This window comes from Candoia aspera, chromosome 2 (genome assembly GCF_035149785.1).
Source record: "Candoia aspera isolate rCanAsp1 chromosome 2, rCanAsp1.hap2, whole genome shotgun sequence".
Classification (NCBI taxonomy): Eukaryota; Metazoa; Chordata; class Lepidosauria; order Squamata; family Boidae; genus Candoia; species Candoia aspera.
This window is the reverse complement of record NC_086154.1, coordinates 248077730-248366087: the sequence shown is the minus strand read 5'-3', so window position 1 is coordinate 248366087 and position 288358 is coordinate 248077730. Positions and strand designations below refer to the sequence as shown.

General features: G+C 40.5%; 2 protein-coding genes across 3 annotated transcripts in view; one reads left to right on the top strand and one right to left on the bottom strand.

Annotated features, from left to right (window-relative positions):
* Window positions 1-77733, bottom strand: part of PRLR (prolactin receptor) — a 108842-nt gene extending 31109 nt beyond the window's left edge. Inside the window, exons 1-4 of one of the 2 annotated variants that reach the window (XM_063295754.1) lie at window positions 77461-77733; window positions 41567-41651; window positions 5642-5791; window positions 2522-2632 (exon numbers count right to left, since the gene is read on the bottom strand). In XM_063295754.1, coding sequence (XP_063151824.1) covers window positions 2522-2591 — 70 coding nt within the window. In that variant the 5' untranslated portion in view covers window positions 2592-2632; window positions 5642-5791; window positions 41567-41651; window positions 77461-77733. Of the gene's footprint in view, window positions 1-2521; window positions 2633-5641; window positions 5808-41566; window positions 41652-77460 lie in introns of those variants that run through there. The other variant, XM_063295755.1, reaches the window with a different exon arrangement.
* Window positions 77734-155055: 77322 nt separating this feature from the next.
* Window positions 155056-286763, top strand: SPEF2 (sperm flagellar 2). The gene is made up of 37 exons (XM_063293167.1): window positions 155056-155135; window positions 163276-163378; window positions 166611-166863; window positions 170439-170609; window positions 175158-175298; window positions 181833-181909; window positions 187761-187962; window positions 188605-188793; window positions 190282-190469; window positions 193263-193449; window positions 202123-202342; window positions 205505-205638; window positions 207364-207454; window positions 208703-208779; window positions 211890-211993; window positions 213319-213575; window positions 214804-214906; window positions 216064-216221; window positions 218117-218260; window positions 220899-220985; window positions 222711-222847; window positions 224355-224482; window positions 224587-224725; window positions 227012-227149; window positions 229595-229755; window positions 232230-232407; window positions 233969-234203; window positions 235771-235890; window positions 236549-236687; window positions 237637-237866; window positions 252523-252629; window positions 254090-254272; window positions 264553-264645; window positions 269643-269822; window positions 271925-272179; window positions 277964-278086; window positions 286482-286763. The coding sequence occupies exons 1-37, from the start codon at window positions 155078-155080 to the stop codon at window positions 286548-286550; spliced, it is 5559 nt and encodes a 1852-aa protein (XP_063149237.1). The 5' UTR covers window positions 155056-155077; the 3' UTR covers window positions 286551-286763.
* The last annotated feature ends 1595 nt before the right edge of the window (window positions 286764-288358 follow it).

Here is a 288358-nt window from a genome sequence, read left to right as displayed (position 1 = left end):
TGTCACCAGAACAAAGCCAGTCTGTGAATGCTTTTGTGGTTTTCATCTTAGAACTTAGAAATTAGAATTTCAAGATAAACTTAGCCGATTTACTATGGCCTTAACCCAGATAAGCCCTGAAGTTTGTGAAGCTAAAACAAAGACACATAACTTGTGAACTTCAAATGAAACAGCTACCAGAGCAAAGGCACGCCGATCACCAAATATTTTAAGAACAAACTCAACCAGGCTATCCTGAATACTTCGGCAGTTTATAAATATGGCAGACATGACACAGACCAAACTTTCAGTGTTATATATTTATTTCACGCTCTAGAGATGAAAGAGTACAACGCTGTACAACTTTCCTGCAACAAATTAGAATATTCAGTGTAAAAAGCACAGCTGCTGTTTTCTCGGTGGGTTATCAGGTATAACAGATGAACCAGCAGGCATTAGAAGAACAGTTGCTAAGTTCTTGTTTCAGTTACCAAGCCTTTTTTTCAGCTGCCCAGCTTCTCTGGTTACACAACACCAGATGAAGAGTATTCAGTTGTCTCACTTCAGCACTTTGCCAGATTTCTGTTTTCTAAAGTTTAAGCTTCCCCTAACCAGATGCTTTTCAGGTGTGCTGGACTATAAATCCCATCATCCCTCAACAGCATGGCTTCCCAATTGAGTGGGGGAAGACTAGTGTGAGACTTCACGTGAGAAGACTTTATTTTTCAATATATGCTTAAATTTGGCTAACAGTCCTTTCTTTTACTCATTACGTTGTTTAATTTATCAGCTCTTTGTTAACGATCATGCCACTGCTTGAACTGCACATGTGTATGCATGTGTAAAGTTGGCTAAAGATATGAAAGAAATCTACATTTAAACATTCATTTAAAAATTTTTAAAGGTAGGTCTGTTTTATTGTCATAGCTAACTACTGCTAAATCATCTCCAGATAATAGTCCAGTGAGATTACTAGTAACAGATTAAATTTCTCACTTCTTCCATGGTGCTCGATGTTTAAATGAGATCTGTACCCAAACTTGCCCTTCTTGGGGGCTATAATTCTCATTTCAGTTCCATGATTTGGGAGAAAAAATGGTCAAGATGACTTCTATGGGCCCTGTTTCCCATCTTTTTTATTGTTGCTTATTTGTGTTTTCTCTGGTCCCAATCCATGTAGCTACCCAAAGGAAGAGGGTGAGTGGAGTGTTTATTGCTGCTCCTTCTGTTGTTAGTGCTACCCCTTTCAGAGTTAACAAGCAAACAAGTAATAATACTTGCAAAAAGGAAAACAGCAGAAGACACTGGTTAAGACATGGACATTAGCAGGCAACTAACTAAGGCCAAGACTGGTATGACAGTAGGAGAGATTATAACCCAGTTTAACTTTGTAGTATGGATCCTTTTAAATATTAGGGACATGTATTCTACCAATAGGAGAGCCAGTCTGGTGTAGTGGTTAAGGCACCTAGCTAGAAACTAGGAGACCATGAGTTCCAGTCCCATCTTAGGCACAAAACCTTGGGCCAGTCACTCTCTCTTAGCCCTAGGAAGCAGGCAATGCAAACCACTTCTGTAAAACCTTTCCAAGAAGACTGCAGGGACTTGTCTGAGGAGTCTCTGAGAATCAGACAAGACTGAACAGATTTTTTTAAAAAATCTACCAATAAGGACATATTTTCCACTAGGTCTTCAACTTAATACTTTTGTTTTTGTCATTTTTGTTTATTTGTGCCTGCCTTCAGTGGAACAGAAGATTGCAGGGCAGCCTTCTCCAACAAGGGTCCTCGAGATACTTTGGACTTTAACTCCCATCAAGCCCAGCCAGAATGACTGAAAGTCAGAAATGATGCATGCCACATCCCATACCTCTGGAGGGGCCAACATTGGGGAAATAGGATCTACACAAGTTTTGTTAATTAATGAAACTTAAATTAAACATTTCTATGCTTAAAAACTATGCAACCACATTAAAACAACATTGAAAGCACAGCATAAACATTTTGAAATATAATAGTAACAAATAAAAATACAATAGATAAGCAATGAAAACATAACCGCAGGCAGGGGAGTTTAAAAGGTTCTATGAAACACTTGCATTTAAAATTTTAAATTATTGTATTAACATATTAATCATACCAGGAGAATTAAAATGTTTTGGCATTAGAAAAATAATAAATAACCCAGGAATGCCTTACTGGGGTAGGATATTCCAGAGGTAAGGGGCTGGCACCAAGAAGGCTGATCTCAAGTAGTACTTATTGCACTTCTGCATAAGAGAACATCTAGACCATGGTCTTTAAGATGATTTAGAGTATGGGTAGGAGTTGATGACTCAGTTATAGTTCCTATGGAACTGATCAAGTTTTCTTCAATGGGATGGCAGATAACCTCCCCTTTAAGGTGGGAGATTCCAACTGAATGTTAGAAATAAAAGTAGCTAACAGTAGAGCCAATTATCATGATGATGTCATAAGAGATCTACATTAAATAATTTCAAAATTGTAATAATCATAATGGGCAAGAAACACTGAGCACTCACCATCAACAAGCCGTATGTTGAGATAAGGTAGCAGAATAAATGCTTCCAATACTGACTGCCACAGCTTCATGCCTATGTCTTCTTTCACCTCCAGGAAGAAATTAGAATTCACTGGGAAACAGGACAAGACATAATTGTTTGTTCTATGGTACATATTCCATGTCACATATTTTCAAAGTATTCTTTTCAGTTAGTTTAAAGGATTGATAAGAGTTTGAAAAGGATTGATTAAGCATTTGACAAAGTTTTTCATGAGATTCCAGTAGAAACAATGGCACGATGTGGGCTGCACTGTCTACCATTAACTGGATACATTGCTGGTTGAACAATCATACCCAAAGAGTGTTTGTCACTAGTTCCATATCCCACTGGAGGGAACTGCCAAGCACAGTACTACAGGCCATGTGCTGCTCAACTTATTTATAGATGACTTGGATGTGGGGTTAGAAGATATGATTATCCAATCTGTATATTGTGGTGAGACAATCAACATTTTAGAGGGCAGTATCAAGATACAGAAGGACCTTGACAAGTTGGAGCAAGATGAATTTCAGCAGAGACAAATGCAAAGTCCTTCATGTGGGTAGACAAGAAACATTAAAGATATGAGTTTAGGATGGTGGGAGATGCTAAAAGCACATCTGCAAACAATTCTAATTAGGAGAAAAAATTACAGCAGAAGTAGCTGATGTGATGGAAAAACCTTAGTGGAGATCTGAAGACAACAACAAAAAATACACATTTTGCAGTGCTAGATCATGGACATTGTGGTAATGTGAAAGAATTCAGACATATGTAGTCCTAACCTACATAGCAACAGAGAGTGAGCAAGTGGTCTTCATCTTCTGAAGACAGGGGCCTTCAGAAATTTGCACTGCCTCTTAATCTTCTCCAGGCTAACATATGCTTCTTTTTCAAGAGGTTCTCACCTTTCTTCAAACAGCAAATAGGCTGGAGTTTCCCAAAGCAGCTGTAAAACTGGGTTGACTTCAATTCCTGCATTAAACTACTGTATTACAGCAAGGGACACATGTACTGTATCTCCACTCATGGATCTTGCAGGGTAGGCTGTTTGGTGGTGATGTAGGTGAATGCATGTAACTGCTTCACTTCAGCATTTTTTTATAGTGAGAAGAAATAAAATGTTCTTGCAAGGAAGTATATTTTTCCATTTTAATCATTTTAATTGGAAGGAGGCTAATCTGACAACAGAAATGAAGTGGAGTAGAGTGGTGTGAGAGACCCAGTTTGGTGTAGTGGTTACAACATCAGGCTACAAACCAGGAGACTCGCCTTGGGCAGAAGACAGCTGTGTGACCTTGGGCCAGTCACTTTCTCTCAGCCCTAGGAAGCAGGCAATGGCAAACCACTTCTGAAAAACCTTGCCAAGAAAACTGCAGGGACTCGTCCAGGCAGTCTCTGAGAATCGGACACGATTGAATGGATTTTTAAAAAAAAGAGTGGTGTGATGATTGTACTTATATCCATATTAGGTATCAAACACTGATCTTCACTATGCAATTATTATTTTTTAAAATAGCACTTTCCCAAATTGTTTTTCTTCTATCTGACCACTTAGAGACTTCTGTTTTGAGTTGCTAATTACCTCTTTGCTTTCCAATTTGCTTACATGTTCCTGAACATTCCAACACTGTTTCTGTCTCATCTTGCAGTATTTTAAATAATAGTTTTATCCTTTTAATGTGCCTCAATTCCTTTTAAGTCACTTTCCTGATTCAAAAGAAACCCCTTTAAAAAGGAAGAATTTATTTTTAAGTTCTCCATTCTCACACTTCCAGCTGATTCTCTTTTATTCCTTCCCAAAGAGCTATTGTCAGTCCTTTCCTGTCACTGACCTGGTTTAGACATCACACTAAGCCCCGATATGCTTAAATATGGTTTGTTGAATAAGTCAACATTAGCTAGGCTCACACATTGAGCTAAACCATTAAACAATTTTTTCATACTACACACTTAACCAAAATCTGACAAATCACAGTGTGATGTATAAATCTAGCCATTCTCTTGTTCCTTCAGATTAAGTCAGAGTGTCTCATGACACATAAAAAAGGGCCAGGGTTTCAATCACATGGTTGTGGCTGCCATCTTGACTTTTCTGATCCTCCTTACAGATGCCCCTGTGAAGTGCAAGCTGTTCCTCATCTTACTCAGCTATCAGAATATCCCTGGTTCTTCAGGTCTCCCTTACACTCTACTTGCATGTTTTAAACTAAGGCAAATAGACAAGTCCATTCAGATAGATAGACTGAATGACTGATTACATTCCATCAAGTCATTGTTGACTCTTACAGATCACATAGATAGATTTTCTCCATGATGATCTGTCCCTAACTTGGTCCTTCAGCTCTTCCAATGGCCCCATCACCACTGTAACTGAGTCCGTCCATCTTGCTGCTGGTCATCCTCTTCTTCTCTTTCCTTCCACCTTTCCCAGGATTAGAGCCTTTTCCAGAGAGCTGAGTCTTTGTATAATGTGTCCAAAGTAGGATAATTTGAGCCTGGTCATTTGTGCCTCAAATGAGAACTCTGGGTTGATTTGTTTGATGATCCATTTCTTTGTTTTCCTGGCTGTCCACGCTTCTCTCAGAAGTCTTCTCCAACACCAACTGTCAAGAGCATCAATACTCTTCCTGTCCTGCTTCTTTAAAGTCCAACTTTGGCTTCCATAAAGTGTCACAGGGAATACCACAGCTTGTACAGTTCTGATCTTTGTAAGTATAGACACATCCTGGCATTTGAATATCTTTTCCAAGGCCTTCATGGCTGCTCTACCAAGTGCTAGTCTGCAGAGTATTTCTTGACTACTTGTTCCTTTACTGTTGATGGTTGATCCTAAAAGGCAGAAGCTATCCACCACTTAGATATCTTCATTATCAATGAATGTCTGTTCAGGTAAAAATGACCACAATTCTTAATAATTTTAATTTTGTTTTATGGAACAATGCACCTGGTCAGCAATCTAGTGTTGGGAGAAAATGAAAATGAAACTGGGCCCACCAGAGACCAACAAAGCATGCTTGGATTGCTTCTTGTTTTCTTAATAAACAATACATTTGAGAAAATATATCCCAACCATTACATCCCAACTATTATGCTCACCCTAATAAATCTGATGCAACTTCTCCAGTCTTTGTTCATTGGCAGGAAGCAGTGACAGCTGGTAGGAAATTGGGCAGATTTATCAGAGAAAGGAAACACGATAGAGAAACATTTGCATGGAGGCATCTGAAGAATCATGGCTTCTTATTTCTGAAAACAAAACTAGTAAAAATCAGCCTAGATGTTTTGTAACCTGAGGCAGAAGAGCAAATAGTTCCCACACTCTTCAGTAACAGCACACTACTTGAGTCCAACCAAATAATTTTGGTCCCAGAACCAAAACACTTTGCAATCACTTCTCTCTCTCTCTCTCTCTCTCTCTCTCTCTCTCTCTGGAGCATTCATAATAAAAAGGTTAATAAATTAAATAATTGATGATTTTCTGTCCTTTCACCTTGCCTAGTAACAAGGCTGTTCAAGTCTGGTCTATAGTTCAGGGATTCCTATCCATGATTTCTATCCATGTACTATCAAGGAGCTTGCTTAGATTTTTTTCAGACCAGCCAGGTCAGCTATGTGCTACAAGAACTTTCAGAATCATCTTCAGGATGAACATTTAGATAAGCATTATGTAAAAAAAAAAAATGAGGGGGAAGAGGAGGATAGGTATCCTGTGGGCCATCATCTAATTTCAAAAATGTAAAAAATGTAACTTCAGCATTGAAAAATACACTTTTGGTATGTAGGGCAGAGGTAGATCACATGTCAACCTTCAGATGCTCCCAGTTCTAGTCAACCTGGGAGTGAAAGAAAATGGAAGTTGCAGTCCAACATTTGCAAGGGTAAGCGGCGTCCACTTGTTCTGGAGATTTCTCTTTCCGGGAGTATGCTTGGGCCCTGCTAGGAAGTAGAAAACTACCCAAACTATGACAAAATGAGATGTAATGAGAGCCAATATCATATAGTGCAGTGTTCTGGGAGTTGAAGTCCACACAGCTTAAAGTTGCCAAGGTTGAGGAACACTGATATTGTGGTTAAAGTGCCGGGAAGTGGGGAGACCCAGACTGTAATCCAACTTCAGGCACAGATGTTCTCCTGTGACTTTGAGCTGGTTACTCTTCCTCAACCCAACCTTGCATACAAGTTGTGACTGAGAGGAAAAATAGGAGGAGGGAGCACTATGTATGCAGCTGTGAGCTGCTGAATAAAAGCTCCAATGTAAACCTAATAAATCAATCAAAACAAGTAAACTCAGAGAGCTAGAATAATGATTCAGCCTAAATGATGATTGAAAATCTTTCTAGGAATAAGCCTAGGAGATTTTCTTCTGAGAATTCACATGTTGGATCTGGCTGCAAATCTATGGTTTCCTTAAGGAATTGTGCACCCATCAAAACTTAAATATTTACTTGTTTTCAGGTGAACTGCATTCATAAGCATTGTGCCTTAACCAAATAAAGAATGCTGCGGCAGACTCAAATATCAGACAGCCAATTGTTTTGCCACTTGTTCTTCTTTCAATTTCTATAGTTTGTTTTCCTCCTCATTTAGGAGAAATTGGATTTCTCCTAAATGAGAGTCAGATAAAATAGATATGATGTTGGAAATGATTCAGCAGGGCAGGCTCTTTTCTTTCTGAAAACCAGGAATTGTGCTTAGGGGTAAACCTTGCCTTCTGCTGCACAAGCTATTAGAATAAAGAAAGTTACCATCAGGGTGTACCTTGCCTTATAAAAGAATTCTCCAGTTTTATTTGAAATAACATCCCCAAAGAGTTTTTCATTTTGTTTTCCAGCAAAACTGCTTTCAAACTCATTTTTTTGCTGCTTGGTGTTCCAGCATCTTCAAGTGGAATAAACATTTTATTCCACAATTGAAAAAATTATGGTATGGTACTAATTGGGCTACCATATCTGATCTGTAGGAATCCAGATGATCACTTGATGGCAGCAAAAGGTTTTCTCTTTGCTGCAATCTAAGGGTTGTCTAGATTTTGGGAATACCTAAGAATTGCCAAATTTCACCTTGATAGATGCTGTGCTACTGCAATATCAATCCTGGGGCAAGCTCAGTCAGGAATATTTCCTGCATAAGGTTCTACAGAAATGAATGAATGTTGTGCAACTTCACAAATTATTCAATCTTGTTTAATACCCATCACAGTCAAAACTGTCAAAAAGACTTACACAGCACTTGCAGGGAAGAAATGGCGAACTGAAGATGGCTCCGCTGAGAGCGGAGCCAACAACTGTGGCAGAATGAAGAACTGGTGAACAGACCAGCTCTTTGAGATTCCTCTCTGGACAAGGAGGGGACTTTGGATCACCCACAAGTGCTCCAGATAGTTCCTCCTTGTGGGGAGACCACAAAGCAGTGGTCTCTGGAGGGTTTAGAGCTCTGGGAGATGAGGGAATGCCAAGTTTGCCCAAACCCCGGTCGGTGCCTTTATGGACAGTGGGTTTGCATACTTCCCTTTCTAATCACTTTTGGAAATTGCTTGCTCATTGCATTTTAGCTATTAGGAACCTTTGGAATGACAAGTTTTACAGCACTGGGTGACTTTCTTTCAGTCCTTAACAAAAGAAGTTTTAAATATAAGTTTAAGGACTTAAATTTTTTCTTCTGGAATAAACAGCAAAAGGGTGATTAAAAATTTGATTTTAGAAAGATACAAATGGACTAAGGGTCCAGATGGATTTGAAATTAGATTTTGAAATTAATTATAAGAATCCTTTCCATGGGAAAATGCTAGGATAGGACTTTGAAGGTTGGACACTAGAGGGAACCAGAAGGAACTAAAGATTACAAGTAAAGGAGAAGAACACTTAAATTTGATTTAGTAATACAGAATGGAGCAAAATACTTTACTATTGGATGTACTGAAGGATATTTGTGAACAATGAACTCAGAAATTAATTTTAAGAGTGTCTGCCATTAAGGACATACTGTCTTTTAAAGACATTATGGTAGAGGAACAAGTTTTACTGGACAAGACTGGAACTGATCTGAAAGTGGATTTAAAAATGACAGGATACAAGAATGATATGGAAAGAGACGCTACACTGGACCTACAAATGAAACTGGCTGATGTCTTAATCATTAAAAGGAATATACAAATAACAAACAGAAAGAATGACTTGGATAACTTTTCTATATTGGATTTACAAAAGAAACTTGTTAAAGTTTTGAAGAATTTTGTGAGAAGGGCCAAAGAAAAAATGAAAAGAAATCAAGCTTTAGGACATTATTTGAAGGGATTAAAGATCAAGATTGTTAAAAGTAAAAGGAAGGAATTTAAAGTTCATCTATTTGATCAAGATTAAAATAGATACGTTGTTATCTCTGGTATGCCTTAATGGACTTTTGCTGATCAAGACTGAACGATGAAGTTTTAAGGATTTGTTTATAGAGATGAGATATGGGAAGAATGATCATTTGTTGTATTTTAAGAGAAGGTGATAAGTTACTAAAATTGTTTATACTTTGTGATGAAGGGGGAAGTAATTTCTTTAAATATTTCTTTTCTTTACTATATTCTTATTTTTTCTTTCTTTTTATTTTTCTTTCTATTTTTTCACTTTCTGTTTTTTCTTTTTTTCTTTTATTTTTCTTAGTTTGTATTAGTTTGTATCTTTTTAATTGTAATGTTTAATCAAATTACTATAAAAAACACACAGAAAATATTTGCAAGAAGGAGAGATGGACAAATCCAGACTACAGATTTAATGTTACAGGGTATAGGATACAAAATGAATTATTCTATCTTTCAAAGTAGGCCTTTACTTTTAATTTTTAATCTCCCCCTCTTTTGGGGGAGATGGGCGGTGGCTAAATTTGAATAATAAATTAATTAATTAATTTTCATGGAATAACAGATGTCTATGGTCTGGCTCACATAATATTTCTTTAGTAATTAGTTAGCATACTGTGTAATTTGTAAACCATGTTTAATGGCTCAGTGTAAAATCTAAACTCAGTTAATTGTGGTTTATGCAATCCCTCCCCCATTCCTTCAATGCCCCCCACAAAAGCCTGTTTCTTTTTCCTGGGGAGCTATGGGGACCCCAATAGGCTGCTGATCGGGCATTTTGAAAAAAATATTCTGGATTAGGACAATGGTTGAACTCAGGCAAAGGGTTCATCCTTAGCATCTCATCCAATGACAATTCCCATGATTCTTTGTGAGGAAATTATGAGCTATACAAAATAAAGCTTTAAAGGGTGCATATGACGTGGATCTCTCATTATTCTATTCATGGTAGAGAAGGGTTCTGAAAAGAGTAGAAAACCCTATACATAATTACCTCAAACTACAATTGCAGTACTTACTAGGAAGTAAGTTCTACTGAATCCAGTAGAATTTATCTCTGTGTAAACAAGGGTAAAGCTACACTGTAAGTCTCATTGGAGCTTATTTCCAAGCATATGTGCCTAAAGCTTTGCTCTAAGGCAGCCTTTCTCAACCTTTTGACCCTGGAGGAACCCTTGAAATATTTTTCAGGCCTCAGAGAACCCCTGCGGGGTCAAATATAGGCCAGAAGTTACCAAATTATTGTATTCGTTTCCTGGGTAGGCCTGTATATATGCATTAACAGTGTTCTTAAACTGAAAATAATGAAACCTACTCTTTAATGTGAAGTTGCCTGAATTCGAAATAATTTTTTAAATAAATCAGGATCTCCCAGGGAACCCCTAGTGACCTCTTGCAGAACCCTGGGGTTCCATGGATCCCTGGCTGAAAAACCCTGCTCTAAGCGTTTGGAGTACAGGAGAAAGGCTTGGGAAGAAGATGAATGAGTATAAACAAGCAGGGAACATTATCAAAATTTCTTAGAAATGTCAATAAATTCACGATTTTGTGTTTGTGGCAAAGATGACCTAAGGTACACATAAGGTTTAAAATACTTCTTGTTTGAATGCTGTTATATAATCTAAATGTAAAACATACACTTGCCAGGATGCTAATTTAAAGCAGAAATGCTTCTTTGTAGTTCTCTAATACAAATGAATAAAAATCAATACAGTGAGTAAGAGGCTTATAAAGTGGTTTAAATTTAATTTGCAAAAATTGTTCTTAAGGCTGAAATATAAAACTGCAGATTTTCATGATGCACTTGTTACTGGATTGTATAATTTTCCAATGGTTAATTAGGGATCCTAGATCTAGTAAAGTGCTACATGTAGTTTGTACACAGGCATAGAAAACACAGCAATGGCCAAAGGATTAGGAGGAAAAAAAACACGGTTTATATTCCAGGATTAAAAAAAGGGGCAGTGCTAAAAAGTGTCCAAATTACCAAAACATCCCACATCTCACATGCTACCAAGATTTTACAATCTAGATTTCAACAATAATGGAATGAGAATTGCCAGACCTACTGGATTCAGAAGACATTTTCCAGTGGAAAATGGAAAAGGCAAAGGTGTTCCAGGATAACATCTCTTTATGCTTTGCTAATTATACAAAAGCTTTTGACTATGGTAACTACAACAAAATTTTATAGGGAGGCCCTTAAAAACACGAGTGTACCCAGGCTACCTCATCTGCCAATTAGAAACTGTATTATGATCAGGAAGTAACTGTTAGAAAGAAACATGAAGTAACTAAATATTTAAAAAATAGGAAAGGAATGCACCAAAGTTACATTCTGTCACCTCCTGCTGAAGGTGAAAGAAAACAGTGGTCATCTGCTGAATAGTAAAAAAAAAAATCCCTAAGATGGTATGAACAAGCAATGCTAACCAAATATAACAGATGGAGAAGAAGCTGAAGTTATAATAGACATTATCTTCTTTGACAAAAATTCACATGGAAAGCAGCTGTAGTTATGAAGTAAAGAGTTATCTGCTACTAAGAAGAAAGTCTGTGGCAGATCTAGGCAAAGTATTAATGAAGAGGCATCACCTGTCAACTAAAGTAGGTATTGTTGAGACTGCCATTTTCCCATGTGTGGCATGTGGCTATGAAAGGTGGATCATCAGAAAGGCTGAACAAAAGAAAATTGATGCCTCTGAATTGCTGGAGAAAATTATTGAAAATACCTTGGACTACAGGAATAGCAATTCAACCAACACTAGATAAAGTAAAACCATAATGCTCACTAGAAGCACTAAGTTTGAATATTTTGGAAATACCATGTGAAAGCAAAAGTCATCGGAGAAGATTCTAATGCTTAGAAAAATCTAAGGCAATTGGAAAAGAGGCCAACAGAAGACAAGGTGGCTGGATACCATCACTGAAGACAGAAACATGAACCTTCAAGAGCTCAAGAAGCATTGCTGATAGCAAACTGATGTCCACTGAGTCACAAAGTGTCAGAAAGGACTGAAGAACAACTGGATCTGGCCACAAAATTCATATGACCACTAGATGGCAGCATAGACACACAAAAAATTGAACCCTTTGCTGTCATCTAGTGGTCATCTGGATTTTTGCAGACTGGATCTGAGAGCCAGAATCCAACCTTTTTGCCCTGATGGCACATTTGGAATTTTGAGATGATGTAGTATGTGACAGCAAAAATGAATAGCTAGTCACTGAACACTTGTTTATCAGAATATAAGCTGGTCAAATTACTTCCAATCTGTAATAGAATTCTCTCAATCTGGGAACTAGAATGGTGGTTTGTGAGGCCAGAACATCTGTACAATCTTTCCTTATCAGACACATGGGTAGCAATACCTCCTCCTTGCCAAGAGGCAGTTAGAAAGTACTTCCTAATACATGGTGCTAAAATACACATATCCAGTTTTCAGGATTCAGTATCCTAATCCCTTTTCCTTTCAATAAATTCAAATAACAAGACTTGTAAGCATCTAGCTTTCTTGATTGTGAGTGGCTGTTAAGGTCTGACAAAAATCTTGTGATACCTCCACATACACACACAGGCAATATTGTCTATCACAGCAGCAAATACCCACAGTCATTGCATTGCTGCACTACAGATGAGTTGAATCTTCAATAAGCAATTGGGGAACTGTGCTCCTAGTATCTTTCACCCTTAGTTACTCTAGTTTGTTCTCTGGGGATTGGACAGGCAGTCCTCACTTAACAGCCATTTGTTTAGTGACAGGTCAAACTTACAATGGTGTTGAAAAAAAGACTTAATCACCAGTTCTCACACTTATGACTGTCATAGCACCTCCGTGGTCACGTGATCATGATTTGCTTGGCAACTAGTTTTTTATTTATTTATTTATTTATTTCTCACATTTCTGTACCGCCCATCTCACAAGTGACTCTGGGCAGTTTACAGTTCTATTTATGACCATCTCAGTGTCCCATGGCCACGTGATTGCCTTTTCTGACTTTCTAGGCGGGCTTCTGGCAAGCAAAATCAATGGGGAACCATATGATTCACTTAACGATCAAGTGGTTTGCTTAACACCCACAGGGACTTGCTTAACAACCGCCACAAAAAAAGTTGTAAAATTGGGTTGGATTTGTTTAATGACTGTTTTGCTTAGCAACCAAAATTCCTGTCCCAGTTGTGGTCATTAAGTGAGGACTACCTGTAGTCCTAACATTTCTTCAGTGCAAACAGATTGGAGAAGATTGCAGGGTTAATACTACATCACCTCCTAGCAGAAACTCTTGAACTAAATTGATTGTGGATACTGCTGGTATAGGTTGATTGGCTATAAACTTAAAGTCTGAACCAACCTTCTGTCATATTTGATTGCTGCATCATGTGAAGAATCCCTCCAAATGTATCACTGAAAATATTATTTAAATATTTGACAACCATTGCACAGAAGTGGGCAAAAGATCTTCTACTGCACAAGAGGAAGGACTAGATCTAACAGACTTACATAACAGGAAGCATACTTTCGTTGTACATAAGACAAACATCTTGATATGAAGATGTTTAGCTTCTTTAGCTAAACTGAATAATTATTTTAAAATTGTTTTAAACTTGCTTTTAAATGTTTTTAGCCATGAAACACAAATCTAATTTGAGGTTTGTTCTTAAGGCTATAAAAAGCAGGAGAGAAATGCTTACAGACCAGCAAATAAGTAGCTACTAGGACAAAGGATTCACCTTCCCTGAGATCTTTAAGCAATGGGCAGACAGCCATCCATTTCTGTTAGTTGCTCCTCCTCCTTTGGATTTCATGCTATGAGCAAAGTATTGTACCCGAAGGTCTACAAAACTCCTTCCAATTCTATGGCTGAATTCACATAACCCCAAACCCGGTTTTGTTGTTGTTTATTCGTTTAGTCGCTTCCGACTCTTCATGACTTCATGGACCAGCCCATGCCAGAGCTTCCTGTCGGTCGTCAACACCCCCAGCTCCCCCAGGGATGAGTCCGTCACCTCGAGAATATCATCCATCCACCTTGCCCTTGGTCGACCCCTCTTCCTTTTGCCCTCCACTCTCCCTAGCATCAGCATCTTCTCCAGGGTGTCCTGTCTTCTCATGATGTGGCCAAAGTATTTCAGTTTGGCCTTTAATATCGTTCCCTCAAGTGAGCAGTCTGGCTTAATTTCCTGGAGGATGGACTGGTTTGATCTTCTTGCAGTCCAAGGCACTCTCAGAATTTTCCTCCAACACCACAGTTCAAAAGCATCTCTCTTCCTTCGCTCAGCCTTCCTTATGGTCCAGCTCTCGCAGCCATATGTTACTACGGGGAACACCATTGCTTTAACTATGCGGGCCTTTGTTGTCAGTGTGATGTCTCTGCTCTTAACTATTTTATTGAGATTTGTCATTGCTCTTCTCCCAAGGATTAAGCGTCTTCTGATTTCCTGACTGCAGTCAGCATCTGCAGTAATCTTCGCACCTAGAAATACAAAGTCTTTCGCTGCTTCTACATTTTCTCCCTCTATTTGCCAGTTATCAGTCAAGCTGGTTGCCATAATCTTGGTTTTTTTGAGGTTTAGCTGCAAGCCAGCTTTTGCACTTTCTTCTTTCACCTTCATCATAAGGCTCCTCAGTTCCTCTTCAGTTTCAGCCATCAAAGCGGTATCATCTGCATATCTGATATTGTTAATGTTTCTTCCAGAGATTTTAACTCCACCCTTGGATTCCTCAAGCCCAGCTTGTCGCATGATGTGTTCTGCGTACAAGTTGAATAGGTAGGGTGAGAGCATACAGCCCTGACGTACTCCTTTCCCAATCTTAAACCAGTCCGTTGTTCCGTGGTCTGTTCTTACTGTTGCTACTTGGTCGTTATACAGATTCCTCAGGAGGCATACAAGATGACTTGTTATCCCCATACCACTAAGAACTTGCCACAATTTGTTATGGTCCACACAGTCAACGGCTTTAGAATAGTCAATAAAACAGAAATAGATGTTTTTCTGAAACTCCCTGGCTTTTTCCATTATCCAGCGGATATTGGCAATTTGGTCCCTAGTTCCTCTGCCTTTTCTAAACCCAGCTTGTACATCTGGCAATTCTCGCTCCATGAGTTGCTGAAGTCTACCTTGCAGGTTCTTGAGCATTACCTTACTGGCATGTGAAATGAGTGCCACTGATTTCGGTGTTGTCCATCTGGGGAAGTCCATGTATAAAGCTGTCTCTTAGGTTGCTGGAAGAGAGTGTTTGTTATGCACATTGAGTTGTCTTGGCAAAATTCTATCAGCCTATGTCCTGCTTCGTTTTGTTCACCCAGGCCATGCTTACCTGTAATTCCAGGTGTCATTTGACTGCCCACCTTAGCATTCCAGTCTCCTGTGATGAAAATAGCATCTCTTTTAGGCGTGTTGTCCGGTAGGTGCTGCAGATCCTCATAGAACTGCTCTACTTCAGCTTCTTCAGCATCTGTGGTTGGGGCGTATATTTGGATCAGTGTGATGTTAGATGGCTTGCCCTGAATTTGAATTGAGATCATTCTATCATTTTTTGGATTGTATCCAAGCACTGCTTTAGCCACTTTACTATTAATTATGAAGGCTACTCCATTTCTTCTGTGGTCCTCTTGTCCACAGTAGTAGATCTGGTGGTCATCTGATGTGAAGTGGCCCATTCCAGTCCATTTCAGTTCACTGACGCCCAAAATGTCTATCTTTAATCTTGACATCTCACCAATAACCACATCCAATTTGCCCTGGCTCATAGATCTTACATTCCAGGTTCCAATGGCATGTTGATCCTTAGAACATCGGATTCGCCGTTCACCACCAGCACCATCAGCTGCTAGCTGTCCTTTCGGCTTTGAGCTAGCTGCGTCATCACGTCTGGGGCTAGTTGAACTCATCCTCTGTTCCTCCCCAGTAGCATTTTGACTATCTTCCGACCTGGGGGTCTCATCTTCCAATGGTATACCGACATATCTCTGGTTGTAGTGATCCATTTAGTTTTCACGGCAAGAATACTGGGGTGGGTTGCCATTACCTTCCCCAGGGATCGCATTTAGTCTGACCTCTCTGTCATGACCTTCCCGTCTTGGGTGGCCCTTCACGGTTTAGCTCATGGCATCATTGAGGTGCTCAAGCTCCAGCACCACGACAAGGTAACAATCCTTTGCTGAAGCCAAACCTGGTTACTAAAACATAATTGCTTGATTCACATATGCAATGCTTAGGCAAATGACCTATATTGTGTTGTATTTACTACTGTAAATTTTTAATATAAATAAATAAATGAATGAATAAGGTGATGTCCTGCTCATGTAGAATGCTAAGGGAATGGGCTTGGTACCTGCAATGTGCTGAATTACAAACTAAGCAACCCCACTCCAGCTTTTGTACTGTACTATGTGAGTCCAATCTGAGAATTGTAGGTCATCTCAGAATATGTTTCCAGAGCTTTGTGCTACAGAAGTCAGTGGGGCCATATTTTTGTCTATTGTGGTGTTTAATATGTACAAGTTTGCTTTCTGTAAGAATTCTATCCTGCAGCTTTATTAAGAAAGAAATATTATGTAATTATGCAAGGCTGTCTTTTCCAGCTTGGTGCCTTCCGGATGTGTTGAGCTTCAGTACCCAAAATTCTCAACAAACATGATTAAAAGTTGGGAAAGGTTGATGAAGGGGGGTTCTTCACATTACACTCATGTATCTAAAATACACCTAAAAGTGACTGATCTTAATTTTGTAAATTTTAGAAGTTTGAAATTGATTATGTGCCATCAAGTTATTTTCAACTCCTAGATAGATCTTCTCCATGACTATCCCTAACCTGTTCTTTCAGGTCTCCCAATGGCTAGAAGCTTGAAAAGCTGTCTATATTTTATAGTATAACATTTAGTAAACCCCACTACCTTACATTGATATGGTACAAGGAATAATCTGAGATTATTGAAGAAGGAAGTGTAAAAGATTGCAGTGCCTCTCAAATAATAATAATAATAACAACAACAACAACAATAATAATAATATACAAACAATGGCATGACAAAATAGCAACAATGGTGCATTGGAATATCTGCAAGAAATACCATTTGTCTGCAAGCAAGAACTGGTGGGACCACAAAGCAGACAAAGTAATAGAAAATGAAAAAGCTAAAGTGCTCTGGGATTTTAGAGTTCAAATAGACAAGCACCTGCCACATAACACCCCAGATTTAACAATTGTTGATAAGAAAGATGAAAAAGTTTGGATAGTGGACATTGCAATACCTGGAGACGGCAGAATAGAAGAGAAAGAACTACAGAAAATCACAAAATACCTGCAAATAGAATGACTGTGGCAAAAGAAAACAAAGATAGTACCAGTAGTAATAGGCACCTTTGGGTGCAATCCCAAAAATCTGGAGCACCACTTGAACACCACCGGCATTGACAATATCACCATCAGTCAATTGCAAAAGGCAGCTTTACTTGGAACAGCTTACATCCTACGATGATACCTTTAACACCATCAAACAACAACATCTGCCTATCCCAGGTCCTTGGGAAGGACTCAATAGGTGGATAAAAATGCCAAAACCAGTCTAAACATCTGGCTGACTGTGTGACCATCAATAATTTAATATAGTCATAAATAATAATTTAAATACCAATACTGCTCAAGAATAGTAAAATCACTGTTTACCTTTTAATCACCAATAAGGGAGCTCAGGTAGTGAGAGCCTCATCTCTCTTACACACCTGCATTAGGGGAAGGAGGCCCCTCAAAGACAGGTGATGGCAGCAAAAACTATAAAGCCACTAAGCCAAAGCAGGAGGCCAGACCAGTGTACAAAGATCCAGAAGCTAGCTATTTATTAATTTTAAAACTCACTCAGGCTCTTTAGAATATGTTCTATTTCTCTTCAGGGCCATCTTTTGTTTTTGTTTTTATTTTTAGTTTAGTTTTTTTTAAATTTTATTTTACTGTTATAAAGTTTTGCTCTTAAACTAACCCTGGATGTTTTCAGTTTGTTTTCTGCTGGGAAGTGAATTGATTGCAGCGAGGCACATATGTGTTAAATAAAAAGCAAACAAATCAATATATTTGTTGCATAGTATGAAGCCTGTGGCTGTATGACTTTGGAGCATCAAATCCTTGGCAGCTGCTAAACAACTAAACAGCAAGTTTCTCATCAAATCTTCTTTAATGAGATTTACTGAAATGGAAAAGGGGCTGGGTTCTTGGTGACTGGATACAGTCACTTTAGTACCTAATTTTTCTCTAGGTTCATTAGGGTAGACATTTCTTGATTTTTTGCCAACCACCTGTTGATGTGCTAGAGAGACAGCTACTCATTTTCCTGGTGAGGGAAGAAAGTGCAGATATTCTGCAAATGGTCACCCTCCTCTCCAGGCTCTGAGAAAGCAATTACATAAAGTTTTGTAAAGCTTTTCAGAAATTTGTTCACCTGAAAAATGGATATATAATGGTTTTAAATAAATAACTGAATAAACCAGCCTCTGAAGCACTAGGTTTTCTTGCCCTTCCCCTGGCTGGCTGGGGAATTCTGGAGCTGAAGTCCACACATCTTCAAGTTGTCAAGGTTGAGAAACGTTGCTTTAGAATTTCTTCTTTATCCTAAGACATCTCTCCCAGATCATAAAGCAAGCAAGCAGTGCCTGGTTTGCCTTTCTCTGTTCCCATTTATGGCAGTTTATGGCAAGAGCTAATTCACTATCTCTTTGCTTATCCCTATCATAGAATAAGCTATTCAGAAAACAAAGCTATTAGTTTTGTGTCCTCACAGTATTCTGAAAAAGACAGTTGTTCACTGGACTCTTTTCTCCTTGGCCCTACGCCCCTTCGCAAAATGGTCCATTGCTTTTAGCTTCTCTCCTATGAATGAATGGGCAATCGCTACAAGTCTGAAAGGGAAAATGTCCCTTTGGAACATGGTGAGAACAGCTATCACGATGGATCCTTCAGTTGCACTCTTACAATTCTTCCTCCTGCTCCTTTAACAAACATTCTGGGGAGGCTGTATCAGGTCAGGGGTGGGGACTGAAATTATTATTGCTAAGTTTATGCTGCCTTGAACACCCTGCCATAAAGTTGAGAGGAATGATAAGAAATTGAGCCTTTTGCCCAAACATTACAAACAGAGCATGGTTAGTTGATAGTACTTCCATGTGTGTGCCTCCCCTGAACATGTAATCAGTGCCTTTGTGTATAGTGAAGACGTCTTCTTCACTGTGTTCATGTGAAGGGAAGTAAAAGTCTCAGGCAATTTAGCCTGATTTGTCCTGTGCAGAAAGGTTATTTGATACAAACATCAGAAGAAAACAGCATACTAGTTTCTAAACTAGTCATCCTTATGCATCGTACGTCTTTTAAACTTTCAGCATCCTTACAATATTCATACATTCACAGCAACCATGTCAGAACATCACTATTTTTCCCCCATGAACTATATTGTATAGATGGAGAACTGATACTGAAAAACATTACGTATCACCATTGGCAAGTCAACAGTGACACAGAGGTGGGGTATGGATGCAAATTTCTTACATCTCTAATGAAGAAGATGATGATGAAAGATCTCCAATCTTCCAATTTTCTACAAAGCTAACCAATAAAAAAGATTTCCCCCCCCAAAATAACAGATTCGCAGGGGAAGAAAAGAGTTTCCATAGCAATTCCACTATGCACTTACTGCAAAACAGTTGTTTACCTCTAATGGTTTTTAGTAGTTTTATTAACGTGTATTTTTAATTCTATTATCACATTTGAGTCATTCTTTGTTATTTTATGACAAGCATGGGACATAATGATGATACCTCATGAGTAATGTCTCTGAATGTGTTTTGCAATCAAAGACAGGAGGTACATAAAGTAACACTGGTGACACAAATTTAACCACAACAACTAACACAACCAAACCATATGTTCAAGCATGTGCTGTTTGCATCTTTGGTTCTATTTGGAGTATACTTACAACATAATTAACTGTGCAACTTTGACTTAGAGTGAACAGTTCCCTAGAGGCCAGTGCCTGCTGTCAGATATTTGAAAAGCTATTATACACAATGGCCTTTTGACATGTCCAGCCTCATAAACATTGAATTATAAAGGTTTCAGAAGAGGTTGGAAAGAATAAAAAGAGGAAAAATGGTGAAACATCAGGTCTTATAGGCAACACAGACATAGTTAGAATAGCCAGGAACAAAGTTAAAGGAAGCAAGCTTTTTTTTTAAACTCAGTCTCTTCTTTAAACATGTATCTCTATGAAAACCTCTCTCTTTTCTACTTAAAAAATGGAAACAAAAACAACACACCTAGGGTCCTTCAACAAGCATTTTCCCTATCAGCCAAGGAAGATATCTAAGATACATGTGGTGGTTTCCATTTATTTTTAACTTCATTTATTGTGATCAACGGCAAAGGGATTGTAGGAGTTTTATCCCAAAAATCTGCAAGGCACAAGACTGCCTACTCTAAGAACACTCAAAGGGAGAATGGATAATGGTATACTGGAAGAATCATAGAATTTCAGTTTGCTTTTATACAAGGTTTGATGGTTTACAATAATTTTCAGAATACAGTAACAACAAATTGCATTGCATTGCGTTGTTTTTCTTGTAGTACTAAGTGGTCTTGACTCACTCCATTTACTGCCTAGAACTTATTATGGGACTTTGGATCTTTGTGCTTAACTCTCAACCACAAATATACCGAATGAACTTTCAGTGAGAGAATGTTTATTGAAGCTTTACAAACTTTGCCATAGCAACCATTGAGGCCAGAGGTGAAGGAATGTAGGAAAAAACTGTTAGTGGAAAGGATTATTTCTTGAGTTATGGGTTCAAGTAATTTTCAATAATTCAAGCAAAGGTCATAATAAATGACCCAGTTTGCACTGGAGCCCTATAACTTAGCACTCAATCACTAAATCTTTGGATTGACATACTGTTCTCCCAAAGTAGTACGTTGTCTGAGATGTCCATATGATGCTCAATTACATAGAGTTTCCTAAGTGTTTTTTGTTTTACTATTTTACAAAATAAGGTGTGGAGAAAAACTCAGGAGAAGAGAGGTTTTTCAATCCTTTTTTCTACACCAAATAAATGGTACCTCCATGTCTCCTCTTGGCTGAAAAACAGCTTTGAAAAATATCTCCCTTCTTTTCATCTAGAGGCAGTAGATTGCTTAGATCAGCTTTGTCCAGCTTGATCCTTTTCTGAGTTATTGAGATGACAACCCCCAGAGATCTAAGACAGTATGGTCAACAGCTATGCTGTTCTGAAACTCTGGCCATGATAGCCTAACATGCCTGGTGTTGGGGAAGGGACTAAAGCTACTGAATCATTTAAACATGCTGGCTGGGGAATTCTGGAAGTTCACACATCTTAAAGTCACTGAGATTGAGAAACACTGATTTAAACCAAAGGTGTCCTATGTTCTTTTAAATCCCATGGAATGGGGGTCCAGTTTAGACTCCAATCCAGTCACATGTTAGAGCATGTGGCCATCTTGCTAAATGAGGACACTGAAGCCTGGCAGGAGGTAGCCAGGCAACTAATTTGCAGGTGTGGGTTTCAATTTTTATGAAAGAGTGACTTTCACACAGAATGAAAGGTCAACAATTTGTTCAAGCCTTGATTTAAAGAGTCTGTTTTCAGTGACAGTTTTCCTATGCTGCACTCTACCTCCCTTATTATTTACTGAAATAACAATTGTTTTTAACATCTGCCTGGACTTTTTGTTTGAGACTGGGAAAAAATGCTTCTGTAAAATAAACACAATAATGGCCTTGGAATGTAAAATCTAGTTTCTTGTTATGTAAATGAGCCTTTCAGCTCCCCTGCTTTCCCTTCCTTTGTGGGACTGCAAGCAGGTTTCTTTACTTCTGTTTTAATAAATCATGATTTAGGTCTGTGGCTGATCTTAAAAAAAAATGATACAAATTCATAGTTGGCTTCTGTGGGTAAACCCGATCTAAGATTCATCACAGGTTTTCCAGTCTGAGATATGACAACAACTGGTGGTCAATCAAAAACAGATGTGAAGACTTCCAAACTCCTTTTGAGTATGCTGGAGCAGGAGTGGGGGGAAGCACACAAGCTAGAGGTTGGTTGAGGTTCATTCCTGTATCAATAATTCAAAGTTTATTAGAAGTGGGGGAGAGAGAAAGAGACATCATTTGCCCAATAAACTATGAACTTATCCCATTTTATAGCTGGAGCAACTCTGGGTCACATTTTCTTTACTGGGATAGAAGGAAATAATTTGAAGAACACAAATACTGTAGTTGAAGTCTGATGAGAAATATAAGCAACCACAGCTAAACCCTTTCTATTATTGTTTCTGCTCAATGTTCTCCAGAGGAATTTTTTCAGATAAAGAAGGATCTTCTTGGTAGAAACTCTAATATGCAAAAACTGGAACCTTCAAAGGTTCTCTGTGAAGAATGTGCTCCTGTTGTAGATTTTGCATATAAAATTGCTCAGCATCTGATATGCTGTAATCTTCACAGAATCTAATATGTACTACATGAAGATAAAGTCCAGTGTAGTTACGTTCCTTTAATTTTTTTAAATTATTGGGTTTTTTTTAAATAGTGTAAGTACTGTACTGCAGAACATCTCAGTCCCAGATATGATTCTCTGGGACTGTCCTTTCTACTCCAGCAAGTTTTCAAACTAGCTACAAAATTTAAAAATCAAAAGCTGAATACAAAAAGTTAAAAAAAACGTATAATTAATATTCTAATACTAATATTAAAATAACAATTCAAAGCCTGGCAGAAAAGAAGCACCATTATAGATTTTTTAAACGCAGAAAGTGGAGGCCAAACACAATGCCCAACCTGGGAGCACCATAGGAGAATGCTCTTGCCCATTATAAAAATGGTCCTCTGACAGTGGGGACATCTTCAGAAAGGTCTCTCCTGATGATCCTAACATTCAGGGAGGTTTATAGTGGCAGAGGCAGACCTTAAATTGCTTAGGCTCTTAATACTTTAAATTGTGCCCAATCTAGAATCACAGAATATAAAAGCTAGAAGGGAGCTTGAAGGCCCTCTATTTCAACTCCCTATCCAGAGTGCAGGTAGTCCTCACTTAACAATCATTCATTTAGTGATGGTTCAGACTTAAGATGGTACTGGAAAAACCAATTTATGACCGGTCCTCACACTTACGACCATCACAATGTCCCCGTGGTCACATGATCATGATTTGGGCGCTTGGCAATTAGTTCACATTTATGACCGCTGCAGCATCCCATGGTCACATGATCACCATTTTTGACCTTTCTGGCCGGCTTGTGGCAAGCAAAATCAGTGGGGAACTGTGTGACTCACTTAATAACCATGTGGTCTACTTAACAGCCATGTGTGATTTGCTTAACGACCACCACAAAAACGTTTGTCAACATCGGGTCAGATTCACTTAATAACTGCTTTATTTAGCAACCAAAATTCTGGTCCCAATTGTGGTTGTTAAATGAGGACTACCTATAGGAATCTACTGCACATCATTGGCAACTGGTCTAGTTCTTTCAGTGTCCACATTATATGATCCTTATGTAAATTGTTTTTAACAGTTCAGCTGCCACATTTTGCAACTTCTGAATATTTTTCAAGGACAGCCTCATGCAGAATGTGCTGCAATGGTCAAGATGGAATGTAGCCAGGGAATGGGTAACAATTCCTAAATCTGACAGACTCAGAAAGGATTGGTGCTGGTGCACCAAAGGAAATCATGCAAAAGTGCTCCTCACAACCTCTATCACCTGTGACCTGATTGACAAGAGTTCTTCTGGATGGCATATCTGTTTTCTCAGGGGGAATGCAGCCCTATCCAAACCTGAGCTGAAGCTCAGTCCTCAAGTCTAGTTTCCTTTTACGCTTAGCACTTCCATCTTCTCTAAATTTAATTTCTGCTTGCTCTTCCTCATCCAACCCACTAATGGTCTTAGGCACTGTTTGAGGACAGCCATTGCTTTCCTGAAATTGGATGTGAAGGTGCAGTAGAGCTGGGTGTCATCATCAGAGTAATTATATCCCAGTCCAAAAATTTCATGTAGATGTTGAACAGTATGGGAACAAAATGGAATCCTGTGGGGCACCACAGGTCAGCCGTTACAGTGTCAAATAGTATCATGTCCTCCACACATCAGAAAGGGCTAGAACTACTACAAAACTGTGCCCTACAATCCAATTCTGCCAGGTAGTCCATAAGGACAGCATATTCAAAAGCTGCCAGGAGGCCAAGAGCTGGCAGGAATGCTTTCTCCCAATTCAGCTTCCAGCAGGGTCATCCACTGAGGCAATCAAAGCAGTTTTACTACTGTGCCCCAGCCAAAACTTAACTAATACGTGTCCAGATAATTAGTATCATTTGGTGTATCTGAAAGCTGCCACATTTTCCATTACCCCAGACACTGAACAACTTAGCCTGTAATTGTAGATATCTCCCAGATCAATTAAAAGGTTTCTTCAGGAGAGGTCTCAGTCTACCTCCTTTAGTTACGTGGAAATGCATCTGATCTGCAAGAAAGCTTTGACTGCCACCCTGTACCACTATTGCATGTCTCGTACCCATACTTTGGGTTCTGTCACGAAGATGAGTGGTCGTGATGTTAATTACAATGACGTAAGAAGTCCTCACACTCAAATGCAAAGAATGATGCTACACTCACACACTAGGTGGCAAAATATTTTTATCAAGTTATACAATTGTGCAAAACTTTTAATTAGATATATGGTTTCACTGTTTTATAGTTTTCCTTTTTCCTGACAACGAATTTTTAGATTAAACTCTTTTATTTTATTGTAAAGGCTGATCAAAGACAATAATAACAAATATATATTTTTTAATGTAAAGAATCCACCTCATGTCCCATGTTTCAAATGTTGGGAAGCATAATATCGGGTGTTGGAAGGTCTCATAACAAGGATCATTCAGGGTAGTATATGTAGCTGGTGTTCTAGTTATACAAAACTTTTTAGGGTCTTATATGATATAACTAGTCCCTGGATATGTTCTTTGAGCCAATTTTCTTACTGTTATTTCTTTAGCAGTGTAGCAAACGATCTAGGTGCAGATTCTGTGTGGCACTGCATATATTTACTGTATATGAAGGCAATGTTACTGTGAGATCGATACAGCTCACAATAACACAACTACAGGTAAACATTGTACTTGGCCCAGCTCTTGATTAAATCATCTGTATTCTTGCTTAGGTCAGGATACATGAAATCTGATTCTGGATCCAATGCCACTTTCTGAAGCAACAGAAATATTTGATTCTGCATAGAAAGTTTAGGAATTTCCTGATCAAATGTATTGTCATTTTCTAGCGCATGCTTTATTGAATCTAGAGTGCCAATTTAAATGCCTCTTACCTCACATCCAGATCACGTGCACCCAGCCAACAGTGGAACTTTTCATTCCTCCTGAAATTTGTCCTGCTGTTTGCTGGAACATGAAGAACAAAAAATGGTTTTTGTCCCCAGTCCTGCATAAATACTTAAGCCTGATGCCACCTCCATTTCAACTACAGCTTCTTCAGCTTTTGACAATGTCAAAGTTCATGACATTTCAACTGAGGCTAGAGAAAGAAAGAGTTTAACCTCCTCTTTCCAAACACTTTCCTCTCAATAAAAATAACTTCCTTATGACTGTTGTTACATTCTAAAACTTGCTTTACTACACAGTTAAAACACTTACTTTGCATTCAAATGTCAGGTTTGGTCCCTTGTTTCCAAGAAGAACTGTAGAAATTAAGGCTGTGCTAATGGCTGCCTTATAAATTCTGGGAAGGTATCTTCCCCTGAAAAAGTGGTTTCCGTTCTACTTTATTCTCAGGGTGCTGCAGAGTTACTTTAAATTTTACATGCTGTTTTTGAGCTGATGATATTGTTGGAGATGCTAGAGGGTGCTAAGATTGATGTTGCTGTTTTCTATTAGGCATTGCTCTACTTGGGCCCTATGGGACCCACAGTTCTCAGTCTGAGAAAGCCTTGTGAGAGGGGTTCCTTCACAATGTCTGCTTTTGTCACCACACACCCCTTGGCACCTTACAGGTGAAGAAGTTCCAACAAGATCCTGTGAGAACTTCACTAGATTTTTCTATACCTTTGTAAAGAAATCTCCAAAGCAAATTTTCTTGCGTCAAACTAAATGAGAATGGTAGTAAAAAAAAGCAGAAGAAATTTTTGGAATGGCAATGGGATTTTTTTTCCTGATTTTCCTAGGAAACAGTGTCTTTAAAAAGGCTGTAATTCATGAGAAAATGTACATTTTGGTCACACAAGTCTGAGTATGCACACAGGCATATTATATGTCTTCCTTCTCTTTTATACTTTCAACACGTACACATTATTAACATATCTCTCCATTTTCAATAATAAACTAATAAATCAAAACAATACACCGGCAAAATAGAATAAAATGAAAAGAGAAAGAGAAAGCACAACACACCACAGCTAAACAAGATCAAAGGGTATGGGAAGGCAACTGCATTTGCCTCATGCCAAAATGACCTCAAGATTAAATGCAATTGCCACTCATAAACAAACTATGGAATTCGCTACCACCAGATGTGGTGCTGGCTACCAGCTTAGTTGGCTTGAAAAAAGGATTGGACCAATTCATGGAAGTCCTGGGGATCAATGGCTATTAGCCTTGCTGGCAGTGGGACTGCCTCTGAAGGCCATCTGCTGGGAGACTAGTGGGCTTCCTTGGCCTATTGGTTGGCCACTGTGAGAACAGACTGCTGGACTAGATGGGCTAGAGGTCCAACCAGGCAAGGCATTGCTTAGGTTCTTATGTTTTTACCTCCTTTGACAGAAGCCACCATACCTCCAAAGAGGGGTATCTAAGGGAGACAATACTGTACATTTTTGAGTGTAGTGCTCACAGAGAATGCCTACCGATCAGGGAATGAATGAGCCAATGAGTGCTTCACTACAATAATTTCAAACTGGCCAATACCCGTGTGCCTTTTCCCACCAGCTCAAGCCCCACTGGGTCCATTCAGAAACAAACTATCCCCTTTTATTCTTTAGAAAAAGAAAAGAAATCACTGGTGTTCTTGCTCTTTCTTGCTCTTATATATTCTGTGTTTCAGTGCATGTATTTGTAAGCATTTATCCACTGATTGCCAAAAACACAGGCAGTTTGAGGAGAAGCTGTTGACTGAAAGGTTGAAGCACAAGACGGTAATGCGTTGCCATTTCTGAAGTGGCATAGGCTGGGCCGAAATGCCACATTTCTTTTCAAGGATAAAATGGCCCTGACACAGGATATGTTTCAATCACAAACCATCAGTAATCATGTTGTGTGATCAGCAGGGCAGGTATTTTTGCTCCAGTGCCAGGACAATATTGAGCTACAAAATCACCTTATACTTGCAAATCTTTGTTAAGCACTGACTGCTAGAAATCTCATGGAAATAAACTACTGTAAAATGTATAAATCTACCTCAATATATTTGGCATTTAAGCAAAGGTGCTAAATACACACACACACACTCACACACACAGACACAAGATTTTCAGAAATCGTTCTCCATCAGCATACACAGAAAAGAATGCCAAGAAAAGATATGAGTTGCTATTGTAAATGAAAAATAGACTGTATAGTCTTATAGCTAATGTATAGCATACTGTGGAGATATGCAGCCTTCTTGCTAAATGTAAAGGGTTCAGGTAAACTTAAGAATTCAATCAAGACATGAATTTATTAAGGGAATTCTATATATCTTGCTTTGAGATCCAGGTTGGAAGGGAAGTGCAATAAACAAACACAACAAAATTTCTATCTCATCTGCACCCAATATATTTCTACTGTTGTTTATCTAGAATGCTGTGGTTTCCACTTCGTATTTATTTTTAAACAATACATAAAATATTTGAGGTATACATTTGTGACAACCCAGGAATCCCAGTCATGTCATGGATCTGTACGCCTGTGTATATACTGGAGTGGGGGTTGGGAGGACTGAAATTAACCCGTACAAATTCTCTTTTCTAGCTCTGTACTTTATGGATAAAGGGAAAAGTCTTAAAACTTCTAGGATGACATGTTAAGGGCACAGAGAATTTTAGGGGAAGCAGCTGAGCAATGAAGGCACTGTCTGGAACCTACAAGTCCTATAATTACTAAGATAGATTAGGCAGCTTTAGCAGCTGTTGGACTGAGTTCTGTTAACTCTGTTCAGAGCCTGTTTAGTTTTTATAGGCGTAATCAGAGCAACTTAAAAAAGTAAGATAATAACAACATAGATGCAAAAACAAAGTATGACCTAGCTAAAATGGTATACCCCCAAACCCATATAAAATTATCTTAAGTAAAATAAGATAATCAGGCTCACATCACTCAAAACAATTGTTTGCATTCCATCACAGCTAGTATACAAAGTCGGGCTAAGCTACCCAAGGTCTCCACCTTCTGATCAGCTAGTAGGAGGTTGAGTTAGTCATCCTCGGTCCTGCCTACTGTAGGTATCATGTAAGAGATGGGGAAATATAGAAAGCTCCAACGTCAGTGCAGCAATCCACGAGCCACAGTTTTGATCTCCTCCTCATCACAGGGCCAAGCAGGGACAATATCCCACCTAAGCTGCTAAAATCAAACACAGACTAGTGGGCACCAGTTATGGCAGTCTTATTTAGGGCCATAAACTGTACATTGGAAATATCCACAAGCTGGAATACCTCTATTATTATCCCCATATTTAAAAAAGGAGGCAGGTCAGACCCATCAAGCTAGCATTGATTAATTTATTAAGTATTATCAGTAAGCTTTATGCTAGATATATATTTTGGAAACTACTGGACTGGATGAAACAGGAAAGCATTCTTGCTGAGGAACTGGCTGGGTTTAGAATGGGGAGATCAACCTAGGACCAGTGCTTGGTCTTACAACATCTTATTGAAAAATATCTATCAGTCTCCAGAGAAGCCCTGAACATGGCATTTATTTACCTTAAAATAACCTTTGTCACAGTTTCTGGAGAGCAATTGTGAAATAAATTGGAGGCTTCATCTATTGATAGGTACCTGCTGGCACTCATCAAAACGTTGCATGATAATTAACCGATTCAGATAAGGCTGGACCATTCCAGCTGGCTTTCTGCCGTGGTGCCTACCTATAAGGTGTCAAACAAGGATCTATTTTAGCTCTTTTGCTGTTTAATTTCTATATTAATCATAAGGTGGAAGTACTCACAACACCAGAACATCACACCCCGAGTCTGGCCGGCAGATCTACGCCATTACTTTTATATGCAGATGCTGCAGCCACTATCTCAATTTCACCTATTGGACTGAGGAAAGCATTAAGAGCAATTAATGACCTAGTTACCAATTATCAAGGCCCCCACATGACAGTATTTTCAGATACTTTTCAGATATAGATATAGATGGCAAATTAATGGAACACCACGAGCAGGTCCAGACCTTCAAATACCTTGAAATTGTTTTCCAAGCGCCAGAGTCCTGAAGGGCCCAATTTCAGTCTTAAAAGGGAAGGTGAAAGGGAGTATAGCCATCATCTTAAGGTTCTTCCATACAAAAGGAGATATTACATACCAGGTGTGTACTAACATACTAGCACTCACAGACTTATCTTACAGCTGCCAAAGATGTGCCTAAAAGGACATAAACCTACTAGAAGCTGTTCAATTAGGTTTCTTAAGGGATTTATTTCTGGTGCCACAATATGTCCCACACTCAGTCCTTTGGGCCAAGCCTGTATTGGCATCAATTAATACTCGAATGTGGATAGCATGTGTTAGCTATTGGCTTAAATTAATTTTCAATCCAAGCAATTTGGCTGTTTTGCCCCTTCTTCTTCCTCATCCTTGCCAAGTGATAACTAAACATGTTCCTCTCCTACAGCCTGCAATTCATTAAAAACGGTCACAACTGCTTCATTCTTCACAAAATCCTCCCTGGAGCCATTATACCTCTCCACGAATTACCCATCTTGAATGTACATTAATCAACATGTCCTTTGTGTTGAGCATCCATTTATTTTTTAAGACAGCCACCAGAGACAACTTGCTTGTTTACAAGAAATCACAGGCAAAATTATACCTGGATCAATTTCAATTTGAAGATAGCCCTCTCAGGCTGAAATTCTGAATAGGTCTGTATGAGGAAGCTTTCCTGTAAAAAGAACAATGGATGTCTCCAAATCTTTTAAATCTGTGAGCACACATACCATCCTGATAGGGACATGGGTGCAAACTTGCCACATCATATAGGTTTAGGGGGAAAAAACCTTAGGTGTAAATTTGGAACATTTTAATATGCAATGAATAAAAAACAAAGGCTGCCAACCTGCCATTTTTTATACACTCACTGCCTTCATTCCTGAGCAACCAATATCCTTGCATTGCTCTGAAGCAGTATTTCCCAACCATGGCCATGTCCAGGTGTGTGGACTTCAAATCCCAGAATGCCACCACCAGCACAGCCACTGATGAGAATTCTGGGAGTTGGAGTCTACACACCTGGAAGTGGCCAAAGTTGGGAAACACTGCTCTGAAGGGTTTTTTCCTCCTACTGAAGGTTGCTTCAAACAAATAACTCCTCCCCCTCCTCCTCCTCCTCAGCTCAGCTTGGAAAGACTGAGGAAAAGGAAGGTGAGGCTTGAATATGAGCAAATACTGTCCCTGTGAATTCATTGATTTGCAAATAATTAATTGCTGTTCTCTTCCCTCAGAGTATTTTACATGTGAATTAAAGTGATTTTAAGCACTGTTCTCTGTAAAGTATGACAACCATAGCCATGCTATACATGAATAAAAATCCATGTGGGAAGAGGCTGTTTAGAATATCTTATTACTACTGATAAATATCTAAGTTCAGTCAACATACTGGATGATGATGATGATCCTGAATCAATCCAATGCAGGATGAAGGCCTCTCCATTGAAGATTATGGACTGTAATCTACTACATTTGTCCAGTGTGGCTCTTTAGATAGATGTTTTTCGACTTTCCAGTCTAGGTTGAAAGAGAGGTACTGGCCCAAACTCACCCAGCTGGCTTCCATGCCTAAGGGAGGGCTAGAACCTGCATCTTCCACTCCTAGTTCAGCACCTTAAACACTATATTACACTGGCTCTCTCATATTAATCTGTATACGTGGTCGCTTATGTTAATCATTAGTTTTATACTGGTATATTGGTATAGGTTTCTTCTTTACTCATTAGTACCCGAAATAAATATGTTGCATTCTTTCACATACATAAAGAGAATGAGAGATATGCCCTTAATCATTTTCTCCTTCCCTTGCCTGTGGTGGAAGGAAGGAAGGAAGGGAGGGAGGGAGGGAGGGAGGGTAGGTGTTTAAGTACGTACAAAACAAACATTTAGTTCGCTCCTCAGTCACAGGCAGTTTAATTGGATTGGAGCCATGTAGGAGAAGTGAGTTAATTAGGACTATGAATGCCCTTAAGGCCAGTCACATGGAGGGGAAGCGGGGAGGGGGGGAGCTATTATGCAACTTCAGAATTATGAAAAAATACAAAAGCAATCTATCAAATACGGTGGGCACTATGGGGATAGAATTAAGAATCTTCTGTCCTACACAGACTTACCCTTTCTGATTTTCAGAGTCAAAATGTGTGTTAATGCTTCTTTATTGGTAGCATCAAAAGCAGACTGGGACCTTGTGCAGCTGCTCTAGATTTTTTTAAAAACTCAGAGCTTTGGAATAGACCTGTTAGACATCTAGATCTTCTTGGCCCTATATGTTTCTGTTCATTATTTGATTCTGATTCCCTGGATCAGCTCCTGGCTTCCAGCAATTTATTTATTTATTTGTTTAAATTTATTCCATTTATATTCATATCGAGCATATGACTCTGGGAAGCTAACCAAGAATAAAAAAATTCTCTGAGAGCTGCTTGCAATTCACATCTGAGACTATCTTTCAGTTGCTCTCTCCGGCTGTCTTAAAAAGTCAAAGCAATGTTGTGAAATCTCATTGTTAAAAAAAGGACAAGAGACGATAGGAAAGTATTCATATAGTGCCATGAAGAAATGTATTTTGTGTTTGGTGATTATTCCTCCTGAGAGTTACAGTGCATAAATCAAAGACAAGATAGCCAAGGTGCATAAATCAAAGACAAGATAGCCAAGGACAAACTCATATTTTGATGAATGTCTTGGGTTTAACTCAGAAGTCAAGACCTCTAACAGAAAGGGCTGCCAAAGTACAAGCTAAAGAAATTGGTGGAGGGAAAAAAGCAATAAATAAATAAATTTACAGATAATTTATTCAAATAATATGGGAAACAATACATGTGTATATATGTGCATGGGTGTGAGTTCGTACTGCAAACAATTTCAGGCCAATAAATCCATGGCTCCAGTAATATCTGGAACTCCCGAGCAGGATGCATGCCATGAAAATATCTCCTCTTGCATAGCCTACGTTGTCAATTCAACTTGAATCATTAGATAGCATTTGGAGAAGAAAGGTAAAAGAAAAGTGCTAATGCTGCACTCCTATGCAGGCTTTTCTGTAATGATTTCCACTGAAACATGTAAAACATCATTCTGATTAGGTATGCCTAGGCTGGGACAGTTAATTTTTTATATCAGGAATAGGTAACACATTGCATGTTGCCCATTGACACCCTCTTTTCTATCTGCCAGCTTTCTTGGCCCACCTAACCTAAATTCTTTTTTAAAATATCCTTTTAACTGAACAAATTAAATGAAAAGCTGGCATACTGCAATGCAAACCATCATCCTCGAGCTTGGCATCCTTCAGAAGTTTGGACTTCAGCTTCAGAATTCCCTGGCTAGAATGGCCATAGCTAAGGCTTCTGAAGTCCACGCATCTGGAGGAGGCTCTTCAAGTGCATTATTTCTCAGTGGAGGCTGTTCAAACATTCTGCTGTCAATAATGCTAATACCACTACAATACTTATACTGCCTTTTCAGTAAGATATTATTGCCTATCATATCATAATTAGCTCTTTATTGTAAAATAATGATTATTGTAACTGTAATGGATTCTTTTAAAGTTATATCCATTTTCACTTATGGTATTTACAAACTGCTATTTGCAGTTGTCTTGGAGAACTCAAGTTGAAAGAGGACAAATGCACAAATTATACAGAAATTATGCATGTGGGTATCCATAAATCTTCTTTTGATCCTTCTGTTGGTCTATGATTAACTAATTTGTTTCCTTGCTCAAGTCCTAAAGCCCAGAAGAAGTCTTAATAATCTGGGAACAGATATTCTCCTTAGTTCTCATTCTAATGTTCTACCAAGAAGTAGGAGGAGAAGGGTATCCAGTTCAGTACATGGGAGGGTCCACTGTACTCAGTGACCTTAATTTACATAACTGGAAGGCAATATATTAACAGACCATCACTGGGCAAAGATTTGAAAATTAAACATGAAAATTCTCTCTAGTGATCATGACAGCTGGAATGGAGCCTAAAGATTATCTAATTCAACCTTACTAATGAGGTCCCCTGTACACCACAGTTTTACAGAAGTTAATTCTTGAACAGAAAAGAATATTTAATTTGTTCAAACTTGAACTTTCCAATGGACTACAAGAAGGATTCAAGTTGTTCCTGCCAGAAAATATTTCCAGAAAGAACAACATATATTGGAATGGGTTTATGCAGATAATTGTTTCAAATTTACAGTGGAGTTTGCCTTTCATTCATTCCCATTTTGGTAAGCAATTTATTTTTGCAACCAACTTCACATGTTAGTTGGTGAGCATATCTTGTGACTTATCAAATTAAGCAAATTTCCTAGATATAGTTACCATAAAGGGTTTAAGAAAAATCTCAGAAACCCACTTATTAGAAGAGAACAAACTAAAACATACTCATTTTTCTACAATACAATTTAAAGCCTGACTTCAAAGCTGGTGTTTTAATTAAGGTAATGCCACTCTTTAATCAAGGGCTAATTTACTGTAGTGGTTAAGGCACCAGGCTAGAAACCAGGAGACTGTGAGTACTAGCTGGCTTTCATGCCTAAGGCGGGACTAGAACTCACAATCTCCTGGTTTCTAGCCTGGTGCCCTAACAGTCAGGAAACCATGCTGAGACAAGGAATAGGTCTCTAGTGTTTTATTACTGCTACATTAGACAGAAAATCCTAACAAACTGAAGAACCGTGGGAAAACCCAGACAGATAAACCCCAAAAGTCAAGGCGGGTCTGATCTGTGTCTCTTTGAATGGCTGCTTAACTCTTCAGTACTACGCATGTGTTTTCCCCCTTGGATAGGGGCCCCCTCCTGCTCACCATCAGTGCTCATGACATCACCCTCCCCTCCAGATTCACATTCCATTTCAGCCCCCTCCCTTCCAGAGGTATCATGAGAGTCCATCTCCCCCTCCAAGCTCCCATGGGAACTGGGCAACGATGGAAATTCTTCAAAGGAAAACTCCTCCAAGGACGAATCAGTGCTGCTCTCCAGGTTTGATAACGCTTCTGGCCCAGGTGGCTGCTGCTGGAAAATAGCTAGATAATTAGAAGATTCTTCCCCACTCCCCCTTGGGAAATGCAAGCCAGAGGTGGAGGGCTGCGGCTCCCCCTCCTCCTCTCTCTCTGGCCTCAGAGCCTCTGGCGGGGGTGGAGGTTGCCAACTTATGAACCCCTCTGCTAGGGATTCCTCTGCTTGCTCAGTCAAGTGAAGAATCTCTGGTAAAGTGCGAGGCTTGGGTTTGTGAGGGAAAAGCTGATGGAATCGTTGAACCAGCGCTGGTGCATGTACATCTCTGGCATTTTCCCATGTGCACTCTTCCTCAGGGTACCCTTTCCAGTGTATGAAATATTGGATGCCCCTTCCCCTCCTCCTAGAGTCCAGAATTCCCTCAACTTCGTATTCCTCCTCCCCCTCCACAATTACTGGAGGTGGGGGGGGGCAGTTGCAATCATAAGGCACTTGGGGGAGGGTCCTTGGCTAGCAAGGCTCTGTGAAAGACTGGATGGATTTTCATGGATGCTGGCAGCTTTAAGCGATAAGCCACTGGATTTATCTGCTGTACCACAGTGAAAGGGCCCACAAACTTAGAGTCCAACTTCTTGGAGGGCCTGGTAGAGGTCAAAAACTTGGTAGAGAGCTATACTTTGTCTCCGACCACAATCACTGGCCCCTTTTGTCTGTGAGCATCTGCAGCTCTTTTGTAAGCACTCTTTGCCCTGTTCAGCTGCTCCTTTAACAACTCCTGTGCGGCTTGTTGGTCTTTAAGAAAATCAGCCGCAGCTGGAACAGTTCCCTGCTGGGAAGAGGTGGGCAACACCCGAGGGTTAACCCTGTAGAGTGCTTAGAAAGGAGACATATTGGTAGAGGATTGCACAGAGTTGTTATAAGTAAATTCTGCCATGGGGAGCAGGGCTGGCCAATTGTCTTGCTGATAAGTGGTGTAACACCTGAGATACTGCTGTAACCATTGGTTAATTTTCTCAGCTTGCCCGTTACTAGCCAGATGATGCGATGATGATAGGTGGATCTGGACCCCTAATGACTGGAAAAGGGCCCTCCAGAACCTGGAAGTGAACTGAGGGCCTCTGTCACTCACCAAGTGATTTACCACGCCTCTATACCTAAAAACATGGTCCATGAACAACTGCACTGTGGCTTGCGCAGATGGGAGGCCCTTGCAAGGAATAAAATGCACCATTTTTGTGAAAAGGTCCACCACCACTAGTATGGAAGTCAGCCCCTGGACCGGGGGTAAATCAGTGATGAAATCCATGGAAATTGTATCCCAGGGCCTACTGGGGGTGGGTAGGGGTTGCAAGAGTCCTGTGGGCTTCCCTGGGAGAGGCTTGGCTCATCTACAGGTATGACAAGAAGCCACATAGCCCCTTATGTCTGCAGTCATCTTAGGCCACCAGTAGTCTCTCAGAGCTCTATGGAGAGTTTTGAAAACACCTCCGTGGCCTGCCGTTTGATGGTCATGGCAAAGTCTCAGTACTTCTTCCCTCGATGAGGGGGGAATGTATAATCGCCCACTATGCCAGAGGATTCCTGCTTCCACATTAAATGGGGAGGCAGTGTCTTGTGGGTTCCTCTGGAGGTCATCCATCCTGGCCCTGGCATACGGGTCCTGTTGCTGCTGAGCTCTGACTCTTGTAAATAGGTCCTCTGCTTGTCTGCCTGCTGCTAAAATCTCTGTCTGGTTCCCCCTCATAGACTGCTGAAAGTTGTGAGGTTGTAATATAGTAGCCTGGACCTCCTGGTGAGTAGCGGGGGTTGCCTGAATGGATTGAGACAAGGCATCTGCCAAACAGTTCTGCGCCCCGGGAACATAAGAAATAACAAAATTGAAATGGGAGAAAAACTGGCTCCATCTGATTTGGTGTGGGGTGAGGGATCTGGTGTTTTGTAGAAGCTGTAAATTCTTGTGATCGGTGCAAACTTTCACAGGAAAGGTTGCACCTTTTAGCCAGTGCCTCCACTCTTGGAATGCTGCTTTAATTGCCAGCAACTCCTTGTTAAAAACATCATAGTTTCTCTCTGCTGGTGAGAGCGTGCGGGAGAAAAATGCACAAGGAAGCAGTGTCTTCCTTTCTTGGTCATTATATTGCAATAAAACAGCAGCGATAGCAAAATCTGAAGCATCTGAATGCATTATGAATTGCTTCGTGGGATCAGGGTGCTTTAAAAGCGGCTGGGATGCAAAGAGTTGCTTAAATTCTTGGAAGGCTGCTTGCTCTCTCTCCCCCCAAATGAATGTTGATCCTTTCTTCAAAAGCTGTGTGAGGGGTTTAGCCCTGTCACTAAATTTATTTATGAATCTCCTGTAAAAATTGGAGAATCCTAGAAATTTTTGTACATCTTTCACATTTTGGGGGGGGGGGTTTGCCAAGAGAGAATTGCCTGGACCTTTGAAGGATCCATGGATATGCCTTCTGTTGATATTCTATAGCCCAGGAAATGTGATTCAGTTAAATTGAAGGCACACTTCTCTAGCTTGGCGAACAGCTTGTTCTCTCTCAGTCTTTGTAAGACATTATGTACATGGGTTACATGAGTTGTAGCATCCTCAGAGAATATTAATATGTCATCTAGATAAATGACCAGATACTTATCTAGTAAATCAGAGAAAAATTGATTCATAAATCGGGAAAATATGGCTCCTGCATTAGTCAAGCCAAAGGGCAAAACAAGGTACTCAAATTTACCAAACCTGGTGTTGAAGGCAGTCAGATATTCATGCCCCTCTTTCATCCGGATCAGATTGTACGCATTCCTGAGGTCCAACCTAGTAAAAATGCATGTTTTCTGTAAGCGATCCAGTAGATCAGATATTAGGGGGAGTGGGTAATTTTCCTTGACCGTGACTTTATTGAGGGAGCTGAAATCATGCACCACTCTCATGGGTGCCTCCTGGGTTGCTGGTGCCAACAGGTCAGGCTTCTTTGGTACGAAGAAGGTAGGAGCAGATGCTGGGGAAGTGGATGGTCGGATGAAACCCTTTTGGAGATTAGAATCCAAGTAAACTTTTAAGGTGGGTAGTTCCTTGGGGGACATGGGATATTGTTTCCTTGCTGGAATCTTGGCTCCTGGTATCAACTCAATGGTGCAATCACAGTCCCTATGGAGGGGTAGTGCTGTGGCCTCTTGTTTGCTGAAAACGTCTGCGAAATCTGCATACTTGGCTGGCAACTGGACCCCCCCTGCTTCCCTGACTGCTTTGGTTGCTGGAGAGAGAACAGCGGCTTGAATCTTGTGGTGCTGGCATTCCTTAGCTGGGAAGGAGACTGCTCCTGTAGTCCAATGGGTTGTGGATCTTCAGCCAAGGTGTGCCCAGGACTATAGGCACATTAAGTGATGCAGTAACATAAAGTGGGATCCACTCAGTGTGGTCTCCCGTTGTTAGTTGCAAAGGTTCTGTGAAACTTCAAATCGGCCCTGCCTTGAGGGGCTGGCCGTCAACGGTCTCAGCTTCTATGGGACATGGCAATTCCATGGTTGGGATGTTGAGGTCTTGTACAGTCTGTACATCAATAAAATTGGTGGAAGCTCCGGAATCCACGAGGGCCTCTAGCTTGACCTGGTGCTCTGGGTTTACATGCATTATGACTGGTAAGTAGTAAAAAGATTGCCTGGAATCCTTGGAATGAGCCCTTCTTAATTGATTGATGGTCTCCCTGCTGAGCTCTGTGGAGGGAGACCGACGGAGTTTCCCTGGTTGGAAGTAGAGGCGGAGGTGGCTCTTGTTTCAGCTGCTTGCCCTGGGGCTCTTACTGAAGTTGCTTGGCTTCTCGCTGGGCAAGCTCTCGCCATGTGCCCCTGGACTCCGCAGTAGAAACAGAGGGCTCTCTCTCTCCTTCTCTGTCTCTCAGCCTCGGAAGTAAGCCTCCTGCTCGCCCTGATTTGCATCAGCTCCTCTGGTCCTGAGTAAGGAAGTGCTGTGGAGAGAGCTGGAAAGCCTGGAAGCGTCCTGAGGCCCCTGCCTCTCCCTGGCTGCATCTGTCTGAGCTCTTCTAGCCTGGCATCTATGATCACAGACAACTGATATAAGGCTTCTAGGGTAGCTGGTGTTCCCTGGCACACTAATTCATTCTTAATTTCTTCATCCAGCCCCTGTTTCAATTGGTCTTTCAAGGCACTCTCATTCCAGTCCAGATCTCCTGCTAACAGCTTGAAATCAGCAATGTAGATTCCCACTCTCTTGTTGCCTTGCTTGAGCTTCCGAATTTCCTGGCTGGCAGTGATCTCTTTGATCGGGTCGTCAAAGTGTGCTCGGAACCCTGCCAGAAAATTCTGGTAGTCGTTGAGAATTGGGTCATTGTTCTCCACCATGGGAATGGCCCATTTGTCTGCTGGGCCCTTTAGCAGACTTAAAATGAAGGTGACTCTGGTTCGGTCTGTGGGAAGCTCTGCCGGTCTGCTGTCGAAAAACATTGTGCACTGTGTGAGAAAGGTTCTCAACTGTCCTGCTTCTCCTCCAAACTTCTCTGGTAGACTGCCCTGGGATCTCAAGACTACTGGCAGAGCTGCTGCTGCTGCTGCTGCTGGCACCGGTTGTGGGTTAACCGGAGCTGGTTGTTGTAATTGCTGTAGCATGACAGCTTGTAATGTGTTGATCTGGAGATCTACTTGTTGTTGATGTTGTTGCAATGCTGCTGCCAGTTGTTGGATGGCTTGCCAAATTTCCTGGTTTTCCAAAGACGTTATCCCAAATGTCTCTCCTTTATTTATTTTTTTTGTTCCTCTCTCTTTCAATGGGAGTAGGAGTTTGTTAGGACTGATGTCCTAACAGTCAGGAACCACACTGAGATGAGGAATAGGTCTCTAGTGTTTATTACTGCTACATAAGACAGAAAATCCTAACAAACTGAAGAAGCGTGGGAAAAACCCAGACAGATAAACCCCAAAAGTTAAGGCGGGTCTGATCTGTGTCTCTTTGAATGGCTGCTTAATTCCTCAGTACTATGCATGCATTTTCCCCCCTGGATAGGGCCCCCCTCCTGCTCACCATCAGTGCTCATGACACCTGGTGCCTTAACCACTACACTAAATTAGCCCTTAATTAAAGAGTGGCATTACCTTAATTAAAACACCAGCTTTGAAGTCAGGCTATAAATTGTATTGTAGTAGCTCCACAACTGGGTCTGCTCATCATGAATTGGAGTGGCTTTATCAACTCAGCTTGCTGACACAGCAAGGTGGAAACTGGTGAATAAATGCCTAGCTGTGCTACATCCGCAGGGCCAGACTATGTATATTTCAATCATCTCTGCCTATGAACCAACAAACAGTGCTTCTGATGAACATGCCGAGTATTTCTATTCAGTACTGGATGCAGAGATCACAGCAATGCCCCAAAAGGACTATCTCATAGTTGGTTGTGACTTCAATGCCCCAAGTGGACACAGTGACTGCAAAGGCATAATGGGCAGATATTGCCTATGTTAAAAGTGTAGATAGAGACACAGTACTTCTATTAAATCTGGTAACTGTTCATGGTCTGGTATTGGCAAACACTCTTTTTAGTCACAAACCTCAGCATCTGCAAACCTGGGTCAGCCCAGATGGTAAAACAAAAAATTAAATAGACCCTATCCTGATTAGGCAGAAATTTTGAAATTCTGTTACAGACAAAGTTTTGGGGGAATAAGTATTATCACTCACCATGCTTTAGCATATGCTAGAGTAAAAATAAATCCAGTTAAATATGGATCAAATGGAATTAAATGATTAGATATAAACAACCGGAAGTACTCAGATATTGCTGACAAAGAAATCCCTTTCACAAGGAATGTGAAACAAGCTGAATATAAGTGGGCACCAATATGAGCAAGTAGAGACCAACTTGTCTAAAGTGAAAAGTATTATTCATAGTATAGCAGTCAAGGTGATTGGGTACACCACCATACAAAAAACTAGATAAGTGCTAAAGAAAATCAAAAGAAAACTGCTATAACACCTATCTAGGGCCAGAAATGTGGCTGGTTTAGTTTAAAGTCAAATGAGACAAGATAAGGAATCATATGCCAGCTAAAAAGTGGCAGAATTAAAACAAGGAGAAATGGTTGACCCAAAAATCTATGTCAGTTCATGAAAGAAACAGCAAGAAAACACACAACACCTATTAATGGTATTATCACAGATGAAAATGACGATGCTAAGAAACAAAAAGACAAGTTAGAACAGTGGAAGAAACATTTCAAGGAACTTCTATACAGTCCAGGTCCAGCAACTCTGGATGCTAGTACTATTAACTACAATTCACAAGTAGAAAAATTAATATACTCTGTAGATAGAGACTCAACAAGACTGAATGAAATCTAAAAAGCCATTAGATGCTTAAAGGCCCCAGGCTCAGATGAGCTAAGGCCAGAAATATGTAGGACTGCTATGGTATCTTTGGTTCCAAGACCTGAAGTTTTATTCAGGAAAATGTGGGAAACTGAAACTTCGTCAAGAGGACGGGAAGTGACAATTATCAACTGATCACCCAAGAAGGGGGAAAAAACCCTTCTTGTAGCAGTTATGGAGCTATTTCTCTGCTGAATATGGGATATGAAAATTATGGAAAGAATACTTCTCAGTCAACTGCTATCTGAAAGGGGTAAAAGAATTAGAGAAAAGCAAGCTGGATTTAAAACTGGGCATAGCTGCACTGATCAAATCTTTGCAACCTGTTATCTACTGGAATTGTGTTTTGAGTTCCTTCAAGCAAACATATCATTTATTGATTTCAAAGCAGCATTTGATGGTGTGGACCATGACAGCATTTGGTCAATGCTTCTTGCAGATTGGGTACCATATAAAATATGCCAAATCATCCAAGCCCTTTGTCAGACTAAAAGCTGTCAAAGTAGAGCATATGGAGACCAGAGTCAAGACTTCTCCACTTCAGCTGGAGTTTGTCAGGGTGGCATCCTCTCACCACTTTTAATCAATATATGCATGGTTTGTATTTTGAGAAAATCATGGGAGCATGGAAAGGTTGGTGGCACTTTGGTTTAGTAATTATGGATTTAATCTTTATTGATGATGTGACCATCCTAGTCAGCAGTCAAGAAGACCTACAAGAAATGATTAGTCACATTGCAATTAAAGCTGACAAAATTGGCTTCTGGATAATTCCCCCTAAAACCAAGTATCATCTTGCTCCACCTGACTCACCCAGTGATGCAATAAAAATAGGAAACTAAACAATTGAACAAGTGATTATTTTACGTACCTCAGAATTGAAGTAACAAAAACTGGTAGAGTACACAAGAAGTGACATCTAGCTTGAAGTGAGCATCCAATGTCCTTTTCACCTTCTGGAAACACAAAGATATGACATAGCACTACAGTCCGAATATACCATGCAACAGTATGACCAGCTTTTCAGGCTGTAAGACCAGGCAAATGAGATTGAAGACTATATAAAAAAAAACTAGATTTTTTTATCATCTCTGTCTACATCACATCTTTCTTATATATTTCTAATAATCTGAAAATGAAGACATCTGCAGAAAATGTAAAGTAGAGGCCATCTCAGACTTAATAAAAATTAGGTGATGGAAGTAGATTGGCCAAGTGTTGAGAATGCCTGACAACTGACTATCCAAGCTGCTATTCATCAACTTCAATGAACCCAGATACAAACAATCCTGTGGTGGGGTTTATATCGCAATGAAAATACTCATTCGAAAGGAAGCAGAAGACATTGTATTGAAGCCCCTAAACTTTAGTAGGAAAGAATAGAGCAGAAACTGGCATCTTCACCTAGCTATAATTATTTATAATCACATATGTAAATAATTAATGTGACTCCCACACCATGAGATGTCCATACCCAAGTGTTGGGTATAGTACCAATAAGCAAAGTAAGCTTACATGGGTAATATCTGATTTACAGAACATTTTTTGCTGCAATCAATCAAAGTAAGTTGATTGTATTGATCCTTCTTCAGATGGATAAGGATTTTCATCAGGGTAACAATATTCATATTGATTCCTTGATATCTTAATAAATATAGCAATTTGCAAGCATATTCAAAATATTTATCAGAAAGCTGTTCCACAATCATAGCTAGTGCTCCAGAATATTATGAATCCCCAAAGAGAGCAAAATGGGGACAGTCTAAGCCGGTGTTTCTCAACCGCAGCAATTTTAAGATGTGTGGACTTCAACTCCCAGAATTCCCCAGCCAGAATGCTGGCTGGGGAATACTGGGAGTTGAAGTCCACACCTCTTAAAGTTCTGAGGTTGAGAAACATTGGTCTAAGCTATAGATCAAGTAACCTAGTACCAGAAGTCTGTGTGAAGGAATGAAGTAACTCAAATAACTTGCCTTGATTTTGTTTGGTATAAAATGCAGCAGAGAGAAACTCTGACAGGCTTTCAAGATTCTGTTATTCTCCTCTACAGCAGTGAAGAGGATTCCTGGAATCTCTGCTGTTGCTATTTCTTGACTGACTACCTCAAAGGCTGACATTCTGTATCCTCAGGCAGCAGCTGCATGCTACAGATTGACGGCCATCTTGAAGGTGCAAGTTTTATTACCCAGAATAGCTGCAATGTAATGTTGCTCTGGGGCATTATGGGAAATTAAAACTGGGCCTTCAAGATAAACGATCAGGATTACAATGGTGCTGACTGCTGTTATTCATAAACCCCCCTCCAAATAGCAGATTATTTCAAGTCTGAATGTTTGATTATTAGAAATTTAGAGATGATGATGAACTAAAGCCACTAGACGTATTCATTTTCTCACTTTCACTATGCCAGCCTCCCCTAACCTTTGTATTTCAGGTATGTTGGACCATCTCCAATAATTCCCACCTTTCATAGGCATCCTAACTAAGAACATATGGCATTTGAAGTTGCACGCATCGTCTGAGGGTCATCAGTTAGTGGCTGGTTGTAGTAAAATGCTTGGTCAAAGTCAATTCGGGTATATTATATATACCCAAATATATAATATAATATAATGTAGTGTGTGTGTGTATATAATAACCACCCAGAGTCCTTCCTTTTGAGGGGAGATGGGTGGTGATAAAATTTGATAGATAAATAAATACATAAATAAATAAGCAGATGTAGCAATGGAGAGTTTTCTCTGGCTGCATACGTTTTGCACATATTCAGCACTTCACCTAAAATAACCTCTTCCTTGGAGAAAAACAAATGCTACTTTTGTGAGTATATGCTATTTTGGGTACCTGGTAGACAATTCAGATTTACGATACCCTGGCATCCAAGAATTTTGCCTCCATCTTTCAATTAGTATAGTTTTGCAATTCTTTTTAAAAATAAATGTCCTTAGTTTAAATACAATATTGCCCCCGTGAAAAAGCTATGTCTTTTCAGAGGAATGCAGAGAAAAGAATGGAGAAGAAAAACTCTTGGAAAGTAAAGAATGAAAAGGGAAAACTTTTATCTTCTGTATTAGTACATCCATTCTTCCATTCCAGTTATGAAAGGGCAACATGCACAGTCTGAGCATTTGGAATACAGCACTGAGTGTGGTATATAACAAAACCAAACAGAGCTTAACTTTATTAGCTGAATGTAAACATATTCTAAATGCGCCATCAAACGCCACAAGGGGAGAAAAAAAAATCACACGGTAAGTTGTATTTAACTAACAAAGAGAAATTCTAGCATGGAAATTAAAAATACCGTACGACATCACTTCTCGTCTTGCTTCACATTGCGTATGCATGGCAGTCTTTCTTGAAAAAAGATAATCCTTCCAGGAAGAAAGAATAACTTTTTAACTCCAAGAAATGCAGAATATAGTTACCACTGTCCATGGGTAACTGCAATTGCCCTGGGCTCTTCTTTTAAGACCACAGAAACAAACATTGGTGTGAAAGGACTAGAATTTCTGGTCAGCAAAGCACACAACTATAATTAGTTGAACAATACGTGGAACAAGATAGTGGAGGTTTCATATATTATTTTACTGTCTGATCTAGATTTCTGAGCACCTGTCTGTCTCTCACTTCTGATTATATATGTTATATATAATTTATATATATATATAAGTTATAAAACCTAGCAAAATGAAAATTGTTGAGTTGAGTTACCAAGTTACTTCTGGCCTAATATTTTGTTTTCAACAGTAGCCAGTCAGTGCCTCCAGCAAATTTAATTTGTTGGCAGAAAAAGCATCCTTCAGATACTTGTGCCTGCCATTTTTATTCCCAGCTTGCATTTCTTGGAATTATAAATAATAAGTGTGATTATCTGCAGCATAGCTAACTTCATTATAAAATTAAAAGAAAAGAATAGAGGAGTCCATCAGCCAACTGGGCCGCAAACCTGCGCTCTGTAGTCTGGCTTTATCAGTAGCACTGAACTTTTGTCTCACTATTTACAAGTATATAACAATATACATTCCCAAATACATGTACATTAAAACTGCAACGGTCTATATAAGTAGCCATTGTCAAATTCTGCAAGTCATTATTTTCTACTAGCCCTCTATCTATCTTCCGTTGTTATAATAGCTACCTCATTAAATTCACACAGAGAAAGCACTAGATATGCATAGAGTTAATTTGCTCTGTTCGGCACCTCTATTTTCAGCTCCTAGAATTGCAGTTCAATATCATTTCAAAATACCAATGGCTATATGATATTTTTTGTATTCTTTTTCTCAAATGACTTGATTTACTACAACGAAGTTATCACCTAGCTCTTCTTGACTGATATAACCTCACAACGCAGCCATTCTGTTCACTCCGTAATCCCTAACTGGATTAAACACCATCATTAATCCAGGAAGAATCTTTTTTATTTTCAATTGACTTTAGTAAAGGTAAAGGTTTCCCTTGACGTAAAGTCCAGTCGAATCCGACTCTAGGGGGCGGTGCTCATCTCCGTTTCTAAACCTTGGAGCCGGCGTTGTCATAGACACTTCCGGGTCATGTGGCCAGCATGATGACTCGGAACGCCGTTACCTTCCCGCCGAAGCGGTACCTATTGATCTACTCACATTTGCATGTTTTCGAACTGCTAGGTGAGCAGGAGCTGGGACGAGCAACGGGAGCTCACCCCGCCGCGCGGTTTCGAACCGCCAACCTTCCGATCGACAGCTCAGCGGTTTAACCCGCAGCGCCACCGCATCCCTTCAATTGACTTTACTCATTGATAATGACAAAAAACAGAAATAAAAACATATAGATACAGAAGGCAAAACTACCTGAACATTAAAAGAGTAGGAGGGAGGCCAAACATTAAAAAAGACTAGGGAGGCCCTACTCTTAGTTACTCATGCCCTAGTCACCTCCCGAATGGACTATTGTAATGTTCTCTACATGGGGCTGCCCCTGAAGAGTATCTGGAAGCTTCAACTGGCATAAATGCAGCAGCGTGGCCAGTGATGTGTGCTCCAAGAACTGCACATGTCACTCCTCTGCTCCGCGAGGTACATTGGCTGCCAGTTTGTTGATGGGTCCAATTCATGGTGCTGGCGATGACTTAAAGCCCTACATGACATGGGTCCAGGTTATTTGAGGAACCTCTACACAATTATATCTACCCATCCCATCAGGTATGGCAGAAGGGGCATGTTATGGGTCCCATTGGCCAAGAAGCTTCATTTGGCAGGATCCAGAAAGAAAGCCTTTTCTGCCATGGCACCTGCCCTCTGGAACATCATTCCCCCCAAGGTGAGATTGGCCTTAACCCTGCTGGCCTTCTGGAAGGCCCTCAAAACTTAGATGTGCCATCAGGCTTGGGGATCCCAAGGAAGTGTAGAGCCCATTAAATGGTTATATTGTATATAATTAGAGTGCACTCTCCTCTGTCTTTTTATCATTGTATTTTTAAATGTAGCTTTTAATTTTTAAATTGTTTTTAATGGTAGAAGACTATGATTTTACTTGTGTTTTAACTGTGTATACCGCCCAGAGTCACATGCAAGTGGCCATATAAATTCAATATACAAACAAATAAATAAATAAAAACAGCCATACTTTCAACATCTTTCTTATAAATTCTAGGATTTAACATACTTGGAATCCATTCCATGCAATTTGGGTATCTGCCATCCCCCCCCAACGTGTGAAAGATCTGCTATCTCCTACTGCCTTCCAAGAAGGAAAATGGGTACTGTAGTTTCAACTCAATTAAACTTTTTAATGGGCTTTAAAAAATCCATTCATTTCTTAACAAGACATTTGGCATGTTTTTAGGGCATGAAGAATAATATATGTTTGAACGAAGGAAAAAGTCACATGCATACAGAAAAGCATTTAAATATGGGTCAGTGCTGCAAGATGGGGTAGGCAAACTTTTTGAGCAGGTGGGAACATTGGGTATTTTGAGAGCAAGTCATGGGCATTCTTATGTAAGAGGTGGAATGATTTGTGTGTCAGTTACAAAACATAGATTTATGAGGTTGCTCCCTAACCTGCTAATCTTCTATCTTGCATGGCACTCGCTCCTATTCATTTTGCCTTTCTGAGTGGAGGGCCGAAATCCCAAGCTGAGCACTAGGCTGCATTCATCCATGACTGACCTTTCCTAGGAATCAACTGGAGCCCATCAAAGGCAAACAGGTAAGCTACTCCTCATATAAACATTGCTGTACCAGGAGTAAGGATAGAAACCAGACAAAAACTGCAGGGGTCCCTTTGTATATACATTAGTATGGAAATCCAGTCATGTTATTTAAGTACATATAAGTTAAGAGCTGACAACAAACACTGACAACAAAGGTGTGCATAGTTAAAGCAATAATGTTCCCCGTAGTAACATATGGCTGCGAGAGCTGGACCATAAGGAAGGCTGAGCGAAGGAAGATAGATGCTTTTGAACTCTGGTGTTAGAGGAAAATTCTGAGAGTGCCTTGGACTGCAAGAAGATCAAACCAGTCCATCCTCCAGGAAATAAAGCCAGACTGCTCACTTGAGGAAATGATATTAAAAGCAAAACTGAAATACTGTGGCCACATAATGAGAAGACAGGACACCCTGGAGAAGATGCTGATGCTAGGGAGAGTGGAAGGCAAAAGGAAGAGGGGCCAACCAAGGGCAAGATGGATAGATGATATTCTAGAGGTGACGGACTCGACCTTGGGGGAACTGCAGGTGGTGACAACCAATAGGAAGCTCTGGCATGGGCTGGTTCATGAAGTCACAAAGAGTCAGAAGTGACTGAATGAATAAACAACAAAAACAAGTTAACAGCAGAAACATTAACTTAAACCTGGGGAAACATAACCCAACCCAAGTCCGGCATTGAGATGGAAGCAGCAGCCCCATCAAAATGAGGAACATTTCAGAAATCAAAACTGTCAATACTTTTCAGATCGTAAATGCAAGGACTAGTTGCAAAGTTACTTTTTAATCACCATCCTAACTGTGAACAGCCACTAAAGAGTCAGTTGCTCAACAAGGGCTTTGTTGTCTATTCATTCAGTCGCTTCCATTTCACCTTTGTATTAAAATACTGCGCAGTGTTCTGTTCGCTGTATCACAAAACTGACCCTGTAGCATTGGAAAAGGTACATGCAGGTCCTGTTCAAGACTTAGAGACCTGTTAGCAGGCCATTCATCTGAGCTTGTCCAACTTTCCTCTCACTGCATTCTATATCAATGTACTTTTTTCTCATTTTTGTCCATTGAAACCTACAACCTAATAAAACAGACTGTGTAGGGAAACCCAAAATACTAAAATAATGATTGGACTTACTATCATTCACTATCTCGAGTGAGAATAACAATCCATGTGAGCATTGCAAATACTAAACCATATCAGGACATGCATTGAGAAACACCACATAGGAAGGGCTAGAAACTGCTGTTGAGAAACCAATAATAAGATGTTCTGTTATGAAATCTTACACAAATTTATTTATCAAATTTGTCACCACCCATCTCCTCCGACCGGAGGGACTCTGGCGGGTTTACAATATAGAATAAATATACAATTAAAATTCTAATAAATATATGATAAAATTCTAATAAAATCCCATTAAAACTAAAACAATTTCTTAACTACCCCAGCTCATAAAATCCAGATGGCTATGATCTCTTCAATCATTATGTAGGAGGGGCACTTTAAGGCACTAGCCTACCCCGAGTATGTTGATTCTCCTCCCTGCCCCAAGCCTGGTGGCAGAGCCAGGTCTTCAACTTCCTCCAGAAGGCTAGGAGCGATGGGGCTAATCTCACCTCCAGGGGCAAGATGTTCCAAAGGGCGGGCACTACTGCCAAGAAGGCCTGCCTCCTGGACCCCGCCAGATGGAATTCTCTTATTGACGGGGTCTGCAGCATGCCCGCTCTGCATGAGCGGGTGGGACGGGCTGATGATACGGGGAAGAGGCGGTCCCTCAGGTAACCCGGTCCCATGCCATGTAGGGCTTTAAAGGTGATAACCAACACTTTGAATTGGACCCGGAAGCAAACTGGTATCCAATGCAGCTCACGTAGCAAAGGTGTTATGTGCGCCCTTCTAGGGGCGCCAAAAATAGCCCATGCAGCCGCATTCTGGACCAGCTGAAGCTTCCGGATACTCTTCAAGGGTAGCCCCATGTAGAGCACATTGCAGTAGTCTATATGGGAGATAACAAGGGCATGAGTGACCATCCGAAGGGCTTCCTGATCCAGGAAAGGGCACAACTGATGCACAACACAAAGCTGTGCAAAGGCCCTTCCAGCCATGGCTGCCACCTGCTCTTTGAGCAGGAGCCGTGAGTCCATGAGGACCCCCAGATTACGCACTGGGTCTGTCTGGGGCAGTGCAACCCCATCCAGAACTAAAGATGACAAAGTCCCGGATATGGAGGAACCCTTAACCCACAGCCACTCCGTCTTACCAGGGTTCAGCCGAAGCCTGTTGTTCCCCATCCAGACCCCTACAGCCCCCAGGCACCGAGAGAGGGCAGTCACAGCATCGCTTACCTCACCCAGGATGGAGATGTACAATTGAGTATTATCAGCATACTGATGATACCTCATCCCATAGTGACGGATGATCTCACCCAGTGGTGATCTCACCCTATTTAACATGGAGATGTTAAATAGGAGAGGAGAGAGGACCGAACCCTGGGGCACCCCACAAAGGAGAGGTCAAGGGTCAGATCTCTCCCCCCCATCACCACCGACTGGGACCGGCCCTGGAGGAAGGAGGTGAACCTTCAGTAATTAACTGAAATACCATAATAGGGTGTTGTAGTAGTACATTTGAGGTAGTGAGAAGATACTATGAGATGCCACCAACTCTGCAAAGAATATTGGGAAATCCTAATGTTGAAAAACTAGATGAATCCAGGAAGTTTAAAAAACTATAATCATAAGATGAATTTCTTAAATAATAGTTATCTGAAAGTGAGAGAATTTTAAAGAGAATTTAGGTGCAAAGATAATAAGAGAGAAGTCCCAGATATATTAACTTGGAAGGATAATTGTACTTAACATTCATTGATCTCAAAAATATCTACTTTGATAAAAACGTTTGAAAGACAGAAATGTTGTAATTTGGGAAGTAATCTCTCATCACCTGTTTATGACTACCTGTCATAAATGCATTACTAAATAAATAGCAAAGCGGAAAGACTAAGCATCCAGAGTCCAAAGAGGCATTTCCTTCTGCAAAGCAACAGTTCATGCCCTCTGGCCCTCTTGCCTTTCTGTCTCAGATTAGTAAGTAGGTGTCATTAGTAAGCCTTGGGATACTGGTGGTTTGGTCATTAATATATATTCCATGTCTTGGGCATTTTTTAAAATCCTACCTAGCCATCCTCAGCTGTTCTGGGACTACAACATTTGAGCCAGCATGTGAAAGATGCCAGCTTGGGGATGATTTCATCCTCCGACCTATTTGAATCTATAATAAATTTTGCATTTTGGAGAAGAAAGGTACTTCGCCCCCCAGAGATTAATTAAACAATAAACTATGGTATTTAAATAGTCAAAGACACCAGGAGGCACAGGCTCAAGGATGTTTAATGGTCTATTTCAAAAATCAACAGGTGTGTGGTAACTGTTGGGTTGAAATAGCTTTCCCTGAGCTCTGACACACCACCATCTGTTTGAGTTTTGAATAATCCCCCTAGTACTTAATGCCACCATGCATTTCTCTTGCTTTTTCCTCATCAGAGGCAATTCCCAAATGTGTTTAGGGCTTCCCAGAAACTGGGTTGTTAAACATGAACTGGGAGATGGAGGAAGGCAACACATGGTCTCCCAAAAAATACCCACAAGCGTTGCTAAACTCATGGCAAAGAAAAATAAAACCACTTTCGCCTGAGGTAGGCAGGGATCTTGATTAGGCCAACACTGTTTTCAGCCTTCATTTTGCAATGGCTAGTGCAGTGTTTCTCAACCTTGACAACTTGGAAGAGGTATGGACTTCAACTCCCAGAATTCCCTAGCCAGCTTTGCTGGCTGAGAAATTCTGGGAGTTGAAGTCCACGCCTCTTCAAGTTGCCAAGATTGAGAAATACTGGACTAGAGGTATATGGCCTGCAGCAGATGTGAGTTATCCCTGTGTGAAAGTACCTTGATTTTTTTAAAATATCTACTACTAAAGATTCCTGCCTACCCAGGCAAAAGTGCTTTTATTCTTCTTTGCCATGGGTCTGGGTGGAACAAATCTTGCAGGATGTTGCTCTCAATATTGCCTCCATCGCCTCATATAAAATAATTCCTGGATACTGAAAGCAACCACCAAAATAAACACACCAATAGGGCAATTCCCCTATGAAGAAACTGGATTTTCCTCTTTGTTTCATGTCCCTTTTCCTCACAGAAGATAGGACAAAATATGTTACCTGTCCCAGATTACTTATGAAAGAACCCTATAATCCCAGTCTCAACATAAACTCTTGAAAGACAGTATTGCTTATTCCCCCGTCTGAGAAAATTTTTTTTCTATACTTCATGTTTTTTTAATCTCAAAAGGATTTGTTTTCTTCTCCTAATTCTAAAGTACCTCCACCCAGCAGCCTTGCACTGGTTCAGAACCAGTTTGCAATACCTCTTAGCTGGTTTGACAGTGTTTTTCCCCCACCCCCAGCTCATGCTGTGTTTATTTGAAACTGTTTCAATAAATACATGCTTCAATAAAAACACTGGATATTTTTCTTATTGAAACACTGTGGAGCTTGTAGATGGCCTGTTTTATAGTTCATGGAAACTTTTGCCTCACCTGCCGCCTGGCCTCAGAGCAACCAATATTCTTTCTCCCCACCCCCACCCCACAGCTTCAGTGTCATTTTTCTGTAGGTTTGTTCAAAATGTATTTCCCCCCCACTCCAGCCACCATAGCAACATGCAATGAAATTTAGAGCTACTGGAAAAAAATGCCTAGTTGGAAAAATGTTGATATACAATAATTACAGTAGCACAGCTTGCAAGAGTCATAAATACTGTAGAGAAGTAATGGAGTAATTACAGCCAGGAAGCTCCCTCTCACTGTAACCTCTTTTTTTTTTTTGCAAATTGTTAAATGCATACAATGTTCACTGAACACATGGATGGGGGCAGGGTATTAGGAAGTTACCCTTTTTTCTTTTGTGTGGAGTTGGGGGTTGTTATTATTTCAACACTAACATACACTGAGAGTGGGATATGGATTGAAAGTTACTCTTTGCACTGTCTTAATGGTCAGCTGGAGAAAGCACTGATGGGTCGCAAGATATTCTGCACATTCTTAAGTGTTATAAGATCTCCAGAAGCAAAAAATGATACCAGATCAGATTCAAACTGTTGGAGATGTTAACAAATCAGCATGCCTCATGTTAGCATATTTATGAGTTGCTCTAGGATGCAGACTCTGTGTGAGAGGAAGCTGTTTGTTGCCACTCCCACTTCCTCTCTCTCTCTTCCTCCTTCTTCACCATCTGGGAAGAATCTTCATTTTTCCACCAAAGATGGATGTAACTGAACCAAGAATAAAGTCAGTAAGACTCTTTTTACTTATATTAAACCTATTTTGTCTAAGCATGTAATTCTTTATGCTTGGGAAGGCTAAGTGTGTAAGATCAATAAGCTATGTTTCTCTAATGTGTGCATTAAAGATACTTAAGATAATATTCTTTTTCCGTGTGCAGCTTCTTCGCTGTGTTAAGCTCTGCTCCATTCAGTGGACATCCTAGCTGTCCACTAATGGCTTCACAAACTGGTTTGTGAGGGACTGGAAAGTGAATTATGCAGTGTGAAAGTACCTAGAAATTCCTTCAAAGCCTTTGATGTTACAGACTTCATTGAAAGTTTTTTGAAAATTCATGTTTATGTCTATACATGAATTAATTTTAGGGATTTGCTCGTTAAAACACACACACTAGCTCCACAGGTAATTAAACAAATAGTGTCACAGTTTAACCACATAATTTTCTGATTTTACGGTTAATTTTAATTATACTGAGTATTTTTGTTTTAAAAACTGCAATTTCACAACCCTTAATTTTTACTACAATTAATATCAGATACATTCTCATGTTTATTAGCAACCTTCAAATGCCCTCAGCAAGGAGACAATTATAAGTAATGAAAATAAATGAAAACAGTTCATTTACAACCCAGTGGAATACATGATTTCTTATAAGCAAGTTGTCCTGAGTTCACAGGTAATTCTTGAGTTCACTGAAGATCCAAGTATACCTTCAGGGGAATAAGGAGGAGGTACTATTCCAACATGCTTAGGATTCTACTGCTTACCTCTGAACAATCTCCCCATCTTCTTCTTTCAATACGTATCTCATACATTTCGCCTCTGACGAAGTGATGGCTTCTGTTTCATGTTTTTATGTTTTGTTTTACAACTTACTATTTAAATTAAGTCTTTGTGCATCTCATGACCAACATTTGTTTAGATAACTGTTGTGACCTTTTTTATTTCTCTTAACTACATAAGGCTCCCACTTTTCTAGGCATGCCTGTTTATATTTTATAGCAATTAATCCATTGTCAGAGAGCTACTGAAAGAACAAAACGAAAGGCAGTGCTACAGAGTGTAATATCCATATCTGATAAACTTACCTATAGAAAATCCCATTGCTGCAGTTGCCAGTCCCTTTGCACAACTATTCAACTAGTTTGCACCTATGTTCATAATGAGATGATGTAATATTAATCCTCCTTTCCTACCAACACCAAGTGATTTATGCTGGTCTGAGGGCTAAATTCCCACAAATGCAGCTAAAAATTGAATGAAGTCATGGATATGTTAACAGGTTAACTTTTGCAACACCTAGTGGTTATTTAATAATGGGCAGGATGGGAAATCGTGCACACCCTTTACTGACATTGCAGCACTGCAACCTGGAGCTGTTGATACCATCATATGTATCAAGAAAAAGATTAGCATCTTACAGGAGAAGAATTCTATTAAAGGTTGTTTGCCCTGGATGTTTGTGTGGTGGCCAATACAGATAAGGTCTGTTCAAACTGGATAGCCAAGTTTACTTGACATACCTGATTTTTGGCCTTGATCTTACCAACCTTCTCTTCCTGCAAAAGACTTTGCATGTGGATGGATGCCCGGGCAAGTCCCATTTGATTTTATGCAGCTTTCATTACTACTCAGCAAAAGTTGAATAATAAATGTCACATGCAACGAATCCAGCCAAAGATTTTAATTTAAGTAGCATGATTCAGAATGTGAAAAAGTTACCCGGCTGACTCCAGCCTTAGGCAGATGATGAGCATTGGGAAGTGGGACTAAAGAACCTTCCTCGTAGAGGTAGCCAAAACTGATTTAGAGCCATCTTGGTTGGCTTCCAAAGATGGAATTGGAAGGGGCACTATCTTACCCACCTCAGACAGTAAGTTGTCCTGGACTGGATCTGGAGAGTTAAACAAATGCTCATCTCTCTTATGTTGCAAGTGCCAGGATTTAAAAATGCTAATATGTGTTTGGATTGTATCCATTGTTAATAGACATAAGCACATGGAGAAGATTAATATATATCTATGCAACTTAAGAACGTATGCTTAAATAACTCTTCTGTGTAGCCTGATTCTCTGTGTATTTATTATGGAGAAATATCTATTAAGTAAAGTGGGGCTTATTCCTGTAAGACCTCTGCTTCAATTTTGCTAAATTAGGGTTTGGCGAAACAGTCCCTATGGGCAACCAAAAGATTTTGCAGGAGGCAATCTTGAGATTATCTCATAAGATTTCATGAACTCATGAAAGCATTGAGATCTGGAGTGTTTTTGGAGGGGGAACTTGAGGCAACAGGAGTTTGCTGACCCCTGTGCTATTTCCTTCCTTCCTTCCTCACATTTATATAGCCATCCATCTTACAGAATGTGAGACATTATCTCTGACTTCATTTGTTATTTCAATTTATATCTTTCCATTAATTTTATTGTACTTCCATTTCATTTCATTTCATTTCATTTCATTTTCTGTTTTATTCGTTTACTATATGTAATTCGTTTCTCCCCTTCTCCAATTTGTAAGTGTTTACACTGTTACACTGTTTTGTTGCATTTGGTTGTTACTTCTGTGTTTTTTACCTTGCTGGTCATCTACTGAATTAAATAGATTTGTTTTGATTTGATTTGTGTATGCACACACTTCTCCTCAGACTCTTACACGCCTGTACAGTTGAGTAAACCTCCCAAAGATGGAAGCTGCTTACTGCTTCAAAGAGATGTGTTTCTCTAACCCACTTTACAAACCACTTTTTCCAGACATGAGTAATGTTGCCAGATCTGACCCATTCAGAAAAAGTTTCAAGCTGATGCATGGATATCTATAGATAGATGGAGGCTGGTTCCCAAAATTGGTCACAGAATCAGGTTTCCTACTGACCAGTGATACCTCCATCTTATCTGGATCTAAGCTCATTTTATTCACATTAATCCAGCCTATTAGTGAATTAGGTAATGATTAAGAAAATCTACTAGAACTCACAGTCTCCCAGTTTCTAGCCTGGTACCTTGACCACTACACCAAACTGGCTCTCTATAATGTTTTAGTTATTTTCAAATGTGGATATAAACATATGAAAAAGTGACATATAAACACACTTGATGGTGATCTTCTTGACATTAGACCAGATAAAGTGGACAACTAGTTAGGCTGAACTTAAAGCTGAGAAACGTGGAAAAAAGCTAACTGCATAGGCCGAAGAGCAAGTGAAGATTGAAGAGTAATCTAAAAGCTGCATTATGAAAGCCAAAACCACAATTGTTCTGAAACCTTTTGTGACAAGCTTTTACTTGGAAAGGCTCATGGTGCTTCTCTTTCATTCCTATTTTAATGTTTTTATTATGGATTACTGTTGCTTTAAATGTTGGCTTATGTGTGGTGTTTTTGTTTCTGGGGTTTTTGCTGTTATTTGCCTCATGTCCTTGCAAGTCAGGAGACCAGCAAAGCAAAACTACGGAGCAGAGGAGCAGCAGGAAAACTGTTTCTACACGCTTTTGTTTTCTGAAGAGGAAAAGACCCCTAACGAAAAGGCAGAGTGTGCTTTGCCAGCCAGTCAGTCAGAATGAAAAGCACTCTCAATCTGCACCAGTACAAGGCACTGTGTTATCATCAAAGCAGGGATTTCGCCTGAGGCTGCTGAGAATGAAACTACTGACACGGTAATTAAACAGTTCAAGAAACCCTGTGTTGAGCATTCTGAGGCCCCTTGCCCCACCCATGGAGGCCATTGACGTCTCTGTTACTAATCAAAGCAGCAAGCACCTTTCAAAAGGTGAAGCCGCCATAAAGGTGAAGCGGCCATAAAGCCGCATGAGCCCGGCTTTATGGAGTCAGCTAATTAAAGCAACTCGTAAAATAGCAGCTGCTTTTGCCTGGCCCCCATGGAAGCCCAAAATATAATACGACTGCCCTAATGAATAGCAGAAAGGTACTAAAACACACAGCACTTCTGAATAATGTTTGAACCCTCCTATAAACAAAAGAGATCAGGTAGGTTACTGAAATGTATCTGTTTAAGGGGCAATGAACCACATTCACCCACGTCAGTCTGCGTATGTTTATTATACAAACACGATTTGCTGCTTCAGTTCGTAATGTAGCTCAGAGAGACTGTTCGTAGGTTAAAAATTCTCCCCCCCCAAAATTGCTGATTACGTTTGGCATGACTCTGAACTTCATATTTATATTCAGGTACACTAGAACTTTGAACACCCTGAATACCTGAGCACTCCCTGTTTGCTGCCCTACTTGTTTACTATTCTGTCATGTGTCATAACCACATATTTTAGTATTTTATCTTCTTGCACAGGACGAGCAACACAGAGTACTAGCAGATAACAAAGTTTTCCATGTCTGTAAGGATTTTTTTTTCGCTCCCTTCTGACGGATGCATATGAATATTTTTCTTAATGATCGTGGAAAAGGCAGTGTTCCAGGGCATAAAAACAACCTAAGTGGAAAACCTTTTTTGAGGTTGTATTCTGCACAGCTGAGGGCCATGGAAGTGAAGGACTAAAGCGATTATTTTTATGGCTCAGGGAAAGTTTAATGTTCCCAGTTTTGCTTGGAGGTGATGGTGGGAATCTCATGAAGTTTAATAGGTGTGTTAATCTTTGTCAGAAGTGAAATTAGGCTATTTATTTTTTCCCCGCTGCCTAACATTGGTGGGAAGTTGTGCTGCTATAATTTAGCCACCCTGTGGGGCTCTGAAGGCTTCAAAAATAGTGCTTCAGAGATGTACATGGCACAGGGCGATGGACTGACCACAACAGCTCTGAACTTTTGGGTTAAAGAGTTCAATCTTCTTGTATGAATGGCTTCTAGAGTATTTCACATCCATGGATGCTCTCTAGCAGCTGCTGGTGTTTCCAGAAATAGCAAGCAGCCATCAATATTCATAGATACTGATAGTATTTTGTTCGTTTATCTGTTCCTCTTTTAAAGACATCTAACTCAGTGGTCACGACACTGAATGGCAGCAAATTCCATAATTAACTATTTTTCACTTCTGCTCGATAATTTATGACCATTAATACTGTCACAATCATGCTTTGCTCATGACATTCTTTAGTTGTTGGTCTCTCCAATTCCATCAGCCTCAGTTAGCATGGCCATTCACTAAGGAATACCAGAGAAGAGATGAAGTATATTCTTGACTTTTTGCCACATGATTCAGTAGCAAAAGAGAAATGGCATCCCTCCCACGTACAGAAATCTTCAAGAAATTAATCTAGTTTGCACCTTTATGCAACCTAACCCATTCATATTTCCAGAACGTACGTTGAACATGCAAATGCTTTTTAAACTTTTAAATTTCTGATGCAGTTTACAATGAAAATTTGTACAAAAACACCATATACTTAGGTAAAGCACAGTGCATGCATTAAAAAAACCAAAGAAGTAGGGAAAAAGAAGTGAACCATTATGAAATATTTGAAACAGAAGTAGAATTCTCATCTTATACACACTGGAAGGCAACAGTGAGACAAGCTATAGCTGACTGAGCACCAGGCCAACATATTTGCTTATTTGATAGGTGCTGACCTCATCAGCCTGCACTTGGGACCTACCAACATGCTCGCTTAACAATGCTAACTGGGACGAGACACTCAGTCATTAAGCGATGTGGCTGTAAGTCAAAAAACTACATGACCGCACTGTTTAGCGACAGCAGTTCTGGCAGTCCTGGTTGCTGTTGTAAAGTGAGGACCATGCGGGTCATTATGTGAGGACATCACATGACCATAACTTGTGATTCCCTGATGGTTTCCTCATGGACTTTGCTTGTCGGAAGCCGACAGGGAAGGTCTCAAATCATGATCACGTGACCTTGAGGACACTGCATAGCCTAAGTACAAGGGAACCAGTGATCATAATTACCACTCATTCAGCACCATCATAAGTTTCAACAGTCGCTGAACAAGTGGTCATTAAACTAGGACTACCTGTAGACTGCCATCTTCTGCCACTGCTGCTTGTACAGGTGAGAATCTTCCTTCAGTTTCCCCAGTGCAGTGAATGAGAGGTCCTCTTAGCAAACCACTACACTATTGAAAATGTTTGTTTGAATTCTCATAGTACATTTGGTTGGGTGCCAGTACACCAAATCTGCTGAAAATACAGTTTCTTACCTGTGGCATGCTGCTGCAAAATATTGATATAATAAACATACCGAAAGCATGTCAACTTCTAGTGGCTCCCCTACATCAACTTTATGCCTTGCAGTTTAATTTAGACTGACTTACAAAACAAAACAAAACAAAACAAAACAAAACTGCAGGAACTAGTCCAGGCAGTCGCCAGGAGTCAACACTGACTTGAAGGCAAAAAAAAAAAAAATCCCTGTAAAATGCATGTTATAAAATACGATGTGATGATGAGCCTTGTATTTAATGATATTCAATTAATCTGCTATAGATTGCCAATTTTGTTGTTTAGTTTAGAAGGGACATTTTCTCTTTTCTATTTCCACTGGATCAAAAAGCAGAAGCAAATGCAGCTTCATATATAAAATTAACCTCTAATGTGGTTTGCTTAATTTAGCATGATGGACAACCCCTCCTGACATGATTTAATAGCATATGTCAATTAGGTCATCATGGCTTCTTTAAACCATGGTTTTAAATACTGGATAAAAATTATGTGTGCATATAGACATTTTCCCATTCATCCACTATGTACAGTACAGAAAATGATGTCTTTCATATATATATATATATATATATATTTTGCCGAACGCTGAAATCCACAGCGGTACTCAAATGTTGCAAATTCTAATACTTAAAGTGAAAAAAAATCCTATATTAATATGAACTAATGCAACTGGAGAGGAAAAGAATGATGCAAGCAAAAACTCTTTAAAGATGAAAAAGAGATTCAAAAGGAAAGACTGGAGGGCATGTAAATGTGAATGAATCATGGTATATAGAAGCTTCAGTCTAGAACTTGTTAGCTCATAATAACCATTGATTTTGATTATGTCCTACTGCAGTCAATTAAATACCATCAAGTAAATTTTGACATATCCTAAGTAGTTTGTGCCTACACATTCACTCCCTGCCCAGGGCCATTAAACTGTTAAAACTGTCTATTTGACTTGATTACAGCACAGAGCTTCCTCTGTCTGGAAAATTATACCTCTCTTTTAGCTTATCTTTCTGAACCCTGCTGTATTAGAAATAGGAGGAAAATGGAAAATCAAGTTCTAGAAGAAACATATGAACTTGTCTTGCGGTAGTGGCAATGTGATCTGGAGTTGGGGGATATTACCATCAGTCCCTTCTCATGGACATCACTCCCTGTTAAGCTTGGAGTTGACTGCAGCTATTCCCCACCACAGGGAGGAAAGACCTATTCAATTGATTTGGCCCAGGAACCTGATGGACTTGATTAGATTTCATAAGGAACTTGGGTCTGTCCCTGAGGCTTGATGTACAGTTTGACTCAGGCTTCGTTGCCACTTTGAATGAGAGGGCAGTTATAGCCTTGGATCATGCCTACATGGACTCTATCTGTGCACAGACCCCAGTGGGCCCCCTGGTTTACAGAGAACCCCCGAAAGTTGAAGAAGTAGAAGATACACATCCAGAGCACTGCTGGAACATGTTAAAGAGGAAATTTGAACACAGGTAAGAGCCTTTCTTAAGGCCTACCTTGCTACAATAATAGCAGTGAAATGTATTTGTTTCTTCGCCACTTACTGTGCCTCTGAATGCTGGCCTGTGGCCCTGTGTAGGTTGACTCAATCCTTCCAGAGTAAAGAGGGGCTGCAGGAGCACCTTCAGGGTCATTGCAATGATTATTCTCAACACCTGACTGATAAAATCACTCAGATTCACTGCAGTGGTAAGTGCATCCTTGAGAGAGGGGGTGGCAATGGTCTGCCTCCTCCTCCATAAGCCATCACTGGACCCAACAGAACTGGACAGTTTTCATCCTGTCTTCACCCTTCCCTTTCTGAGAAGCTGGTGGAAAAGATAGTTGTCCTATAGCTCCAAAGGATCTTGAAGAAAACAGATTATCTGGATCTCTTTCAGCCTGGATTCAGTACCGAGATAGTGTGAGTCATGCTTACTGATGACCCAAATCAAGGAACATGATCAGGTCCACTTTTTGTCCTTGGTTTTATAAAACAACAAATTTAACTATTCTATCACAGCTCTGATTAACCTCACAGAGACAATCTTAATTTATCAGACCATCTCTCATACTTTTTGAAGTATGTATTTTGTCAAAGGTACACTCTAGCTTCTAAATCCACTTTAGTGTGGGAGCATTATTTGTAATCCATGGTACACCTAGAAATTCTCCCTAATTTTTTATTTGTGTTATTCCTTGGAATAAGAGAAAGAGTAAAGTGCATTATGGTGAATACAGCTATATACAGCTACTGTGTATAGCAATCTGGATCTGACGGGGAAAAGGTGATTTGGAGAATACGGGGGTGCTTATGTCATACCTATCAGCAGTTTCTGAACAAAGCTGTTTCTTTTTCTGAGGTTGCACAACAGTAGTCACACGTGATATCAGGAAAGATGTTTTTGATTTATGGAAATACAAACGGGCAATTGTGCTCCCATGTGCGTTCCAAATTACCCTTTGAGTCTGGGTACCGTACAGCCCTAATCCACAGTATCCTTTCCCATTTCCTTTAAAAAGTCTTATCAAATTCTGTCAAATGCAAACGTTAATCATTTAAAAAATCGCCTCAGACTTTCTTACTCAAAGTGGCTCAATATGAAATCAAGTAAATACTGTTTGCATCCAGAAATTAGGCAGTCTAATTATGACTTTGGAAGATGAGACTGAATAACTATCCATCCCTGTATTTCTATATTATTTCTCCTTTGAAGAGGAATTTTCTTCCTGGGTTAGCTTGAGGAGTCAAGGTTAAGCTCCTTCTGAGATGTGAGAAAAGTTAAACCCGGTATTTCTTCACTATACCTCATTCAGGTCTCCTTCTTTCAGTTTGGTAAGAAAGGAGCCATAGGACAAATCACTGCAGAATTTCTCTTCTGCACCAGAGGGGCAGCCAACAGGTTGTGAAAATAATCAAATACTTCCTTGCTTTCATTTATGCAGGAGAAACAGCCTTTCCCTCAACTTTTGGATGCCACTATCCTGCTAAAGGGACGCGGTGGCGCTGCGGGTTAAACCGCTGAGCTGCCGATCGGAAGGTCGGCGGTTCGAAACCGCACGGCGGGGTGAGCTCCCGTTGCTCGTCCCAGCTCCTGCTCACCTAGCAGTTCGAAAACATGCAAATGTGAGTAGATCAATAGGTACCGCTTCGGCGGGAAGGTAACGGCGTTCCGAGTCGTCATGCTGGCCACATGACCCGGAAGTGTCTATGACAACGCCGGCTCCAAGGCTTAGAAACGGAGATGAGCACCGCCCCCTAGAGTCGGATTCGACTGGACTTTACGTCAAGGGAAACCTTTACCTTTACCTTATCCTGCTAAATCACCACTTTTATCTAACTACCTTGGACCCAAATATTATATACTGATGCTCTCCATGCATCCCAGAATGAAGTCATAACAAAATTTTGGTCAGACAAGTTTACACATGCTGTTAGAATATTTACTCCGTAAATTAAAGTAGTGATCTGATTTATTTAGGCAATAAATGGATTTCCATCCAATTTTGCTGTCCAAGACTGTGAAATCAATGGCATAAACTAGCATAAAGTCAAACGCTCTTGTCAATCACGCATGGTTGTTAGATGTGTTGATATATATAGGCCGGATTCATACTGTTATACAGAACTGCTTTCTACGTAGAAATTGTTTCATGTAAGTAAGCAATTACACCAAAAGGACAAAAGTGTGACAAAAGAAAAAGCGATGAAAGAGCAGCAAAATGAAAGGCTTTGCAGGTCACAATAATGAATGTATGACACTTCCATAATCCATATTTTAAGATATAGTTCTGCTGAAAGCCAACATTTTAGTTCACAGTAGTGCTAAACCATGGCTGGGTGTCCCAAAGACAAGTTACAGAAAGCCTTGAGTGAGCACACATATATTTAGCATTTCATCTTATACTGGAGCCACAGGGAGAAGCAGCACGTCCATATTTCTTGTGAATCCCAAACTATAGTTAGGGTAGGCTATTGTAATAAAAATGAAAGCTTTGTATCCATTGTTGGAAACCGATGGGTTCATACATTGTACTAAGACTTAACTGACAATTTCTTTTTGGCTGGCCCCACCTCCTTTCCAGAATGCAGCTCTCAAGACACAATTCCAATTAAAATGTATTCCTCATATTGGAAAAAGCTAGGCTTCCTTGTATAAGCTAGATCTGATTTGTAAACGTGGCTGTCCGATTTGTAATCAACCGTTAAGACTTAATTTTATGTGTGAACCTGAGCAATATGAATTATTCAACAAACTTCAGTTAAATGAAAACAAAATCCAACATACCTTCATTTACAGTTATTAAAATTAATTGGAGTGTATCCAGCTGTTAGATCTTTAGAACTATTAGAATGCACTTAGAGTTTACCTCCATGCTAATGTCTGTCCTCTGTCGTATGCTTGTATGTTACATCGCTGTACACTTTTCAATTAAAAAAGGCCTCTAGGTAGTTAAGATGATGGCATACATCACACTAAGCCACAGTTTGCTTTCTTATGGTTTGATGAAGAAACTATAATTGTCTGGGTTTGCACATTATGCTAAACCATAACTCTTGGTTTACAAACCACAAAGGTTGGTTTGTAATATATGCTAAGCCAAAACCAAACAAATCATATTAAGGCTTATCATGATATAGGAACCCAGTCTCCATTTATAACCATATGGGCCATTATTACATGAAAACAGGAATAGAATGTGCCAAGGATTAGATTTAGTGTTCAGGGACTGTGTTTACTGTGCAATTGGACATCTAAGGAGTGTGATAAGTTTCAGTTCTGCTCTCTCAATCCCATCACTAAATTTCCACCACTGTTTCCATTCCATAATCCCTCAAAAGCATTGTGAAGTCAACTTCCAATTGTCTTCATTCCTACTGAACTTGAAAAAAATGGAGAACACGATATAGTGAGAGAAAGGAAACTGGAAGCAGAATGGGACAAGAGGTCCTGCCAATTGTCACCCCTTCTAGGTAGACTAAAAAGTGAACTCCACAGGAAGACCAGAACTACCCTTTATTGAGGTAGTCTATAATAACAGAATCTAGTAGGTCTGATTATGCTGTACCTCCTCTCCTCCTTATACTCCAGTGAATCAGGGCGGTGTTTGCCTGATCCACTTCTGAATATTATCTTCTTTTCCAGGATTTAAAGAACATTTCAGCCCCCTTTGCCTAGGTAATGGTGCTTGCATATTTCTGTCAAGGTCACCTCCCTTACTCTCTACACCAGCCTTTCTCAACCTTTTGATCCTGGAGGAACCCTCGAATATTTTTCAGGCCTCAGGGAGCCCCTGCTCATTCAGGCTCCATGGAACCCTGGTTGAGAAACCCTGCTCTACACCAATGGAAAAACGGTCTGCCCAGAAACTCTGTGGAGCTGTAGCACTTCGTGAAAGAAACAAAAAGTGCCTAGTTTTGCTGTGATTTTATCAACACCAGTACAAGCCAGCAGAGATTAATTTAGTTCCTGGACATAGCCAGTGAACTAAAATATAGCCAGTGAAAAAAGAAAGGTCCACCACTGATTTAATATTGCTACAAAAGCCAAATATGGAAGTCCCTTGTGTTCAGGGAAAATCAGAGCATATCATCTGAAACTTTTGGAAATGGCAAATAAATCTAGCATAGTGCCTTGGTTTTTAACTTGTTTTTCACTAATGAAACAGAGTTCATTAAATAAAATGGTACTATCCCATATACTGTTTGGTTCTCAAAATGGTCCTAGAAGTAGGAGAACTCTTAGAAATGCCTGAGATATGGAACAAGAAACTACTGAGTTGTCAGACCATGAATCTAGACCTCATTCTATGGGTTACAGAAGCAGGAATTATGCCTGCAAAGGTGTTTGTTTGTTTGTTTATCAAATTTTGCCACTGCCCAACTCCCCCCAAAAGAGGGACACCTGTGACAATCCCAGTACCAAGATCCCAACTTAGAAATTCTCCAGACAGTCCATCAGGAAGCTTAAAGAATTCTTTATTGAGGATCCAATTAACACAGGATAGTAGCCAAAGCTCCAAGTGAGGATTTGGCACCAAGACATTCAAAATGATTCTTTCCCTCCTCTGATCTCATCCTTCCTCCCTGTCTCACAAACAGGCTGTTTCTGTCATGAGTACTGATGGTGAGCAGGAGGGGGCCCCTATCCAGCCGGGAAAATGCACGCGTAGTTTAGAGGCTTTGAACTTTCCTTCAAAGAAACTCAGAGCAGACCCACCTTGAGTTTTGGGTTTATCTATATGGGTTTCTCACACTCTTTCAGTTTGGCAGGATTTTCTATCTGCTAGAGCATTCAATAAACACTAGAGATCAACTCACTGTCTCAGCATGGTACTTCACTCTAAGTTAGGACAGTTTCTCGCTCCTGAGTTCCCCCCTCCCATCTTGGCAGTTCGTTAAAGCAGGTGCCTTATCAGCAAAGCATCCTTGGCTGAATGCCTAAGGCAAAGGTATCTGAAGCTAACATGGGTTGCTTCTCTGGGAATGTGGTGAAGGCATGAAGGCAGCTAACTCATGTAGAAACTTCTAATGGCAGGTGAACCAAGAGAAGGGAGCCTGACACTCTGGGCTGTTTACAATAAAGCTAAAAAATTTAAAATACAATAAGACCATAAATAATACATAAAATATAAATATAAATACAAGTTATAAGTATAAAATAGAATCCAGGTATCAAACTAAAAGTGTTGTCATTCAGATTATGCTGATCATTCCAGCCCCTTTCTAGCTTAGACTACTAGAAAAGTTATTGTTGTTATTGTTGTTATGCCTGTAAACTAATACATCAATCCATTATCAAAGGTCACTCCATTATGATAATAGCTATCCATCATTAGAAGTCAAATTCTCCAATATCCTAAAATTAAATCATCAGTTGCAGATGAAGCATAGTGGCTAAAGGGTAGAAGATCATTTTTTTAAAAAATGGTTTAAAACAGTGATTGGGTAAGGGAGGAGTTGTTTTACATCAGAACTTTTCTGTAAAACAATCAAGTCAGGATTTGAAAGCAGAATGTTAAGCACAAGGAGAATAGAATATTTCTGCCTCCCTACATTCCCTGCCCACACATAATCAACGTTTCTAGAGAAAAGCATGCAGGAAAAAGTGTAAGAAAACTTGTGTGGTATACCATCCCCCTGATCCAAGGTCCATCCCAACATCAACCCCCATGGATCTTCTCAAGAGAACCAATCATAATTTTCCCAAGTTATGTTTAAGTTGTCCCTAAAAAGATTAGGTGTGCTGTGCAAAGTTCATGGTTCAAACGTGACCCTGTGAACTATTAGGTAACCTTACGCAAGAAAGTAAGCTCTCAGCTGCAGAGCCCCTCAGATGCATTTGTAAGCATATCAGTCTACATCACTGTTTCTCAGTCTTGGCAAGTTTAAGATGTGTGGACTTTAAGTCCCAGAATTCCCCAGACAGCATTACAAGCCTACTACGAGCTATGCTGAGATGATACATATGGACTTTAATTATTTAAAATGTACTTTGAAAATTCTAAGCATTCTGATCACTACTACCCCCTACGTTTACCACTAATACTACTGTTATTCTGGATCTAAACATTCTTATTTTTGTACAGCAGTTGACTCTAATTATGAAGCAACTACATTATGTCACACATGAAAACGTTGCCTGTGGTGAGGGAAACTAAGTCTAATCTGTTGTATAATACTTCGTGCCAGTGAAAGAAAAACAATGGCTATATAATTTGTTGTAGCATCATACAAACCCATGAAAGAACACTTGCTTTAGCCAAAGTCTTTTGGAACCATCTATCCTACCAAGCAGTTAAGGCATTCTAAGGTTACAATCTCTGATATCTGATTGTAATTGCTAGTGATGCAAAGATGAAAAACTAGACACTACAAAATATTCTTTCCATGTCTGTTTATTCTGTTTTCAATGTTCTTGTGCATTATTTCACTAATAATGCACATAATAACAACTAGCATTTCTTTCTCCCCCTTCTAATAGCATTACAGATGTTTCTGATACAAAGCAAAAAACCAGCTGTGAATTTTAAAAACTCAAAAAATATTCAAGTGTTCACTTATATAATAGCACAGCAGGAATAAATTGGTTCACTTCTGTTAATCTGGTGCATAATTAAACATCATTTGATTATAAAAGGGGATTATCTGCTTCTTCCTCATCTTTAATCATGTACGTGCCTGGAAGATCACCACCTGTCTATGAAATGCTTTTTAAAATGGGGAGAAAAACAGGTCTCCACACAAACTTGACAACCTGGGTGTTGAAGCTATACCTCTCTGGTCCCATCACCTACCATTATCTGGCTGTTCATTTTTAGAAACCTATGCTATGGAGCATGCATTTCAGCCCAGAATTTTAATTACAGCTGCAGTCTCTTAGGAGTTCTCCATGAAAAAAATGTAGTGAAATTGCATCTTGAAACTGCTTCAGCACAGACTTCCCTGCAGAAATAGACCAATGTTTCGATAGAATGAGTTAATCTATGAAAGTACATTACAGTACATTTTAGGAAACCAGTATCCTATGTTTTAAGATTTTACCAGCACTGTAGTATGTGCCATACACCATGTGCCCTGAGGTTGGAAGTTCATATTTCCATCCTCATGCCAATGTGAGTGACAATGAAAATCTTAAACCACTAATTCAGATTTAATGGCTGAACAGCTTTAGGTGGCCTACAAAGGTAATAAAAACATCTATAAAGATAATAGGGGACGCGGTGGCGCTGCGGGTTAAACCGCTGAGCTGTCGATCGGAGGGTCGGCAGTTCGAGACCGCGTGGCGGGGTGAGCTCCCGTTGTTAATCCCAGCTCCTGCTCACCTAGCAGTTCGAAAACATGCAAATGTGAGTAGATCAATAGGTACCGCTTCGGCGGGAAGGTAACGGCGTTCCGTGAGTCATGCTGGCCACATGACCCGGAAGTGTCCCTAGGGACAACGCCGGCTCTAAGGCTTAGAAACGGAGATGAGCACCACCCCCTAGAGTCGGACACGACTGGACTTTACGTCAAGGGAAACCTTTACCTTTACCTTTTATAAAGATAATATTAAAAGCAGAATGGATAAGAACACAAACTGAAGCAGTAACATTAAAGCATTAAAATTGTGCTTGTATTCTTGCAAATACCTGGATGTAGGCTGGGTCCATATTGTATTGGCGTGCTTGAAAGGCCTGGCAGAACTAAACCATATATAATTTGATATCAATATAGTATGGAAGATTACCTTCCTTTTTTTGAATCCTAGTCACTAAAAGATTAGCAATGAGTGGGAAAAAAACCAGAGCAATTCCTTAGCTGATCAGTGATTTCAGTTAATATACAATCTGATGGCATGATAATGAAGACCGGTGAAGCAGTGTCATGTTCACTGATTCAATGTAGTTTATACATTGTAACGTTTCACATGCCATGGCACTGACGCACGTTTCTATTTGGGAGGGAGCTGCTGTGAGACCTTGTACCAAGCTCTGTATCTATGTTCATTTCAATGGAATGTGTTTGGGTTATTTTCTCTGCTCAAGGATTTTTCCCGCAGACCATCAGAAACCGTTAGGAGCACCTGGGATTGTGAACTTGAGAAGATTCTACGGGGGGAGGGATTTCATTTGCACCGAGGGCTTTTAGTTTGAATTTGGGAGCAAGTTTTTTAGAGGGTTGAGGTGATTTGATAAATTTAGTAGATAGATACACCTGATCCCCAACTTTGAAGTCGTGTTGTAAAGAACGATGCTTATCAGCTTGAGACTTGTAAGCAGCCTGGGCATCAGCCAAAGCTTGTTGAATTACTGGCCAGGAATCAGTTTAACAGCCCAGTCAGATGTAGAACATGTTTGGGAAGGGGGCTGTGGCAGTTCAGGGATGGGAGCAAAGTCGTGACCAGAAACCACACAAAAAGGGGTTTGTCCGGTACTTTGATGCACAGCATTGTTGTAAGCAACTTCAGCAAAAGGTAACAACTCCACCCAATTGTCCTGATGGTAGTTATGCTCTAAGAAACTGTTCAAGAGTGGTATTTAAAATCTCAGTAGAACCGTCAGTCTGTGGATGGGACGATGTGGACAGTGCTTGTTTAGTGCCAATCAATTTTAAAAATGATTTCCAAAATTGGGAAGTAAACTGTGTGCCGTGGTCAGAAATTAAGTGGGAGGGGCTAACATGGAGGCGGTAGATGTGTTGGAGAAATAGGTGCGCTAATTGTGGGGCTGACGGGATGGATGCACATGGAATGAAATGAGCTTGCTTAGAGAAAACTGACTGTGTTATTTTCTCTGCTCAAGGACTTTTCCCGCAGACCATCAGAAACCGTTAGAAGCACCTGGGATTGTGGACTTGAGAAGATGCTACGGGGGGAGGGATTTCATTTGCACCGAGGGTTTTTAGTTTGAATTTGGGAGCAAGTTTTTTAGAGGGTTGAGGTGATTTGATAAATTTAGTAGATAGATACACCTGATTCCCAACTTTGAAGTCGTGTTGTAAAGAACAATGCTTATCAGCTTGAGAATTTGTCACGCTTTCATCATTCTCAGCTTTCTCTGTGATCCTGCATACTATTCTTTAAGAAATCAGATATCTTTGAATTCCTACTTATGAGTCTGATGGTGTTTTAGAATAGGCAACCATTACAAGCAGAACCAGAGTAATCTGGCTCATTCACTATGCTGGACTCCTTCCAGAAAAAACTTTCTCCAGTACTGGAAAGTGCAAGTTTGTCCAGTTGTGAACAATCAGCAGATGTTCCTCTGATTAAAAAGAAGGGGCTGCATTCTGGAAAGCCCTTAGAGGACATACCAAACAAATAGCTGGGCATGAGAAGCAGATGTGCATCTTGTGCCATGAACGCAAATGAACATCTTAACAAACTAAATGCTCGGCTAATTTTTATTGAGTTTATAAGAATGCCTATAAACTGCTGAGCTGCTGACCTTGCCAATCGGAAGGTCGGCATTCAAAACCGCATGACGGGGTGAGCTTCCGTTGCTAGTCCCAGCTCCTGCCAACCTAGCAGTTCGAAAACATGCCAATGTGAGTAGATTAATAGGTACCGCTTCGGCAGGCAGGTAACGGCGTTCCGTTTAGTTATGCTGGCCACATGACCACGGAAGTGTCTACGGACAAATGTCAGCTCTTCGGCTTTGAAACGGAGATGAGCACCACCCCCTAGAGTCGGACACAACTGGACTTAATGTCAAGGGAAACCTTTACCTTTACCTATGCTATTAAACAAATCATCAAGCTCAGGATGTATAGAAGCTATAACCTCCAAATTGCTTGTAACAAGGAATGGAGCCACAGTATCCACCAAGGCAAACTGGAAGGGAGAGACTGAGGTACCAGGGTGAGGAGCAAAGGACAGCTGAAAGAGACAGGAAAAAACCAAAATTTTGAAGATTTCAGTCCCTTCAAGCCAAGCTTCTTCACCACTCCTTCTGCCTTTTTTTTTTTCATACAACGACGACAACAAAAATACAGGAGAGTAAAGAAGAAAAATGAAAAAAAAATGAAAAAAACAGAATGGCTACAAAGATGCTGTTCTGACCATTAGTGTTTGGAGGTCTCTACATTCTCATATTGAATGGGACAGAAAGAGAACATGATTTAATTATGGAAGATAATAATTATATTTAATCTGAATGGAATTTGATTTTTAAAAAATTGTCTTGGTAGTACCCACTTTGGGGAGTGCAGTCTGTGGCATGGCACTGAACGCTTGTTCACAAGGACCCACAAGGATTCAGGATCAGGGTCTAGGACAGTGTTTTCCAAACTTGGCAACTTTAAGTTGTGTGCTGGCTGGGGAATTCTGGGAGTTGAGGTCCGCACATCTTAAAGTTGTCAAGTTTGGAAAACACTGGCCTAGAAAAACTCGGAAAAGCAAAAGGGGCACTGGCAATACCAAGCTCTTGTTCCATGATGAGCTATCCAAATTATCCAGATCAAGACTGCCTCCCTAGGAGCCCTTTAGCGTGTAACTGCCTGTCTCAAACAAAATCTTTTACAAGAGATAGAGAGGTACATAAAACTAGGCAAGCTGTAGAAAAAGCCATTGGGGAGAAAAATACCTTGTAATACTAAACACATAGATATAGGCACACAGGTATAGGCACATAGGCAACAGCTAGATTCCAGTTAATGCGAGTTTGGATACAGGTCATCCTTGACTTATGACCATTTGTTTAGTGAATGTTATGGGTTATGACAGTGCTGAAAAAAAGTGACTTATGACCAGTCCTTGCACTTACAACTGTCGCAGCATCCCTGCAGTCATGTGAACAAAATTCAGGCACTTGGTAACCAGCATGTATTTACAACAGTTGCAGTGTCCTGGGGTCACATGATCGCCATTTGCGACCTTCCCAGCTGGCTTCCAACAAGCAAATTCAATGGGGGAAGCCGGATTCACTTAACAACCACATGATTCACTTGACTGTGGTGATTTACTTAACGGCCGTGGCAAAAAAAGTCATAAAATTGGGCTTGACTCAATGACCACCTTCAAGTCTCAATTGTGATTATAAATTGAGGACTACCTATAATGTGATATTCAATTTAGTGTGAATTATAAATTGATACCAGGTCGCATTCAATGAGAACCAACATTCAGTTAATGTGAGGCTACTGCATGCACAAATTAAGCTAGTTCATGTGCAGTTGGGATTTTAGAAGCTGCTCATCATTGTGAGTGCAAAATAGAAAAAAGGATTCCATCAGAAGAAAGCAGTACAAGCTCAGAAAAAGAAGAGGCTTGTTATTACAATACAGCAAAAATTTGATGTCATCAAATGACATGAACATAGTCATAGCAACACTAAAATAGGACGAGATGTTGGAATGCCTGAATCTATGGTGCACAATATTATAAAACATACAGGGGAAATTAAAAATATATAGTTGCATCAGCTTTTTGTGGTTTGCAAACATCAAGGAGATTAAGAAACAATAAAGATGTTTTGGTCTGTGTAAGCTATCTTTAGGAATGATATTTAGAAGTTTTTGTTTTTATTTTGCTTCCTATAACTATTCTGTGACTTTGTTAACCCTAAATTAAAAGTATATTCTTTTTATCCTTTACCATAATATCTCATTAATATACATATAAACATTTATGTTTAAAATTTTTCATTGCCTATTTCTGTCGAGCTGGAACCAATTAACCTATTTGCAATAGAAATATCACTTTGAATAGTGCAAATTCAAATAATGTAACCATTTCATGGGATTCATTAACCCAGTGCTTCCCAAACTTTTTCCTTCATTACACAAAACTGCTTATCAGAAAGTCCTAGAATCTTCCACTGAGAAATGAAAAAAAAAGCTTCTCCTCTAAATGAATGATCTATCTTCTGATTCCATTCCAACTAGCCTGCTAAAGGTCCATCTCCTCCCATCCAGTCATGGGGCTTTATGCCTCTGTGGCCACTTGTCTTCTGGACCAGAGGCATCAGAACCACCCCAGCAGCCCATTTTTTTCCCCCTTAGGATCACAGGGATATTCCTAGGTAAGATCTTTACTTGACCTGAGTGTGGTGGTGTCCTGTTGATGCTGGCAGTAGCAAAGGCAAGATGCTGGTTGATGCTGGCATCCACAAAGCCAAGAAGGTGGTTATTACGTGTGCTGGCCTTGTGGGGCAACAGGAAACACAACCAGATATTCTATTTTATTGTAAAGCTACATTGACAGAATCTTGCAAGTCTGAAAGTACTTCTCTCCCTCATTCCTCTTTACAGCCCAACTAGAAGGGTCCCTTCTGAGCCTCTTGCCCACCCACTATCCAGCTTCAGGATATGCTGTCTCTTATCTGACCATTCCCTTGGCAGCATCTCTTTGCCCAGTCTCCCAAGATCATTCCCACATACCATTATACAGTGTGATTGAAAACCCACCTCTTTTTAATATGCACTGCATCTGTGACACACATAAAAAGGCATAGTCTTTGATACCTCCTGGGGCCATCTCTGGGCAACAGTTCTGCCTGGCAAGCATGGAGGTAAAGGAAGGAGCAGTGAGTGGGGAGAAGTAGAGAAGGCAGAATGTTTGGCAGTTGGGAAGTGGTGGGGCAGAGAAGAAGATTCTGTTCATGGAGTAAGGAAGAGCGCCTAGAACCATTGCTACAAAGTGCAATTATATCAGCCAGGGAGCATTGTATTCACGAGGGTCACTCGTTTCATGTGCCTCTCTTCTGCCTTTAGGCAATGATAAGTTGATTTCCAATGGAAGAGTCACTGCCACTAATGCTGCCATTTGTGTGTTCTTTAAAACAAAAAAGATGTCTTCATAGTGCCTATTCCAACTCTATGTCTGCTAGAACTGAATGGCAGGCAGGTTTCCAGGTATGCATATTTAAAATGAAAAGCAGCTATTATCTTACTTTCTCAGCCCCCAAATACTGAAACTTGTCACTTGTTGGTTTATTCAACCTGTCCTTCTCTTCTGGCTCATCTTGTTTTTCAGCAACTCTAAGCAGTTATTGCAGTTATCTAGAGCTACTAATTCTCAGGTGAACTCATTTCCAGTGGGTGTGTTTAACCTCAAATGGGATGCCCATGGCACAATTAGATATCAGTTTGAGCAGAATCAGTGCCAACATTAAATATGCAGAGGGGATGGCATGCATTACGTGTTTGCATACCAGATATTATTCACAGCTTAGGCTTGTTTGTGGGGTAAGGGCAGTCCACTCATCTCTCTTAGAGCAAAGGCGTGTCTTTCCATTGATCAAAACTAGTAAGCCACATATCTCAAAACACAGCTAAGAAAATCTTACATTCTGTAAGTAGCATGTTTTCACACAGACAATAAATGAGATCCTAGGGAAATAAGTCCAATTGACCTAAAGTGAAGTATGGCATCAAACAGACTCATATGTCAACTCAATTTCAAGACAGCACAATGGCTTATACCCAAAACAGACAACCCTCAGCGAACTTCTGTTCTCTGTGCCCCAAGCCGACACGTGATCCTAAAGAACAACCATTTTTCAACCTTAGGACTACTTTTCCTTACGAGAATAACAATACGGGCCTCTTTTAGGGAGCACTTAGGAGAATTACTAAAATAATGAATGTAAAATGCTAAGAAAAGTATAAATTCTAATAATTGCTAATTGTCACCATATTTCCCATTATCAACAATCTTTTTTGGTGGGGGGCTGATTCATTGTGAGATATTTATTTATTTATCAAATTTATATAGCTGCTCATCTCATACATGTGATAACCGAACTACCTCTACTGAAAATTTTGAAAACAATAGTCTCAGCATTTAGAAGGTTTTAAGTCGTCTGCTCCAAATATTACACCTTTTGGGAGCTGATATGGAAGCTCTGTCTATGGAATTACTCTCTAGGGTTTCTTTTAGAAAAAGAAAACATCTGTTTTACAGATGCATATAACTTTTGTATTGACAAGTCCAGTGATTCTCAAAGTGTGATCCATGGAGGTCTACCAGGTATCTGCTGCAGCTGCCCCACTATCACAGGCCAGAACCTGCTTGCTCCTTCATCCCACCTCCCTGCCCAAACTGACAGTCAGCTGATAAGATTGAGCTTTCTGCCTCAGCCGCAGGTCCCAGTGCACACTCATGGTCAGCTGGTGACAGCCTGTTCATTTCCCTCAGCCCCTTCCGCCCAAATGCTCTGCCAATCAGTTGATTCACGACAATGACAGATCAGTGGTGGAAAACGGGTTCAATTATACAAGTTGCAACATGAATACTAAAATTCAGAAAACTGACATAGTGAATAGGGCTCAAGGACCATTTCTGACTGTCAGTCCACATGTGTTGTGCTAAGTGGAACTGTGATCTTACACAAGAAAGCAAAAAGAAAAGTGCAATCAAGAAATATAATGGATGTCTAAAAGTGAGATTTCATTGAGCTGGAAAGTCGCTTTTCTGTAGCTGCTTGGGACTCAGAGACTTCTACTGAAGCATGTTCTTGATGAGGAAGTTTGTGCTGTTATTGTGCATGGAGTACATAAAACAATGAAGTGGTAAATATTTAATTTTGGATTATTTTTGTGGTACAAAATTTGATTTAAAAAAATCTTTAAAGATGGAGGGGATAAGAAGACATATACAAATGTAATCAAAGTCACTTTATTTGCCAAAAATGTGATCCGACCAGCAGGACACATAAAATGCCAATAAGTGAGGGGCAATGCTCTCCCCCCCCAACTTTTCCTTAGAACAGCCAAACAGTAACAGATGTGACTCTGAAAGTGAGAGTGCAGACTGCGCAACTCCACAGCTTCTCTGCCATCTGAAAAGATTCAATGTGCACCAGCAGAGACTGAAATCACAAAACAAGTGGACTCTGGTGATTCTGGTGCTATATGATGGTATCAAATTCCCCATGTGTTATTCCATAGATTAGGCCAAGGGGAGATGACAATAACCCACTAGGGACTTTGGCACACATCAGCAATAATCAGTATGACTTAAGTAGTAAGAAATTGACAGAGCTGTAGCAAGACTGAAAGTATTTCTCCCCTTCTGTCCTTTTACTCTTTGGAAAAATAGGACGAGTCCCTCTTGAAATGCTTCCCATGCCTCTTTTCCTTCTGTGGGTTGAAATATCTTTTACATGCTGGTTGTCTAGCCTGAGGCTCTCCCTTCTGTCTCCCAAGGTCTTTGCCACATACCATTACAATGCCTCTTTCTACTTTACTCAATATGTATTATAATGCAACTGCAATCACTGCTACCTCACTATTTTTCCAAAGAGTAAAAGGACAGGAGGGGAGAAATACTTTCAGTCTTGCAAGATTCTGTTAATCAAAGCTTACAATAAAGATACAGCTAGTACTCCTGGTTGTACTTCTTGTCTGGACTACCTTGCAGGGCTAACAGGCACTGCGGTTTCTTTGAGGTGTTTGGGGCTACCTGTTTGCTAGGATCAAACTGCGGGGGTGAGGGGAGTAATGAAAAGGGAGAAGCAACAACAAAGAAAGGCACATTCAGCACTTTCCCACTGGCCATGTATCTCAACTGTTTCCTCCCACAGCATGGCAAACAGGCTTCTGGGGACTGTTCCTGGGTAAGGCACAGTTAGTAGTACAGTGATATTCCAAGGCATTTTAACTCTGGTGGATGCTTAATCAGACCATATATACCCAGTATAAAACAGTACAAGAAAGGTTAAATGCACAGCGAAAAATTGTGTCAATAGTCTCAGAAATCCATATCATCAACAAATATTTGCACTGCAATTACAATAGTCAATGTGTCATCAAAGGACACTGTCTGGTATGATAACATGTTAATTTAACAAGCACAAGCCATTTCACAATATAAACAGGCTGTTTTTATTATTAGCCAGAAGACAACCTACTTTAAAGTACTATGAAGTAAGCTACAAGCCCATCTACTATTTAATTTATTTTACATCATTTCTACAAGTTTCTCAGCCTCGGTGGTTCTCATAGCAGTTCAAACCAGGTTAAGAGTTCAGTGAAACCTGGAGATTTCTAACAGCTAAAAACTTCAAATAGAAAATAATTTCACCTAGAAAAATAATAAGAAAGGAGAGGTTCCGTGATTAATTAAATGGAAATATCTTTTTAAATCTTAAATATAATTCACTGAAGTCTTATAATTCATAATGTAAACTTTAGGAACCATACCCCTTATTTTAAGTGAATGTATAGGGTTAACCTTTCATTATAATAACAACAACATGCTTTGGGAGATAATTTAGTATCCTTTAAAAGTGGTATTATCCTTCCAAGTGATAAGGAGAAAAGAGCAGACTGAACATTCAAAAGGGACACAACAGAATAAAATCTATTTTTATTCCTGTACACCTGTATATACCAGTGTGGGCAAAACCATAGAGGAAGCCACCTTAAAGCAGAAAGAGGTACAAGGTTCTGCTTGGGTTCAGCAACACGTAAGGTAAGAAACTTGCAAAGTACCAGGGATTTTGAAAGAATGAAATGAAATGAAAACACCTCATAAAGATTTCATCTGTTCTTAATACTTGCCTTCCCATCAGCAACAGGCTTTCATTTTTGCATCCATATTCTCATTAAAACCCATTTTCAAGTATGGCAAAGATTAAATATGAAAAGTACAGACTGCAGTCTGCCCAAGCAATAATTTCCATTGACCAGACTGAAACATATGATAGATAAAGGTAAAGGTTTCCCTTGACATTAAGTCCAGTCATGTCTGACTCTAGGGGGCGGTGCTCATCTCCGTTTCAAAGCCGAAGAGCCGGCGTTTGTCCGTAGACCCTTCCGTGGTCACGTGGCCGGCATGACTACATGGAACGCCGCTACCTGCCCACCGAAGCGGTACCTATTAATCTACTCACATTTGCATGTTTTCGAACTGCTAGGTTGACAGGAGCTGGGACTAGCAACGGGAGCTCACCCCGTCACGTGGATTTGAACCGCCAACCTTCCGCTCAGCAGCTCAGCGGTTTAACCCGCAGTGCCACCGCATCCATATGATATGATAGCATACATAATAGATTGGTAAATTAACCAATCTATTACAAGATAAAATTACAGAAGCAGCATTAACACTCCCCCCCAAAAAAATGCAATAGGAAAGGTAATCCTATATTCAGAATTAGTTAATAATACATTCTTAAATGCTAAAGTATATTAAAAAAAAATCTAGTCCTCAACTGGTATCAAGATTGGTGTCACTACTGTGAATAATAGAACTGTTTCTTACTTAACTTTACCCAACTAATCTGTGATGATGAATGTTTGATGATGACCACAGTGTTTGGGTAGGCTTACAGTGTGTTTCAAATTTCATTTTCAAATGTGATAGTGAGCCTTATATCAAGCAGTTTGTTTTAGCAAGTTCAGAGGATGAATGACATCACATGATGTTATATCTATATGTAACACCATACTTTTTAAACCATCTGAAAGACCTAAGCAAATCCATGATGAAGTTAAAAATATATGCAACAGGTAATTGATTTAGGGTATTTTTTAGCTCTTCAGCAGAACATTAAGCCACTGGTAACAGTCCCATACCCCCATGGTCTCCTGATTTGACACTGATTTGATGACCCTAAAAAGTGTCAGTAAGGCATGCAATCTCTTGTCCCAAGTAAGAAATACAAACTGGATGCACAGTACTTACCCTTGAGTGAGAAGAAAGCCTCTCGGCATTCATGTCAGCTTGGAAGTTTTCCTGAGTGAGAAGAAAATAAAAACCTGGTATTGATTAGATCATTTCAGATCACTTGGGTAATTCCAGAGAGAAAGTGTGACCCCCCAGGAAGCCTCCAGAGAGGAACAAGACCATGGGCAGAAAAACAGTTCCGTATGGTTTGGAGTTTAAAGCCTGAGAGCGTCAGCCAGTCAGCTCTGTTGGAATCACGTCGACTTGATGAACTTCAATGCTTTTTTTTACTGGAGGAGGAGCCAGAATTGCCACATCCATGTTCCTTGCTGCAGGCAAAAGAAAGATTTTTTTCAGTATGCAAAATGTCCAGAGCCTGACAGTTTTACAAGGTTACAAAGGTACAGATCATAAGAATGTAGCAATGAAAAAAATATTTTTAAGCTGGGGATTTACATTCTTAAGTGCGTCTGTTTACATTCAAGCACAGAAGAGAAAATCGGGTGTGCTTTTAAAGTAAACTCAGTATTCTGTCCATACAAAGGGCTTACAGATCTTGCTATGAAGTGCAGAAATTCAAATGCTTTTCTTTTTTCTTTTTGTGACAGTGATTTTTGAGTACCAATCATAATGATGAGAAAGCAAGAGGGGACCAGTGGGGTTCTGATAGGCTTAACAAAATTTTGTTAGGGAGGTGGGAAAAAAGGCCCAGTGCTGAGTGTTGAAGCTGCATATAACGTCATGTATTCATTGACTTATTATGACATTTCAGTTTCTAGGGCTACCAGATCCGGGCTGCATAAGTCGAGATGGCTACTAATTCTTTACTGTCATATACTGGATGTTTGCAGCTCAGATCTGATACAGATGCTCTGTAAGGTAGGTTGGACTGATTGTCCAACTGTTTAGCCACTATACCATCCTAGCTCTTATTTACATATGCTTCCCATAGCCCATATTATTACCTTTTTTTTCTTCATCATATACGCACATTTTTTGGCAACACAGTTGCATCACATAATAATGATATTTTTGAAGAGATCTCTCTTGCTATCAATTCAAACCAGAGGATCTAAAACAGTGTTTCTCAACCTTTGCTGACTGAGGAATTCTGGGAGTTGAAGTCCACATACCTTAACCCTGACAAGGTTGAGAAACACTGATCTAAAACCATGCATTCTTCCTTCAACCGCACCCTCTTCCGCATGTGTTCCTATAATGTGTTCTTGGGGGTGGGGGGTGGGGGGAAAGAGATGGAAAGCAAAGAAGAACTATAAACACTTATTAGGACTGGATTTGATACCACCACTGCTGCCAGAACAATGATGGTGGATGAAAACAAGCCATGGTGGGAGCAGATCAGAGGTACTGTAGTTCTGGACCTTTGGATTAAAAAGCTTCTCTGTTCCCCAGCCATAACTCCCCCACCCCCCACCCCAATCAAGCTACATCTGCCGTGGCACTTCACTTCTGTCTTGCAAGAAATGGCAGCCATTCAAGCAACAACACTTATTACATGGCATGGAAGGCACCATTTCAGGAATCAAGTGGGAGAGTCCAATTTAAACTTTTGGACCAGACAATGTAAAAATAACATTTTAAACATAAACTCAGCCACGTCAGAGGGAGGGGTCGCCCTGCATGCTAGATCTCTGTTTGCTTCATAAAGGTGTGGTGAATTTAGAAACGTTATCCTACCCTTCTGGAGTGGTACAACTCACCCACACAAAAACTGGAGAAAACCTTAAATCCAGCTCCTTGTTCCTGGAAAGGGCATCCATGCAGCATTCTTGAAAACAACATTTTCTCGTGCAACTTCCCATCTATTGGATGGGAACTCTTCAGTGGCCTATTGCTTCGTTTCTGTCAGACAGAGCAGCAGGGGTAGATCCTTCTCATGGCAACCTTCACTGACTGGGTGCCTCCAGATGTGTTGGACTGGTTCTCCCAAATTCCCAGACAGTGTAGATGTTGGGAGAGGTAGGGAAGGCTGTCTGATTGAAAGGTTGCCAGTCCATGCCTCAGAGATGGGGAAGAATTTTTTAAAAAAAATTCATACTTTCGGATTGCTTCCCTGAAAGGTACGGACAAAATACGTATCATCTATCCTGTGAGGTTTTGCAAAAAGCCTCCAGACCATTGGAGCAAGAAACAGCAAAACGGCAAGCAGCTTTTTTATGACTGGAGCTGCACTTGTTTTATTTTAATTGGGCGGTGGGGTTGCTAAAAGCGATGGAGTGAAATGTTTGGCTTTCCCCATCTCTCTTTGGGGGTATTTTTTAAAAAGCAAGATAAGTGCACTATTTGCTTTTGATGGAGGGGGGCTGAAAAATTGTGAACTGAATTTTGACAGTATGATTTGATGAGGTAGGAGCTGTTTGTAACACATGAGCTAATTGACTATTCTTATGGTAAATAATAATAATAATAATAATAATTTATTAAATTTATATGCTGCCTGACTCCCAGCAACTCCCAGCTATTTTGTAATACTAGATCACTATTTCCAATTTTTTCCAAGGTGGTTGTGGCTTTAGAGCACTGGTTTCTTTTGCTACAAAAAAGCCAACACAGTTGTGGATTGGGTACAATTCTAAGCTCTAAAGCACACAAAGAAGCAGGTAGAAAAACCACAGAAATCAGAAAACAAGATTTCAGTGTAATATTAGCAGAGTGATTCTCTAAACCGCTGACACAATTATATGGATCTAATCAGTGAATGAAGTAAAAGTCATATAATTGATCAACTATGAATTTTTAATTTGGGAAATAAGCTTAATACATTTTATTCGCAACTTGACTATTGCAATGTGTTCTATCTAGGGCTGCCCTTGAATGTTAAGAATCTTCAGCCAGGCTGCTAAGCCAAACATGATGCCAGGAGCAATTTACACCTAGCTTGAAACACCCACACTCATTACAAAGTGTTTTCTGAGCACAATTTAAGGTGTGGGTTTTTTATATTTTCAAAGCCATGTTGGAGGCTTGCTATCTGAGGATCACCTACTTCAATATGAAATTGTCTAGACTTTAAGCTGAGAGCCTGCTCAAAGATGCACACAGCAGAAAGTCTTTTCTTCTATTTTTCCAAATACTTCAGAGATGTAGTTAGCCCCCACTTTTTTGATTTTAAGGAAAGAGCCAAGACTTTCTGTTCAGCTAAACCTTTTCATGTTGAACAAGTTAATGGTGGTTTTTAACAGTTTTTAAAATAATATTTTAACTGTTTAATTTTACAAACCAAGAAAGGAAGGAGGGGAAGTCATGTCACAGGAGTAAATAGACGCTCTTCATTCAGTGCACTTTAGAACATGCAAGAGAAAGCAGAATGTGTATCCACTTTCTTCTATGCTTTCTATCATATGAAATCATTATAATAATCTAGAGAGTAAATGCAGGTTCATTTAAATATTTGTCTAAATCACTGACATGTACACTGACCTTCTTCTATAAACATAGGCAGCTTAAGTATGGGCAGCCTTATCCACTACAATATCTTTTGTTCTCACATTATCCCACAGTCAAAGCAAAAAATTCAGAACATTAAGGCAGTTGGAGATGCTTAATCATCTGATGGTGCCTATGCTTCTCCCTAACTAAACAACCTTAAGCTAAACCCAAGCTGCACAGTCAGCAGACTCATTTTGACAGGCTAGGTTATTTTACAATGCAGATAGGCATACAGTAGTTTTTGATGGTTAAAGCTATAGCAATTTCAAGCTAATTTCCCTACATGTACATACTGGGAAATGCATGCATGTATTCAAATTCAGAAGTCTGAGCAGAAGGATTTAGGTACAGATACAAGGAAGAAGAAATAACAAAAGATATTATTGTGTTGGTATGCTGCAGGTGGCTATGCCAGGCCCAAGAGCTGGGTAATGCCATCCTGGACCAAATTATAGAACTTTCAGAGAGAAGAGGCACAGTAATAATGGGAGACATCAAATACCTGGACATCTGTTGGAGAACCAACACAGATAAGCCTGCAAGGTTCTAAAAATTTCTTGATGGTCTTGCTGACTGTTTCATTTTCCAGAACGCTGAAGAAAAGGAAAGGGGATTGGATCTCCTAGATCTCATCCTAGCCAATAGGGAAAAGACAAAGGAAGAGATAAAAGCAGAGGGTGACCTTTAACCATGGAGTCTAAGATACTACAGAAAGAGAAATTGGACCAGAGTTCTACACAAACAGTAGCTTTCAAAAGAGTCTATTTCAACAAGCTAAGAAAAAATACTAGGTAGGACCCCATGGAAAGAAATCCTCATGTCAAAGGGAGAGCAGGAGGATTTGGAAACATGTAAAAAACAAGATACTAACCAACCTTGTGAATGTCATGCAGCAAAGAAACAACAGATTTCCTGCTTTAAGGAATATAAAAATGATCTTTTTTCTTATTCAACCCAGGATCTGTTGCTCTTCAAGAGGAAATATAAACAGTTATTACAGGCAAAGAAGAGGCAAGCTCTGAGAGAGTCTTGGAATCAATTTCTGCTACTTGTTCTAAGAATTCAACTTTATTCTGAAAATGTATAACCCTCCAATCTGCTTCCTCTAATGTACAAATTCCGTCTGTTATTCCTGCTTCAGTCTGGGAAGAGCACTTCAGATCGCTGTATACACAGGAGGAACTATTCCATCTGAAGAGGAGATTAGACTACGAAGTTCACCTGCTCCCCTCCTGGCCCCGGGGTCAGGTTCTGAGATTATAAAACTGATAAAATGGATAAAATCAAACAAAGCTCCAGGATATGACTTCATCTCATCGGAGGCTATTCACAATAATTTAGACTGGCGAGTATCCGTTTTGGCTTCCCTATTCACCTATATTGATAACTATGCTAAGAATCCTGATGACTGGGGTCTAGCTTTGGTGATTCCAATCTATAAAAAAGGAGGTAGAGATTTACCTGCCAATTATCAGCCCATTAGCCTTCTCAGTATGATTAGTAAATTATAACCGCCCAGAGTCGCTCTTAGTGAGATAGGTGGTGATAAAATATGAAATATAAATAAATAAGCAAGCAAGCAAGGTAGGCACTTGTACAATAAACTCCTGGATTGGGTTATAGCTGAGAATATCTTGGGTGATGAGCAGTTAGGCTTCATAGAAGGCTGTTCAATTTTTGACCACGCTTTGACTATTCAACATCTAGTTTAGAAATGCTCTTCCAGAGCTTGCTCAACACTCTATGCAGCATTTATTGATCTTAGATGTGCTTTTGATTTCATCTTTAGATCCAAACTATGGGAGAAATTGAACTGTTCCTCAGCTGATAGAAGATTACTTGTTCTTATCTGTAAGCTTCATGAAAACTCCAGATAAAGGTGTGATGTAATGTGCACAGACACTGCACCAAGGAAATCCTTGGAGAGGATCAGAGAGAAGTCAGACAAGGGTGTATTCTAGTTCCCCTTCTCTTTAATCTATATATTAATTCCTCATATATAAACTGAATAGCCCATCTCTTCATCCACCAAAATTGGGAAATACACACATTTCTGTTCTTTTATGCGCAGATGATGCCATGTTGCTCTCTCAGACACAGACTGGCCTGAAACAGGCACTTCATATACTTCCTGAGCACTGCTGAGAAGAACGGCTAGAAATTAATTACTCCAAAATCAAGGTTGTGGTTTTTGCTAAGCGCCCTATGGCACATCTGGAGGCTAAATAATCATCCAATAGAGCAAGTTAAGACCTTTAAATACCTGGGGATTATTTTCCATGCTACGGGCAGCCATATTTCCCATGCCAATTATGTCAGCTTAAATGGACAAAAAACAGCATCGGCTTTACAAACTTTCTACTTCTCTGAAGGAGCTCACCATATACCTGCAGCAATTAAAGTCTTCTTGGCTAAGATCTGAGCCCAGCTTATCTTTGGAGCTCAGTTGGGTCCCTGTAAGTCATTTCTTTCTCTTGAAAGAATTCAATCCAAGTTTCTGAAATCTATTTTTCAAGTACCTCTCTGCATTCCAAATGTGGTGCTTTGTTGTGAAGCTGTGAAGGTTAAGAATTTTCTTAAAATAGAAACTTCTGCTTGGATTTGCATCTTCTCCTATTGGCTTAAGCTCTCTTTTTTATCAGTCGGCTTGGCCCCTTTAATTATGACCAATTGCTTTCAGTCTTCCTGGTGCCAGGCAATACATGCTAAATTACAATTTTACGGCTTTATATGGGCAGCCATCACTCTGATGAGCTAAGAATGTGCACTAGCTGATCTTAAACAACAGGCCATCGATTTAGAGCTGCAATCAAATTTATCATTTCTACCTAGAAACATCTTTTTGAGTCATTCTGCATATTTTCTCTGACCAGCCAGATATCTTAGCTGCATAACAATTTCGAAATTTAGAAGGGCTTTATCCTTGGCTAGATTTAATGTCTTCCCAACAGCCATTATTGAAAGGAGATACTGAAATATCCCTTTTGAACAGAGACTGTGTTCCTGTGGTGGAGGAATAACTGAAATAATGGAACATGTTATTTTGTATTGTTCCCTCTATGCAGGTGCTCGCCAGGAATTATCATCTCCATTCTTCACTAAACATCCTGGTCATTCCAACTTGTTTTATCTTAAGTTGTTACTATCCATTTCGTTGATTCCATTTCGTTGATCACAGCTAAGTACCGTTCTATAGTTTGTACAGTATGCCATAGTATCTCTTCTAATTTTTCTTAGATATTTTAGAATTTTATTTGTTTTTCTTTTTTTATCTTAATTAATTGTGACTCTTTTGTTTTATTTACTGGTGTATGACAATAAAAAGTGATTGATTGACTGATTGATTGAAGATACTAGTAGTACAACTGCATACCATTCTAGGGAGAATTAAAAACGCTGGCTGCTTAGGAACTTGTAAAGGATACACAGGGAGCTTTCAACTGAGCCAAGAGTCGAAGTCTATGGAAAACAAGATGGTGTACTCACTATAGAGTCATATCTGCAAGTAGCTAATAGCTATAGAAAGAAAGATATGCTAAAGCACAAAAGCTTGCAAAGAAAGCTAAAAGGTCAACAACAGGAAGAAGAAAAAGAAAGAGGTGGGGCTGTTACTTGGAGGAGATAATAAGATAGTTCCGATTCTGTTTTGGTCTTCTCCATTTGCGTTCAAATAGACCTAAGCAGAACAACTGACACAAGGACAAAGTGGCAAACCAAAGTAAAGAGATGTTTAGGGATCAGCTAGCTACCATGACCAGTATACAAGATCAGATAAATTATTCTGAGAGTCTTGAAAAAGCTTGCAGATGTCATCTCAGAATCTCTTGTGATCCTTGAGAAATCACGAAGGATGGGTACAGGATGCAAGAGGATTGGAGAAGGGCATACAGGATGTTCTATCTTCAAAAGGGAAAAAAACCCCAGAGGACCTGGGTAACAACAGTAGGATGTTGATACCTTGCAAAATGCTGGAACAAATGATTAAGCAATCATTTTGGGAGCATTGAGAAAAGAATGTATTGTCTGGCAGGAACCAGCAGGGATTTCTCAAGAACAAGTCATGCCAAACCAACTTGACCTCCTTTTTTGATTCAGTGGTCAGTGTCATTGGCCAAAGGAATGCAACGGACATAGTGCACTTTGATTTCAGCAAAGCATTTGACAAAGTCTGCCCTGATATCCTAGTGCAGAAAGTGGCAAAATATGGACTAGGCTGTGCTACCGTTAGAAGGATACAGAGCTGACTGACGAAAATCTCACCCAATGAATGTATATCCATAGCTTTGCACAAAGCAGGGTACCGTAGGGTTCCATTCTAGGCCCTAGGCCGGTGTTGCTGGCTGGGGAATTCTGGAGTTGAAGTCCACACATCTTAAAGTTCCCAAGGTTGAGAAACACTGCCCTAGGCTGTTCAACATATTTATAAATGAGTTGGCTGAAGTGTTACAAAATGTGATTATCAAATTTGCAAATGACACAAAGGGCAGATGGCAAACACCTTAGATGACAGTATCAAGATTCAGGAGGATCATGACAAGCTGAAAAAAATGGGCAAAAAACAGTAAAATGCATTTCAGCAGGAACAAATGCAGAGTTCTTAATTTGTTTGGGTAGGAAAAATCAAAGACATGAGCATAGGCTGGGGAGATCATATTGGGTAGCAGCACATGTGAAAAAGACTTGGGTATTTTGTTAGATCACAAGCTGAATGTAAGCCCACAGTGTGATGCAGCTTCAAAACAATCAAATACAGTCTTAGGCTGCATCAACAGAAGTGTAGTGTCAAGTGTTTTGTTCTGGTATATTCTGCATTCATCAGATTGCAGCTACAATACTGTATTCAGTTGTGGCCAAGTCATTTTAGGAAGGACTTTGAAAGACTGGAACATGCACTGAGGAGAGCAATGTCAGACAACAAGATGCAGGACAAGAGAGCCAGTTTGTAGAAGTCAAGGCACCAGGCTAGAAACCGGAAGACCGTGACTTCTAGTCCCGCCTTAGGCCTGAAAGCCGGCTGGGTGACCTTGGGACAGTCCCTCTCTCTCAGCCCAAGAGCCAATCAGGCGTGGTATGAGAGTTCTAGTCCCACCTTAGGCCTGAAAGCTGGCTGGGTGACCTTGGGCCAGTCCCCCTCTCTCAGCCCAAGAGCCAATCAGGCATAGTAGGAGAGTTCTAGTCTCGCCTTAGGCCTGAAAGCTGGCTGGGCGACCTTGGGCCAGTCCCTCTCTTTCAGCCCAAGAGCCAATCAGGCATAGTAGGAGAGTTCTAGTCTCGCCTTAGGCCTGAAAGCCGGCTGGGTGACCTTGGGCCAGTCCCTCTCTCTCAGCCCAAGAGCCAATCAGGCATAGTAGGAGAGTTCTAGTCTCGCCTTAGGCCTGAAAGCCGGCTGGGCGACCTTGGGCCAGTCCCTCTCTTTCAGCTCAACTCACCTCACAGGGTTGTTGTTGTGGGGAAAACAGGAGGAGGAAAGAGTACTAGGTATGTTCCCTGCCTTGAATTATTTATAAAAAATAAAATATTTATTTTTATAAATAAAGGCAGGATAAAAAAAATATTTAAAAAAGTGGAAATCTCTGATTCACGGAAGGAAAGGGGCCCAGTACTGATGAAGTTCAAGGCTTTTGCCAACAATCCACAGCCACCTGAGCAAACCTGGCCAACCCTGGCTTCACAGGACAGGGGAAAAGACTCCTGGACCCTTAGGGATCAAAGAAATCCAAGGATCACTTTGAAAAAAAGGAGGTTGTGATGCTGGATGATTCCCTGCTGAGGGCACCTGAGACTTCAGCATGCAGCCTCATGAATCAACATACCTCCTTCAAAGCTACTACTGCTGTGTGGCTGCAAACAGCCAAGCACAGTGACTTACTAAAGTTTAAATATAGCTCCCATCTTTGCTTTCTGGGCAAGAATACAAAAAGGGTGTGTGAAGGGCGGGGGTGTGCTGGGATGGTAAGTATTAAACAGCAGATACCCATCAAAAAATCCAGTAGCTTTGTTGATCCACAGTTTCAGTGTGTTATGCATCTTCTCCCTCTGGGAATGTAGCAGGAAGATTGTATACAAAAGAAGGCAGCCCAACACGTTCAGTTAGCTGAATTGGAGGAATTCAGTACCAAGCTACTCCATAATACTTTGCATTACAGCAAGGATATCTCATGACAACATATATTTGCTGTCTATAAAAACAAAGGAGAGATAATGTTGGTTGCACTGGATTTTCCTGGCAAATTCAGACAGCAGTTTATCTGCTTGCAAACAGTGGCCACCTTGTCTGGAAAACAGCGGGAAAGAGTGAAGTATTCCTGGTACTACACAGTATTCCCCCCAAGGAGAAAATGCAACAATCCTGCTCCCAGAACCATGTCCCTGCCTAAATACTTAGGCCACAATCCTCATTTTGCAACGTATTCCCCCATTTGTAAGTGTCAGAGTCCATGTTGCCCTTTGTACTTTCTATAGATAAGCCAGCATTCCAATTAGCCATTTCTTCTTAGAACTAATGTTAATTAAATCAAAAGAAAACGAAAAAAGATTCCTGGTGTAGCGGGTTTTGCTAATCCTAATAAATGAAAATAAATCATATGCTTTCAGAGTGGAATTAAAGTCATTTGGTTTGATTTCAAAGTACAAAAGTGGGTTAATCAGGTCATTAAACATCATGTGCTTTAAGGATTTTGGTGGGATACGGTCAAAAGCTTGTGTCCTTCTCAACCTTTTCTTTGGGGGGGGGCACAAAATTTCCACTTGTCTCTGCTTCTCTTTGGAATGTAGAAAAGAAGCCTAAGAAAAATACTCTTTTGGGACAGAAAAACATCTTGAAGTTGTACGCAAAATGCGGGCTTCTTGGTTCTTTGCCCGGCACAATTTAACAGCCAATTGATCACGCAGAGCGGGGGAATCAAGCAGCTATTTATTCAAGACGTCTAGAAGAAATAGGGCCTCCCCATGAAAAGCGAACGACCTCGAGCATATTACAAGCAGCAATTTCATACAGTTTGACAGCAGTTATCAAAACAGTTCATCAGCAGATCAAAGCTTCTTACTGGTTAACGATTTCAGCACTTGCACAGTTTCTTCACATACAACATACATCCCACAGGGTATCCCATAATAGTTCTTAGCATGTTCTATGTTCTCCCCTAAATCCCCACCTTGGGGTGGAGACTTTGGAATGGTAATTAGCTAGAGGTCACTGCCCGGTGAGCAGGGGCGTTCGGTTTGTCACGTACTGTGACCCATCCCTGCCTTAAGCACTGGCAACACCCTCATCTGGGGTCTGATAACACAGACCCCTGCCATCCTCCCTTTTCCTGGCAACCACACTGATAATGCAGGCATCCGGAGTCCATTTTCTGTACTTTTCCATTCTTTCCAGTTTCAGGCTTCTCATTGATCATCAATATAGGTCAATGGGTGAGATACTCTTTGCTGCCATCTTGTGGCTGCCCAATTTTTTTGCAGCCCAGACCCATGTCTAGCCAGGTTTATTAATTAACAGGAAACATGCCACCATACGCCTGGTCCCCTCTGCTCTCTCAGCTGTGCCATCTGGAAAAAAGAGGTCTGCAGCTTGGCAATCATTTTTGATCAGTAAATGCATTTCGAATTTTGAGAGCATGTCTCACAAAATTATTTATGGTGTGTGTGCAAACAGCCACAAAATACCTGTACATGAGAAGTATATTCTCCACCAGCCCCTAGTTCTGGTCTGTCCCCTCCACCACCACCACCACCACCACCACCACCACCACCACCAGGCTTCCAGGAAATTCAAAAAGGAAGAGAAGACAGGCAACAGCAACACAGCAGGAGGCAGCACAGCAGCAACATGGCAGCATCAGACAGTGTAAGAAATATCAACTGCTCTGAAACTCAGCCCAGCATTCAGTAACAGCAGAAGCTTTACAGACATCACTGGACGTAGTAAGTTATTGCTGTGACATATGGTTTGAGTGGCCTGGCTTGGCCTGGCTGCTGTTCTGCTGGCCTGCTGGCGTGAGCCAGCCATTGGAGTGAGTAAAAGGAGAAAAAGCAGCTCAGTTTTGGCTTTGAAGGGCAGCTGTGCCTCTCATGAGGTCTGATGAGCTCCTCTGGCTGCTAGCCAGGGCTGGTGTGGGGAGATTTTGAGCCAGCAATCCCATTGGTGCAGTGAGGTATATAGGGGTCCTGAGGGACACCCACCTCCTCAGTTGCTGTGGGACATGCTACTGGTCTAACCAAAAGTTTGAGAGAGGAGGAGGAGGAAAAAGTCTGTGCATGGAGTGAACAGAGTGGCTGGAGAGGAAAGCTGGAGAGAGAAGTTAAGTGTGTGGAGCAGTTGTTAGTTCCTTGTTGTTAGTTCCTTGTTGGGAAGGGAGAAGAAAGGTCCAGGGGTGGCTTTCCTGGAAGAAGGGAAGAGAAGACCCAGAGGGACGAGAGCTCCACCCAAGACCCAAGAGGGGAAGGAGAGACTTGGCTGGCTGCAGGCGGTGGCTTCATCCAAGACTCAGGAGGAGGAGGAGGATGCTGGTGGAGAAGCCCTGGTTTCTGGGGAAAGAGTGGGCAGAAGACCCTGAGAGAGGTTCTTCCCCCAACAGAAAAAGATGGTGTTCAGCTGAGCTGGAGAAGGTCAAAGTGCACTGAACACACCACAGTAATCCCAGCCCTCTCCTTTCTTTTCACGTTCTCTCTCTTGTTGAGCCCAGAATGGGGAGGGAGACAGAGAGAAAAGGGGAGGAAGCAGGGGAGATAGTGGGGGGAAGTTGCTGGAGGGAAGACCTGGGAGGAAACCCAACACCGGGACTGTGTTGCATAGCCCTCTTGTAAATACCTGCTGTAAATAACTCTATACAGTATAGTAAAAAGCACAAAAGCCTCCACTGCCTGTGCTTCTGTGTTCATTGCTACCTTTGCGAAGAAATACACCTCCAGTTCAAAAAAGAACCCTGTCACACTGTGACAATTGCAAACATGAAAGAAGTCAGGCATGCATATATCAGGCTTTCTCCCAACCGCAGCCCCATGGTTTAAATGCCAGGCCTCTTCCTCCTGCCCATTTGAGTCATTTTGTGGTCCCGAAAGTCACACACACTTGTTCCCATTTACATACTGGTTCTGTCTGTCTCTGGTCTGAGAACGACTGTTTTTTGCCTCCCCAGCTTCAGTCCATAAACAGGTCCTCGCTTGCTTTTTCCTTCCATGCTGCTTTTCCACTAGAGGTCCTGTTGAACTCCCATGCAATGGCATCCACAGGGGAGGCAGTTGTGACCATGGGGTTGGGACTGAAGCCTTGTCTCTTAGGTCCATGTCTTGATGTTGATCAGCTTTGTTGAAGGCCAGGGCCTCCTGTGTGCCTCCCAGCCCTAAGGCTGTTGCTTCCCCTGCCTTCATAATTGGTATGCCCATCTGGATCTTTCCCTTGTAGATTACCAGCTTCCTATCTATCCATCCACCTAGTTAATATTTTATTTAAAAGAAAAATTGAGCAGGGACCCTATAGGTGTCAAGCCCATGACTGCATTGTTGTAATTTATGACCTACTGTGTAATGTAACTTCAAAACTCTGGGGATTTCTGGTAAGAATAAACCAGAAAAATGTCCATGGCTATTTTACATTTGTTTCAAGAGACATTCTCAGTGGGAGGTCTCCATTTCAGCGCATTCACACAGAAATATAAATCTTAAGCAAATTGCAGATGGCTGTTTCTAAACTGTAGCTTAGGGAAAAGAGTCAGAGAACTGCAATATTTTGTAATAACTAACCAACCTGACTTAGGTTTCATCTGAGAAAAAAAAAGTTACTGTGATTTTGTTTTACTGGATTGTGCTAGAAAACCTTTTAGAAGGTGGCTGTTGGATACAATGCTGAAGAATCAGTTGAGTAGGCAGCATACAAATAATTGCAAATAAGCCACAAAGTAATAATTATTTTGGTGTTCATATGGGGCATTTTTTTACTTAAATACTGACCATCTTTTTTAAAAAATTAAAATATAAAAATGTTCTTAAAATGGTAGTAATATTATTAGTCTGTAGGAGCAAAACTGACAAGAATCTTGCCGCAGCTTAAAGACAAATATATTGTTGCATAAGTTTTCATTGATCACAATCTGTCTCATCAGATACACACCCTTCATATTCCCTTTCAAGTTAATCAATGTTATATAGAAAAGAAGTACGAAACAGTAAGGCAAAGTCACTAACAGTGTAAGATAAAAAAAGCAAATCCAGCTAAAACTAGTTTACATTGACGTCATTCCCTATTTCTCTCGATACCTTTCCATCCTTGCTTCTCCCATACATAATACTTCATACGTTGTGTTTTGTTCTTTATTTTTTAGAAACATTGCATTAACAAAGAAGAAAAGCATTAACCAAGTACAAAAACTAAAAAAGTGAAAAAAGAAAAATTGACAAAAGAGAGAAAAAATATTGAAGTAAATGTCTATGAAAGTTTTTAAACAGCAAATTAAACCTTGATCACATGGAGTAATATTGATCTTACTTTCCACACCATTGATAAAAACCGGTTTGTATGAACACATATCTTGCAGGAATTTAAAATAGGTTTTATAGTCTTTCTACCAGAGTAAAACAGCTTTTTAAACTGGAGACTACTTAAGATATATCCAGAGTCCTTCATTTTTGGATCAGTTTTGGATATTCAGTATCAAACTTGCCATCACATTCATATCTTTAACCCAACATTGGGTTATAGTTCCCAACACTGCCTTTTCTTCTTTAAATTTCTGGCCTCTCTCTGTGGACCTGATCGACTCCATCCAAACACGACTTTCTCAGTTTTGCTGTTCTTCATAATCCATTCACTGTTCCTTCATTAACTGTTTTGCAGTTTGATTTTCATTTCATTCATTCTCCATACATGACCAAACATCTCAAGGTACTGCTTTCATACGTTGGGAGAATTAGATACCAGAATTAGATGCTTGTTAAGTAAAAGCCTGTAGCTGTGAATTTAAAATACATGTTTTATATTAAAATTCTGGCAGTATCAGGTTTTGCCTTTGTTTCTATAGTTTTAGACTGTTTTAAATTCAGTACTAGTAAATTATATTGTATTTCCAGTATGAATATAAAGTATCTTTCCTGTGAAATTCATAGCTCTAAGCCATGATAGATAACAAATTCCAGATGAAGGGGTACCCCTGATACTTCCAGTGAGATGGCGATGGAGGAGGCTGCACGTATGTTAGCCCCATCTGATAATTTTAAATTATATACCATAAACATTGAGTAGTTTTTAACGGAAGTACACAGCATCAGTATCAGCTGTGGTTTGACGGCAACAAGCTAAGTTATTGTTGAAATATGGTGCCCTGATAACAAAGAATGTAAACTTGGAACTCTAAGTGTCTTACCTCACAAAACTTGTTTTAGCATTCCCAACCATAACACAGGCAATTGGTTAGTAAAGCTGAGAGTACTTACTGCTGGAGGATGGAAGAATGATTGAGAACATAATGAGAAGGAGGGCTGTTATTATTATTTAAATACTTAAAATGGTCCTCACAAGAGGTGGCTATCATTGACTAGAATTAGCACCATGGACTGTAGTAGCAGAAGATTATGGAGGGGGAGGAAGCCAAGCCAAGATCACAGACTTTTTCCTCCCAACAAGACCCTCACCTAACTTTTCTTTAGATAATGGCTCAATTACCCCAAATGAAGGCCCTATAGTGATGTCATCTCATTACTGGTCATTAGGGCCTCACTGTATGTTAACAACAGAAACAGGAGTTGTTAAACAGGAGAGTTGTTTACTCCTGGTTGAAACAGGAGTAAACAGCCAAAGAATTTGCCCTTATGGATCAACAATCTTATGCGTTGACGACAAATGACACTCTAACCCATAGAGAAACTGGACTATGTTGGGAGGTAGGGAGACTGAAGATATAAATGACCCTCCAACCTCCATTTCTAACAACTGGAAATTCTAATGAATCGTTCAGATTAGGTTTGCTAACATTAACAGATATATTTAGCAAACAACAGCAGGATCTAAATAGCCTAGCCTACACTTGGGCACAGGATATCTCCATAATGAAATCCATTTTAGCAGAGTGTAAAGTCTGCTACAAACATTGATGGAATTGACCCTTAAAATAATAAATGGAAAAGAACATAAACTAGAAGACACCCTGGTGCAATATCTACCAACTACGATGAGCCATATCCCAATCTTGAAGGAGACGAGCTAGAAATAACAACAACAACAACAACAACAGTTTTAAAGCAGTTTGAAGCCAGAAGGGAAAAGATAAAGACAATATGCATACAACTTCTCTAATCCAATGACAACAAACATAGATTATTATTATAGGCGTAGTAATGAGCATATTTATAGCTGCAGGCACCTGTATTATATAACCGCACATCCCTGAATGTTCTTTTATAAATTTTATTAGAAGTTTTACAAAGAACATAAAAACTAACACAAACAGAGAGAGAGAGAGAGAGAGAGAAGTGCAGAAAGAGAATAAAAAGAAAAAAAAAATTTTTTATCCCTGAATGTTCTATTAACTATATATATATAAAGAATATCTCTCCCTTTACCAACTTTCTGGTGCTCAAATGTGCAACATCCCTTCCTAAAATGAGTGCCTTGGGTGAATTCTATCTGACTGGCAAAGACCTTGTTCCTATTGTTGGTTTTTAAAGATAAATTCTTCAATTATTTATGGATATTTTTATTCATGTTTTCCTCATGGTTCTGGATTACTGTTAGCCATTCTGAGTTATTTTTATGAACAATAAACATAAACCAAAGGAATACATAAAATCAAACATCTGAAGAGCAAGGTTGTCCTGTAATTGCCTGAATCTTTATTTTAGAAAACCTTTTGCTAGGTAGATAGTATCCATCTAATTCCATGACTAATATCCATGGGTGAGCCTGTTTCCCATAGTTCAAATTCTATCAAAAAGACACCTAAGCAAATAGCTGTTAATTCTATGTTGTGCAAGAGCCTATGTTGTGTCTTGCCTATATAAAGGTCTTTGAGAAATTAGTCTGATCTGCATCTTTATCTAAACATCTTAATTTACTCTGTCCAAACCAGTACTTCACATGGAAAATGCTTACATGAAATTTCTGATGGCTGGCAATTAAAAAAAAACACACATGCCCAAAATGTATATTAAGAAAAAGTATTTAAAAAACTGTATCTTAGGAGAAATGCACAGAAAATACAGACAAATTTTCCTGCAGATTGTTAAAAACAAATTTATAAACTGATATGAAAGGCACTTAAGAGTGAACAAGGTGCTGGTTGTCACCTATAAAGCCCTCTGTGGCATAGGGTCTGATTATCTGAGGCACCGCCAGTCTCCAGTGGTTTCTGTCCAGCCAATAACATCAGGCACATTGGGAGCACTCCAGGTCCCCTCATTTAAACAATGTCATCTAATAGGACCCCCAAAACGGACCATCTCTGTCGCAGTGCCTGCCCTCTGGAACTGTCATGAGTACTGATGGCGAGCAGGAGGGGGCCTCTATCCAGAGGGGAAAACGCATGCGTAGTACTGAGGAATTAAGCAGCCATTCAAAGAGACACAGATCAGACCCGCCTTAACTTTCGGGGTTTATCTGTCTGGGTTTTTCCCACGCTTCTTCAGTTTGTTAGGATTCTGTTTAATGTAGCAGTAATAAACACTAGAGACCTACTTCTCGTCTCAGCGTGATTTCTGACTGTTAGGACATCAATCCTAACAAACTCCTACTCCCATCGAAAGAGGGAGGAACAAAGAAAAATAAAGGAGAGACATTTGGAAAATGTCTTCAGAAAACCAGGAAATTCGGCAAGCCATCCAAGAATTGGCAGCAGCCCTGCAACAACACCACCAACAAGTAGATCTCCAGATCAACACATTACAAGCAGCTATGCTACAGCAGTTACAACAACCAGCTCCGGTTAACCCACAACCGGTGCCAGCAGCAGCAGCAGCAGCAGCTCCACCAGTAGTCTTGAGATCCCAGGGCAGTCTACCAGAGAAGTTTGGAGGAGAAGCAGGACAGTTGAGAACCTTTCTCACACAGTGCACAATGTTTTTCGACAGCAGACCAGCAGAGTTTCCCACAGACAGAACCAGAGTCACCTTCATTCTAAGTCTGCTAAAGGGATCAGCAGCCAAATGGGCTATTCCCATGGTGGAGAACAACGACCCAATTCTCAACGACTACCAGAATTTTCTGGCAGGGTTCCGAGCACACTTTGACGACCCGATCAGAGAGGTCACTGCCAGCCGGGAAATTCGGAAGCTCAAGCAAGGCAACAAGAGAGTGGGAATCTACATTGCTGATTTCAAGCTGTTAGCAGGAGATCCTTCAGCAAAGGATCGTTACCTTGTTGTGGTGCTGGAGCTTGAGCACCTCGATGATGCCATGAGCTAAACCGTGAAGGGCCACCCAAGACGGGAAGGTCATGACAGAGAGGTCAGACTAAACGCGATCCCTGGGGAAGGCAATGGCAACCCACCCCAGTATTCTTGCCGTGAAAAATAAATGGATCAGTACAACCAGAGATATGTCGGTATACCATCGGAAGATGAGAGTCCCAGGTCGGAAGATGGTCAAAATGCTACTGGGGAGGAACAGAGGATGAGTTCAACTAGCCCCAGACGTGATGACGCAGCTAGCTCAAAGCCGAAAGGATGGCTAGCGGCCGACGGTGCTGGTGGTGAACGGCAAATCCAATGTTCTAAGGATCAACACACCATTGGAACCTGGAATGTAAGATCTATGAGCCAGGGCAAATTGGATGTGGTTATTGGTGAGATGTCAAGATTAAAGATAGACATTTTGGGCGTCAGTGAACTGAAATGGACTGGAATGGGCCACTTCACATCAAATGACCACCAGATCTACTACTGTGGACAAGAGGACCACAGAAGAAATGGTGTAGCCTTCATAATTAATAGTAAAGTGGCTAAAGCAGTGCTTGGATACAATCCAAAAAATGATAGAATGATCTCAATTCGAAAGCAGGGCAAGCCATCTAACATCACAGTGATCCAAATATACGCCCCAACCACAGATGCTGAAGAAGCTGAAGTAGAGCAGTCCTCTGAGGGTCTGCAGCACCTACTGGACAATACGCCTAAAAGAGATGTTATTTTCATCACGGGAGACTGGAATGCTAAGATGGGCAGTCAAATGACACCTGGAATTACAGGTAAGCATGGCCTGGGAGAACAAAACGAAGCAGGACAGAATTTTGCCAAGACAACTCAATGTGCATAACAAACACGCTCTTCCAGCAACCTAAGAGATGGCTTTATACATGGACTTCACCAGATGGACAACACCGAAATCAGATTGACTACATCCTTTGCAGCCAAAGGTGGTGGACATCTATACAGTTGGTAAAAACAAGACCTGGAGCTGACTGTAGTTCCGATCATGAACTTCTTCTTGCACAATTTAGGATCAGAGTAAAGAGATTAGGGAAGACCCACAGATCAGCTAGATATGAGCTCACTAATATTCCTAAGGAATATGCAGTGGAGGTGAAGAATAGATTTAAGGGGTTGGACTTAGTAGATAGGGTCCCGGAAGAACTCTGGACAGAAGTCCGCAACATTGTTCAGCAGGCAGCAACAAAATACATCCCAAAGAAAGAGAAAACCAAGAAGGCAAAATGGCTGTCTGCTGAGACACTAGAAGTAGCCCAAGAAAGAAGGAAAGCAAAAGGCAACAGTGATAGGGGGAGATATGCCCAATTAAATGCAAAATTCCAGAGGTTAGCCAGAAGAGATAAGGAATTATTTTTAAACAAGCAATGCGTGGAAGTGGAAGAAGACAATACAATAGGAAGGACAAGAGACCTCTTCCAGAAAATTAGAAACATCGGAGGTAAATTCCAGGCAAAAATGGGTATGATCAAAAACAAAGATGGCAAGGACCTAACAGAAGAAGAAGAGATCAAGAAAAGGTGGCAAGAATATACGGAAGACCTGTATAGGAAGGATAACAATATCGGGGATAGCTTTGACGGTGTGGTCAGTGAGCTGGAGCCAGACATCCTGAAGAGTGAGGTTGAATGGGCCTTAAGAAGCATTGCTAATAACAAGGCAGCAGGAGACGACGGCATCCCAGCTGAACTGTTCAAAATCTTGCGAGATGATGCGGTCAAGGTAATGCATGCTATATGCCAGCAAATTTGGAAAACACAAGAATGGCCATCAGACTGGAAAAAATCAACTTATATCCCCATACCAAAAAAGGGAAACACTAAAGAATGTTCAAACTATCAAACAGTGGCACTCATTTCATATGCCAGTAAGGTAATGCTCAAGATCCTGCAAGGTAGACTTCAGCAATTCATGGAGTGAGAATTGCCAGATGTACAAGCTGGGTTTAGAAAAGGCAGAGGAACTAGGGACCAAATTGCCAATATCCGCTGGATAATGGAAAAGGCCAGATGTTCAGAAAAACATCTATTTCTGTTTTATTGACTATTCTAAAGCCTTTGACTATGTGGACCATAACAAATTGTGGCAAGTTCTTAGTGGTATGGGGATACCAAGTCATCTTGTATGCCTCCTGAAGAATCTGTATAACGACCAAGCAGCAACAGTAAGAACAGACCACAGAACAACGGACTGGTTTAAGATTGGGAAAGGAGTACGGCAGGGCTGAATACTCTCACCCTACCTATTCAACTTGTATGCAGAACACATCATGCGACATGCTGGGCTTGAGGAATCCAAGGCTGGAGTTAAAATCGCTGGAAGAAACATTAACAATCTCAGATATGCAGATGATACCACTTTGATGGCTGAAAGTGAAGAGGAACTGAGGAGCCTTATGATGAAGGTGAAAGAAGAAAGTGCAAAAGCTGGCTTGCAGCTAAACTTGAAAAAAACCAAGATTATGGCAACCAGCTTGACTGATAACTGGCAAATAGAGGGAGAAAATGTAGAAGCAGTGAAAGACTTTGTATTTCTAGGTGCGAAGATTACTGCAGATGCTGACTGCAGTCAGGAAATCGGAAGACGCTTAATCCTTGGGAGAAGAGCAATGACAAATCTCAATAAAATAGTTAAGAGCAGAGACATCACACTGACAACAAAGGTCCGCATAGTTAAAGCAATGGTGTTCCCCGTAGTAACATATGGCTGCGAGAGCTGGACCATAAGGAAGGCTGAGAGAAGGAAGATCGATGCTTTTGAACTGTGGTGTTGGAGGAAAGTGCTGAGAGTGCCTTGGACTGCAAGAAGACCAAACCAGTCCATCCTCCAGGAAATAAAGCCAGACTGCTCACTTGAGGGAATGATATTAAAGGCCAAACTGAAATACTTTGGCCACATAATGAGAAGACAGGACACCCTGGAGAAGATGCTGATGCTAGGGAGAGTGGAGGGCAAAAGGAAGAGGGGCCGACCAAGGGCAAGGTGGATGGATGATATTCTAGAGGTGACGGACTCGTCCCTGGGGGAGCTGGGGGTGTTGACGACCGACAGAAAGCTCTGGCGTGGGCTGGTCCATGAAGTCACGAAGAGTCGGAAGCGACGGAATGAATAAACAACAAAAGCAGGAGATCTGGACTGGAATGAGAGTGCCTTGAAAGACCAATTCAAACAGGGGCTAGATGAAGAAATTAAGAATGAATTAGTGCGCCAGGGAACACCAGCTACCCTAGAAGCCTTATATCAGTTGTCTGTGGTCATAGATGCCAGGCTAGAAGAGCTCAGACAGATGCAGCCGGGGAGAGGCAGGGGCCTCAGGACGCTTCCAGGATTTCCAGCTCTCACCACAGCACTTCCTTACTCAGGACCAGAGGAGCTGATGCAAATCAGGGCGAGCAGGAGGCTTACTTCCGAGGCTGAGAGACAGAGAAGGAGAGAGAGAGCCCTCTGTTTCTACTGCGGAGTCCAGGGGCACATGGCGAGAGCTTGCCCAGCGAGAAGCCAAGCAACTTCAGTAAGAGCCCCAGGGCAAGCAGCTGAAACAAGAGCCACCTCCGCCTCTACTTCCAACCAGGGAAACTCCGTCGGTCTCCCTCCACAGAGCTCAGCAGGGAGACCATCAATCAATTAAGAAGGGCTCATTCCGAGGATTCCAGGCAAGCCTTTTACTACTTACCAGTAATAATGCGCGTAAACCCAGGGTGCAGAACTGTTTGGCAGATGCCCTGTCTCAATCCATTCAGGCAACCCCCGCTACTCACCAGGAGGTCCAGGCTACTATATTACAACCTCACAACTTTCAGCAGTCTATGAGAGGGAACCAGACAGAGATGTTAGCAGCAGGCACACAAGAGGACCTATTTACAAGAGTCAGAGCTCAGCAGCAACAAGACCCGTATGCCAGGGCCAGGATGGATGACCTCCAGAGGGGCCCGCAAGACACTGCCTCGCCATTCAGTGTGGAGGCAGGAATCCTCTGGCATAGCGGGCAATTATACATTCCCCCCTCATCGAGGGAAGAAGTACTGAGATTTTGCCATGACCATCAAACAGCAGGCCACGGAGGTGTTTTCAAAACTCTCCATAGAGCTCTGAGAGACTACTGGTGGCCTAAGATGACTGCAGACATAAAGGGCTATGTGGCTTCTTGTCATACCTGTAGATGAGCCAAGCCTCTCCCAGGGAAGCCCACAGGACTCTTGCAACCCCTACCCACCCCCAGTAGGCCCTGGGATACAATTTCCATGGATTTCATCACTGATTTACCCCCGGTCCAGGGGCTGACTTCCATACTAGTGGTGGTGGACCTTTTCACAAAAATGGCGCATTTTATTCTGTGCAAGGGTCTCCCATCTGCGCAAGCCACAGCGTAGTTGTTCATGGACCATGTTTTTAGGTATAGAGGTGTGGTAAATCACTTGGTGAGTGACAGAGGCCCTCAGTTTACTTCCAGGTTCTGGAGGGTGCTTTTCCAGTCATTAGGGGTCCAGATCCACCTATCATCATCGCATCATCTGGCTAGTAATGGGCAAGCTGAGAAAATTAACCAATGGTTACAGCAGTATCTCAGGTGTTACACCACTTATCAGCAAGACAATTGGCCAGCCCTACTCCCCATGGCAGAATTTACTTATAATAATTCTGTACAGTCCTCTACCAAGATGTCTCCTTTCCAAGCACTCTACAGGGTTAACCCTCGGGTGTTGCCCACCTCTTCCCAGCAAGGAGCTGTTCCAGCCACGGCTGATTTTCTTAAAGAGCAACAAGCCGCACAGGAGTTGTTAAAGGAGCAGCTGAACAGGGCAAAGAGTGCTTACAAGAGAGCTGCAGATGCTCACAGACAAGAGGGGCCAGCAATTGCAGTCGGAGACAAAGTATGGCTCTCTACCAAGTTTTTGACCTCTACCAGGCCCTCCAAGAAGTTGGACTCTAAGTTTGTGGGCCCTTTCACTGTGGTACAGCAGATAAATCCAGTGGCTTATCGCTTAAAGCTGCCAGCATCCATGAAAATCCATCCAGTCTTTCACAGAGCCTTGCTAGCCAAGGACCCTCCCCCAAGTGCCTTATGATTGCAACTGCCCCCCCCCCACCTCCAGTAATTGTGGAGGGGGAGGAGGAATACGAAGTTGAGGAAATTCTGGACTTTAGGAGGAGGGGAAGGGGCATCCAATATTTCATACACTGGAAAGGGTACCCTGAGGAAGAGCATACGTGGGAGAATGCCAGAGATGTGCATGCACCAGCGCTGGTTCAATGATTCCATCAGCTTTTCCCTCACAAACCCAAGCCTCTCACTTTACCAGAGATTCCTCACTTCACTGAGCAAGCAGAGGAATCCCAAGCAGAGGAGTTCGTAAATTTGCAGTTTCCACCCCCCCCCGCCAAGCCTTGACACCAGTAACAGAGGAGGGGTGGGAACCGCAGCCCTCCACCTCAGGCTTGCATTTCCCAAGGGGGAGGGGGGACGACTCTTCTAATGATCTAGCTATTTTCCAGCAGCAGCCACCTGGGCCAGAATCGTTATCAACCCTGGAGAGCAGCACTGATTCGTCCTTGGAGGAGTTTTCCTTTGAAGACTTTCCATCCTTGCCCAGTTCCCATGGGAGCTTAGAAGGAGACATAGACTCTTATCAAGCCTCTGGAAGGGAGGGGGCTGAAATGGAATGTGAATCTGGAGGGGAGGGTGATGTCATGAGTACTGAAGGTGAGCAGGAGGGAGCCTCTATCCAGGGGGGAAAACGCATGCGTAGTACTGAGGAATTAAGCAGCCATTCAAAGAGACACAGATCAGACCCGCCTTAACTTTTGGGGTTTATCTGTCTGGGTTTTTCCCACGCTTCTTCAGTTTGTTAGGATTTTCTGTTTAATGTAGCAGTAATAAACACTAGAGACCTACTCCTCGTCTCAGCGTGATTTCTGACTGTTAGGACAGGAACAATATCCTCCTGAAGGTTCATACAGCAACACTGGACAAGGGTTCTGCAGCTGCTTGAAGACCAGACTTAGGTCTGAGACTTGGGGTTAAGTTGCTTGTTGAGCCCCTGGCAGTTTTTTGTAACATAATGTGTGATTTTGTCTGGGCACACATGTTCTTTTCTCTCTTTTTTCCTTTTTCTTTTTAAGTATGTAAGCTGCCCAAAGTTGTTTGGGAATTGTATGGCCTTCCAGATCTAATAAATAAATAAATGGGAATTTAACTGCAGACCCATCTTAAGTCCTCAATTTATTGTAAATCTAGTTCATTGTACAATCCCTATTTTTTTTAATCTTAGAAAAGGAAGACGCAGACTCTCATTCATCTAACGTGCCCTCTCTATCTCAGCTGACAATATACTTGGTGCGAAAGAATCTTGTAAACCTTTATTTGTGAAAGAACAGATCTGCATTATCATATGGAACAGCCTTCATTTCTTCTGAAGAATTAAATTGTACACAATAATTATAGCAAGTTTTCACAGCAAATTGTGATAATTTGCAGATACAGCAGCACAGTATACATTTTAAGAGAGGGATGGAAACATCAAGCCCCCGTAAATTAATTAAATTGTACAAGGCAATTGGAAGCTTTCTATTCTTCAAATTTATTCTGTCAAGAGTTCTTGACATTTACCGAATGGAATGTAGAAATGTTCCTCTGGAAAACTCTCATGGAAAAAAACACACACTCAAGGTCTGTGTTTATTTTTTTTTCATGACTAACTATTTTGGTGCATTACAGGCGATAGCACAGAAAATAGTGCTTTCATTCTACCATTGTACCGATACCAATTATTCACGTCTGGAAAACAGAAACAACTATCAGATAATGAGCTTCCAATAATTAAACACCCACACAAAACTGTTAGATTATCTAAAAAGGGTGAGGCTTTTCATCATTTCTTCTAAAGAAGAATCAGTGATCTTCAGTAGTTTGCTGAAAGTTGTTTTTGGAGAGAGAAGAGTGAAGCTTATGTGTGCTTGCTTATATATGTCCACACAGAGAATCACAGAATTGGAAGGGGACATTTAGGCCACTGAGTCCCGTTCATAACGTTCAACTGCAATATTTTCACAAGGCAAAACATACCCAATTCCAAAAGAAGAGAATATCTGTAGCTCAGGGTTGAACTGTGGAGCCTTTGATGCTCTCTGAGCTTGATTGCTTGCAGACATTTCATTACACAACTGGGTAACATCATCAGTGCTGGTGACTGTGGGGTTTGCCCCCCGTTTATATACAGAAGCTTGCCCTGCCAGTGTTGGTGGGGGTGTGGTTGTCTCCTTGGTAGTTCCTTGATTAGGCTGTTGTTTACTGCTTGTTTCTCTGGTGTTAACCTCTGTTTATCTGGGTGTAGGCTGCTGGAGAGGATGTGTTTTGGTCTTTTTGTTTCCTTCTTAGCTTTTTTATTGTCTCTCTTGAAGGGTGTGTAAATTGGTTTATCTTTATGTGTCTATTGATGGCTGACCTGCCTAAACACCAAGCTTCCAGGAATTCCCTAGCATTTTTGGAGTTAGCTTGGTCTAGGATGCTCCCAGTTTCCCAGTTGAAACTATGGTTGAGTGGGTCCATGTGTTGGGAGATTAAGGAGTTTTCTTCATGTTTTCTGACTGCTAGTTAGTGTTCATGGCTGGTGTTCATTTTCCCCTTTTACCACCACAATTCTCAGAAAGTGGGAATGTGCCTTCAAAACCTGCACACCAGTCTTCTCTGTGCTGTTCACTAGCAACTCAGAAGCAATTAGATCAAGATTTCTCAGAGGTGGATTTTTCTGGCAAGAAGGTTCTGCAAAACCTGTCAATCTGGGACATTTGGCAGGTGTCCTCTTTTTTGCTTACAGGTATGGGAGTGTACTTGTTCAGCTTCCTCAGGTGTGCAGCTCCTAAGAAGATCCTTTCTCTCATATGCACCAAATATTAAGTGGCAAAACATAGGAAAAGCCTTCTCCAAGAGATATTAAAAGCCCGAGAAGGACCATAAGTAAGAATAATTCTTTATTCTGTTCTCCAGTTACAGAGGGCTTCATAGCCTACCCTTTGAATTGTGTTCAGAAATAAACTGATACCAACCTAGTAAATTTAAATGTATTAATATTTTATAACTTCATTTATTTTAATATAAAGCACAACTGAAAATAGTTAAGTCCCTTCAATAAGAGGCAGTGTTCTACTTTGTACGTAAGACTTTGAGACAGATGCCGTACAAACACTAACTCTTTTCTTTTTGGGCAAAAAAAAAACCCCATAGATTTTTTTTACTACGTTGTTCTTCATTACACTTCATTAAAATGCATAGTGTTGCAACTTTCCTACCACATAATGCTTTTACAAGTTCCTCTCCTTCTGCTTAACAGAAATTTTGTCCTTCGTTGCTTTAAGGTTAGAAGGAAAAACTTAGAGCTGTCATTCCCCCTTGACATGCTAGGTCAGTCTAGCATGCAAGATTCTGAAAACTTCCATCCTGCTAACACTTTTTCACTTGATTTTCAACTTGATTTAATGGTTATTCAGTTTCCTGTTTTCACAACATTTATGTGCATCTTGAGGTAATCTGGAAAACTTTTAAGTTATTGCATCATAAACGCCATTAGAACTCTGAAAGATCCTCAACTTCTTCTCAATAGCAGACTGAGTGGCATCCAGCCTGAAAGACCCATCATGAGGCTGTTGTTGATATATCATTTTATTGTATGTATTCATGTGCTTTTCTTGGTAAAATACAAGAGTGGTTTACCATTGCCTTCTTCTCCATCGTATGAAATGATGCCTTTGCCGTTGTAACCAAAGTGATCATCTGCATCTTTCTGTCTTGCTGTTGCCCAGTAGAGGTGTCTGCTTGCTTTAGCTGGGCAGCTGGGATGATCTTCATGCCTTGGATGACTAGGCTGGGAGTGATCTTTGCTCATCCCTCCTACAGATAGAGCCCCACCAATACAGAAAGACTTGCAAGGGAGACATGACCATGTTGGGAAAAAAATTCAGAATAATTTTGAGCAACACACAACAAAACTTCCAAAAGTGAGTCCAAGATGTTAGGAATCCTGTTGTTGTTGTTAAAGATTCCTAGTTTAAAGGGGCTAACATTGGAGGGATCATCTTTCACCTGATGATTAGTTCTGTAAAATTATAATTTTCTTTTTTCACACTGAAAATGTAAGAGTTTTCTTGTATCATTCCTTCTTCTTTTCTAATTCATTTTAGGTTTTTCTATTCACCCTCCCTTTTGCCATCAGTGGCAGGCTCAGTGCAGGTAGAACATTTCTGATGATTGCATTCTTAATGGTTCCAGTTGCTCAGCACATCCTGTATAGAAAAGCTGAAAACAGGAGGTATTCATTTATTTTATAACAGATGAAAATTGAGCCAAATGGGTCCCATTCAGTTTAGTTTCCATTCTTTATAAACAAATGCTAAGAGTAACACACTATTTTTAATGAGGTTCTGGCTACTTGCAACCACTCATTCAACAACTGGAGTGGCTTATCTTCCTCAGGAGGAGCCAAAATCCTTTTGGCAGCTGATTATTGGCATTCCTATATTTTTTCCCTTGAATATCCTGATTATTTTTTAATTTACCATTTAAAGCATTATTGTTCTGAAATTAAAAGGTTCCCAGAGTGGCTTGCAAATGATTAATAAAAACCAAGTCCATCAGTTTCCCATCTAAAGTATAAAGCACATAATGCAGAATGGAAAAGAAGTAAATGCAAGCATATTCTTAACACTAGATAATAGCTTTAGTAATATCCAGATGGGAACAGAACTGTTGCGCTGTCTCTAATTCTACTTCAATCTCAACAAAATGGCTGCTGCTTCATGATGAAAGAAACTGATCACTCTGAGAAAACAAAATGGCAGCTGCCAGGAATCAGTCTTACATATAACTGAATAACAAAACATGAATTTAAGGAATTAAATAAAATAATATTAATGAACAGGGCACATGAATGAAGCTTTTCAGAATAAAAGCAAATAGGATGATGAAACACTTTTTGTTGTTATCGATTATACTTCATTCCTGAAAACTTTCAATGTTCACTTGTGTTAACAAAGCTCTTTACTCTCAAAATACACATTTTGTATCCATGAAAAAATTGAGAAAAGTAACTTGTATTTTATTTATTTATTTTATTTTTCATCCCGCCTTTATTATTTTTACAAATAACTCAAGGCAGGGAACAGACCTAATACTGCTTCCTCCTCCTCCTCCTATTTTCCCCACAACAACCCTGTGAGGTGAGTTGGGCTGAGAGATAGCGACTGGCCCAAGGTGACCCAGCTGGCTTTCAGGCCTAAGGCGGGACTTGAACTCTCAGTCTCCTGGTTTCTAGCCCATTGCCTTAACCACTAGACCAAACTGGCTCTTCCATTAGAAAGAATTTATGGATAAGAAAGAACGGTGCCAAAATGCTCTTAGCAGCATTCCAAAGATAATTTGCTCAAGCTGAATGGTCCAAATAAGCATTCAAGTGTTTCATCATCCAAAACTTGCACTATACAATTTTAGAGCAATTTCACTGTGACCCACAGAAACCTCTGTCTACTTTGGCTTATTGTGATTATCAAAAAACACACATATATAATATATATGTAATACCCATAATAGATATTATATAATACATATTTTCTCCATTGTCCCCCTGCTAGCACTTTCTCCTTTCTACTTCTCCTTCCCAGTGCCAATTTTTAGACGGTAAATTCCTGAGGCAGGAATTCCAACTCTTATTCTCTGTACAGTATCATGTACAAGGATGGTGCTGTAGTTAAAGACAAAAACAAACTATGCCATTTTATTTTAGTAACATGCTGCCAAGAAAACTACATGGATGCATGCATGAAGTCATTTGGAATCAAGATCCACTTGAAAGAGATTAAATGATGCTATTTATTTATTTATTTATTTATTTATCAAATTTGTCACCACCCATCTCCTCCAGCCGGAGGGACTCTGGGCGGTTTACAATATAGAATAAATATACAGTAAAAATTCAAATAAATATATGATAAAATTCTAATAAAATCCCATTAAAACTAAAACAATTTCTTAACTACCCCAGCTCATAAAATCCAGATGGCTGTCCTAACAGCCAGGAACCACGGTGAGACAAGGAACAGGTCTCTCGTGTTTTATTGCTGCTACATAACAGGAAAATCCTAACAAACTGAAGAAGCGTGGGAAAAACCCAGACATATAAACCCCAAAGGTTAAGGTGGGCCTGATCTGTGTCTCTTGGAATGGCTACCTAATTCCTCAGTGCTATGCATGTGCTTTACAGCCTGGAGAGGAGCCCCCTGCTCGCCATCCTTACTCATGACAATGGCTATGATCTCTTCAATCATTATGTAGGAGGGGCACTTTAAGGCACTAGCCAACCCCGAGTATGTTGATTCTCCTCCCTGCCCCAAGCCTGGTGGCAGAGCCAGGTCTTCAACTTCCTCCAGAAGGCCAGGAGCGATGGGGATAATCTCACCTCCGGGGGCAAGATGTTCCAAAGGGCGGGTGCTACTGCTGAGAAGGCCCGCCTCCTGGACCCCGCCAGATGGAATTCTCTTATTGACGGGGTCCACAGCATGCCCTCTCTGCATGAGTGGGTGGGACTGGCTGATGATACGGGGAAGAGGCGGTCCCTCAGGTAACCCAGTCCCATGCCATGTAGGGCTTTAAAGGTGATAACCAACACCTTGAATTGGACCCGGAAGCAAACTGGTATCCAATGCAGCTCACGTAGCAAAGGCGTTGTGTGCGCCCTTCTAGGGGTGCCAAAAATAGCCTGTGCGGCCGCATTCTGGACCAGCTGAAATGATGCTATGAGTTACAGCTGAATGGCTGATATTCAAGATTATATTGATATTGTACTTTCTTCTCCACCAAGCCCAGAAGGTTTCCTGATAGGTAAAAATGTGCAGAGAACATTAAAGGGAGTGGATAAATATATAGATATATCATAAGTGGATGTGTGAGGAGGAACTTGTGACTGTTCACCATTGGCCATGCCAGCCTGGAAGCTGTTTGAAAACAACTGAAGATCAATAGGTAACTCGGCTTGTAAGTATGAGATGAGAATCAGGGAAAAGGTCTGGAAAGACAAAGGAAATAAAACATTTTGAGTAAAAGCAAAACAATTGAGAAGATGAGAAGTAGTGCCAAAATGTACTTCTAACTGCTGCGAAGAATATTGGAAGCCACTTCTTTATATCTTTTTTCTTTCTTTCCTATTTTTCTTCAACTTTTTTTCTTTTCTTGCACTTTTTTCTTTTTCTTTGATTTCTTTCTTTTTCTTTCTTTTCCCTACTTTATATTACTTTGTGTTCATTTTTATCTTCTTGTTTAAAAGTTTCAGTAAGAATTATATTTTAAAAAAAGAGAAGTAGTGGCATAAGTGTTTTGAGAAACACTGATTTGTTTGAGGAACAAATGCTATACAGTTTATTAAACTTTTTCATGTGTAATTGCTTCCCCACCCCATTTTATTAATTTCTTCAAATATCTTAAAGATTTTGATTCTAAAAGTGTTTAAAATGTAGCAAATCTATGTTTGGGATGTAATGATTTGTGCTTCAATATCTTTTGCCAGAAATTGGGAGTACGTGACAACTAACACGTTCATGGTATCATCATGGACCACATTTCATTCCAATAAAGGCACTGGGATGTCTTCTGAATATATTTTTGATCGTGCTGTGGCCTTGCTGCTGTTATCTCAAAAGGAACCTTTGCTGCAAGTCTAGCAAAGCTAAAATAAATGAATTCAACTCTCCCAGGCCAGGCATATACTGAAGAAAATAGTGGAGATGATTGCAGAACAGCTTTTGGTAATCTTTGAGAACTCCCAGCTGGCAAGATACCAGAAGATTGAAATAAGGCAAATGTTATCTCCATCTTCAAAAAAGGGAACAAGACAGACCTGGGAAAGTACAGACTTGTCTGTTTGATGTCTGTGCTGGGCATGCTACATTTACCAGGACCTAGCATAGGTTTGTTGCAAATAAATCCTAACCTTATCTCCTTCTGAGATAGAATAACTAACGTGGTAGATCGGGGAACATTGTAGACACAATGTACCTGGACCTCAGCAAAGTCCTCAACAAAGTGCTTCATGATATTCTCCTCCATAAAAAGGGTAATCTATGGGCTAGATCAGTGTTTCTGCTGGCTGGGGAATTCTGGGAACTGAAATCCCCATCTTAAAGTTGCTGAGACAGAAACACAGTCCACAAAGAACAGTGACAGATTAGACAAAGTTGAGAGGAAGACTATGGCAATAGTGAGGAGCCTAGAAACCAAGACCTGTGAGAAATAGTTAAAGGTTCTGAGTATGTTTAGTCTATAGAAGAGACAACTAAGAGGAAATATGACACCAGTCTTCAAATATCTGAAGGGTTGTCACACAGATAAGGAAGTGGTCTTATTTTCTATGGTTCCAGAGGACCAGACCAGAATTTATGGATTCTACAAGGAAGCCACCACATGAAATACTGAGTTCTCCTTGACTGGAGATCTTTCAACAGATGCTGAATGAGCAACAGGTTGCACTGGACTAGTTCTATTGTGCCTTTCAGTGTTATGATTCTAAGAACAACGAAGTGAATAATCCAAAGGATATCTGTCATGCGCTGCCTCCCCCTGAATAACAGTCAGACACTGTCTTGCGAATCAGGCTCTGGTTTATTGCAGGGCAGGTACAGCGTTGGTAGAAAAAAGCTGAGAGTGACAGGAGCGCGCCGGTGCGGGGTTTAAATACCCCGCGCCGGTCAGCGCCCCCTCGCTCACGGTCACGTCACCCCCCTTTGTCCCATGCGTTGCCCTGCCGGTGGGTGAGGGTTTCCGGGATCGCCCATCATCAGGTTTCCATTCTTCTGCTGATTGCTTTCAGCTGGGCGATCCCCGTTGTATTGCCGCTGATGGTTTGGGTGGCTCCGTGATTCATTTGGCTATTGTTTGTTGGCCGTTAGTCGTTGTAGGTTGATGGCTACTTAACTTGTACCCCTTCACCTATTTCCTTGTCATTGTCATGAGTGCCATTGCGCTGATGACTTTAGCTCAACGGCACTCATGACATACTGCCCCCTTTCCGAATAGTGTTCTCCCCCGGGTTTCTGGGTTTTCCCCGTGGAGCTGTCAAAACGCCACATTTTTTTTTTTTTTTTCAAAGTTCCCGCCGGAGTAGTTGTCGCCCCTCCCTTTGCTCCTCCCTCTACCACGTGCCTTCCCAGGGTGTGTCCATGGTGCGCATGCTCGGGTTCTGACCTGGCGTGCGCATGCTCCAACCACACCCTGTTTGTTTGGCTCAGTTCGGCGAGGCGAGAGGCGTGGCTGGTCGGGTGCTTCTCAGCTCCAGGTAGGGCCCTTCTTTTCTTATTTAGAGTGCGTCGCCTTTGTTGTGTCTCCTGGGCGTTGCCCCCAGGTTGCCCTGTTGACTTGCTTGCCACTCCCCCGCGGCCGGGGGGCGGGGGGAGGGTGCTGGCGATCGTTTGTCACCACCCCGTGGGCCCGGGGCGGGGGGAGTGAGTCCCGGGGGGGGGAAGGTCCACCCAAGTCGCGGGCTTGGGGGGGGCCCTTTCCCTTGGGGCACGGGAGGCGGGGGGAGGCCTGCGGGGGGGGGGGTTTGGTTTTGCTGACCTTGGTTGCGGTTTGTCGGGGTATGCCCGGTGAAATGCTCTGGTCAGGTCAGGCGCGTTAACGTTGTGCGCCGCCACCCATTCCGGGTGGGGGAAGTGTTTCCACCTGACCAGATAGTGTAGAGTTCCTCGTTGCTTGCGGGAGTCGAGGATGTCCCTTATCTCGAAGTGGTGTTGCCCGTCGATCATAAGCGGTGCGGGCTGTGGCGTGCTTGGGTGCCATCGGGAGGTGGTTGCCGGTTTTAGGAGGCTGGTGTGGAACACCGGGTGGAGCCTCCGGAGGTTGTGTGGCAGGTCCAGGCGTATTGCTACCGGGTTCACTATTTGCGTGACTCGGAACGGCCCGATGTACTTAGGCCCCAGTTTTTTCGAGGGTTGGGTTGACTTTAGGAACTTGGTGGATAGATAGGCCATATCCCCCGCCTGGAACGTCGGTTGTTGGCGCCGGTGCTTGTCGGCCTGCTCTTTGTAAGCAGCCTGTGCCTCCTTCAGCGCCGCCGTGATTACTGGCCATGCTTCCGCGATCTTCCGTCCCCAGTCGCTGGCGTCCACCTGTGGTTCCGGGGGTTGAGGTAGCTCCGGTATGGGGACGAAGTCGCGCCCCGAGACTACTTCGAACGGAGTTTTCCCCGTGCTCGTGTGGACGGCGTTGTTGTATGCGACTTCGGCGAACGGGAGCAGTTCAGCCCAGTCGTCTTGGTGGTAGTTCGTATATGATCGTATAAATTGCTCTAAGGTGGCATTAAGAACCTCAGTGGCTCCGTCCGTCTGCGGATGCCAAGCCGTAGATAGGGCCTGTTGGGTCCCCGTCAGCTTCAGGAAGGCCCGCCAGAATTTGGAGGTGAACTGTGTGCCCCTGTCGGTCACCACACGTGCGGGACATCCGTGTAGCCTGTACACGTGGATGAGGAAGAGTTTGGCTAGTTGTTGTGAGGATGGGACCGACGTGCAGGGGATGAAGTGGGCCTGCTTTGAGAAGTAGTCCTTCACCACCCAAATGGCCGTTTTCTTCTGGCTGGGTGGGAGGTCCACTATAAAATCCATAGAGATTTCCTCCCATGGGCGGGAGGGTTCTGCCACCCGTTGCAATAGCCCCGCGGGTTTGCCTGGTGCCCGTTTGGCCCTAGCGCACGTTGGGCAGGACGCCACGTAGGTTTTTACGTCTCGCCTGAGCGCGGGCCACCAGAATTGGCGCCGTGTTAGGTGTAGGGTCTTGAGGAACCCAAAGTGTCCCGCTTGCTTGGCGTCGTGTGACCTATGCAAGATCGCCTGGCGTTGCGAGTCCGGGACGTAGATTCTGCCTTCCCCCCATGCCAGGTCTTGCGCCATCGTTACCTTGTCGGGGTTCGCCAGGAACCAGGGGTCGGTTTTGAGGGCGGCGGCGAGGTCCGTGCGCATTCCCCCTGGTAGTTGCGGTTGGCTTCTTTCCGTCGCCGGTTGTCCCGCCGTCGGCTGCGCCGTAGCGTCGAGCTGCCTCCGTGCGCCGCTTCGGGTGGTCACGGCCATCCCCAGTTGCGAGGCGGATAGGACCGTCCCAATGGTGTCTGGGGCGGGCTCTTCGTCTTGGGGCAGTCGGGAGAGGGCGTCGGCCAGGAAGTTCTTCTTGCCCGGCATGAACTTCAGCTGGAAATCAAAGCGGCTGAAGAATTGGGCCCATCGGACCTGTTTTGGGCTAAGGCGTCTAGGCGTTCGTAGGGCCTCGAGGTTCCGGTGGTCCGTCCAGACCTCGAATGGTTGGGTGGCTCCCTCGAGTAGGTGTCGCCATGTCTCTAGTGCCGATTTCACCGCGAAGGCTTCTTTCTCCCAGACGTGCCATCGCCTCTCTGTCTCGGAGAACTTCCTTGACAGGTAGGCGCATGGTTTCAGGAGCCCCGTGGAGTCTTTCTGTAGTAGGATGGCTCCCAGGGAGAAGTCTGAGGCGTCGGCTTGGACCACGAACGGCCGTTCTGGGTCCGGGTGCGCGAGGATTGGCTCCGTAGTGAACAGCGCTTTCAGCTTGTCGAATGCGGTCTGGCACGCGGGAGTCCAATTCAGCACTGTGCCTGGGTTCTTGGCGCGTCGGGTGTCCCCCACCCCTTTGGTTTTGAGGAGGTCCGTTAAGGGGAGGGCTATCTCAGCGAACCCCCGGGCGAATGACCTGTAGAAATTCGCGAATCCCAGGAAGCTCTGTAGTTGCCGTCTGTTGCGGGGCCGCTCCCAGTTTAGCACCGCTTCGACTTTTGCGGGGTCCATTTCGATGCCGTCCCCGGAGATTCGATACCCCAAATAGTCTAGGCGCTCTTTGTGAAACTCGCACTTTGTAGGCTTCGCATAGAGCTGCGCCCTTCTGAGCTTGTCGAGGACTTGCCTGACTAAGGTTACGTGTTCCTCGTGTGTTTTTGTGTAAATAAGGACGTCGTCGATGTAGACCAGGACCCCTTTAAACAGATGTTCATGCAGTACCTCATTGATGAGCTGCATGAACACCCCAGGGGCCCCCGCGAGTCCGAAGGGCAGTACCTTGTACTGGAAAGCGCCTAGGGGGCAGTTAAACGCCGTCTTCCATTCGTCCCCCTCCCTGATTCGGATGCGATAGTACGCCTCGCGAAGGTCCAATTTGGAAAAGACTTTGCCCGTGGACAGGTGGGCGAGCATGTCCTTCACCAGGGGTAAGGGATATTTGTTGGACAGGGAAGCCGCGTTTAGGCCCCGGTAGTCGGTACAGAGCCGTAGGGTCCCGTCTTTCTTCTCCCGGAATAAGACGGGGGCTCCGACCGGTGAGCATGCTGGCTCTATGAATCCCCTGTCTAGGTTTTTATCGATGAACTCCCGGAGGGTTGCCATCTCCTTTGGGGTCATCGAATAGATCTTTGGTCTAGGTAAGGGGACGTCGGGCAGTAGGTCGATCCGGCAATCCGTCTTGCGGTGGGGGGGTAGTTGGTCCGCCTCTGCCTCTCCGAAGACCTCGGAGAAGTCGGCGTATTGTTCTGGTAGGTCTGCTGTGGTAGCGGCGTTGTCTTGTGTGGTCGCCTCCGCTCGTCCTACCGTGGGGTTGCTTTTGCCAGCTGGTACTGGTGCTCGATACTCGCCGTCGCCGAATGTGAAGGTGCGGGTCGCCCAGTTGATCCGCGGGTTGTTTTTCGCGAGCCATGGCATCCCCAGGACTGCAATGGGCCGTCCGATGTGCGTGACTACGAACGATGTGCGCTCGGTGTGAGTGCCCATTTGCAGGGTGACCGGCTCGGTTTGTAGCGTGGCTGGTTTTCCTCCCGCTGTAGAGCCGTCCAGCTGGTGGAATGCCAGCGGCGTGGGGAGGGGGAAGCAGCGGAGGTCGAGTTTGGCGACTAGGTCGGGGTGGATGAGGTTTTTTGAGCACCCCGAGTCCACTAGTGCCGCGGCCATGGTGGCTCCGTTGCCGGTAGAGAGTTGAATTGCTGCCAATATTACGGAGCTTTTGTCGTTTCGTTGAGGTGGTCCGCGTTGCTGTCCCACCGCCTGCCTCGCCACGCGTCTCAGAGCAGGCGGGGAGCATTTCCCGCCGGCTGGTCGGGGTCGGTATTGTCCTCTTCCCCCCAGTAAGCGTCCCAGCTCTCTTTCGGTGTCGCTGTGGCCACGGTCATTCGGCGGTGAGGCGGCGGCCCCGGGTTGGGTGGTTTGGGGCTAATTTTCGGGGTGGGCTTGGGCGCGCTGGTCGGCGGTCGGTTGGCGAAGCAATCCGCCGTCTTGTGCCCTAATTTGCCACACCTCCCGCAGGGCTCCCGGTTGAACTTCTTTTTTGGGTATATGGGGCCGGCCATCCCCCCGTGTGGTGCGGGTACCTTTTTCCCGGCATCGTTTGTGTCTTCCGTGGTTGTCATGAGGAAGGTGCGGTGCGCGTGTTCGGCTTTCCCCGCGAGGTGGATCCACCCGTGTAACGTTTCTGGGTCGTCGCGGTAGAGGGCCCATTGGAGAACGTCACGGTTGAGCCCCCTTTTGAAGATTTCCAGCAGGGTGGTCTCGGACCAGTCGCTGACCTTCCCTGCGAGGGCTTTGAACTCCAGGGCGTAGTCAGGGACCGTGCGGGTGCCCTGTTTAAGTCTTTGGAGTGCGCTTTTCGCCCGCACTTTGGCTAGGGGGTCTTCGAAGTAGTCTTTCATCTCTTTGATGAAAGCAGGGAAGGTGGCGAGGGCGGGGGAGCTGGACTCGTACAGTTGGACGTACCAGTCCGCCGCCCTGTCTTGGAGTTTGATCGCCACGGCGGCGATCTTGTCGGCCTCGGAGTCATAGGAGTGTCCGTGCCTCCCCATGAACTCCCTAGTGTTGGTCACAAAAAACGAGAGTTTTGTGGGGGTCCCATCGAAGAAGATGGGGAAGTCCTTTGGGGCCCGGGCGTTTTGTGCGGCCCCGCCTCTCGCTTCTCGGGGTGTGGTGTCGGCCGCCTGTGCCGTCTGCTGGCCCTCCGCTGGCCCGTGTGGGTTCGATGCTTCGCTCGGGGTGTGGGCTTGTGCGGGGACGTCGTTGGGTGGCGCGGGGGGCATAAGCGCCTGGAGCATGGTCCGGAGTTCCGTCAGCTGAGCCCGCATGGCCGCGAGTTCAGCTCGTGCCTCCTCGTCCACAGCCCGCGCCGCCGCTGGGGCCGGTTCCGTTGGCGCGTCCTCGGGGGTGGGTTGCCGGCGGGGTTCATTGTCCCTCTGCCGCGGGTCCGCTTCCTCCGCCGTCTGATGGGTGTCTCCGTCGTCCTCCTCCGTGTCGAGCGCCGTGGGGCTGTCGCTCCACGCCCGTTGCTGGGGTGCGATGTGGGGCGCGGGGTCCTCCGCTGGTTTCGGAAGTCGTGCTGCTCCCTCCCGCGGTCGGGTTGCCTCCGTCGCCATCTCCCCTTGGGGTTGGAGCTGAGGCTCGGGTCGGGTGGGGTGGGCGTCCATGGCTCCGGGAGTCCGCGGTGCCTCTGGCCTTGGTCGGTCCTCCTCTGTCTCTTGCCGCGCGGCTCGCCCTCCTTGCCCGCGCCGTTCCGGCCTCATCTTGCTGGTCTTCTCGCCGTCTACTCCTCCCGCGGCTCGTTGTCGTCCGGTGGGGCTCGGCGAGGCTGAGTTTATGACTCTCAGCTTTATGTCATGCGCTGCCTCCCCCTGAATAACAGTCAGACACTGTCTTGCGAATCAGGCTCTGGTTTATTGCAGGGCAGGTACAGCGTTGGTAGAAAAAAGCTGAGAGTGACAGGAGCGCGCCGGTGCGGGGTTTAAATACCCCGCGCCGGTCAGCGCCCCCTCGCTCACGGTCACGTCACCCCCCTTTGTCCCATGCGTTGCCCTGCCGGTGGGTGAGGGTTTCCGGGATCGCCCATCATCAGGTTTCCATTCTTCTGCTGATTGCTTTCAGCTGGGCGATCCCCGTTGTATTGCCGCTGATGGTTTGGGTGGCTCCGTGATTCATTTGGCTATTGTTTGTTGGCCGTTAGTCGTTGTAGGTTGATGGCTACTTAACTTGTACCCCTTCACCTATTTCCTTGTCATTGTCATGAGTGCCATTGCGCTGATGACTTTAGCTCAACGGCACTCATGACAATATCACACATTTGTTTATGCTTTAAAGGTACTGTACACTCTGCCTTTCATTAAGGCACCCAAAGCAATGTACATAATATACCCTTCTCCAATTCTGTCCCCACAACCAAAATCCTCAGAGGTAAATCGGGCTGAGAGATATTGAATGGAATCCCATTGTTAAATGGACACTTCTTTTTAATCCCAGTCCCTACATTATATGCACTCCAACAAAACAAAAGAACCATAGTGAATTAGACCAGTGGTCCATCTCATCTTCTCAAAATTCTGTTTCCAGTGCTAGGCAGCCAGATGATTGAAGCAGAGCGCAGCTAGGTCCAGCTGTACTGCACAGCAATATGAACCAAGTGGTTTCAGGCAGAAGACCAGAGAGTGGGTGAAATAATATTTCAACTGAGTTGTTTTTTTTTTTTTAACATAGTGAATCCACAAACAAGTATTTTCATACTTTGCTTCTGGCATCAAAACATCTTGTGCTGGGACTGATGTGAAGGCAATGGCATTTCTCTTTCTCCAGCCACTGGTATTTAGCGAAATAGTATTGCAGCACACAGATGCTGAAAAAGAAACCTTTTTCAAAGGCCAGGTAAGATTTCTCCACCCATACACATACACCCACTTCTGGTCAACTGCTTCAGGACTGATCAGAGAAATGGATTAGATACCTAGCACAGCATAGCACAGGATAACAAGAGATGTTCCTTAGTAGGTGACCACCACCACATTTGTATGAAACCGGCCACAAAAGGAAGCAGCTGTGTTCAGTGCAGTTAGATCTGGGTTACTTCTATATAAATAAGTAAACCTGTTCAAGACTTGACACAAGAGAACAGTCCCTAAAAGTTGTATGAAAAGTGCAGCAACTCTACTACTTCAGCAATTTTCCAGTAGCTCATTATATGTCTATCTCTTTTTCCTTTCTGTTAAAAAAAAATCAAGTTACATTGTGCCCAGTAAGCTTTTCTTCAGTGTCCATTTGTTCAGCTCTTAAACGGTGGCTCAGGCCAGATGAATAAGCCTCCCCGTCTTTCAGCATAACAATTCTCAGGGTGGCTAATAGAATACACGTCTCAACAAGCCCATTTGTGATTGCGATTGCCATTAACAATACTACAAAGTTACAAAACCTATGACTGAATCAGAATACTGGTTATTAAGAAACCGCACCCAAGATAATCAACATAACCATGCAAGGAGATGACTCACAGTTCCTTTTTATTCACAGAGCTGATTCCTTGCTGCCAGTAGCATTCCAGGATGTGGAATACAGGCTAATACATATAAACATCCCATCTTCAGTCCTTCCATACAACTCCTGATTATACAGAGAAGGCCATCTTGTGCAAAAACCAAACCAAAAGGAAGCCTTTACTTCCTTTAGTCACATTCATATCCATCAGCCAGATTGGAATAATTATGTGCTTGCTATGAAATATGTATCAGAGACACTGATACACTAAGACACTGTCTTACCAGCTTAATCTAGGGATAGGCAATGTGTCCATCAGCACCAACGTGCCTGCAGATACTTCTCTTGGTGTCCATGAAGTTTTTTGCTTCATCTGAATGCAGTTATTTATTTTAATTAACAAAAAAGAGGGGAAAACGGTATGCTGCAAAACAAAGTACAGGTCTCCAGCACCATCTTGATTTATCAGAATGCCTTGACACTCCAGATAGATCGCAGAGGCATTGGTAGAAAAGAGACAGTTGGCTGCAGCCCATTGCTTGTTGCTCAGAAAAAAAAGTCAAAGCAACCTATTCAAAATTTCTTTTATACTTTTTTTTCAAGTAATGTTATTAAAACTATTAAATACATTTTTTGCATTTCTTTCTTTCTTTTAGTTGTATTATCTTTTGTTGTTTCATTCTAAAGTTTTAATAACATTATTTGAAAATTTCTCTTATACTTCTAATTTCATAGTGTCACTGCAAGTTCACACTTACTTAATGATTTCATTATTGACTTTCCTTTCTGCTTTCTGACCATACAATAAGATCTAGAAGAACTGACCTTCTAAGTCCCATCTCTGATGGAATCAGGAACCACAAAGACATGCCTTTACCACTGCCGCCCCTCTCCTTTGGAACTGTGCTCCATCCAAGATCTATCAGTACTAGCCCCTGCTGGTGCCTAGGACAACAACTAGACTGGTTACTTCTGAAAGCCTTCACCATGATGGGTCCATCCTGTAATAGATGTCCTGATTGTCACCAAGGGTGTTATTCCTCAATATGATGATTATGTGAAGAAGATTATTATTGTTGGTTTTGGATCATGTTATTGTTTTTGCTTTAATCTCTTGTTTGTAGTTTTGGAGTATACACCATTGAAGCAGTGTCCATCTAAATAAACAAACAAATATGAGTGGTATCTTAAGTAGTAAAGAAAGTACTATTTACAGCCTTTAGCTAAAGTATCTAAAGGACAGAGGGAAGTAAATAATGTAAACACCTATGAAAAGAAGACATGGTTAGAAGAAGAAACAAATGTTCTGAAAATGGTGTTCATGGTCAGGATGCAACATAAATGACTAGGATTTATTTTTGCTTTACTTTCTGGAAACATTTGTAAATGTCAGTTCTTTTGAAACAAGGAAAAATATATTTCCACTTTCTATTAAAAGTCTGCAAGTTCGCTCTTGAACATTGTATACATAATTTCTTTTACAAGTGGCATAAATTGAAACATTTGACAGCCCAGCTTAATTATGGCCCCTCGATAAATATAGAAAAGAAATTATGAATCTTTCATCATGGTAGTGATCATACCTTATTTAGCCAGTATCTTCAATTACATGTTCTGTACTTATTTTGTTTCACAAAGAAAATTGTGCCAGAGATTTTGCTATGTAGCTTTTAAGGTTTTTCCTATCACTCTGAATTCATTTTCTAGTCTTTATGGATTCTCTCTTGTGGACAAAAAATATATTAAGCATATTAAAATTAACCAAAAAAACTCCCCACATTACATTCAAATTAAGGGTAAGAGTACTGAATGTGTAGGATAGGTATGTCAGGTGAACACACCCAGAGTGCATTTAGTGGGAAGGCCAGAGAAGAGATCTGGAGAGTTGCTTTCTACAACTTGGAAACTTCCACCATCAGGACTACCAGCCATACTAGTTGCATCTCTTAAGAGAAGATTTATTTATTTATTTATTTATTTATTTATTTATTAATTAAACACATTTATACAGCCACCCAACTCACACATGGTGACTCCAGGTGGCTTACAGAATTAAAGTCCATAAAACAAAACACACACACCCTAACCAATCAAGATAATGGACTGGGAGCTTCAGGACTTCAGAAGGAAGGCAGGCAGGCAGGCAGGCAGGCAGACTCAGGACTTCAGAAAAAAGGAAGTATTTCCTTTGCAAAACATTATTTGTTGGAATTATCAGGGGTCAACTCAGCATTGTCTCATAAGCATAAGGGGGTCTCTCTAGCAAAAGCATCTCTATTGTGCTCGTGGGATGTCACATAGGTCACCTGATTTCCACTTCCTCCTTCTTGGGCTTGGGGATTAACCATCTCCATTACCCTTCTGGCACACATGCAAGCAGGAGGTGCTGCAGGAATGCAGCCCTCCCCCAACCATCCTCTGCTACCAAGAACCAGTGATGATTAAGTGCTTTCTACTATGAATCTACCTGTATCCAGATCTACTGAATAAAAGTAAGCTATCTCTATTTTTCTTCATCTAACTACTATGTGAAGACTGAATTTTTTCTGAACGTAATTAAGCTTAATGTGCAAGTTCCTTTTTTTGGTCCATGCTTCTACTCTGCAAGATTGCTGTTAGCTGCTTGGAGTTCTTTTATTAACCTTTAAAAACTTCATCATTATCAACACTATCATATTATACAAATTGTGCTGATTGACATTAACTCAAACAACTGTCATGATTATTTTACAAATTCATAAGTTATTGGTTTAGTGTTGAAGAGGTTGAATTAAGATCTGGGCAACCTTACTTCAGCTATGAGTGACCATAGACAACAAACTCAGTCTTACACTACACTACCTCAAATGTTTGTTATGAAGAAATAATGGGGGAGAGTCAAATACCTGAGATAACTAAGATGTTATCTGGGATAACAGGTATTAACTTCTATATTTTTAGTTGTCTTAGGCTAAGAGTGATAACTATAGGAGGTGGCAACCAGGCTTCAGGCATGCCATGAACTTGAAAGCTTTACAAATACATGGTTGAGTGCTATGGCAAGTTGAATCCTACACTTTATAGCCTCTACAGAATGCAATCCTGGGGCACAATCCAGGCCAAGATTGAGTCATCCTTTATATGTCTCACTGAAATGGGTAAGATTCCAGGGCATTCAAAGCCAAAACTGATGTCTGGTGTTCTTAGTCAATGCTAATACAAGGGCTGAAATGTAGCAATTGCATTATCTAAAAAAGACATGTAAGCCTTCATCTAAGTAAGAAAAAAAGGATTGTTCTATCAATTCATTACTCTTTAGAATTTATATGTGGGTTTGGTTTCATTATTTATTTGTAAGTGTCACACTGGGTTGACTACTACATTTATTCTGCCATTTTCCTCTATCAAAGGCTCTGTCATTCACTCCATATGCAGAAAAAGTTTGTATAAATAAAAAATTAGGACAGGCATTTCTTACAATTATGGAACTCAGTCATTCATTCATTTTACATGACTGCCCAGCTTGCAATGTGATTCTGGGTGGCTAACTTCTCATTAAAAGCAACATGCAAAAAACATCAGAACAAAAACTAAAAACACATCACAGCTGAGGCTACTCACATATCTGTCCAATTAAATCCTATGAAAACAGGCTCACCTAACATCCTGGTCCAGTGCCTGGTGGAAAAACAAATCCTCAATGCCTTATAAAAGCCAGCAGAATTTGGGTCATCCAGATCTTGGGGCAGGGGCTGGTTTTACAGGGCAGTGAAAGAGAAGGCATACCTCCTGGGTCCCATCAGATGGCATCTGACTTCTGTTCTTTGAGCAGGAGCCAAGAATCCAGGAGGACCCTCCCCCCGGGTCAGGGGGCTTAAAACCCATAGCCACCTAGTCGTGCTAGGGTTAACCTCTAAATCTGTTCTTGGCCTTTAGATGCTGAGAAAGAAATGTATTGGTCTTTCTCTGGCCAGGGGCAGAGATGTATAACTGGATATCATCTGCACACTGATGATACCTAACCCCACACCAATGGATGACCTCCCCCAGCAGCTTCATGTAGATGTTAAATTGGAGTGAGAACAGTGGGGCTTAGGACTAGACCTCTTTATCCTTGCCAACGTCAATTGAATTTCAATGATATTGAAAGCCATTGAAAGATCAAGGAAAGCCATGATGGATGCACCACCAACATCCTAATCTCACCACTGATCATCCAGAAGTTGCCAGTGCTGTAACCTACTTGTGCTATACCAAATTATTTGCTTTTCAAATGACGGTATACTTTATTTCAGCTTTTCGGTTACAGCACCTGAACCAACCACATAGGATGCAAGTCTTTACCCATCACATTAGAAGTTTCTATTTATTTACCATTAGGGGTCTTATTAAAGCAGAGGTTTCAAGTTGGTATCTCCCTGATAATTCTAACCAGGTTGCAATTACTGAGAGAGAAAAAAGCAAACACTGTTAATCCAGTATATACATAAACTATGTGTATGAGGCTAATTATCTTTTATTGCAATGCAATAATTTTATTGCTTTGCAATGGTGATTTAAGAAGATTCACCCCCCATTTCACTGCTTTTCTTGGTCTGCTGCCCATGTCAAAAGATTCACTCAGGTACTGGTCAGCCCTACATCCTTGGAAGGGGTTTGTCTGTAAAGGCAATATATAGGGTTTTTTTAGTTAACATATTAATATGTTAACTAAACATACAATGGTAACATTGCTGTATGTGATTGCCTTAGGATAGAAGTTGGCAACCTTTTCAACCACCCTTAACATTTAACTTTTAAAAGAAAATTTAAAATAACAAAATCTCATACCAAAACTGTACTTATAGCTGTAAACAAGCCAAGTTAGTGTTAAAATTAAAAGAGACACAGACTTTGACAGTTAGTTCCTAAATATATCTATCTGAAACCTTATGGAACTGTACGACCAATGGCAAGGGGAAAAAAGCAACCAAAAATAAGAATCTGCAATTAAAGTTCATGGGGCATTTCTGGATGCTTTATGTACGTAAAAAAATTAGAGTAAGCAGATCATGCTTACAAAAAACAGATTCATGCTTTTCCCTATTAATAAATCAACCATTAGATTTAATGCTGTGAATGCCTAGAAAGTTTTCATAAAAGAGACAGCAGCCAATTGTTTTTGTATTGTTAACAAAATAAAGCAGGTGCTGTTTCATTCAACGGTTGATCAAGCCTGCCACTACCATTACTTACAAATGGTTTGAGCATCTAAAAATACCTGTTTTACGATGTGAAACAGAGGGGAGGGGAGGCACATCTTCAGGTGTAGTAATAATCAATACCAGTTCATCAGGCAAAATATTTTTAGTATGTTGCCACTGATGTTTTATAACTGTTCATTTGACCTGTTTTTACTGCAAAAATCTTAGATGATTAGTCTTAAAATGTATTTTATGAATAAAATTACATCTGGAAAAGGATAGCTCTAACTAACACATAAATACATGGCTTCTTGGAGATACATAATACCAATTTTGAAACCATCCCGTTTAAGTTCTACCCAGCACCTTCTATGCTAGACTGTTGGAAAAAAGCAATTTAATTGGTATTTGACTTGGAGCTGTTTGACTTGGAGCTGTTTTAGACTTCTTTTAAAATTATTTTTAGCTTTCTAAATTACAAGCATGAAAGTGTGCTTGCCTGCATATCAACATAGCCCTATGTTCCAGAAATCATCCTATGAGTGGGGGGATTAAATGCAGGTATCAGGATGACCCATTGTTATGATACATGAATAAAGTGATGTAAGAAACACAATGAAAGTAAGAAAGAATTACGCTGGACATATGGCACCTGGGATGCTGAAAGACTGAAGTAAACTGTCAAAATGCATGGCTTTCTGGGGGTTTGCTAAGCTGCATATAGCAGACATAAATTCAGTTCTAGGTTGTCATACAGCGAACTCCTACATCAGAATAATCCCTAAACTAAAAAGGGAAAATTCCCTGTGTAAGCTACTTCCTTTTTTGTAGAAGCAACATATTTTGTGCCATGAAACATGAAGTACAAGGGCATGTTTAGTTGGAGTTAAAATTAACAGATTTATTAAGAAATATAATATCACAATGACCCAGCCAACCACAAAGGACCTCCCAGTCCTACTCTTTTCAATGGAGATTATTTATTTATTTATTTATTTATTTATTTATTTATTACTCAAATTTAGCTACCACCCATCTCCCACAGAAGAGGGACTTTGGGATTAGCTCTTTCTTTGAAATCAGTTGGACTTTGAAGTGTTTAACTATGATGTTCCCATTGCAAACATCTTGCATTCTATCATCCTCTGTATCATAGATTAAATTTGAAGGGGGATTATAGTATCAAAGGATTCTGTAGCCCATCAAATTCTGCTTGATATTATCTATGGATAAATGGTTGCCAACTGGAAATATAACATGAGAATGGAAAAGACAGTCTGAATGACATTAGATCCTACTGTAATCCATTTCATCTATTGTGCTAAGCCATGGTTTGCTTAATAAACTGCCATTGGCTGGGTTTCACAAAATGTGAAGCAGTAAGTCATGGTTTACAAATTAAAATGATCACCTAAGCCATATTACGGCTCCAGCAATGTGTGAACCCTGTCTACAAAGCATTTTCTGTGATGCTCAACTAGTTTCAATAACTCAATGCTCTCCCCATTGCAGTGCAAAAGTACAAAGTCAAATGTGCAATTCTAAAACTTCGACACATCTCAAGGAAAGCAAAAAGCATTAGTGCTATAATTTAATACTAAAAACAGGTATTACTGGATCACATTTGTTTCAGCAAAACATACACCTCTTCACCTATGATTATGCAATAAATTTGCATTTCAGTGCCTTTTCACCAAAAAGTTGAAATAAATTGGTGCTAATGTTGACTATAAGCTTATTTCAGCAATTATATATTTTCTCAGAAGAAAAGCATCTCTGTTGCAGCTGAGTATATTATTTGGTCTTACTACAATCAGATTCAGTACCTTAACTCAATACTTCAATATAAGATCTTCCAGATGTGCTGGAGGAACTAAGAAGGGGGGAATTTCAGTCTAAGACATCTGAAGGATGCCAAGCTGGGGCAGGAATACAAAACAAACCATTTCTTTATGGTCTCATACCAATAAAGTTGGGGAAGGAAACCGTATCATATTGGATTAAGTGCTGCCTTTCAATGATTAATTTTACTTCTAATTCACAAAACTCTCTGAAATGTGGCTTTCAAAGTCCAGATTCCCTATTTAGAAAACAAAAGTATTAATACTTCGCAAAATACTTTTTTCAGTTGCAATCAGTATCTCTTCCTGAATGCAAACATATATATTGACTCCAATTTCTTAATAGTCATTTGTAGCTTTGTTTAACTTTCTTTAAAAAAAAGTATGCCACTTACGTGTTCTCCTCTGAGACAGTCAGTTGTCTGAATAATCCACTTCCAGCCTTTCAGTCACACAACATGCAGATGCCGGTCTAGTCTGCGCGTTGTTATTTTTCTGACAGAGGGTACCTGCAGAGTGCAGACCAAATAGCTTGTGCTGCTTTCCGAGAAGGTCACCAAGGCTTAGTAGAATATAGCAATGCTTAATCCTCATTGGTCTTGCGTGCTGAGCACAAGGCTGTTTCCTTGACAACGCATTTGCAGTTGCTACGGCATTCTCAGCCACATGTGATGTCAAGGTTTGATGTCAACATAAAAGAAAATTGCCTCCTGTTTGCAGATCAGCAGCGCGATAGGGCCTCAAAAATGTATATACAATTGGGACCTGTCTCAATAAAAGTATAATTTCAAAATTACGGGAGCAGTTATGCCATTCTCTTCTGCTTTGGTCAGTCCCTATTTGAGTACGGTGTCCGGTCTCCACAATTTAAGAATTACTTTTAAAATGGAACATGTTTTGAAAAGGACTATAGATGGTCAGGGGACTAAAAAACTAAAACTTATGAAAAAACATTGAATAAGCTCAGCATGTTTAGCTTTGAGAAAAGTTGACTGAGGGGAGATATGATTGCACACCTGAAATACCAGGAAGGATGTGGCATAGAAGAGCTAAAGATCTGTTCTATCTTGTTCCAGAGGATAGAAGACAGAATTATGGATTTAAATTATAGGGAGGCAGATTCCAACTGAATGCTAGAGGAAAAAAATCCTAACAATAAGACCAGTTTGACAAGAGGACCAACTACTCCCAGAGGCGATAGGCCCTTCTTCATTGCCTATGTTTGAGCAGTGGTTGGACAGCCATTTGACTGGGATGTTTTAGTCTGGATTCCTCCACTGGGAAGTAGATTGAACTCAGTGCTTTAAATAGTCCCTTGGTTCTTGGCACACCTAGGCATCACCAGAGAAAATCATTGCCTGAAACCCTGGAAAATATCTTTCAGGGTAGCTAGCAATGGTTTCACTCATTACCAAGCAACTTTCTATGTTTTCCTTGTGTCAGTTTTGGAAAAGAATTTTGGTACTGACTGTACAATCTTATACATATTTATTCATAAGTAAATCCTACGGAGTTCACCAGGGATAGTCTTCATACATAGAATTTGTAGCCAGAAGACTTTAATGCAAAAGAAACCTGGTCTCTATAAACCACCATACATCATCTCCCACTCAGCCCCTGATTCTCAGCATCTGAAACAATTAAATCTAAGACCCACTGCAAGGATTTCACACCACAATTATAGAACCAGTTTTGTTGTATGTTATTATTACAAATTAAATTCCACGATCCTAATTATATTACATTCGTTTTCAGGGGTAAAGGAATCACATTAGACAATGTTAGAGAGAAATTAAAAGCTATTAACAGTAAAACATGAAAAGATATAAACCTCAACTTGGTTACTAACATTCTTATGTGGTTCTGTATATATTTATTTTTATACTCATTATTAGAAGCAATAACTTATTTTTAAAAAAATCATCCTTAGCTTTTATCACCAAAACCCTCCAACAGCTGTTGTGGGTTAGCCTAGGGTCTTGATAATTAATTTTAGTATAGCTCAAAACAACCTAAGAGATGGCTTTATACATGGACTTCACCAGATGGACAACACCGAAATCAGATTGATTACATCCTTTGCAGCCAAAGGTGGCGGACATCTATACAGTCGGTAAAAATAAGACCTGGAGCTGACTGTAGTTCAGATCACGAACTTCTTCTTGCACAATTTAGGATCAGAGTAAAGAGATTAGGGAAGACCCACAGATTAGCTAGATATGAGCTCACTAATATTCCTAAGGAATATGCAGTGGAGGTGAAGAATAGATTTAAGGGACTGGACTTAGTAGATAGGGTCCCGGAAGAACTCTGGACAGAAGTTGGCAGCATTGTTCAGGAGGCGGCAACAAAATACATCCCAAAGAAAGAGAAAACCAAGAAGGCAAAATGGCTGTCTGCTGAGACACTAGAAGTAGCCCAAGAAAGAAGGAAAGGAAAAGGCAACAGTGATAGGGGGAGATATGCCCAATTAAATGCAAAATTCCAGAGGTTAGCCAGAAGAGATAAGGAATTATTTTTAAACAAGCAATGCGTGGAAGTGGAAGCAGACAATAGAATAGGAAGGACAAGAGACCTCTTCCAGAAAATTAGAAACATCGGAGGTAAATTCCAGGCCAAAATGGGTATGATCAAAAACAAAGATGGCAAGGACCTAACAGGAGAAGAAGAGATCAAGAAAAGGTGGCAAGAATATACAGAAGACCTGTATAGGAAGGATAACAATATTGGGGATAGCTTTGACGGTGTGGTCAGTGAGCTAGAGCCAGACATCCTGAAGAGTGAGGTTGAATGGGCCTTAAGAAGCATTGCTAATAACAAGGCAGCAGGAGACGACGGCATCCCAGCTGAACTGTTCAAAATCTTGCGAGATGATGCTGTCAAGGTAATGCATGCTATATGCCAGCAAATTCGGAAAACACAAGAATGGCCATCAGACTGGAAAAAATCAACTTATATCCCCATACCAAAAAAGGGAAACACTAAAGAGTGTTCAAACTATCGAACAGTGGCACTCATTTCACATGCCAGTAAGGCGATGCTCAAGATCCTGCAAGGTAGACTTCAGCAATTCATGGAGCGAGAATTGCCAGATGTACAAGCTGGGTTTAGAAAAGGCAGAGGAACTAGGGACCAAATTGCCAATATCTGCTGGATAATGGAAAAGGCCAGGGAGTTTCAGAAAAACATCTATTTCTGCTGGGCTTGAGGAATCCAAGGCTGGAGTTAAAATTGCTGGAAGAAACAATCTCAGATATGCAGATGATACCACTTTGATGGCTGAAAGTGAAGAGGAACTGAGGAGCCTTATGATGAAGGTGAAAGAAGAAAGTGCAAAAGCTGGCTTGCAGCTAAACTTGAAAAAAACCAAGATTATGGCAACCAGCTTGATTGATAACTGGCAAATAGAGGGAGAAAATGTAGAAGCAGTGAAAGACTTTGTATTTCTAGGTGCAAAGATTACTGTGGATGCTGACTGCAGTCAGGAAATCAGAAGACGCTTAATCCTTGGGAGAAGAGCAATGACAAATCTTGATAAAATAGTTAAGAGCAGAGACATCACACTGACAACAAAGGTCCACATAGTTAAAGCAATGTGTTCCCTATAGTAACATATGGCTGCGAGAGCTGGACCATAAGGAAGGCTGAGAGAAGGAAGGTCGATGCTTTTGAAGTGTGGTGTTGGAGGAAAATCCTGAGAGTGCCTTGGACTGCAAGAAGATCAAACCAGTCCATCCTCCAGGAAATCAAGCCAGACTGCTCACTTGAGGGAATGATATTAAAGGCAAAACTGAAATACTTTGGCCACATAATGAGAAGACAGGACACCCTGGAGAAGATGCTGATGCTAGGGAGAGTGGAGGGCAAAAGGAAGAGGGGCCGACCAAGGGCAAGATGGATAGATGATATTCTAGAGGTGATGGATTCATCCCTGGGGGAGCTGGGGGTGTTGATGACTGACAGGAAGCTCTGGCGTGGGCTGGTCCATGAAGTCACGAAGAGTCGGAAGCAACTAAACGAATAAACAACAACAACATAGCTCAAAAACACTGCTTTAGCTGTAATAATAATGAAAATCAAAGTAACAGCAATGCCCATAGCCCTCACCTTTTCAACTACAAAAATATTTGAAGCATCCTAGTTTTTCTCTTCCTTTTTCCCAAGACAGCATTATCTTGTCTAGACTTTTCTTATATCTTCCTGCATAAAGCATAGATTTGAAATATTTATACCAAAGAAATCAAGCATTTTTTTTCATACTTTGCACTGACTACCTTCTCTATCTAGTTAAGAAAATGGAAAGATCTACTCCTTCTCTGGGAATATGAGCATGTAGGTGAGGTAGAATGCAAAGCCCCTAATATATTATTATCCATTAATTAAATAAATAGATTATTAAAGCGAAAATGTGGTGCTGAGAAATAAACACTACCAGACTGAGTGGGTGAGGGAGCTACTTGTAAAAACGGACATAATCAAAAGAAAAATCTATAAGGTATTCAAATCCAGGAACTGTTGAATGGCAGCCACTGCCTAAACAACACACTGTACTTAATCAGAGTGCATAGCAGAACCTGAAGTTGTATAGAAATTTTGAATTTGATACAAATATATACACTAGATGTTGCTTGGATCTATGAACAACTGCTCCATGTTAAAGCCACTGAACTGCAGACAGGCTATTCTCAAAGGTATACTTACCAACCTGTCAGCCTTCCCAGGTAGACAAGACAGGAAATACGACCAGATGAGCTAACTCTACTTTATTGTAAGGCTACTTTAACAGAATCTTGCAAGTCTGAAAGTACAATTCTCCTTTACAGCCTGGGAAGCCAGGGAGAGTCCCTTCTGAGCCACTTTCTCCACCCATTATGCAGCTGTGGGCTATACCCTCTCTCATCTGACTGGTCCCTAGGCAGAATCTCTTCACCCTGTCTTTCAAGATCTTTCTCACATACCATTACACAACCTAGACTAAGTCCATTTACCCAGGCAGTACAATATGGTTCTTCTGATCTCTTGCCCTATTGTACCTGCAGTTCTTCCTGATTCCCACTGCTCCTTGGTTATGTCTCCTGATTTTTTTTTTCTGATTGTTTTTCTGTTCTTATTCCTAGTTTACTATTCCTGAACTGTGCTCCCTAGTTTGGCCTTTGGTTTTGACTTAGTAATAAAATCTCAACAAGTCCCACAGCTCCTGAGTCACCTTACATTGCTGTACTTAAAATAACTTAGACACTAAGGTCAGCAATTTGTAGAATACTGTCTACAAATTTGTTTTTCAAACTTGCAAAAATTCATTACTGTTTTCACATAAGAACAGAATATATTCCTTCTCTTCCACACACACCCAAACATAATCACAGATATACATTACCTGTGTTCCCTAGAACAGGCCTGCACAATTCATGTCTGATTAAGCTCAACACAACTTTCAGCATTAGGTATGAATGGACCAAACTAATTTGCAATTCCCAGACTACTGTGTGCATTGGAATAAAGTTTACATTTAAGCTGTGCACCTCCCCTAAATTTGGACATCTTGTTCTCAAGGACAACACTACATATGTATATTTTAGTATTCTGAGTCTACACTTTGGGGCAGGGGTTCTTAAACTTTTTGCCATCACACTTCCTTTAGTGTAATCTTAATGTACACACCTCCCCTAAAAATCCAAACACCAAAATGAGCACAAATGAACAATGAAAATAATACAATGAGACTTTGGGAAAGGTAGATTTATTGTAACAAGGTACAACTAAAAGGTTCTTCACACCTCCCCTGGACTCTGTCTGCACCTCCCCAAGGGAGATACACCTCACAGTTTGGGAAACCCTGCTTTAGGGGAATTGTGTATGATTTGTCTATTTCTTTTAATTTGAAAAGCAGGGAAAAAATAGATGGAACAAACTGTTGATACATACAAAAGCAGTAGAGTGAAACTAGAGAGGGATCAGCAGACTTTTCAACCCTCCAGGTGTCAAGGCAGAATCTCACCTAATGACCAGATGGCCCTGTGAGAACACCTACCAACTTTTTATGAGCTCTTGATATTCCCATGTGAGATATTTGATTTCAGCAAGAGACCTGTTTTTTCATTAGTTTTCTCCTTTTTCCAAAATGATTATTTTGTTTTCCTTCTCCTCTTTCCTTCCTTCCTTGCTTCTACTGATATCACTGAAAGATAACATACACTGTATTCTCTCCGTCATGACGTATTATTGCTTTGTAGGTGGATTTACTGATTTATTTAAAGCATTAAACTCATAATTTATAACTCTGGGTGGCATACAGTTATAATGTTTTTGATGTTAGCTATAGGTCATTTATTGAAGTTACTTCATCAATGCAAATGTTTAAAGTACACACTATACAATGCTCAATGTTTTTGGTTATCATTATAAATTTCACCAACAAAGCAGATGAATGTATACTACATTTCTTAGATCCCCAAGAACACTGGCATTTCACAAACTTCTAAGGTTTGATAACTATTTGCATGTATATAAATATTATTTGAAATAATACATCTTTATAGAATTCAGAAATTTGAGGAAACCAAACATAAATTAGTCAGTCTGTCCAGTGATGGGGTGTGTGAATGTGGTTCACATTTGATTTAAAAATCTCACCCTAATTTGCATTTCCTGAATACTGAACTGGAAGGCAGTTTTGCATTTTTCTGAATTCTGCAATTCAGCTTTATTTTATTTTATTAAATGTGAAACACATACTTTAGGGATAATAGAAAAAATAACACAGGGAAAGGCATACATTAGGAGAAAGCATTTATGAATTTGTATATCTATGAAAATGCATGCAAAATGTATCTTTTTGTGAAAACTTTGTTTTCAAAGAAATTACAAACTGATGTAGAAGTGATACAAAATAACTTGGGCTTATAAAAAATAAGAATATTATAGAAAGCAAACAGAGTCTGTCTATTGCTAATTTTCAGAGACAAGTTTTGAAGAAAGTCTTTAAAATACACACAGACTCAAGCACACACACTCTCTTACAACCAGCGTACCTTGTTATTTTCTTTTCTGTTGTTTATGAAAGTTTCTAGCTCCCATCTCAGTCTAGTGCATATTTATTCATCTAAGGCTCTAGTGAACTACTCAACAATGTTAAAAGGTGACAATGAAGTTTAAAAGGGTAAAAAGAAATATATTTCCACCTAGATGGGGAACAATTAGACTATTTACGATCCTCCCTTGTGTGTATAATGAAGAGATCAACGAAAGGAACTGTAAGATCCTCCTAAAGGTGCCTGAGGACAAGTGGGTGTGACAATATCAACTCAGAATGGAAGTCTGGTTGTTGTTGTTTTTAAAAAAAAGCATGAGTGCTCAATTGTTAGAAAGGTCCTTGCTCCATCAAACTAGGATTACTTGTTTCATATAATTCCACAATGGAAAACAAACAAAGCAAAACCTTCCAACTCCTTTAATTTTTCCAGATTTTTGCTTTGTATTGTATTGGGGTGTTTAATGGTCAAATAATGTTTATTTTGTTTTTGTTTTTGCAAAAACAAAAAAAAAAGGTGGAAAACAATGCCATTGAAAATCAGCAATTTTGCTATGCAGGTACTCTGGGGGCTGCAAAATTCAGTTTGAGAGTTGGAAGCAGCTCACTTGTACTAAACTACAACATAGTTTGTTTTTAGCTTAGTGTGATGTATATACACAGCCACAGTGGTTTAGAAACTATAGGGGTCTGTATGAATCAGACAAATATAGGTTGTTTAACAATCTATGCTTAAAACAAGCCATGACTTAGTGTGAAGTGTGAATCCAGGCACTGAATTATAGCTTCTAAGATACCCTTAAAGATGCAAAAAAACCAACAACAACTCACAAACAAACTATTTGAAATGGTTGGTTTTCTTTTGGTGTGCTCAGGGCTGGATTAAGGCCAATTGATGCCCTAAGCACAGCCCAAGAATGGTGCCCCTCGACAGAAGCAAAACTCTCATGCCATCAGATAGAAACAAATGTGTTATCTGACACCTCCAAACCAAATTTTTAAACCTTAGTCACTTGCCATGCCAAAGAAATTTTTTTTTAACATGGAGATTAAAGTCAAGCATGGCATATAAGAACAATTGCCAAAAATCAGCTGAAGTCAAGTGTGGCGGTTTTAAGAGCATGATTTCTATCGGAAAACACTCTGTGGTGCCCCCTTTCCCTTGGTGGCCTACTCACATGCTTGTTTTGCTTAATGGTTAATCCAGGGCTGGGTGTGTTTTTAAATAAATTATGACTCAAGCAAAGGAAGAAGGGCTAGCAGCTATATTCTTGTTATCACGTTGGTTCAAATAAGGAGTGCATCACTTGAAAGACCATCATTATCCTTCTGGAATTGCTGCCTTTCTTCCTTCTTGAGGGAGATGCGAACACAGCACAAGATAATTCACAAACATTTTGTCTGGGTTCACACATGGCCAAAATGGAGTTGTATAATTTATGGTTTAGAGCATTGCAGAAACCCAGGTATTATTTTAGTTGGTATCTGAATTAAGGCATCACATGAAACGATAGTGTAATCACTCAGGCATAGTAATTACGTTTTCTTAGCCTGGATGTAGAATTAGCAAGTGATCTGTATGCAAATTAAAACTCTTTATCTTTGCAACCAGATACAAAGAACATGCCCTGGATCATATCTTTCCAGATTGTAAAATCTAAGATTAAGGTTACTACAGTTTCCATCTCATTATTTTGGCTTGTTTCAATTTTAGAATAAATGGTTTCGTGCTACATCTGCCTTTCTGAAATTTGGGTCAGCTAAAATACTGGTCTCAAATAAGATTTTTTTAAAAAGTGCTGTGACTGGAAAGAAAAAAGAAAAAAACGTGCGCTCAGGAACTACAAGCACCTGGTTTGTAGCAGAAGCATCTGGCCAGCTGGGGCTCATCATGCTTTCAGAACACTTTGTGCTGATGCAACAAAGAATACCAGAAACAACTACAGACCTGGGCAAAAAAGATGAGCTCAGTTATATCCTGGGGACTGGGACAGTGTTACGTTAAAATAGTTCCAGATAGAGATCTCATATTGCACAAAAGTATCATACAGAAGCTTTGTTTGATGTTCTTCTTTTTTTATGGAAGTCTGAGTTCTGCATTCTGAAATGTTGCAAGAGAACTTTTACACTAAGGATGGCTCTAGCCAATGGGAGCTGAAATTCAACAACATTCAAAACTTCGTAAATTATTCATTTCCACTTCAGATAAGCAAACTTTTAATACTTCTTGAATCTCAGAACTTCTGGAGAAAGAATGGGATCTGGGTAATTTTTTCTGACATATTTGAGGGGGTTGAAAAATTATCAATTCCTGCTGCATTCTCCCATTCCATAAAGCTAATCCTTGCCACATCTTGTTGGCAAAAGTTTCTTAGTACAGTATAGCCATATAGTGCAGTGGTTTTTATGATTTTATTACATTTTTCCCTACGTACTCATATCTTTTATTGTTCTTATCAGTTTAACGTTTTACCCTAAGAGAGCAATTTTTCTAATCCATCCAATAACTGCCCACAAAACGTATTATTGGGCAAATTAGAATAATGATAAAAGCTACTTACTTCCCATATAATCAACACAGCAGAAGCAATAGCTAAGGGATGAAAGCACAGGAGAGAAGAATGGTTTATACCTTTCTCTTTTTCCATCACTATGTGGTATCAGCTAATAGAATGCCAGGACACGAGGATTAGTACAAGCTAGTTCTCCAGAGGACTCAAGCCATGGATCTGGTACTTTGATGTTTCTGATCACGGCAATGCTACGTTGCAATCATGGACAAGAGTTAATTGAAATATTTATCCCCCTCATATTTACTTGTTCATTTATTCAGTAGTATGAACCAGCAGCATTCACAACTTGAAGAATTATTACATCAATAAACTATATAATGTACAGAAACTGCTGCTCTTTGTCAGTTCTAAAGCTATGGGCAGTCCGTGGTGACTTTACATTGTTCTAAGCCATATTTTCTTAAATATTGTTTAAGCCACAGTTGGCCAGTCAAAAAGCTCCTAACCATAAATCATGATTTATAAACCTAAATCAATCATTTGAATGTAAAGCAAAAGAACATTATGGTGTAGTGCAACATGTGAACCTAACAAATGTCAATTAATGTTGGATGCACTTTACCACAAACTAGAGCAGGGTTTCTCAACCTTTACAACTTTAAGATGAGGGGACTTCAACTCTCAGAATTCCCCAGCCAGCCTGGCTGGCTGGGGAATTCTGGGAATTGAAGTCCCCTCATCTTAAAGTTGCTAAGGTTGAGAAACCCTGAACTAAAGCCTTCCAGAAGACTAAACTTTGAGAATCTCCTATCCCATTACATTTGCAAGGCAAGAAATGTAGAGAAGGTTGGCTTAAAGATGACCTTGCAATTGATATGGGATGAGCTTCTGCTAAAAGGGACTCAGATGCCAGGAATACAGATACCAACAGTCAAATCTTTCTAAGGAGAAGGGTATGACCAGTGTTGGTAAAAAGAGTTTCTAAGTTATTTCACTAAAACCAAATATTACTCCCACTGTACAAGAAACTAGAAACCTGCTGATAGTGGGTCTACCATGATTACTGCTTGCAGCAAAATAGCTTTCAGAAAAGACGAAGGAAAACACACCAAAACACACCAAAGTGCCCTACATGTTTCTCGTCTCCAGATTTGTAATATTTGCAGTAGGTTATTTTGTAATACTGTAGCAATATTGACAAATTAATGTGGGTAAAGCATTTTCCAGCATATTCTTTCTTCCTCTGCAGCTATAGATCAACATCAATAATGGTGAAAATTATAAATGACAGGTATCAGGGTTCTTACTGCTGGCTGCGAGAAGTTACATTCCAATATCTACATAAAATGCATAGATTTGTGCCTTTCAAGAGTCACCTTCGTAAATGTCATCCCCTTACAATCTTCTGAATCACAGACCTGATGTGATTAAGTCCTACTAAATTCAGTATAAGTGCCTAATTAAAAAACATGAAAAAGAAAAAAAATGCAATAACTGATAAAAGTAAATCAGGGTTAAACTGGATTATCTAAAAAAGCCTGTTCAGTTGCTGGAGAGCATTATTTAAGACAAAATTATCATGCATTTTGAAGGTTAGGATTTGAAAATTTAACCTAGCTTCTATAAAAGGAAGGAAGCTATTTGTTATATGAATAAATGCTAAGGAAGCACTTATTCATACAACAAATAGCTAAATGTTACATGAAATATGAGAAAACACGACAGCTTTCAAAGTAATTTATATATTTCATCAATGACTCCTAATCACATGTTACTTTCAGTATCAGAGGCATATGCTCTTTCTGATAGTAATCACTGTAAAAACAGAACACTGAACTCCAGAAGCAGTTATTCCCAACTTACATGATACTTTTTACTCTTTTATAAAATTGGCAGCATTTGAGCCATATATTTGTACCCTACATGTAATTAGGTTTGCTCCAAATATGTCATCAAATATGAACTAACTCTACTAATGTATAATAATGGAATCCAGTTGCCATCTTATTTCTAAAAAAACAATACACATACAAGGCAACTATAAGGAATCAGCTAAATCCTAACGATGATGATGCTGGAGGGTAGCGTCCTGTTCAGACTGTGAGGCGGCCAGACAGAAGTATTATCAAACTCTTTATTTAAAACAACCATTTACAACTTTAAAGTCTATGAATGAATAGGCAAGCAATCTCAATCAGGACCACCCAGGCAAGGGCGGATGAACAGGCAAGGCTGCAGGGTCAGAGTTAGGCAGAACAGCAAGGCAGAATTCAGCTAACTCTCTGATCGGAGCTGTCAGACTTGGTGATGCTAGATTGCGTGGCAAGGCAGAAGCTGAAGGCGAGGTCCCGTAGACTGGCACGCAGACAGGATCAGTCTGGAACGTGGAGGCTAGGCAAGACTGGACTGGAACCCTTAGACACGGCTTGGCTCGGCTCTGGAGGCTAGGCTGGACTGGACTGGACTGGACTGGAGAGTCAAGGCAGCGCTGACCTCTGGAAACAGGGTTGGATTTGACTGGAGAGTCTAGGCAAGTCTGCGAGCTGGAAGTAAGACTGGACGGGACTGGAGAGTTCAAGCGAGGCTGAAGACTGGAAGCAAGGCTGGACTGGAGTGTCTAAGCAAGGCTGATAGCTTGAAGCAAGGCTGGACTGGACTGGAGAATCCAAGCAAGGCTGAGGACTGGAAGCGAGGCTAGAAGCACACCTGGGTCACGCTGAAGCGTCCAGAGCTAGACGTGAGGTTGTGCTCAGCAGGGACAGCAAGGAGAGGCTCGACTGGAGCAGCTTGTGCAGCAGGCAGATCCACGGAGGTAGAAGACGCTGGCGCTGGTTCCATGCTGGCTACAGGCAAGGCTTCTGGTAAGGTAAGGACTCTTCTGCAAGTGCTGTGAGCTTGAAGGATCGGTTGTCTCCAGCAGCTTGCTCTTGGCGCATCTGCCTTTTAAGGTGATCCCTTCCACGCCTTTTCTCTCCTGCAGCCAATCGGGCTGCTTTCTGATTCGCGCGCTTCTCTGCTCTCCTGTCTCGAGCGCTGATTGGAGAATTCAAATCCCCTTCCGGAGTTTGACCAATCTGCATCTGCGAATTCTCCCGCTCTGCTGAGTCACTTCCTGGTTCCGCTTCTCCGAGTACCTCCTGATGAGTTTCGTTTTCCCCTTCTGACTCCAGGTAAGTTTCATTTTCAAAGTCAGAAGTGGGCTGAAACCTCACAGGTAGAATAATGAATGCAGCTACTCTAGTCCTCTTTTCCGTTTTTCTACTTTTAAATAGCTCTAAAGCTAAAAACAAAGAGACATATATTGTAACAGCCTAAAAAGAAAGGGAAAACATGTAATGTAATTTTATTATGTCTAATAAAACAGTAATAGGAAGAATATATATAAAGAAAAACCTGAGGGCATACAGCAATTTTCCCTTGACCTAATTGCCCCCCCCCCCATATAAGTAACCATCCTGGAAGCTACAGAAGGCATAAGGTTAGGGAAGGATGATATTTGTTTTACGCAGATATTATTGGAAGTCAAATAAATATTATTGGAAATCAGTCCAAGGAGAAAAGTTATGGTGGGTTATGGGAAAATCTGAAGAATACGATTTGGGTTAATATAAGTTAGCAGGAGAAAGTAATTGATCTTATTTTATTATTTGTGCAAGGCAATACTGACTAGATTCCATATAATTTATTCTCTCATGAATATAGTATCTTCCTATATTTACAAAAGGTTTCTGAAAATTCGTATTGACTCTCCTTGACTATTTGAAATGCTAAGGCCCGTGAAAGCTTTTTCTTCTAAAGAGGTGATTTCATCCAGTTTCAGGCGATCACAACAAGGTGGTAGGGGGATACAATACTTGTAGATTGATTAAATCTAATCCTTAACATGGAAGAGACATTAATATTTACATTTCACATGGAAAGAAAGAGTGTACATCTTTTCAGCAATCGCTAAGACACCAGTGAATGCCTTGAAATTTGGCTGTGGAAAAAGATGAGAAGTTCTGTAGAAGTCAGGATTTTACCCTTGTCAAAAGAAGACTTTCTGCCTGTTGGAGGCCAGTCTCCAACTACGGCCATTGACCTCAACTACCCTGAGCTGAAAAATGCATTTTTCATGCTTTAACTCAGATGCTGTCGCAGAGCCTTGGGCTGTCTTTCACTGAATAGCAGAGCAGGAGAGATTGGCATGCTGGAGATTGGTATACAGCAGTGGTAAATTTCCAGTAAAGGAGGTAACATTTTCCTTCTCAGGGAAATTCTGTGGCAAGGAAATTGGCAGCTGAGAAGGTCAATGAAAGGTAGCAATTGAGACTAGGGCAAGAAAAACAGGAGTTACTGCAATAGGTCTGTTGTTTAGGATTATATATTTGGTTAGGTACATGTAGCTATTCTCTTGGTTTTTCTTTGCTGTTCAATTTAAAACCATAGCATATATGAGTTAGAAGGGATCTATTATGTCATTTAGTCTACTCCTCTTAGTTTTTTTTTATCCTTTCAATTGTGTCCAATTCTCAGAGACTGCCTGGACAAGTCCCTGTAGTTTTCTTGACAAGGTTTTTCAGAAATGGTTTGCCATTGCCTGCTTCCTAGGGCTGATAGAGAGTGACTGGCCCAAGGTCACCCAGCTGGCTTTGTGCTTAAGGAGGGACTAGAACTCATGGTCTCCCAATTTCTAGCCAGTGCCTTAACCACTACACCAAACTGGCTCTGTGTTACAACTAAGGCAGGGTAAAAGGTTAATGAATGCATAATGCCTTCTTGACACCCACACACTCCTCACTGATGCTTACCTGAGGCAACTTGCGTTGTGCAAGTTAGCAGCCACTATTCCAAGTTTGCAAAAGAAATCAAAACTTGAAGGCAAAGCTTGTTATAGGCCTCCAGTGCTGGTGTCGGCTATGTAAGAATAGATGTTACTTCAGGCTTACATGATGTATGACTTCATTTTAAGCTCATGTAACTGCCCCGGTTAATGAACTGGGGCAGGATAAGACAAAAAAGTCTGGATAGTGGACACTGCAATACCTGGAGACAGTAGAAGAGAAGAGAAAGAACTGGAGAAAAATCACAAAATATAAAGACCTGCAAATAGAAGTAGGATGACTGTGGCAAAAGAAAGCAAAAGTAGTACCAATAGTAATAGGCACCTTGGGTGCAATTTCAAAACATCTGGAGTGCCACTTGAACACCACTGGCATTGACAAAATCACCATCAGTCAATTGCAAAAGGCAGCTTTACTTGGAACAGATTATTACCATTATCACTGTTGTTGTTGTTGTTGTTATTTTATAATATATGTATTGAACTGATTGCCTAAACCAAAAGCTGAGAGCAGCACTTGGCTCTGAAGAAGATTCTGGGGCTGCTACATTTCAAAAATAGGTGGGGAATATTTAGGAAAAAAACAAAACAAGACAACTGATATACTGATTCTTTACATTTTATTTTTAACATATCGAAAGACGCACTGTTTTCATTGACCTCGGCTAGCTCAGAACTTTCACTTTCCTGGTGGCAGCTCGGATAGTTTCAGGCCATCTGCCTGTGTGCTTCTTCTAGAACCCAGTCCTCTCTTTCCTTCCTGAAGATGGAGCTAGCATCTTTTTCCCCATCTCCCCTCCCATCTATCAATCCTGGTAGCCTCTAGTGCAGCCTTCCTCAACTTTTTGACCCTGGAGGGACCGTTGAAATATTTTTCAGGCCTCAGGGAACCCCTGCACGTTCAGGCTCAAATATAGGCCAGAAGTTACAAAATTATTATATTCGTTTCATGGGTAGGCCTGTATATATGCATTAACAGTGTCCTTAAACTGAAAATATAGAATGAAACTTACCTCTTTGGCATGAAGTTGCCCAAATTTGAAATCTTTTTTAAAATAAATTGTGATCTCCCAGGGAACCCCTAGTGACCTCTTGCAGAACACTAGGGTTGCTAGGAACCCTGGTTGAGAAACCCTGCCCTAGTGGCATAATTATCTTTCCTTTGGGGGGAAAAAAGATCAGCCACATCTCTTGTGACGCTAGTTATAAATTCTGCTAGAAAAATAATTCTACAGAGCAGCACATTAATTTGTCATTTTCTCATGGGAAAGAATTGGCTGCAAGTTTAAAGGAAATCCTTCTGTCATATCAGCAGCAAAATCTTCCATTATTTCAGAGAGATTATTGCTGTGGGACTTGGTGCTCCAGAACTGCACATTCTCATTTCAGCCATATGTGGTGCTGATTGTGGATCCGATGAAATAGAAACTCTTTTGCTCTATATATTCACAGCACAAGTATTACATCAATATTCCTCTGAACAAATGATTCAAATTCTTTCAGGTAAGTGTCAAACCTTGAATATTTTAAAAATATTTAAATAAATAACACTGAAAGCATGGGCTAGAAACCATCTGCCCACCAACAGCGAAAGGAACAATCTTCGGAAAGGAACTGAGAAAATACATACAAACAACACAAACTGAGACTGATCTTGCAACTACAATAAAGAAAGCAGGCTAGGAAAATTATTACTACTCACAACCTTATAAAATCAAATTGCTGATCAAATTTGCTGCTCAGCAAAACAGTATAATCAGTATAATTAGCTCCCCTAAAAATCTAAATACCAAAATGAACACAAATGAACAATGAAAACAATACAATGACATATTTACAATAAAATATTTACAACCAATTATACATGACATTTCAGCCACAATCTGTTTTTCTTGCTCCTAGTTGTCCTGTTTTTTTTAAATATTTAAAAAACCTGCCAATTGTTTAATATGAAAAAGAGATTTGGAAAACTGTGAAATGTATATTCATAATGCATGTGGCCAAATTCAGGTGTATGCACTCCATAACTGAAACTCCATTACAGCAGCCTGAAAGTAAGTTTTTAAATTTTAAAACTTATATTTTAAATATCTGTTCAGAGAAAGATGGTGTAGCAGAAAACAGTTATGTTCTGGTAAAACACAGTTTGATTTATAGAGACACCCTGTCTGTATTGCTATTGCAGAAGACAACAATTATGGTGAGTTTTAAGAGGTGTCTTCCAGTTTTCTCTGTGCTCTCCTGTATAAAATAGCTTCTGCTCCATATTCCTGTGCACAGCATGACCAAGTAAGATCTTAGTTTTCTAAAACCAAGTCTCTGCATTTCCCTGCCCCCTCTCCCAGTTACTTCTTATAATTAACCGTTTTCTCACTCAGTTTAGCTCCAGACTTTTATCACTTTCTTTAACTCCAAGGCCAGCCTCCTCCGGATGAGCTGGTATTGTCTCACATCACGACTTATTTATTTATTTAAGAGATCAGTATGGCCACCCATCTTACTCACAGTGACTCTGGGCAGCTTACAAAAATAAAACTCAAATAACCCCACCCCCCTGGCAGCAACATACAATTCAAACAAACCACTTGATGGGCTCCGCATTGACCTGGGGTCCCCAGGCCCACTGGCAAAACCATATCGTCAGGGCCTTTCAGAAGAGTATTAAGGTGGGGGCCAATCTTACCTCTGCGAGGATGATGTTGCACAGATAGGGAGCCACTACGGAGAAGAACTTTATTCTCGGTCCCACTAGATGGACCCACTAGATGGACCTTAATGGGGGGGAACCTGTAACATACTGTGGGTCCCCAATCTGGTGGATTGGGTAGCTGTAACTGGGAAAAGGCGCTTTTGATCGTATTAGGACTATTGATCATATTAGGACTCAGCATGTTTACTGTCCAGTTCTGCCCAACTGAGAAATTGCACCATGCAAGCCTAGCACATACAAAGCAGAAGAGCGGAGGGCTGCTTGCTTGCTTGCTTGCTGGACTGAACTGGGAGATTCGCTTTTTCCTTCCTTTAGGTCCAGCTGCCAAAGATAGGATTTTGTAAAAAAAAAATTTTTTTCAAATGCAGAGAAGGTTACATTCTATTTTTTCTCCATTTAAAAAGTGAAGACAACTGTAACTAAATAACGAAGTCCAACATAATACATCTCCCCCCTCCTTTAAACTCAAACATTTTGGGGAATTGCTGAATCAAATCAAATCAAAGTGGGACATTTTCGCTATCCTTCCCACCCAATTCTCATACTTCCTTCTCCTCTCTTGCCAGATTGAGGATGGAATTGAAATTGTGGGGACAGTCTCCCTACTTCATCTTTCCATTCCCAGTTCTCCTTCCTCCCTGCACCAAGTCATTCTTCCTACTAAAGCTTCAGTCCTCTTTGCTTTTTCTCCCCATGGAACAGGAAGTCCCCAGCTCTCTTTTGCCTGCCCTGCTACTATCCCTTAGTTTGTTTTACCCTTACCAGACAGTAGTTGGAAAGGTGTGCTTCAAAAAGAAACAGTGGCTTTTAGTCCTCTACACCTCTATATCCTAAAATGCTTCCATTTTGGATGGCATTGCTGGAGACCAGTGCTTTGTAATGCCCATGGCTCTCTCTCCAGTTAAATCAAGGTGGGGGGGGGGAAGCATGGGATTTCCTAAATATTAGGAGAACTGTTGATGGTACGCTGGCACCCATGGTTGCCAACTCCCACTCTAGTAATGCAGTTTCTAAAAGATTCTGTGAGATGTACATAGCTCTGCAACAACAATATAGTATGTAATCCATTTGTCATTCTCTGCACTACTCTTTGGCTACTATGCATGCTTCTTAGACAGCAAGCGAAAGCCTTGAATACTTAAGGACCACTTCAGGTTATATGTATAAGCCACATAATGTCAACAATTCCTTCTTCAGCTTGTAGATATGTCTACTTTCTCAATGCAGTTGAATGTGCCCTAGAATCGATGAGCCCTTTCCTTACCTTTAATAGATGCGTCTGTTTTCATTCCTGTGGCTGCAAGCCTATGAATCTGGGGTAAGTTCCACTGAACTTAATGTATCTTACATCTGAGTGCAAACATATTGTTTTGTTCTACTTAACAAAGAGCTGGCAGAGGATAAATGAAGAATCACAGCTGTCAAAATATTGATGAAATTATTCACACTTTCTATTTCTAGGGGAACATATGGGCTTTCATGCTACCAAGAGTGCTTTTGTGCTAAAAGCTCAAAAAATGCAACTATAAACATGGCAAGGCTTAGGTCATTGTAATTTTAAAAAGCATCCATTGTAATTTTAAAAAGCATCCGGGTTTCTCAACCAGGGTTCTGTGGAACCCTAGGGTTCCACAAGAGGTCACTAGGGGTTCCCTGGGAGATCACAATTTATTTAAAAAATTATTCATATTCAGGGAACTTCACATTAAAGAGGTAAGCTTCATTCTTTATTTTCAGTTTAAGAACACTGTTAATGCATATATACAGGCCTACACAGGAAACAGATATAATAATTTTGTAACTTCTGGCCTATATTTGAGCCTGAATGTGCAGGGGTTCCCTGAGGCCTGAAAAATACGTCAAGGGCTCCTCCAGGGTGAAAAGATTGAGAAAGGCTGATCTAGAAGGAGAAATATACAGGTAGTCCTCGCTTAACAACCATTCATTTAGTGATGGTTCGGAAACCGGCTTACAACAGGTCCTCACACTACTGTCATAGCATCCCTGCAGTCACATGATCACAGTATGGGTGCTTGGCAACCGGTTTGCATTTATGACTGTCGCAACATCCCATGGTCTCCTGATTGCTATTTTCAACCTATTTTTGATTTTGCTGCCAGCTTCTGGCAAGCAAAATCAATGAGGAACTGTGTGATTTGCTTAAAAACCATGTGGTTCGCTTAACACCCACCGCAAAAGAGGTTGTAAAATCCGGTCGGATTTGCTTAATGATCGCTTCACTTAGCAACTGAAATTCCAGTCCCAATTGTGGTTGTTAAGCGAGGACTACCTGTACAATGAGGATTATGTGGTATATCAATAATTAAAAGGGCATATACTGTATAAGGAGATTTCTACTACTTTCTTCAATGGTAGAACATCAAGGAACATAAAGGAAAATGATAGCTAATTCCCATGGTGCTTCATTAAGAGACAAATGTATCCACTCTCTGTTACCAAAAATGGCTGAGTTGTAGTATAAATCTGAAGTGATAGACCAACAAAGCATGTCATTGCATCTTTAGATTCTGCAGATCATGATTCCAACTGGAAGTGGTATAGGTTTCCCATTCCCAATGACAGTGAAGTATTTACTGTTCTATTTTTCTGTATTTTATTATATGCAAGCTATTCTGAGTTTATTGGCAAGTACAGTATCTTATCAATGTTTTAAATAAAGAAATGTATAAAATACAAATGTACATATTTTGCAGGCTTTTAGTAAGAAAACATTAGAGTTGTGCAAAGAGGCAAATTCAAAAGAGAAACAGTGATTCAGAGAATGTGTGGGCACATGAGTTGTAGGTATCGGAACCTCCTTAAATATGTCATTACCTGAAGCCAGAAAACAATGCAGCTTCTTTAAAAGCCTTACAAACAGGTGCAACAGGCATGTCCGTGCATTTCCTCCACAGATCCAGATCTCTGCACAGTCTTAGAAAATTTATATAATACAGCCCAGAATGAGAATACTACACAAAGTGTGTAATCACCTTACAAGATCCCTAGTCCTGAGGGGTTCTATGTCATTGCAGTTGTTAGTAATATGTCAGCTGTTTGAGGTACTCCAGACAAGCAGCAACCATGAGTACTAATACTATATTTATTGTAAGGTTAACAGTAACAGAATCTTGCAAGTCTGAAAGCCCTTCTCCCCTCCTTTACTTTCCATAAAACTAGGGAGGGTCCCTCTGAGATGCTTCCCACATCCCTTTTCCTTCTGTGGGCTAAGATACACGGTGGTTGTCTAGGCTGCGGCTCTTCTCCTGTCTCCCAAGTTCATTCCCACGTCCTATTACACAATCCGCACCCCCACCAATTCTTTATTTCTGCTTATGTTCCTCCCTTCCTTGTCCAATGGCACAAAAGAACACTGAGAGCTGGACCCGTTTTTCTTTCTTTGCGAGTTCCAGTTGTGATGAGAGGTTGAGGACTCCTGGGAAATCATAGCTGCTACTTCCCTAAGGAGTAAAAATATTTAATTTTCTTGTTCACATAATTGTCGTCTGCAATCTTCTATGACTCTCCTCATCAGATTAAACTCTTCACACCAGTAAACCACACTCAGTGGGCAGTTTTATTTATGGGGATTAAGTAACTAGCAGCATCTCCAAGCCAAAAAGCAGGTTGTGATATGCGCTTTAATTGAACTATATTCCTACATTCATAGTGTCACGTTCATCGTTTCAATGTGTTTGTACATCGTAACGGTTCGCATGCCAGAGTGTTGACACGTGTTCCTGGCTGGGAGGGTGCTGCTGATAAACCTTGTACTGAAAGCTGTATCTCTCTGTGCCATGCAGGAATCTACTCCATGTGTGTTTGGGTTATCTTTTTAATGTCAAGGTCTTTTTGCCCGTTGATCAGCAGAGCTTGTTAGGAGCACCTGGGAATGTGGGGTTGTGATGATTGAAGGGGGGGGTGGGACGCTGTTTGTAACGGGGCTATTTAGTTTGACTTTAGGCATGCTTTTCTCATTCTCAGCTTTCTTTCTGTTTGCACTCTATTCTAAATAAAATCAGAACTTAAACTTTGATTTTGAGTCTGAGCATTTTATTTGGGTTCAGGCAATCATTACATAAAGCTGAGAATCATTTAAAGAAAAACCTCGCAAGTCTCTACCAAGAAATTTTTCTTGCGAAAGAAGAAGTTAGCAATGGCAGAATCGAGGAAAGAGTCCACGGGGTTTGGGGAAGTGACCAGACAGTTCCTTGAGTCGGCATTTCCAAGCAGGGACCCAAGCCCCCTCCCATCCCACCTTGCACCCTATACGAGAGAATCCAGCTCCAGCCCGGAGTTGGGGGACCCGATGGAAGGCGGGGAGACGGAACAGCCCGTAACAACTGGTACCCCTCCCCCGGAGATGATGTGGGATACAATGGGAGACCCCCGGCCGGGGACGTCTCACACCTCATGGAGGCTTCGGTACCCCCTGACTCCCGAGAGGGAATCCACCACAGTGACAGCAAGCCGACAACCTGAGGCACCGAGGCTGGATGAGTCGATCACGCCTGAGAGAATAAGAGTCATCGAATCGAAGATCGAATCTATTGAATATATGCTAAGATCCATTTCATCAGCTGTGGGGGCCCCGGTAGGAGCAGTGGGGAGTCCAGGTGCCAATCTACCCCCCAACATCCCCCCTCCCCCACCGCAAGCACCCAGAGGGCAAGGACAGCCACAGGATTCATCCCCGGCGCAGTGTGGTCCCACATCTGCATCAGGGGGGACACCTGTTCATCCAGCGGTTGGAGCTGCACCGGCTGGGGGGGTCGCCAAAGACTTTCCCATTAAATTTGACGGTGACCCTACAAAGTTGTCCTTCTTCCTTACCAATGCTACAAGCTATATGGAGCAATTCGAACATTGCTTCACATCTGAGAAGGCGAAAATCACGGTGGTGGCCACGAAGCTGAAAGGCAGAGCTGCTGACTGGTATGTGCAGTTAACTGAGGCGAAAGCCCCAGCGCATGGCGCTTTTGACACTTTTTTGGCCGCCTTGAGATGGTACTTTGAAGATCCCCTTGCTAAGGCTAGGGCTAAGGAAGCTCTTAAGGAGCTCGTTCAGGGGCAGAAATTAGTTGCTGACTATGCCCTGGAATTCAAAGTATTGGCAGGTAAAGTGCCTGAATGGTCTGAAGCTACCCTGGTGGACAGATTTAAGGACGGGCTCAATCGAGAGGTGCTGAAATGGGCGCTGGGCAGAGATGATCCGAACTCACTTCATGATTGTATCTGTCTCGCTGGTAAGGCTGAACATGCCCAGCGTACCTATATGCAAGCCAGAAGAGGCGACAAGCCTCCCTCAGGTGGAAAGGGCCCAAGACAGGGATCCTCCACGGCGTGGGATGACAAAAAGCAGCGCCGTTTTGCCCGTGGGCAATGCATCAAATGTAGCAAGACCGGTCACCGGGCTGCGGAATGCCAGAAGGGCAAAACTGCTGAACACCCATCGAAAGCACCGCAGAAGACACCTAACCCTCCCCGTCGGCTGACGGGGGCCAAGGCATCAGCGGAGGAGGAGGAAGATGTCTACCTCACGGGAGACACTCTTACTGCCCTTGAGCAACCAGCGGGAAGCGACTTCCACCTGTCTTAAACAGCGCCACTGGACAGGTGGTGGAGAATGGGCACGAAACCAACATGGTGAGTGCTGACTGCCCCATCCTAGCTGTAAAGATCAAGTTGGGCTCCCACTCCAGAACCGTCGAAGTCTGGGCTTTGATTGACTCGGGGTGTTCCAGATGTTTAATCCACCCCGACTTAGTGGCTGTGTTGGAGCTGCCTTGTTTTCCCCTTTCGCAGCCACTGGTTTTTCAACAGTTGGATGGTTCCACGGCGGGGGGGGGGGGGCAGCCACCCAGTTCACTGGGGACGTAACATTGCAGATGGGGAGTCACATGGAAGTCCTGAAATTCATTGTCACACCAGTGGGTAACCCACTTGTGGTGCTGGGTATCCCCTGGCTGACTAGCCGTAACCCATACATCAACTGGAAAAACCGTACTATTACGTTTGATGATGGGTTTTACCAGGCTCCTGTGCCGGGGAAGTCCATCACTGTGGGGGTGGGGTGGGCTGAAATTGTCAATCCCCAGCCTCCCAGTCTGCCCGTGGAAGGTCTGCCTGCCAGATACCAAGACTTTGCAGATGTCTTCGGGGAAGTGGAAGCAGACCAATTACCCCCCCCACCGCAAGACTAACTGTGCCATTGAACTTCTTCCAGACATTCCATTGCCCAAACCAAAAATCTATGCCATGACCCAGAAAGAACTGGCCACCTTACGGGAGTTCATTGACAAAAACCTTGCAAGGGGTTTCATCGAACTGGCTAACTCGCCGGTTGGGGCTCCCATTTTGTTCCACGAAAAGAAGGATGGCACCCTTAGACTTTGCACAGACTATCGCAGGTTAAATTTAGTCTCAATTTCCAACAAGTACCCTTTGCCTCTTTTAAAAGACATGTTGGCACATTTGTGAACTGGTAAAGTCTTTTCCAAACTTGACCTGCGCGAAGCATACTATCGCATTCGCATTCAGGAGGGGGATGAGTGGAAAACAGCGTTTAACTGTCCATTGGGCTTGTTTCAGTATAAAGTCCTCCCTTTTGGTTTGGCGGGGGCCCCAGGTGTTTTCATGCAACTAATCAATGAGGTGTTACATGATCATTTGTTTAAGGGGGTCTTAGTTTATTTGGATGATGTGCTCATCTATACCAAAATGGAGAAGGAACACGAGCGGCTTGTCAGACAAGTCCTGACCAAGCTCAGGAAAGCTAAGCTTTATGCAAAGCTTTCTAAATGTGGATTTCATAAGTCTCAACTAGATTACTTGGGGTACAGGGTCTCTGATAAGGGTATTGAAATGGATCCTGCAAAAGTTCAGGCCGTTCTCAACTGGGAACGCCCTCGAACTCGACGTCAGCTTCAGAGTTTTCTGGGGCTCGCCAACATTTACTGGTCCTTTGTCCAGGGGTTCGCAGAGATTGAGCTGCCCCTCACCGATTTGTTGTGCACCAAAGGGGTTGGGGAGACGCGCAAAGTAAAAAACCCAGGGGCCGTGCTCAACTGGACTCCTGCCTGTCAGGCTGCTTTTGATAAGTTAAAATCTCTGTTTAAGGCTGAGCCCATTTTGTCCCACCCTGACCCTGAATGACCCTTTGTGGTCCAGGTTGATGCATCTGATTTTTCTATTGGAGCAATTTTGTTGCAAAAGGATTCCTGCGGGCTCTTAAAGCCTTGCGCCTATCTCTCCCGTAAGTTTTCTGAAACGGAGCGGCGCTGGCATGTTTGGAAGAAGGAGGCTTTTGCTGTTAAGGCTGCATTAGAAGCCTGGCGCCACATTTTGGAGGGGGCGACTTGCCCTTTCGAGGTTTGGACAGATCACCACAACCTCGAGGCACTCCGAACGCCCAGGCGTCTCAGCCCGAAGCAGATCCACTGGGCTCAGTTCTTTGGCCGCTTCGATTTCCAGCTCAAATTTATCCCAGGGGAAAAAAAAATTTTGGCTGATGCTCTCTCCCATTTGCTGCAGACGCGGAACCGGTTTCTGATGTCATTGGCACTGTGCTCACTGAACCTCAATTGGATTTAGTGGTGGTCACCCGGAGCCGGGCTCGTGGGCAGCATCCTTCCCCCTTGCAAGCGGTTCCGGCAGGGAGCCCTTCGGGGCACAGGCAACCTCAAATGCCTGGTCGGTTGCGCACTGATTTTATCTCCGCTTTGAAATCTGATCCCTGGCTCCTTGCTAATCCTGACAAAGTTTCTTTTGAGCACGACCTAGCTTGGGTTGGTGACCGTTTGTACGTCCCTGAATCTCAAAGGGCTGCTGTACTGGCACGTTCCCATGACAGCAAGCAAGCTGGTCATTTGGGGTTTCTCAAGTCCCTCCATTTAATCCGACAGCAATTTTGGTGGCCCTCCTTGCGGAGGGACGTAAAGGATTATGTTGCTTCTTGCCCTGTCTGTGCTATGTCTAAAAGACAGTTGGGTAAGCCCCAGGGGCTTCTTCAACCGGTGGCTGACCCTTCTCGCCCTTGGGATGAGATTTCTATGGATTTTATTGTGGATTTGCCCCCCAGTCAAAAGAAAACTGTCATTTGGGTGGTCAAAGTTTATTTCTCTAAGCAAGCACACTTCATTCCCTGTGCATCCATTCCCTCTGCGCAGCAGCTTGCCAAGCTCTTCTTGGTGCACGTCTACCGCCCACACGGATGCCCCTCTCGTTTGGTGACCGACAGAGGGACACAATTTACCTCAAGGTTTTGGCGGGCTTTTTTGAAACTTATTGGAACTGAGCAAGCACTGTCAACCTCTTCGCATCCCCAGATGGATGGATCTACTGAGATCCTTAATGCCACCCTTGAGCAGTTTCTCAGATCTTATATTAATTACTACCAGGATGATTGGGTTGATTTGCTCCCTTTTGCTGAGGTTGCGTACAACAATGCTGTGCACCAGAGCACTGGTCAAACCCCCTTTCGGGTCGTTTCGGGGTGGGATTTTGTTCCCATTCCCGAATTTCCCCAGCCTCCTGCCCCAGCTGTGTCTGCCTGTGATTGGGGTTCTCGGCTTGCTGATTCCTGGCCAGTCATTAAGAAGGCTCTCACTGATGCTCAAGCTTCTTATAAGCTTCATGCTGACAAGCACCGGGCCAAGCAGCCGGCTTTTCGGGTTGGAGACCTGGTCTATCTTTCTACCAAATTCATCAAGTCTCCTCAACCATCCAAGAAGCTTGCTCCTAAGTTCATTGGTCCCTTTCCTGTCACTGAACTTATTAATCCTGTCACTGTTCGTTTGGATCTACTCCATAATTTGAAGCGTTTGCACCCTGTTTTTCATTGCAGTTTGCTTAAGCCTGCCCATGACTCCTCTCGTTGGCATCTGCGACCTCCCCCCCCCTGCGCCTGTCATGATTGATGGACAGCAGCACTTCGAGGTCAAGGAGGTTCTCGACTCTCACAAGCTTTGTGGTACTCTGCAATACTTAGTTCGTTGGAAGCATTTTCCCCATCCTGAGTGGGTCTCTGCTCGGGACGTGGTTGTTCCTGATTTAGTTCACCGTTTTCATGTTGCCTACCCTTCCAAGCCTGCTGCTTAATTTTTTTTGGGGGGGCGGTATGTCATGTTCATCGTTTCAATGTGTTTGTACATCGTAACGGTTCGCATGCCAGAGTGTTGACACGTGTTCCTGGCTGGGAGGGTGCTGCTGATAAACCTTGTACTGAAAGCTGTATCTCTCTGTGCCATGCAGGAATCTACTCCATGTGTGTTTGGGTTATCTTTTTAATGTCAAGGTCTTTTTGCCCGTTGATCAGCAGAGCTTGTTAGGAGCACCTGGGAATGTGGGGTTGTGATGATTGAAGGGGGTGGGTGGGACGCTGTTTGTAACGGGGCTATTTAGTTTGACTTTAGGCACGCTTTTTGTCATGAGTAAGGATGGCGAGCAGGGGGCTCCCACCCAGACTGTCAAGCGCATGCGTAGCACTGAGGAACTGTTCAGCCATTCAAAGAGACACAGATCGGGACCGCCTTAACCTTTGAGGTTTATATGGCTGGGTTTTTCCCACGCTTCCTCAGTTTGTTAGGATTCTTGTTAAGTACTACTAATAAATATTAGAGACCAAGTCATTGTCTCAGTGTGTTTCCTGGTAATCAGGACACTTTTCTCATTCTCAGCTTTCTTTCTGTTTGCACTCTATTCCAAATAAAATCAGAACTTAAACTTTGATTTTGAGTCTGAGCATTTTATTTGGGTTCAGGCAATCATTACACATAGTATTGTACCATCAAGGTAATTTTTTTTCTTCTTTTCTATACCCATTTTTTCTATACCCAGTGATTTCACTGCTGATATTCCCAAGCAAATGGGATGACACAGTAGCCCAAACCCCACTGAAAACACACTGGATTATACTATAAATCTCACATTGCCACCCTGAGACTTCTTCTGGCATTTAGGGAAACAATCTAATGAAATGTTTTTAGATCAGGCAAAAGTTTATATAGAAAGGCACAAACAGATTTTCTTTTCAAATTAATCTAAAATGTCTTCCAGCATTTTGTAAGAGCTGTGCCATTTGCAAGCACTAAGGAAAAAGCGAAAGCTCCTTTATTTTATTCTTAATCCACCCAATTGCTCCACACAGTAAGTAAATCTAAGGGAAATTACGGGGTCCAATTTACTTAGGCAGATGATTATAACAGGCTTATGACAGCTTATACTATTTGAGCTTGTTTGCAAATAAGCAGACTAAACAAAGTTGAAGAGACAGCTAAACCCATTTTCCGAGAGTCAAGTTCACTGCTTCATGTTAGATCTCTATGGATTTTATTTGCATATAAAAATGCTATTACTCTGAATGGTCCAAAATCTGCTTTTTGCCTCTCTTTAAAACTGGTTTTTTTTTCTTTCTCTGTCTCTCTTTTGTTCTCCTTCAGGAATATTTTCATTATTTAAACACGGAAAAAAGACTGTTTTTGTAAAGATTTAATTACATGATTAAGACACAGTTAAATTAGTGTTTTTGCTATCCTGATGTACATGTAAGTAAGAACTACCCACTTCAGAGGTCAGAGAATGCTGAGATAATTGCTGACCTAGCCCATCCATCCATCCATTTTTGTCTTTGTTGTGCTTTTTCAGGTCCTTCCCTATCTGTATTTCACTATCTACAACAGGGTTTCTCAACCAGGGTTCCACGGAGCTCTAGGGTTCCGCGAGAGGTCACTAGGGGTTCCCTGGGAGATCACAATTTATTAAAAAAATTATTTCAAAGTCAGGCAACTTCACATTAAAGACATACATTTCATTTTTTAGTTTAAGAACACTGTTAATGCATATATACAGGCCTATGCGTGAAACGAATGTAATAATTTTGCAACTTCTGGCCTGTATTTGAGCTTGAACATGCAGGGGTTTTCAAGGATTCCTCCAGGGTCAAATAGTTGAGAAAGGCTGATCTACAAGGTTCTAAGTGGGGTTTTGAACATACTTCTCTATTTGAATAAGTGGTCTGCCAGTCTACTTCAGTCTTGGAGAATATTCTCAAGAAACTGAGCAAGTTATTGCTGGCTTGATTACTTTTCCTGTGTTTGCATTCACTTGGGGGCTCAGATGCAAGTACTTTTGCTCCCTAGATTTTTATTTGTTTTATAGTTTTTGAATATTCTTACTTAACTTATATCGATACATATACAAGAATGAGTTTCACTGAATGAAATAGACTTTATTTTCAAATATGATTTCATATGCAGGTCACTAGTTAAGCTTTACTGGCTTTAGCATCAGCCCAAGTGGCAAACAAGTCAGGAATTGGAGAGTGCAATAAGAGATTAAGAGATGGAACATAGATCCATTGTTTTTGGATTTCCTGCCTTTTGCAAGTACACAGTAGTCACAATATTATGTCCATAGTTACCTATGCCTATATAAATCCATCATATTTGCTAGTGTTTTCCCTTATCACTTTATGGGTTATTTTCTCAATTCACAAAGATAAAAATCAAGCGACATATGAAATTCTGAGGTCAAGCTTCTGCTCTTTTGGAGGCAGCTACTGATGTCAGTTGATCAGAAGCTGAAGTTACTCTTCATCCCAATCCCAGCTAGGAGTCCCCTGCCAACGCCTTGAAATCCTGGCTCTTTTTTCACTTCCTTGTTGTTGTGAGTGAGCTATGATATAAATTAGGATATGGAACAGCAACTTTTTCTGCCTTTTTCTTTTCCTTTAAACTAGGAAAGCAAATAAAACAGATTGGGAGCATTAAGGAAATAGGGCCACAGAAGTCACCTTGCCCAAGAGACCCTCAAAAATTACCATAGTGCAGCTTCCCTCCTCTCTTTTTCACACACAAACATACAGCCACCTCTGCTGCCACTTTTTGGGGAAAAACTTAAATCAAACTGCAGACAAAAGCAATGCTAACTGTATAAACAATTTTTTTTTAAGTAATGGAGTTTTGAGGATCAGATTACAACGTAAATGCAATGAAAACTTTTTCAAATGACCAATGGCTGAAGACTCAAAAACCCTGGCATCGTCAACTTACAGATACTCACAGAAAAGCATCAAATGTGAAACTGTCATTCTTGGTAACATAAAACTTGGATCAGTGTTTCCCAACCTTGTCAACTTGCAGCCATGTGGACTTCAATTTCAAGAGTTCCCCATCCAGCATGGCAATTGCTGGGAAATCTGAGAGTTGAAGGCCATTTACTTGAAAGTTGTCAGAACTGGAAAGCACTAGTCTAGAACAGCCTCCCCAACCTGTTGCCAGATGTGCTAACCAGGAGACCGAGAGTTCTAGTGTCATGTTCACTGATTCAATGTAGTTTATACATCATAATGTTTCACATGCCATGGTGCTGATGCGCGTTTCTGTTTGGGAGGGAGCTGCTGTGAGACCTTGTACCAAGCTCTGTATGTGAAATCAGTACAATGGAATGTGTTTGGGTTATGTTCTCTGTTCAAGGCCTTTTCCCGCAGACCATCAGAAACCGTTAGGAGCACCTGGGATTGTGGACTTGAGAAGATTCTACGGGGGGAGGGATTTCATTTGCACCGAGGGTTTTTAGTTTGAATTTGGCGCGCTTTCATCATTCTCAGCTTTCTCTGTGATCTTGCATACTATTCTTTAATAAATCAGGTATCTTTGAATTCATACTCATGAGTCTGATGGTGTTTTAGAATAGGCAACCATTAAATCTAGTCCCGCCTTAGGCCTGAAAGCCAGCTGGGTGACCTTGGGCCAGTCACTCTCTCAGCCCAAGAGCCAATCAGGCGTAGTAGGAGAGTTCTAGTCCCACCTTAGGCCTGAAAGCTGGCTGGGTGACCTTGGGCCAGTCCCTCTCTCTCAGCCCAACCCACCTCACAGGGTTGTTGTTGTGGGGAAAAGAGGAGGAGGAAGGAATATTAGGTATGTCTACCGCCTTGAGTTGACCAAAAAAAAAGGCAGGATAAAATTAATTAATTAATTAATTAATTAAAATATTATTTTTCATGCCCTTTTAACACTCATTGAAACTGGCCACTCTGGACTGACCATTCATGGTATCATTAAAGATGAAGCCAACAAAAATATGCCAAAATGCAAAAAGCAAAAGAAAGCAAAATGGCTATCTGCCAATAAGCTGAAAATAGTGGAAGAAAGGCAGAAAGAAAAAGGCGACTGAGACAGGAAGATCTGCCCAAGTAAACAGTGAGTTCCAGGGAAAAACAAGAAGAGAAAAGCAGTTATATCAATGCAAAAAAAAAAAAAAAAACAATGCAAAGAAATTAAGGATAAGAAGGAAATGGGAAGGACAAGAGATTTATTTAAGAAAATTACAGTACACAAATTACTGCAACACTATGTGCAAAGCTGGATACAATAAAACAATACAGAGGGCAAAGATCTATTGGAGAAAGATACAAAAAGAAATGATGCAACTCCTTGGATGAACTGAACAGAAAAGATCCCCAAATCAATTATATGTATTTTATTTATTTATTCATCATGTTTACATAGCCTCCCACCTCACAGAACATGACCCTGGACAGCATACAATAAAAAATAATAATATAAAAAAGTTAAGGTTTATATAAAGAACAGTTAAGGTTTGATCGTTCAAGTAGAGCCAGACATTCTAGAAAGTGAAGTAAAATAGGCCCTAGAAAATATTGCTAATAAAAAAGTTGAAGGAGTTGATGAAATATCAACAGAATTGTTTAAAATTCTAAAAGATGATTCAATTAAAGTGGTACATACACTTTGTAAATAGAAAGCATAGTAATTGCCAAGAGGAATTTATATTCATATATGCACACACAATCTTTATTGCGATTACTGATACATACAGCAATTTAACACGTGGGGCTGCTTCAAAAAACAGCAGCCTATTAGCGGCAGACATTAAGAGACTCAGCTTTTCTATTATACAGCTTCACAGAACTGCGAGAGATACACCAGTTAAATTTCCACCTGCCCCGCAACTTTTCAAAGCAAAGGAGTCGGGGAGGGAAGGGGACGTAGCAACTGCAGGACTAATCTAAAGTTAAAAGGAGTTTCGTGCTCCGGGATTAAAATCGACTACCACCCTTCTCAAATCGATTTGAACAACCCCTCCGGGTACCCAGCCTGACGTACACTAAAGCTTCTAAACGGCGCATGCGCTGACCCACAAACAGCGTTCCCCGGCTTCTCGGCAGGACCTTTGTTACCTTTCCCTGCGCGGCACAGCTCAGTTGACTCGTCTGCGCAAGCGCACATCATTCTCTCGGTGCTGCTTGGCGGGCTGCGTTCCGCCGCGTCTTAGCCATGCTGGCGCGAGAGAGCTGGTTGCCGTGGTGACGGGACGCGGAGCGTGGCTCGAGCCGGTCTCGAGCCGGGCGGGAAGAGGGCGCGGAGCTGCGGCCATGACTGGCATTCTGTGCGATTGGCTGAATCGAGAAGTAAAGCTCTCGCGGACAGTGGGTGAGTCCAAGAAGAGGTAGAGGACGCGGGGTGCCATTGCTTGGAGGCTCAGGCGAGGGGCGTCCTCCACATGCCCTTGTACCCCGCAGGCATCTTAGCGGGAGGGAACATTCAAACTTGTTTCAGCTTGTCTGAAAACAGATCGTGTCTTTTGCCCTTGAAACCGAGTTCCATCCATTCAGGATTGGGGGAAAGCACCAAAGTGCATGACATTTTATATATGCTCAGAGGCACTGCGATCACCATCCTGCTGTCTTTGGTGTTTGCTCTGTCACAGCCCTAGAAAATAGGTGCCTGGGCTGACATTTCTGTCAGCCTTTCCAAGTTCAGCAGCGGTAGATAAAAATTAATACCTTAGATTGGAAAATAACACGGGGGCATTTGAGGAGAAAGCTGTGCACATTTGTGGTGTTGGAATTGAATGATGGATTATGTGTCATCAAGTCGTTTTTGACTCTTAGCGACCGCATAGATAGATTAAGCTCTTGGAAACTTTTGAATTGAGGTATCCTCCTCTGGTGACTGAATTTTGGGCAAAATGTATTTAAAGGCAGTGCATTAGAAGTACCTTAGAATCTAAAACAACCGTTTTTAGCGATAATGCTTTATGAAAGCAAAAATATTGGACCATGTTTCCACACAGTTACTCTGTGTTTTCTGATTATTTAATATAATTGTTATTTCAGTCCTACCTCTAAGCGCATATGATAGCTTTTTCTTCAAACTGTTCATGTTGACTATATTGGTAGGGTCCCAGAAGTTGCAGAAGGAGAAGAGTGAATAAGGCATTGAGAGCCAAATTTACACTATTGAAAAAAGAGAGGTGATTTGATAACTACTGGATCTCTGTATGTTCTACCAATTACCAGTGTGCCTGTAGATACCTCCCTAGCTACCTGGCAATTTATCTACACCTGAATTTTTATATTCTTCAAAATATATTTAAACTTTAAAAAAACAAAAACAAACAGGAAGCTGACTTGCTGCAAAGCAAAGCACCATCCTCCAGAATCATCATTCCTGAATTTTCCTGGAACATGAAAAAGATAGGTTTTTGCAGCCAATGCTTTGTATGGAAGTGTGTCTATCTGTTTGGAAAAAGCAGAAAAAGTAAGTGTAGGGCTGTTCATTGCTTTAGAGCACAGGGATTCACTTGTCTGCAGTTCTTTAAACCAAATATGGCTTTTTCTGGGAAAAAAAGCAGCTGCATAATCCCAGGAAAAGGTACAGCTGCTTTGAAGAATTGCAGATGGGTGCAACATCCCTGTCCCTGTGTTCTCTAAAATATCTTTCTGCTTTTGAATCCAAAGTGCAGTGGTACAGTGCAAGAGGGCAGATTAGAGTAGACAAGCAAGGAACATTATTTGAAATAGGTGCTATGTAAATTAGCTATGGTAAGTCTCCCTAGCCACTGTTTTGCAAGAGCACCCACAACAGTTCTTAAATTTCCAACAGCCTCCCAAATATGGGGGCCCTAATCTAGGCGGCTTATTTTGTTTCTACTTAGTAAAGGCATGTAAGAAATAAATTATATTTCTAATTATTCCTGAAGTGGAAGAAACAATTATATAAAAGAAGGCTTCAGTTATAATTGAATCTATCATCACAATTAAGCCAGAGAAGCAACTCCAATGAATTGGAATTTGCACAAAGAAATTCCCAGATTTAATCTGTGACATCTCCAGCAGGTGATAGGAAAGCTGTTTTTCTACCTAAGACCCAAAAGAGATAGTATTGAGCTAAATAGACTAGTAATCTGTGATCATCCTATTTATGAGATGGTGATATGTTAAGCAGTGCAGAAAGTAGACCTGGAACTGAGACAATAAAGAAGGGGTCATCTATAGGAAATGCACATTGGGATAGAAGAAATTTAGAAACAACATTATACAACATGTTTTTTGTAGCATTGAATTCCCCTAAAGCTATGCTGTTGGATGGTAGACTGGAGGGAAATTCTTTGTTATGGACCAAGATCTGAACTAAAAGCCACTGGGTGCTAATAATATCTTGAGATACTGTTTTCTCCGCTGGGGAAAGCATTTGAGCAAAGATTTTCATAATACTTTCCTGGTGTCCATCACACTATTTCCAGAAGACCTTAGACATAGGTACTGTGCATAAAAATGTAGACATCTGTAAGGAAGCTGACAATTTTGCAAATGCATTGAATATATGAAAAGTTAAGACTTGTTTGCATGTTGGGAAATAGCATGGGGAAGGCAAAGCAGCAAGATGGAAGAGATAAAATACTGTATGTTTTGAATAGCTCCAAGTGCATCTTGGAACCACTTTTCTACATCTACTGGCCTCTAAGCAGGTAATGAGAGAGCAGATGTGTGGAGTGGCTTAGACATAGATTACAAGGGTGGGATTTATTTATTATTATTGGTAAAATAAAATCTTACTTGCATAAAATCAGATTATGTTTCTATCTGTGATACTAGAATGAATATCAAATGTGTTGTGGCCCCACCATTTTGTGAATGGCTAGCCTCAGCAATTTTCAGACATCCAGTGGGCCCAAAGGTTCTTTTCTAGATTGGCATTTGGAAACCTTACACCTTTAAGGGATTTGGTGGCAATATACTGTAGCTTACCAAAAAAAAAAAAAGCTTTGTATAATTCCTGCCCCATCCCAGAAGGCATCAAATTAATCAGCAATCTATCAACTTACTCTTAGCAACTGATAGCTCAAAATAATGATGGAACAGAATTTTACTATCTTTGCAATGGTTTCCATGAATGTGTCAGATAGTAAATAAAGAATGTCGTCTTCTTCTGGCCTTCAATAACTTATTTAAAGAAGGAGTGTTAAAAGATTGAAATGGTAATCCGTATAGAAAGGGCAGTACAACAATAAATCTGCCATTAATTTGGTTTCTCCTACTTCATAAGGGGAAACTCTTGGATCTAGTGATGCTCTCATATTTGTCCTCCAAATGCATGGGAGTTCAGCATGAAATTGAGCCAACAAAAAAGCTTATTGGGGTATAATAGGTGATATTATACAACACCTATTGTAAAACTCCTCCTATCAATCCCTAACCTGAGACAGGACTGTGAAAGATTGTGGGGAAGACTGGGAAAGGAATGGAAGAGAAAGTAGGCATAAATAATCAAGAGATGGGTCAGTTGACAGCTTATCTCATGAATGGCAACTTAACCCAAGTGGAAAGAATCCTGGGAAGAAACATTTGAAATTATTCAAAGACACTCCACCTTAATGAACTTACTACAGATGAGCTTTGAAAATTTCTCGTACCATTTCCAAGATTCTGGATTTATCCAAGACTGGCATTAATGATATTTTACTGAATTTGTGGAGTTCTTCCTTGAACTTGCCCAACTGTATAAGGCTTAGCAAGAAGCTACAAAAAGAGTCTCAGTGGCATCTGTGGGAGAGAGGAAGGGAGGTCAAAATCTTCCAGATGGCAACTGACATTGCATTTGAATCCGCAGCCCTTTTGTATGTGTAGTGACATCTTATCTACATAGAAAAAGGAAGAAACCTTGAGCATGACACCCTGCCTGCCATCTTGAAGGCTTTGACTCAAGCAGATGTCAAAGCCTGAGTCTTTTTGGAGATCTGATTCCCATAAGTCCTTCATCTGCTGCCTAACATTTGCTTTACCTGTCTTGAAAGTGAGGGCAATCAGCTATTGTCAGAGATCAATTTTATTTCTTCCTCCAGGATGAGACAAAATCTTCCTGCAAAACTAAAACAGGGATCCAACAAAGAGAATTAGCTTAAGACAGTAATTGAGGCAACAGATTCATACATGGGCCTCCTGAGAAGCCATCTCAGATTCCGTGCATAGCGACACATTAGAGATGCATCAAGGAGCATCTCTCTGTGTAGCTTTTTTTTTAATGAAAACTTTATTGACTGGTTGTCTCCTGGCAGTCTAGCTTTTATAGTTACAGCCTTCAGCCCCCCTTTGAAGACCTTGTGAGCAGCTTGTATAAATTGCTACCTTTAGTGGGAAAAAAGAAAAAGAAGCAAAAATGTTTCTAGTACTCCTGTTTATATAATCTGAGGTAGATTGGGATTGCTCCTTTCAGGAGTTCAAAGCTTGAAAACCAGCCTGAAGCAATTTGCAATATCTATCCTCTCTCATGCTATAACTTATAATTAGCTGTCCTGTTCAGACTATGAAACCAGGCGGAGAATACAAAAATACTCTTTATTAATAACTACTTACAGCAATTAAGTTCTTAGAAATACAAAGAACTGGACCCAGTCAACCCCAACTGGGCCACAGTGGAACAAGACTTCTCAATTGGAGACCAAGAGACTGGGTGAACTGGAATGCAGGGTACTGGAAACACAGCTCTCAACCTGGAACAATACTCGAATTACTCGGGATACACCGGATGGCTGAAGACCACACTGGACTGGAATCCAGTAACTGGAACCTAAGGCAGGACTAGCAACTGGAAACACGACTGGACTTGACTCGAATTTCAGGACTGGAGACTAGAAGCAAGACTGGAACTTGGAGCAAGGCTGGACTTGGCAGGAAGCCCTGGACTAGGCTGGATTCTCTGGACTGGAATCTTGGAGTAAGGCTGGGAACACGGAACAAGACTGGACTCAGCTGGAAGCCCTGGATTAGGCTGGATTCTCTGGACTAGAGACTTGGAGCAAGGCTGGGAACTTGGAACAAGACTGGACTCGGCTGGAAGCCCCAGACTGGGCTGGAAACCAGATCCTGAACAAGATAGGTGTGAAGTACCTGAACCTGGCTGAACACATGGTACACGGCTGGGCGAAACTGAAGGTGCACCGATGACACTGGAATTTCAAGGTACGAAGAAGCTGCTTGGAAGATCACGAAGTCTTGAAGCTGGAAGCAAGATTGAGTCTGCTGGGCTCGGCGAGCAAGGGATCCTCGATGGCAACAGAAGCAGGATTCAAGTCCTCTTCAAGGTAGAGCAAGGGTGCTGATTCCTCTTCGGTGTCTCCAATGCAGGTAAGGACTCTTCCGTAGAAGCTGCAGGCTTGGAGGATCAGTTGTCTCTGGCAGCTCACTCTCCACGCGGCTGCCTTTTATCCTGATCCTTGGTGCGCTTAGACCCTCCTGTATCCAATTGGGCTGTCTTTTCTTTCGCGCACTTTTCAGCCTGTCGTTGGCATGCACTGATTGGTGGATTCAAATCCTTCCCCAAATCCTGACCAATCAGTGCCTTGGACTCTTCCCGTGCTGCTGACTCATGCAGGAGTTTCATTTTCCCGGTTTCAGCCTGGTAAGTTTCTGTTTCCTCCTCTGACTCCGAAAGGGTTTCGCTTTCTGAGTCAGAGGCAGGTTTGACTCTGACATTAGCTGTATGTTGTGGCTTGTAGACATCTTAGTGAAGAACATGACCTTTGTTTTAGTATAATATAGAGCTGGATTTTCTCTCCTCTCCTCTCCTCTCCTCTCCTCTCCTCTCCTCTCCTCTCCTCTCCTCTCCTCTCCTCTCCTCTCGCCTCCTTCTCAATCCAGATGGAGTTGTTGGCATATAAAATCCTTGCTGTTGATGGGTGATCAAATTTGGAAGAAATTCCACTTTAATAAAATTAAAAACAATAATTTAGTAAATTTATACGCCAAAAGCCTCGTGTGGCGCAGAGTGGTAGGCGGCAGCTTTGCAACCGAAACTCTCCCCACGACCCCGTTTGATCCCAGTTGGAAGCTGGATTCTCGGGTAGCTGGCTCAGGTCGACTCAGCCTTCCATCCTTCCAAGGTCGGTAAAATGAGCACCCAGCTTGCTGGGGAAAGTGATGACTGGGGAAGACAATGGCAAACCACCTCCACTATAGTCTGCCAAGAAAACATCGCAAAAGCAGTGTCCCCCCAAAGGGTCAGACATGATTCAGTGCTTACACAGGGGACCTTTCACCTTTTTTCACCTTTCACCCAACTCCCAGGGACTTTAGTTATTGTTAGCAGCTTAGAATCATCATAAATGTTAAAGAAGGGAATCTGTTCTTGCTTAACACTTTTCAGAATAGGACACACTTCTTTTGGTGCTGCATCTAAGCTGCACTGAGTTATAATGTTTCATGTTAATCAGCAGTAGCAGCTGCTAATTGATGTTCTAAGTTCGATAGGAGTCTATCTCTGAAGATCAACTCAAGCAAACACCACAAAATTTTCTCCACCAAATGGTGAAAAATATACTTGAGATTCAGGTTTGTTAATAAGTAAGCCAAATATCTGGTCCAGGTAGAGTTGTAATTGGCCTGTCTCCCATTAACCAAGAGATTAATCAAGAATCTTTTAGAAATGTTTTTTGTGCAGTTCTGCAAAAAAGTGAGTGGGAGACATGTTCTTCCATTCCTTTGCACAGGAAAATTTTTCACACAGTATCTGTTATGCACCTCTAAGCATAATCTAAAAAAATAATTATTGTTTTTCCTTAGAGGGATTTTTATTCATATACCAATGTCTGCAGATTGTAGTTATTCATATAGTTAATTGACTGACCTTTAAAAATTGTATGGCAGGCGTGGCATCCCCTCTTGGTAACCCCGAATTAATGTAGTTTGCATAGTTTGTATGTTGCTTAATGCTTAAGATAGCCTTGAGTTACTTGACACCAAACTTTTCCAGAACACTGCAGATGCCTGTTCAATGTGTTTGCTTTTGTAGTTCCTGATTTGAGTAAGTCTGTGTTTGAGTGTTGAATCAGGGATGTATATACTTATTCCATTAGCTTCAGGGCTTTCTGAGGTATGTTGAGGGCTGTACATCAAAAGTGAGTGGTATGAGGACTCAAAGTGGCCCTGACTTAGAAGGTTTGATAAAAGGTGAAAATGCAAGCTAATGTCACCCATTTGGCCTAAATTCTACAAGTCTTAAGGCACCCATTTCGGTCCTGCCCACTCTGAGGGATGCGGAAGAATCTGGGGGAGAATTGCTGGGAGGCCACAATTTTCACACTCCTGACTTAAGGAGGCAGATCTCTACAAGAGTTTGAACACAAGGCTTCTTATGTGAAAACCTTTTGGTGGATGTTCCTTCTGAGCAATCCCTTTACATATCTGAAATTCCCATAAGACAAAACAAGGGAAGGATTTTCATCACCCAGGACGCTTTTGCAGATTCAAGGGATGTGCTGTGGTTAAGTTCTCTCAATTAATAAGGACTCCAGAGGACAAGCAGTCCTTGTAGGTATCTGTTTATTCCATAGTTCCTAATGTTTTAGCTACAAATGCTTTCCCTCCAGAGCAGAGTTTCATCCACACCGGAGATGAAATCCTCCTAATGAGAAGCAGAAGTATCACTGTTCTACTCAGTTCGGTAGTGATTTTTTTGTTTTGTTTGGGAAAGGACCTTTGTTTTATTGGTGTTAGGCTCACTTCTCGCTTATGCTACAATTTCCCTTTTATTTCTTTGTTCAAAACTGCAAGAAGCTGTACCACTGATTTTTGGTATTTGTACCACTTAAAATCAGATTTTGCTCCTGGGCTAAAAAATTAGGATTAGAAGTTACGTGATGCCCTGGGGCCACAGGTTACACTTCCCTTTTTTAAAGCAAAGTCCTATACCAATGGATTGAGGTGGCAATTGTTTCCTTGGTGATACTTCCTAGGCCAGGCTTCCTCAACCTTGGCAATTCTAAGCTGTGCGGACTTCGACTCCTAGGCAACATTTATTATTTTGAATACTACCTATTGTTTTACCCACAGGCTCTTAGATAGCCAACTGTAACCTTTGCTGAACAAATTATAACCAAAGTAGCCATGTGTAGCAGATGATCCTGGGGTTTGATGACTATCTCATTCTTTCTGCTACCTAATTGGTTTTGAGGAAAAAATGTTGTAAACCAGCAATGCACAATTCTTTTTGCTTGAGGGTTTCTGCCACGTTCTGAAGGCTACACTCCATGTGAGGTCACACTTTTTTTTTGTATTACTTCTTTGTTTGTTATTATTTGGTTGCATTATCTTAATGTTATTTTAATAACTACTATTTATTTAACATCACTATTTTTATTATTAACTTTTATTTTGGGAGGAGATATACAGGGTGTACCCCATAGGCCAGTCACAACTAATATCAACAATATTAGTTAATATTTTGTTCAAGAGAAAATGAGCTGCAACTTATAAACAAAATGCTTTCCTTTTTCCTTTGGAAATTAAATCAGATTCAGAGTCTTTCTCCAGAGAATTTTCCTCCGGTTATCTCATTGGAGAACTTCTAAACAAGTATGAACTTCAGGAAGATTTTGACCAGTTTTCACAAAGCAGGTGGGTAGTATTAATACTGCTGTAACAGTGTTCTGATTTATACTATATCATAGCTAAGCTACAGTAGGTTCAATTAACACTTCCTTGTATTGGAGAGCAGGGTGGGAATTTGGGCAGTTCCCCCTCCCACTTTTTATATAGAATCCTTCTCTCATTCCCATGTTTGCCATTGCCCAGTCAGTTTCCCACTGAGACAGGAGAGGACTGTGTGCCCTCTTGCCCAGCTTTCCCGAACTACAATGATCAGCATCCATACCCAGAATGACCAATGATTGCTAAAAATTACAGAAGAATACCCTGTTTCTACTCATGTCCCGAGGATTCTCACAGAGATGGCTGTGATCTGCTAGCCAGAAATGTGCTTCTTTTCCATCCAGATGCTTCTGCTTTGAAAGGAAACACTTTTGTGAACTGTCTCTAGTCCTCTGCATCTGCATTGGAGAGACTGATTTTACAAGCCACTTTTGGTGAGAGTGATGCAGGGCAGTTAAACTCTACATTGCAATTTTGGACAGTGTGGCAGGGCTCATACTGTAGCTTAGTAACATCTGGAAGGCAGTGAATTCTCCATCCTTGCTCTGAGATCAGGCTATACAAGTATGTAAAGGGAGAACACAAAAGGAGTAGAGATTTCTACTCTTCCTATTCTTGCCATTGCTTGCATGGAGACATCAAGTGAACAAGCAGCCCCAGTAAGAAGGACAGAATGAAGATTAAGGAGAGGCTGGATTCAGCTATGGAATTCAGGAGGTGCCTGACATGATGTCAGGCCCAATAGCAAGATGATGATTTGCATTTCACAGTTTTAGTTTGCAGTTTCTGAAGATACTGGTTTTCATGATCACTAGTGAGAAGAAACTGCTGTGAGGTTTGCAAGCATTTCTCTTCCCTCTCCTTCTGTACCAGATCCTGGCAAAGGACTTCATAGCTCTTTTCCCCCCACATTTGGCCTATTGTGTCACCATATAACTAGTCACAGTAGTCAGTGTCAGAAGCAGTATGACTGCTTATGTCACTTCAGATATAGTGGCAGTGGCAAGATTCTGTTCTGCTTTTAGATTCCTATATGTATTAGTTGGGAGCTATGAAACAGTGGTCTTGATGGGCCTTGGACTTGATGACCAAGTTCATGGTATGTAAATAAATCATGATATGATAATGGTAAAGTCTCCTTTGAGTCACACGAGACTCCTGGTGACTACATGCAGAAGTTCATGTAATTTTCATGGGAACAACACAATATTAGTTTAGTACTCCCTTCTGGGATTTTTTTTTCTTAGTCTTACAAACCTAGTATTTCCTGTTAGTCTAATCCATGCCAAACAGTGACCAAGTCTAATCCTACCTAGCTTTTTAAGTAAGTTTGGCTAGGAGTTGCCATTTAGCTGAGCCGGTTTCACACAAGCCAACTTAAATTGTGGTATCTGAAACTATCTTGATAAATCAACCAGAGTTGTTGTAAATATATTCCCTCGTCTGGACAATATAACAAGCTGACTTCAAGGAAAAAAGTGACACTAAATGCGTCTAAGTCCTTCTAAACACATGGAAGTAAGAAAGAAGAGGGGATCGGCATGTGAACTCAAGACTCATGATGACCCCTTTCCATTCATGGAAGTCTTGCTAAATATGGATGAAACAGGTGGCTCTACAGATGCTACTGAATTACGGGCCCAGTGGCCCCAACCAAAGTAGTAGATTATGAATATTTGGAGTTGTTGTTTAGTCATACCTGGAGGTGAGCAGGTTTCTTATCCCTCCCTAAATCATAGTTTAGCATGAAAAGCAAAATTCTATGTTTTTCATGATGGTTATACTTTTGCTCGCAGTCTGAAGAAGTTAAGAATTCCTCATTGGAAAGAGCAGAGAAGGTAAGCAAGTATGCAGTCATGCTGTGCATATGCTATCTAAAACAGTCAGTCATGGTATATGTTTAAAAGGCTATAAAACTGGGGCTTTTATGTTGCCAGTCTTGTGAAGTAAACCTGTCAAACTCCAGTGGACTGTATAAGCAATTGAGATGCATTCTGTCCTAACAGTCAGGAAACCACGCTGAGATGAGGAGTAGGTCTCTAGTGTTTTATTACTGCTACACTAGACAGAAAATCCTAACAAACTGAAGAAGCGTGGGAAAAACCCATACAGATAACCCCCAAAAGTCAAGGTGGGTCTGTTCTGTGTCTCTTTGAATGACCACTCAATTTCTCTACTACTACGCATGCGTTTTCCCCCCTGGATAGGGGCCCCCTCCTGCTCAACATCAGTGCTCGTGACACATTCTATAGATGAGTTATAGAGCACCTGTTTTGCATACAGAAGGAACCAGTCTCTGGCATCTCTAGTTAAAAAGGACCTTAGAAAACAGGGCTACAAAAGGATTTTTATTTTTATTGGAAACCTAAAAGAGATTGGTATTAACAGTCAGTCCAAGCAAAATGATGTTTATTGAGTCATGAAGAGTCAGAAAGAGCTACAGGTAGTCCTCATTTAACAACCACAATGGGGACCAGAATTTCATTTGCTAAGCAAAGCAGTTATTAAGTGAATCTGACCCGATGGTATGACCTTTTTGCAGTGGCTATTAAGCGAATCATTAAGCGAACCACATGGTTATTAAGTGAATCATGCAGTTCCCCATTGATTATTCTTGCCAGAAGCCAGCTGGGAAGGTCGAAAATGGTGATCATGTGACTGCAGGATGCTGCAACAGTTGTAAATGTGAACTGGTTGCCAAGTGCACATATTGCGATCACGTGGCCATGGGGACACTGTGATGGTTGTAAGTGCAAGGACTGGTCATAAGTCGTTTTTTTTTTTTTTTCCCAGCACCTTCATAAGTCTGAACCATCACTAAATGAATGGTCGTTGAGGACTATTTGTAAACAACAACAATAAATAAGATCTGTGTCCAGTCAGAATAGATAATATTGGTCCAGATGGACTCATATTTTGATTCCGCCTAAGACTTATTTATATACTCAGTGTGGTTCACTGTTAGTCAGGTTTAATTTGCATTAAAATCAACGTAACATATTAATTAAGACTAAATTAAGGACCAGTGATTTTAGTAGGATTAAAGCTGAATCAACCAGGCATTTTTATGAGTTTTGACTTTGCTTAGCTCCATGGCCGCCATACCACATGAGGTTTCCTGAAGGGTGTTAGACTTGCAGGTGAGCTAAGAAGGATTTACATATTTTACACATTTACAGTTTGCCTATTGTCTCTACAGGCTTGCCAATGCAAAACTTAACAACTTTTCTCGCATGGAGCCCACCCTTCAACTTCTGGGTGTACAGTTTGACCAAAATGTAGCCCGAAACATCATGACAGAGCAGCATGGAGCTGCTATCAAACTTGTGTACCAACTGTACGTGGCTCTAGAGAAAAAGAAAAAAGCAGGACTCACTGGAGTTGCCATGGATGCAATGCGACCCTCAGCTCATGCAAAGCTCAAGGGTGTAGGAACAGAAATATATCGTGAGGTGAGCTTGTTTCTGTTAGGACACAGTTCCCACTGGTGAATTCCTTTCCACAAAGCATTGCCTACCTATTTACTCCTTTTGGGGATAAGTGGGGATCAAAGGAGAATGCAAGGAACACAAATTCCTGTTCAGGCCACTGCATCCATATGTTGATAGTGCATTGCTTTAATTGTTAATTAATAGTGTTTGTATTGTATTCCATGCCTGAAAGCCTCTGACACTTACTACTACTACTACTATTATATTTTTATCCTACCTTTTTATATACCGTATAACTCAAGGCGGCAAACATAGCTAATACCCCTGCCTCCTATTTCCACCTCCAGAACAACTCTGTGAAGTGGGTTGGTCTGGGAGAGAGTGACTGGCCCAAAGTCACCCATCTGGCTTTACATATTTGGAAGGAATGCCTGTTCCTCTCTGTTCATCTATACTTTAGATTTTGAATCAGAAATGAAAAAGACTTATTTCCAGGTCTCATATTTTTTTTCATAGGCAGGTGGCCACAAAGACCAGGGTGTTCCCAGAAGTGCCTTCCTTGTGGAACTTCTTAGGGAGCTGGCCTCTAACTCTGCCACTTTTCAAAGGTTGATTAAGATTGCCTTGCAAAGAGAGATTTTTGTTAAACTTTGCTGCTGTCTTTCTTAGTTGTTTGCATGGTATGTTAAGACAGTTTAAATGTTTTTGCCTTCTAAAAAACTATGTGTTGCTGCAGGCTCCAAAAAAAACCTTTAAAAAAATCTAGGTGATTATTTAAAAAAACTTGCTTTGTTTTCTGCAAGTCAACAAAACTTAATTACACAGAAGGTAGACACCTCTGTTAAGTGATTTGCAACAGTACTGAGGGTCCATTTTATTGCACATATGAAGAATGGGAGTGCACACAAGGCTTTCCACTGGAATGAACAAGTTCCACAGTGTTGATCAACATGGGTATTCATAGTGCCACTGGTGTAAACCTCTGGGAATTTCTTGAAGTTGTTTCTCCTCATTCTGGTGCACTGGAGAAAACTAGTACTTTAATTACAGTCATTCTTTGATTTATCTTCTCCCAGCAGGTATCTTCATGGCTCTTTACACTTTCAGTCTTGAAACAAAGAGCTGTTTGTGTGAGGGCTTGTACTTACTTTCTATCTTGTAAAGTTGAAGCTAGGAAAAAGGTGCAGAAAACTAAATAAGTAGATCAGTGCTGTAAATTTTTCAGAACATATGTTCCCTTACTTCATATACATTATTACTCTCACTAAGCAGGATGTACTCTCACCATCACAGCAAAAATATCTTTTTAAGTTTACTGCATCTTTCAGGCCAAGTTTACAGTTGGAATCCTTTTCACACATAACCCCATTCCTTCCCCCCCCCTCCCGTATTGTGTATTTTACCTCCGCTGATCTGGCCTCTAGGACAAACAGTTACTAAAAAAAAATATCATAATCCAATTGGAGGTCCTGGAGTATTGATAAAAGTATTGATTTATTTCATTATTTTATGCCATTTTTCAAAGCTGAAATCTTAAGCGAGTTCAGTATCATAAAGACAGGTTAAAAGCTTAAAACAACTTTATGTTGTTTTACTGCAAAACCTGCAGGTAAAATGCATCCTGTATCAAACTGTTTAGTGGGAATTAAAATAGAGAACAAAAGAACATGCAAGTGTAACTGAATGAGGAACTATATGTACAAAAAGCACATGCACATTGTCCCTAACCAAATCCTACAACTGGAGCTTCACATGTGTAATCTTAGAAGATCTTTGATAACATCTATCACTCATTAGTCATCTCCAAATGATTTAATCCCTCCATTTTGCTTACCTGCCGAATATTCATTAGCATTTTCACTTGTAATCTCACTAGGATGCAGATATGAATGTGTATATATACACATATAACTGAATTGGGTCATGTATCTGGGACAGCCTTTTCCCAATCTGCTGACCTCCAGATGTAATAGTCTCAGTGTTCAGAAGTCCCTAAACCAACATGGTCACTGCCTGTGCTGGCCAGGAAATCTGGGTGCTATAGTTTGACTAGGTTTTTTTAAGACTCTAAGCCACATGGAGACAGAAATTTCATTTGAGCCCACTTTGCTCACTGCATCTTATGTCAATATACAGTATCTCTATATATTTTCTTCATTGGTTTTAGTCTGTTGAAGTCAGTGAATGAGAATGTGCAAAATGATTATTGGGCTTATATTCAGCTGATTTCTTTTACCATTGAATGAATGAAAACAATAGACACATCAGAACATCTGAAATAGAGGACCATTCTTTTGAATAGAATTCCATTCCACCACCATCTCAGTAAGGGCTCTGAAGCTCACAGATCTGGAGAGCAGAAGGATGGAAAAGTTCAGTCTAGAATGATGAAGAGCTTTGATCCATTAAACTTGGGTGATTAAAGTTTGGCATTCTATTTTGGCCAAATATAAAACAACGTGGCATAGAATTTAACAAGATTTTGTTTATAGACCTAGGTTATGTTAGATAAAGCAAAGAACAAAGGAATATTTGCAAATACATAATAAAAATAGCAATTTTTATTTTAAGTTCCTTTCTTAGCTGACACAAACCACTGTAGTAATAAGTATTCTCACCACCATTGAATTTGTTTTAGAGACCTTTCTCAAACATTAGCTGCAGTTAATAATGAAAATTACATTATAAAAAACATGATGATAACATCTCAAGAGAAATTAAAAAGTTTTTTGCAACTTTCTACTGTTGTTGAACAATAAATAAAAATGCTTTGAGGGAAGCAATTAAAACAAAGATAGCACAGTGTTTCAGTTTGCCTGCCCATAGACACATTTACTTTGTATTAGAGGCATTCTCAGATTCATGCGATTCCAGAGGTTAGGAACACATATGTTGAAGAGAAGAAAATAAAAACTAGAGCATATTCTTTTGGAGGTAGAAAATCCCAAATACTGGCCAGCATCTCCCAGCAGAGATAAAAGCACACTGGTTTACAACCCTTGAGAGTTATTGATGGTCAACATAGACTTTTCCAATGTGGTACCCCATAGACATACTGGCTACAGCTCAAAGTACCTTCATGATGTATTGGTTACAGGTCCCTGAATTCACAGTCTTCATGACTAATGGTGATCCTGCTGAGAATAATAGGAACCACACTCTGATGCATCTGGCAGCCACCAGATTGGAGAAGGCTCATATAGTTAATGTGGTTGTGGCAGTCCTTTCGAAGAGGTACTTTGCAACACAGAAAAGCTGCTTGGAAGACTTCCTTGAATTATTGAAACAGCCACAGCATTTTCTAGGCTTGGCTGCTTAGGAGACTGCTCCTGGTAATGCATGCAGGGCCACTTTGCTTCACTAAAAAGCAGTGTGAAGAGGTGCTTCACAAGCAGTGATGCCTTGCTAAAAAGTTGGCACACCTGTGCATGTCTCAGTCCCTGGTCTCTCCCTGGAAAAGTTCTCTCCTGGAAAAGGAACCACAGATGAGCTCCTCTAGAATGGATTAAATGTACCAATCCAGGACAAAGAAGATTCATACGCTTCTTCCTGTGTCATATATATGTTTGCACATATCTATATGTTTCTCATTTCAGCGACTCAAAACACTAGTACCACGCCAGGCAGACCTGTCACTCCAACAGATTTCAGACAGCTTTCAAAACAAAGCCAAGATCATGGAAAGTAAGATAGCTAGCATGCAGTTTGTGAAACAACAACAAGCTAAACAGATCCAGGAGGAAAAGAAAGTTCAAGAGCTTGAAAAGGTGAGTGCTGATTACATTTTCTGTGACGCAGCTATGCAATATCTTTATGTACTGCTTTATGTTTAATCACAGGCCAGACTTATTAGTAAATTAGTCTTTATAGCTTAAAATCCACCTGTCTCATGCCCTCCAGACATAGCAGAACAACATATCTCAGAATCCTTAAAAATTTGTCTGGCTGATTGGGAGTTCTAGGACTTGCAGCTTTTATGCATCTGAAAGATCCAAGGTTGGGGAATAATGGTCTATAGAGAGGCTCCAGAAAGGAGGTAGTTAAGATTGTATTCTGTGCCAGTAAAAAAAGCATATTGCCTGTAATGGTTGCCTATTCTAAAACTCATCAGACTCATAAGTAGGAATTCAAAGATATCTGATTTATTAAAGAATAGTGTGCAGGATCACAGAGAAAGCTGAGAATGATGAAAGCGTGCCAAATTCAAACTAAAAACCCTCAGTGCAAATGAAATCCCTCCCCCCATAGAATCTTCTCAAGTCCACAATCCCAGGTGCTCCTAACGGTCTCTGATGGTCTGTGGGAAAAGGCCTTGAACAGATAACATAACCCAAACACATTCCACTGTACTGATTTCACATACAGAGCTTGGTACAAGATCTCACAGCAGCTCCCTCCCAAACAGAAACGCGCGTCAGCGCCATGGCATGTGAAACATTACGATGTATAAACTACATTGAATCAGTGAACATGACATTGCCTAGCAGAGGATATGGGACAGCATTACACAAATTACAGTCGTAAATGGTTACACAAAACACTTGATTATTGTGATTTATGCATCAAGAGATCCATCCAGATAGGTCATTAAACCTTAAACGACCACTTGTTATGGGAGGAGCTGGATATCTTGACATATATCAGCTATGCAGCTAGTGGATTGCTTCTCTGTAGAGAACTTCTTTCTAGGTCATGGTATTTCATTTCTAGCCAAATGCCATTTTTAACTTCACTTACCAAGCTTCATATATTGTTGCATAAATTCTTTCCCATCCAAATTTTATTTCAAGTATAAAATTAATATATGGTTTGAGAACTATTTAATTCAATGTATGATAATTTGAGATATAAGATATCAATTCAAAGCATGTGGCTTTAGGTGTATAGGTTTTCCTATTACTACTTTAGAAATGAGTATGGGATTTTTACTATCCTACTTTTGGTGATAGGATTCTTGAAATAGGTTGTGATATAAAGTATGAGTATTGCAGTGACAAGCCAAGTAGCTTAGCCACAGTTTCTGTAGGAAATAAAAAAAGCTTGTATATATGCAGCACGGTGAGTTGCATTTCCAGTATAGTGAGGGAATCTAATTCTTTACTAATGAACAGGTTGGCTGTTCATTAGCAAATAAAATTAAATCATTCAAATTAAATGATAGGTCTCTGCTTTATGGAGATCTCAGAACTTTATAATTATGCATCATAATTAGGGTTGGCTGTATATTGAACTCTCTGATGGCCCTTTTCCTACATAAGTATGGCCCATTAGGCTCTAATGTTAGTGGGACAACCCTGGGATCAATGCTAGATACTTTGGAGCCACTGTCTTAATCTGGAATAATGTCCTGAAATTCCATTGGGACCCTTTCGTATGGTAGCTCCAAACTGCCTAATACAGTTGGGTTAGGAAGCCACTTATCAGAAGAGTGGTAATTCCAGATTCAAGCCATGCTAGGAATGGTTTGAAGATGCTGCATGCTGATAGCACTAGTGCAGATAAGTAATTGTAGGTAGATTCTAAATGTAGTAATAGTAGAAGGAGGCAACTGCTCATGAACACTCATGCCTTAATCACTGATTGTTTGGACTACTGCAATCTGCTCTGCTGTGCTTGAAGACTACTTAGAAACTATAACTGGTCTTGAAAATGGTAGTGCAAGAAGTTATGGGCACACCTCAATTCCCCTGTATGATACCTCTGTTCCAGAGCTGCCCTGGCTACCAGTTGACATCAAGGTACAGTTCAAGAAGCTAATTGTCAACTATAAAATTTTTCATGGCTCAAGGTCTGGCTATATAGAAGACTTTCTTCAGTTGTATCTGCCAGTCCTATTAGATCTAATACAGTTGGCAAGCTCCAGATTCCCTTGATAAAAGAATGTCATTTTTTGAGACCTTGGAGATGTATCTTCTCCATGGCTGACCCTGCCCTTTGGAATGGTTTTCCCCACAGAGTTTACAATGGTTTCCCCTTGACCTTGCTGTCTTTCGAGAAAGTCTTACAAATATGGCTTTTTCAAGTAGATGCTAGGGCAGGGTAAGTTGTGATCCTACATTTTTATTTATGGTGTTTTGTCCTCAAAGTGGTAAGTTAATATTGTTTGTTTTGTTTCCTTTATTTTTTGCTTTATTTTATACTGCCTAGAGTTACTTGAACAATTGAGGTAGCTTATAAATTGATTAAATTGCTCATTCATATTCATATTTGTGATAATGGGATAAATAGTCCTGCTTCAGTGGTGATCCTTCTCATTTTGCTAGATGGAGCCCAGACTGCTAGCTTAGGATCCTAGGCTGATGGTACCACTGCTAACAGAGATCTGACAGTACCTAAGGTGGGGAAGAATGTGATGGCTTCATCCAACATCAGGCTCCTTCCCCATCACAGGACTGTGGGCAGGTTGCTCTTAAAGAAACTTATGGCCTGTTGTTCACTTAAGGTGATGCCAAACTGTGGATTTCTCCCTCTCTCCCCAATGACTGGCAGAGGTGCAGTACATAATGATGACTAATTGTTATAATAATTATAATTATTGTTAAGCAAAGATGCCAAATATGAGGGCCTAGGTTGACATGCAGCCCTTAAAAGTCTTGGATATGCTTCATACAGTGCTTCCAAATTTATTTATCACATTTATATACCTGCCCATCGCACAATAAAGTGGTTGTAGACAGCTTACAATAAAAACAATTATAAAATCAAAATATTAAAACAACTACAATTAAAAGACATCAACAATATCATTAATACCAAGACAGTGGAGAAAATTGATGTTAAGAATAATGCAGCCATCTCATCAAATTGCCATTTCCTTGAGATCTCCAGGCCTGCTGACCCAGCCATGTTTTAAGGGGCTTCTGGAAGGATGCCAAGGATGGGGCCAACCTCACCTTGGGGTTGGGGGGTGGGGCAATGTTCCACAAGGTGGGGGGGGGCACAGCAGAAAAGGCCCATCTCCTGGGTCCTGCTAGATGAAACTCTTTCTAAGATACCTCTTCTGCCAAACCTACTGGGTTGGGCAGATGTAATTGGGTGGAGACTGTTAATGGTTTTCCTACTAACAGATTAAGGTGCTATTGTACCTAATCATTTTGGCCGGGTGCAGAGGTTGAATTCAGCTGCCCCCTTTTCGAATGTTAATTATTGCACCTGGGGGGAGGAACCTGCCCGGACTTGTTTCAGTTCCTCTTTCTCTTCTGTGCAGGCATGTAGCAAGCCAGGTAGCTCTCAATGAGAGCTAAGTCCTTCAAATATGTTTTGCTTTTGTTTTGCTTTCTGTAAATAAATTATTTTTATAGAAATGCCTGGTGTGTGTGACTTTTCTGATCTCTCCTGAGCTAAAGGCTTTCCCAGCAATCTGACAACAGAGACAGTCCCCCAGGTAACTTGGCCCCATGCCATAAAGGGCTTTAAAGGTCAAAAACAGTTTCTTGAATTCCTCCCGGAAGCAAACTGGCAACCAGTGCAGCTTGCGGGGCAGAGGTGTAACATGTGCTGTTCTAGGGGCACACATAACTGCGCTGCTGCATTTTGCATCAGGTGAAGCTTCCAGATACTCTTCAAGGGCAGCCCCATGTAGAGTGCATTATAGTAGTAATGGGAGGTGACCAGGGCATGAGTGACTGTGACCAGAGCCTCCCGGTCCAGGAACCAGTGGAGCTGGCACACAACACGAAGCTGTGCAAAAGCCATGAGTTGCGAGTCTGGGAGGATCCCCAAGTTGTGCACTGGGTCTGTTTGGGGCAGTGCAATCCCATTCAGCACCAAAGATGGCATAGTCCCTGGACTGGAGGGCCCCAAAGCCCAGAGCCACTCAGTCTTGCCAGGGTTCAGCTGAAGCCTGTTGTTCCCCATCCAGGCTCCCACAGCCTCCAGGCACCGGGATAGGACATCAACAGCAAGGGGCAGAAAAGCATAATTGGGAATCATCAGTGTAATGATATCTCACCCCATTGCAAACAACGATCTCACCCATCAGCTTCATGTAGAGTTTTTAAGTGACAGAAGAATATTTTAAATTATTAAATATGTGAGGGAGTCTTATTAAGTTGACAAGTGTGATCTTGGCCATATATACTGTATACTATATACACAGTATCTCCCCCTTTTGTAAAGTTTAATTCGTTTACATTTGTTATTTTTGCACACACACATCATCTTCATAGTAATAAGACAGATTATTATTATTGTTATCCTCTCCCTAGCTTTATTATATAGTTCATAAAAACATATATACATAGCTTTCTGTGTAATTAAGATTTATTCAGTAGCCAATTTAAAATAGCTTACTATCCTTCCCCTTGGATATTTAGAAAATTGCAGAAAAACGTAGGCAAAATGAAATCATGGCCAAGATTCAAGCAGCAGTTATCCAGATTCCAAAACCATTGCCACAGCATACTGACAAAGTGATTGAAGACCAAAAACTGCAGAAGAAGAAGAAGGAAGCAGAGGTAAGTTCTGAGGTTTTATAGTTATTTAAAGAACACATAAGCAACAGCATGTACTATGTATTTGATTATCTTGTATCTTAATATAAATGCATTCATTTTTGGATACAAGTGTTTCATTGTGTAGCATTATCCATTGTGTGTTAGTAACAATGGTGATTGAAGAACGTGTGTGTGCAGTGGCATCTGCAGGGGGAGTCAAAACAGGCAAGATGGCAGTTGCAACCATGCAATCAAAGCCCTGCCCCTTCTGTGTATGTGCTGACATTATACACATGTACTATAAAGCGGTGGCGCTGCGGGTTAAACCACTGTTCGAAACCGCGCGGCGGGGTGAGCTCCCGTTGCTAGTCCCAGCTCCTGCTCACCTAGCAGTTCGAAAACATGCAAATATGAGTAGATCAATAAGTACCGCTTTGGCGGGAAGGTAACGGCATTCCGTGTCATGCTGGCCACATGACCCGGAAAATGTCTGCAGACAACGCCGGCTCTAAGGCTTAGAAACGGAGATGAGCACCGCCCCCTAGAGTCGGACACGACTGGACTTTACGTCAAGGGAAACCTTTACCTTTACCTTTACCTACTATAAAGCAGGGCTTTTATTGTGCTACCACAAATGCTGTTTTTCCTGTTTTGTTGATCTCCCGCTTTCAGATGCCACCATGTACATGGAACTAACATTCTTCAAAACGATGCTGTTAACAGAGTGAAATGGATAACTAGGGAATCTTCCTCAGAGCCAAATAAAAATGCCATCTACAAGTTCTTGAGCCAATGGAAAAGTATGCTGGTATAACATTTGCTGTGCTCATGGGACATCCCTATCATGCCAAAGGCATGATACTAGGAATGGGTGCTATCATTATTTACGATGTTCAGGGTACACTGAAGACAGGAATGGGTGGTTTGCCCCAGCTTTGTTTCCTTCCCCTCCCCTTAATGTCACCTACCAGCAGGAATCCATCCTCCTTAACGTGAGAAAGGAATGGAGGTAGAAAGGAGGCAAGATCAACAGGTTCTAGGGCAGGTTTTCTTAACCAGGGTTCTGTGGAACCCTAGGGTTCCACAAGAGGTCACTAGGGGTTCCCTGGGAGATCATAATTTATTAAAAAAATTATTTCAAAGGCAACTTCACATTAAAGACATACATTTCATTCTTTATTTTTAGTTTAAGGACACTGTTAATGCATATATACAGGCCTACCCATGAAACGAATATAATAATTTTGTAATTTGTTGCCTGTATTTGAGCCTGAATGTGCAGGGGCTCCCCAAGGCCTGAAAAATATTTTAGGGGTTCCTCCAGGGTCAAAAGGTTGAGAAAGGCTGTTCTAGAGTTAGGCTCAGAGACCTGGCAAATACAGGGGATCAGCTGATTTGAAAGAACCAAATTCTCCCACTGCCAAAGGAGAATGGCCTTGGATGACAGTGCTCAGGAGCTCAGGGGAAGAGAGAGTGTTCCTACCTGCCTAAAGCCTCAGGCATGGGTTGGGGTGGGAATGAGATGAAGGCATCATCATGAGGACTTTATACTGTAGTTATGTGCAAATGGAAAAAAAAAGCTGTAGGGTCTATAAATAACTGATTCAGACCACTAGACTTGGAGCTGGAAATTCATTCCTCTTTCTTTTTCTTAATAATAAACACCCAGGGGGAGGAACACTCATAATCAACATGTATCCCTTCAGTTAGAAAGGATTAAATATAAATCTAAAAAAGGTGGGTTTTTTTTTTTCCAGAAATTAGATGAGTAGTCCTTATTTTGAATCACTTTAAAGAAACACAGTGATCACTAAAAGAAATAGCTCCATATATCTTATGGGTAAGTCCGTTTAGTCATGCCGGCCACATGACCACGGAAGTGTCTACGGACAAATGCCGGCTCTTCAGCTTTGAAACAGAGATGAGCACCACCCCCTAGTCGGACAAGACTGGACTTAATGTCAAGGGAAACCTTTACCTTTACTAAGTAATCTGCAGGCTGCATAGGGCCCCTCAGCACTCCATTTATGATCCCCAGAATCATCAGGGCTGAATTTTTCAGGCTCTCTTGGGGTGTTGGATGGATTTTGGGGTAAAATACATGCCTTAAACCCTGCAGAGGCACTCATTTAGTTGCTTAATAGCACCTATTCCCAAGCACTTCAGCAAAGGATCATTACCTTGTTGTGGTGCTGGAGCTTGAGCACCTCAATGATGCCATGAGCTAAACATTGAAGGGCCACCCAAGAGGGGAAGGTCATGACAGAGAGGTCAGACTAAATGCGATCCATGGGGAAGGTAATGGCAACCCACCCCAGTATTCTTGCCGTGAAAACTAAATGGATCAGTACAACCAGAGATATGTCGGTATACCATCGGAAGATGAGAGTCCCAGGTCGGAAGATAGTCAAAATGCTACTGGGGAGGAACAGAGGATGAGTCCAACTAGCCCCAGATGTGATGATGCAGCTAGCTCAAAGCCGAAAGGACGGCTAGCGGCCGACGGTGCTGGTGGTGAACGGCGAATCCGATGTTCTAAGGATCAACACGCCATTGGAACCTGGAATGTAAGATCTATGAGCCAGGGCAAATTGGATGTGGTTATTGGTGAGAGGTCAAGATTAAACATAGACATTCTGAGCGTCAGTGAACTGAAATGGACTGGAATGGGCCACTTCACATCAAATGACCACCAGATCTACTACTGTGGACAAGAGGGCCACAGAAGACATGGAGTAGCCTTCATAATTAATAGTAAAGTGGCTAAAGCAGTGCTCGGGTACAATCCAAAAAACGATAGAATGATCTCAATTTGAATTCAGGGCAAGCCATCTAACATCACAGTGATCCAAATATACACCCCAACCACAAATGCTGAAGAAGCTGAAGTAGAGCAGTTCTATGAGGATCTGCAGCACCTACTGGACAACACGCCTAAAAGAGATGTTATTTTCATCACAGGAGACTGGAATGCTAAGGTGGGCAGTCAAATGACACCTCGAATTACAGGTAAGTATGGCCTGGGAGAACAAAACGAAGCAGGACACAGGCTGATAGAATTTTGCCAAGACAATTCACTCTGCATAACAAACACTCCCTTTCAACAACCTAAGAGACGGCTTTATACATGGACTTCACCAGATGGACAACACCGAAACCAGATTGACTACATCCTTTGCAGCCAAAGGTGGCGGACATCTATACAGTTGGTAAAAACAAGACCTGGAGCTGACTGTAGTTCCGATCATGAACTTCTTCTTGCACAATTTAGGATCAGACTAAAGAGATTAGCGAAGACCCACAGATCAGCTAGATATGAGCTCACTAATATTCCTAAGGAATATGCAGTGGAGGTGAAGAATAGATTTAAGGGACTGGACTTAGTAGATAGGGTCCCAGAAGAACTCTGGACAGAAGTCCACAACATTGTTCAAGAGGCGGCAACAAAATACATCCCAAAGAAAGAGAAAACCAAGAAGGCAAAATGGTTGTCTGCTGAGACACTAGAAGTGGCCCAAGAAAGAAGGAAAGCAAAAGGCAACAGTGATAGGGGGAGATATGCCCAATTAAATGGAAAATTCCAGAGGTTAGCCAGAAGACATAAGGAATTACTTTTAAACAAGCAATGCGCGGAAGTGGAAGAAGACAATAGAATAGGAAGGACAAGAGACCTCTTCCAGAAAATTAGAAACATTGGAGGTAAATTCCAGGCCAAAATGTGTATGATCGAAAACAAAGATGGCAAGGACCTAACAGAAGAAGAAGAGATCAAGAAAAGGTGGCAAGAATATACGGAAGACCTGTATAGGAAGGATAACAATATTGGGGATAGCTTTGACAGTGTGGTCAGTGAGCTAGAGCCAGACATCCTGAAAAGTGAGGTTGAATGGGCCTTAAGAAGCATTGCTAATAACAAGGCAGTAGGAGACGACGGCATCCCAGCTGAACTGTTCAGAATCTTGCAAGATGATGCTGTCAAGGTAATGCATGCTATATGCCAGCAAATTTGGAAAACACAAGAATGGCCATCAGATTGGAAAAAAATCAACTTATATCCCCATACCAAAAAAGGGAAACACTAAAGAATGTTCAAACTATCAAACAGTGGCACTCATTTCACATGCCAGTAAGTAATGCTCAAGGTCCTGCAAGGTAGACTTCAGCAATTCATGGAGTGAGAATTGCCAGATGTACAAGCTGGGTTTAGAAAAGGCAGAGGAACTAGGGACCAAATTGCCAATATCCACTGGATAATGGAAAAAGCCAGGGAGTTTCAGAAAAACATCTATTTCTGTTTTATTGACTATTCTAAAGCCTTTGACTGTGTGGACCAGAACAAATTGTGGAAAGTTCTTGGCAGTATGGGGATACCAAGTCATCTTGTCTGCCTCCTGAAGAATCTGTATAACGACCAAGTAGCAACAGTAAGAACAGACCGGTTTAAGATTGGGAAAGGAGTACGGCAGGGCTGTATACTCTCACCCTACCTATTCAACTTGTACGCAGAACACATCATGCGATATGCTGGGCTTGAGGAATCCAAGGCTGGAGTTAAAATTGCTGGAAGAAACATTAACAATCTCAGATATGCAGATGATACCACTTTGATGGCTGAAAGCGAAGAGGAACTGAGGAGCCTTATGATGAAGGTGAAAGCAGAAAGTGCAAAAGCTGGCTTGCAGCTAAACCTCAAAAAAACCAAGATTATGGCAACCAGCTTGATTGATAACTGGCAAATAGAGGGAGAAAATGTAGAGGCAGTGAAAGACTTTGTATTTCTAGGTGCGACGATTACTGCAGATGCTGACTGCAGTCAGGAAATCAGAAGACGCTTAATCCTTGGGAGAAGAGCAATGACCAATCTCGATAAAATAGTTAAGAGCAGAGACATCACACTGACAACAAAGGCCCGCATAGTTAAAGCAATGGTGTTCCCCGTAGTAACATATGGCTGCGAGAGCTGGACCATAAGGAAGGCTGAGCGAAGGAAGATCGATGCTTTTGAACTGTGGTGTTGGAGGAAAATTCTGAGAGTGCCTTGGACTGCCAGAAGATCAAATCAGTCCATCCTCCAGGAAATAAAGCCAGACTGCTCACTTGAGGGAATGGTATTAAAGGCAAAACTGAAATACTTTGGCCACATAATGAGAAGGCAGGACACCCTGGAGAAGATGCTGATGCTAGGGAGAGTGGAGGGCAAAAGGAAGAGGGGCCGACCAAGGGCAAGGTGGATGGATGATGTTCTAGAGGTGACGGACTCGTCCCTGGGGGAGCTGGGGGTGTTGACGACCGACAGGAAGCTCTGGCGTGGGCTGGTCCATGAAGTCACGAAGAGTCGGAAGCGACTAAACGAATAAACAACAACAACAGTCCCAAGCAACAAACACACACTTCCAAAAATTTAGCTCCTCTTCACTCCAGTGATATCACATCAATAATTTTGCCCTCTGAAGACCCCAGTTAGGTCTAGAAGTTGCCCACAGACTGAAAAAGCTTGTTTGAGCTTCCCTGATTGCCATGTTAAAATCCAGTACAGATCTGCCTTCCTGCATCCCCTTTTCTTTTCCTCTTTGGAAGAAATGTTTTGAGGAATAACATGCACTGTTCCTAAAACAACAGAACAGAGACAGTCCCCTGACCTTACAACGCCACATATGTTCACCCACATATTATTTGGGTGAACTTACTACAATTTATCATATTCCCTTGTTTTAGTGGGACCTCACTGAGATAATATGCAGATGTTCTTATCTGGAATTGTTGCATTCCTGCTTGTCCTGCTGGACTGAATAAACCTGCATTTGTTACGGAGAAGAGTTGCTCTTGGACTTTTACACACATACACCAAGTGGGCATATAAAAATGGGTGGGGCTTTGATCATGCAGTTGCAGCCACCATCTTGACTTTTTTTATCTCCCCTGTGGATACCCTTGGTTGGGAAAAAAGGCATGATAAAGAGCCCAGGGTCTTGAATCTTTTCTATTTAGGAAGAGGAGGTGAGGGGATATTGTTAAACTCTTATTAACTGAACATATTTCAGTTAACTGTTAATGTTAATGTTAATCATTCCATTGGTTTATATAGCTATTGTTTTATTTGCTTATTTTGCCAAACACTTACGGTAATTAATTGGTGCCATACAAGTTAGACTAATTGTATTTACAGAAATGTGTACCTTGGTTCTGATCTAATCACTTAAAGCTTGTCATACTGTCAGACTCATACAGCACATGGATAACACTCTGCATGTGCTCTCAGTTCATAATTATGCTTCTTTCTGCCCAAATGCAGCTGGGAGAAAGAGGACCAAAACCAGGGCTCTTTGGATAGTGTGGGGCAAAGCTCTCAATAAAATTAGAAGGCTTAATGAAGCTCTGATGGGCTTTACTTAGCTTGCTGGCACAACCCCATCTTTTTGTTTAGCAAACATCCTAAGCAGTGGAAATCCCATGCCACAGCGCATTTATGCTTTGAACATCTTGTTAATTTGTAATGGGATGCTGTAAAGAATTAAACATAAGGAAATGGGTTAAAATATGCTTACTTTCTTCTAGAACACGTACACTGAAATTAGGAACTTTGAAAAACAAATGAGGAAAGAGGCTGCTCTGCCTGCCCAACTCACTGAGAGGTAATGTTACTTCTAGTACATTTAGCTCTGTTTTTCTGCTAGACTGTGTGGAAATAGAAAGACCCTTCCATTTGCCAGACATCCAATTAATAAGTATTTTTTTTCAGTTACACAATAGTTAAATATGCTGTGTTTGCAGTATTGTACTGACATAAAGCTGCTGGGTAGACACGCTGGCATCCATATTTTCATTTTTCATTGGGAATACTGTTGCAGAATGCTGGGAAAGCCTTTAGCCCAGGAGAGATCAGAAAAGTCACACACCAGGCATTTCTATGTTGTTGTTGTTGTTTATTCGTTTAGTCGCTTCCGACTCTTCGTGACTTCATGGACCAGCCCACGCCAGAGCTTCCTGTCGGTCGTCAACACCCCCAGCTCCCCCAGGGATGAGTCCGTCACCTCTAGAATATCATCCATCCATCTTGCCTTTGGTCGGCCCCTCTTCCTTTTGCCCTCCACTCTCCCTAGCATCAGCATCTTCTCCAGGGTGTCCTGTCTTCTCATTATGTGGCCAAAGTATTTCAGTTTTGCCTTTAATATCATTCCCTCAAGTGAGCAGTCTGGCTTTATTTCCTGGAGGATGGACTGGTTGGATCTTCTTGCAGTCCAAGGCACTCTCAGAATTTTCCTCCACACTTCAAAAGCATCGATCTTCCTTCTCTCAGCCTTCCTTATGGTCCAGCTCTCGCAGCCATATGTTACTACAGGGAACACCATTGCTTTAACTATGCGGGCCTTTGTTGTCAGTGTGATGTCTCTGCTCTTAACTATTTTATCGAGATTGGTCATTGCTCTTCTCCCAAGGATTAAGCGTCTTCTGATTTCCTGACTGCAGTCAGCATCTGCAGTAATCTTTGCACCTAGGAATACAAAGTCTTTCACTGCTTCTACATTTTCTCCCTCTATTTGCCAGTTATCAATCAAGCTGGTTGCCATAATCTTGGTTTTTTTGAGGTTTAGCTGCAAGCCAGCTTTTGCACTTTCTGCTTTCACCTTCATCATAAGGCTCCTCAGTTCCTCTTCACTTTCAGCCATCAAAGTGGTATCATCTGCAATTATCTGAGATTGTTAATGTTTCTCCCAGAGATTTTAACTCCAGCCTTGGATTCCTCAAGGCCAGCTTGTCGCATGATGTGTTCTGCGTACAATATTAGGTAGGGTGAAAGTATACAGCCCTGCCGTACTCCTTTCCCAATCTTAAACCAGTCCGTTGTTCCGTGGTCTGTTCTTACTGTTGCTACTTGGTCGTTATACAGATTCTTCAGGAGGCAGACAAGATGACTTGGTATCCCCATACCACTAAGAACTTTCCACAATTTGTTCTGGTCCACACAGTCAAAGGCTTTAGAATAGTCAATAAAACAGAAATAGATGTTTTTCTGAAACTCCCTGGCTTTTTCCATTATCCAGCGGATATTGGCAATTTGGTCTCTAGTTCCTCTGCCTTTTCTAAACCCAGCTTGTACATCTGGCAATTCTCGCTCCATGAACTGCTGAAGTCTACCTTGCAGGATCTTGAGCATTACCTTACTGGCATGCGAAATGAGTGCCACTGTTCGATAGTTTGAACATTCTTTAGTGTTTCCCTTTTTTGGTATGGGGATATAAGTTGATTTTTTCCAATCTGATGGCCATTCTTGTGTTTTCCAAATTTGCTGGCATATAGCATGCATTACCTTGACAGCATCATCTTGCAAGATTCTGAACAGTTCAGCTGGGATGCCGTCATCTTCTGCTGCCTTGTTATTAGCGATGCTTCTTAAGGCCCACTCAACCTCACTCTTCAGGATGTCTGGCTCTAGCTCACTGACCACACCGTCAAAGCTATCCCCGATATTGTTATCCTTCCTATACAGGTCTTCTGTATATTCTTGCCACCTTTTCTTGATCTCTTCTTCTTCTGTTAGGTCCTTGCCATCTTTGTTTTTCATCATACCCATTTTTGCCTGGAATTTACCTCCAATGTTTCTAATTTTCTGGAAGAGGTCTCTTGTCCTTCCTATTCTATTGTCTTCTTCCACTTCCGCGCATTGCTTGTTTAAAAATAATTCCTTATCTCTTCTGGCTAACCTCTGGAATTTTGCATTTAATTGGGCATATCTCCCCCTATCACTGTTGCCTTTTGCTTTCCTTCTTTCTTGGGCTACTTCTAGTGTCTCAGCAGACAACCATTTTGCCTTCTTGGTTTTCTCTTTCTTTGGGATGTATTTTGTTGCCGCCTCCTGAACAATGCTGCCAACTTCTGTCCAGAGTTCTTCCGGGACCCTATCTACTAAGTCCAGTCCCTTAAATCTATTCTTCACCTCCACTGCATATTCCTTAGGAATATTAGTGAGCTCATATCTAGCTGATCTGTGGGTCTTCCCTAATCTCTTGAGTCTGATCCTAAATTGTGCAAGAAGAAGTTCGTGATCTGAACTACAGTCAGCTCCAGGCCTTGTTTTTACTGACTGTAGAGATGTCCGCCACCTTTGGCTGCAAAGGATGTAGTCAATCTGGTTTCGGTGTTGTCCATCTGGTGAAGTCCATGTATAAAGCCGTCTCTTAGGTTGTTGGAAGAGAGTGTTTGTTATGCAGAGTGAATTGTCTTGGCAAAATTCTATCAGCCTATGTCCTGCTTCATTTTGTTCTCCCAGGCCATACTTACCTGTAATTCGAGGTGTCATTTGACTGCCCACCTTAGCATTCCAGTCTCCTGTGATGAAAATAACATCTCTTTTAGGCGTGTTGTCCAGTAGGTGCTGCAGATCCTCATAGAACTGCTCTACTTCAGCTTCTTCAGCATTTGTGGTTGGGGCGTATATTTGGATCACTGTGATGTTAGATGGCTTGCCCTGGATTCGAATTGAGTTCATTCTGTCGTTTTTTGGGTTGTATCCAAGCACTGCTTTAGCCACTTTACTATTAATTATGAAGGCTACTCCATGTCTTCTGTGGCCCTCTTGTCCACAGTAGTAGATCTGGTGGTCATTTGATGTGAAGTGGTCCATTCCAGTCCATTTCAGTTCACTGACGCTCAGAATGTCTATCTTTAATCTTGACCTCTCACCAATAACCACATCCAATTTGCCCTGGCTCATAGATCTTACATTCCAGGTTCCAATGGTGTGTTGATCCTTAGAACATTGGATTCGCCGTTCACCACCAGCACCGTCGGCCGCTAGCCGTCCTTTCGGCTTTGAGCTAGCTGCGTCATCACGTCTGGGGCTAGTTGAGCTCATCCTCTGTTCCTCCCCAGTAGCATTTTGACCATCTTCCGACCTGGGGGTCTCATCTTCCAATGGTATACCGACATATCTCTGGTTGTACTGATCCATTTAGTTTTCACGGCAAGAATACTGGGGTGGGTTGCCATTACCTTCCCCAGGGATCGCATTTAGTCTGACCTCTCTGTCATGACCTTCCCGTCTTGGGTGGCCCTTCACGGTTTAGCTCATGGCATCATTGAGGTGCTCAAGCTCCAGCACCATGACAAGGTAACGATCCTTTGCTGAAGAGGCATTTCTATAAAAATAATTTGTTTACAAAAAGCAAAACAAAAGCAAAACATATTTTGTTTTGGACTTAGCTCTCATTCAGAGCTACCTAGCTTGGCTACATATCGGCACAGAGAAAAAGGGGAAGTAAGAAACAAGTCCGGGCAGGATCCTCCCCCCCAGGCGATTTGCATCAAGCACGTGAAAGGAGACAATCAAATACAACCTCTTCACCCGGCCAAAATGATTAGGTACAATAGCAGTCTTAATCGTTAGTAGGAAAACATCAACACTCCCCTTTTTACACTACAGATTAAGATGCAAACCAATCTTCTCTGACAACTTTATATGTCTTTCCATTCACATTACTTTACCATTATCTCCCCTTTGGGTTAACAGAAAGCTACCATTCTTCTTCCTGTGTTTTTCCAAACCTAGGTTGTTATAATTCCAAGGCTTTTTAATGTGAAATGGCTTTTCATGCAGGCTTCAAAATCAAGCCTTTGTTTTTCTGTTGATGTGAACAGCAGCAAATCCTCAACATAAATGCACAGATACATTCAGCCTTGTTTGTCCTTCTTCATATATACACAGGGATCTGCTTTTCCTTTTTCAAAACCAAAATTCTGCAGTTTTTCATCTACTTTTTGGTTCCAGGATCTAGCAGCTTGTTTTAACCCATAGATTGACTTCTGCAGTTCACAGACTAGATTCTCCCCTTTTTCATAGCCAGGGGGTTGCTGCATGTATAATCTGTGGTCTAAATCACCATAGAGAAATGCAGTTTGAATGTCATAGTGGTTAACTGACATTCCTTTCAGTGCAGCGACTTTTAACAGTAATCTAATTGATTCACCTTTAGTAACTGGTGCAAAAGTCTTGTCAAAGTCTAAATCTTTCCTTTGAGTGAACCCTTTTGCAACCAACCTTGCTTTATATTTTTGGATTTTGCCATCAGCATCACTTTTCAGTTTGAAAACCCACCTACAACCCAGACAGCGTTCATTGGGAGGTAGATTTACCAGTTTCCATGTTTTATTTTCTTTCAAGGATGCTAACTCCTGTTGCATGGCAGAATGCCAATTTTGTGCAATCTCAGGTGGTAAAGCATTCACTTGTTCTAAAGACTCAGGTTCTGTGAATATGTGAAAAGCCTTTACTGTTTCAGCCTGAAAACGTGATGGAGGAACGCCTTTATTACTCCTATGAGATCTGTGAGGTAATACAGGGCTTAAATTTTGACTCCTATCACTTTCCTGAGAAGCATCTGTCTCATCAGACAGATCTTCAGTTTGCTTTTCTGGTTTAATGTCCTCATCAGGCAAAAGATCACCATCAGCAAGTCCTTGCTGTTCTCTTGTGGTGGTCAGATGAACTGGAGAGCTAGAATTTAATCTCCCCCAGTTTTGTTCAGCAAAAGAAGTGCTTTTGCTAATTATTAATTTCTCTCCCATTATGAACCTGTAGCTCCTTTGGCTTTGTTCGTAGCCAACAAAGATGGCTTTCTTTGTTGTGGGGCCTCCTTTCCTTCTCTGCTGTTTTGGAATGTGAACCCAAGCAGTGCTACCAAACACCCTAAGATGGTTTACCTTTGGTTTCACACCATAAAACAAATGGAATGGAGTGTCCTGAATCACAGAGTTATACAATCTGTTTTGTACATAAGTGGCAGTAGATATGGCCTCTTCCCAGTACTTAAAAGATAATTGTGAATCTTTAATCATGCATTCCATCGCATTTTGCAAGGTTCTGCCCTTTCTTTCAGCAACACCATTTTGCTGAGGGGTGTAAGGGTTAGAAAGAATTTGTTCTATCCCTTTTTCCACTAGGAATCTTCTGAATTTGTGAGAAAGGTATTCTCCTCCTCTATCACATTGGAGTGCAGATACAGGCCTAGGGAATTTTCCATTTGCCCATGTCACAAAACTTTTAAATTTCTCAAATGCCTCATCTTTATGTTTTAAGATGTAGATAAATGTGTATCTTGAGAAATCATCAATGATGGTCATTGCATACCTTGCTTGTCCAAGACTTGGAGTTTTTGTTTTTGTGAGAGCAAATAACAGCCATGGGAAGGATATAAATCAGGACTATGGTGGGTGCATAGAATTATCTCCTGTTCAAGAAATGTCTTCAAATTATCTCTTAATCTGAGAAAAAATAGTAAATGATCCCAAGGCTGTCCTGTTCTTTGCTTGTGATACACTGAAGTGCATATAGTATATGCACTGATGGTGTTATAAAAATTTTATTATAATATACAATATAATATAATATTAATAATATAAAACAATGTAAGACAACAGATAGGAAGCAGTTTCTTTAATCCTTTGTGTAAAACCTGTAACACCAGATGTCCCATATTGTTTCCTTAGCATGATAAGTGCTGTAAAACAGGCACAAGAACTAGCTGTGGCAAATCCAGCCATTACTGACCTACTGAACACCTACTCGGATGATGAATATATTAGGAAAATTCAGAAACGTCTTGAGGAAGATACCTTTGCTCGAGAACAACGGGAGAAGAGGAGACGAAAGATGTTAAGAGAGCAACTAATAGCCCACGAAGCACAAGAAGTGAGTTAGATATGCTGCCTTCTGATTTTTAGATGAGGCATTGATAATGTTGTGAATTACCAGTTTGAAAAGACATTATTTTCACTAATACCTTTATTAGTGAAAATAATAAGAAAATTTTTGAGTTCTTCATCAGACTTTAATGTTAAGCATAATGGTAGATTTTAAAAAGCTAGCATAATACTAAAAGTATTAGGTCTGCGACTGTAAAAAACTAAATATGAAGGACAGAAGAAATTCTTCAAACTTAAAAATACAGCATTTTTCTAGGTGATACCCTGGTTTTAAGAGTGCATCAGGACTGTTGAGACAAATAATTCCTGATGGCCAATCCTTCTTTTTTTACGAGTAAATCTAGCAATAACTTTATCTTCTTTATCCCACAAGTCCTTGAAATAAACTGAAGCTAGTTAGCCCCCACAAGTGGTTAACTGATGGTGCTATGCAATCTGGTTCATGTTTACTTGAAAGTAAATCTCTTCCAGTTGAATTGAGTTTATTCCCAATAGCTTACTTCCAGCAGAGATTTTTCAGTTTATACCAGCTATTGTGCATTAACACACACACACACTGCAGAAACTGTACATTATCATTAACTAGATAGTTAAAACAATATTGTCACTGGTTTCTTTATTATTTTAGGAGGCATACAGAGAAGAGCAGCTTGTTAACCGACTTATGAGACAGTCCCAGCAGGAGCGGAGAATAGCTGTTCAACTGATGCATGTGAGGCATGAAAAAGAAGTCCTGTGGCAAAACAGAATTTACAGAGAAAAGCAGTTTGAGGAAAGACGCCTCAAAGAATTTCAAGAAGCTCTTGACAGGGAGGAGGTAGATATTCATTATTGTCCTTGCTGTTACTGTATTTTTCTTTTTGAATCCTCTCTTTTTAAAATAAAATCTTTACAGTCTTATCTTCTTTTTTTTTAAACACCTCCTCTGATTGCATTTACTTTTATATTTCTTTGTCTTGAAGAAATGTGGGGACCAACATTGATCAACAGCCTCAAGAAACCCATTATTTAGGAGAACAAAGCAAACACAATGCTTTTTAAATTCAGTCAAGCTTAGTCCCAGGAACTGAGTCTCTGCCACAGACTTTCAATTTGCCTGGCTGTTTATATCAGTGCTGCAGAAATACAGACATTCATTAGATGGAAGAGTTTTCTGCAGTTCAGCAATGGTAGCCCTAGCCCACAGAACAAAAGGTACATTAGTAGAAGAAAAGAGTTGGACAACATCTGCATCTGTGAAGATTGTGCTATTCTTCCATTCTTCTGGGAAAAGTTAGGGTTTTTTTGTAGTTGAGAAGAGGTTGGAAGATATGATCGATGGTGTTCACCAAAGACTCACTTCCACATAAGTAGCTTGCCAGGTGTAATAAAGTGCAGTCACCTATAAATGGTCGTTTTGAGGCCACCAGACCTTTATTTTGAAGTCACAGATACATCCACTAGAGGCCACAATTCCCTTGTGTGCCAGAGAGGTTTCTACAGATCATAGGAAGCTCTAGAGTCAGAAGGATATGTCCTCACTTAGTTCTTACACTTACTGCTTACTTACACTTACTTACACTTATTTGAAGAGCTCAAATTAAAGAAGCAATTATTGTGCATTTTGTCTCTTTATCCACTGATTATCATGATCTTCCTTCACCAATACAGTTAGCAGAATTCTAACATAGTAACAGAGTGGGGTAAAGTGGGTTAACATGCCGGTTGAGCAATGTGTTCTGTAAAGGGAGATGATTAGCAGATGAAAGTAAAGGAAGGTCCAATCAGAGAGCAGTTGCTCATGTATGCATAAGAGGCAAAGCTTATGTTGCAACCCTTGTTTTGTCATTCTGACAACATCAGATTCTGAAGATGCTCTGATGCTTATTCAAACGCTGCAGATGTTCAAGTAGATATTAAATCAATACCAGTGTTTAATCTGGATATAATCTGTTTCTGAGCTGGTATTTTTTGCTACAGCTGCACAGTGCTTTGGATCTTATTCCAAAAAGGTGGTTTTGCATACTGGAACACGAACATAGTATGTGTCTGCACTCTTTAAAGCATTAGCATCCTTTCTCAGAATCCTGTGGCTGCCTTCTGCAGCTGTTGCATGATCCCAAGAAAAGGTATGGCTGGTCTCTAAATCCTTGACTTCTCAAGGTGACATTCCTTCACAGGGCCATTTATATGAGATTATATTTATCTGGACTGTTAATAATGACAGTGAAATTTGGATAATGAGTTTTGGTGCTACATTTCACTTCAGATTGTCTTGTCTTATCAATTTGAAGAAATGGACCAGTTTTTTCCCATCTCCTTTTAGGCTCTTGCAAAACAAGAGAAAATTGAACTTGCAGAACAGGCCCTTAGAGAAAAACAACTCCATACAAAGCTTGCTGCTGAAAGAGCTGAGGCTCGCTATAAGAAGCATTATGAAATGTGCTGGGATGTCATTGAACAAATAATTGATTTAGCAACTAAAATAGGAGAATATAGAACGCTGACAAATAAGTAAGTCCCTAAATATATATGGTTTTGTTTTTTGTTTGTTCTGTTTTTTTCATTTTCTTTTTGCTATCTTGGGAAAAATGAGCAAATGTACAGAAATATACTTCAGTTTGATCCTCAGGAGTGCAAATGAGAAAACAGCAATGAAGCCTGAGCATGATTTGGGCTTGGAAACTCAGTATATAGGGCCAAATACTGTTGAGGTGTCCTCCTCCACAGCCCACCTGTGTGAGCTTGCTATGTGGAGATTTAAGAGAAAAACCACTTTCAGGTGTAACCCACTAGTTATAAAGTGCCTTTTCTTCCTAGCATCAAGGTGGCATCATCCTTGGTTTTATTTTATTTCAGCACCTTGTAAAGATCTAGTGATTCACCTACACTTTTAGTGCTAGGGATAGTAGTTGGTCTGCATCATAGTTTTCTCTAGGTTGTTTCTGTTGATGTTAGTTATTATATTCCACCATAATAGAGTGCCATGAGCTGGGTTATAAACATTGAACTAAATAAGCTATAGGACAGTTAAGGAGTGAACTCTAACCCAGGTTTCCTCAGGATGGTGCCCTTTAGAGTGAACTCCATCTCCAAGCATTTCCTGCCAGCAAAGTAGGTATGTGCATAATCTGCAACTCCATATAAATTAACATACTTTAAAGGATATCTACCATACAGATCTATTCAAAACATTTTTGTGCTATCCATCAATTCAAAAAGTTGAAGGGTTATTTCTTAAGTTGTGCAATTAATACTCAATGTAATATTAATACAAGTTAAACAATACCAGACAAAGTACATTTAGTTGTTTTTGTGATGAGACTGTTCTATAATTGATGAAAAATGGGTATCCTTCCAGGCTAAAATAGAAATTTTTGCATCCATGAAAATGCAGTATCTATTACTGTTGCTCTCCTGTTCATTTCCAAATCATTGATACATAATTCAAAAGATCATAAGAATCTATGAAAAAAACAAGTCTTCCAGAATAAATTAATGTGTGGAATAACTTCAGTCCAGAAACAAAACTTTATAGTACATGACCAAATCATATGAATCAATGTTACATTTTGAATTCCACATCTCCAACAATTAACTGAATCATCTGTTTCTTTCTAATCAGACATAGAAGTGTCTAATGGACTTAAAATAATACCTTTGTTGAATTAAACTTAATTTTAAATCTATAGAAATGTGACATCTAAATGCCGAAATGGACTTCCATTGAGATTCGTGTACCAGATAATCCAGTGTCATATTTTATGTCTTCTTGTACTCCTGAGTATCTCATTTAGTGAATATTAACATTCATCTAGGGGGGGAAAAGCCCAAACTGTTTTAGGCTTATTATTTATAAAATAACTGGTTAAATCTTCTAGTATTACAGGGAAGCACAATAATAGCAGATGTGTTTATGCTCAACAAGTCAGTGCATGTTTTCAAATAAAAATAAATTGTATCCTCTCAGTAAAATGAAAATAGTTCCAGATGAGACCATCTGTTTTTTGGTCATTTATTGACCAATCCATCCATTTCACTGGAGCAATGGATCAGATATTTCTGATCAAATTCTGATTATTTTCCCCCATACACATATTCAGAATAATGTCCCTTATATATCTAGGAATAATTTTCTTAAGTGGAAAATATTAAGATTAATCCTTGTCAGACAGTATATATGTCCATTCCAATACTGAATCCCAGATCTAATTGAGCTTAACTTGGATTGATCCAAACTTAGTGGCTGCTTCTTTTTGATACTGTAAAAGAAAAGTGGAGATATTCCTGGCCAGAGGGAAAAATTAGAGCATGGATGAACATACAGAATAGTGGGGTGTCTGTTGCCTCGCTGTTCTGCTTACCATCTTTATCTGGAAGGATGATGACCCTGAATTTCAGATGATCCTCCCTCCAAGAAGAGTAGATTGACACGCGCTCTCTCTCGAGAGGCAAACAAATGTTTTGTGCAATATCCAGATTCCCAGCTTATCAATTCCAGTTGAAATCAGTTTTAGAGATTTCCCCCAGCCAAATATATGCAAGTTTCTTTTTCTGTATATGTATGTGTGCAGGTGGGTATATTGTATCTGACAGAAGCCACACTCCAAAACAGGAACAGAATGAAAAAAATAACAGTTGAATTAATAATCATTGATTAACATTAATTGCCTGTAAAAGAAGGTATCACATTTATAAATCTCATCCATGTTTGCTTTAACAGCAGTCTCACATACACAAGCCACTCTCAGGCCCAGATACAGACCAGTTTACAGACACAAGACACATATTCCTTTCCCTCTTTTCAGCAGTAGCAGCAGGAAAGAAAAAAAGGGGGGTATGAAAGAGAAAGAGAGAAACAAAACTGGATCAAGATGAGGCTGAGGCAAAGATGAGAGGAAAGAAGAGAGACTGAAGTGTTGTAAAAAGCATCACAATTCACTAGGCAATCAGTCTTTCCCAAGCTGCTACTCTTAAAAGATATCCATACATTTTAGCAATGATATCTGTAGTTACTTCAATTTCCTGCCCATTTGATTGTTTTCAGCAGCTTGAGTGTAAAATGATATCCCAACACATACGCACATGCACGCACACACACCAACTGCCAAGTTGATTGGAGGAAAAAATGATCTTCCTGATGTATACTCGAGCCATTTTGTGTAAATATGATTTATCTGCTATATCTTCCTCTTTTCAAAGTAATTTCTTACATTCCATGTTTCATTTTACCATTGATCACTGCCGTTGATGAAAAGCATGTTCCCTTCGTTCTGCACACAATTTTGTTTTCCTTGCTTTCCACAGTTTAATTCCTGCAAAGCTAATGCGTGACTGGAAGGAACTCTTCTTGAAAGGAAAGCCAATTTATGAGCAAGCTGACATCGACCAGTTGCCAGCAAAGCCGACTCCAGAACAATTAGTAGAACTGGACAAAATTAATTTGCTAGATGAGAAAGATTATGATGAATATAAGGTACTCCCAACTGGTATGGCCTAGTGGAAGAATATATAGCTCATAAAATCATTGTTCGTGACTACCATCTTTGTTCTGTGATTGATGCATGATTTCACATTAGCATAATGAGCATTTTTGCAGTTAAACGTACTTCATGCGCCATTTTTCTAGGATCTGGCAGTGCCTTGATTCACTGCCAGTCTGGATGGTTATACAGTCACAGTCCATTCTGTGGCCCCCCATAAGCAATAACAGTAATATGCAAAAGCTCCAAGATCGTGATAAACTATTACATAAGTAGAAAGTAAACTGTAGTACATTGCACTGTGCTAGACAATGTTAACACAAAGTAATCCACAAAACCTGATGCAAAATAAACACTGTCTGTCACTGAATGAGTAGTCTTCTTTCATACAAAACAATTGGTATTTTCTAGTACAATTCTTGTTATTTTAAGAGCAGTCAATTTCAATGTCTTTATTTTTATAAGACAGTTCTCAGAATTAGTTATCGTTATCTCTTTTTAGGAATCTTTAAAGAGGTAGAGTTCTAGCTAAGTATATATTCCCTCTTTGCCCTCTTTTCAAAAGCAGACATGATTAAATAATTGAATTCTGAATATTTGCATTGTCTGATATCCATTCTTCAGGTCCTTATTTTCAGATTCCTCTATTTTCAGTTTGACTGCACTGAGAAAAAAGTATATATATTTGGGTTGGGTTTGGATTTTTTTCTACCAACTTATTTGAACTTTGAAAAACCATCTTCATAAATAGCCTGTGTGTTTATTTTTTATCTTGTTTGGGAAATGAAACCACATTTATATGTTCTTTTTCTGCCCACATCCTGAACACAATTGGTACATTTTATTTTCACCAAGTTGTAAGCCTTACTTTGGGGTCTGTGCGGTATTTTTGTCTTAACACAAAACAATTTAGCTTCTTTCTAATTTCTGAAACTGAATGGTATTTTTTTGTTCATACAATAGATTATGTATTTGAACAAAGATATCCTATTTTGTTCATTTAATACAAACATCAGGGTTACTGTGATATATTCCCAAAATGCTTCTGCGTTAATCTATTACCATGACATTGCTCCAGTGAAATGGATGGGTATATTATGGCTGTTATCTTCAGTGGAACTAAATTGCAGATTTCAGCATGATCCATATATTACCAGTATGGTAGAGTTGCTGGTTTCCTTCCAGTAAGATGCCAAAAGTTGAAGTTAGCACTGGCACATACTGATCTAGGCAGGAACCACATTAGTGCTGCCTGTATCAGAAAGGTGCAACAACAAATGGGCTCATGCTAATAATGTGAGTGCGGAAAGCATGGGACCATGCCTTGTGAAAGTAGCAGCTGCACCAACTGGTAAATATACATCAAGTCTTTATGTGTAACCTATTTATACAGAAAGAGAAACTGAGGTCTGTGGACAGGTAACATACTTCTAACTTTCAAGACATTCTTTATTTTAAAGTGTATGAATTATTTTCCCCAATGTAGCACTTTATAGTAGGGCTATCTTACCTGGCTGCAAAAACCTAGGTGACCACTAGATGACTGCACAGAGTTATTGAAAAACCTGAGTTTGCTTCTATCTAATGGTCCAGATAACTACAGCCCAGATAAGGTAGCTCTACTTATAATCCATTTTACTGATAAAGATGTAAGTGCCTGATTAGAGGATCACAGGCAATAAGTGGATTGGCTTCCAACAGGAAGTAGGCCTGTACGTATTAAGGCTAGTCAGCGTGGAACAGCTTCTTCCTGTGTACTATAGCTAATGTACTGTTTTGAATAGACAAAAATAATTGTGATTACTTTGTACAGAAATGATCACATCACGCTACTGCCACAGTCATTTGCATCAACCATCTTTTAAAACATTCTCAGCCTAGAAGTTTCAGTGTTTGTATAGTCAGGTCTGAAAGATTCTTCCTATTTATTTAGTGTTTTATCAATCCATAGGATTCCATAAAAGAAGGGGAAATTAATGTAGTTGCATATGCAAGGACATTGTGCTTGTTTTTTTGCAAATTTTATTAAAGTGCACTTGGGGAAGAGGGAGGAGGAAGACATGAAAAAAGTGTGCACCCCATGGCATGCCCCAAATTGCAAAATTGGGTGTTAGTTGACCATATAATCTTCAAACTTGGCAGTCAACTGTTACTATTACCATGGTCGAGGAAGGAACACAGTTTGGAGAAAAAAACCTTGGTTTTTGTGCAGGAAGATCCAAATTAAATCTCTGGAGTCTCTCAATAGAGCTCAGAAAATTTCCTATCTCAAACCGCATAGAATAATTGTGAGTATCACTTCTACGGAAGAGACACTGTTGAGCTGGATGAACTAATGGTCTGCACGGATGCAAGACCACTTCATATACAGTATTCCTTTTCTCTTTGTGCAGCACAGTACAGAATGCATTTAGTACAAAAATAGCACTAAAATAGAAATGTGGTTTTGTGCTATTTGAAATCTTGATGCCACAGATTACTTGCTTGGAAATGTAATCTTGAGGAGTCAGAGGGCTCTTCTAGAGCCAGATTAATGGCAAAAACTGAAGAGAGATATGGCTGTGCAAAAGTGCAAACAAAGCAGTCTCTTTGCATTGATAAACAGTTACATCTTTTGCAAGGCTCAGGTGGCTGCTTCAAAAGCTGCTCCTAGTTGTCTTAACATACTTTGCAAAACAACTGCCCAAGCCTTGCATAAGCCTTGCAACTGCTTTAATGGTTCAAAGTGAGATGCTTTGCTTGTGCTCCTGCTCATTCTTGAAGCATTGCTTTTCTGAGCCCTAAACAGTGGTTACTACTAAATACATTCAAGTGTAGCATCAAAGCAATCCATTTGATGAGAATTCTTTAATATGATTGCATTAATGAACATTAAGGAATTGTAATGCCTGGAATGTCATGACATGCTGTTTTCAAAGTAGTATTTTAACTTGAGATTTTTTTGCTTTGTTGGTTGCTGTTTTTGGCATTTTAGTGTTTTTAATCGTATCTCTTCCTTTCAAAGTAGCTTTAGTTATTTTTAAAAAGCTATTAGCTAATAATAATAATAATAACAATGGGTTGCCTTCCAGCTAAATTGGCTCCTTTTGACATTGTTGGCAAAACTTAGTCATAATTTGTCCCATTGATTTTCATGGCAACTAAGTACATCTGACTTAGTTTCATTCTAGTCTACAGGTTCATCATCTGCAGAGTGACCCTGAAGGATCTCCTATAATCTACAGTTTTTCTTCAGTAAATCCTACAGAAAACAATTTAGTAAATATAGTTCCAAACATTAGTAGGCTGCTAACTATTTCTGCATCCTCCAGCAGCCTTCTTACTTCCTTCTTTTCCAGTTGCTTGCATGGAATTACCTGTAATCACTTGCATGCAATTTCTGGTCATCTCTAATTACAGACTAGTGTTTAAATTAATAGCAGCTAATCTGATGTCTTCCAGACATTTTGGATTACAATTCCATAGCCCCTTGCCATTGATATGCGGTTTAGGCTGATGAGAGCTGAAAATCAAAGATCTAATAGCCGTAGGCTGTCAACTCCTGATGTAAATATAAGACTGAGTTAAATATAGTCAGAAAATGTTGGGATAATCTTTGATGAAGTTCACTCAGTGCACTTCAAATATGCCAACTGTATACAGCCAGTCCTGGCTTACTGCCTCTCCAACAGCAAATGTAAGTTAAGTATAGGCTGTTCATGTGGTAGGTGTTCATTTTAAAAAGCTAATTTAGGTGGGGGTGGGGGGAACAGGGGAAACTATTGCCATATTATTATATATCTTTATAGCCCAAAGTGCTACTTGGCCATATTTTCAGTTGTGTACTCGATTGTGAACTAAGAAAGCATGGCTGTGTCTTGTGTAAGCATATACTTACCCTACAAATAATGCTCATTTTGATTCAGGAGATACTGTTCCAATTCCATGTCAGTCACACTCTTTCTGATACCTGTTTTCCCAATCCTAACCAAGAAGATACTTGGTGAGGGAAATCTATCGCGTGCTGACACTTTGCTTTGAACAGCTTTGCAAAAATGATTAGTGTTCTTAAATATATGAAGCTTTAAACAATGTTGATGCTGAATGCTCCTCCCCTTCTTCCTGCTTCTTCATGCCTTGTTTTCTGGGTTTGCTAATAGACATTCATGATCTGAATGAAATAGGAAATTGTGGCTTAATACAACCCATACTATTTGCATCAAAGCTATTACGAGATGGTTTGAAGGAGCAGAGGTCTATAAGGAGGTGCACTTATTTCTCATTTATGAAGCCTCATTTGATTGAGCTCAGCCATACCTCATGTTTCTATTATGCAAGCTAAGAGTTGTAAGAAAGAAAAAGCTTTGTGCTCCCTTCTCCATGATTCTTTTCCCATTGTGCAGCTGGAGCCACGTACTGGATAATTTCTCTTTCCAGTTGAACTAGCAGGCATGGTTTTAATTTATTTATATTACTCTGTGGTGAAAAAAAGTTGCAGCTGGTTTCTGCTGTTAGATTGGTGGGAAAACGAAACATTTTGAATGTAACAGCCAGCTATGATTTTCCTGAGTCAGAGATTGACTTAGAGCTAAGCAGACTCACAAAACTTAAATCTGTTCCTTCAAATATTATTTGGAGATCTACAAGAAAGACTCAGAAATACCATTTTTTAAATTAACTAGTGATGTTGATATATACTAGTGATGTTCTGTGCCTAAAGGAAAAGTCAGGCACTACATATATTCTCTGATATTGTGGCATCAGTTAACACAATTTGTATTGCAACTCAGTTTAATTTGTTCTGTGCAGTAAGCCATTGTGCAATGCCCAGAATTGATGTGGGATAAAAGCAATGCAGAGTAATCTGTAGCTATTACTTCCTGTGATTTGGAAACTATACTTTTGTTGATACAGCCTAAAACTGCATCTGCTTTTTTGTATTTGCAACTATTTCATTTGTAATTACTGTACCAAATCTTTTTCACAAGTACAATTACCAAGCCAAGTGTCCCCAGCTTTTAGCTGCACATTTGATTTTTGTTTCTTAAGTGAAGTATTTTGCATTGGTCTCTGTTAGCATGAAATAAATTTGAACCTTCTTTCTATCTCTAGGATGTTAGTTGTCCCACCCAATATTTTGTCATCTGCAAATTTGATAAACATTTCTTCCACATCTTCCTCTAAGTAATAAATAAAAACGTTGAAGAATACAGGGTGAGAACTGAATGTTGTGACACACCCAATATCTTCCTCAAATCTGACAAGGAGCCATTTATGAGTAATTTTTGAGTACAGTTTATAGCCAGCAATGTTTCCATTTAATTATCATATCTAGTTCACTCTTAAAAAGCTCTCTAAACAGAATTGCATAGGAAAATCTGTCAAATCTCTAACATAATACCCAACAAAAAGTTTTAGACCAACAAGACTTGTTCTTGACAAATCGATGCTGACTTCTTGACAAATCCATGCTGACAATGACCACATTGTTTTCAAGGTACTTACAGATCAATATTATTATGATCTGCCCTAGAAATCTTCCTAGGTGTCAAATACTGGAATGTAATTCCTCAGATCTTTCTTTTTCTGCTGTTTGAAGAGAGAAAAAACATTTGATTCATCATCTGATACTTCACCAGTTCTTTAGGAGTTTTCAGAGATTTTTGAAAACATCAAGTTTTGGCCAGACCCTCAGTTTCGGCCTTGGAAATTTAAACTAATTCAGAGTAAAAACATGTTTCCCGAGCATGCTTTTATTAGTCTCAAATTTCAGTCCTGCTCTTCATAATTTCTTGTGGAACATACATTCTTTTTCTTGGAGATGACTGAACCAAAATAAGAGTTGAATAGCTCTTTCTTTCTTATCTGTTAGCATATTGTTATCTTCACTGAGGAGCTACTATAAAACTTTGTTTTGTTTTAAACATATTTAAAAGAACTTCTGTGGTGGTGGTTCTTAGCATCCTTCAGGATGCTCAGGTCCTTTAGACTTCAGATTTTCTGACGCTATTCATCCATCCATCCAATTTATATGTCCACTCATCTATCCAAAGAAACTCTGGATGGCCATAAAACTTGGATTACAGGTAGTCTTCATTTAGCAACTGACTCATTTAGCAACCATTCACAGCTACAACAGTGATGAAAAAGTAACTTTGTGACCAGTCCTCACATTTATGACCTTCACAGGTCTGGAAAGCAAAGAAAAGCTGAAGTAAAATCATAAAATCATGTTTCACTTAGTGACTGCTTCACCTTATGACCAAGTTGCCAGTCCCAATTGTGGTTGCTAAATAAGGACTTCCTGTAATAAGTAAAATGCCTATAGTTCTGAGTTACCTGTATGCACTCTTCCTTAGAGACTTCTTTTTTTAACCTCCTATATGTGTCCTTTTTTGTTTTCAGATCTTCACTAAGGTGTAACCAGCTTTTTCTCTTACAAAAGTGTCTTTCTTTCCCTCCAAGTTTTAAGATAATTGCCTCTCTCAGCCTGACATGCCCAAAGAGTAGCAGAAGGAATTTCAAATACTGTATATTCTTAAGGTTAACAGAAGTTAATAGACTCTTCTCCCTCCTTTTAAAAAAATTTCCAGGGGTTATTTGTCAAAGCACAAACAGCAAAGAGACTTGAGGTATCTCAAAGACAACTTTATTAAGGTATAAGCTTTTATTGATTACTGTCCAACATCAGATGAATGATTTGTCCTGCTTTGGCAAGGATGTTTGTGTGTATTCCACCTTTGGCTCATTATTTACATTTGGCTACATCCAATGTTAAGTGCCAGGATTTATATTCATGCAGTGGGGTTGTAGAGAGTAAGGAAGATTACCTTGACAGAGATATGCAGGCTCTGTTGCCTAGGCAAAAGGGGCTGGCATATCTCCATCAAGGTCACCTTCCTTACTCTCTACAGGTCTCCCCACCTTCTTTTTCTTCATTTTCCACACATCTTCAGAAATTAAGTCTGGGAAGTCCCCTGGTCAGAAATTAAGAAAAGCACAGGAGATTTTGAGCAAGAGAAAGTCTATTTTGTCAGGAATTTCCATTGTGTTGGCAGAGTAGGTGTAGTCTGCAACCCTTTATTTTTCTCAACATCCATGCTCAGGGAAAATCTGACAATGCAGGTTGCAAAATATTTTAATAACCTGTCATTTCCTGAAACACAGTATTGGATTGAGAAGCTATTTTCTTTTGTTAGTGAAACTGAAACATTTATGAGTGTTTTGTTTAGACATGGGAAAACATAATTCAGTCTCACTGTCTAGTGCAACTAAATAAAAGTGTTTCATGCTTTGAAACTTTGAATGAAAATGCATGGGCTGATATCCAGTATCTGAGCCACTGAACAAGTATCTGAGCCATTATGCTTGTAGGATACCACCATTCATGGAAGCAGAAAAAAGTGAATTTCACCAGTTCCTTTTTCTGCTACAAAGCAGGAATGAGAATCCATAAAAATTGCATCTTTCTTTGTTCTTCCAATTTCAAGCTTGTTCACAAAATTTTCAAATTAACAATATAAGCCAATCCTAGTAAATTGAGATCCAAGTTAATAGCCAAGACAAAAATAAATTATGTCATCTTTGAAGATTAGAAGCAAAAGTAAAGTTTCTGAGAACCAGTGTTTAAGACAGCCCATAAGGTCTGTACTTTTTGAAAAAAATCATTTTCAAGCTTTCTAGTCATGTTGGGAAGAATGAAAAGATGTTCATGTTTCCAACTGATACTAACTACAAATCACATAGATCTTTAATATTGATAGTATCAGTAATAAGAACAATCTTTTTCAATATGGTTTATTTTCAAGTGGCTAATCTATGGCAGCCTTCTTCAACCTGATATCCTCCATAGGTGCTGGACTTCAACTTCTGTAATTCTCAGCCAGGATGGCCAACACATATATGTTGCAATACATCTACAGTACCACTGAAGTCCAAATCAAGTTTGCTAGTGATAACAGCAGGAATAAGTCAGAGACATAATTTATGTTCTTAAGGTAGAGTTCCTGGTAAGACTTAGCTCAGATTATTTTGGTTTAAATGAGCAGTGTGAATTTGACTATAGAAGAAGACTGAATAATAAGCAAACCAATAAAAACAGACACATAGACTGATATTTCATTCCTGAGTGCTCGGATTCTGGGGGTAATCTATGCATCGCATAGGCATTTGGCAATTCCATGTTTTCTTCAAAGTAATCCAGGTTGTGGGAGGGCCACTGCTTTATAGAAGCCACACTGGGGAAGGTGAAATTTATTACATAAGCAAACCTGTTACTTATTATGGATGAAAAAAAATAAAGCCATGGTCATAGGTTTCCCGTATAATACACACTTAATACAGTAGCTCATAATCTTTCCCAAGAGTTTCGTCTAGCTGAAACCCAACAGGTGTGTCTGGACATAATTCTCAGAATTACTAGCCTTCGTGACCTTTGGAATTCTGGGAATAGCAGTTCCACCATCTCTGGATAGTGCCAGATTGGGGAAGGTTTATTCTTGCTGATGGCTGTAAGCCATGGCATGATTCTTGAATAAAATACATGTTGCAGCCCTTCCCTTTGCTAAGATAATATCTTACACAGTTCAGTGGAATTTTCTGCCAAGTAACCACCCATAAGATTGCACTTTAATTTGATTCCTTTTTCCAGCAGCTTGAATTGATGCAGAATGTTCCATTTTATTTTGTGATTTGTCTTACTACAGGCTATGATTGAGGAATGGTACCCTCCTGAAGAGATCAGAGTAAATAAACCACCACCTGATAATGTAATATTGGGTCATGTGATTCACAGATTGATGGAACTTGTCTATCCCCCAGAACCCGAACCACCTCCACCTGTATTTTCTCCATTTCCTATGAAAGGTTGCATTTTGGGAAAACTCTATAGTGGAAAAACCACCTGCTTAAAGTTCTTAGAAGAAGGTAGGGTAGACTTCTATTTTCCCTGGAATTTATTTTTCCCTTGATCTCTTTGTGCTCTCTTTGGGATAGAGGGCATTTTTTTTTCTGAGTAATGTGACTTCAGGACAGTTTATGGGGGACTGCGTATCCATTGTTGAGTAGATCAAAGCTGAGGTGGGTGGGAAATCTATTCTCTCACTTGATGTCATCTTTTTCAGACATGTCCCTTTTCTCTTTCTTTTCCAGTGTATCTTTTCCCATTCCAGCAGGCTTATCATGTTGCAAACAACATTTGAAATGTATTAGGAATAAGAGGGATGTGGTGATGTTTGGAATATAGCAGCCGAAGGAGACCATTTAGAAGTAAAAAGAAAACAAATTTCACCATAACAATGGGTTGCCAATTGAATTTGACAGTACTGTTGAGAGTATCTGGGTTAAGATAAGTGGATAAATGGATAAAAAACAACTTGCCTAAACAAGGAAGAGGAGTAGATGATGTTTTCCAAAAAGAAACTGCAGATATTTCAAAGAATCATGAAGTGATAATGATGGGGGATTGTCCAACATCTTAACATATGTTGAAACAAAGTCTGCTGAATATGTTCCTTCTAGGAAACTCCTGACTTAGGTTATTCGCTATTTTTTCCTTCAAAGGAAGAAGGCACAAGATGGTGTTCTGTCCTCAACTTGATACTATCAATACAGAAGAGTAGTTGAAAAAGTATAATTAATAGCAACATTGGGGGATGTGACCATGTAATACTCCTTGTAATGGAGTTCTTGATTTTAAAGGAAGCTAATGCTGATTGTTTTTAATTGGTTTTGTAGTACATTTTTAACAGTATGTTTTATTGTACATTGCCCAGAGTCACTTTGTGTGAGATAAATAAATTATAGCTGAAGACCTGCCTTAGACTTAAACCCTAAATTTTACTAAATGGAGAGCTATGATAAGTGGGGTCCCATGGGAAGAAAAATAATAATAATAATAATAATAATAATAATAATAATAATAATAATAATAATAATAATAGAAACAGTATCCCAGCTGCTGAATGAAGATGGCAACATGCTCAAAGGTAATAAAAAAAAGACAGAGCTGTTTAACTCTTAACTTTGGCTCAATTTTCTCTAACAAGGAGCAGGACTGAAACTTGAGGCTCATAGAAACATGGTCAAGGAATATCTCTTAACTTTAGATGAGTTTAAATCTCCACATCCTAAGGAACTGGTGGTGTGGCTGAACTTTTATATTGTTCCTTTGGGAAATCTTTGGGAAAATGAGGAAGTGCCAGTTGACCGGAGGAGGGCAAATGTTGTCCTCTCTTCAGAAAGGGGAAAAGCTAGATGCAGAGAACTAGACCAACCTGTCTGCCTAGATATCTGAGAAGAGTTTAGAGCAGATCATAGTGATTTATATGTGCCAAGAAGAACAATGTTCTTTATTTGTTTCTGTGATTTATGTCCCACTCAATTTTGAAAAGGCTCTGAGCAGCACAACAAAAGCAAAATAGAATTAAAAGGAAAAAAAAATCAAACCTATACATGCAATAACAATCAACTTCCTAGCCATTAACTCACCAAGGAAAATAGTCCTAGCAACAACAATTATATACTGTAGGGCGGGGATTTACCCTACCATCAATCCCCAAAGACTTTCTGGAACATGAGAGTCATAAGTGGAGACATAGCTGGCTCAAAAATTATATGCAAAGAGTGCTAATCAGCAGTTCCTCATCAAGCTGGAGGAAGTATCAAATAGGCCACAAGGTTCAGTCCTGGGGAATATATTCTTCAACTTTGTTTAATAACTTAGATGAAGATGTGGAAGGCATCTTTATCAAAGAGCTTATTCTCTAAAAGACAGAAATTAAATTCAGAACAAAATTATTAGATTAGAGAAATGGTTGAAAATAATGCAATTTAATAGAAACAAATGCATATTAAGAAACAAATCACATCTTACAGATATGTGTATGAGAGTGTATATGTATGTATATGCATACCGTATACATGTACACACACACACAATTGTTAATATTTGTTAAAAAGGTCTGGGTATAGAAGTTGATAACAGAATCAGCGGTGTAATGTTGCTACAAAAAAAAAAAGCAAATGCTATTTTAGGCTGCACCAGAATATAAATGTTACAGGGGAGGGTCAAAATCAGCAAGATGTTGTATGTGTAGCAACATTTCATGAATATTCAAAAGGGACAGTACATTCATTGTGATACACCATCCATCTTTTTGGGGTTTTGACACCCACCCTGGATGCCATTGAATAGACAAAGTAATTGCTCTATTTTATTCAAGATTGTTAGAAGAAGATCAAGACCTACTCTCTGTAGTTCCAGCATAGAGGATACAGAGTACTAGCTTTAAGCTAAAGAAGACAGATTCTGATTAAAGTTAGAAAAAACTTAACAATGGAATCAGTAATACAGACAAGCAGAAGTTAATTATGTGCTGAGAATATTTAAATGGAGATTCCTAAGTGGCCCCTTCCCCCTCAATACTTCTATTATTCTAAATTATGCTGATGACTATTTGTGGCTTCCCAGGTACTATCCTGTTTAGGAAACAGTACTGTCAATCAAACATAACTAAAGCTAATGGAACAAACAGTATAGATACGTTATTTATTTATACATACTTGATAGAAGTTCCATACGCTTTGGAGTAATTTGAAATGACATCATCGAACAACTGGATGGATCAATGAAGTCACTATTAAAGGAGAGGCTATCTTACCCAATAGCTAACTTTGGAATGCCTAAGGATCTGTCTTCAAATCTCTAAATCTTATGAGGAAAGTAGCCACATTAAGGTCTTTATGTCATGTGACATAAGCATTATGATTCTAATTGGCTGCAGCTTTCCCAAATCCACAGAAGGGGCTTTTTCATATCTATTTCATGTTGCTTGGTTTTCTGTCTTTTCTGGCAATGCTAGGAAGTATGGATCCTTGAGCATGAGTGATATACTTCATTGATCCTCATGGCTTCCTGATAGGCTTGGACCTACAATAAGTATTATTGGAAATTCTCCAAGAACCTCTTTCTGTCATTTTTCATAAAGCTATATAGTAAAGCATTCATCTGACTGCATTCCCCTGTGGTCTCTTCTTAATGATGGCATAAAATATAAACCCTTTACAACCTGGTTGTCTCTGTGTCAGCTTTTGATATCCAGGTGTTATCTCTTGATGCACTGGTTACAGAGGCAATTAAATCCTTCCATGAAAATGAATTGGCGAGTGAAAGCAGCCTACTTGAAGTCAAAGTTGAAGAGTCTTCCTTGAATCAAATCCATGTAAGTAAAAACTCTGGTATGGATGGTGAACTAAAATTCTGTGCTTCCAAGGAGTGTGTGCTGTGTTCGACCAGACCAAATGGACTTTAACAACTGATACGAAGGTTGGCCTGAAATGGAAAATTCAGATTGTGTCCTTCCTCTCCCAAGTACAGTACTTGCATAAACTGTTGATCATGTTGATCTCTGTTTATTTGTACAAGTGCTGCCATAATTTTCAGTAAAGGTTGCACAGGAGAACTTTATAGATTAAATCTCTGTTTTCTTTTGTTCCTAAGAAGAATAACTCTGTTTGAACTCCACTGCCTGAAGCAGCTATTTTCTTTTAGTTGGTATTCATATATTGAAAATAGTATTTTTTCCTAATGGATCAATGACGGGATGAATGCCTGTAGTTATTTGAACTACCCAGGTCCAGAGATGTTCCTATTTAGTCCTGAATTGGCTTGTATTTCCCACTTTAGGACTGGGGTGCAATTAGAGGTGGTCTTGGACTCATAGCTCTTGCTCAAGGAGCAGGAGACAACCATGGCTAGGAAGGAGTTCACACAAATTCATCTAGTGAGCCAATTGTACCCATACCTAGATTAATAGGCCCTTAGGACAATCACTGATGCTTTGGTCATCTCGTGTCTGGACTATTGCAATGCCCTCTACGTGGGGCTGCCCCTGTACAATTCAAGGTGCTGGTTATCATCTATGAAGTCTTTATGATATTGGTTGATTATGTGCCATCAAGTCATTGTCAACAGAGCCTGGTTAACTGAGAGACTGTCTTCTGTAGTTTCTACCTATCATGTATGACCAGGCAGAGTCAGCATACTCTGGGTCTCATCAGTTAAACAGTGTTACCTGGTGGGACCCAGAACCTGTGTTTTCTCTGTCATAGCTCCTGACCAACGAAACAGCATCCCCTGAGATATTTATATGGGCTCCACCGTGTCCTTATTTAAATGAACCCTTAAAACCTGGCTGTTCCCCCAGGCCTTGGGCTAGAGTGGGTGGGAGACCCCTTGTGTGATGGTCAGTTACATCATGTGTTATTTTTCTCTGGACATTTGCTCTTTTGCCTTGTTTTAAATTGTTTGAATGCTGTATGCCATCCAGAGTCATGAGGGAGTTGGTGGCCTTATAAATTTAATAAACAAGTGGCTCGCAAAGGTATATGCACGTGTCATCCATCCTCACTTCATTTGTGGCTACCTTTTACATCTCCTTCTGAAACTCTAAACTTGTGAGTCCTTGTCCCTTTCTGAATCAAGACAGCTGAAGGTGGCTGATCAATTAGTTGCAAAGGATCCATTTTCATTGGGAGGAAAACCGGTGCCATTGCTTCTCTCTGAAATTGGAAAACAATGCACATTTCATTATTCAGCAAGTGGAACTGGGATGTCTTCTGGCAACATGCTAAGCCATTATTTGTTTTAAGCAATAACCATGGCTTATCAACCACAACTGCTAGATTCATGGCAACCCACGCCAATCACATTATGTGTGAATCCAGTCATTAGGATTTATAAATAACAATTGATTATCAAACTTGTGTCAATATTACATCATACCAACAAGTGTCAGTGATGATCTTTCACTGGACTCTTGTTGGGTTCTTAAAGTATTGCATATTCTGTTCGGTGCTTTTTACAAAATGGTCTTCCAAAATCTACCAGTGTTTTGCAAACAGAAAAAGAAATGGCTAATGATTTCCTTGCTTGTTTATTTGAAAAGGTTCTAAGAGAGGCTTCTAGGGCTTCTCTTACCATACTGAAAACTTATGACTCAGCAGAACGGAGTACAGTCCTTGCAGAGGAGTCCAAAGGTAAATACATAAATAAAAATCTAATGTTAGATTTTAATGTTCATCCATACCAGGCTTAAAGTCAGATGGCGAAAACACAACGCTCTTGCGTTGTCAAGGCTACCACATCAGGGCTGCAAAAATCCAGGTCATCGCTGGATGGCAGCAAAGATCTCCAGAACATTCTACTTTGTTGCCATCTAATGATTGTCCAGAGTTTCATAGCCCAAATATAATAGCCCAAGTTTGCAGCAGTAGTTCCTTTCTCAGTCAATGAGTCCATTTGGTCATTTTCCTTACGACAGGGTTTTTGAACAATTTATGTGTATTTGTAATTCTCTGCAACAGTTTTGTTACTGTAAAGCTGCCACACATCACTACTGCAAAACTTTGACATTAATAGAAGTTGTTTGACCTCAAACAACTCCAACAAAATGCTGGCCTGCAGGATTCTTACCATCAAGGTCCTTCTTGGAACTTTTTGCAAATGTTTTTCAGGGGCAGAATTTTGGACTGGTTGGCACATGCTGTGTCTGGAGATAGTAGCATTAAGCATGACCAGTGCCTAATGGTATAAAGTTTGGGTGCTTCCAAACTACTTATTTTCATTTTCCCTGTGTTGAAAGGAAAAGTTTTAAGTTTAAAATAATTTATTACACATTTCCCATTTTGGCATAGCTATATTTTCTTTCAACTCATATGCATTTTTTTCTGTTTCTGTATCCCTAGTGCGAACATACATAACAGTTTTAAAAGGCATTGTTGATATGGTTCTGACTTATTTATTTAGCTCACGTGCACTGATAAGATGCTAACTATTGTATGGAAATCTATACATTTTTTCAGTGTACTTGGTCATGATGATAATATTATGGAATGAGAAGATCTGTAGCTAATCTGAAAGCTGTAACACACTGGTACCATGATGAAATTCAGGAAACAAATTGAGCAATTTTGGTTATACTACAATTCTGGGGAGCTGGATACATAGACAATGAAAGGAATAGTGAACAGATAGAACTGGGAAATTCATCAGTAATATAATCAGACAAATTCATTTATTTCAGTTCATGTTACCCATACACAAACACACATTTTGATATACCTTGGTATTAGGTTTTATTATATGTAGCTTTAAAAATGCTGTGCTTGGTGATAAATCAGTTGTCAGGATTTTTTTGGCATAGAGAGCAGTAGACCATGCATGAGGAACTAATATTAATATCCAAATGCTAATTGTTTTATTTTTTGATATTATGCTGTTCCTAGACGTTATTGAGAAACCACCCACTGCTGTGATGAGCGGTCAAGTGGAGCTGAGTGACGATGAGGATGAATTAGCCAAAGTACGAACTGGATTTTAACTTCTATTGTATTTAGATACTAAGGTTGTTTCTGACAAAAGTCTGAAAATTGAAAGTACAAGACAGGCATCAATCAATATAAAATATTTATTTTTTTCTTCCTCCAGAAGGTAGGATAGAACTGAAACAATAGTTTCCAACCTAGAAAGTTATATCAACTAAATATTGGAAAGAACATTCTGATGGCATAAGCCACACACAATTTTATATATGTGTGTGTGTATTATACACACATATACAGCATTTATTGGATTTGTTGGCCCAGCTAAGAAGAATATAGCTATGCAACTATTCCACCCTTTCTAAACTATCACCAGGGATTTTCAATTCAGCCCCAGAAACATCAGGTAAGCCCAGGATTGCTGGGTTCCTGAGGTCCTTCTATATTCTGAAAAAGTTTAATTAATTTCTTTAGGTCAGTTTTCCCCAATCTGATTTTCTCCAAGTGTGTTTGGGACTGAAACTGCCAGAGTACTCAGCTAACATGGGAGGCCACCAGGCTGGGAAAAGTTGTTTAGTTTATTTTGTTGTTTCAGTTTCATTATGTTTTTTAAAAATATTTCATTGCTTAGATCAGCATCCAAAAAAATTTGGAACTTCTTATATGCTGTCCCCAAACAGCAGCACCTAATATCATATAGCAAACTTTGGGAAGTTTCAAAAGCAGCGTGAAAGAAGTTGCTCAAAGATAGGGGAAAAGCTTTAATTGATTAGTGTAAGTTCTTTCTTTGAACCTAAGTAACTCTTTTGAACACAGCTTATGTTCTACATGTTCCATTTCATGTACGCTTTAGACGAGTGTCCGAACTGAGCTATAAATAGTCCTTAAGGGAGAGCCAGGAGTCAAGCCAAGGGGGCAAAGTTGGAGAACAAATATGAGCCAATAAAGACTACAATGGCCCAGGCAAAGCCAGTGCCTAAACTGGGTGCCTTTGTACTCCCTTCTGTTGAAGAGGGTTTAGTACTTTCTCCTCTCCCATTTAACATCTGCATGAAGCCGCTAGGGGAGATCATCTGTCGCCATGGGGTGAGGTATCATCAGTATGCTGATGATACCCAATTATACATCTCTGCCCCTGGCAAACTAAGCATTGCTGTTGATGTCCTGTCTTGGTCCCTGGAGGCTGTGAGTATCTGGATGGGGAACAACAGCTTCAACTGAACCCTGGCAAGACTGAGTGGCTTTGGGTTTTAGGGCCTTCTGGATCTGGGACTTTACCATCTTTGGTACAGGATGGGGTTGCACTGCCCCAAACACCCAGTGCGCAATCTGGGGGTCCTTCTGGACACATGACTCCTGTTCAAAGAGCAGGTGGCAGTCATGTCTAGGAGGCCCCTTGCACAGTGCCTCTTTTGTGTTGTACGCAAGTTGTGCCAATTCTTGGATCATGAGGCTCTCCTCACAGTTACTCATATCACCTCCTGAATGGACTATTGTAACGCAGTCTACACGGGGCTGCCCTTGAAGAACATCTGGAATCTTCAACTGGTGCAAAAAATGCAGTGGCACAGGCACTTACAGTATATGTGCCCCTAGAACGGCACATGTTACAACTCTGCTCCACAAGCTGCACTGGTTGCCAGTTTGCTTCTGTGTTCAATTCAAAGTGCTGATTTTGACCTGTAAAGCCGTACATGGCATGTTATTATATTTTGGTGCCTTCAAGTCAGTTTTTGACTCCTGGAGACTGCCTGGACAAGTCCCTTCAGTTTTCTTGGCAAGGTTTGGGGTATTTTTTTTTTGGAAGTAGTTTATCATTGCCTCCTTTCTAAGACCAAGAGAGTTTGACTGGCCCAAAGTCACCCAGTCAAGTGACTTTGTGTCTAAGGCAGGACTAGCCTTAACCATTACACCAAAGTGGCTCTGTATGGCATGGGACCAGGTTATGGGTCCCATTTGCAAAAGAGTTCCAACTGACAGGACCCAGGAGGTGGGCCTCTTCTGCTGTGGTACCTGCCCTTTGGAACATCATTCCCCCGAGATGAGATTAGCCCAAACCCTACTGGCATTTAGGAAATCCCTGAAAACATGACTTTTTCAACAGGCTTCAGGATCCCCAAGAAATGCGGAGCCTGCAAGTTGGTTACACTGTGTGAAGGATACTGGTCCGTTCTCCTGCAGTTTTATTTTATTTATATTTGCGATTAACTTGTTTTAATTGTTTTAATTGGTTGTTTATTGTACACTGCCCAGAGTCACGTTTGTGAGATGGGCAGCTTTATAAATGGTAGGTAGGTAGGTAGGTAGGTAGATAGGTAGGTAGATAGGTAGGTAGATAGATAGATAGATAGATAGATAGATAGATAGAATCAGTAGTGAGCTAAGCTAAAGTAGAGTCACTTCAATATATAGAATTGAAGTGAATTATGGAGTTGGAAGAGTTGGAATAGAATTATGGAGTTGGAAGAGATCAGAAGAGTCAGAGTCCCCTTGTGGGAGAGATGGGCAGTGATATAAATATGAAGAATAAATAAAATAAATAAGTCTAGTCCAACCCTCTAGTGCATTGGTTCTCAACCTTAGCAACTTTGAGATGGGTAGACTTCAACTCCCAGAATTCTCCAGCCAGCCATGACAGAGATAATGTGGGACCCTGCTGTGGACTGATTTCACCCAAAATTGGAAACTTACTTATGCTCCCAGGTCTTTCCTTGATTCGACAAGCCCCTCTAGTTATCACTTGATTCTTTTTTAAACAGCTGGTTTTATTGTTTTTACTATCTAAATCTTTTATGTTAGTGTATTTATATAATTATTCTTTCGATAGTTTTAAAAAAGATGACTGTATGAACATGTAATAAATTTGAAAAAGTTGTAGCAACAGTAAATGGTTCAAGATAAGCCAACTATTTTGTTCCCATATTAAAATTAGAATTCCAGGTATTGATGTTTTTTCTGAATGATTTGTTTTTATTAGAGTGCATTTATTTTTTTCAAATCATTTTTATTGCTGTTTTGAGCAGAAGGCCCATTTCGAAAGAACTAGACTTTACCATTTCCCAAAGTTTAATAAAGAAATGCACACGTTGGTAAAGTTTGTGTTTTTACTAAACTTGCATCTCTTTTTAAATTTCTCCAATAAATTCCACAGCTTTCTACTCGTGCTCAGCTTGGTGCAGGAGCAGAGACATTGTTAAAGAAAGGGAAAAACATTCCAGATGAATTACTAGTTGGCATCATGGTGGAAGCTATTAGGTATGACACAGACGTCTGCTTAAGAACATACAGTTGTGATTTAATGTAATGGTAGAGTCAGATTTTGTCATTGTAATGATGGCTCAATTAGTCTAGAAATAGTGTCTCATTAAATGGAATGAGAACATGTTTACATAGACAGAAAAAATATATTTTAACATTAAGTTCATATTCCCTGAATGGCTTTCATCTTTCTTGTGGGCTCTGAAGTGGCATTGCAAAACAACTCAATGTATGTGTCCACCAGAGGGCGAGTCACAATAGGATATACAGTACTTGAATGTCTATGTATTTGTTCCAGCCATACCCATCTTGCCTTCTTGCCTGTTCATTCCACTGAGCCTAGAATATTTGTTTAAGGACCATATTCTAAACTGTCCTGATGATCATCTGATAGTCAGACTCCTTTTGGATAAAGCACTATTCAAGGAGAGTCCCGATCTCGTGATCGTAAGTCGCTCAAACAACAGCTGACAAGTAAAGCAAGAGTTGCTCTGTAAAATGGCAGAGAAACAGCCATCTCGCCTCCTCCTTCCCCCTTCTCCGTCCAGCACCCCCCACCCCAACCACCACCAATTAGCTGCTGTTCAGCCTGATCCAGGGTGGAGCCAGTACAGGTGGAGAGCCCATTTTGAGAGAACTAGACTTTACCATTTCCCAAAGCACTTCCCAGAGTCCCTTGAAGGCAGTGCCCAGGTATTGGAGGGGAGAGGACATGCCCACCAGCCTCAAGGTGGTGCCTGGCTATTCCTGCCTCCTAGGGGTCACCTCACTGCACCACTGACTAAAGCGAACAGCATCAGGTTGCAACATGGCAAAGCTTCCCAGGAAAAGGAGGAAAATACTAATTTAATGCCGATATGGGTAAAGCCAACTTAATTCCTCAAGGTCGCCCTCATATTACCCTCAGGTGTCATGTGGGTGTATCCTGAAGACACAGAAGAAAAAAGTTTGTTGGGGAACGTTTGTGCCACAGGTTGATGAAAGTGAAGAAAAGCTCTTAGTTCTAACCCATTTGAAGAGCACCAGCCTTGGGAAGGTTGACCTAAATGGGCTATTCAGGACTCTCTGCTTTTGATGTATCAGAATCCCCAAATAGAAATTTTGGAATAACATTCTAAATGTGACATTGGAAGAAGGGGCAAATTTCAAAAGACGTTTTATTTTAATATAAGAGTCTAATAATTTCAAAGGAAAATAATGTGAATGTCCGTACAATGCTTATGGAGTCTTCCAAATATATTTCATTTTTGGTCTTGGTCTCTCTCTCTTTCTTTCTCTCTCTCCTTTCCTTCCTTCCTCCCCACCTCCCTTTTTTGATTTAGTCGGCTACAACCAGAAAAGGGTTGGATCTTGGATGGATTCCCAATGACACTGAACCAGGCCAAACTGCTTGAAAAGGCATTAACGGGGCGAGATCCAGACCAGACAGAAGCTAAAACAAAAAACTTGAAAAAGCCCACATTGGTTATAGATCCTGCAGCTCCAAAAGAGCCCCCTGTGCACCCACCTGGTCTCGACTTTGCTCTTTTTTTAGATGTTTCAGACTGCATCGTGATGAATCGGGTGGCAAGTGAGAGGGGTAAGTTCAGGATTCAAAGCATGCAGCCAAGAGGCAAAGCTGGCTGAGAGACAGACATCACTACCTGTAGTCCTCACTTAATGATGGTAATTGGAACCAGAATTTCCATCGCTTAGCAATGTGGTCATAAAGTGCAATATCACGTGACTGCGCCATTTAGTGACAGGAGTTCCGTCAGTCCCCAGTTACTGTTGTTAAACAAGGACTGCGCAGGTTGTTAAGCGGGGACCTCATATGGCCACAACTTCCAACTTCCTGCTGGATTCCCAATTGACTTTGCTTGTGGAAAGCTGGCAGGGGAGGTTGCAAATTGTGATCACGTGACTGCAGGATGCTGCAACGGTTGGAAATCCGGGCCGGTTGCTGAGTGCCTGGATCATGATCTTGTGACCACGGGGGTGCTGCAACAACTGGAACTTTGAGGACTGGTCGTAAGTGCCACTTGTTCAGCACCATCACAAATTTGAATGGTTGCTGAATGACTACTGTATTGCACAGTAGTCTGTTGATGCGCAAGTCTTTTGGTGGGGTGGGAGAGGAGACAAGCTTGTCTCTTTCTTCTTTTTGTTTCCCTTTTACTTCTACACACTGGCTGATTCTTTGCTCTTGATCCTCAATGATTGTTCCGTCTCAAGTTCTGCTGGTTCCTACCCCTAGAGCACTTTATGAAAGAATGATAGATCTCTTGATATCCACGCATGTGGTAGAGTGACCACTGAGAAACTGATGGTAGGATGGGGCTTGTCAGAGAGGACCATGATTTTCATGGCCTGGGAATCAAATCAGAGAAGGAGCATACACACCTACTACTCCAGTGGCACCTTGAATGCATTGTTATATTTTCTCCTAAAAATAATTTGGCCTTCTATGAGGCATTCTGTTAGTTAAAAGATACAGTGTTGATCACAGAATAGAAAAAATCATATCCTAATTTGCAGTTTTAATGCATTTCAAACAACTCTTTAGAAATATAGAAATATCCTGTAGAACTACTTCCACTGCACCCAGTTGATTTTCATGTCATTTCTAGCAGAGGCGACAACCGCAGTGTGAGTTTGTGTATGTCTCCACCTAAACCCAAAAAACAGTCTATTGGTGGTTTGTCCGTCACTACGGATATTACAAATACCAGACACTGTTAAAAGTATATGATTCATCTTTGTTTCTTTAAATCATATAGCCATGGAAACATGCTCCAAGAGATTATTCTTTTTTTTTAATCCAACAGCTGACTCCTATCAAAGAGGACACAAAAACACTGTTGATATTCCAGAAACAGAACCCCAGCAAAGACAGCAATTAAAATCATTGTGGGGCCAGATGCAGCACAGGTTAGTTGCATTCAAAGGAATGAATAGTTTTAGCATGGAGTAGTCTAATGGCTGGAGGGTCTGTGGAACTCAGGTTCAAATCCCTGCTTAGCTATAAAATTCATGGAATATCTGTGGGCAAATTAACATGTCTCATGCTGATTTAACCACAATTGGGTAGTTATAAGAATAAATGGGAGCAGATAAAACCCTCTAGGTCATCTTGAACTTCTTAGAGAAGTGATAGGATATTTATTTGATTGGTTGGCAGCTCCAATCTGTTACAACTACTAATACATTTGCTTAAAAACTATGGAGTGTTCTACAGTACATAATTAAGGATTGCAAGTGAGGCCCCGGTTTACTTCTGAAATCACAGTATCAGAAGCTACTTCATACAAGGTCAAGATTGCTGTCTTTCTAGCCCAGGTTTGTCTATCTGGATTGAGAGCAGCACTCCAGATATTCTTTCATATATCTCTAATATTGCCTGCCTTCTGTGTCCCATTAACTCAGCAGTGGACAACCTAAACCATCTTGCTCATGTGCACTCCCACAAAATCTTGCAAGTGCCCTGCAGATTTCCACTCAAAATTGCCATTGCTGAAATTATACTCTTTTAATATGAAAGAATGGAGAATTTATTAAATATGTGACTTGATCCTATTTATTGTATTTTGTTGATTTCATTTTATTAAGTTACTCTTTGTTCTGACATTCAGAGGTCAAGTGCAGTCCCAGGTCTGAAAAGGATCGCACACCCTGACTTTAACTAGAAATACTTTCTGCATACCAATAATGTATCTGATCAGTGGCCCCTTCCCATTTATCCTCATGGAATTCAGTCATGCTAATGGAGCAGAATACATTCTGGGTTCAGCATTCTGTGCTAGGAGAGGCAGCAAGAAATAAGAAATACAGAAAGTCTTGCCTAGCTTTAAGTCTCCTAACAAAATGCTAGGGTTTCACTGTGTGCTCACAGGAGAAATGATGTGACTGAACATTGACATCTTTTGAGCCTGCAGATAAATGCAAATAGATAATATCAAAATACTACATCAGCATCTCAGCATAGCTGGTAGGCATCTTTAGATGTTGATTGTAGTCATTCCTTTTTATTCGGATTATGAGCATCTTTTCAGTATTTGTTATCTTGATTTTGATACCTTATTGCATAGAATTACAGGTTTCCTGGACACTTGGCCCCAATTGGAAACTTGGTATTCTAAACAGCAAAATATACTTACAAAGGTCAATGCAGAGATTGAAGAGAATCTTATGTGTCAAAGGGTAAAAGAAATTTTAACAGAAGAACTCATCAAGATCCAAAATAAAGGTATGCAATATTACTTTACATCAGATAAAGCAAGGTTTTTTTTAAATCCGTTCAATCATGTCTGATTCTTGGAGACTGCCTGGACAAGTCCCTGCAGTTTTCTTCGCAAGATTTTCAGAAGTGGTTTGCCATTGCCTCCTTCCTAGGGCTGTACTTATTGCCAAATACAGTTTCTTTTCTCCTAGTCTTTTCTTGCTTTATTTCCCACAAATGTTTAGATGATATTTTAATCCTAGGCATATCAAAATAACATAGAGATCTTGCTTGTTCTCTGTGGATTTCTGAAATGTCTTTATATTGTAAAATAAAACAGGATGATGTTTTTATGTGGTCTAGATTCAATAATATATTAAAGAATGGAGCTAGTTCAGTATTAATACTATAAATACTTTTTTATTTCTCCTAAGTTTTCATTTTAATCATTATTATGTACAAATTAGTAATACCACTGTTTATTTTTATTCTTGGTTGTTCATCTCCCTATAATCTCTAAAATAATGGAAGAATAAAAAAACTCTTGCTTATACTGTCAGCTCAAAAACAAAAGGAAATATTTTAGAAACTCGTCAAATGTTGCCATGTTTATGCAACAGAGATATGTTAGTTAAGACTGCCTCTTTAGCTGGAGTGTTATTACTATGCAATTGTTACAGTCAGGAAAATAGATAAACTGGTTTGATGCTTAATCAGTGGTATTGATTGAGACCATATTGGATTGTGAAATCATTTTCAAAGGCTGTCAGGCTTTGGGCCAAACACCATCTGGACATATCTTTCTATGAACAAACTACACATTGTTTTGATACAGCATATGCAGCCCTGTGAAACACATCTTTGTTCAGGCTTGGAGGGTGATCCATACAGAAAATGCATCCTGCCCCATGCAATGAAAATCAGTTCTCTACTCATCAGTAGTTAGAAACCTTTGCGTTAATAACCAAGAATGAGGTGATTTCAAATTGAACTACTCTGGCCCATTGAAATAATTGAATTTTTAGTTAGTCATTTCAGCTGGACCAAATTTTGAAGCTACTCCAAAAGTTGTAGGATGGTAAAGTTACCTGTCTTGAGGAATTAACTAAATATTACAGACTTACTGTTAAATCATCCTGGCAAATCTCTAAAAATAAACATTCGGTTTTTAGTTTAACCCTGTTTAATCATGCAGAGATGGGGAACCCTTCTCCCTCCAGAAGTTCTTGAATGCCAATTCCAACATTGTTCTGGGTTTGCTGGTAACTATAGTTCAGCGGTGTCTGAAAGGCCTCAAGTTCCCTTAACATTGCAGTTTTAACTTGCAGATTGATGCATTTTTTAGGTATTATTAGGGAAGAGATTAAGTAAATAGAAGCATAGCAGGCTTTTTATTTCTTTATATTCACCTCCAACTTATTTCTTTATGCATTTTTCTTTCTTTATTCATTATAACTATGTTCTGTAGAGAGCCAGTTTGGTCTAGTGGTTAAGGTGCTGGGCTAGAAACCAGGAGTCTGTGAGTTCTAGTCCCACCTTAGGCATGAAAGCCGGCTGGGTGACCTTGGGCCAGTCACTCTCTCTCAGCCCAACTCCGTGCAATGTAGACTAGCCTCCTTGTGGTGCACCTCGGGCAATATGACTTGTCACTGCTAAATAGTCTACACATCTGGTTGCTGGACCTCACAAGGATTTCCCAGCAAGTAAAAGCAGCATGAACACCAAACTGCTATGCCATACAATTAAAAACAAAAACAAAAAACTATGTTCTGTGAATCCTGGGAAATAATATTCAAGTCACCTGCTGGGAAAATAATAGGAAATATATTTATATTATATTATATTATTATTATATTGTAATATTTAAAATTTATGTTTGTGTGTGTGTGTGTGTATGTTTTGCTGCTATCCCTATATTAAAGGAAAAGAAAAGGAAAAGAAAGAAGCTGAGAAACAGCAAGAGATTTTGTCAGAAGAATCACCCGCAGAAAAGAGGGAGGAAGCAGCCCCTGCCCCATTCTCAGAAGCACAGGAGCTGCCACCCCCTGAGACTAAAGCAGCTAAAGGTTGGTGGAACATTGGGCATACCCTTCATGCAAACACTGATGCTCCTGGGCAAGCCATTTTCAGCAGCCCAGCTGTACCATTTCTTTGTGGTTGCTTTTGAATAGTGTATGCCAACCTTCTTGCACATGTACACCTACAAACAGGTTGCTGGCGTTACAGAAGCTCTTTTTCATGTAAGGAGATTAGGAGAAAGCCACTTTCGGTTTTAATTTCATTGGTGAAATCTAGGCTGACCCCAGAAAATATGCAAAGAGGCTCAGTGAGAAATTTCATAGCAATGCAGTGGGACAGAGCCATAAACCAGAGCAGTGTGGGGCAAATGTACCAGCCTTGTCCATGCTTATCCTGATACCAAATGAGAGGGAAAGCAATGTATATATGTTTAGGTTCATCTGCTTGTGTATGACCACATACAGCTTTCGCAATGGAGGTATTTTCTAATTTGATTATGAACTTACTTATTTTATTTATTTATTTAATTTTTATCCCTCCTTTATTGTTTTTTATAAATAACTCAAGTCCGCGAACATACTTCATACTCCTTCCTCCTCCTGTTTTCCCCACAACCACCACCCTGTGAGGTGAGTTGGGCTGAGAGAGGGGGGGACTGGTCCAAGGTCACCCAGCTGGCTTTCATGTCTGCTGCCTTCAGCTGCTCAGTGATAAGTGGGATATGAATGTAATGAATAAATAGCTAGTAGCAAAAAAAGTGAAAGGAAACGGACAATTTTGTGACAATACTATCTCTATAAACATGTTTATAATGTTATGTGATGTATAGAGTCTGAAAGCCAGCAGGGTATGGTGGATAAGGTGCTGGACTTGGCGAGGGGATATTCAGGTTCTAGTTTTCCCTTAGGCATGGATGCCAACTGGGCACTCTTGAGCCAATCACTCAGCCCTAATCAGCTGACAAACTAACCAAAAATGTTGTCACTTCATGTATTGATAGCTTTGCAGTAAAAAATAAGCAAGTGCAGTGCAAAACCAAATCTGATGCTTTCAGAGTGGGGCTGTGATAGTTGGTTAGCAATTCCCAGAGCACAGGTTAAGAAATTGGTAATCTGTAAGTATGATTAAGGCACTAGTTTGGGAAGAATGGTCGTCAGAATGGTAAGAGGCAACATGAATCTAAAGACCTTCACACAAGCTTTCTCTCTGGGTTCATACGCTGTCCCATGCCATACACTTTTTTTGATTAAAATGTGGTGCGAACTCTGTCAGTGTGGTCTGTAAATCATGATTTATCAGTTTGTAACGGATAAGAAGCTCCCTTGTACCTGGGGAATGCACTTAAAACATGTTGGCCTCCCAGAGGGCAGGGCCTCTAATATCACATCACTAGAGTGGGCATTTTACATTTTTTAATGAACTTTCAGGATATAAGCAACCTTCTGTATCTGGGTTGCAAAAATTGAGATGACATAGAGAAAAGTCTGCCTCTTTGCTGCCATCTAGTGGTTGTGTGGAGTTTTGCAACTCAGTTATGGCAGGCCAAGTATTAGGAGACATCCATTTTGGCCTTTAGTATTAAACAATCCTGGAAAAATTGACCCAATTAGGAATGCAGTTAATGAGTTCAGTGGCTGCCTTTAACCTCTACAAGGCTTAAAAAATTAATTTGATTGCTTAAAAACCCACCTATACCCAGTGTGGGAGCTTTTAAATAACGGTATAACTCACCCAAACCCACTAGAAGTGCCAAAATATTGATTTAGTATATTGCATAATTTGAGAGTGGTTTATTTAATAAATTGTAATTAAGCACAGTCTGGCATAACATGGGAATCCAATCACTATCATATGTATGTTTCCTTTCCCTGTCTTATCTACCTTATTCAGTATATCAAATTGCTAGAAGAAATAGAGGAAAAAATAATTAATTGGCTTACTCACAAAAGCCTTCTAATTACATTCTCTCCATGATGCACTTGGAGTCTGGACTACAGATTTTCAGTATTATTCTTGATAAACAATTTAAGAAGAAAAAAGAACTATATTTCCAATGAGTATTTAATGCATACTCTAAGCATGCTCATTGGAGTCTGTTCCTAATCTTCAAGAATTTAAGAGACAGAGTTTGCATTGCCCCCACCTCAGATACTTATGAGCATGCTTTGAAGACTTTGCTGCAGATTGAACAACTCACTGGAAAATAAAGCCCTCTACAACAATTATAGTTTCTGGCTGGGGAAGAGAAAAAGACGAAAAATCCACATCTGCTCAGCTTTAGCCTCAACTACTGTTTTCCTTTCCTCTGTCTTACAATTTGATGAGCTTATGAAACTGGTAGAGAAGCTAGCAACTAATTATGACCATGGTTACTAGTTACTGCTTAGGTTCAAACAATTAGTTTAGTTTGGTTATTGAATTAACCCATATTTGGATCCACAAAATACAGTGAATCATAAACAAATTGAGGATGTTGTGAAAATGCAGCTGCTAGATCTTTAACTGATTTGGTTGTGTATGTTATGAAACCCAATTACTATAAGCCAAGATACTTCTTCATTTGGGAAGTTATTCCCAAATTCTCCCTTATTTGAGTCTAATCCTAGATACAAGAATGACCCAACTCAAGCAAGAGCAAGGTAACACATCTCAAAGTATTTCACATCTATATCAAATGTCCTACAGAGTCCCCTCTATCAGAGTTACCTGCTAAAGGTAAAAAGGGAAAGAAAGATGAAACAGTCAAAGGAAAAGAATCAGGAGCCAAACCAGGTGAGGACAATTTTGTTGTTAGTTTAGTAGTTGCTGATTACAGTAGATAATATTCTTGACTTTCATTTTCAAACAGCTGTTGCATATTTTGGCATATTTTGATTGATTGATTGGTCAACTCTATTTCTTAAAATAGAGTTGACAAAGAGAAGACAATACTTTTTATAAAAGGTGCTTAATCCTGAATGAGTATCAGTATAGTTTGTGAACCTCCAAGTTGGGATGTGGGTAACAGTACTGCATGTTGGTTTGGAAGATAGTCTCTAAAATAGAGATCCCAACTTACATAGGATAAAATAAAACTAGGCTTTGGCTGCACTCAGTTCATCCTAGCCAAATGTGCAAAAATTGACCTGTACTGTATTTATGGTTAGCAGGAAAAGCTTCATGTAGTATGGAAACAATTCAGGCTGATAAAGGAATAAATTGTAGCTTTGGCAGATGTATTTGTAAAAGACTGCATTCTATTTGCTGGTAGGAGTCATGTGACAGGCAGAATTTCCTGGCAGCCATTTTAAATCTGGAAATGGGAATTAACATGTTACAGTAGAAGTCCCTGGTATTTAAGGTGTACAATTACATGGTCAATAAATCAGATGAAAAATCAACACTGAGTAAAATATCCAGCTTGTGATTTAGTCAGTTCTCCATCCTTCTATTCATGATGTTGTCCCAGAGCTATAAACAAAAAGTGTAACACACTTATTTAAAAGTAGTTATTTCTTGCACTATGTCATATAAATTGTGTTCAAACAAACTTTTGGATTTAGGAAGATATGAATTGAATGAATAAATAATTGGGTTATTTTGGACATGAATAGAACAGTTACAGTATGTTGGCATTGGCATCCTTGAGGGACTAAATCCAATAGCCCAATAACCAGCTTCTTTTGTGTCAGAACCTCAAGTGCAATTGAGCACAAGGGAAATGTCCAGTAAATCCCTAATCCAAGATTGAAAAAGTTGTCCTTTGGGACGGCTGATGTGATGATTTAGTAAGCAAAAGCAAAGAAGTTAGAAGGAGTGCAAAGAATCTCCAGAGAATCCCTCCCAGTGCAAGTACTAATGGAAGAGTAGTAAAATTGGCTGCCAAACACAAGATTTACATGCAATAGGAAGCATGAGAGGTCCAGGTAGAACCATAACCAATCAGTTCCAACCCTACTAGCTATTAATCATATATCGCAGCTCAGTTGTGGGATGGCTAATGTCTGAAAACTTCCTACCTCTTCATTTGCTGCATCTGTACAGAGACTCACTATCCAGATGAAGATGAATCCTGATGAAATGGAGTCTGGGTCTAGGATGTTTAGTAGGGCAAGGAGAAGCCCACAGGAAAAGCTTAGTGCAAGCTTATATATGGACAGTAAGTCTTCAGGGGGTAGCTAAATCTCATTTTCTTTCCCTTCCAAGAAACTTTACAGGATCTCTGCAATTACTGATCTTTTCAAATACATATACAAACACATAAGTATACACTCATATACACAAATACACATATAACACTATGGTCAAAATCAAAGTCCCCAATTTTGCTCCAGAAGACACATTTGGAATGGTGATAACAGCTTGTGGCACCCTCACAAACTGATTGCCATGGGTGCAAGACATCAATATCGGTTATCTTAGAAGGCAGTCTAATGAGATTGTTCCCTACCATTCTTGGGTCATTTTTTCTCATCTTCTCCCCGATAAAAATACATTTGACTTTTCTTCGCATTTAAGGAACTCCACGAGGAAAAGGACAGGCAAAATCTGTGCCATCTTCACCCGAAGATGTATTGCCTACTGCTACTGTTGAAGCACCTCCAATCAAACCTGGGTCAAGTGAATGGATTTACACTGATGAACCATTACCCCAAGTAAGCTGATCCAGAAACAGCAGCTCATAATGATCCTTCCCTCCTTCCTTCCAGACTAGCATCAGAAGTCTGCACTGTCAGGCAGCTCTCTATAAAAATAAACACTCCCCTTAAGTTCACAGATCAGAAAGATGTTAGGGTTTTTGTTATTATTTTAATGTTGAAAGTTTTCTTGTTATATTTTCTCCCCACCTATAGTATGAATGGTCCAGACCAGATTCATACCAAGTACAGATTTGCCATTACAAATGAGAAAGGCCAGAAATACAGGACCTGCTTGAGGCATTCCTGTCCTTTTAATAGGGAATCAAGTAACAGCTACATGCACATTCATCAGTTTGTACTGTACTACAAAGTTGGGGAACCTGTCTTAAAAGATTGTCCCCACTTGTTCCTTCCCAGTCTTAACTGAGATAATTAAGAGTTGCAGAACAAGTTTGTTCTTATTCTGGATTAGCTTCTGTCAATTTAATGCTCTTCAGATGTTTTGTGATCCAGAATTTTCAGACAGCTTGTTGAAGAATTCCAGCATATCTAAGAATTCCATGGAGTTCCAACACGCCTGGAGGGCAAGTGGATCAGGCTGGGGAAACTTGCTCTATTTTGTCCTTTTTAATTTTGAAAGAAATCTCTGTCAGATTTTATATAAGCACAGCTTGATACATGACTCTTCAGACACTTGACCCTCACCCCTGCACTCAGCAACTAGCTAAGAATGGCTCTTACTTCCCATCTTGCTAGTTGCATTATAGAAAAAAATGAAACTTTTGAGAAAAGTGAGTTTCTAGTTTTTATTTTTCAGTAGTTTCCTGCTGTTCCAAGAAATTCAGATTTGATTTCCAAATGACAGCACTAAGACATAGTTTATGCGGAGTAACAGTAACTAAGATAGGTAGGTTCACACAACATACTAAACTTTAAATCTAGAAAGTGTAATTGCTTTGTTCATATAACTTAGGTAGATCTGCCACTGTCTCCTTTTTCCTGATTTTGGGGTGGAGAGGTTTCCAAGACTAGGAGATTTTAGGCTGTTTACAGTGAGAGACAATCCAATCTATTTCTACTTATTTCCTCTTTGGCATAGCTACCTAAACAGCAAACTTGCCCAAGCACTCTAGGCATGTGAAAGAAACAATTATTTAAATGTGCAGCCCACTAATCCATTGCTGAGTAAAGATTTCTTGGAAGAAATATAAAAAGAGGATAAAGTCAGTGCAGTAAAATAAACTTGATAGCAAGCCAATTACTGCCTGGATTTATCTAGTAGGTGAGAATGAATAAGACATAACTTTCCTATCAGAAAGCTTTGCATACCGGTCAAGAGGACGTTGGCTGGTACATGACCAGTGGGTACCTAGGACATGGATTAACTCTCCCAGCACATCTTACGTTATTTCTAAACAGGAGACACACTCAAGGCCAGCTTCATACTCCCTTTTCCCTAACATTCAAAATAGGCAACATATGAATAAATACATATGAATCCTGTATTTTTACAACTTAACAGGAAATAGCAGATTTCCTAGTTCCTTACTGGGAAACAGTGGAGAAAACATATGTCAATGACATCAAAGCAACACTTCGATTCCTCAGAGCTGAGCAATATGTCATCATTCATTACCTGTCAGACATAAGGTAAGTTTTGGGACTGTTTGACTCAAGAGAACTTCCTCATACCACTTTTTTTGCTGCCTTCCATTTCCTGAACCCTGGATGGTCTTTCATTTCACTGTTTACAGAAACCATTTCAAGGACTTCTTGAAGCGTCCAGACCACAAGCAGGAATTTGTGACTCAGTGGCAAGTTGATTATAATTCAGTGGCTGGTGACTTATGGGATGATGATGAAACGAAAGAAGAATTGCACCAAAGAGTTACTGTAAGAATTAGCTAAAAGTAGGGGATGATCTACTAATTCATATCAAGTTGGTTTTATTTCTTACTAAAATGAATGGGACATTGTAGGGAGGTGCATCTTAAGGCTTCATTTCTTCCACTGAAGTAAACTAATGCCAGCGAATTCTTTGCATTATTTTTACCAGTTCTCATTCCATAAAAGACAATTAGCTTATAATTTCTTTCGAAAAAATTGTTGCAAAAGAAAAAATTGGGGAAGAATTTGGAAGTAGAAGATGGAGTTTATCTAATTACGAAGTAGCCTAGGAGTGGGGTGAACATACTGTTTTTCACTGTACATCAAGGGTTAAGCATTACTTTTTAAAACACAGCTTTCTGGCTCAGCCTAGTGTAACCCCCAGAAGGAGACTGCATATTTCACAGAATAAATATATTTTGGTAATGAGATTAGTTAACCAATTCATGTATTCTGTGGTTCATTGAATATAGAACTATCTGTTTGCTGCCAACATACTCTTAAATCCACTATTGAGCTTGGTATCCTCCATATAGGGCACAAAAGCTTCCCGCTAGGTTCTCAATTTATGGTATCTAGAAAGAATCTAAAGATGAAAAGACTGAAGACTAGCTTATCTCTGAAGACACACAGTAAATGTGGCTGCTGACCACAACACCTGCTTAGGTTACTGGGAATGGCAAGTTTATGGTCTCATCCTTCCAAGCAGCTTGATGAGTCAGATGAAAGGGGGAAAGGAACGGCAAGTGTCCTAAACAGATGCACGCTTAAAGCCTCATTGGTTTGAAGGCAATAATTTTCCACACTGTGGTTGAAAGTGGTTTTTTTTTTCTCTTTCTCAATCCATCATAAACCACTGAGATGTGAGCAGTGAAGTCATATCCTTTAATATTTAGCTGGGAAAACTAAATAGTAGAAATGTGCAATGACATTCAAACATACAAACTGCAAACATGTAAGCAGACTCGCAATGTAATAGACTACCCCATATTATTTCTTGTGCAAGTAAAGTATGTTTTAATGTAATAGAAGAAATTATCCTAATGATGTCACTTTATGGAAATGTTTGTTTCAGTATTTCCTTTATTTATTTTTCTCATAATTTCCATATTAAATTGTACCAAATATAACTCATGGAAGAAAATCTATTCAATCATTTCTCTAGCTTAAATCAGAAAACACCTAAAGCTTTAGCTCTGGAACACTTTTTTGCCTAATAACTGGAATTGCTGTTGCATGCTAATCGAAGTGTGATTCCCTCCAATTTGACCTACTATTTTACTTCTAAAAAAGAGAGACATATTTTACATTGCAAGAGACAGAGGTTTCTACTAAGCATTTTGTAAAAAATGCCACAGAGGAACCTTCCTGCAGCACCTTACAGTAATAATTAAAAGCATTAGTCACCAAGAACACACTGTATCTGTCATATTGTACAGCCTGGACCGTTAAGTCAAGAATAGATAACCTAGTGTTTTCCAGATGTTCTGGATTTCCATTTCCATAATCCCTTACTATTGGCTCTGTTAGCTTAAGGGCTGGAGATCAACATGTTTCTTCTCTCTATGTGATGAATGGTCCAAGGTCTTTACCACAAATCTGGTTTAGAAAACCAATAACATGGTTTATAATCTGATTACTGTCCCATTACTGCTTTTGGTGGTAGAAGCTGCCCTAGAAAGAATCATCCACTTCACATACTGACTTTTGCATGTGATGAACAGTCTATGATTCTGTAGCGGATGCCAGATCCATTTGATAATACTGGCAGCACCCCAGAAAAAAGTCCCATCTAGTCCTTTATTTTTTCACACAGCCACAATTCTGGCAAGGAGAGACTACAGACAGTGCAGACACCATGGAGAAAGTGGTAGTCTGTTTTGAGACTTTGGGCTTTGTATCAGTTGTATTAAAACCATAAAAAACTGTAAGTTCCTATATGGTTTTGTACATATAAGGCAGGGATACACAATATTTTACAGGCCAAGAACCACATTTGACCATTAAGTTGAGTGTAAACATAAATATTTGATTAATTGATTAATATGGTTTGTTTCCATTATCTACTAATTTGCACTCCTTAAGTCACATTTAAAATTGCATTTTGATTACAGCTTTGGAGTGGTCCTTGGTCCCAGCCCTTGTAACCCTGGAACTACAAAAATGTGCACCCTAGTGGTAGATATCTGCAATGGAATCGTATTTAGCTAATTTATTGAGGCAGGACAGGGAGGATTGGGGTGAAACAATTTTGATGTTTAAGAACAAATTTGTTTTAAAAAATCTTTTTAGGATTTAAGAGATCGTCTGTGGGATATCTGTGAAAACAGGAGAGATGAAGCTGAGCAAGAACGTTGTGATATCATGAATGATGGCTGGCTACCAGACCAAATTGGGCTTCTGATGAACCACATTTTTTCACTTATGCAGGTCTGGAATAGAACTGAAATGGAAGGAGCTTTGCTTTTTCATGTGTTATGAACTTTTGACTGAAACTAGAAATAACTAGTTGATTAGCAAAATAGCTAATATAATTAATAGTGGCATTTTTTGCTATTCACATGTATAGGTTTCTACTTCTGTGGTATTTGTTGCTTGGAGTCTTTTTTGGTGGCAGTTACATATCCAGTTGTAGTGGAAAGCTCTGGCAACAGAGATAGAAGATGAAAGTTCAGATCTGCATTGCAACATGGAGGGAAATGCATGTCACATTCACATTGTATAGCACAATCCGTTGGGTACCAGTTCACATTTGTCACTGCAGTCTTTGTTGTGCCTTCCAAATACTGCATAAAGCCCTGGCATATCTAAACTCTTAGACTGTTGACAGAGTCTTGGCTTTGTGTGACTGGGTAGCTTTGCTCGTCCAGGCAGGAATCCACAATGCAAGGCAGGCCATGAGCAACAGCTCCAAATCGATAACTTGCTCCGACCAAGTTTGGTGGTGGACTATTTCATTATAAGACACCAACACACACACATGCACACATCCCACCAATCTCCTCCTACTCTCTTTCCCACCTTCCAAATTGTGTGAATCATTAAAGGTGAACATCTTCTTTCTGTGCCCCTGGGCAGATACAATGAAATGGAAAAGCGTAAAATCATAATTGAAAAGAGCCATGTAGGCCATCAAATCCAACCCCCTGCCCATCCCCAACAAACATCTATCTATCTAGCATTTCGTTCTTTTATACATAGGGTCGCCATGAGTCAAACAACTCGACAGCAACTAACAACATCTATCTATTGATTAGATAGATAGATAGATAGATAGATAGATTAGAAAATTTAGTCACTGCCCTTCTCACTCAGAGAGCGACTCTGTGCAGTTTACAATAAATTCCTCTGTTTGAAGTCATCCAAGGAACAGAAACCCATATTCATTTAGAATATCCCAAAGGAATCAGATTCAAGCATCCTGGTTCTTCATGTGCCCAATCCGTACAAACGGTATCAGAAAGCCAGACTAAGGCTGTCTGTACAAACAATATCAGGAATCCCTCTCTGAGACTGAGCTCAGGACTTGTGTCGTCACCTGTAGACCCATAATGGATCCTGAACGAGGCATATAGAAAAAACATTAGATAGAAATGCAACAAACTATCAAAAAACGGTTTGATACCATGGGTAGCACTAGGACACATGTCATGTGATTTTATTTTGATTTTTTTTCCCTATATCTTGTTTTAATCCAAAGACCTCTGGTTTGGCAGAAGCTAGAGGAGATCTGATACAGTTTTAAGGGCTTTAGGCTGAAACCTTTGACCTGATCATTGTCCCACTCAACTGGATTTTTACATTGTGGTGGTTTCTCTTTCTCTCTCTCTCTATTTTCCCCTTTTGAGACTGTGGTTCTGTGAATTTTCCCATGAATATATGGCACTGTTTTTACTTTTCAGTTATGTATTTAGCGGCTTTTAGTCTAATAATAAATCAAAAGCATGACAGGTGCATAAGGTTTTGTCTCAGATGCAGAGATCCTCTGAACCTGGCAAATTGTACATGACTTCATTTTTTCTTGTTGTATTTAAGCATAGCTATAGAGTGAAACTAAAGAGTTAATTGAAGAATTAAAGAGTGAATTTTGTGATTTAGGCCCAAACCAGATGGTTTTGGACCATTACTCATATTTTTGCTCTATTCTATAGAATCTATTGGCAAACTAGACCATTATGACTTGCTCAACATACCATGGTTTAGTCTTACATTCACTGTATTTTCAGTAATACTAATTTCAAATAATTAACTTAATTAACTCCTAATCACAGCTGCTATTGACAACATACATAGTAGGAAAGCTTTGTTAAAACTAATCAATGTTAATGTTGGAGTACAACCATATTTTAAGGTCAAGGGGGAGAAATCACATGTACAGATAAGTAATGGAGCATAAGTCTTATGACCAGTCTCTTAATTATGGTTTTAAAATATGTTCAGCCTGTGTCAGGTCTGTTTGTTTTGCTGCAGTACTATAAATCTCCAATATGAGTAGCCTGTCATGCCGGCCACATGACTGCGGAAGCGTCTTCAGACAGTGCTGGCTCTTCAGCTAAGAAATGGAGATGAGCACTGCCCCCTAGAGTCGGGCACGACTGTGCAGGGGAAACTTTACCTTTACCTTTATTATTTAGAGGATGCTTAATTAACATATAGCTCAATACATAGTGCATCACACAAGAATCTGGGCACTAGATCCCTTGTGTTCCTCTGATCTCAAAATGTTGGAACCCAAATTTTAAAGATGGGAAGAGACTGTTTTATGAATACAACTTTTCTAACATCAGTAGAGACATGTAGATGTTGTAAAGATTGTCATGCATTTTCAGAGGGATAAAAGGATTAATTGTTTTACTTTCTTTGGACACCATGAAGAATGAAATGGACCGTTTCCAAGATACCAAAAGACTTCTGCATGACTATTATAGAGCAATGGAAGGCAAAATTCCAACAGAAACCAGCTCCGACTTTACCAGAATACCCTTGATAGATCTTACAGAAGGAGAACAATCTGTGGAAGAGTACAGGACGAAAATGTATGATAAAAATGGCAGAACTGCAGTAATTAGTAAATAAACATATGTTTGTGTTTGAGTGAATGTAACTAGGAGAGAGAATATTTGTATGAATGTGGTGCCATTAAATACATAACTGGCATGAAACATCTGTTTTAAAAGGGGGGTATGTGGGACACATTAAGCACATAAAAAACCCTGGAGATCCAGGGCCAATCAAATGAGCAATTAATAGGCTAAATGAGAAGGGGGCAGTCTGAAACCCAAGGCAGCCTCCTTGAAGAGTAGGCGCAAGAAATATCCAACAACTGTTACTGAGTTGTAATTTCAGTGAGACAGGGGAAATGATTAAATACATGACTGGAGATATATTGGTTATTAACTAAGTTTACATTTAATAATTGTTAATCATAATTAACTCATTTATTAATAATTAACATTAACTTATTAACTAAGTTTAAATTTAATTAAATTATTCAGTCAAAATGATGTGAAATAAAATTTAGTTGGCTTCTGGCTGTACCCATTACATTTTGGAGTGCAGCCACTTCTAAGCTAAAGCACAGGCACCCAAGGGGAGGGGCATCAAAAAAGTCAAGATAAGGGCCACGACCATGTGATCCAAGCCATACCTCTTTTTTTACGTATGTCACATGTATAGCATGAGAACACATGTGAGGAGGAAGTATTGTGATAGCAAAGTATGAGAGGTAAATTAGAGAAAGTGTGTGTTTCTTGTTTCTGTAATTAGCAAAAATGTAACTGGGAATGTGTCATACCTAGCACAGGGATGGGTCAGGAGAGGATGTTTGATTTTGAGCTCTTAAAACTACAATTTATTTACTGACTCTGACAGTAGATTACAGATCATTCCCATTCACATAGTATCTTGGATCAAGTTAGGTCTGATTCTGAAAAAGACAAGTCTGCATCTCTATATACTATCAGAGTTGCAATGAATTGGAAAGGACAAAATATACTGTCATGTTGGAGTTGGAATTGCAGCATTTAATATCTTCCATGCTATGACTTTGCTCCAAATTGCCTGTATGACTGGTTGCCTTAGCAATAGAAGCAGTGAAACCTCCAAACTCAGAAGGAGAAATGCATTCATCTGTCTTGGATTTCATATTAAATTAGGCCCTTAAGTAACCCTTAAGGTGATGATTTCTTAGTTTTAAATTTTGAGTCATAACCCCATCTTGGTTGTCTTCTCTGCTTCTGTGTACATGGGACATTCAGTGTAAACTGGGACATGTGTATATGTAGGCACTGTTGACATTGCTATCCATCTATTGCAAAAACAAGGTAAATGATCATTTTGCTTGTCCAACAGATCCTGAACCATATTCATGGGCATGTTGGCCCATGAAAACGTCCAGAATCTATAAGTAAGATGCCCTTTAGTCAATTTCTCTGCAGGTTTAGGGCAACATTATGACAGTGGTTTGCCACTGCCACCTTACAGGATGGCTTTTCAAGTTTCCAGCCTAGCTAACAGCCCTGGAATTTCCTCCCATCTAAGTACTAATTAGAATTGACCTTGTTTAGCTTCTAAGCTAAGGTCAGCTAGATGTAGCCACTAGTCAAAACCATGTAAAAGAATGTGCTGCCTTTTAAATTTTCTAGAACTCTCTGCCAGGCAAAGTGTTATGTACAGGAGAGCAGGAGGCAAAAGTAAGAATTTTTAAATATTAAACCAGACGTTCCTGCAGTCCAAAGTTGCTCAAGATCAAGATGGTATGAGGTAGTGGTAAATGTAATTGGTGACTTTACACCTAGCATTCAGGACAAAGAAAAATAGTTGCCTCTCCCCACGTTCCAGCCCTGAAAACACAGTGTCTCTTAGTTTCCAGTGTGTCTTGTGCCATGAGCAACACAATCGGTTTCCTCTGCACAGAGATGACATAAATATACCAGCCTTTATATAAAATAGTCCAAAGTAACTTGGAAGGGTGCATTAGGTAAAAAGTCCACCGAGCCAAGTTGTGTAGAGCTACCTAGAAGTTGGAAAGGATTATATCTTCAAAATATAACATCCAAAATCCAAAGTTTGGAAGTAAGTTCCACCTTGTGTATCGTCTAAATTAAGTACATAAATGCAGTCATAGCTATGTAAATCCTTGGGGGAGGGGAGGGGAATGCAAAATAAAAGCAATACCCTTAATTAAGACTGAACCAAATGGCATAAAAAGTATGAAAATGAGTTTTACAGAACTCTTTATCAAGCAAGATGCTACAAGAGTTGGTATGGAGAAGAAGTGAGAAAATCCCAAAATTAAGTGTCCTATGCATAGTGTGAGAACTTGCAACTTGTGACTCACTTCTGGGCATCACTGCAAGAGCAGCCAACCTAAATGCCAGCCACACATTTGAAGCTAGTACTGTATTTTCCATACAACATCATTATAGAATTATACTCAATATATTAAAAATAGAGTGTCTGAGGAATGCAAGAGTGAAACTTTACTTCTTCCTCTTTTTCTTTCTTTAAGAATTCCTATGGTTGCTCACAGATCTCCTTCACCAGAAGTTAACAGAGAAAAGACCAAAACAATTCCAGTTAAGCTCAAGGACGATCTGTTTTCAGAAAGTGTAATATTTAATTTCAGTCCAAATGAGAAAATGATCACAGAGACATGGCACCATGTTGTAACAACTATATCTTACATGGTAAGTAAAGCCTTTGGTATTTAAGGACTTGAGGCATAGATGTCTGGGCATGGAGGATGAGGAACAAAACATGAGCACGATGTCACAGCACAAACCGCTTAATGTACATACTTGCAATATCAGTATGAAAGAGCACGGCTTGCATCATGATGCCACAGTGCCCTTTTTGTCATTTTCATTTCATTGTAGTTAGTTGTGGATGGTTCTGCCAACCTTTCCCAGGCTACATTCATTTTTTGAGAGTAGGCACATCACTCAAGACTGAACACATCCTTTGGTGCAGTATGACATGTGTAAATGCAGCTTAAATCTGTTAATTCAGTAAGCAACTAAACAAACAGTATTTTGCCCTAGCTGGAATTTCAGAACCATTGTCACAAAGGAGCCTTGCACAGAAAACAGGGCAGTAATCAAATTTTAATGTCAATATAACAAGATTGATAGTGTCCAAAGCTTTGCTACTTCCTGCCCAAGGAGATCAAGATCAAGTGGGGGCAAATAATGAAAGTGGTGATGCAGCAGCATGGTACTATTACCATCATTTCAACAAAATCAGATCCTGTGGATCTCTACAAAGGCAATGCTTGGCTGAAGACTAAGAGAAATCTCTCTTTTTCCCTCTTAAATCAGTTCAGTGATGGAAATCTTTGGAAATGTGGGAAAGCTTTCTTCTACTCAAGGATTTCTAGCAGAGCCTAGATAGCTGTGGATTTCCTGCATCAAGTATTGGGTTAGACAAACTGGTTAACAAGGCCTTGTCCAGCTGGGTTCATGTGACACAGTAAATTCAACACCCAGGTTAACTAAACAATTCCTGTATTTACCTAACATTTTATTCCAAAATAAATAAATAAAAATGAATTGTGATTTAACATGATACCCTGATTCTCATAACATGCTGAACCTCAAACCACCTAACCCTGTTTTAGCTTAGTGTAGCATGTGTGAACTTGTCCTATGATTCTGTATTCTGTAATATCTGTAATGGCTGCTCATTTAACGATTTATCATACTATCTTGGACCTTTAGAAGCCCTGAATGGCTTAGCTCTTGATTTGTCAGGAAGCACTTCCTCCCAACTTTAGTCCCAAATGATACATGAGGTGGGCAGTTGGAAATCTGCAGCCCCCTACATGTTCCAGCTTCTCCAATCAGCATGGCCCATGGTGAAGGATGCTGGTAGTTGCAGTTCAGAAATAAAAGGGAGATCACAGGTTCCCCAATTCTGATTTATGCTTGGGAAGTGAGGCCCTGCTTCACCTCCTGTCCCATGCCCTAAGGACAAGATATGCTGAATGTCCAGCCTCCTGTAGTTCTACCAAATTTCATACACAGGAGAGAGTTGAAGACTCCACTCCATAGAAAACCTCTGTTCATAGGTTTCTGGAGCTCACCCTGAAAAGAAAGAAAAAAATAACATGTTAAAAAGTATTCTGCTTTTTAAAATGTTGATTGTTGACATTCATGAGACAGAAGTAGTCTTGCTCAAATGCAGCATCACAGCAGTTATACTTCCGTGTTCCTAATATTTCTACTAATATGTTGGTATATAAAATTTCAGCTGAGTTCTGAAATACAGTCAAAAGAAGCGGAGGAGGAAAAAGAACGGCTTCAGGAAGAAATGAAGGAAAAAGAGCGCCTCAAATCTTCACAAGCAATTTCTGGCAAAGGTGGAAAGGAAGGGAAAGGGAAAGGAGGAAAAGGCGAAAAGGATGCAAAAGGTGGGAAAGAAGCGAAAGATGGGAAAGAGGTCAAAGCCAAGGACAGCAAAGATGCTAAGAAAGGAAAAAAGAAAGGTAAACAAAGTTTAGTGACCAATTGTGGTCCTACACCGAGCAGGACCAGCAAACAGGTATTAGAAGAATAAGAAGCACACCAGCGTAAAGCTCCTCCACACCTTCCAGATGTAATAGAAACAAAACTCCCAGAATTCTTAGGGTGTACTCTCAGAGAACATTTAGAGGTCCCAGGCTGAGGAGGACTGGCCTAGCTGATGTAACACTAACAGATACATTTAAGGGACTTGGGAGAGAGTTATCTGCCTTTCCCCCCAACTCGGAAAGGGTTAGGGTTAGTTTTTAGTCAGGAGAATTGCTAGGAGCCAGTAGTAGAGACTCACATGGGTTACTAAACCCTAATGTAATTTGCTTGTTTTGGTTTAGCATGATAGGTGAACCTACATAGTGATGTATAAATTATGGTTTATTCAACAGATTTAAAAAACATGAGATATGTTCATTGTTGAACAGAGATTTGAAGCTGGTTCCAGACTTTGTCTGATATTCTGTCTATTCCAGTGCCTCCGTGTTAATAAGAGAAACTCAGGCTATGGAGAAAATGCTATTTGAAAGACATAGCAAATTTAAAGGTGGTGAATTTATTAACCAATGTTCCCTGTTCTTTTGGTATACATCTGTTTTTGGGAAACAGTGTGTATGATGTAATCAAGACCGGTCTATTTTGTTGGGTCTTTGATGTTTGAGATATTTGAGGTTGTGTTGGAACGGATATTTTGTGTTTGAAAACCACTATGAATCTACTGGGAACAGTGGTCTCTAAATACGATAAATGAATTAATTTCAGACTTTTAAAAAAACTTTTACATTATAAATATTTGAATGAAACTCATTTTTTAGAACTGCCAGAGGTTCTCAAAGTGTAACAAGCAAATTTGAGAAGAGTTGCACTCACTCCTGCTCTGCCCAGATGCCAGTGGCCTTCACTGAGCTGCTGATGCTGGGCTGGGCTGGGCTGGGCTATGCACAGGATTCAGGCTATTCTGCAACAGCCTTGGTGATTAGAGCAGAGGCTCTTGCAACACACCATTCCACTCCTGAGCACTGCCAAGGTGATCTGGCCAGGATCAGGGCACTCTTGCCTAATCTCACTTTTCTACTCCAATCTTGAGGTGCCCTTCTCTTGCAAGGAGAGGTGCTGCACTTGGACTATCTAGAGAGGGCTCACAGGCTCAGTGCCAGGACCCAACGTAATAAATACCCCCAGAAAAGGCCAGGAAGAGCTGCCCTTAGAAGTATGGTGGGAGACTGTCACAGGAGCTGTTGCTGCAGGTGCAAAGCCAACCAAGAATTTCTGACAGTGTTCTAGCTTTGGGGGTGCAAACCTGGCTTAAATGCACATAGTTGGATCATTACTACACTGCACTCTCATTCTGCCTCGACAAGCTAGCCACTAGCTGATCCATGCACTCTGAGCATGGTCCCACAGTTTATTCATGGGGTAATCATAGCATCACAAAGTTTGAGAATTCAGATTATGTCATTAGCTGTGGGTTAATACAAACACAAATAGCTATTCAAACTTCTTTACGTTCAGATTTGTTCATAGTAGCTCGTTTTTCTCCAGGTACCCATTCTCCATCTATGACTGAAACAATACCAGTTCCTTTATCCCCAGAAGAATTAAAGAAGCAAGAATTGAAGTTTAAGATGAAACAGGAATATTTTGCTGCATTGGAGTATGAAGGTATAATTTCTGCAAACAGAACAATTAAATATCTGCCATCTTAGGGCTGCAACAAGTTAAAGGGAAATAAAACTCCAACATTTATTCTGGATGTTGAATATATTTGCTTGAACTTGTTGCAGATGTTATGCTTAACCTTATTTAGGTTCAAGTGCTGGTTCACTTGGCAGCATGGTTTGGTTTATCCATAGTTGTTGAATAACCACAATTATTCATGTATTTCATTAGGGCTTACCATGTTTGTGAACCTAGCCATTGTTTAATACTTTAATCCTCTTAAGAACGGAAACAAAATGAGGCCAAGTTGTTCTTTGCTGGACTGAGCCCTGCACCAAGAAAAAACACTAAGAAACATTACATTGCAAGCCAAAAGGCTGGAGTAGCAGATAAAGTTTATGTTTAACTATGATATAAACCATGGTTAGCTCAAACCATAGTTTCTTACCATTATTAAATGTTTGGTTAACTTAAGCCAGTACCAAACCATATTTAAGCAATTACATCATTACAAGATCCTTCTTTGCAGCAATCCAACTATGCAGATATACAGGATTAATTACTCTGTTTCCTAAATAATACTTAATCTAACGATTGTTAGGCTTTCAAAACTGATGAGAGTATTTGGATGTATACTAACTGTAAGCCAATTTTTAAACAGCGGAGGCTGCAAAATCTCGTCTTGATCTGTTAAAAGTTAAAGGATTAGCATTCCTGGAGGATCTACAATCAAGGGCAGAAGAGATATACAGGGACATGGAAAAATGGCTTGGAGAGAGATTTCTGGCTGAAATGGCTAGGTAATAAATTGCAGATAGAGCAATAATATTACGTTACAATAGAGGAAATCAGGTAAAAGTCATAAAGCTTAAGCAAAAGGCTAAATAAATAAGATGCAGAAATACTGCATTATTTGTCATACAAAGCTACAGTTGTGTTTCTATAATTCTGGTAAGAGCAAATTTGATAGTAATAGATTAATTCTTGGCTGTTGCGTATATTTATACCTTGTTAAATGTTGAGCTTCTGATTGTATGAATTATAGTTTAAGAAGTAGTACTTATTGAGAGAAATGAAATATATAGGTGTTTTGTTTCTGAATAGGTGTGAATAGGTTTTTGAATGAAGCTATGCAATTATTTACCACTCTTACTTTGATTCATTAAGGTTTCCATAAATGGGAGTATCAGTTTTTACTAATTCTTCCTTCTGTATGAAGTCCCAAACAAAACAAAAGGAAGACAAGATTTTGGTCTCTCTGCTTCTCTTATATTTTGGCATATCAGTCCATAGGCTGAAATGGAATCTGGAGATAGTTACTTAGGTGGGCAAACCCAAACTTTTTCCATCCATAATGTCCCTGGAAATAAGAACATACCATGACTTTGTGTCATTCCCATCGGACCTTTCTCTAAGTAAAATGAATCAGATGTTCTGCAAACATAGTAAAAAATGCATTCCAATTTCATAGGAAGCCAAATGACAATGAAAATTGGGGGATTCCATTCAGCAAGAGACCTGTTTTGGTTTTCCAATATGGGCATTTCAATAACTGTTGGTTCCACATATTCCACAGAGCATGTTAGAGATTTGAATAGCATGCCTGGGGTTTGAAGAATCACACTGATGCTTTTAGGGACAAACCTAGCACCTGGTTTAATCAGTATAAAATGATTAATTGCCAATCAAACTAAAATTTTAGGATTTTGCCACATTGTTTTTCATTTTTAAACTTGTATATCATTACAGTGTGGATAAATTAATCGCGGTTGTCCGCAATCATGTTGAAACTTCCTCCAGAATTCAGTTTGAATTAATCCTGGAAGGGATAGATTTCTACATTAATGGTGATGTAACAGTATTTCGAGATCCTGCCCTTCCTCCTCGTCCCCCATCTGTGGAGACTGCTACAAATGGCACACTAACTATTTCACAGCTTAATACTCTTCATAAGCAGTTTCTACAGGTGGCACCTAAAGGTAAGAAAATACTTCTTAATATATTTATAAAAGTATATTAGTGACTGTAATATATTATGTACCATTTGAAGATACGGCAACTTGTGACTCATTGGGTCATCCTTTCAGAGATAATTCCTTACCTAAACAAAGAAACAGAATGACCTTAGGTGGGCAAAAAAGCAGTGAGAGCGGGAGCAACTTTTGACTTCCTGCTGGCTTCCCCACTGACTTTCCTTGTGGGAAGCTGGCAGGGAGCATTGGAAATCTTCCTCCTTCCCTCCCTCCTTTCCTGATGAATCTCTCCCACCCGCGCACCCTCCCCCCATACTTCTGTGCTCACACCGCACTGGCCACTCATGCACCCCCGCACACCCTCCTCGACCTGTACCACACCTCTCGTGCACCCCTTCACTCCCTCCCCCACCTGGCAGGAGACACTTACCTGCCTGTTGGTCTTAGACTTGCAACTTCTTGTCAACTTTCCCACTGACTTGCCTTGTGGGAAGCTGGCAGGGAGCATTGGAAATCTTCCTCCCTCTCTGATAAGTCTCCCTCACCCGCGCACCCTCCCAGTCCTTCTGTGCTCACACTGCACCAGCCACTCATGCACCCTCTCACACTGTCCTTGACCCACACCACACCCTCGCACACCCTCCCTCCCTGACCCTCACTGTATCTCTCATGCACCCCTTCACTCCCTCCCCCACCTGGCAGCAGGCGCTTATGTCCCTGCTGGTCTTGGACTTGCAACTTCTTGTCAGCTTCCCCACTGACTTTGCTTGAGGGAAGCTGGCAGGGAGCGTCAGCAATTGTGATGGAGTTCCTGCCGACTTCTCCATTGATTTGTGGGAAGCTATCAGAGAGTGTTGGAAATGATGATCACATGACCACGGCTGACTGCTGCAGTGCGGCGGTGCTGAAGTGGCCATAACTGTGCCAAATTTCAACCCCACAGGACTAATGGCTCCTGGATTTTGGACACATTCTGTAACTTAGCCCATTTGAAGTACCTTGGTTCAAAAATTGTTGCTCTATGATGCACTGTTTTGCTCAATTGAAGGTTACAAACAAACAGACACAAGAGTTTGACGCGGTGGCGCTGCAGGTTAAACCGCTGAGCTGTCGATCGGAAGGTCGGCGGTTCAAAACCGCGCAGCGGGGTGAGCTCCCGTTGCTTGTCCCAGCTCCTGCTCACCTAGCAGTTCGAAAACATGCAAATGTGAGTAGATCAATAGGTACCGCTTCGGCGGGAAGGTAACGGCGTTCCGAGTCGTCATGCTGGCCACATGACCCGGAAGTGTCTATGACAACGCCGGCTCCAAGGCTTAGAAATGGAGATGAGCACCGCCCCCTAGAGTCGGACACAACTGGACTTTACGTCAAGGGAAACCTTTACCTTTACCTTATAACCCCCACCCCCCACAAATGAATACAAAAATGTATGATTCGGAAACAGCACATAGAAAATGCGTAAATTTTCACGTGGACTTTTAAAGAACCAGTATGGGAGTAAAAAAGGACAAAACTAAGACTACAAAAGTAACAAAATGTATCAAATCAAACTTGACACATTCATTCATCTCTTGTGTAGAGAACTATTATATGTAGTTAGATATTGTTTGGACAGCAGTGTCTGGGAAGGGGTCAGAATGATGAAAGCAGCATTGTACTGTTGTGATACAAGTCCCACCCCATTTGTATGTGCATCACATGTATAAAAGGTGTACTGCTTGCATTGCAATGGCACAATGCTGCTTTTGTCTTTTGATGAATGGAGGAAGGTTCTGCAGATACCTGTACATTTAGATTCAATTGGCAGGACATGATTTTCTTCTGTAATAGCTTCATTAGAAACAGGTTGTTCCCCTCCCCTACAATATCTGAATTAAAATCAAGATTTCTGTTAACATTTCTTACTTGAAGTATACTTTGTGTTTGCTGACTATGTGTTTCAGAAGTATATTGGGCTTCGCTGTATATAGGAAGTCAGCAAAAAAGAATTAACTGTAGAAGAAAATTTGTGTGCCATATATATAATACTATTTTGACTCAGAAAACTCAATTAATTATCTATGGCTTCAGAGCACTCATAGCCACAAAAGGAAGATTTAATCACATAGAGAAGCTGACTTAGCAACATGGAAAGCACCCGGTTTTACTATAAAAGGACAGTGGCTTTATAACAGAATTCTTTCTACCAGAAAGAAAATAGCATAAAAGTGGAACATTTGTCTATTTTAATTAATACTTTTCCCCAGGACTTTTCCATTGACTAGAAAATACTTTTGTTCTCTTAAGAGCAATGTTCTCATTTTTGTTTTCTCATTCTTCTGCTTGGCCCTCAAATTATTTAATAGTATGATGCTAAACACAAATTTAATTGTAAGTGGATTAATTTGTTGGGATTGGAATGAGCGAACTCTGATAGGTTTCCATATGGATTTGCATCACCAAATATCAGTCAGAACTTTGGAGTCAGCACAGTATCACAGTATTTTCTGTCTTAGAATTTTTCCACTTCTGCCTAGAAATGCCAGGAATTGACTCTGAGACCTTCTGTATGGAAAACATGATTTTCCTCAACACATTTCCTGGTATTCCAGGTTTAGAGGGACACATATCCAATTGTTCTACCTTTCTGGTATATGTTTTATTTCAAGAAAAACATTATACAGTTGCAGCCGCAAATTCAAACTTGGTTCCAGAACCAGGACTGCTCACTATCTGCTGTGTTTAGAAACTCTACAGCTGGGCTGAATGTTTAAACGGGGGTTGAAGATAGTCACTCAATGAATGAATGGGAGAGGAGGAGTGGAAACACCTGAAAGACCATGGTGATGTGCAGAGGAGTTTTTTACTGGCCTCATTTCATTTCAGAGATTGGCCGAGACCTTTGCTATTGTAACTTTTTAAAAAAACCCTTCCCTATTAATGGTACCATAATGTCACATTATGTTCTCCTGCAGAACTTCTATAGCATTTTGGTAAGTGAAGCCAATGAATAGTGGCTTCCCCACAGAACACTTTCTAAAATGCCTTTGAATAATAGGAAGTTGGAGAGGACTTTTTTAAAAATAAGTTTTAAAATATCAAAAAAGAAGAAGATATAACACCCGTGCTAAATCGAACAAGGGTGCCCTTAGGGTGTCATCAAAAAAGTCAAGATAGCAGCCAAATTGGTGCAATCAAAACATCTTGACCTTTTTGTCCACACACTGCAGGTATCCCTGGAGGTCCCTAATTAGTCCAGGATTCTGTGGCCAGCTAGGTACATCTAGGAAACTCACAAGGAGATTGCGAGAGAAATAGAAGGGATAGAAATACGTCTGGGTTAGCAGCAGTCTCAAAATAGCTGCCATTGGAGACTTGTCTATTTACAAAAAGAGGCTGTTGCTTTGCTTTGTGACATAAACACTTCCTGTTTATTTCTTTCTTCTAAAAGAAACCTTTTTTTAAAAAGTCAGGGACCCCTGATGGACATCAAGGGGGTGTCTTAGAGCATATTGGGACTGTAGGGCTCCACACTGCCTGCCCCCAAATAGTTAAGCAACAATCGTCCTTCCTACCAAGAATTCAGTAGTAAACTACTTTCTGTTTTTTGCAGGACATGAATATTTTCAGGAAATAATAGGGGATCTTATTTCTCCCCTATTAGTAGAAGCACAACAGCCTTAGTAGAAGCACAACAGACAGTTCATATATTGTGCTAAGCTACAGTGGGGTTTGTTCAGTTTTAGCTATTATGAATCTTATTCAGTATACCATGATTTAAAAATCCTGGCTTAGCAATATGTGTGAATTCAACTAAGCATTCTTATGAGTTGATTCCTGACTATAGGGAATGTTCCTAAGACTTAATGGAAGCTACAGACAACACAATATGGTATGTTTGTTTGGATTTGTTCCCAACAACCTCTTCTTAAAAAAAAAAAAAGAAAGAATTTTGAGCTCTTATAGTTGTAAATAAGGAATAAAAATATGTCAGCCAGACCTGCTGAAATCTAAAAAGTCAGCAATGTTGCTGAATGTAATTTCTGATTATATTAACCTTCTAAAAAGGTTAAAAATGAACATTTTGTATTTTGCATTATTCTGTGGAAAGACAAGATTCAGCTTCACATATATTGTATAGATTTGTAACATAGTTAATGCAGAATTCAACATGTATCTTTGCACTAAATTTGGGTTATGAAAGAAGAAAAATTTGGAGTTTTCAGATGCCTCACATTTCCTATTTTGTAACTAATACAAGAGTTAAACGTCTATAGTTTGGAATAATTAATAATTCTAGCTCAAAATAAAAGTTATAATATCAAAATTGTGTTAAAACATTATAATGTTGTTATAATTAACATTATGAAATATTTATAGCCATAGCAGCACTGAAGCAATTTAAAAGCAAGAATGTGCCTCCAGGCAAACAAAAATACTCAAAGAAGAGTCACCAGTTTCCAAACATATGGCTGTTGAAGTACACGTGGTTAAAATATGACAGTGACAGAGGCATAATGTACTGTGCTCTGTGTCGGAAACATAATGTAGACTTAGGGGAGACGACACACAATTTTTGTTCTGGGACTGATGATTTTATTCTTGAATTAGTTGATGACCACCATAGCAGTGAAGCTCATGCGTGGGCTTCCTGCATGGAAGCAGCTAGTAGTTCCACCCCAGACACAGATACCACTCAGCAGATGTTAAAGAACATGAGTAAAACAACCTTGGGAAGAATAGAAAACCTCTTTAGAACTTGCCATGCCATTGCCAAAACTGGGCGCCCCTTCACAGACCTGGACTGGATAAGCAAACTGGATGATATGAAGGGGGTGGACATCGGTTCCATATTTAGAAATGACAAGGCAGCAAGAATCTTTATTCATTTTATTGCTGAAGTGGAAAGAAGAGCCTTGAAAGAGAAATTAGAAAAATGCAAGTTCTTCTCACTCATTAGTGATGGCATTACAGACAATGCAACAACAGAAGCAGCCCTTGTATATATACGTTTTGCACATCAAGGGAAAGTCCACTGTCAGATTGTTGGAATTCAGTCCATAGACATGTATGATGCTTTGGCAGTGAGAAATGCCATTCTGAAAACCTTACAGACCAATCTGCAGGTCAATTTGCCAACCCATGACTGGGCAAGAAAACTGGTTGGCTTTGGCAGTGATGGTAGAGACGTTATGGTGGGACAAAATGGGGTAGCTAAACTATTGAAGGACATCCAGCCATGTGTTCAGAGTGTTCATTGTCTCGTGCACCACCTTGAAATTGCCTACAAGGTAGTACTGAAGAGCACTCCACTGTTCAATATACTTACGGATCTCTTGAAAAACTTACACTATTTTTATCGTGACTCTCCAATCAATAAGAGCAACCTTAAGCTAATTTGTGAAGCCCATAAAGTGGGATTGGTGGTTCCTCCTCGAATCGGTGGCTCTCAGTGGTTGCTTTGCTTACAGACAGCTGTTCGGATCCTTCTTAAAGGCTACTCGGCAATTGTCCTGCACCTGAATAAGGTAAATGCTTTTTAAAACTGTATAGGAGTTGAATAACAAATAACTGAAAAACTAGAGATTTTTGTCAGTGTTTTAACACATTGTTTTTCATGTTGAGTTCCAGACAGGAGAAGAATCAAGCTCCTCAAATCAACAGAAAGCCAAAGATCTCTTGAAGTTTCTTCTGAAAACAGACATAGTTAAATTTTCTCACTTCTTGTTAGATGTCATTAATGTCCTCAACATTCTGTCTCGTGTTGCCCACGATCCAAATTCTTCCATTGCAGACGTGTTCGCTACAATCCAGTCAACATTAGAAATACTCCAAATGTATAAAAAAAGGTTGTATATCAACAATTACTGCATATGATTGGGTGGGTCTGAAGTGAAAAGAGAGTTTATTGCTTAAATACTGTTTTTTTCCCCCTCAGAACAGGGCCACGAGAACGTCTGGTGGAAACTATCACATATTTTCATGGTTACCAGCTTGTGGGAGATGGGAATATTTCAGCAGTCCGCGTAGAATTGTTAAGCAGTCTCATGAACCAGCTGCGTGATTGTTTTTGTGATGCTAGTGAAGATGTTTTGATAGCAAGCGCCATTGGAAGTTTTAAACTATGGCCAGAAAAAATCAAACAAGGTACCGAAAGCATCCCTGCAGTGGCAAATAAATTATTCATTTCTGAAAGATACAGACTGTTTTAATTAATGTGACTGTTTTTGTAGAATTCGGCGAGATGGAAGTATCTCTCTTGATTAAGCATTATGAGCCAGTCCTGGAATGGGCCAATGTGAAAGTTGATGAAATTGAAACTGAATGGAATATGCTAAAAGCAGAGCTATATAATAGGTAATAAGCATGCTGACTTAAGTCCAAGTTTGTTTTACTGCTACATTAGCAAAAGAAACACACTTAGTAATAAACATTATCTTTTCTAGATATCAAAACATCCGGAGCTTAACCTGGGATTTGGTGAACAGAGATTTTTTTCATAAATATCCAAACGTCTTGACACTGATAGATCTTGTCTTAACACTGCCAGCAAGTTCCAGCGAAGCGGCACGAGGCTTTGGTCAAATGAAACTCACAATGATGAGGCTGCGTTCAAAACTAATGTTTGAAAGCATGACTGATCTCATGGTCATTCAGTTGAATTCTCCTGAGATCAAAAAATTTGATCCCCGGAAAGCTGTTCAGTTGTGGAATGTTTCTTGGCAAAGGAATAGAAAGCTACAAGCTAATCAGTGGGATCCCAATGGGATCCCAGTAAGAGTATCTCTCCCTGAGAATTCAGATTCTTCATCTGACTCCGAATGGGAAAGGGAAAGTTCATTTGAAAGTGACTAGGTGTGCAACATTCTCTCTGTCTCAACTTTGTACAAAAACATTGTTTAAAAAAATAACTGTTTAGTAATCATTACCTCCCTCCCCCTCCAAAAAACCTGAGCAGCAATTAAGAACAAAGGATGCACCTGTATAACTGCAGGAGCTGCTATATCAGCACATGTTTCCTTCTGCCCTTTTGCTGGCCATTGTGTAGGGTTTAATGCATTTTTTAACTTTTGCATCTCAGACCCAAAACATGTTTGCTGAATGCTTTAGCGTCAGCTTTGGTCTTTTCCACCTCAAAGACTTTCTAAAGCTGCTAACAGAACCCTGTTTTCATTGGACCACTTCAGATTTTCTTTGTTAAATAGCTTTAAAAAAAAAAAAAGTTAAACCAGTCGTGGAACCAAACTAGCTATAAGGCTGGAACCAAAGTATGTGAGACAACTGTGACAGCGTCTCTACTTTTAGATAAGTGTAGGGGACCTTATCATTAAATATGGTGGGTCAGATTTGGGGAATTACGAAATTGCATCAAATTGTTGATTACTAAATATATTGTTGGTATTTTTACTGGCAGGATGAGAGATCATTAGATCTTGTCTATCACCCCAGTTTTGTATCTGTCTCCATCACCATCTTCTTGTTATTTCATGATTCTTAAGACCCAGTAGTTTCAGCTGTGGGAATAGAACTTTTGAACTTTCTACCTGCAAATTATATATTTTTCATCATATAAAATCACAACTTTTGATTAATTATAAAACAAGTATCCATCCATACACACACACACACACACACACACAAACACACGTACATCTACCATACATAGAAGTTATCTCACACATAACAAGTTTAAGAGATTGGGATAAGAAAAGCAATCTATAAATAGTGGGTGTTTGTTAAGGTAAGAACATTCCAGGGAAAAATACATGTAACAGTTAAAGGCATTATAAGATATTTCCATTCCATAACTCTGGAGAGTTTTGAAAATAAATGGTTAATCAAATGAAGTTTTAAGCCTCTGTATAACAACTAAAAATAAAATAGCCTGCGGAAATACTAGAGAAAGACTGATGTGGGAATACGAACATCTCCATTGATATTTATTTATTAAACTTTTATCCTACTGACTACCAATGTCTCTTGACCATTTAGTGTAAAATCTCTCAGCAATTGACTATAATTTTTCTTCCTGAAATTAAAACGTGTGTAAATTTTGGAGAAATGAAATAAATATGACTTTGGAAGAGTTTAACAGATTTCTTTTTAAAAGTTGAATAGTTTTCTTATCGAACAGCTAGATATGGCCAAGATCTTTCTGTAGAGCAGAACTAGAAAATATGCATTCCTCCAATAGCTGTATTACCAATGATCAAGTGGGGTAAAGCTGATAGGGTCTAGAATCCAGTATCTTTAGAGATACTATTTTCAGATACGGTGTTATAAAATACAAAAATGCACTGTTGGAATTCCCAAACATTTCAGCTCTAACAAGATACTGAAGAATGGAAAGAAATTTCTTTGAAATACCCATTGTTCTGTTTCCAAAAAATATTCTATTGTTATCGCTCAAATGAAGAAATAATTATTACTATTCTTACTAGTTTTCATTCTTCTGGAAATGAAATGTCTTGCAATATAAGTTCCATTCAGGGTATATTAATGTCCTTTACACTTTGCACCCTACCAGGCTAACTTGATCTCCCAAAATGGAAGAATCACTATTTTTTCTTAGCCAATTGGTTCATTCATTTGAATGTTCTAGATGGATTTGAACTGTTTGAAGGGGTGTTGGTCCTGAGAGGGAACATCTTTTTATAAATGGAAAATGCAACGTTTTAGCTGCAAATGACTCTCAAACCTTGTTTAAAACCATCATAAAATAATAAAGGGAAAGAAGAAATGTGATTAGAAATGTAACGCAGTGGATATTACAGAAAGCTGGAAAAGTCCAATGCAGAATGAATTATGTTTGTAATAAAAACTTGAGGAAACTGTTTCTCTCTCTCTCCCATACACACCATGGATATGTCCTGTGCTCCCTGGATAAAAGCTTAAATGCACCTGGCTTCAGAAGGTACCACAGTTTTTCCATAACTTCCAATTTCTTAATGCTTTCAAATTTTGCAGTTGTAACTGTAGAAGTAGAACCTTGCAACCATCAAGTGCATGCATAGTTAACTAACTGGCTTATGGAAAGAGGGCTTGGTAGAAGTAGGCATGGCACAAAAGTTCATTGCACTTCAAATAGCATCAGCAGAGGAAGAAATTCTTCTTTCCCTGGCAGGGGTAAGAATCAGAATCATTTGCAAGTGAAAAGGCTTATAACTCCAGTAAAATAAATAAATATAAATGTGCATCTTAACTTGCATGGGTCTCGCTGGATCTGTGCTTCCTGTGCTCTGCCATTGAGGGCATTCCCTTTGGAACAGAGAGTTGATTCAGATACATGTTTTGCTTTGGTTGGATTCTTTAATCAAAAGTTTGTAGCAAACATTCTCTGTCTTGTTTGTTTGTTTGTTTTGATGCATGACATTAATGGTAGCCAGCCAGTTTTCATTTCTGCTTCTTATAAAAATGGGAATCAGTTGAAATTTGAAATATTATTAACACATCAATTAATTCTTCCTGAGGATCAATTCATAGATGAGTTATTTTATTTGTGCACTGAGTAGTTCCATGTGTATTCACATACTTTGTGGTCACAAGTCTGTTGAGAAATTGGTGGCATGGGGAGCTGAAGGAACATGTTGACATGATGTTAAGGTCCCTTCCGTTTAATATGCAGGTTCTTTTTCAATCTAGTTAGTACTAGTCGTGGGGGAGGAACACTAACAGTTGTTGGGACAGAAGAAAAAAATTAATTTTATCTTTGCTTCCTGTGGTCCTGACAAAAATAGTTCATCTGCAAATGGCATTGGGAACAAATCTGCTATTAGAAACAATGAAGAATCTTCTGATACAAATATAAATTTCAGAGGAAGGACTTCTGTCAAGGCAGTAGTAGGGAAGAACCTCTTTGTGCCTGCTGCAATCACAGTAATTGTTTCACCCACTGCTGACATTATTTGCACTGAAAAAAATAAGTAAAAGCAAACTGCAGCTAATTTGTGGTTGAGGCATTCTGTGCATACATGCGAGCATTCGTGAAAGCAGGAATGTGACCTGCGCAAGGATTAGTGAAACAGGTTTTATAAGTGAAACAGAAAAGAGATTTAATTATGGGAAAGACACTCTAGGGATGGACAAAGCCTAGCACCTGGCTATAACTATGCCCTACCAGGAGGAGAGTCAAAAAATCGTGCACTCTGTGCCTATGTACCTGGGAAAAAAGGCAGACGGAAGTGACCTCAGATTAGCAGTCTGTTAGAGCAGGGTTCTTCAACCTTGGCAACCCAGAATTCCCCAGCCAGCTTTTCTGGGAGTTGAAGTCTGCACAGCTTAGAGTTGCCAAGGTTGAGGAACCCTATGTTAGAGGAAGGGCAGGCAGACAGACAAAGAGGGACACTGAGTAAATCTGTATCTTGCTGGCCACATCCTTCCACCCCCTTGTAGTCAGTAGGTTATTAGGTACTGAAGAATCAGCGCCACTGGATTTGGACTTCCAACAATATTTCAGTTTGTCTGATGTGGAGACCACAGGTAACATGAAGGGGACATGTTTTCCAGCTGTAGTACATTTATACCAACATGCCTGAAATTTTCCCAAACTAATAATTTTGGTGTAATAACTGAGGGAAGTAGTGTTAAAATCAACAAAATATATTTGAACCATTAAGGATTTATTCTCATTACTGCAATATATAGTTATTTAATGATTTGCTCATTGATCTGGGAGAAAATAGCAGAAAGATCTTTCATGTATGTAAGTGGAAGTCTTAATAGTCTATGTGCCTTCTTCTGAACTTCTAGACTAGGAGGCTTCAGTCCACAAGCTACATATTCGGTCTTGTCATGTGCTGGATAATAACACTTTGAGCGATCTTGCTGTTCTTAGCAAGCAGTAAAACTTGAAGCTCATTAAGCTTCTGGTGGATCAGTGAAGATAGATGGTGAGGTGGCTGTATTGGGCTTGTGAGTCTTAATTTGGGATATTTTTATTTTTTATTTATTTATTTTCTATTCCGCCTTTAGCAGTGGAGGTATTTTCTAATTTGATTATGAACTTATTTATTTATTTATTTAATTTTTATCCCGCCTTTATTATTTTTTATAAATAACTCAAGGCGGTGAACATACCTAATACTTCTTCCTCCTCCTATTTTCCCCACAACAACATCCCTGTGAGGTCAGTTGGGCTGAGAGAGACTGGCTGGCCCAAGGTCATCCAGCTGTCTTTCATGCCTCAGGCAGGACTAGAACTCACAGATTCCTGATTTCTAGCCCCTTGCCTTAACTACTAGACCAAACTGGATATGAGGAGAATAAGGAAGATGACCTTAATGGAGGAGGAGGAGGAAGAGTTACAACACAGACTTGCAAGATTCTGTTGTTATAGCCAATCTTGATAAAAGTAGTTTTAGTCATCTTGTGGTATTGATTTTTTGGTCTGGTCTACCCAGTGGGGCTGACAGAAATTAAATTTAATCAGCTTCTGAAAAGCTGTTCACTTGCAACATTGAAAAGAGTAAGATTGGGTACCATATTGATAACAAATATCCTCCTTTGTAATCAAGATGAATACATTTTGATTTGACTAAGTTGGTTTAAACTGCCTTAACAGGAAGTACTTGGTTTATGTGTCTTTCTTTAGTTTATGAAAGCTGTGCTGCACTGGGGGTGACGTCTCTTGAAAAAAATGTTTTTTTAATAATTTAAATTTACTTGCAAGAACCTTGCGTACTCTGCACATTTACTGTAGTTCTTCTAGACTTCGTAGGAGAAAAGCCATGTAGGTCTATGGTAGCCAAAAATCAGAAGGAATTTGGTAGCACCATTTTGGGCTAATAACTTGTAGCTCATGAAAGCTTATGTTTTTTAATAAATTTTGTTAGTCCCAAAAGGTACTACCAGACTGCTTCTGATTTTTGTAGTTCTTATAAAGATCCATATTTAATGAATAATCTATTTTCAAAGGGACATTCTTGAAACAATACCATGCATTCATTTGATCAGGTCTGCTGAACTCTGTTTTTTGTGCCACGCTTTTCCTTCGGGAGTTCCTGGCAGCATACATGGTTTCTTTCGTGTTCTCTCATTTTATCCTCATAACAGACTGAGAATTAGATTAGCTGGGAGAGCTTACATCGGAAACCTACAGGGTCATCTTTATGTTTTGTACATATACCTATATATTAACTATTTCTGTGTCGACACCCCCCCCCCCATATAGTTCCACACCAACTTCTATGCTCTTCCCAGTCAAATTGACTCATGGTAAATGTGTTCGTGCAAATGGAGACTTGGGGAATAATCCAGTGCTCCCTGGGTGAGTGGGCTAGGGGAAATGGGATCAACCCCAAAGATCTGGTGGAAGCTGCCATTGCTTCTCTGCCACCAGGACTTTGGTGTTGATAGAGGGTAGATCAAGAGAGAGTGGGATCCATTTAATCCAAAGTCCTCTTGTTCCCCCAGCTTGCTTTCAAGAAGGGACTAAAATAATGCCAGAATTGATGTTATTATAGGAAAATTTGCAAGGAGAAATAAAAGGCCATCATGGTTGATTTTATAAAGTAAAGAAAACCACCCCATTCTGGCCATGCAAGCCTGCCTCAGCTTCTTTGTTTCTCGGTACACCAAATATCTTCAGGGAATTATATACATGCTGGAAACCTTCCAGTTTAGGAGTGACAGTGCAGTTGGCATACCCTCTTGCCAATCAAGCATGCATAAGATTTACCTCTTGACATGAATATAAAGTTAATTGATTATGGATTGCTGTGACAGATCAAAAGCTTAAAAAACGAGAAGAAGGGGGAGATTTCTTTAACATACTTGAAGGCAACAACTTAAAATGTATTTATTTGTCAGACTTCTAGGCCACCCAACTCCAGAATTACTCTGGATAGCTTCACAACATTAAACAGCATTATATAAAACAAACAGCAATCATCTAAGGAACAACATAATGTCTTTCCTCATATACATACCAACTGAAAAAAGCCTGCCAAAAACATTCTAATTCAAGGCCTGAGGGAGTGGAGGGAAGGCTCATTTGAAGACAGGGAAGCTGGTGGTCACAGACTTCCAGGGGAGGCAGTGACAGAGAAGGCCTGCTTCCTGGCTCCCACTGAGGGACATCGTTTATTTGACGGAACCCAAAGCAAGCCAAACAAGACAGGCAGACACTAAGAGAGACAGGTGGTCTCTCAATTACCTAGGCCCTATGCTATGTGGGGCTTTATAGGTAATAACCAGCATCTTGAATTGCACTCAAGAAGCCAATTGGCAACCAGTCCTGCTCATGTAGCAGGAGTGTTAGCTGGGCATAGCAAGGCTTCAATAGAAGAGAATATTTGTAGCTCAGGGTTGAACTGTGGAGTCCTTGGTGCTCTCTGAGCTTGGCTGTTTGCTTGCAGACATTTCATTACCTGACTAGGTAACATCATCAGTGCTAGTGAGTGAGGGGTTTGCACTGCCTTCACTAGCACTGAAGATGTACCTAGTCGGGTAATGAAATGTCTGCAAGCAAACAACCCAGCTCAGAGAGCACCAAGAACTCCATAGCAAGGCTTGCCCATCACTGGTCACATGGCTGCATTATGAGTCAACTGTAGCTTCCAAGTTGTCTTCAGGGTCAGCCATGTGTACAGCACATTGCAATAGTTACCTGTAAGGTGACCAAGACATGAGTGGCCATGAGGAGGTCCTCTCAGTCCAGGAACAGGTGCAGCTGGTGCACAACTTGAACCTATGCAAAGCCCTTCCTGGCCACAGCTGCTATCTGGTCCTCAGGCAGGACTGAGAGTCCAGGAAGAAACTCCAAATTCCATTCCAGTCCTAAGCAGGGTAGTGCAACCCTATTCAGGACCATGGGTGGATAGTGTATGGAACTGGGAGGACCAAGCACCTGCAGACTTGCTAAGGTTGAACCTGAAGCTGTTCCTTCCCATCTGGACCCTAACAATATCCAGGCACTGGGGCAAAACCTTGACAGCATCACTTGGTCAACCAGGGAGCAAGTTGTACAACTAAGTATCATTAGTGTACCAATGACATCTGACCCCAAACTGATGGAGAATGTGTACATGTTAAACAGGAAGAGTGAGAACATTGAATTCTGAAGCCGTCCACAAACCAGAGACTGTTGGCTTGGCATTTCCCTTCCTATCAACACCAACTGGAACTGGCCACAGAGAAAAGAAGAGAGTTGCTGTAACACTGCTCTTCACTCCCACTCCCTGCAGTCAGTCCAGTAGGATACTATAGTTGATGGTATCAGAATAGGTCCACATAATTCATTTCACCCTGAGTCCTGTGTAGCTGTAACCCATCCAGCTCTCCTTTCCCAAAAAAGAAAAGATGAAAACTAAAAAAAAAAAATGGTCAAAATATACAAGAATATTCTTTTTTTCAACTCCACTTTGGAAACATGTTGCAGTTGTAATCACATTGACTAGGGAAGTAGACTTCATCAGCCACTATTCTGAATGAAGAGTGGCAGGATACATCTTTTGTTTCTTCTTGGATCATAGCTGACTGATAGCAATTTGGTTTAAAGAAATTGAAATGTACAACATTGTGGAGCTATAAAGTAAATTACAGTCTCTGTGTATATAATTAGGGAAAGATGGGGAAATATGCAATGTACTTATTATGAAGTGAAATGTAATTGATTATTAACTTTTTAATATTAATTCCACTGTGACCCCTTTTCCTCCTCTTTTTTTTCTTGTACTTTGCCTAGGTTTAATACCAAGTAAAACCTTCACAGATATTGTGTTTGATTTGATCACTTTGAATCTCGGCTCCAATATGCTTCCTGATTCCTGGATGCATCTTGTCATGTATGATGTGAGTATCCATCAGGGGCATTTGTGGGGGAAAGGACTAAAAAGTCAAGATGGAAGCCATAATTGCCCAGTTGTGGCTGCCATCTTGACACTCCTGTGGACACCTCTGGTGTATATGATGCTGCTTTAGTTTTTACACAACATCTTGCTGTGTGGTTGAATTAAAAAACTCAGGTGTAAACAGTTTTAGAAGAATAGGACATATTGCTAGAATTGGGATCATGCTAGCAATTATTTATTGAGTGAGTTTGTTTACTAATGTATATAAAAGGTGCTAATAAGCAAAATCAGTTTGAGTATTCCTAGAAGCCAACTTCTTGAATTTGTTGCATATTTTGGACAACGCATCCCTGCCTTCAACACCAACTGAAATCTAATATAAGAGTTGCTCTCATATATTTATATGTATCATTTATTGATTTGGTAGTTTTATATTCTGCCTTTTGTTAAGAAGCTCAGGGCAGTATGCACAGTGCTCTGTCCTCCTATTTTTACTCATAACAATTACCCTGTGAAGTAGTTTTAGCTGAGGAAAAGTAACCAGCCCAAAGTTATCCAGTGAGTTTCCATGTTTGAGAGTGACCATGGAGTTTCTAGATCTCCTTAGTGCCAGCTAACCCCAACTCAGTGCTTCTCCACTTAGCAACTTTAAAATGTGTGGACTTGCTGACTGGGGAACTCTGGGAGTTGAAGTCCACAAGTTGCGAAGGTTGAGAAACTCTGCCATAAATGTTACTTTATGAAGGCAGAAAGCCCACTCACCTACATTTAAAAAGAATGAAATAGACAAGAAAGAAACATGATTTATTTTTACTGAGTATCGTGCATGACGGAGAGAGATTGTGGGAAAGCTGGAGGCAAGTCAGATGAATATTTATCTCAAAAAAGACAACTCAGTCCAGCTGCTGAGAGACAGGAAAAAGTACTTCAAAGAGAGTCCACTTTAATTATCTCAGTGTAATTTCTCAGTGAGGCTGGAAAACTCTTTACAGTTTTCAAGACGCTCTATTTACCCAGAATAACATTAGAGCGAAGGGAGGGGGGGATGGATGGATTCAAGTCAGTCTTGACTGCTGGCACTACAGGCTTTCAAGCATGAAATATACCTACCTTACTTAAAGTCTGTTGTTTTTGCTTCCTCTTCTTGCCAGCTAGGAAAGCCTTGACAATGACCCTGTACTAAATGACAGCTTTCTATTGGTGAATTATCATAGTTACTTTGCTGTTCCTATCAGTGAAGTCTTCTACATGTCTGTCTAATTATCTATCTATCTAGCCCCCAGCTGGTGGCTTCAATATATACTGGGCTTTGATTTCCATGATCCCCAGCCTCCATGGCTTGCTGGGAATTCAGGAAGTTAAAGTCCAGCCACAGTATCCTCCCCTACATCTTCCATTCCTAATCTTTTTACTATCTGGGGATGATACATTCATCTCTATGCTTGCAATTCTATGTTACAGTTGCAAAGCCTGGCATTCTTCCTACTTGTGAACCTGGACACAGTGGACTGGCGCAGGTTCTTACATGCGGCTTCCCAGCCTTGGCCGATTCCCTCCGTAACAGAACTGCTTGAAACACTGCAGAGATTTCAGGATGTGGACACAGAAGGGTCTGGCTTTGTCACCCAGGAAGAATACGAACAGGTTCCAGACCTTTATATTTGCCCTTTAGGAGTTTGTGACTGTGAATTCTACTGAAAGCAATGGGACCAGCAGGTAGCCAGCCTTATCTGGGTTATATTGTGAGGTCATGTCACAATCAGTGGGATCAGTGCCCATCAGTGCAAGCAAGATTTTATTTTGGCTAACTCTAGTCAGAGTGACCCACCCCAAGCTTAACTGCAAACCCACCCCCCTCTTTTTAAACATTGTGGGTGTTCAACACTTCTCTGCTATGCACATGGACTTAGGAGTTAAACCTCATTACATGCTGTGAGACTTATTTTTTAGTAAATATGTTTAGGATTGTACTTTCAACATGGTTTGTGGTTCAGCATAGGCTACTGTGTCTGTCTCTGGGTGCATGTACCGATATGTGTGAAAAATGAAAGCAACTGAATATAAGTCGGTTTCATTCAATGTAATTAATACATTAAATAACTTCATGTTACCTTTAACAGAACATACTTTAGGTTTCATTCTGATTTGTAAATACCTCCCCACCCTTTCTTCAGAAACCCAAAAAAATCAAGCTCAGGTTCTCAAGAGTGATTGCAGTCCCCGAGGCAGAGTAATATATAATAAATGGGTGCTTTGTGCATCCTGGTTCAGTAGCATGCAATCAGAGGATCTATGCTCACTCCTCATAAGTGTGGACTATTTTCCCAAAAAAATTGCAGTCCATGATAAACTGCAGCATCTCCTGTGTTCAAAATATAGGAAATAGGAAAAACCAAATTGATGGGAAGTGCATAATTACTGTAAGTAATGCTAAAAAGATTATCTGTACTTTATCTGTAACAGTGCAGTCCAGCTGCTGATTTGTTTCAAGTCAAATATTGGTCTGCAATGATGTGTCTTCACAAATAATCAGTGTATGATATTTAAGGTCCTAGTTGAGGACCAGAGAAGCCCAGTTTCAAGTCAACCTAAGTGGCTAAGTGGGCAATTGGCAGTCAGTCCCAAATTTTCCATCCAGTCTGCATTTCATAATTGCTGTTGCTGGAAAAAAATGGAAGAGGGATTGTTATATATGCCATCTTGAGTTCCAGATGGAGAAGGAGATGGAGAAAAAGAACATTCTCATTACAATCAAATGTTCCAGTGAGGATCAATAGAGGCTGACCATTTTTAATCATGGAAGACAAAATGAAAGAAACAGCACCCAACAAGCTGTTGACAGGAAGCATTGCTAGCAACATCTACAAACACTCAATTTTCAAATTCATTATACTCCTTAGAGCAAAAGTGGAATTTTAAAAATTCTAGAGGTACAAAAGACAAACTTTTGATTGATGAAACAATTTTTAAAAACTCTGAAAGGCATAAAACAAACCTCTGTGTGGCTAGAATTGATTACAAAAAGGTCATCACTGTGATGTGCCTTCACAGTGATTACAGAGTAGCTTAGAGATATTTGGAATTCTTAAGAAAATGAAAAACAGCACTGATGGCAAATACAATAAAACTTGGAGAAGTCAAATCAAAAGATGAATTTTTCAAGGAGACTCTTTGTCTCCATTTTTTAAAATATGATTCTGATTCTATTCATGATAATTTTGAATAAAAAAATGCCACTGGGCTCCAAATTATCCAAGCAAGGGATAAGTTTCCCATTTGCTTTATATGGTTTATTATTTAACTAACAGATCCAAAATCATCTAGAGAAATAAAATCACTTTTAAATACAGTTAAAATCTTTAGTGATGACATCAAAATGGAATTTGGGTTGGATAAATGCACAACGTGGGCAATTAAAAAAAGAAAAATTGAATACACAGGCCGAATTAAAGTAAGGAATGACACTAAAATCAAAGCATTGACAATGGAGAAAAGTAACAAGTATTTAGATGTTTTAAAGGAAACAAATTTCTTTAAAATGACCAAACCGTCTCTTAACAGGCTAAAATGAGTCAGAAAAGTTTTAGAATGTGCAGTGATTGGCAGTAATACAATCAAAGCCATTAATACTTGGGCTGGCCCTGTAACACCCACACAGCAGGTGTTACTGACTGGACACCACTTGATTTAAATGCTTTAGATTGCAAGATCAAAAGCCTAGGACAATACATCATGCATTATATATAAAAAGTGACAAAGATCGTTTTATTCAACAAGGAAAATTGGTGGTCATGGTTTGTTGCAACTGAAGCCGACAGTGGAGGATGAAGTCAGAGGCTTAAATGATAAAAGCAAGCAAAGAGAAAGTCCTAAAAATGTCTACTAGGAAACCATTTTGAATGTGACTGAATCAGAAGTATCATATAAAATTAAACAGCTACAACAGTTACCACAGCAAATGAAAAATTGGAAAGATAAATTTTTGGTATAGTCAATACCTGAAAGAAGTTGAAGGTAAAGTGAAAAGTAACAAATCTTGGGATTGGCTTCAGTTTGGATCCATGAAAAAATATTTGTAATGCAAGAACTGGCAACAAATACAAAAAAAAAAGAAGCAGCAGCAAAGGTAGATTATGCACAGAGAAAGACAACAATATTGACTATCTAATGATCAGCTGTAACCAAATTGTCTAGACAGGTTATAAGACAAAACAAAAACAGCAAAAACAGCAAAACAGCATTTTGGAATTTATGTAAAAAGTATGATCTGATGACCTCAAGTACTGACATGATCACAAGATTGAAAAAGTGCTCTGAAGGATCGTGTACAAGTTGCATGGCACTGAAGACAGACTGACATATAGAACACAACACACCAGACATCACAGTAGTTGAAGGAAAGCAAGTTTTACTTATAGATGTGGCAATACCAAATAATAGTAGAGTAGCTCAAAAGAAGCTGGAAAAGATTGTAAAATATCATGACTTAACAATTGAAATAGAGATTATGGAATAAACCAGCCATTTTTTTTCCTAATAGTTATTGGAGTCTTAGGGGCTTTAATAGTAAAATTGTCAAAACAACTGAAAAAGCACATATAAATTACAACAGTTCCTGGACAGTTCTTAGGCTTTTGGATAAAATTTGAATTAATCCTAAACCATCATTTGCTGAGTGATATTCAGAAGAGAATTCATCATCATCATCATCATCATCATCATCATCATCATCATCAATGAAGTCTGAAAGATAGATGGTACTATTTTTATTGTACCAAACTTTGAAACTTCATTTGAAGGGGTTTTCAAAATAACTACAACCATTTCCTGCCCACTAATCTCTCTCCTCTAGAGAGTTCAACTTTCTGTTTTTCATTCCTTGTCAACAATGTTCTGTCTGGCACTCAAAGGAGCTGTTACTTCTCCAGCCCTAGTTGCGAGCATACTCTATGCCGTCAGTCATGCAAAGATACAGAGGTCAAAAACTTATTTTTCCAGTAATGTACACTATCATGGCTCCCTTTGAAATTTCCATAAAAGCAGGTAGGAAAAACAAATTGGATATTGGAGAAAAATAGCACTAGAATTACCATTTAGCAACTGTGTTGTGTGAATTGAATGTGAGGTAACTATCACACTGCTGGGATAAAATATTTGGGTAGATTTGCCCATGCTCACTTAATGAACCAACCTTGCATTCAGTTAACATAGGGAATGCTTGTTTTGCCACTTAAAATATCATTTTTGGTGAGAGAATTTTGCATTGGAGAGAGGGATGGGACATAGAATACTTGCTTCCTTTTCTTCCAATGGTCCATGTTTAACTGCTTAGCTCAAGCCTATGAAAAGGCTATATGCTGTTTTCTGCTTTGAATATTAATGAAAAGGAACACATTTTGAGGAACCTGTACTAAAAAGAAAAAGAAAGGGCTGGCATGTCACTGCAGAAAGACGTGAGTTCTTGGATTCAGAAAGCCTATTCTTCTGTACCGTGTTTTATGGGGATGCTCAACCAAGTCCTATCATATCTGGGATTGGAGAAGATGAAATGGGATGCTGAGAGTCAATGAAGTTGGGGCAGGGAGAGGAGGGATTTGTCAATATGTAATGGCATTGAAGAGCCAATTTGGTGTAGTGGTTAAGGCGCCAGGCTAGAAACCAGGAGGCTCTGAGTTCTAGTGCAGCCTTAGGCACAAAGTCCAGCCTTAGGCTTGAAGCTCAGCCCTAGGAAGAAAGCAATGATAAACCACTTCCAAAATCTTGCCAAGAAAACTGCAGGGACTAGTCCAGGAAGTCACCAGGAGTCAACACTGACTTGAAGGTGTAGTAGTAGTAGTAGTAGTAATAGACATTGGTGGATAGGCAGTTCAAAGGAATTAGGAATTCAGGAAGCATGATCTCTGTGAGTTTTTTCCTCCCCTCATAATCTATAGATATTTCTACAGAAGAGCCTTCTGCAGTAACTGCTTCTTGACATGGTCCATGGAATGTATCTTTCTCTAATTTAGGATCCTTGATATATCAGGGTACCTTGGTGTAAAAGTTCTAGATCCCAACAATGGCATCAAAGATTGTAGGCTCTGGATCCCAAATAGTATCTGGAGATGCCAGTGTGCCTTAACCATTCCGTACCTCACTTATATGTATCCATTTTAGATCCTTATAATTAAAAAAAAGTGGGAAGTATCCAGCAAAACCACAATCTAGCATCATCTTTATTTACAAAAATCATTCCGGACTTCTTGTTCTTTTTCCAGACTTCTTCTAAACAAAAATAATACAAAATACTGCCCCCAAATACAAAGAGGATTGTAAAGAGCATTCTGGGAAGAGATGATTAGAGATATGGTAGGGAGAAATCTGTTTAACTTCTGTTAAATGAATGCTTATAGACCAGTGTTTCTCAACCTTGGCAACTTCAAGGTGTGTGGACTTCAACTCCCAGAATTCCCCAGCCAACATGCTGGTTGGGGAATTCTGGGAGTTGAAGTCCACACATCTTGAAGTTGTCAAGGTTGAGAAACACTGCTATAGACAGTAAGCAGGAATTCTGTGAAAAGGAAATAAAGCCCCTTCACAGCTACTTTGTGAGGGCTCCAGAAGTCTGTTCTCTCAAAATTCCAAATGTGGAAAGGTGGGTTATCCCTGCCTTATACCATAGCACCAGCTCATGTTTTATATCCACCAAGTGTTTTCATATATAAAGTTGGCTCTAGCATTTCAGATAGCTGCCTTCCACAGATTCTGGCTGTTTCTCCAACAGATTTGCTATGTCATGTTGTTTCAATAAAGGGTGGGGTGGGTGTTTTTTCTTGCCATGGATTTTAATATGTGGTAAAGGCTTATCAAGTGGTAAAACCTCCCCACATTAATCACCCAATAAGCTCATTGTCTGCATTCACCATCCTTCTTTATAGATATTTTTAAAAACCAAAGTAATGGAGCAGTAGCTGTCATCAGGAAAAAGTGGAAGCCGCAACATCCTCCCCTTCAAATCTTGGGGCAGGAGAAGAATTATTCCCTATTCAGGATAGAAAACCCACAAAGAAATGCAGATCTGTTTTATACACACCTACACAGCATTGCGGTATTTTCTTCATATAGGTAAAGAGATTAAAAACAAACCAAAAGCTCCAGAAACAACACAGGAAGTTGGGTAGAACAACTTTTTGGCTCAGCATCTCATACCCATCCTCTGATGTTTGAGATGATAAATTGTGGGGAGAGAGAAAGATCCAAAAATAATGTGTTTTTGAGAAAAATCAAGACACTAATTCCACCCATAAAAACTGATTTTAAAAATCAGTTCTCAAAATGAAATTTTTATGTCAATGAAAATAATATCTCAGTGGGGCTTTCTAATTTGGTGAAGTTTCTAGACTATGCAAATAAGCTTTTAAAAAGAAAGAAGGAATAGTCTTACACTGCAACTATAGGCTTAGATTTTTTTTTAAAAAGTACTTTAGGTCTGCTAAATATCTATCTTTCAAGCCAACTGCTTTGGCTTTTACCATGAAGAAAAATGATGCTTGAGACAAAGGATAGCTGCTTGGTTCTGTTTGTTTCAGAGAGCTGAAAATGATACGGCAGAGATATCATTTCCTCTGTCTGTGTGTGCGCACTTGTTTATTTCAACAGAGATGTCTAAGCTCAGTAAAATCTGTGCAAAATGTGTGCAGGCAACAGAGTAAAACAAACCCTTTTAATATCCCCTCTTGGTATTTGGTCTATTGCCAACGCAGCATTTCTTTGGATCTGAGAAAACTTGGAAAGTTTGAATTTGAGGGGGAAAAGATAGAAGGGTTGTTTGGTGTCCTTCAGCTTTTTTCAAGTCCCATTTGCTTAAGCTTCTTATTTTTCTGGTTTCTGTTCATAAACAAGTGTAACTAGCCAGCATCCTATCCTTCCCTTCCCTTCCTTCCCTTGCTCTTCCCTCCCTCCCGCCCTCCCTCCCTCCCTCCTTCTTCCTTTCCTTTCCTTTCCTTTCCTTTCTTTCTTGGGCCAAACTCAACATTTTAGTTTTATGGTGAGGAATAGATCTCAAAGTGTGGTTGTCAGGAGACTAAGAAGTCGGTGATGCCAAAGAAAAAATTTCATTGGATTCAATTTAATTTGAATTCAGTCTTAATAAAAATTAAAAATACTTAATTATATGTATTACCACTCCAATGCTCTCTTATTTTTACAAGCCCTTCCCTTCTGTTGTTAGTTCTCTGCTGCAGTATGGTGGCTACTCCTGACTGCATATCTAAGGATCAAATTATAGGTTGTATTACTATATGTATAATGTGCAGTTTCCCTTCTATTTTTTAAGTTATGTGTAACTTAAACACTTTTTAAGTGTAAGAAGTGTTAATCCAGATTGGATGATCACACAAGTCTGGAGTGAAATGCAGCATTTCTTTCCACGTTGTTTCAAGTACAGTATTCCAGCATCTCACAATTGACAGTTACATTATTCATGGGTTGTAATTAATCTTTCTCTGTGATTTCATTACTGAACTCAGTTCTATGATTATGCAGGCAGGACAAGCTACAACACAGCTTGTTTAACTTTTGCTTTCATTGTTTGCAATCAATACTTATTTTAAAAAATCATCCCCTTAGCCAAACTTTCTGTAGTTACAGTGACAGATAGCAACCCTACTTACCTTAGTGTTCTAGGGCAAAAAACAAAGGGAGCCTGGGGATAATTTCAAGTGCATGTTATTCCCTGTGATAAAGCTCAAAATGTTTTGTTTTTTGTTTGTTTCCAAACCCAATTGGAAACATTCTAACACAAAGTTCTGAGTAGGACTAATGTATTCTAACTTTGAAACTTTTTTTTATTGCACACTCCCCATATGTAACATGTCAATGCTTAAGCTACAGTAAAGTTTCCAATACCTTTGTTCAATTAAGATGACAACAGAACAGAATAGAATAGTACTTTTATTGTCATTTTACTGTACACCAGAGTGTACATTAAAATGAAATTTCATTGCAATTGGCTGGAGCAATAAATAAGAATACCCTAATTACTATAATATGTAATATATATTCTTTACCCATTCCACTCCTCTAATCTTGATCTCTAATAAATATCAGTCCTACACACAGCACGTCTACTCATGGAGTGAGAAGGGATTATGAAGAGTTCAGGAGTCTAATAGCCCAGGGGACAAAACTATTGCCTAATCTAGCTGTTCTACATCGAATGCAGTGGAACCTTTTCCCAGAGGGTAACAAGAATAAGCCATAATGGGGGTGGAAAGGATCACAATACTTCAGGCTCTGGACAGACAGCATGTATGCGCTATATCCTGAATGAAAAGGAAGTGAAATCCCAATTATCTTCTCCGCTGCCCTCCCCACCCTCTGCACAGACTTCTTATCCGAGGCACTACAACCTCTAAACCAGATAGAAATACAGTTGGTCAATACACTCTCTATAGTGCCTCTGTAGAAAGTAAGAAGGATATTATATCTCCAAATCTAATTCGCTTTCATTTTGTTTCCCATGCGTTCCTCCCTGCACACCTGTTTAGCCAGAAATTGGCTAAATTTTGCCAGAAATCTCACAAATTCCCAGCACCTGGCATAGATTGAAGAAACTTCAATTCTTCAAAACATTATTTGAGTTTGGCCCACCATTAAGATTCAGAATTTTTTTCTCTGTATGGCTTGAATCTGAAGTGAAGTATTCCTATGTCCTGAGGACTAAAAAATTGATTAATTCGCTCATGTTCTTCCCCATCATTGGTCCCTATCGGAAGCGTATTAATGGCAGCGTTTTAAATGAAGGCTGATAGATGTTCCTGCTGTAGCTCATCTTTTTATCATCACAGACTGTGACTTTTTTTGTTTTGTTCTGCTCTTAAAAGAGAATCACTGACCCATAACAGTTCATTTCATGACTCATTGACTGCATAGTCAAGAAGGACATACAGTATATGCAGTGCAATTGGCAAAAACCCACATAGCCAGTGTTAAAATTTCCTATAATTTGAAGGGGACAGTACAAGTTTAAACATCTATGCAAACTTGCTTAAATATTTTCCTCCATTAAATACATTTGGCTGGTACGTATTGGTTGGAAAATGCCTTTGAGAGATGGATGGATGGATGGATGGATGGATGGATGGACAGACAGACAGACATAGACTGACAGACTGATAGGCACATAGTGCTTTTCTAAATTTCAGTAGAAAGCAGTATGCAACCTATACACTGAGAGTTATACTGTAAACCTTAACTGTATAGAGAGCCAGTTTGGTCTAGCGGTTAAGGCAACAGGCTAGAAACCAGGAGACCGTGAGTTCTAGTCCTGCCTTAGGCCTGAAAGCCGGCTGGGTGACCTTGGGCCAGTCCCCCTCTCAGCCCAAGAGCCAATCAGGCGTGGTATGAGAGTCCTAGTCCCGCCTTAGGCCTGAAAGCCAGCTGGGTGACCTTGGGCCAGTCCTTCCCTCTCAGCCGAAGAGCCAATCAGACGTGGTATGAGAGTTCTAGTCCCGCCTTAGGCATGAAAGCCGGCTGGGTGACCTTGGGCCAGTCCCTCTGTCTTATCCCAAGAGCCAATCAGGCATAGCAGGAGAGTTCTAGTCCCCCCTTAGGCCTGAAAGCTGGCTGGGTGACCTTGGGCCAGCCACTCTCTCTCAGCCCAAGAGCCAATCAGGCGTGGTATGAGAGTTCTAGTCCCTCCTTAGGCCTGAAAGCCGGCTGGGTGACCTTGGGCCAGTCCCTCTGTCTTAGCCCAAGAGCCAATCAGGCATAGCAGGAGAGTTCTAGTCCCGCTTAGGCCTGAAAGCCGGCTGGGTGACCTTGGGCCAGTCCCTCTGTCTTAGCCCAAGAGCCAATCCGGCGTGGTATGAGAGTTCTAGTCCCACCTTAGGCCTGAAAGCCGGCTGGGTGGCCTTGGGCCAGCCACTCTCTCTCAGCCCAAGAGCCAATCAGGCATGGTATGAGAGTTCTAGTCCCTCCTTAGGCCTGAAAGCCGGCTGGGTGACCTTGGGCCAGTTCCTCTGTCTTAGCCCAAGAGCCAATCAGGCATAGCAGGAGAGTTCTAGTCCCGCCTTAAGCCTGAAAACCGGCTGGGTGGCCTTGGGTCAGTCCCTCTCTCTCAGCCCAACCCACCTCACAGGGTTGTTGTGGGGGAAAAAAGGAGGAGGGAGTATTAGGTACGTTTGCCGCCTTGAGTTATTTATAAAAATAATAAAGGGATAGAAAAATAAAATTAATTTAATTTTAAAATTATATATAACTATAACTAACTATAACATAATTTAGTTTCTGATCCTCACATTCATTAGACTATTTTTGGGTTGACATTTCAGTATACATTTTTCTGAAAAGTTTGCTGAGAGCTGTCTTTTCTCCCCGTGCCCTTAATAAAAGTATAACATTTTGTAGACTTTTCTCCAGATGTTCTGCAGTATTTGTATATGTTGCAGGGGGAGTATATCACATGTTTCACATTTTTCCCTGCAATGCCCCAGAACAATGATAGGACTGGCATATTACCAGGAAATGTGCATGCACGTGCACACACACACACACTCACTCACAAAAAGGAGGGGGACAGAAAGTGTTGCCTCTATTCCTCACAAGAACCTATCATACATAGTTGAAGAAACTGAATGAATTTCTCTGTCCCTGATACTGAAGATAAACTCCTTATTACCTCTCAATATTGTATGCTTATTGCACCAAGAATTGCACAACCTGAAAGGATATAATGTTCTGATCTGCGTATTAGCCCAAGAAAAGTTGATAAAGTCAGTTCATTTAAAAATACAGAGCAAATAAAATTCTCCAGTATTCCTACCCAAGGCTCCTTGGGACTAGGTACATACATTCACACATTTCTGAAGTGTGGAGAGGTTCAAAACTTTAAATGTTGATACAGTCACAATACAAAGCATAAGATTTTGGTTTGTTTGCTTTAGGTTGGACTGTGGTTTAAAGGCAGTGAAGATTTAGCCATTCCAGAAAGTCCTACAGAGCCTTTACCATTTAACCGTCAGAAGCATCTCATAGAAGTAAGTATAAACATTTAGAGGCCATAATCCAAGACAGAAAGGGTAAGACCACCATTTTCTATGGGTTCCAAACATGGTCTGCTACATTCCAGCAATTTTGAAGTAGTGGGTGGGTGCTATTTTTGGTTTAGTTAAGGGTTGTTGTTTTTAATGTATTTTTCTACTCTGAGGCATAGTTGTTGATTATTTTCTTGACTTTCAAATCTGAACACAATTCAGTTTCTATTTCTGATTATTTGTAATAGCTAAATGCAGACATTTCTATTTTTCAACACTGATTTTAAATACCTATGGAGATATTTCTAGCTCTTAAAATGGAAAGTCCAAGAAAATGGTGCTTGGGATGAGAGAGGGGTTTGAATATTTTAATAAAAGGGGAAGGAGACAAGATGTTAGAAATAGCAATTTCATGGGGACTTTTCCATATGTTTAGACTGACCATGCTATAATACATATCAGTTTTCATGCTGAGCCAAAAACTGTCTTGACTGAAGCATTGTCAACTGAGAAAGAGATTTCTGTTTTTCTGCCTTATTCTCAGGCTGTGTGACAATTTCTTTGTAATTCCTCTCTGTTGTATTTCAGAGCTGATACTGTTTTCTGTTATGCATATTTTCTCTGTTCTAAGCCTCCCTGGTTATCCACTCTTCCTAGTCTGAAAAAGCCCAATGGGAGGAATTGTAAGAATGTAAAAAATGCCTTGCTGGTCAGGCCAAGGCCCATCTCAAGTCAACATTTGTCTGTCACAGTGACCAACCAAATGTTTCTGGTGCCTGGAAGTAGGCATAGAGACATAACCTTTTCCCATTCCCTGTGACTGAAGCATGCTGCCTCCAGCCTGTTGCTAATCCTTCTACATATATATCTAATCCTTTTTAAAACCATCCAAGTTAGTGGTGATTACTGTGTTTTGTGATAACGAATTTCAGAAGTGATTATGTGCTGGATGAAGATTGGGGAAAGGGGGCTTGTATTTTTTATCTCCTTCCAATCAATCTGTTCTAGTATTTAAGAAAGGAAGAAAAACTTCCTGTCCACTTTCTGCATGGCATACATGATTTTATGCACTTGGATCCCCTTCAATTACCATTTTTCTAAGCTAAAGAACCGCCAATATCCTGCCATTTTCTTGCATGGAAGGTGCTTGAGCCATCAATAATTTGGCTGCTCTCTTCTGCACTTCCTCCAGCTGTATTATATCTTTTCTCAAATACAGTGAGCAGAACTTACACAGTATACAATCAGTCTACCATAGATTTGTATAAGGCTATTACAAAGTTGGCAGTATTTTTTTCAGTCCCTTTTCTAAGGATCCCTAGTATCTTGTCTTTTTCACATCTGCCAAATACAGAGTCAACATCTTCACTGAGCTTTCCCCTGAGACTCCAGATCTGGTTAAATACAGATACCTCAGACTCCATTCATGTATATGTGAATTTAGGGTGTTGCCACAATGTGCGTCATTTCACACTTACTTAATTGAACTGCATCTGCCATTTGAGTTAGCATCCACCCAGTTTTAAAAGTTCCCACTGGAGCTCTTCACAATGACTTTTGTCTTTTACTACCCTGAATAGTTCATCCACAAACTTGTCCAAGAGTATACTTCTTTCTCTCATCATTTTTTTTTTGCAGTAATAATTCTTTTATATGCATTTTTATTCAATCCCACTCTTTTACTTCATAATTCCATCAAGCATCGCTTTTCATACTTACCACACTTATTTGGAACCTTGCAATATATAGGTTTTGTTGTTTATTCGTTCAGTTGCTTCCAATTCTTTGTGACTTCATGGGCCAGCCCACGCCAGAACTTCCTGTCGGTCGTCAACACCCCCAGCTCCCCCAGGGATGAGTCCATCACCCCTAGAATATCATCCATCCATCTTGCCCTTGGTCGGCCCCTCTTCCTTTTGCCCTCCACTCTCCCTAGCATCAGCATCTTCTCCAGGGTGTCCTGTCTTCTCATTATGTGGCCAGAGTATTTCAGTTTTGCCTTTAATATCATTCCCTCAAGTGAGCAGTCTGGCTTTCTTTCCTGGAGGATGGACTGATTTGATCTTCTGGCAGTCCAAGGCACTCTCAGAATCTTCCTCCAACACCACAGTTCCAAAGCATCGATCTTCCTTCACTCAGCCTGCCTTATGGTCCATCTCTCGCAGCCATATGTTACTATGGGGAACACCATTGCTTTAAATATGTGGACCTTTGTTGTCAGTGTGATGTCTCTGCTCTTAATTTGTCATTGCTCTTCTCCCAAGAATTAAACATCTTCTGATTTCCTGGCTGCAGTCAGCAACTGCAGTAATCTTTGCACCTAGAAATACAAAGTCTTTCACTGCCTCTATGTTTTCTCCCTCTATTTGCCAGTTATCAATCAAGCTGGTTGCCATAATCTTAGTTGTTTTGAGGTTTAACTGCAAGCCAGCTTTTGCACTTTCTTCTTTCACCTTCATCATAAGGCTCCTCAGTTCCTCTTCACTTTCAGCCATCAAAGTGGTATCATCTGCATATCTGAGATTGTTAATGTTTCTTCCAGAGATTTTAACTCCAGCCTTGGATTCCTCAAGACCAGCTTGTCGCATGATGTGTTCTGCATACAAGTTGAATAGGTAGGGTGAGAGTATACAGCCCTGCCGTACTCCTTTCCCAATCTTAAACCAGTCTGTTGTTCCGTGGTCTGTTCTTACTGTTGCTACTTGGTCGTTATACAGATTCCTCAGGAGGCAGACAAGATGACTTGTTATCCCCATACCACTAAGAACTTGCCACAATTTGTTATGATCCATACAGTCAAAGGCTTTAGAATAGTCAATAAAACAGAAATAGACGTTTTCCTGAAACTCCCTGGCTTTTTCCATTATCCATTGGATATTGGCAATTTGGTCCCTAGTTCCTCTGCTTTTTCTAAACCCAGCTTGTACATCTGGCAATTCTCGCTCCATGAATTGCTGAAGTCTACCTTGCAGGATCTTGAGCATTGCCTTACTGGCATGTGAAATGAGTGCCACTGTTCGATAGTTTGAACATTCTTTAGTGTTTCCCTTTTTTGGTATGGGGATATAAGTTGATTTTTTCCAATCTGATGGCCATTCTTGTGTTTTCCAGATTTGCTGGCATATGGCATGTATTACCTTGACAGCATCATCTCGCAAGATTTTGAACAGTTCAGCTGGGATACCGTCGTCTCTGGCTGTAGTCCTCACTTAATGACCACAATTGGGACCAGAATTTTAGTTGCTAAGCAAAGTGGTCATTAAGTGAATCCGACCTGATTTTATGACCTTTTTTTCAGTGGTTGTTAAGTGAATCACCATGGGCATTAAGCAAACCGTGCAGTCATTAAGCGAATCACATGGTTCCCATTTGATTTTGCTTGCAAGAAGCTGGCCAGGAAGGTAAAAATTGATCATGTGACCACAGGATGCTGCAGCGGTTATAAATGTGAGGACCAGTCATAAGTCGGTTTTTTCCTCACTTTTCTAAGTCCAAACCATCACTGTATGAATGGTTGTTAAGTGAGGACTACCTGTAATTCTGTTTATACTGCTTCAAGCATATTCAGTATTTTCTTTCCTTAGCTCCACTTCCCATTCTTTCTCTTAAGAGATTAATTTATTGTCTAATAAGTTTTCATACCAGACTCATACTTTTCTTCTTGCATAGAAAGTACAGTACTTGAAGGTTCACTCTAGTTTCTTCACTTCTTTCCTTTTCTTCCATTTCCATTTTTTCCCCAGGATCGTTCTTGACATTACCAAAAACAGTCTGTTTAATGTTCAGGACCTTTCATCAGGCTTTTTCCTTTACATCTTTCCTAATGAACGATCAAATCAATCATGCTTTTAGATTCCTTCCTTTGCCGGTGTACATGTGAATAGAACAGAGCTTTTTCTAAGTAGATAGTCACCAAACAATCACTACTCTCATTCATTCTTGGGTTTCTGAATGACCAAGTAACTTTTTCTGCAAGACTCTCTCTTGTTCCCACTCATCTATTCATTCACCAAATAGAGTAACACTTTTCTTTCAATTACACTAATTCAGGATGTTATGCAATTTTACTTGGTTCTTTCATTATTTATTTATTTGATTTCTATGACTGCACACCTCTCAAAAGTGATTCTGGGTGGCTTACCCTTGGACAGAAATATAAAAAGAAAGGGACTAAAAACAAAAAACACCACCAGAAATAAAAACAGAATAACAAAATAACCAAGCAACTGAATAACTGAAGCCAACCATTCAAAATCCTTTCATTCTGGTTGGAATAATCTTGAGGTCTGGAGTGTTAGCGTGTAACTATCTCTTAGCTGTGAATTTATTTATTTATTTATTTATTTATCGATCAGTCAAATTTATCACTGCCCATCTCCCCCACAAGGATAGACTCTGGGCAGTTCACAATAAAAACACAATGTAATATAAATAATATACAATAATATCAATAACATAAAAATATAAATGTTAAAATATAATATCCCTACTTTTATACATGACCACAACAATGTAGAGCTCGTAGGTTTATAGTTTCTGACATGCATTCATAATTAATTCATAAGTATAATCTATACTTCACTTCCTTGCATGTATTCCATCAGTTCCATTCCACAAATCAGGCAACCTTCTTTCAGATCTATTGCATCTTTCCTTTCTCTTAATTTTACCTTCCTTCCTTCCTTCCTTCCTTCCTTCCATCCATCTTCCCTCTCTCCTTCCCTTATTTTATTTCCCTTCCCTTCCTGATTCATCTTTTTACCATTTACTCTTCTTGCATGCTAAGTTGCAATCTTCCATGTGCTCTGGTCATCATTAAATGAGCCTATAGATAATGTCAGCACATAGATAATGTGATCAATAAAGCTTTCACATAATAAAGTTTAGTAATACAGTGAAAGACTAGACTAGGTTACCCACCGTAGCCATATCCATACTGAATTGTTGTGATAAAATAAAATACTCAATATGTCAATTAATAAAAATGTGTTTCATTGCAGTTTTTGTTCACTTTATTTGCTGATCCTGAAAAAGACCCTCCTCAGCTGAACTACACTGAGATGCTACTCTATTTTGCCTCTCACCCTGATGCTATAAATGGTGTCTATCGAGCTCTTAGCGTTGCAACAGGGACATATATCCAGAGGAAAAAGGAGAAACGCTTTCATCTTCCTCAAATGGTAAAAAATGAATTCTTGATAATAATAATTCCATTTTGGTTTGGCTGGTGACAAAAATGTATTTGTTTCATAAAGCCAGCCTCTTCTGATCTATAACCATATTTGCTGCCTGGATCTTCTGGAGGAAAGGCAGAATGTATGTGTAATACACAGAATAAATAGTACACAGGGCCAGTTAACGTACCCTTGGACGAGACAGTAATAAGAATGAAGTGCTTGATATTCAGACTTTCTGTTAGCACTCATGTTGATCAGTTATGCTCAGTTCTGTGTTGCTTTTACAGTATAGGAGTGGTTAAGCCTGGAATTACTTTTGTTCACTCAAAGCGGTGTCCCTCCAGAGGGTCAGACATGACTCAGTGCTTGCACAGAGGACCTTTCACCTTTTTTTCCACTCACTCTCATTTTTATTGAGAACAAAGTCAGTGTTGTTTTTGCTGGGTTCTTGATCCTCTCTGAGTGTGGTTGTTTTCTAGCAGATGTTTCATTACCAGACTAGGTGACATCATCAGTGTGAGGGAGAATGGGCTTTGCTGACTATTTTTATATAGTGGCTTGCCCTGTCGGTCTTGATGAAGGTATGGCTTCATCCTTGATGGTTCCTTAATTAGGGTATTGTTTATTCCCTGATAATTTCTCTGGTACTGTTCCCTGCCTCTCTAAGTGTTGGGTGCTGGAGATGGTGTGTTCTAGGCTGTCTGTTTCCTTCCTAGGCTTTTGATTATATCTTTTAAATGGTAAAATAGAGTATCTATTTAAATTATCTATTTAAATTAAAATAGAGCATAAAATGGTGAAATAGAAATATCTCTATGTGTCTATGATGGCTGATTTGTCTGAATGCCAAGCTTCAGATCAAGTCAAAGCATGTTATTATAACCATAAGGCCAGAAAACAGTGATATAAAACCTAAATAGTAAGTGAATATAAAAATAAATATATGTCAATTAACAAGTAGCAACTATAAATGTAAGGAGTAAGGAATACAAATGAAATATAGAATATAAAATTACAGAGATAAAAGTACAATAATAATAGCATAAAATAATATATGAAATATGAGTAAGTAAATGAACTACAAGTAAGACAAATAGCAGATGTAGAGCTGCAAAACTGGACAACCTGAAAGGATATACCTGGGTTCTTATCAGATGAGAGGAGTGACAAATGGAAATCGTGTTCACTATCCAGAAATGTCTTAAGGGCGGAGTAGATAAGAGTCATCCTAGAGTCTCTATAAAGGGAACAACAGAGGAGCATATGGCTCAAAAACATGTTTCAGATCATACGTGCCTTTCGTCAAGAAATGCTGGAAAGCTAGTTCTACAAAGCCCACTGAGCATGTTTCAGTGAACGTCTTGGCAACATTACAAAACTGCAGGTAGGAGTACATTGCCAGTTAAACTGGTTGAAAAACAGTGAAATTTCTAGTATAGCAAAGTTTCTACAATTTATTTGAGTTTGTATGCAAAGGTTTCATACACGCAGAGAAACTTTCAGTACTTTAAGCTTATTAAAAATAAAGATTGGAAGCTGTTCAGAAATCTAGGGGCAGAACTTTGGATTTCATCTCCTGGTGAGAGCCAGTTTGGCCTAGTGGTTAAGGTGCTGGGCTAGAAACCAGGAGTCTGTGAGTTCTAGTCCCGCCTTAGGCCTGAAAGCCGGCTGGGTGACCTCAGGCCAGTCATTCTCTCTCAGCCCAACTCGGTGCAAAATAGACTAGCCTTCTCATGGTGCACCCCAGGCAACGTGACTTGTCACGGCTAAATAATCTACACATCTGGCTGCTGGACCTCACAAGGATTTCCCAGCAAGAAAAAAAAAGCGGCATGAACACCAAACTGCTATGCCATACGATTTAAAAAAAAAAGTGGATGCTCACAGTATGGTGTCCCCTTATACATATTGAACATGATAAACAAACAGCAGGAACCTGAGAAGGAATGACTTCTAGCCAGAGGGAAACTGCAACACTCTGGCTGGCTTTGTTGTATTTGTCAAAAACTGGTGCTCTTCCTGAGAGTCATATACCTTGCAACTGGTCACTGGGAAGCTATCAAGTCCCCCAAAGCCTTATGACACCTTTGGCTTGTCTTTCCCAGTTTGCCACATCTGCTGAACATCTCATAAGCACTGCTGCCCATGATGAACAGCCAGAGGAGGAGGCTGGTGAAGAAGGGGAGGAAGAGGAGGAAGAAGAAAAGGAAGAGAAGGAGAAAGAAGATGAAGCCCCGTCTATCATCAATGAAGGAGACATCTCTCTGGCTACACTTCTCCGTGTGTTCCAGCATGAAACAAACAAAGCTGCTGACAACCACAGATTTAGTAGTCATCTGACAGAAGAGGACAATTATGAGGTTGGTTAACTAGCTAATAGGTCCATTAATTAAATTCACATAGTTCTTGTATCACAGTGTTTGTAGCAAGCAATGTCTCATTTAGTAACATTAAAAGAAATGGGGTAAATTTGACTAACAGATGTATTGTTTCTGAAATATGGTCATATTATTTATTTATTTATCTATCTATCTATCAAATTTGTCACCGCCCATCTCCTCCCACCAGAGGGACTCTGGGCGGTTTGCAACAATAGTCACTAAGACAATAAATATACAATAAAATTATAATATATAAAAATACAATATCTAAAAATACGGTTACAGATAACAACAATTATAGATAAAAATAGAATCCAAATGGCGGATGATAACTCAGACCTTGTATGCGACGAGCACTCTAGGGTAATTGTTGTTTATTCGTTCAGTCGCTTCCGACTCTTCGTGACTTCATGGACCAGCCCACCCCAGAACTTCCTGTCGGTCGTCAACACCCCCAGCTCTCCTACGGACGAGTCCGTCACCCCTAGAATATCATCCATCCACCTTGCCCTTGGTCGACCCCTCTTCCTTTTGCCCTCCACTCTCCCTAGCATCAGCATCTTCTCCAGGCTGTCCTGTCTTCTCATTATGTGGCCAAAGTATTTCAGTTTTGCCTTTAACATCATTCCCTCAAGTGAGCAGTCTGGCTTTATTTCCTGGAGGATGGACTGGTTTGATCTTCTTGCAGTCCAAGGCACTCTCAGAATTTTCCTCCAACACCACAGTTCAAAAGCATCTCTCTTCCTTTGCTCAGCCTTCCTTATGGTCCAGCTCTCACAGCCATATGTTACTACGGGGAACACCATTGCTTTAACTATGCAGACCTTTGTTGTCAGTGTGATGTCTCCGCTCTTAACTATTTTATCGAGATTTGTCATTGCTCTTCTCCCAAGGATTAAGCGTCTTCTGATTTCCTGACTGCAGTCAGCATCTGCAGTAATCTTCGCACCTAGAAATACAAAGTCTTTCACTGCTTCTACATTTTCTCCCTCTATTTGCCAGTTATCAATCAAGCTGGTTGCCATAATCTTGGTTTTTTTGAGGTTTAGCTGCAAGCCAGCTTTTGCACTTTCTTCTTTCACCTTCATCATAAGGCTCCTCAGTTCCTCTTCGCTTTCAGCCATCAAAGCGGTATCATCTGCATATCTGAGATTGTTAATGTTTCTTCCAGCGATTTTAACTCCAGCCTTGGATTCCTCAAGCCCAGCATGTCGCATGATGTGTTCTGCATACAAGTTGAATAGGTAGGGTGAGAGTATACAGCCCTGCCATACTTCTTTCCCAATCTTAAACCAGTCTGTTGTTCCATGGTCTGTTCTTACTGTTGCTACTTGGTCGTTATACAGATTCTTCAGGAGGCAGACAAGATGACTTGGTATCCCCATACCGCTAAGAACTTGCCAGAATTTGTTATGGTCCACACAGTCAAGGGCTTTAGAATAGTCAATAAAACAGAAATAGATGTTTTTCCGAAACTCCCTGGCTTTTTCCATTATCCATTGGATATTGGCAATTTGGTCCCTAGTTCCTCTGCTTTTTCTAAACCCAGCTTGTACATCTGGCAATTCTCGCTCCATGAATTGCTGAAGTCTCCCTTGCAGGATCTTGAGCATTGCCTTACTGGCATGTGAAATGAGTGCCACTGTTCGATAGTTTGAACATTCTATAGTGTTTCCCTCTTTTGGTATGGGAATATAAGTTGATTTTTTCCAATCTGATGGCCATTCTTGTGTTTTCCAAATTTGCTGGCATATGGCATGCATTACCTTGACAGCATCATCTTGCAAGATTTTGAACAGTTCAGCTGGGATGCCGTTGTCTCCTGCTGCCTTGTTATAAGCAATGCTTCTTAAGGCCCATTCAACCTCACTCTTCAGGATGTCTGGCTCTAGCTCACTGAACACACCGTCAAAGCTATCCCCAATATTGTTATCCTTCCTATACAGGTCTTCCGTATATTCTTGCCACCTTTTCTTGATCTCTTCTTCTTCTGTTAGGTCCTTGCCATCTTTGTTTTTGATCATACCCATTTTTGCCTGGAATTTACCTCCGATGTTTCTAATTTTCTGGAAGAGGTCTCTTGTCCTTCCTCTTCTATTGTCTTCTTCCACTTCCGCGCATTGCTTGTTTAAAAATAATTCCTTATCTCTTCTGGCTAACCTCTGGAATTTTGCATTTAATTGGGCATATCTCTCCCTATCACTGTTGCCTTTTGCTTTCCTTCTTTCTTGGGCTACTTCTAGTGTCTCAGCAGACAGCCATTTTGCCTTCTTGGTTTTCTCTTTCTTTGGGATGTATTTTGTTGCCGCCTCCTGAACAATGCTGCCAACTTCTGTCCATAGTTCTTCTGGGACCCTATCTACTAAGTCCAATCCCTTAAATCTATTCTTCACCTCCACTGCATATTCCTTAGGAATATTAGTGAGCTCATATCTAGCAGATCTGTGGGTCTTCCCTAATCTCTTGAGTCTGATCCTAAATTGTGCAATAAGAAGTTCGTGATCTGAACTACAGTCAGCTCCAGGTCTTGTTTTTACCGACTGTATAGATGTCCGCCACCTTTGGCTGCAAAGGATGTAGTCAATCTGATTTCGGTGTTGTCCATCTGGTGAAGTCCATGTATAAAGCCGTCTCTTAGGTTGTTGGAAGAGTGTGTTTTTTATGCAGAGTGAGTTGTCTTGGCAAAATTCTATCAGCCTATGTCCTGCTTCGTTTTGTTCTCCCAGGCCATGCTTACCTGTAATTCCAGGTGTCATTTGACTGCCCACCTTAGCATTCCAGTCTCCTGTGATGAAAATAACATCTCTTTTAGGCGTGTCGTCCAGTAGGTGCTGCAGATCCTCATAGAACTGCTCTACTTCAGCTTCTTCAGCATCTGTGGTTGGGGCGTATATTTGGATCACTGTGATGTTAGATGGCTTGCCCTGAATTCGAATTGAGATCATTCTATCGTTTTTTGGATTGTATCCAAGCACTGCTTTAGCCACTTTACTATTAATTATGAAGGCTACTCCATTTCTTCTGTGGTCCTCTTGTCCACAGTAGTAGATCTGGTGGTCATTGTTAATGTTTCCTACTGCAGATTAAGGTTGCTATAGTAACTAATCATTTTGGCCGGGTGAAGAGGTTGAATTTGATTGTCTCCTTTTCACGTGCTTGATGGCTGCATCACCTGGGGGGGAGGAAAATGCCCGGACTTGTTTCAGTTCCTCTTTTCCTTTTGTGCAGACATGTAGAGAGTCAAGCTGCTCTCACTGAGAGCCAAGACTTTTAAATATGTTTTGCTTTCGTTTTGCTTTCTGTAAATAAATTATTTTTATAGAAATGCCTGGTGTGTGTGACTTTTCTGATCTCTCCTGGGCCAAAGGCTTTCCCAGCAATCTGCCAACAGTCATTTGATGTGACGTGGCCCATTCCAGTCCATTTCAGTTCACTGATGCCCAAAATGTCTATCTTTAATCTTGACATCTCACCAATAACCACATCCAATTTGCCCTGGCTCATAGATCTTACATTCCAGGTTCCAATGGTGTGTTGATCCTTAGAACATCGGATTCGCCGTTCACCACCAGCACCGTCAGCCGCTAGCCATCCTTTCGGCTTTGAGCTAGCTGCGTCATCACGTCTGAGGCTAGTTGAACTCATCCTCTGTTCCTCCCCAGTAGCATTTTGACCATCTTCCAACCTGGGAGTCTCATCTTCCGATGGTATACCGACATCTCTCTGGTTGTACTGATCCATTTAGTTTTCACGGCAAGAATACTGGGGTGGGTTGCTATTACCTTCCCCAGGGATCGCATTTAGTCTGACCTCTCTGTCATGACCTTCCCGTCTTGGGTGGCCCTTCACAGTTTAGCTCATGGCATCATTGAGGTGCTCAAGCTCCAGCACCATGACAAGGTAACAATCCTTTGCTGAAGACTCTAGGGTAATAGCCATCCCCAAACATGATGACTCCCCTCCCTGCCCCAAGCCAGGTGGCAGAGCCAGGTCTTCAAATTCCTCTGGAAGGCCAGGAGCGATGGAGCTAGCCTCACCTCGGGGGGCAAGATGTTCCAGAGGGTGGGAGCTGCTGCAGAGAAGGCCCGCCTCCTGGACCCTGCCAGATGGAATTCTCTTACCAATGGGGTCCACAACATGCCCTCTCTGCATGATCAGATGGGATGGGTTGACATAATGGAGAAGAGGCAGTCCCTCAGGTAGCCTGGCCCCATGCCATTTAGGGCTTTAAAGGTGATAACCAACACCTTGGACCCAGAAGCAAACTGGTATCCAGTGCAGCTTGCAAAGTAAAGGTGTTACATGTGCCCTTCTAGGGGCACCAAAGATCGCCCGTGCAGCTGCATTCTGGACCAGCTGTAGCTTCCGGATACTCTTAAAGGGTAGCCCCATGTAGAGCACATTGCAATAGTTTATATGGGTGATAACAAGGGCATGAGTGATCATTCGAAGGGCTTCCTGATCCAGGAAGGGGCGTAACTGGTGCACCGCATGAGTTGCACAAAGGCCCTCCTGGCCATGGCTGCCACCTGCTCTTCGAGCAGGAGCCATGAGTCTAGGAGGACCCCCAAATTACTTACTGGCTCTGTCTGGGGCAGTGGAACCCCATCCAGAACCAAAGATGACAGAGTCCCCGATACAGAAGAGCCATTAACCCACAGCCACTCCATCTTACCAGGGTTCAGCTGAAGCCTGTTGCTCCCCATCCAGACCCCCACAGGCACCGAGAGAGGGCAGTCACAGCATCACTTACCTCACCCGGGATGGAGATATACAAGTGAGTATCATCAGCATATTGAAGATTCCTCATACCGTGGTGATGGATGATCTCACCGAGCGGTTTCATGTAGATGTTGAAAAGGAGCGGAGAGAGTACCGAGCCCGGTGGCACCCCACAAAGGAGGAGCTGAGGGTCGGACCTCTCGCTCCCTATCACCACCAATTGGGACCGACCCTGGAGGAAGGAGGTGAACCAGTGCAGAACCATGCCAGATTAGGGCTCTTGAACCTGCAGGATAAGAGAAACGCATATATGCACATATGGAGAAGCTGTATGACTCAATGTTAGGGCGATGCAGAATGAAATAGATGTATTGGATGAGATTGTCAGTCTTTTATTAATGACACTCAGTTGGAAGCTCATTAGCAAAGCCATTCTGTTGGGTCAGCAATGATTAAACAAGACGTGGTAAGAGTTTTGTTGACAGTTTTACTTCTAAAGAAAAAGGAACATCTCAAAACTGTGAGAAATAAGTATGTTTCACATTTCCATGCTCTATCTCTCCAAGGATATCTTGCAAAATGTCTTGATCATGTCAGATTACATTTGCAATTATAAAGCCTTTATTGCTAATGGGTTTTATTGCATGAAAACTGGCATGTTTCGTTGTGGGGATGGACATGGTCAGTTCCAGGAATATGGATATCTGATTTATCTTACAGGATTATTATAAAGATTGCAGTGTTCTATGTAACAGGTAAGCATTTTCAGGTCTTGTGATGGATATTTGAAATGTGCTGTCCTGCCAGATCTTCTAAGCAACAATTAAGCCATGTGGCAAAATCAGTGCTGGCCTGAAAAGTCACTCCTTTTATTACTTCAGTGTCATTTGTCAAGGAATGAAATTGAAAAGGAGCCATTTTTATGTCACTTCACCCCTGGACATCTCTCCTTCTATAGCAGTGTTCCTATGTATTGCTTGTTGTTGTTTTTTAATTGGTTCATTTTCCTAATAAAGTAAGCTATCTGCATTTTTTTTAAAGCATTTCATTAAGGTATACAAGGATCTTGGCTCCGAAGAGCTGCAGCCCATCAAAGTTGAACTCCTTTTGAAGCATCCCTTCATTCAAGACTTAATCAATAACTACTCGGGGTACAAACTTCCTGTAAGTATCCTTTTTCTTGTGAAGTACACAGTATCTGGAGTAGTAGTAGCAGTAGCAGCAGTTATTGGTGGTAGTAGTGGTAGTGGTAAGAAGAGTAGCCTCCACTACACACCATGGCTCCGGTGTGTAGGAGAGGCATTGAAGGCATGATTGACCCAGGGGATTGTGCTGTCTGAGGCCATGTACCCAGCCCATTTTCTATGAAAAATAAGAGAAGAGTTAGGAACCAGAAAGCAGGGTTCTTTTTGTTCTGTCATTGGTATCCATTGTTATTTCAATCGCCAAGCAGCTGTTTCAGTTGCCAATCCACTGAACAATTTTAAGGTTTTATTTCTGTACTTTCTGTAATAACAGCTATCATATTAGTGATCCCTTTCCTCTGTGGTAGAGTTGGGTTCAGTTTGGTCTTCAAACGCCTGCCTGAAGTTAAGCCATTGCAAAGCAAAGGTTGTCTCCCTCCAGGATCATGATCCGTGATCTTTGAAACCTGAATTGCCCTGAGACCAATTCTTTTATCAGTAGGCACATCATGCTAGTTTCCTGAGAATCGACAGTTGGATAAACAGCTTGAAGATCATTGTTTGCTGCCAGAGGCTTCCTCCCTACATGACATTTGATTGGTCCCTCTTTTCCTTAGTATCTGTAAATAACGAACAGGATGAATGAGGCTAAGAACAGATCAACCCTGCTCCTAGATTATAAGAGCCAGGCCAGGCCTATGGCCCTTGGATCTTCTGTTAAAGATCAGAGAGCCTCTTTATGTGTTCAGAGAAGCAGGGACAGAGAATGAGCACTTCCCTTCTCTCTCGTTTTTTTGGCCCCATCAGAGCTGGAAATATATATTTATTTAACTTTATGACAATCATTTAGATGTCACCTCCATCAACAACACAAGGCAACTCACAATTTAAGCATAAAACCAAATAGTCCACTAAAACAATAACCCAATTCAATATAATCTAAACAGCATAAAATCAGATCCACATAAAATGTCACTGAACGTATCTCAGCCTTCGGCCAGCAATAAATCTGACGCTAAAACCAGACACAAGAGCATTGTCCTCAGGTATGGAAAAGAACCTTCTTAATAGCCTTAATGCATGTCAGTGAGGAAAGAGCCATTGTGATCTTAGGGAGGCAAGCTATTTCAGTTGGAAGTGACATGTTCTATCCCTGGAACTCCACCCACCTTACATCCTGGGGAAGAGTACTTTTGTTAGCTCATATTGGACAGGCAGACTCTATTCTATAGGGTCTCGGTGTAACCAAAATCTGGGCTATAAAGGGCTTTATAGGTATTAACTAGCACCTGGAAGCAACTTGCAACCAAGGCCAGCATCAGCAATGTAGGTATTATCCAGCTATAACAGCCCCCAGCTATGACTGCTGCCTTTTGCATCTGCTGTAGCTTTCGAGTTATCTTCAAAGACAGCTCCATGTAGAGCAAACTGCAGTAGAGAGAGGATAAAAGCATGAGTCACTGTTGCCAAAGTATACACATCCATTGGAGGAACTGAATGTGCATCTCAGTGGGAGAAACCTACATCTTTCAAATACATCTTTTGTGGCTTCTGGAAAATAAAATAAGACATACTTTCCAAGGTATGGGTAGGTACTAGTGGAAGATGTTAATGCCTATCTCTTGTCCAAATTTGGCATGCCTATTTGAACACAAAGCGAAGAATTTGCTTTGTATTTCCCCCTCTGTATCTCTCATTCAGCTGGGGAGGAGTAAAAAATTGTCTTTGAACTGAGAAGGCCTGTTATGCCCCTCCCCAAAAAAAAATCCCTCCAAACCACATAAAGTAAATGACATTGCAAAAAAAAAAGTTATCTTTTAAGAATAAAACAAAACAAAAAATCAACAGAGCAGTGTTATTTAGAGATCACTTATGAGATTAAACTGAGCAAAGTGAAGGTGTGGTTTGGAAGGTGAAAGCTATGTCACTTGCAAAGCTGACAAAATTGGAGGAGAAATATAGCATGTTGCTCCTATGAGGGAGGATAGTGGCTTCTAACACAGCCTACACATCTTGCAATCCATTGTGGGTCAAAACATACTGCTAGCAATAAATATTGTGGCTTGCTTGCTGTGTACAGATGCGGCGTGCACCATGCTTTTTGCATGCACCCAGACAGATAAGCACTTTGAGCACTAAAATAAAGAAGTCTGACTCATTCCTAGTACAATACAATGCAGATTAGAACATCAGTAGCAAAGCTTTTTGGCTTTTATATCACCAGCCAAACAATGGAAAAAAAACAGATGATTTTGTTTTATCAAATCATATAATCCAAATGCACAGCTGTTGTCCAAGGAACTGTTACCAAGAGGACTGGGTACCAGTCTGAAACCAGTTCCAGATCTCTGTGTTCCTACAAGTTTGGTGGTGTTGGAGATCTGTGTTGATTATTTCCAGCTCAGTTTCTATATAGTTGAACCACTGCAAAGTTAGTTCTTCTATTGGATGGGGTTCTCTCTCATCACCAAGCCTGCCCCACCCAACCAGGGTAATTAAGATGCTGCTGCAATTTTTGCCTTCAACTGGTAGTTGCTGCCATCAGCTTCCCATCCACTCCCAATCAGAGTTACCGCAGCAAGGCTGAAATTAGAGAAGTGCCATCCCCTTTCTCATACTTGTTAATCCACAGAACTATAGGCCTTCTGAGATACTGTAGGTTACCACCTTATAATCACCCATGAAACTGTTAGATTCCTTCCTGAGTCCTAGAACTTTTCAAGCTACGATTTTGGGTAGGCTTTGATTCTTTCTTTGCCTTCCATACAACCAGCTGCTCTTCCCGGGGAGATTCAAAGAATGTCCCCACTCCACCAAAGCAAGCTCCTTCTTCACTATTTAACTTCATGAGGAGGGAACAGTTGTGTTTATTCAGGAGTTTAGCAAACTGGTTCTCATAGGCTTACCTTATTAGTGTTGAATGAGATTAGCCTACAGGACAGTTGTATATGTGTTATGATCTAACAGGGATCTCTAAAACTTTGCTCTGCTAGGGCCTGTTAACATTTGAGATGCTGTGGTTCTTTTTCTCAATAGAAGAGATTCTTGCTTCATCCCTTTTCCTGGCTCCTGAGCTTTAGGTCTTATAAAGAAATGTTAACTGGAACATTTTGCAGTTTCCCTTGCAAATTAGCAGGTGAAACAAGCATGGTGAAATTGACATGTTTGTGTGTGTCTGTAGCTTTTCTTTCTCTCCCTTTTGTGTGTGTCTGTTGGGGAAAGGAAGTGAAGAGAATGTTGTTGCTACAGGACTTGCTGTACCTCAGGATGGGGCAGAAATGAAGATAAGCATGGATTGCCTTCCAGCTGTTTCACTCTTGATAATGTACCATAAACCTAGAGGCAGCTGTTAATCATGACGAAGATTTCGGTATACATCACAGTGGGTTCATAAATGTGATCAAATCACAAAAGGAAGTAACTCTACCACCACCAGCACCATCACCCCAGTCCTAGAGATAACATCCTAGTGATATTTCCCAGGCCATGTCCTTCCCCAATTTGGTGGAAAGAGACAGTATATCAGATGCATGACCATGCAGCTGATGAAGAAGAGAAGCAGATCAGAGGCTCTCTCTGCACCTCTCCACTCCATGCTTTTTCTCTGCTGCTCTTTTCTGAACCCTATCCATGCCAGGGTGGGGAGGAGAGAGGAGGCGACTGGGACAACAGAGACAATTGCCCCAAGACCCTCAGTTGGAGGGGACCCTACCCAAAGGATAACTCAGGATTTGAAATAATCCAATGGATACTTATTCACCCAGGACAATAAGGGTAATTAATTTAAATATAGCCTTAGGAGTATTTTGTTTTTACTGGACCATTGCCTTCAAAGGGGAAAAAAGGAGGGAGAAAAATTGACACAGGACACGAGGAGGAAGAGGGGTCTCAAATGTATATTCCGATCTAATGTATATTCTACCCCTAAAGTCTCAGAATCATGAAAAGTCCTGCCCAAGAGGGCAGATGAGAGAAAGGGTAACAAATGACATAGGAGGAGTCAGCCTTTTGAGGTAGGCTACTGTCAGGAAATAAACACCACAGGAACTACTAAAACTCTACTCTGTTGTTAAAGGATATAACAATAGAAACTTGAAAGCCTGACAGAGATTCTCTTTCCCCGCTCTTATACCAAAGAGAATGAAGGTGGGACAATCTTCAGCTTCTTTCTAACTAACTCTTCCCTTCCAGGGCTGAGCTGTTGTTTATGTAATGACTGCTGGGCCATCTCTGTACTCCTTGGTGGGGGTGGGGGCAGCAATGATCAGGTAGAGAAACAGAGATATTTCCATATTCATTGACCCATGGAAAAATAAATGGCTGTTTTATGCAGGTTGCAAACTGGCAGCCCAATTTAAGCCACTGTAATGCCTGTTCTGGGCATTCACCATCTAGTTTGATAGTCCATCAGAAGAAGATGAATACATGGGTACCAGTATGCAAACCTAATACACTGAAAAGAAGCATACTCTGTTCTCCTTGACTCAGTGCAAGAGAATGGGTTAGCTTTTCAATCACACAAACTGTAATTATTATTTCTACTGTTCAAACGAAATGCAACTCATTCTGATCACTATCTGCTAAGACAAGTTCTGTCTGCTGGCAAAGTAAAACTGACAAGCTGTTGTTTTATCAGTGCTGATGTGGCAGTAAGCCCAGGTTAAATTACTTTAAACAGATCAAAGAGTCTACAGCTGAAATAAATTTGTGAGTATGCTGCAGTTAGCAGTAGGTGTTTAGTTTTATCAAATGATAAAAAATAAAGGTAAATTTTGCTCAAATGTGAATAATAATTCATACCTACTGGACAGTAATGCTTTTTGATATGCTTGCAACTTTATTCTTTCTTTCTCTTACCATTTCATGGATGTTTGCATATCCCTTGAAATGTTTTTGTTCTGCATATGGACATTCAGAGAAAGCACACAACAATTCTCCTTGACAATACAGAATTCTAGCAAATCCAGTATTGTCTTAGAAAAGATGTAGTAAAATAATTTAATTCTTCAAGATTCTTGTATAAGACACGCAGAGAAAAAATAAATGTAGGCTATAACATGGTGCCCTCCTTATTTTAAAAATCTGTTTGTTTGTTTGTTTTAGAGAGCCACCCATTATCTCACATATGTGACTCTAGGTGACTTACAATTAGATAAATAAAATGAGAGAGAGAGGGAGGGAGGGAGAGAGAGATAACGCATAGCAGCCAGGCATCATCCAGCCAATTATCAACACAGTCAGGAGATGGGCTCTGTCACGTGAAACCAAGTTTTCAAGGCCTTATGGCAGGCCAGCAGGGACAGGGCTAATCTAATCTCAGGGATGATGTTCCAAAGGGCAGGTGCCACAGCAGAAAAGGCTCTCTTTCTGGCTCCTGCCAGCTGACACTCCTTAGCCAGTGGTACTGGAGCATGCCTCTCCTGCCAAATGCAGATGGGTAGAGTTAACTGGGGAGAGACAGTCCCATAAATTACCTGGACCTAAGCCATGAAGGGTTTTGAAGGTGACAACTAGCACCTTGAATTGCATCTGGAAGCATACTGGAAGCTAATTGAGCTTGTGGAGCAGTGGTGTTAGATGGGCCAAGTAACCAGTACCATTAACTGCCCACACCACCATATCATGCACCAGTTGAAGTTTCCAAATACCATTCAAGGGCAGCCTCAGGTACAGCGCATTGCAGTAGTCCAGTCTGGAGGTCACAAGGGCATGAGTGACCATGACCAGGGGTCCCCCCGGTCCAGGAACTGGCGCAACTGATGGACAACCCAAAGTTGCTCAAAGGCCCTCCTAGCCATGGCTGCCGCCTACTCCTCAAGCAGGTCCCGTGAGTCCAGGGGGATCCCCCAGATTGTGCACCTGCTCTGTCTGGGGCAGTGCTTCCCCATCCAGAACCAAAAAATGGAAGGTCCTCAAAACCAGGAGGTCCAAAAACCTGGAGCCACTCAGTCTTGTTTGGGTTGAACTTCCTTGTCCATCAACAGTGTTCATATACTATATACTGTATGTAATAGATTATTTTGACATTACACATATATTTACAATATATAACTATTTTGCACCTAACTGCAAGAAGGGTGGTGGTGGTTTGTGATTACAAATGGCATCTATTTATAGGAGTGAATTTGTATCAGTGATCCCAGTGTGGTAAGGACTTTTCCAAAATAACCTATTTACAGCTGGAACAAACAATTCTCACCCCAAACCAAACTTTAACTTTTTGGTTGTAGCAGGAAAGGCAGTTAAAACTGTGATGCAAATTGGGTGGGCAGACAGCTTCTGGGAATGGTCTGACAACACATCCGGTCCATGTCTTGGGAGTGCCCCTCGGCTTATGAGAAGGTTGCTCTTAGGCATCTGTTGTTTCCCTTCCCTTGGCGGGTGTTAAATTAGGGAGCTGGTGTGTCCTCTTTAATAGTTGCAAGTAGGGGTACAGTGGAAAAGCAAGCACTTACAATACAAGGGTGCAATTAACAAAGCTCTGTTAAATAACGACAACTAAGTGCTGTGTGGAGGAATTTGCAATACCCAAAATAATCCTTTCTGGACAGTATTTCTTATACGTACAAAAGGGGAAAAAAACACCATTAACTCACGAATCTTCTGTGGTGCCAATATACTGCAACAAGCCACAGTGATGTCAGAACGATGACGGGTGTCATGATGTCATTGTTCAAGTGATTCAGTTATGCACTGGTATCACAGGGTCTACCCCAATGCTATAAGTTATATCATTTGCATGGTGATGACATGACATGTGTCATCATCTGTCCCCACCCCAATTATACAGCACCTGGGCAGTAGAAGTTTCGTTGAAACGTAGTCCTCTTAGTTCTGAGCAAAACCCTTTTTTATTTTACTTTTTAAAGCATATTAAAATTGTCAGAAGATATTGCAGCGGAGGGACCTAATTACTAATAAGATTATTGGCATGCAACGTGAAATCATCTGGGTGATAAGATTGGTAGGTCACACCCATATTGAAGACCTAACGAGAAAGTAGATGATGTGCCTTTGTATTGTTTCCAGCATACTTTTCTTACTCTGTATTGTATATGCCAGCATACATGTACACACACACACACACACGCACACACTCATTTCATACTCCTTCATAGTCCTTCTTCTTTTCATTCTCTCAATCTTTCCTCTGCAGGCTCTTATCTTTTTTTTTTTCCCTCCCACAGAAGGTTTGATTTTGTTCTTCGGGTAACCCAAGTGGAGGGGAAGGTTTTTGTTTGTTTGTTTGTTTGTTTGTTTACCTGTTTGCTTTTTTTACAGACCATTTACTGGACAGATGGAACATTACCCTGGGTCAGGGATAAAGGTCTGGCAAATTATATCAGATGGAACACATTGGTGCTTGTGATCAGAGGGTTCAAAAGATAGGATTTCCCCCCACAAATAACAACTTTTAAAATATGAACCAATGAAGGTAGAGTTATTGGTTGGTTGTTGCAGACTTAACCTGGTTTTGTTTTGTTAATTTTCAGTGCTGTGTTTTGTAAGAGGAAAGTTACCTTGAATGCAGCAGTCTTCCACATCCTAGTTCCTACCTCAAGTTTCAACTGCAGCTCCCATTATCCTAAACCAACCTTGCCCTTGTTGGTGTAGAATGTAGATAAGACATGGTTATCTGCAGAATCTAAACATTTCTTTATTTTTTTTCCTGTTTTAATGTGATCTATAATAATTCAGTTAGTTTAAACTTTCACATGATTTTTGCAACAGCGCAAGTTATCTCCCTGAAATACTTTATATGCTGTATTTTTGTAAAGCAACTCTGTAATAAAATATATCTCAAAGTAACTAAGCATAGCAATTTTGATAATAAGACAATAATTTGTAGCTATAAAAATAAGAGAAAATGAAACCATATTACCTTCATATTCAGTAAAAGACCCTAGCAATATGGATGGGGAAATAGTTTTATTTTTTCTTAAGCATATTCAGAGGCATCTAGATCAGTGTTTTTTTTAAACAGCATGCTTTTCCATGCTGGCTGGGGAATTCTGGGAGTTGAAGTCCATACATCTTAAAGTTGCCAAGTTTGAAAAAGACTGATCTAGAGCAAGCCATGATTTCGTCAGAAGGACGAAATGTACTCTGGTGTGATGATGCAAGCTCTGCTCCTTATGTGCTTGAATGCACTACCATTTAGTTTTATACTGTAAGCAAAGGTTTTTAATTAATATGCATCAGTTAGGGGTTTATCCAAGTGTTTCCAAAGAAGTAATATATTTATGTGGGGTTTTATTTTTTTCATGCAAATGGGAAAATCTGCTTTGGTAACCAAATCAGTGGTTCAGTGATCAAACCAATCAAGTAGCTATATGGTTACATCTTTCTGATTCATTTTTCTCTTATTTCCATAGGATTTTAAAATGATTCTGCAGAGAGCAGCCCAAATGCAACCATTTAATGGAGATAACGCCAACTTATAAAGAAGTTAAAATAAGAGAAGGGGCAGGGGGAGGAAGTCTGGGACTGTTTTTCAGCACAACAGAAGTATTTCCCAAATGTTGACCTAGATATCGGGGTGATTCTTACTCACTTATAGCGTTGTGTCCTTTAATTAGAATAGAAATGGTTTTGTATTCATTCTCTTTTAAATAAAGGTTTATTTAAAAGAAGCCAATGAGTGGTTCAGGCAGATTTTTGAGGCAATCATAACTATAGTGTGATCTGAAATGGCACAACTGTAGTCACGTGGACTTAAGATGTTGTTTGGACAGAAGGTGGTGTGGAGGCTCCCACATGGAGAAGATAGCAGGCAGAATGTATGATCTGATCTCATATCTCTGATTTGCTGGGACAGAAAGTTCCTCTGCTTGGCTGTTCTATTGGTGTCTCCAACTGCTGCACCATAAAAAACAGGATGCAGGGACTGATCAAGAGAGCTTTGGGAAACAGCTCTTTCCTGCCCATCTGCCCAGAATGGGGAAGAGAAGAGTTCCAGTTCTAGAGCTGGTATACATATATTCCCTGCAGGGGTCCTTCCTCCAGCCTACTGGCATAGGTTCAAAAGAGTATCACCTGATGGATCCTCCATTATGGCTTCTCCCTCCCTTTGATTCTTGGGATTGTTGAAAAAGGACGAGGCCCATTTCACACATTAAACCAGTGTTTTTCAACTGTGACAGCTTGAAGATGTGTGGACTTCAACTCCCAGAATTCCCCAGCCGGCATGCTGGGAGTTGAAGTCCACACATCTTCAAGTTGCCAAGGTTGAAAAATACTGCATTAGACAAACCTAGATGGGATTTTCCAACAGGGAACCTGCATTAGGATATAAACATTTTTTGCAAATAAATGCTAATCATATTTACAATGTATACTTTTATGAGAGTACATTCAATGACAAATGACACATAAACATTTAACATGAGTGATGCCATTATTTTTCCAATATCACGCTTGCTAATGTGGAAGTAAATCCCATGCAGTCTAGAAATATAGCTTATTTACAGACACCATGTATAAATAGATATGAATAGACTAAATGCTATATGAAGCCACTTTTGTAATGGTATGGCTTTACTTTGATATTGCTTTGCAAGTGGGCTGGAGTGGAGCTTCAGCATAAAACATTCTGCTATTTTATTTTATTTTTTATTTTTTGCAACTTCCTCATTCTGATTATTATTTCCTAACTTTTATTATTTCCCCCCATATCTTTATTGTCAAATCCATTCTATGGGGTAGACTGATATTCCTATGCATAACATACTGATCTTCCTGCAAAAGCAAATTGTATGGCATGGACTGTATGGAATAATAAAACAGAATGAAAAAAAAAGTACCCAACAGTCTCCTGGAACAATAAATGTTCATTGTGGATTTGTTTGTGGTTTGATGTAGGGAACCTTAGTTCTCCAAATGTTCTTGAATTGGCATTTTTAGTAGTCCCAGCCAGCATCATCAGTGGTGTGTGATGCTCACAACTGTAGATAAGCAACATCTGGAGAGCCATAAACTTCCCACAGCATATATATTTTCCCTATAGAACTCACAGGTTGTACAAGTCTAGAGCAGTGCTGGCTGGGGAATTCTGGGAGTTGGAGTCTATACATCTTAAAGTTGCTGAGGCTGAGAAACACTGGTCTGGGCTAATGATGCTGAAAGCTAGTCAGTTAGATGAAGAAAGCAAAGTCTGACATTTTTTTGTGTGTTTGGGTATTGCTCTGTTATGTGTAGTGTACAAAGTGGAATTTTGTACGTGCCTTTTCTGTAAGCGCATGGTGTTGAGTCT

Coding starts and splice junctions, on each gene's coding strand:
- SPEF2 (XM_063293167.1), top strand. CDS start 155,078: ATGACTGGCATTCTGTGCGATTGGCTGAATCGAGAAGTAAAGCTCTCG. Junction 188,794..190,281: donor AAGCTCTTGACAGGGAGGAG/GTAGATATTCAT, acceptor ATCTCCTTTTAG/GCTCTTGCAAAACAAGAGAA. Junction 235,891..236,548: donor TGCTGCATTGGAGTATGAAG/GTATAATTTCTG, acceptor ATTTTTAAACAG/CGGAGGCTGCAAAATCTCGT.